The sequence below is a fragment of the Nelusetta ayraudi genome, unplaced genomic scaffold (assembly GCF_046127955.1).
Source record: "Nelusetta ayraudi isolate G7.1 ecotype Tasmania unplaced genomic scaffold, CSIRO-AGI_Nayr_v1 ptg000017l, whole genome shotgun sequence".
Taxonomy (NCBI): Eukaryota; Metazoa; Chordata; class Actinopteri; order Tetraodontiformes; family Monacanthidae; genus Nelusetta; species Nelusetta ayraudi.
The window spans coordinates 6,759,727-7,048,084 of record NW_027466067.1 but is presented as its reverse complement, the minus strand read 5'-3'; the positions used below and the strand labels follow the sequence as shown (position 1 = coordinate 7,048,084).

Genomic DNA, 288,358 nt, shown 5'->3' with positions numbered 1-288,358 from the left:
AAGATTGAAGGTCTATTTAAATTCCCAACACCTGGAGAAAATGAAATTCATGAGAGGTGTTTATTTTTCACTGGCCGATGCATCTTTCTTTAATAAGTTTTTTTCACTTATGTGTTTGGATTGTTTTTTGTTTTGTTTTACTTCTTACGTTCAGGTTGTTTTTTATGTCCTCAATCACCAAACTTATTATTTTAAAGCTGCTGTCAATACTAAAATTTGTTTGTCAGGGCTGTCCAACTGAATTTCGGTTTTAAGTCTAAGGCCGTATAAATGTGACCACTACTGAATTGTGCAAAACAATATGTCACCGTCAATTATTCAAGTTCATATCACGGATGCCTTTTCACAGGTGTGCAAGTGTGTGTGAGCACAGGGTTCTCCGTTGTTGTGACATTAATTATTTAGACGCATCAGGTCAGGAAACCGAAAAGATTCTAGTGATCAAACTTGGACTGCAGTTCAGCGGCAAAAATCAAAAAAATGATGCGTTTAAGTTAACAGGTCTCTCTGTTTTGCACACGTTTCAAGGAAACAAATGCATATTGTAGGACATTTTCTTTTCACCTCGGCAAGCTTCCCTGTTGTGTGATTTAGCATCATTGGTTGTGGTCGCGCAGGCCAAAAAAAAATAAATAAAAAATGAAGAAAGAGCAGACACGCCATGAATCTGCTGCAGCTGACCCCGACTCTAATTGGAGTTCAGCATCAGGTAAATGGTGTGAAAAGTGGCCGCTGATCCCGTCTGCACGCACAGCTGACCGCAATAAGTCACCCCGACCGCCTTTTAATGCTGTGTGGGCAAACAACAGGGGGCCTTAATGGGCTCGGAGTCGACGCCGACAGACACGCTGGGGCCGACTGTGGTGACGGGTCAATCAGTGCTGGGGTGGGAGCCAGTGGTGGTGGTGGTGGTGGTAGTGGGGGGGTTCTGGCCGGTGCCAAGTGCTTGTTGTCGCTTTGTGTCACCGCTAGAAGGGTCACGCTCGTCAGTCTCCTCCCACCCGTCTGGTCCTTCACATCTGCTAACACTTCACACCGTGACCGTGTCCGCCGCTCGCCACCTGCGACTCGTCTGCTGCAACGACAAGACTGTTGTTAAAAAAGGGCAGCGGGGGCTCGGGGTTGTTGAGGACTATTTTCCGACTATTTCGCTGTGATTCTCGGTCTTTTGTTTTTTATTTCTTGTGAGTCCCGTCGAAGCAGCTGGTGCACGACCTCCTCCCGGTGTTCGATTCAAAGCCTTGGCTGTCGCTTTCTCCGGGCCGCCGCCTCGCTCAGACGATAAAGGAGACGAGCAGCGTCGCTCAGCAGGACTAGCCGATGGACTAGATAATGACGCAAACAACAAGAGGTGAGAACCGCAGAGACAAGACGAGTTGAGCCGGCGGGGGAAAAAAGGCAGACGGAAAACCGCTGGCGGCACGACCAAACACAGAGCGGAGTTCAGCCGTCCGACCCCCAGTGGTGGGAAGCTGTCGATGCGGTGATAAAATGTCTTTGCAGAAGCTGCATTCGCGTGGCGGCACCAAGGGTTGCCGGTTAACGTCTGTTACTCTTGCTTAACTTGCTGAAATTAAAAGTCAAGATCCAGGTAACGCATCTTGAAAACCTGCCGTCGGAATCGTCCCCTCAGAGTCGGACCAATCAGGTCTCTTCAGGAGTCACGATGGGCGCGGTGGAAAAAGAAATCCGCTTGAACGTTTCAATGACATCAGTTTCCCCAGCAGCACTGACTTCTGTTCCTAAGGAGAAATTTTCGCTCTTCTTCTGTGACAAAAAAGTTTGTTGGCTCGCTGTACTGAATGCGTCCTATAAGTTTGCCCAGCCAGCTTCTAAACTTTTTTTTTTTTTTTTTGGAGAGGCCAGAAATTTGTCCGCACTCCGCCGGCCAGATGTGAACGGCGTCCTGCGCAAATTCAAAAACATCCATCTGGTCTGTCAGGGGAAACTGTGTAACGGATGACGCTGGCTCAGAAGCCAAATTAGTGACTTGGTAAAACTCGACTAAGGATGAAAGACTTGACGCTTTGCCCTCCGCCGCGTCGGTGACGGGGAAGAAAGCGCTCAAGTGGGAGTTATTTTAGGTGGCGGGGTCGTGATCTTGGCAAAGCATCATCACCGCTGAGCCGCCACCCGCTTTATTTATAATGGGTATTTTTTGGTTCCTTGGGAACTAAAAGACAAGTGCCATCCAGTCTGATAAGATTTGAAAAGAGACAGACGTGTCTGTGGTCTGCTACTTCCGAAAACTTGACAGCTCACTCAAAAACATTCCGAATGGTTGGAAGGTCTTCAAGGAAAGAGGTCTTTTTTTTCCCCTCTGCTTTAGAAGTTGAAGAGTAAGTTGGCGACAAAAGTTCAAGGATTCATCGGTGCACATCCAGATCCGATTTACTCGCTTTGCTGACATCCAGGGCTCAACTTCTGTATCCTGTCATTATTCATTCATTTATTTATTTATTTTGGTGCGGGCACTATATTCGTTTGATGCGGAGAAGATGAATTATTTGCCACTGACACCCACGAAGCCGTGCAGAGTCAAGTCTCCCTCGCTTGTTTTCTGCGTTTTGCACTTTGGTGTTGCAGTTTGCCAAGTTTCTCTCTTTCCAAAAATTTCTGGAGACCCTCCAGGTTCAAAGTTCAGCGGCTGCGTCTCAGCTCGCAGACTTGAATTATCCAAGAGGGTGATCCGAGGTCGGAGGCGCCCCGCCGCGCTGACGGCGATTGGAAGCCGACTCTCCGCGGCTGAGGAGAAAATGACAAAGCTTTCATGACTGCGGCTCTGCATGGGCAGGGCTGCACCAGTCATCAGTCACTCCGGAGCGGAGGGGGCTGAGGGTGGCCAACATCTAGCTGGGATTGAGAGCTGACTGATGGGTAATTGCAGGAAAGCTTTACCACCAAGGCTTTACCATTTATTAACGTCCGGATGTCTGGCCTTCCGACAGAGCCGCTGCTCCGCCGTCCAGACACTGCTGCTGTTATGGAACATTCGTTCCTGCAGCACAGTATTCATTTATTTATATATTTTGGTCGAAGTGCCTGCTATAGACACTGCAATGCAGCTCTCCGAGAAAATATGCAGCTTTTTGCGAGTGTCAAAAAAAGGATGACGCCTCGCTTTCAGTGGTGACGCTCCTTTGTGTGATTTGTGCGTCAATATCGTCCATCAGGTTGTTTCCCGGACACGGGAGAAGGTGGGATGGGGGGTGGGGGAGTTGGGGGGGTAAAAGACAAAAACTTCATGCTGGGGATGGAAAGCATGTGATAAAACTGCTGTGTTGTGCCTTCCCGGTAGGGTCGCACTCGCTGCTGCTTTTGCAGGAACGCCTGCAGGCAAGTGACGTGTTTCTATGTTTTTGTTTTTGTTTTTGTTTTTTAAAGCAGACTGGTCACATTGATAAAAGACCAGACTAAAGGAAATTTTTTTGATGTAAATCAACAATCCAAAAGAAAATTACCTGCATGTGCAAGTTATTAACAAGAAAAGAGAAATTTGAGACTATTTTGAGTATTGAGAGTAATTTATGTGTGTGTGTGTGTGTGTGTGAGAAAGAGAGAGAGAGAGAGAGCGAGAGAAAAAAAAGAATAAAAGGGAATAAAATGAAAAACCAAATGAAATCATTATTTGGCCCTCAAAGGCTCAGTGTGTGACATTTGAATGGAATCTACCGGTGTGAAAATTAATTAAAAAGAATAACAAGAATTCTAAAAGAGAAAAATGCTTTGTTTTCCCTCCACTAGCGAAAAGCACCTGGATTAATTGTGAGAGAGACGCCAACTTGGATCTGCTCGGCGGTTTGTTTGACGTCACCACAACGTTAACGTTTTGCTTGTAACTGCCTTTTTTGACCATAAGGTGCTCAATCTCACACACCTGGGCCTTTTAAGGGGCAATGAGCACAGCACACCGTTTCTGCTGCAAAGTGGCTCTATATAAAAACTGGGTGGCCGAGGTTTGGAAGCAGCGGCGGCGGCGAAATCCTCCGCAACGGCGCAAACGGAGGCAAGAGATTAACGCCGACGCCTTCAGTCACGCCTGGGACAAAAGCAAACTGACATGTTGGTGGCTTCTCCCATCCAGAGGGGGCGTCGCCTGTCTCAGTGAAACAGACCCTGCTGTTGTATCTGGAACTAAACAGCAGCCACGTTTTCCCCCCAAACAACAAACACAAAAATCGTGTGTCACTTTTAACAAGATCCATGACCTCAGTAAACGGTCCTCATGATTGAAATGTGAGGCCGCTGACGCAGGTGTGCAGCAGAGATAGACGTGCCTGGGGGCGAGAGTGGGAAACGCACCAGTTTGGAAAGCGGAGACCGCTGTGCAGGCGCTGCGTGTCCGCCGGCACTCGCACCGAACGCCACGTGAGGTTATTAATAATAAGAATGGCTCGGATTTATAGAGCGCTTTTCAAGGGTGCTCGTAGCGCTTCCCGCCGGAACCATTATTCACTCGCACGCTGGCGGTGCCGAGTTACACGTGTAGCCGCGACTGCCAATCTGCGCCCCTCCGACCACCGCCGAACGTTCGCTCACATCAGTCACGAGGGCAACGCGGGGGGGAAAAGGTGACTCGGCCAATGGCACGACGGCCGAGACCCGCCCCGACTTCCCGAGCTAACAGCCGGTAAAGCTCCAAGTTCCAGGACTGCGACATTCCACCCAGAATCTTCGTCCATCCAACACCCGCCGCCGCTCGTTCCTCTGCTGTGAGCTCAAAGCAACACAAACCGGAAACAGAGGCAGTGTATTCCAGGCGGAAGCTTCTCCTTCCAAAACAGAATGGGTTGGCAAGCAACAGAGAAGAAGCATTTTTTGAGTCCACTTCTGTCTGTCACTCTTCCCTCATTCATGAATCTGGACTTCATGTTCCGCTGACACCCACAGCCTCTTCCCCTTCCCCTCCCATGTTTTCGCGGTTCGACAATTTTGCTTAATCGTGGATTTCTCTTTCCCAGGGAATGTAAATAATGACTATTCGCGGGAACCCCCCTCTGTATTCACACGACATAGTGATTTACAAGCATTTTTGCAGATGAAAAGCCGTGCAAATAAGCCGTGTGTTTTCACTCGTCGCAATAAGGCGCTGCATGTACACGCGTACAATGCTGTACTACCAATGCGCTCCCATTAGCATATTTATGAACTGCGTTCATTATTGGCAGTTTTCAGCTATTCGCGGGGGGGATCACTGGTTTCCTGTATATCTGGTTCTCCCAGTGAATTAATACAACGGCATCCTTCGAGGAGGAGCCTCTGTCTTCACCCGCTGGAAGCAGCAGCTTTTCCTCTATTTCTATATGCCTGTATTCCGACAGCGAGCTGAGGCCAAGGCTTGTCACTCTTGTCTAGCGCAAAGTCAACCTGAATCTTTAGTACTTCTCTGCAAAAACAACATCAGACAATTCAAAAGAGTGGAAAGGTGGAGAAGGAGCTAATACATCCGTACGCAGTGCATTTTTCCACCATTTGCAGGGAACAGCTGACTCGCTATGATAAGGCAATTAGACGAGCGAGATGGGAGCACTTTACTAAATAAAATGAAAAATTGGAGTAAATCCAAAATCCAATTTTCAGCCATTGACTGTTTAATCACCCCTGCTCCTATTACGCCAATGGGTGTTGTCAACAACACCTGATGCAACTTATTGCAAGTTGTTGTATGTTTTTTTTTTTTTCCGAAAGTTTTTTTTTTTTTTTTAGATCCATCATCCATTCATCCATCATGTCAGTGTTTGTTGATGCAGTGTTTTATAGATTTTTTTGAATTTGTTTTTAAAATTCTGCACACTTTGGTCGTAACCTAGACAGCTCAGACTTTTTTCAACTTTGTGTTATTGACTAAACTCTCACTAATCTAGTTCGTAAGAATTTTCTCACTCCTTCTAACTAGACCCAACTTTTAAACAAGGGGAGTCTCCCAGAGTCTTGACAAAAATAAAGAGACAAAAAGTACAACAACAGACAGCATGGAGGTTGTGGGTTTGATTCCCAGGCTTGGGTCAGGTCTCGCATCTTCTCCCTGTGCCTGCGTGGGTTCTCTTCAGACCCAACACCTCCAGTTCAGTGCAGGATAAACAGACAGATGGATGGATGGATGGATGACCGCATGTCTAGTACGTAACAGAAGAGCAGCTGCGGTTGGGACAAAGTTGAAGTTCTCTCCTGCTAAACAATAACGTGAAAGATTTTTGTGTGTGTTTTTTTTTGTTGTTTTAAGTCAAACATATGCAGAATAAAACTTTTCTGACTAGCTCCCAATATTGAAACATCTGACGTGGTGGGCGGTGAAATCAGACTGAGGCGATGCCATTGTGAGCCGTCAACATTTGTTTTGCACCGTAGAAAGGAAATATATACTTACATATTTCACAGACTGATACTTTTTCTTCATTTTGCTTGGCTTCTTACTTTACAGACCCAGGCGTGCACAGAAAAGTATGAGGGGCGTTATTGTATTTTCTTATTATTGAGACATTTTTCCCAAGGGACGTACTGAAAAATGAAAAAGGCCAACTCCCGTGTTATGAGATTTATTCATTCAAGCTCAATAAACATATAAAACCCAGAACCCTCAGATATGGGTTTTTGGCGGAGGAATATTACAGTCATTTATATGCTGTTATTTACTCTCAATCACCACTTACGACCCACTGCTTACATTATCTGTCGAGAACAGATATGCAGAAGCCCCAACATAACCCCCACCCCCCCACCCCCCCTTTTTAATTTAGTTTTTGTGTTTCTTTGTGTTAGTCGGCGTGCTTGTTTAGGCAGCATATGTTCCTCCCAGCCAGTAACAGTGTTCAGGAATATGAGCAGAGGAAAAAAAAAAAAAGAGCAACTCTAGACCCATATAAGAGGACTGTTAATAGAGGAAACTGCATTATAATGTGACATCAAGTGTAATTTCAAATATGTTCCATTCTGGGGACTCGGGATAATTGTAATCTAAAGCACGTTTGCTGGGCTAGAACAGTGAAGAATTTGGAATAGGAAATTATTTTTGCTAACTCTGTGGAACTTTCTCTCCCCTTTGAGTTGAACAGGCCGATTGTTGAAGTCAAATAAAAAACTACATTCTAAAATCTTCCAAAGGTGGTTTGTTGTCACGGGTAACAGAGGATCCTAGTCAGGCCATTGTATTAATTATTTAAAGGGTCACGTCATGACCTTCAAATGGTCAGATGGAAAAGTCAAGTCTGATGTTAATGTTTAAATTCCACACTGAGCGCTGCAAAGCAAAAACTTCTGAGATAACTTTTATTTTTTTGTAAGACTCCATGCCAGAGTAGCATGCTAATCAGGTCAGCGCAGTAGTAGCAATAGAGGTATAGTAGCAGAGAGGCAGCAGTCGCAGTAATAACAGTAGCATTAGGAGCAGCAGCAGCAGTAGTTGATACACCATTTGGTCCCTGCTGTAGTTTCCTCCTGTCTGTTATTCTGGCAACCATGTATTTGACTTGTTTCAGGAAGTGAGCAAATTACATTTCAGGTGGCCAAAAACCACTTTGCATTTCATTCCAATTCCATATTCCAATCCATTCAGTCATTGCAACAAACAAAAACTCAAAAAATCGCATGCTGGAAGCCTGCGGTCAAAAGAAATGATACTTCTTTGAGCGTCACACCTGAGCCAATTGTGAGAAAAGCTGGCACCTTAAATTCTTTTCCCTTCGCACCATAGCACCACTCAGATGGAAATGGCTCTGAATAGCAGTAGTAGTAGAAGCAGTGGGAGTAGCAGCAGAATAGAATAGAATAGAACGCCTTCATTAATCCAACAGTGGGGAAATTTGCTTTTCAGATATATTCGTAGAGTGCAAAAAAGATGGAAATTTACATTAATTAAAAGAAATAAAGCAATAGAAAAAAAAACTTTGGTCGGGTATAAAAAAACAGATATTGACATCTTATGGAGAGTTGGATTTATACATCCATCTACATACTACATAGTATTAGCTGACTCAGCTTTGCAGCTCTTGGCTAATTTCTTTTTTTTCTTTTCTGTTCTGTCCATGTGTTAACATCGTAGCATTGTTCATGATGATGAAGAGCCCTGCTTGGTTGCCTGGCAGCACAAACACTAACCCATCCCTCCGTCCCCAAGAAGAAAAGGAGGAGGCCGGCGGAGGCTGCAGAGGCGGCTCCTCGTGCATGGCTGCATTTTGTGAAGGTGACAAGAGATAAAGAGACAAGACATCATCTCTTCACTGGAACAGCTGTGTGTGTGTGTGTGTGTGTGTGTGTGTGTGTGTGTGTGTGTGTGTGTGTGTGTGTGTGTGTGTGTGTGTGTGTGAGAGACAGAGAGAATTTCTTCCCTTCATATGTATAATTTACCTGCTGCTCCTCTTCGACACCAGCATTATTTGCCATATTTCCTGGTTACAGACAAGGAGCCCTAAATTGCCGAGCGTCGTCTGACGGAAGCTGGCAGGTTTTTTTTTTTTTCTTCCTGCTGCTCTGATTTCGTCCACACAGAATGGTGGTCGTGTCTAGGAGGCTTCCTCCGCCCACATCTCAGCCGTAACGACAAGATTGTAAAAGAAAAGCAGACAAAACAGCTAACCCTGAAGTCATTGTGTCTTTATAATCTATTCTGGAAATCTCATATGCATGTTTTCTTCTTCTATGCAGCGAATGACTTGATGAGTCACTTGACAGTTTTTCCATTTTTCAGTGAGAACAAAAAAAATCATCAAAGGAAGAGTTTGAAATTCTAGCGGCACCGCAGCTCTGTTGGTGTTCAGTGTCCAGGTTATCGAGTCCTATTATTTTCATCTGTCTGAATGTTTGGGCCATTTATCAATCCGGCTGAGCCGCGCAGACATCCTCCGCCTGTTGTGACAGCATAGAGTGGACTCTGCGCTGATCCGGCTGGTACTCACGCATCATAATCCTGGGAGAGGGACGTTTTGGGCGCCAAGTCAAACCAGTCCTGAGTCCAGTTGGTCTTTGTGGGACGGCACAATTAAGCCGCGTCATCGAGGACGATCAGTCAATCAAGGCCGCCGCGCTGTGCAAACGAATGAACGAAGACAACGACTCGGGATGGAGATGTTGTGAGGTTGGCGGCGAAACGCAAAGATTACACACAATGGAATGAAACGTGCGTGGCCCTCCCTGTGTGAGCTGCTGTCGCAGTGTTTAATTCTGGGCTTATGATGACTCAGACGTATTCACTGAGGCTCAAGCCCCTCCCTCCCCCATCCCACACTTTATCCCCTGCATTAGAGGCCTTAAGCTCCTCTTGAAAGTTTTATTTTACTTTGTCCTCCCGCAGTCTATTTGTGTCAGAGCCATTATCGGAACCGACCTCCAAAAGCAAAGGCCAGTGTCTCGTCTCGCCTGACGCTGTTGCTTCCTCCCTAGTCGCCGTCCTTCTTCTCTTAAATGAGTGATGGCGGCACCCGAGACGGATGTTTTTGATTGGCGGGTGACGATTTGAGCGTCTCTTCTGGTGAAAGCGTGCTCTCAAAACCGTCTCTCCCCCGAACCTGTTTTTTTTTAAAAAATCTATTTATTTCTTTAGCATAACTCCAGAGAGTCATGAATAAAACAAAAAAAAGGGGCGGCGGCAATGAGAAGAGAAGCGACGCTCGGCTCTGATTCCCTCCGTCCCCGCTGCGAGTCTGTCTGCATGCGGCACAAAGTGCCCTGGGATGAAGTTCCACTTGCTCCGGTACTCTGCCGCCCAAGTTAAACCTTCTCGCGTTTTTTTTTTTTCCCTGGATGTTTGTGACTCGTTCGCATTTAAATCCCGGGCACGGTAATCTCATAGATTTACACGTAATTGGGCCCTCGGCCCCTGGGAGGCAGGATCTTTCTTTTTTTTTGCGTGGGCGTGGCGGGATGGAGGCGGGGCTAAAAATGGAGAATTCGGAAGCCTGCTGTCAAATCATCATAGTCCCTCCCCCCACTGCAGCAGTTGGGCTGGGGGGCGGGAGAGGGGCTGAGCCAGATAAAGGCAGACAGAGATCTTGGAGGAAGACGGCTTACGCCACTCACGCTTGGATTGCCGTGCACAGATTTCATTTATTTATTTATTTATTTATTTTTCAAAGATCCAAAGGCCCGCCACTGAACGCAGCTCAATGAAGCACTCGAGTCAGCAGGGGAGCCGAGATGCTGCGTCGGTGTCAGAACATCCAAATGGATTGTGACAGCGACGGCTCTGTGAAAACAACGACCCCTGAAAAAAATAAAAAAAGAAGGCAAAAGAAAAGGCTGTTGAAGTGCGGAGATATCCGGGGACGGGGTGGTGGTGGTGGTGGTGGAGGGGGAAGGGAAGGTTGATTGAGGTCAAAACTTTTAAGTGTTTCTAATGTTGGATTAAAGAGCCCCGTGGTACGGGCGGATTCGGAAAAACCAGATGTTGTTCAAGCAGAGATCAGGAATCAATGGGAAGGAAAACAATCCTCCCACTGCCTCATAATTCCCTTCTAATTGCTCAAACCTCGGCAGGAAGGGACTTGATGTCAGCGGACAATAGAATAAATATCGTAACGGCTGAGGGGGAAGGAACAACAACAAAAAAACAACAGATTCACGCCGACAAAAGCAAGTTCCATTAGAGCAGGTGGGTGGGTTCTACTCCGGCCGCTGTCAGGTTGCCCTCCAGCAAAAGAAACGCTTTTGCTCCTGGTCGACTTGCAGAACTGTGGGTGGGACTTGAGTCGGCTGGCAAACAGTAGCGGTGGCGGGATTAGACGGAAGCCGGAGAACATTCGGTGCCTAGGAGCTTTTGTGCATCCGACTGCCTGCGCTACATGTTTAAACAGTCCCTGCCAGGCACCTGCGTTGGGGACGTTCAATCTGGAAGTTAAACAACATCTGCATGAAGCTGTCGCAGATGGAGGCAGCCGAGCTCTCCTCCCTCCCCTCCCCTTCCTGCGGGTTCGTCTCTCAGCATTCATTATTAATCAGAGAACGTTCTTTTCGGTTTCATGCTAGCTTTGATAATCAAGGTTGCTGATGGGGGACGAGTGAGCGCGCGCGAGCACGGGCAACTGGTAGTTTGAGCACGGACCACTCCAGGGACAAAAGTGCGAGTTAATTAATGAAGTGGTGGAGGTGAACAGAGGAGTAAAGTGGGGTGTGTGTTCCAGAGCGACTGGCGGATCCCGGTGGGGGATCCACCAAAGACCTCGGCGAAGCGTCAGCCGTAACACATAATCACTCGGTGTACACAACCGCAACCCGTTTCAGATCCCCGGCGACTTATCTGGAGTGTCGCCGTAAAACCGTCAGATTAGCGACTCATCGTCTCAACAAACAGGACTCGCAACGCAAACCACACAGAGCCTGGCGGTCCGCCAGCCCGAGACACTGGTTTCTGGTCGCTAATTCAGCGGATAGAGGAGGAGGAAGTCCTCTCCCTGGCATTGTTATGTACTTCCTTGTGTGGCAGTGTGGACTGTGCCTTAATTAGTGTGGCCGTCTCTGCCTATCTGTGAAGGGGGCGCTGTTGTAAAAATGGGGGTTGTGCACTGAGAGCCCTCTTTCCCCGCAACTTCCAGGAGCCCCACTTCCGCCTTGTTCCGCTTCACCGCTGGGTCTCTCTGTTTGGTTATGTTGCCGCTGCTGCATCTTCTTGCGCTTTTCCGAAGTCTTGCATCGTGAACGTTGTTTTTTCTCTCCTTTATGCGGCTCTCACACCTGGAGCTTCCCTCTCCCTCATCGGGAGCAGTTCCTGATTGTTGTCTCTCCCTCCCCGCTAACTCATCCTGCGTACTGCAGCTGGGGGAATCAGCTGTGGCTGAGATCACCTGTTCCTCCGCGACGTAATTCCGCCGAGTACTCCACTTCCTCACCTTTTGCGATGCTCAGACATCACCTGACGGTACGTTACGATAAGCTGCTGCCGGAGTCTTTTTATTTCCTTTTTTTTTTCTACTAACGTTTGGGTAGAAAGCAGTCAAGACAGAAACTCAGCAATTTTTGCAGCAAAAATGTACAGCAAGTTGATGAAAACATTAAGACAAATGGTGATGGTGATGGTGGTGGTGGTGGTGGTGGGGGGGGGCTCTAAAGACCTCCAAATGTTTTGTCTTAAAATGTTCTTTTTCTGAAAAAAATCATTTTCATTGCATTCATAAAAGCCACTGATGTCTGGCCTTCGCAAACTTTTGCTGGACGACATTCAGGGGTTCATATATATATATAAAAAAAAGAAAATAATTCACTTCTTTCATCTGAAGCAGTTAAAAAACAAAAAACAAAAAAAAACGCTCCTCTTGTGGTGTTAATGACGTGTCGAGGTTCGGAATCATAACGCACAGTTCGATGTGCTCGCCATAGGAAAAAACTGTCAGCAAAACCTAAAACCAGTGAAGAGGCGGCACTGGACCATGAACGGTGGAACGTTTAAAGGAGCCCCGGTCCTCCAGAGACGACGAACTACTCGGCTCAAGCTCCCACCGCTTGTGTGTGTTCAGCTCCTCTTTCAGCCCGCCTTCTGTTCTGACATCAAGGTGCAAATTACATTCACCCGATGGGACGTGGCTGCAGATGAAACGACTCGCTGTAGCCTCCGGAGGCGACAGTTGGAGTCGCAACCGACGGTCGACGGCACAGCGAGGACAGTGGGGGTTAACTGTTTAAAAGGGAAAAGATAGAGAGCGAGAGGTGCAAGAGTTCATCACGCATGAAGCAAAGGCGGCATCCAGAATCCCAAATGATGTATTTCCCAAATGTGGGAGCAGCCCATAAGGGAAATGGATAAAGAAAGCCGTGAGATTGCAGCGAAGGCTTGATCGATGTAAGAGAGGCCAATTTCATGGCTGCCACCGAGGCCCGGCGAAGGAGGCTGCGTGCGGCTCGAATAAAAGCCCCCCCCATCAAAAAAAAGAAGAGCTGTGAAAATGACACGGAGCGGCGGCGCGCCGATGTTCACGTCGGAAGGCAATTGGGCTAAATTGCCGCCAAGAGCGGCGTTACAGAGAGAACGAGGTCACATTTAGGTTGCATTACGACACCAGGAGGTCCCCTCGACGGTGGCCGCATCCAACCCGACCCACAACCTTTTAAAAGATTAGATTTATTTTACAGTCAAGCCGAAAGGTAAACGGTGCACAAATTTAAGGGGCGACTATCTGCCTGCTGTATCCGCCGCCTTTGTGGCTGCAGGGAGAAATACAGTCCAGGCCGTCAGAGGAGAACGTCTGCAGTGGGTGAAATACGGGATGAAAGTGAGAATAGTGTGCTTTTGTTTGTTTAGCACTGTGCTAGCTCGAGCCAGGCCTGCCCAACCGCAGTCATAATTCACTTGCCGAATGTATTTGCTTTTCGGGTCTGGTGTTAAATCTTTTTTTCTTAAGTGGTTTTCAGTGGCGAAAGCGTCCAGGCTGATCACAGCCGTGAATTTCACAAAAATTCGAGGGAAGAAGTAATACCCTTGTGAAAAAAACGAGGAAGAAGCGATGCGAGATGAGATAACCAGCAAAGTCAAGGCGTTGACATAGCACACATATTTCACATGGCACAACAGGACATGAACAACTTAAAGTGTTTGCAACTGCAGAATTATAAGTGAATAGTAATCAAAAGGTTCAAAGTATCACTTTTCTTGAAATCATTTTAGATTTCATAGATTTTTTTGTTCTGTTTTGTTTTTGCGATTGATTTGATTGGAATTGGTCTTTTTGTTCCTGATGTCAAACAAGAACCCCATGGTGGCAGATCTTTTTAAAACAAACAAATAGCAGCTGGCGCCGATGTCACTTAGCAGGAGAGACAGAAGCAAAACAGAAGTCACAAATCATGACGGCAAAGAACAAAGTCCCAGGGAAATTGTCCATCAAAGTTGTCTGTCTATGTTGGATTTTGGAATGTTAAAAAAAAAACAAGAAATTTCATGAAACGTTTTCCTCTTTTCATGTCTTGTCCCAATCCATAGTACATAGATATATATATAAAAACAAATCTACCAATTCCTATTGACATTATATTTAACAGGCTGTGATACGCCTGTTGTGATCATCTATTTCCCTTTGCTAACATATATGCATCTGCAAATGGACCAAACTGACCCTCTGTGGTTTAGAAAACCCACCATTAAATCTGACGCCGCGCTTCTTCCCGTTCATTCCTAATGAGAGCCCCTGCGGTCCAGTGGTGAGTCCTGCTGCGACTGTTGTCACAGCCAATCGCCTCCACGTTTTCCATCTAATTCTGTTTCCTTGCAGACTTCGGGACAGTAGACGACACCAGTTCAGTTTTGTCACATCACAGGAAAACAACACAACTCGCCGTCACGGAACCTTGTTGGGTCAAGTTGGGATGATTCGTTCTGCAAAAGTGTTGCGTTATGGGTAGGAGGATACTGAGGTTGGAACTGGCAGGCGGAAAGTCTAGACGATCTGGCCAATTCCACGGGCCCAGAAGTCATTTGGGCCCCAGAGGATCAAAATTGTTACTCCGGAAGGGAAGAGCCCAAAGGAACAGAGGGAGTGAAACGCCTCAATAGTGACCTTCTCCATATCTGTTGGAGGCCATTTCTTTCAACACTAAAATTAACCCAAAAAATTTATTTTGAAATGAGATGAGGCAGGACTCCAGACCTGAAAATTGCTGAATGGGTCCCCAACACAGAAATTGTTTCAAGAAACTGCTGATGGCATGATTACACAGGCGGAGTCACACTGGGTGAGATGAGGAAGATGGGGAAGATCCAACAAGGCGGCCTAACAATGGAATATGTCCCCCACAGTGCTTTGGAAGAGAAGCTTGTAAAAGCCTTGTGGGAAATAACAGCCAGTGAGTGGAGTGGCAGAATGAGGATGGGAAGGGACTGGCTGCATCAAGAGACAACAGCAGGCTGAGCTGTAGAGGGACCGACGCAGGCAGAAAAAAAACCCCAAAAATCATCCATGACAAAAGCACCCCCGTGTTACCTTTCATGCATGTATAGTTTGCAAAGGTTACTCCTGAAACGTGTTGCCGCAAGATGTAAACATACGGCACGTAGCTAAAATTCTCTTGGTTTTGGAGTTCGCTTGCCGGCTCTTGTTGCCGCCACCCGCTAACGAGCAGATGGTTGGGTGTGTCAAGGGGACGACGGCGTGGCGGTGTCTGGACACGCCGCTTGATTGAAACTGACCCTCGACGACCGAGCCTCGTTGAGCCAGAGGCCACACGAGGCTCCGGTAAGCCTTTGTTCGTGCAGGCGCGAGTGACGCTGCCGCCTTTGCCGTGACTTTCTCTGCTGATTGAGGAGGCATGGCCGAGGTAAAGGCACTTTGTTTTTTTTGGAACATGGAAAACGCAGAGCAGGAGCGAGAAATTTGCTCCGACAAAAGCGAAAGGAGGAAGTCAAAGTTTCTTCGACTCTCCTTTATGAGTGTGTGGATGGAAAAAAATGCATCAAAGATTAATGACAAGCACTTGCAACATTGCTGTTTCTTTAGTCCTACACAAACACTGAAGACATCAAGACTAAAAGAACTCATGGAATGGTTGCAATGTAGTGAACGGAAACAGCCTTAAATAAAACATAAAGGGGAATATGTTGTACCAACATTGTACAATTCCCCAAAGAAATACCAGCATTTTTCACTAAGTTTTCAACGATCCTCTGGCAGTATCACCAGGTAGTCACCTGACTTGGATTCCTCACCCTTATCACTAGAGTTTCCAAAAGTTCTGTGCACTTTTCTGCCTGCCTTTGCCCTTCACTCCATGGTCAAGTTCACCCCCAGTTGGACCGTTTCGCCCGGGTTCTGGTTGAGTGACTGCTGGCCAGGTCACCTGATGCAGCACCTCATCACTCTCCCTCTCGGTCAAACGACCAACGGTGCCACCCAGCCATTCGCAGCTCTGTTGGAACTGACAAAGACATGGAGCAAAAACCAACAACCATTCGGTGTTGACGGAATCTGATCTTTGTGGTTGAACCACTGTGAAGATACTGCAACTTCACAGGGCAACAACCAGATGGGAAATGCCACTCCAGTTGTTTCACTGTGGTGGACGAGTTGAGGTAGGTGGTTTCTACATGTCTTGTTTCCGCTGTTAAGCACGCAGGTGGTGCTCTGATAGTGGAGTTCTTCTTGGCTGGTGGCACTGTTTGTTTATGATTTATTCAAAAAATCCAGGCCAACCTGGAGCTTTTGTAATGATTCAGAGTTTTTCATTTAGTTTTGTTTTGTTTTGTTCGTCCCTTACGCGTCTTTCACTGTTAGCAAAGACTTATGGACTTTTGCAGCATTCCATCTGGCCCGTCACTTGAAAGTCTTTACATTCTCTGTTGCTCCAGGAAAATGTCCCGATTGTCAGTGTTTGTGCAAGGAAAAAAAGTTGCTGAAACATCAGAAACAGTCGGATAGGAGGCACAGTGAAATTCAATTTATTTAGACAATAGTTAGACGTCGCTGTCATCTCATCTGCCAAATGCACAATAGCTCCCTGCCGATATTCTCACACTCAGCTATATATATGGTAATGTCTACTTTATGATACAACAAATGTGTTCATATAGATTTCAGGCTTACACCACACTTCTACACCGCGCTGCGCTGATCCGCTGATAAGCCGCGGCTCTTATGATTGCCGACGGTTCCTCTTTGTTGTGCTCTTTGGGGTTAAGTCGCTGCAGAAGGTCAGAGCCAATACAAGGAGGCGCATGTATCAAGCTGCAAAGAGTCAGCCCGGAAAAATACACAATCATATGCATTTGCAGCCATTTGTAAGACTTCACTGAGCCCGTCACCAACAATGAATGTTGCCCTACTGACTCATCATCATTCGATCCCCGCTTCCCATCTTTTCCTACATCGCCCTGCACGGCTTGCAAAGAATCACATCAAACACAGATGAGCAGAGAAGGGATTTGTTCGGGTCATGTGAGTCTCCACGTGAAAATTGATCAGATCGACTGACTTAGCAGCACATGGCTGTGGACCTGAGAGCAGCGTGTTAAGACATGTTTCGGTTTCGACGTATAAAGTGTGAAAACAGTTTTCCCTGAGGATCGGGCTTCAGACTGTTATTAATCAGTCGAGGAGTGACGACATTGTACCTAAAATTGTTGTTTTCTTGAGGTGACGACAGTAAATGTAAATTGTTCCTTCTCAGAATTCGCCGAACTTGGAAAAGGCCACAGCATGGCAATTAAAGCCAAACACATTGGCAATCTAAAAGGAAAAGAAAGAACACAGGAGGCTTCCCTCGAAGACATCTGCATTTACATACAATTGCAATTACACGCGACTCAATAGCAATTGACTAGGTCTCGTGGTCATGACGAGAAATCATTGGCAGCAAAAATGCAAACGAGCAAATTCTGAGGTGGCACGCGCAGGACGAGCAGCTTCGCGGGTGGTTTGGAAAGGAAACAGGAGGCGATTTGAGGAGCGCAGTGTGAGTGAGATTAATCAATGCGGACATATGGCTGGCCTCAGGTCAGGCACTGTGAGTGACGTCAGACTGTTGCATTTCCGTGAAGAGGACCAACTCTGTAAAACAACAATAACTAATATTAATAATAGCAGTGTGTGTTTTGAACAGAAAGCAAATCTGCAGTGAATCCATTCAGAACACGTGGATTCACTGCCGAGCACAGAGAATTCATTTGAATCTGGCAAATGGATCTGGTCATTTCCCTTTGAACGGAGGTAGCAGTAAAATTACAAAAAAATCTCATAGTTGAAATACAATGGATAAATTAATTTCTGTGTTTCCAAATTACAGAGATGCAAACTAAAGGGCGGATACTGGCACTGGCAGTCTCTGCCCTTGACTGACAGTGCTAGCTGTTTATCTGTCCTCGCTGAAATTAAAACCCTCCTGGGACACAGTGGCTTAATGCAAAATGTGCGCTATGATCGCGTTTTAGGGATAAAAATGAACAAAACTTCCTTTAATGGAATGAATCTTCTTAGTTATGGCGGCACTTTGAAACTTGTAATTGGGTGGCAAAAAAAAAAAAAAGCGCCCAACTCCCCTGAGATGCTAATTCAATTGCGGAGCAGCTCAAAGTCGGAGCTGAGTGGAATTGGAGCCCATATTTGGGTAAAAGCCTTTCCTTGCAGCGGCAGACACTCGCATGAGCTCGGCTGGACTTCCTGTTGGCGGTGAAGACTGGGAGCAGCCACCTAGATGGAATACAAAACTGTGGACATGCTGCACGGCCATTGCAGATTTTGACAAGTCTTGGAGCGACTGCTAAGCAATCGACTTCCGCAAATATTTTATTCTGGCTCTCAGATGAGAGATTGCCGACAACAGCCAGCCAGACAAATGCACCAAGCTCTGGAAAAAAACTCTTTGAAGAACAAAGAAACCAAAATGGACGACAGAGGGCTCGCTGTTGCTGTTGTCTGTGCAGCTAATAGCTGTTAGAAATTTGTTAAAAACTAAAAGCTGGGATCAAGTTGTCTTTGGCAGTTGTCGATGTGCTTTTACACATCGTTATTTCCTTTTTCTATTTTACCACCGTCTTCGCCCACTACTCACTGAGGGAAAGGTTTCTGTGCCAACATGCCTTGCAGACTGTCATCGACTAATGCAGATCAGTGCAGTTGACACTGTACAACTGTACAAGAAGAAATGCCTCTTATTTGTTTTTTGAGGAAACATTTATCAAGTTCAGATAAAATGAGTGACACAGCAAGCTTGTAGTGTCTTCCTGTGATGTCACAAGAAAACCCCGGTTGGAGCTTTGAGCGTCCAAAAGCGCTTCATATGCAAGCTTTTGAAAATGGATCTGCAGGGTTTCAGCCCACTGATCTTAAAAACGGTGGGTGTAAACGTAATCCAGTCCTGCAGTGATAATAGGCCAAAGAAGCTGGATGCACTGATTTAATTTTGAAAATTTAATGTGGGGAACTATTTTTTTGTGTGCTTAAAAATATATCATGAATAAATAACATGCTGAGACTACTATAAATGCTAAAGCGAGTCTGACACCGCATGGGGTTGCTGGATAGCCCTTGTTCTTCTGTAGCCATCAGGGGGCAGCGTTCCGAAAAACAGTGACTGGGCCGAACCGAACAACCCAAAGATAATCGAGTCTCAGCTGCAGTTGTGTAAACATGGTGACAGGCGTAAATCTGTATTATATTTTCGTTTTAAAAATAATGAATAATTAAGCGCAGATCTTCCCTTTACCAAACAAGACACGGCAAACTTGTGGTCCATCCATTTCGAATTGCAAAGAACTGCAGGGAAGCTGCAGTCCTGCCTGCTAAACAACTGATAACCTCTGGAAAAAAAAAAGTGCCACTGCCATGGCAACGGGATCAAACATCCCTTTTGCAAAAAAATAAGCTTTACTGTGAATACTATTACACACTCTCACACCTTTGTGCTATTGATGAGGAGGTATCGGCACCGACGGATATGGGCTTGCGCTGTTGATTGCAACACGTAGTCGGCAGCCAGTGGATCGCGCCATCCAGAGTTCTTCATAGTAAAGGACAGGAACGGAAGAAAATTTCCTTCCTGCTGTGTTGTATAAACGCACCTATTAGCGCTGCCAGTTTGGATCACGGGTCCGTATCCTGCATCCAGCTAAGGAGCTCCAGAGGGACGAGTCTCTCTCCCTGGTGGTTTGAGTGAGGGGAAGTGTGGAGGCAGGATCAGAGGTAGCTGGATCGTTAATCAGCGTTCGTGCGTGCCGTATAAACAGGCTGCTGCCGCATGTGTGTTAAAAATGTAATAGCCTTCCTTTTGTTTTGTTTTAGGAGTCGTCTTTCATTAAGAATGGCCCCTCGAAACCATAGAAGTTTTGCGTTAACTCTTTCACGTTGACAGAAAACGCCTTGCCGGCTGAACGACTACACTCACCGGTCACTTTATTAGGCACTCGCAAGGTGCAGCTAAGAAAAGATATCATTGCCTACTTAGCAGCAGAAACAAATTGAATTCCTGGGAATGATATTGAATTAATAACCTAGGCGTGATTGACAAGCAGCTGCCCTACTCTGAAAAGCAGCTGAGGTTTCTCGTTGCACTGCAGAAATTTGCCAGCTCATTTGGGAGGTTTTAGGGGCAATTAACTGGGACAGACTGCTTTTACACAAATGAATGAGTGATCGTGAGACATAATAACATCATGCCAAAAATCTCGCTGTGCAGACGTTGAAGCTCAAGATCGGCCAGTACTCCATGTTTCTGATTGGCCACTACCCCTAATCCCTGACCCTAATACTAACCCTAACCCAGCCAGAAGTTTTGGCTGATCTCTGTTGCAGAAGCAAGAAACCCCTCAAGTCCCTGTCGGGTTTGTCTGTTGCTGAGCTCCAGTCTGCCGTCCCACCACTTTGTTTAGTCCTCAATACATTTTCTTTACTTAGGGTAAAACACTTGAAGATGCAGCGGAGAGAGCACAGAGGCGCACGCACACTCACAGAGTCCAGTCGAGCCTGTAAATTATTTGCAAATAACAGATTATTACTCAAGGTGTTTGTAGCTCAGCAGGGAGGAATCTCTTAACTCCCAATGGCGGATGCAGCTCTTCCCTCACAAATATCCAAAATCAACTGCGAGGCGGTCTGAGCTGCCCTCCCACAGCGCCCCCCCCCGACCCCCCACCCACCCCACCCCCCCCATGGACCAGCCGGTGAGAGGTTCCCTGGGTCGACCTTGTTGAGGCGAGACCGTGGATTTATTGTGGATGTGAATCATCACTTCTGCTGCCTCAGCCGTCCCTCCTGAATTCAGTTGCACTGTCGTCTGTGTTTGTTGATCTGTGTCCCTCAATTCGAAACCGGTCTTATCAATAATTCGGCTCACGTTATTGAAATATTACAGTCTTCTTGTTGGTCTCATGCACTGCCACTGCTAGAATAAGGGTGAATTCCAATTCCTCCCTTAACCCTCAATCTCAACCCTCAATCTCAAAAATGCACGCTCCCGCGAGGTGCAAATGCTGTCCCAATTCTAAGAACGTCGAGGGACGAGTTTAAGGGCTGTATCGCCCTCAATATTGAGATTCTCCGGCACCACCCTTGGCAGTAAGGGCTACCCAGAAGGCATTGTGTATTTTCGCCAAGACATCTTTGAAAAAGATGGCGATGAAAAAGCGAGCTACAAATGGAAGTATTTTCTTAGTTAATAAAGATATAAATATTACGAAACCATTTTATTGTCTTAGTTTAAGAGTTTTTTTTATGGATTATTGACATCGTTGTTGCGTAACATTTATTTTTTTTTACTTTACGATGTTTGTCAGCCGGACCAGAGGTCCCGGCTTCACGTTACTTGTATACCTCGTGTAGCGAAGGAGGACTTCTTCCTTTTTCGCCGTCTTTTTCTTTTTCTCCTTCTTCTTCGTCGTCGTCGTCTTCTTGACTGACTGGACGTAGCTTTGGCGTAAGGCCGCCCCCCACAGTCTGAAGACGTAACTGCACTAAAGGGGTGTCCCATTTCTAAGCCCTTACACTTATTTTTGAGGGCCAAAGATTGAGGGTTGAGGGGCGAGGGTTGAGATTGAGGACTTAAGGGAGGAATTGGAATTGGCCCTAAATCTTTGTAAATGAATAATAAAGCAGACACGTTTCTTCTTCATGGTTTAGAATATTTGCCATGTGACTCCAGGCAAAAGTCATTGTTTTGTTTTGTTTTGTCTTCCATAATTACCAAGGTTGCTTGTCATGATTTTTGTTTGTCCCTCAATTGCTGCAAAAGGTGCCTCCATCTGCCCGGCTCACCTGATTCTCCACTTCTAAGATGCTCAATTTTAAATTCAATGGCAAACGCGCATTTTCCTACGTGCCGCAAACACACAAGCAGCGTGTTTGCACCTCCGCGCAGGCTGTTTGAGGTTCGTCCTCTCGTTGTGTTTCCATGATTAGGATTTGAACGGCTGCATGTGTGTTTGATCGCGGTGCCAGTTCTTCTGTTTTGTTTTGTCGTTTTTTTCCCCTCATTTTTTCTTCATCTCGTCTCTAAGACTATTTGTTGTGGGCTTTGTTGTTCATTAGCTGAGACACAGGCAGAGGAAGGCTGCCAAAGATCAGTGGAAATATTCTCCCGCCACATCCATTCAGCGCCACCGGATATATTCAACAAATAAAAATGCTGATTCATGTTTTTCCCTCCTTTCTTCTGACGCTTTGTGTGTTCTAGCTTTCTGGCTGCACCTTGCAGGTTTAGAGAATTACCATTATTGCAGCCAGTTCCTGGAATTTCTGTCATTGTATACACACCTCAGGATGATATTCATTTGCATATTTTGTCCCGACGTGACAGTTTTGAAGGCCCAGTAAGTAACTTTTCCAAAAAGAAAAACAAAAAACAATAACATTTTTGTTGTATAAATTCACTTTATATGTATATATATATATATATATATATATATATATATATATGTATATATATATATATGTATATATATATATATATATATGTGTGTGTGTGTATTAAGGAAAATGTATGAATGACATTCGTTATCACTGCAATTCTACAAAAAAAAATGGCATGTCTCACAGCCGCGAGGTGTAGGCAAGCAATGAAGAAAGACTTAATTAATAAGTGTTAAACAATATAGTAATGAAACAATAACAGGGTAAAATATATTGACTAGCACAAACAGAAAAGCAGCAGCAGGATATCAGGGGCTGTGCTGCACTGTTCAGCAATTGGTATTTGACCTAAAGTAGTCGTACTCCAGACAGCTGGGCCGGGAATGACGTCTGAATAGACCTCCGCCCACCAGGGTGTCCCCGTAAACACAGCAGACGTGAACAAGACAAGCACACACACACACACACACACACTGAACACTGTTGGGCTTCCTGGCCTGAGTCAGCCAATTTGTTTTCTCTGTGTTTGTCTCCAAGGGCCAATTACAGAGCAGCATAGGATTACAGTACAAAACCAAACGTGTATCTGAGAGGAAAAATAAATAAATAATTGAATTCACAAGAATGATGCTCCGCTCCCCGGGAGCTTTAAAACCAGTGCAATGCAACTTACACGGCCTGAATAGTGTAGCAGTCAATACGGCACACATAATGTGCAGCTCTGCCCTCGGCAAATCACAGTTATTTCAATTCTGAAATCCACCACATCCATCCTACCGAACTCTTATCAGTATCGTCTTGATCCCATCTTTGGATTTCACCTTCTGGTCAGTGTCTGAGCGTAATGTTCGGCTGTTGAGGATCTGAGCAGCTTCTTCTCTAAAATCCTGCAGCAGGAGGAGCAGCAGTCAGTGCAAATCTGGGAGCTGAGGAGAAAATAACTTACTCTTCTGACGCCGCGTATGGAGACTTGTTGATTTTAATTTCTACCGACCTCATCAGCATATAAGGACAAAGAAAGTCCAGCACCGACGGCTGCAAAGGCATGTTTGTGAGTGACATTTTTCCTCGAGGCTTCAAGGAGTAAAGATGCACTTATGGCTGATTGAGTTTAGTGGTTTGAGTACTTATAGATCATTTTCATCCTAGGTGACTGTTAAACTCTGAGGACCATTCGTTAAGTGTTGTAACAACGTTAATCAGCTGAAATTGGATAATTGGTTTTGCAAGGAAAATAAACCATTCATTCATTCATCTTCTATACCCGCTTATTCCTATTCAGGGTCACGGGGGTCTGCTGGAGCCTATCCCAGCTGTCTCAGGGCGAAGGCAGGGGACACCCTGGACAAGTCGCCAGTTCATCGCAGGGCCACATAGAAACAAACAACCATTCACACTCACAAGCACACCTACTGACAATCTAGAATGTTCAATTGACCTCACATGCATGTTTTTGGAGTGTGGGAGGAAGCCGGAGAACCCGGAGAGAACCCACGCAGACAAAGGAAGAACATGCAAACTCCACACAGAAAGGTCCCAGGCCCGGGCCCCGGAATCGAACCCACGACCTTCTTGCTGTGAGGCAGCAGTGCTAACCACTGCGCCACTGTGTCGCCCGAAAATTAAAAAACAAAACAAAAAAAAAAAACAAAACACAATTATTTCTAGCCAAGAAAATTGCAGGACGGTTTGGGTTGTCACTGAAGTGCCCTTCAAGATTTTTCCAAACTTCAGATAAAGTCTCGGCATTGCAGGCTAATAAATGTTTTCAAGCTGAGTGACTATGCAGGAAAAAAAAATTGTCAGAAAAACAAATCTGCAAAAAAAGTACCATCATTTGGGACTGACACTGTATCATTTCCCCCTTTGCACAGTTCATAACAATTTCCGCTGAACAGACAACAGGAATTTGAAACAAAAGAGATTGGAAAGTTCAGGGAAATTACTCCGATTTACGTCTGATTACCTGGATCGAAACTTGATTGTGACACTTGTTAGCTTGGGGCTAAAAACAACAACAACAAACAAAACAGCCGAGTTGTCGTCTAAATCAGCCAATCAGCGTAAGGTATGGGATGAGACCGGAATCTTCCATTAACTTTCTTCCCCCGCTCGCACGATGACATCGTCCGCTACATCAGTCAGTACATTACCAGCCAGGTTGGTGACAGGTCTTATCTGCCCTTCGCTAAACACATTTTCTGCAGGTCGGGACGGATATGCTCGATTAGTCAGTGCGTCGTGTGGGGGATGAGCGGCGGGGGCAGCTGCCAGTAACCCCGCGCTAGATTGAAAATGGGAGAATTTCTCAGCGAACGCCGTCGACGGCCACGGAAGCGGTTAGCCGGCGACGCCCTGTCGCCTCAGGGTGGTAAATACACCCAGAATAATGTTAAAAAGATGTGCAATACGTGTGCGTGTGTGTTTGGTGTGTGTGTGTGTGTGTTTGAGATGCAAGGATTTCACTTCCCTCACTCAATTCATGGGATGCGGCATTGCGTAATCACGTTATTCTGCTATGGAATTTAGCTTAATGTGAGCACGTAGATCCATTCCACAGTCATTTTCACACTGTCTTATTATAGTTGCGTCCCCATGAGCGGTAAATCGGTCCGCGCTGTTAGATTCTCATTTACCTGCTTCTCCACCTGCCTGTCTGAGTAAGGAAATGCCAAAAAAAAGGGGAAAAAAATCCCTTCTTCGCATGGCGAGGGCAACCTGAAAAAGAGACGCAAACTAACCACCTGCTTATAATTCCGTGCTGGAATTCAATTTTGCTGTCGCTACTTTATCTGCCTGTCACTTTAAATGGCACTTTAATCATTTACCTCCTGTAATGTTTTATTCTCGTGGCAGTCACCGCCGCACTATCTTTCGCACAACCCCAAAGACAAAAAAAAAATAAAACATACAAAATTGGTTTAAGCGACGTCGCTGTGCGTGGAAATGTACCCCGAGTCGCCGCCCTTATCGGGAAAGAGCGTTTCCAACATCTATTCTGAAGGGAACACAAGAGACGTTTTGGAGCAAACATACAAATAATTTATCACCGCCATCTCCGAGCGGATACCACTGTCTTTCCACGATAACCACTGACACAGACGGCACATGATTATGAATAATGCACATGTGGCTGGATGCGCTTTGCTTTTTGTTTGTTTTTTTGGGAGGGGAGGAGGGGGGGGGAGAGAAGAAGTTGTGAATCAAAGTATTGTCGAAAAAACCACAGCGTCCGTGCAGATGTGGCAATGTTGATTACTCATTTGTGTGTGTGTGTGCATGCGTGCGTGCACGCGAGTGCAGCCTGTTGTCAGCGGCAACTGGCAGACTTTGACGCTGTGTCACAGCTGCTCCCGCAAATCGTCAAGGTAGAACGGCGGACACGACCACAAAGGATTTCAAAGATTCCATTCATCCCTTTTTCTATCACCGCTGCATCTCCCGCACTCAGGTTTCAGCTACACATGGCCCGAACAGGCGATCGCTGCCCAAGTTGTCAACGCATCGCGAGGGAATCCGCAGAGGCCGACAGCAACCCACGCTCGAGGTAATTCAGAGTCGCCAATCATCCTCACGTGAATGTGTCGTGTGTCTGTGGGAGGAAGCCGGAGCGCGCGCAGAGGCAGCGAGAAGACAAAGCGGTTTCGCGGAAGCTGCTCTACAAAGGCAGCCTGCTGAAATGACTTTGACCCTAACAATGTGAGGAGAAGAAGGAGAAACCAGGAGCGGCGACCTCTCCCTCGCAATACTGGGTTTTTACTTTGTAACTTGACATTGTCCAAACAACGGCGAAGGTCATGTTAGGTTTGCATCCTTGGTAGCTCGGCGCAGGGGGCTGAGGACACGGAGGGAGTCGCGGTGCGAAGCCACAACACCTGACGACTGTCAAGATGCAAACCTGTTGAGATCCGACTGTGTGAACCTCCAGATGTGGGAGAACGTCCTACAATTTGGAATGGCCCCAAACCTTGCTCACATTACTTTACACCACAGAAAACATTGGAGTGGATTTTATTTATTGATTGCTCATTTTGATCAATCAACCACAAATTTAAGGTTTTGATCACGGCAATCACGCCTGAAAACAATTGCAAGTCATTCTTGCGTGACAGTGTTGTTCATATAGCAAAGTATTTGCACGCTACTACTTCTTCTGTCACCTCCGCTGCCTAGGGCCAAGTTGGATTCTGCGCCATGGGCTTTCTCAAAACAGCACCAGTCTACTCCCTGATAAAGTGGCTTTGTCCAGATCACTTCTGGAAAATTTACCCGGATGCAGATAACAAGCCAAGGCAAGTCCACATACTGAGAAACTGCCTTTGTTGTTGAATTAAGGAGTAGTGTTGCCAGCTGAGGCTTTTAGTTCTCAATCTTCAACCAGTAGGCCTGTGTTGAGGTGTTGAGAGAACCTCCAGCTGTTGGATTTGTGTGCTTGTTGCTCTCTGTGGACACCCGTTAACGCGCCTCCACATGTGATTTATTGGTTGATTTGAACTGTCTAAGGTCATATGGAGATCCTCATGTTGTCACCATGACTTGATTAGCTGGTGCATAATTTGTTTGGGCATCACAGGGAGTTGAAAAAATGCACAACACAACTACTAACTACCAACTAACACATTAGGCACAAAACATTACATCATGCACATCTCTAGATGTACTGGCTTTTTCTTTCTCCACGTTACTGTGCTGAAATTCGTCTTTCAGATTTTGGTGGTGCTTCCTCCGTAAGGCTGGCCAATCACATTAATGTGCGTTGTTCACAACACGCCAGCCTCTTCAGGCTGACTGAGAGAAACACTTGTTTTGTGATGCCTGTAAAGCTCGCAGCTTTAGACCAAACAAACCTGGTTTATTGTTGGAAGTAGAGCACCGAAATTGCATTAATTGAATCTGGAAATGGCCATAATAGGGCCCCTCTTTCAATCTTAATTCAATCTTGGACAATGAGTTTTTTTTTTTGTTTTTTTTGTGACTGAAGTGGAGAAAAAATCGGGGGCACGACTCTCAGCTCATTTCCGTCTCCACTAACCCTAAATAAACACAGCCGAGGAAAAGATGAAGCAGGGAGCTCGTTGTCTCCGCTGAGAGCTCGAGAGCCACTTGGCATCCTCCCCTAATGCGCTCCCGGACGCACGTCAGCCTATCAGCGGGACACACAGCGCATTACTCTTATAAATATTAATCGAACACGCGGTTGAGTTTGTTTGCTACTTTATCTGCGCTCACATAGCATGTTCACCCGGCTCACGGGGGACGGCCAGACGTTTTAGTCTTGCTGTTCCCGCTCACTATCGCAGGTTTCCAGCACCGCACTCTCCACCTGCTTAATTGCGGCGCAGCACGTTTTACAGCGCTGAAATATGCATTTCTATTTAAAGATTTTATGAGCTGCGCCCACTTTTTTTTTTACGGGACGTAATGATCGCAGCTGTATTTGACTATTGGCGCACTCAGACCAAAGTGCAGGCCCATTATAAAACATGCACAGAGTGAGATTCGACAAGAAGCGATGCCAATGCTATTCCTGTCCTCCTATGTCAGTGAAAATAAAGTGATGATCGGATCTTGACTCACTCGGATCGTTCGCTCCACACTGAACATCCACTCTGGTGGATCTCAAGTCGACATTAAACCCATCCATCCAATCCATCTCCTACCGCTTTATCTGGAGTCAGGTCTCAGCAGAGATGTCCAGACTTCCCTGGTCACCTTCTCCAGCCCATGTCCCATTGGGAACACCTCTCCACGGACATTGGACAGGATTGTGACGTCGCTCAGTAAGGTGCAGCCTGGGCCTCATCCTGGAGCCACCATGACCTGGGTGAGCTGAATCAAACGGCTCAGAGTCGTTTTTAATTTTTATCTTTTCCCAGAGCTCAACACAGACAGCGGCAGTGCGATGGATGAGTTCCGAGTTGAATCAGACAAAATTATTCCTTACATAAGATATCTTAGGTACAGCTCACCTGGCAACGCGTTCAAGTTGGGAAAAACCAACTCTCTCCTCGCAACTTTTCACCACTTGAACGAAAGCAGCGCTCTGTGTGTTGGAGTGGCAGTGAGACCCGAAACGTCTCCCCAGCAGACAAATCCATCAGAAGTGATACAGAAGCATGGTTACCTTCCCCATCTGGTGCTGACTCATGTGACTCGAAGGACTCACGTGATTCGTATCTGTTTAGCGAACGATCCGGAAGATTCATATTTTCATACAAGAACCTGAAACCCTTGTTACTTAACGGGACCTTCATTAGGCCAGTCTAACCTGCTTGGGGGGGCGGGGTGGGGGGGGGTGGGGGGGTGAGAATGGAAGTTGGAAGTGGGGGGGAGGGGGGGCGACTGATCTGCAGCTTTGCGCTCTGAAACGCCCCAGAACCCCTTTTTTTTTTCCTTTCCTTTTTTTTTTGCTCTCCAGCATCCAATTAGTGGCACAAATCATCCAGAGATAATGCATTCCCATTTGTGATTAGCATGTAATGGGTGATAATGCTTTATCTGCCACGGGATGCCGTGGCTCTCACAAGACGGTGGCGGTGATTTGTACAAGTCACAAATCAGCTGGGGGACGTCGCTGCCACTGTCGCCCAGTCATTGGCAACGAGCGCGCGTGCACAGCCGGGCGAGAGCCGAGCCGGAAACTTTCGGTTTAGCGCAGGGGTGTCAAACTCAAATACACAGTGGGGCCAAAATTTGAAACTTGGACAAAGTCACGGGCCAACATTGGAATTTAATGAAAAAAAAATCTTCCTCCAAATAGAATAGTGAACCTTTTTATACGGACTCAAGTTTTGCTTCAATCTGGGCATGGAAAAAGCAAAGCTTAATACTATACAATAAAGAACTTCATATTGCACACATGCAAAATCAAATTTCAAATAAAAATCAAAATCAAAATAAGTAAAATGTAAATAAAAATGAATGGCTCTTTTTGCAGCCTTCTGACAATTAAACTGCGAGACACCGGCCAGAGTTCGGGGTTTCATGATGGGCCTCTGTCCTGTTTCTTTTATTTTCAACTATTTTTCTTCTTTACGTGTGACAGTGCAAAGTTTTGCTGTCAGCTCGCTCACCTGGGAGTCGTCACCGTTACACACCTGAAAAAGCGACGTCATTTATGGACCACTAAGCTGAAACCTCCCGACGTGGCCGAGCGAAAAGGGGCGGTGTTTACAATGAGCACAAAGGCTCAAAAAGCGCCAGCCAATAATATTTGCACCGGCTGAGAACAAAGGTCGGCGCGTTTCTTTTGGCGAGCGGCTGCGGAGGAGATGGAGTGCGGCTTTGTGACGAGAGGACGCAAACTTTGTCTCCGTTGTGATTACGCAGCGAGGCCTCGGCTCGGCCAGCTGGATGGAGGAATTAAACAGCGGCTTTGCGCCACTTCTGTCGCTGCGTCTTCACAGCTCTGCCGCCGCTTTTGTTTCGCTTCTCTTTCTATTTTCATGGCCAAACATCCAGATATGAGGCGGCGGGTGGCTGAAGGTCTATCAGCCTGCTCCAGTGAGAAGCAGTGCCAGGGAGAAAAATGTATTCATGATGTTATATCTATAGATAAAATAGATAGTAATTGGCACATTTGGCACATTCTAAATTACATTATCCAGTAAATCCACATTGATATCAGTCCAGGAAAGCTACTTACTTTACAAAGCTTATTTTGAAGGCTGAAGGCAAAACAAACACAGAAATGCCGCCGTTAATATGTAAATATCCATATGTGCGGTGCCCATGAATATTTCCCTTTTCTTTTTCTTTTTTTTTTTAGTCTTTGAAATACAAACAACAAAAACTTTAAACTACCCACAGAACTGCACGGCTTTAAAATAATAATCCGAAAGTATAGTCGTAAAAATAATAATAATAAGCTCACAATGTCGGTATTCCAACTAACTTTATTGCTTCAGCCAAAAGTTTAAACCAAAAGCGAGTGCAAGTCCAGGTCCAAGGCTGCAGCGGTGGCAGGTGTTTGGAGTGGGGAAGATCAATAGTGAGGACATTGTATTATTTAAGTTTTGCAGCGATTCATTATTTCCGCAGTCACAATGCAGGACTGTGATGTTGACGGAGAGCGCGGCTCACCTCCTCTGCCTCCCCCAAACAGTCCAATCAGACCTGGTGGGCGTGTCCCTCCTGCTTCCTCCACCGCGCGGATTCCATTTTAATATAAAGCTGCGACAAAGCGTGCAGCAGCAGCGAGGCCGTGTCCACCGCAGTAGCGACGGGGATTGGTTTTGTTGCCTCAAGTGAGTCACAAAGGAGAATTGGGTTTTTGAGACATTTGATCCATTGAATCAGTCACTCAGACTGTGCAGGAATCCATCTGTGCACACAAGCTCCGCCCATTGTTTACTGACCCGCACACTGACCCGAAACGGAATAATAATTAATTTCTGAAAAAACACTAAAGAACCAAAAATTTCACTTGCTCTCTTTTGCAAATACGACTGTAATCTAATCTTTGAAATTTGTGGGGCAGGGCTACTTTGTGCAAGAGAGGTAGTCATTCTTTCAGCTGAACTGAAATAAGAAACTGCAGCTTTTACACCTCCAAAGAAGCCATTGACAAGTTTATCCTGAATAAAGTAATTTTTTCCCCCTTATAATTTCAACTAAATTTCCACTATTATGCCATTATTCCCTCACCTCTCCTGCTTTCTCTCCATTCTGTTTATTTTTTTTCTATGGCGCCCACAGCACTTGAGCCTGTTGTTATAGCAGTGTGAAAATGGAAAGTTTAAATTTTTTTGTCCAAATGTCTCTCTAATGTAGGATAGACTGTGTTTGCAGAGCTCAACGCAGCCAGTGGCGACACAGTGGATGAGTGCCAAGTTAAACCAAACAAATTGATTTTGCACTCAAGATAATCTGAAAAACGGCTCAGCTGGATAACACATTAAAGTTGGAAAAACTCACTCGTAACTTTCCACACCTGTGTGCAATTTTTGGTGAACCAATGCTTTGTGTGTCAGAGTGGCAGCCAGACCCAAAACATCTCCCCGGTAGACAAATCGATCTGAAGCGATACAGAAGAGCAAAATAAGTGGAGGAGGGTTAGTGTTGAAATCTGTGGGAGGGTGCGCCGCACTGACTCCTGAGACATGGCAGGTGTTCCTCACATTTTCTCTCCGCAGTGCAAACTGCTGAGCCAAACCATGTATGAGGAAATGTTTGTTGATGGTCTAACGAGTGAGAAATGACCAGAAGTCTTTGAGTCTTAGGGTCTGATTTACCAAGATCCTAAAATTAGGTGCGCTAAATTGTGCACGCTTATAGATTGCGCATGTTGTTGGTTTGCAAATTTAGTGGATTCGCATTGTCACTAATTTGTGGGTGCAGTAATGTTGGCATATGTTTTTTCCATGCGCAAACCCTTGATATATCAGGCAACCTCAGACTCGATCTCTGTACGTCCTCACTCTTGAGCGCTCACTAGACATGAGAGCATTTTACTTTCGCTTTTTCTAATTGCATTCAGAGTTTTTGTGTGATTGAATGGTTAAAGGTAAGCAAGCTCCACACACTCGCAGCGAGGGCCTTTACGAACTGGGTGCATCATGAATTTACAACTACAACTACTACTCAGACCATCCGTGATACGAATAATTTGCAACATTTTTTGTGGTGAAGAATTTGTTGTTCTTCTCTTGCCAAAAAAGAAGAGGAGATTGTGTCTTCATCCCATTCTTCAAGCCAGGGACACGGCGAGAGAGAGCTTCGCCTCCTCGTACAAGAACTCAAATTATACTGTGATCTGTCCGTGGGAAATTTGAGGACCTTATGTGTATTGTTGCCCTCCATGTTGAGAAGATGAGGACACAATTCCAGGAGCCTGTTGACCCGACACAGTTTGGCCAGTTTGTAATAAGTAAATTGTGGACATTGGTATGGACAGTCATTATATGAGCTGGTAGTACATATGTCAACGTATTTTGCCCTTGACATTAGCCAGTGAATGATGGCTGATGCTTTCACACCATCACAAATGTTGTGAAAGCAATCAAAAGTCGTGCTGGGTTTGAAAGCACTAATTAAACAATTCCAAAGAAAGTGAAAACCGTCTGCATGAAAACAATCCAGAGTTGGCGCTCTGGATTTAGATCTTCAGATGGCTGATGACACCAGAGTGACTGTCTGTGTTTTCTGCCGCTCCTAGTCTACCATCCTCAGCTGCAGGGGGAGCTCTTCGACCTAACCCCACCAAATGTTAAGCGAACTTGAAAAGCTAACTTTTTAAACCCTTCGTACTGGGGGAGCCTTTTGTGTTCGGTCTCCTTCAGAGCGTGTCCGGCTTATTTTGGAGTGAACGCAGCCCGTATGAGCTCAGTCAGGACACCAGACCTGTGTAATTACTGCCCAAGGCAAGTTTATCCCGCTGCTGTCCAACCGGGCCTTTGCTTGATTGATTGGAGCTTCGGGGGGAATCACCAATGTAGCGGGTCATTACTCATAAAGGTCCAGACTGGCAATATAGAGTCGGGGAAGCAAAGCGTTGCAGGTGAAAGAGAAGTACCCACGTGTAAATGAGAGGATAGTGGCGAGCTCGTGGATCAACCCGCTTCCCTTTAACTGCAAAATGCAGACGTACATCAGCTAAACGACCTGTAAAAGACACCTGAAATGGTGACAGCGTAGAAAAAGGAGGGGAGCAGACCTAGTAAATTTCATCATTTTAGTTTCCACCAAAAAAATGCTACAACTTTGTTATTATTTGTAGGGTTGCAATGAGTGGTGGAAATTTTTTGGAAACTTTTCTGAAGCTTTGGTTAAGCTGGGAAATTGGAAATACACAAAAACCCACAGCAATTAATGGGACGATAAGGGAATTGGCACTCACCAAGAGGGAAATATGGTGTAACGCATATAAACTTCTTTTTTTCAGAAGAAGACACACAGGAAAAAAAAACTAATATTAATTTTCCAAAGTGACCTTTGACATCCTGACTACTTGTCTGGAGTGTAACCCCTTAATGGGTGAAAGTTATAAAGTCATACATATTAATTCCCATCGATTCCCATTAATTCCAGTGAAAACAAGACAATCCCTCGTGTTTGGAAATGGAAACCCAGCAGGCTAATGCTCCCAATTAAAACTGCCACAATTCTACCAAATGCAGTGGTTCACAAGGTGGCCGCAAACCAAATCAAGAGTTAATGAAATGAGGAAATCCATCTGGAAATAGAAGCTGGCGGAAACATCGCTAACATCTGGCAAATGTCTGCGAGCCAAAGACATTTGGCAAGAAATTCCAAACACTCCATGTGTGGTTCAAAAAATAAACACAGAAATTAATAAATCTGTCAGATTAGATTAGACTGAAGGTGTTATTAGCAGCAGAACGTGTTATGTTGTGTACAAAGAAAGAACTGTGTAAGAATTATGGTTGGGTTTTTTAGGTTTTAGGTTGAAGTCTTGTTATTTATTTGTCAGTATGTTCTGTTCATCGAAGGATATTGTGCCATCAGCTTTTCTCTTAATGTACTTTTTTTTGTTGCAAAAATTCCCTGATCCCTGTCTAAATATCAACATTTACCAAATTCCCAAGCCCCAGAGTGTTCAATGAAGGAAATAATACCGCATTAATATTCTCCTGTAAGACACACTTGCCATTGTAAGTGTTACATCACAAACATCCTCAAGAGCTGGAGATGAGCACTGTTTTCTCGACAGTCGCAGATGTATGAGAGGATCTGAACTTTAAGTCGGTCAAAATTTATTCTCATCAGCTGTTTGAAACTTTTAATGGAGGGTAGTGAAGTTAATTGTCCTTTGAAGGTAATAAAACCAAAAGTTGAATTCAATTTCGCTCCATCTTTGGTGTCAAAACTCTGCACTCACAGGCCAGTTCCTTTGGAACATCTCACTACCACGGGGCATCTGATAAAGTGGTCCAGATGTACATTGCTTTTGACTTAGGCAAAGAGTCAGACTGGAGAGAAAATGGAGAGATGAATGCAGCAGACTATTATAAAATCTAGCACGAGGAAGTCTAGGTGGATAAATACAGGTTCGAGTGTAACAACTTGTTCTTTGGGCTGAAGAGCCCTTTGAATAACAAAGGCTTGTAATAGAAACAGACAGACGCTGCCTGCTGTAACCGCGGCTAATTGCGTGCAGCCCTGCTGAAATATTTGCTCTGTCTTGTTCCATAAATTAACTGCATCACCTGTCACATTTTATCAAGATGTCGAGCCCATCCGGAATTTTACCCTACAACGCGGTGATGATGATGATGATGATGATGATGATGATGATGATGATGGTGCAAATGGCTCCAAGCAGGACGAGTTGAATTCAGCAGCAGGTATTATGGGGTTGGGTCCGTCATCAGATCACACAAACACATCAGCTGCGACAGCACAAAGTGCTTCCCAGTCTTCTGCTCCTGGTGCCAAGCAAACTGTGACACCAGCGGTGGACCTTTCTGTGCAACAAAGTAGTGAAAAAGATGCTGTATGACGACAATTCAGAAACAAAAAAAGATGGCTTTTAGTGCATTGTGTTGTTTGTTCTGGGTCCGACCTGGCGGCCACAGCTCTGGTTCTCTGCAACAGTAATGGGCAATTTGATTCGTTGTATTGGCTTGAGTTCATGCGAGTCACTCATCGAAGAGCTTTTCTGAGTCTCTGAGTCATTCACCCAGAGTGTGGGGCAATCAAAATGTCTACTCTCCACCAACGCCCAGATCAACTGAGTGATTTGTTCATGGCTGTTCCCGCCGATCCCCACCGCAACTCGCCCACCGTCCCTTTTTATGGTTCCAGCAGATGACCTTCAACCCTTGGCTTGAGGTTTCTGCCCTTCAACAGTCACCTATGTGTGCGCTGGTCCGAGTTAACTGTGTCCATGTGGATCCACCAATTGAAGAAGAATTCAATTGTTTTTTCTGGACTTTGTTTTTCTTATTACAGCAGCCTTGTCTTATAAAATGGTGACATCACACATATGTATTTTGCCATCCTCATCTCCACCAATTTGTGTGTGTGTGTGTGTGTTAATTGGCCGTCCTGATTGTGCATAAAGCATTTGAATGAACTGGAGTACACATTTATTTTTTTAGTCGGTCATGAAAAACAATCAGCCCCACAACACGCAGAGATGGAAACTGATGTCATTTCAGCTCTCATCCTCATGAATGATAATATTTCATCTGAAACACACTGTGCAACTGGTCTCTCTTTCTCTCTCTTTGTTTTTTTTTTGTTTTTGTTGTTTTTTTTACCCCACCAGAGTAATAAAACACTCCCTGGATGTGTCCGGGCCATTTGTCCTCAGTGTAGCTGTAGACTGGTGAATGCTACTAATGTTCAAATGTGTCATGTCTTGTTAGAATTCCCGTTGCTATCCCATCTGTGTGCAAATGGCGCTGTCCCGGTGCACACACTCTCAGAACAGGGCCTTTCTCTCTCCTCGCTGCGCTTCAGCCGGATGTCTTGTGTAAAAAACAAAAAACGAACAATAAATAAAAAAACAAATCACACTGAATACATTTTGCCCAGAATTCTGGACGGCGACAACGGCGGCACCTCGTGCTTTTAACCCACTAACAAGCACCAGCAGTGACTCTTCTGTCATTTATTATTCAGAGGAACTGCAAGATATATGTTCAACAACCTAAGACAACATCGCTGATTCAAAGAGGTGGGATTAACAACATGGCCATGACATTAGTTCAATGTGCTCAAAGAGCAAACCAAACCAGAAAACAGGTTAACAAGGTCGAAGGAGTTCTTGGGAGGAGGCTGATGACGCCCAGTTGACGTCAGTTAGGGGAGAGGAAGGCTACCTGCCAGCTGATTGGCTGTGGAGGTGGGCGGGCATGACGATGGAGATGGAAAACAGCTGTGCTGAAAAGATAAGGGCATGTCCACTCACAGCCGCTGGCAGATCACAACTACATTGCAGGGGGTCAGGTTGTGTTGACGGTGTTAGGTGTGAGCAGTCAGAATTCATTCATTCCATTTTGATTTTTGACCTGCCATTTTTTTGAACACCATTTGTGGGGTATTGTGCAAATATCAGCACTTTAGGCGAAAATGACTGAAATGTGAATTTGCACATATATCTGATCTGGTTTTAGAGAAAAAAATTGTGCCCAGTCCTGCAATAAAGAGGTGGCTTGTTAATGGGGAACCCTGACTTCGCCTGATGAAAACTGGGATAGACTCCAGCAAACCCCCACGACTCTGAACGGGGTTAAGAAAATGAATGAATGAATGAATGAACCGTGTCCCTGCAAACAACATAAAACATTGCAGACATCTCACCCGGTTCCAACGCATCACTTTCAAAATACCCAAATCACAGTTTGTTTTTCTTTTAATGACATGAAACCAAATCCTCAAAAGCATATCAGCAAAGCAGTTTCATTACTCCAAGGTTTAGAGTAGCACCAAAAATCAGCTGCCCATCACTCTGCAAGGGTTTCTCGAAACAACCCGTTATTTGTTGCTTTTTTGGTTCATTAAAAGCAATGTCTAACCAAACCTGCGTTTCCAAAGCAAGGCGTGATAATGAGTCAATGGGTGGTTTTGCAGAGATACTGAGGTTGGTCTGCTAATGCCTGAGCACCTGTCCCCATTGTCTCATAATGCCTTGTATCTCCGGGGTGTAACTGCGAAATATTTCCATCATTTCAGGTCGGAGAGTCATTGTGTTATGTTTTCAAAGCCCCACAAGTGATTTCAGCGTTTCTGCCATGCTACAAATTCAATAAAACTCTTTTTTTAAAAAACGTGTTTTTAGTGAAATTTTGGATAATTGTCCTTCTACCGGGCGACACGGTGGCTCAGTGGTTAGCGCTGCCGCCTCACAGCAAGAAGGTCGTGGGTTCAATTTCTTTCTGTGTGGAGTTTGTCACACCAATGATTATAAAAAATTGTGCCCATTGCCTCACTGCTTGGCACTCAGTATTCGGTGTTGGACTCGGGGGGGGGGGTTCAGATCACCCAATGATTCCGAGGCGCAGCACCGCTGCTGCTCACCCCTCCCTCAGGGGATGGGTCAAATGCAGAGGACAAATTCCGCATCCTTTGGGATGTGACAATCACTGGGACTTTAACTTTAACTCAAATATCCTGCGTTTCAATGTCAAACTTGAGGCGCTTGTGAAGTTTTGACTGTCCTCAGCTGTAGTTTTCTCCCGATTACGTCATCTGTCTCTGGGTTATTGCTCAAAATTAAATGAGACTGTTCTCCGCCATCATGATCACAGCAAAAGATAAGCTTTTGGTATTTTTCATTTAATTTGATCTATCAGTACATGTAATATACACCAAAGAACACTTTTGGCACATTGTGAAAACAATGCCACAGGCCGTGAGTGATTCAACTTTCAGGTTATCACACGGCGGCTGATAAATATCTGATTACTTCTGAATTTTCAATCACTGCACGTCTTTGTTTATAGACTGTATCGGTATCTTTTTAATAAGCTGAATGTCTTTCAGCACAATTCAAAGATAAATCCTAAAATGATATTTTAAAATATATATATTTCAATTAAAAACTACTGTGCAGGATATAAATAAACAAATACTCATTACTCATAAGGCTATACTTTTAATTGTGGCACCGAACAAGCATGCTTAGATGTTAGCTATGTGTTGGAAAGAAGTCCTTGTGAATAAGGTCTGACATTTAGTTAGACATTAAGTCTGACAAAATAATGAAATACACATGATTTTTGCAATGCAGTGGCTTTGTAACAGAAAAAAAGACCCTTGCTAACGGCTTAGTGCCCCCAGCTGGTCTGGTATAGTACTGTGCAACTGTGGTTGCTTGCCCGGCAACCTCTTGCAAGAAGACTTCGACAGCAATGCAACACACATCTCAACAACAACAACATCAATAGCTAGTACCCTAATCTTTGTTATCTTGCTTCTTAAGGATAATCTGAACCGTCAAATCAGTTTGGCTTCAGTGGTGTGTTTTGTTTTGATGATTTTGTGTGGTTATTCACAGTAGCCAGTTATAGTCTTTTAGGAAGTAGTCGAGTAGAACCCCTGTTTTTTCCTCATGCTTCTTGAGCGCTAAGGGGTCCTTGAATCTGCTTTTCTGTTTGCCGACCAGGAAAAGGCCAAGTTTAAAACCAAAGGTCCAGATTTCTGTGTGAAAATTCAAGATGAGACAATTTGCTGTGACATCCATTTCAAAAATTACCTTCCTGGGATAGCCTGTGGGTGCATAATAATAAACCCCTCTTATTGGCCTTCATATTTCCTCAGCAGAGACAGCGGCCTGAAATCGCAGAAGTGTCAGCTGATATGTGCCACAAACGGCTTCGAATATAGTTGCGAACACTCCAGTAGCTCATGTTAGTGGCCATTATGGGAGTCGGGGGGTGGGGGAGATGCCAAAGTGTTTGGCTGAGATCACCATCACCTACGTTCCGCCCTGCTACCTTGGTACTGTATTGCATGTTTTTTTCTTTTTGACTGCTGTTGTCTGCATTTGTGGTTTCCAAAGAACAACCTTGGAAAATAACTAGTTTAAATGTTTGTATTTCTGAGCAAACTATTCTTTTGTTTTGTTTTTGGTGTGAATTTAAAACATAAATGAGATGTCAAGTGTTTGTCTGCACATCCAATGACTGCATAATCTCTATTTCAGGAATCTTTAGTGCCATGCAGTCTTAATTTAGAGGGGTAGATAACAGAACATCTGATTTCCATTTTCCAAAAGAGCAGATCTGAGTCCAATTTGTCAGCATGAACTAATGAGCGTGTCACTCCCACTCTTTGAGACGCGGGTTGGCCCTGCTAATGATGGTTTTTGCTACCGATTTAGCCTCAGATGGATCTGTAATTAACTGGTAGATGTTCAGGTGCTCCTTGGCAGCGTCGGCACCGGTACTGCGGCTGCATTGACGTGTGAGAGTGTTCGGAGGGCGTGTCCCTGCAGTCAGAGAGAGGAATCAGAGTGTTTATTATGCACAAATTACCAGCTAGCCCTGCAGTCATTAGCCGCTCTGGGTATGCACATGTCTTGTTTATGATCCTCACTGCGATTAGCTCTAATTTCAAGGGCTTGCTAGCTGCACAGGAGCCAGTGAGTCACAGTGAGCGGCGGCGGCGGGGAAGATGATAAAGGCTGCTGCTGCTGCTGCTGCTGCTGCTGTGTGCGAGGCCGTGCCTTGAGATCTATGACGGGTTAAGGGCCTGTAATGACGTTGTGTAAAATTTACAATTCAAACACTTCTAATTATCCACGAGGATGGACTGAATTTATGAGCAAAACATTACAGCAGCTCCGACACGGCACTAATTCCAAGTCTTTGAAGCTTTTATGTTTGTCAGCAAAGCGTTATTGTAGCAACTCCCGCCGCTGTTAATGTCAGGCAACCTTTTTACACACTCTGAGGTCCATTTCAAGGCCTTGCGTCTTCTTTTGATGACACTGGGTGGCGCTGTTCAAGTTGAAAATCTTTTGCGCTCATAGCCGGGCACTGATGCCGCGTTGTCCCACTTTCACGGATGGCCTTAATCTCTGCCCTCAGATGAGGCAGATTAATCCCGACAGTGCTGACATTATCTCCCGTTCTTCACTGTGACACAGGAGGAACTCCTGACATCGTTCAACAGCAACGGCATCACCTTTATTCCTGTGCTGCCTGATTCTGATTCTGATTGGCAGCCGAAGGAAGCAACTCAAATCATTGGCCCGCAAAGCTTTTCACTCACAGACATTCCAGTGGTGCCAGGTCGCGCCGGTGCAAGCAGTAAATCCCAAGTGGCGGAATATGTTTGGGTATGTTTCTGGTATGCAAGCGGGCCGTTTGATTTAAGGCGCCATAAACTCTTCATTATGTGGATTAAGTTGGAAGGTGCTGCGGGACTTTTGTACATGACGTTGTATCCTTTTAATGTAATGACACTGCAATTACTCATAAAGCCACAAAAGTGTCTGTTGTATGCAGTAAATGAAATTTAGTGTCTGGCCTTTTCATTCTGCAAGAGCACAGAGGAATCGCTTGAACCATTTCCTCGTCGGAAGCTAACAATAGACAACATTAGTACTCTTAAATGTTGTCAAAGTACTTGATTTTGCAACAAAATAGACTCAAGTGTTTTTGATGCAGTACCACGTTCGTTGTACTGTATTATACTGTAGAGAAAGCTACTGAAAGTAGTAACACTTAAAACACACTGCAAGACTAAAATGGGAAATGTACATATTTGTTTTTTGTTTTTTGTTTTTTTACAAAAATCAATATTTTTTGGCCGTTGTAGTAAAAGGTGGATTATTTTTAATTAAGTGTCGAAGAGTAAAAGACACAACTATCCCTCCTTCGTTCCCACTTTCCGCTCACTACCTCCACCTGTGAACTGAGTATTCCAGCCGCAGAGTGCACGTCAGGCTGACTGATGTAAGAAATTGGCTGGTAAATATTTACCGCCTTTTGCGATTGGCGGCAGGCTGCAGCGGCGAGGCTGGAGACGGTGAATGTCAGGGTCCTCCTGCTGGTGCACTCCAACAAACACTCTGCCATTAATTATCTTTATAATTTATATGCCAGGAGCTGTTTGATGTACCGTGACAGATTATCATAATAATGATGGAGCGCGGTGGATGGCAACCCGGAGGAAGGCATGTTTTATCATAGGAATGAAGCCTCCTGCGTGCACGCGCTCACTTCAAAAGAGGCGTCGTGCCTTCATGTTGGATCTCGCCAAACTACAGACACAACATGATCAGCAGTGCCAACATATCTACGCTGTGACCTCAATATTAAAGTCCAAGAGTGAACACTTGAGGGCTCTTTTTTTCTGTGCTCAACTTATATACGACAAACTGCAGCAGAATTGCAAAGCAATTCTGTAGGTTCACAGAGGACCAACAATTCCACACTGGAACTGTTTATTCCGCACCAACAACCCTGAATGTAGTGACCACCTGATGTGAAAAAGAGTTAAAACACCAATAAAAACAACACTTGGATCTCATGGCAGCAAATCATCTTCACCAACATGTGATGGGATACATTGAGATGTGACGTGATCGGTTGATTAGCTAGTTGTACTTTACAGGCAACTTGTGATGCAGTCAATAACAAGATACTACCAAGACTGAAAGTTGAGACCGAGACCAAGACAAGAATCATATTGAAACGAGATCACAACCACCCAAAACAAGTGTTTGAATTGACTGGATGAACAGATATAAACCTTATTAGACCAGTAGCAAGACTTAGAGCAACTGAACATTTCACCTAATTAAGCTTTGTTGCACAGTGTGGCTCACACACTTAATAGTGAAACTAGTTCAGTGTCCTAGTGACCCTTGGAGATCAAGGCTTTGATCCCCAACCGGGTCACACCAAAGACTAGAAAAATGGTACCCATTGCTACTTGGGGTTTAAGGGTCTAACATAAGGCAGGGGGGTCAGAGTACTCAATGATCCCTGGGATGTCACGATCAGTGGGACATTAACCAGATGTATGGTGTTATATAAATTTCACAGGATCATGTGCATCGTGTTTTGTTACCTTCTGTTCATTGACTTAGAACCGTGATGCAATTATTTATGCACCGGACGCATTGGTCAAGTCTAATCCTGTTTTATTTGGCTCAGGTTTTTAGAAGCACCAACTTCTCAAAGGGAAACACGCCGAGGTTAGCTCATTTTCCTGAAGGTGGAGTCAATAGGCTTTGTAATTGCATTGTATTTATTTTTTCCGGAGGAATGACACCCTGGGGTGCACTGTGTCACCATGTCTGCATTTTAAGGGCGTTTGTTAGTGCTGCGCATCAAGCTTTGTCCAGTTCTGTGCAGCTCTTCAAGTATCAGCGGTCCCCACTGCAAGGGAAGTCCAGGGGGTCACTTTTATTACACTGTAGTCCACGAGAGAGGGTGATTTATCACAAACGCCCTCCTTTCATGTATTTTCTTTCTGTAAATATACAAAAACAAACAGCACTGTGCAGCTTGTTAGGTTTTTTGTTGTTGTTTTTTGTTGTTTTTCCTTTTTTTCATCTACCTCAGCATTCTGTGACTTCGAGGACCAGGATCTTACTGACAAGAAAAAGCCTTTTTTGATGACAAAGAGTCGTAGGAATCTACCGTAACGGCTTCCGTATCGTCCCACGCAGCACAATTTGCATTGACATGTTTTTTTTATTTTTTTATTTTAGAGAAGCACAAGCAAAGCTTCTTTTTTTTATATATATATTTTTTTTTATCTCCGCTCCGCTTTCACATCCCCAACTATGCAAAAATGGCTTTAGCATAGCTCAACATCTGAAAAGGCATTTGAGATGTCCACAAAGATTAAAGTTTCCTCGACGTGATCGACTGTGTGAAAAGAATTAATTATCACGCTTGTGTGTTCTATCATGGATACAAAGTGTTTAAGCTCATTCTAACATTTGATGATGTGCCAAATGTGCTTTTAAAGGTACTTTTAAAATAAATAAATAAATTAATAAATATACTTTGCTCAAGGCGATAAAGAAATCTTGACTGGTAGCGACTAAATCTGCATCCATCATCACCGCGTGGGTGTGGAGAAACTGGTGCCCGGATCATTTCTTTTCAATTCTAGTATGAAAAAGGATTAAAATGTAGCAGATTAACACCCCCACCTTTTTAAAATAATAATTTACATAAATGATTCAAAATAATTCCCCTTTGTTAGGACCCTGGACACTCAATCTATTATTATTATTATTATTATTATTATTATTATTATTATTATTATTATGAAGAAGCCTCCCCCTTTAAGAAAGCCTGATGAAATATATTAAGGTGAAAAATAAGCCACTGGCTCCTACTTCCTGTTGTGTTTGTCGTGAAGTCAACAGGAAGTACATTACTGTAAAAAACACTAGAATATGATGTCTTTTGCGCACAGGCTGGCAATCACATGGAGTGACGAAGACCTGCGTATGCCGCCGAACTCTCCCATCCCCTGTGGTGCTCGTCATACTCAGGCCTTGAGTACATCACCCTCAGTGTGCTGTCAACATCCCGGTAGAAGGATGGTGATTCCAGGGAAATGGATTTTTCTTTTGACCAAAGAGCTTGTTAACGTCAGTGACAGCAGGGTGTTGTCATCAGAGTTCTTTTGTATTTGTTTTCTCAGTGCATTAGAGCTGAGCCACTAATGGCTTGTTTACTGGTCACATGGCGCCAGTGACAGCTATTACCTCATCTCAATGATTCCAATGACTCCTATATCCATTGAGGTGAGGCGACGTGACAAGCAGCAATGGCAGGAAAGAAAGTTTATATTGTGCTAGTTTAGATGCTATTACCGCTCAAGACAGAAAATGGTTAGCTATGTTGGACGTTAACTGTATCCCACTGTTGACTGAATGTCCTGTAAAGCACCTGGGGAATCTGAAGCACTCAACAAACAACGGTAATTAGTCAAACTTACTGCATATTGGTTACATACTCCAAGCAAGCTAATAATCAGACATTAGCGAGACACAGTGGGGAGATGGTGAACTATCAGCTAATGTTAGATGAATAAAAAGCATAAAAAAGCTAGTTGCCTCTTTTAAAGTGGTCAACATGCACAGGCGTTAAGGACAGGAAGACACTTGCAAAGTTTTTCGATCTTCGTGTTTTTTCCCTCCTTTTTGTAAACATCAACCTTGGAGACTCGATAAAACTCTCATTGGATCATTAAAAAGCACCCATAGCCGAGGCCACATATCAGCATCTGAGTTTGCTGGAATGCTTTTGGTGTAGAAACTTCCAGTCCTCAATCTCTGAAGTGTCACACACAGCCTCTGAAATGAATGTTTGCCCCTTTCAAGTATGGGGATTTCAATTTTTGGATTATTTATAAAAAAAAAAAAAAAAACAGTACTTGGACAGGCTTGTCTGCCCCCAGCTAACATTCTGCTAACTGAGAACTCAAAATGTGGATGTTTATGGTTGTTTGTCTCTCGGTGTCCCTGCGATGAACCGGCGACTAATCCAGGGTGTAACCCGGCCTTCACCCGAGGACATCTGGGTCAGACTCCAGCCGTGACCCTGAGAGCCAGATAATGGTTGGACGAATGACAGTTAGAGTGTCTGCAACACAACGGCATCATTTATCCACTGACCGTGTTTCAAAAAAAAGGAGGAGGTTCTGGTTTGGTTGGTCACTCAAAAAGTTACACTTGGAGTCTGGACTTGTGGGATGTCAAGAAATTGGGCGGTGGAGGCGGGTGGGAGGAGACATTTCAGGGCCTTTAAATGCTTCATTCTCAAAAAATTACCACCCTTCATCAGATTAGCGCTGCAAAAAAAAATCACATTCACTCTCAGGGTCCCATAAAGTGTTTAGTTCAGGTGGGCACATGTGCTCCTTTGTGATATCCATATATGGGGCGGTATGGCCGTGGTAATGAAGATGCTAACCCTCCCCGGGGGAAACTCCCGCCTTCGCCATGGTGTCGTCTCGGGGTGAATAACCGACCAGTCCGCGTCTCCTCGCTGTCGCTGAGAGATAAGTGGCTTTACCTGGACCGTCCTTTATGTGAATGTCAAGGTGTCCAGGTGGTGGTGCTGGCGGGGGAGGAGGGAGGCTGGAGACGCCCCCCCCGCCCCCGCTGCTCCCCCACCACCAGAGCAGCACCAACGCCCCGCCAGCAGCCCTGCGGCCACTCGTACGCCTCGCCTTCCTTTCCTTCCTCCCCCCTCGACCGCCGAATCCCATGGTGCACCTGCAGAGTCTGCAGAATGCAACAAAGACATCGTTTCTTGTTGTTTTTTTTCTTTCCGTCCTTAAAGAGCATCCACCCCCCCACCCCCCGTTAATTCCTCTCAGGCTGTTCAAGCGCCTGCCTTGATCGTCTGCTCTCCGCTGCTGCTGCTGCTGCTGCTGCTGCTGCTGTCTCCTCACCTTCTCCTGCGGCTCCTCTTTATCTTCAGCTCAGCCTGTTGATGTTGACTCGGACCGCTCTCACCCAGCGCGCGCGTGCGTGCAGGCGCATGCACGTGTGCGTGTGTGTGTCTGAGACTTCATCTAAATTCCTCGGTGAAGCCAAGTCAGCCACCAGAGAGGAAGTCAGACTTCAGTGGATGAAATTAATTGCTTCACCTCTGAGGAAGAAGAAGAAGAAGAAGAAGAAGAAGAAGACGAAAAAAAATATCAGCCGCCAGTAAATTACGCAGGGAGATGAACGATCACATGCATCTCGGCAGCAGCAACAGTGGTTGCGGCGTTTTTAAGCTCGAGACTTCAGTGACAAACTTCACGGAGGGGGAAATGCAACACGGCTGCAATCGCATGCAACTCAGGTATTTGATGGGGAGCTCGCGTCCCGTCCCGGCGGAGGAAGCTCGCGCTCGCTCGGCGGCGAGAAGACAGAGCTAAATTGTTTTCCGGGTTTTTACTTTTTTAGCCGTGCGGCTGTTTATTCATGCCGCAGGTCCGTTCCAGTAGAGGGAAAGAACGAGGAGGGGGAGAAAAACCTCACATTTGCCCCCATGGACGGCTGATTGCTCAGCCTCTGGATCTGCTGCACGCAGCCTCCTTTAGAAGCTCTCCACCAAATGGCTTCGCTGCACTGTCAGAAATAATATTAAAAGTCCAATTAGCTTAATAAGTGTGGCTGTTTAGAGGGCCCTTACTGCCTCCGCAGGGCTACTGGTTGCATTGTCACTGGCTGGTTGATTTTTTTTTTTTCTCCCAGCATTTTCAAAATCATTTCCTTAACAAAGAAGAAATACATCTTGTATGAATCATTGAGTTACAGAAACCCTGTTTAGTAAGAAAGTATCGTCATTTAATCTTTTCATTTTTTACAATGTTGACTTGGTGCGCTTTTAAAACATAAATAATAATACAAATAAATGCCCCTAATACAAATACAGATACATATATTTTAACCAAATGTTGCTTGTTTTATTTTTATCTTTTTAGCACTTTCAGAAAAAACAACAACTTGCTTTAGCAGCTTATTAGCTTAGCAAACGATGAGTGGTTCCGAAAGAGAAATACAAAAACAATTTTTATCATGTCATAACATCATGACACTGAACGAATCCAGTCTCAAATGGGAACACCTCTGCTTCGGTACGTGATTGACGCCGCGACTGGCGCGATGTTAGGACGCAGCGGGCCTAACGCCCAACATCATCACATGCGGCAGGTAAAAGATGTGATGTTGATGCGGGTCTGCCTTTCCCACCGCAAGCCGACTAGAGCCGATCGGTTGCTTGCGGGGTTGTTTGACGCAGCTCGACGTGATTCGGTGAGCCTTTCCCACTGCCGCCAAATGCAGATTCTTCGCGGGCTTACCTTGGGTTTTTTAGCTTGTGGGAAAGGGGCTTCAGTGAGTCGTTCACGTCACACCCTCACAGCACGCACCTTCCCACCTGGCTAATGCAGTCGCTGACTAAATGCACTCAGAGTAGCAGTGGCACAACAGCGACATGAGGCATGAGCGAGTGAAAGAGTTTATACGCACCAGGAGAATGACTCTCCAGTTCTCAACGATTCAGCTCAACACTCACTCACAGATTAGCCCACTGAGTCCTTTGCAAGTGATAAGAAACCCCACCGCTCCGTGTTGCCGTCTCCCGTCACCGCCGAACGCCGAGTTTAGCGGTCTGAGCGGAATCTCCCGCACCCCTTTAGCGGAGCCCGAGACACACACACGCTGACAGGCGCAGAAGTGCAGCGGAAAACACAACAACTCAAGGTAAATAGCATCTTTCATTTTATGAGCCCACCTTGAATTAATCCTATTTGCAGCTTTCGCTGCAGCGTGCACGCCAGCATTCACTCCAGCTAATCCATAACACACCCACGTCCCGTTTTACAGGGTGTGTTTTTTTGTTTGTGTGTGTGTGTGTGTGTGTGTGTGTGTGTGTGTGTGTGTTTATGCGCGCTTGTGTCGTGGTGTGTGTGTGTGCGCCCACGCTCGCGGAGGGACTCGCAGCCACAGGTGCGGTTTTCTGTCAGAGCTCCTCCTGTGGGAGAAGAAATGAACAGCGGAGAGGAAAGAAAAAAAGAAGAAAGATTCCGCTTTGATTTGATTGTTTGTTTTTTTTAATCTGCAAGAGTGAAAAGTCTCCTCATTGCCCCTTATAATTGTTTGAAACAACATCTTGTCATCCCTTCATCTCATGCATGAGCACACACATCCACACACACACATCCACACACACACACACATAGACAAGCCCATAAAACTACAAACCCTCACCAGGCAGAGCTCTGCGGTCCGGTCACGCTGCTCTCGGTTTGATTTTCCTGCAGCTGGCTGGACTCAGATGTCAGACGTCCCCCGCACCCTCGTCCCCTCTCCGTCCCCGCCAGCTCTGGGATGCATCCAGGATGCACCCCCTCTATCTGGATGGATCGCAGCCAAGCAGCGGGCGCAGCCCAAATAGTTTCCACGGACGTTAGCGACGCTTCCCCCCATCGCCACGTTCATCCTGCATCATCTGCCGGAGACTTTTTTTCCCGTGCGGCGGTGATGATCACAAACGGCGATCCGCTAATGGCCCGTGTCGGCCCGCGAGCGGGAACGCCGGCTCCCCCGCGGCTTCGCCTCCGCCGCCATATCTGAGTGAGCGCGCGTCGATGTGCGGAGAGGGTTGGGGGATGAACGGCCTCCTCCGCTGCAACTTGAAAACTCCTCTGCAGAATCACGGCGAGTCATTAGGAGCTTCACTCTTCGCTCTCATGTTATTCAGACGTGGCGGCTCTTTTTTTTTTTTGGCATCGAGCCGATGTTCTGGAACGATTTTAACATTCCAGGCCACTGCTCAAGGGGTCGAAAAAAGCAAACTTCACGATCTCACCGGCCACTTTATTAGGCGCATCTTTGCCAGCAAGAAATCCCACTCTGCAGATCCGGGTTGGCACCAGTTCCCGTTGGTCCCCAAGCACTCCGCCCATTCTGACCTCTGACCTCCGATGTCATCAAGGTGTTTTCCTTCCACGGATTGTGATGCTTCAGCTGGGATTGGAGGTGTTGTTCCTACAACTGCTTCACCTGAGAAACCGTTGTCACTGGTTTGGATGAGAAAGTAAAATATTGTCCGTTACTTTTGACTTTTACATTTGATCACTTTAATGGAAAAAGTTCAAAGAGAAAATATAAACATTAGCGTAAACATTAGGCATTGAACACGTTCTCTAATTAAAAGAAGTCTTTCAAGTTAAAAAAAAAAAAAAAAAAGAAAAATACTCCTAATCAATTAAAACAGGAACATTAGAATCATTTCAATGGGACCTTGATGAAAATCCCTCTAATTAGGGCTGGTGAGTGAATCCCAAACATCTTTGCGCCGTCTCTTCGCCAATGCACATCAATCACATCATCCTGGGTCACCTTGAGCACTGCCTTGGCATCGGCTCTGCTTTTTCAAATTCCGCTTTTCACACGTCTGTGGCCAGTTTCAGCCCTTTCACCGGTGCCTGTCATCGGCCACCTGCCGCTGACGCCAAAGCGCATGGAGCCGCGTGGTGCGGCGGCCGAAACTTTCTCCAAATCTGCAGCAAATCCCCCCCCAAAAAAACACAGATGTGTTGGCTACACATGTCAAACCCGCATCCAGAAAACTCCCCCCTCAGATGTCATCGCTGACCTTTATGAAATCGCACGCGTCACTCAGCCAGCCAGCCAGTCATGTCCCCGCCGCTTCCCCTCAGTGAGTCGGCCCATCGCGCTGTCCGACACTCTTTAAGATTTTGCCGATCGTGTTTACGTCGGCGCTCTCACGGTTCGCTTCATCGCCGGGAACGTCGCCGACCCTGTGAGTCACAGCCTGGAATGTCGCCGTTTATCCGAAGCTGGATCTCGTCTGGTGGTGGTGGTGGGGCGGTGGACATCACATCACATGCTGTTGACTGATTACGCCTGTAATTTATCATACGTGACATTTCCAACATTGCATTTCTACTGAGGAGGCAGTGTCTGTGCACTCGAGGCCGAAGCTGCAGGCTGAGCAGGGAACAGCAGAAGAAGAGGGATGGACGGCGAGCCTCGCCAATGCTCAGAGGACATCAAAGCTGCAGTGGCGGTTTTATTTATCAGCCCTGGATGGCATTCTTACAATAGAAAAAAGAACATGGGACGCCTCTCTTGGTGGAAAAGGTGTTTTTGCTCTTGACTGCCGTTGCCAAGAGTTTATTTTAACGCGGCAGCGTTCCGTGCCAAATATCTCCCCCTCACGCCAACAGGAAGCCAGCAGTTGAAAACAAAAAAAGGAATCTAACTGGTCCACTGTAAATGTGATAGATGGAAGGTTCCTTCAATATCATTGCCTTTTCTATGCTCTTCTGTGGCCTCTAAGCTTTTTGAAAAGTAGATTTTTATGAAAAGAAGGTCCCAGTGGAGTGTGACTTTTTAAAAATCTTATTATATTTCTAGTGTGTCGTATTCTGTTTGTAGATGTTCTTTTGCCGCTGCGACACTTGAACTTCTCCCTTGAGGGATTTATAAAGTTCTATTCTATTCTATTCTATTTACTTCCACTGTGTCAGGTGACCAGTTCCTCTGCATACACACATACACTATCTTATTACATTAATGCAATACCTATCCGTGCAGTTCTAACACTAGTACTGCAATGTGACTGCTACTGCCCCCCCATGCGTGAGCTACAGTACTAGTGGTAAAAATGAAGACAAGAGGAACATGAATAGCAATCAGATCATTAATATTTCACATCAGTAATTCCTACAGCAGCTCTGACAGACAGTCAGACACACAGACGCTCTCCAGGATTTAATAGCATTAAAGGAAAACAGAAGCAAAACCTTCCTCCTCTTCCTCCTCCTCCTCCTCCTCTTCCTCATGAATATTCAGCGGCTGAGTGCTCGGCGCGTTTTGCGGTGGGGTGCGCAGGTGGGTAAGGCGTCGCTATACGACACACAAATGAGTGAAAAGAGCAGCGGCGGCGTCTCCGGGGGCCTTGGTGGCGTCAATGCGGCCGCAGGGCAGAACGAGCGAGAGCTGCAGATTAGAGGAGCTCAGAGACGTGTCGTAAAACACTCAAGGTTAGCCTTCATCTCACCCCTCAAACATGCGCTCTGATGTGAAGACGAGGCACTTTTGTTTACGCAACGCCGCCTCACCGCTGCCGGGAAGACAGTTAGAGTTTCCACCTTTATGTTCTGGCGGTGAACACACCTGGAACAATGCGGTGTGCTGTTGTTGTTGTTGTTGTTGTACCCCACAATTGTCAAGGAGCTTCTCTTGTGAAAAAAAAAAAAAAAAAAAAAAAAAAAAAGTCTTCACTGAACAATCGAAGTCTGGTTTGCTGGCATTTATCTGAGAGTCTCAAAGACGCCCATCGCACAGAGAGCAGTCTACAGAAATGAAAACAGTGCATCCTTTTATAGAGCTTCTGGTGTGTCCTTTTCTCAACATCTATTTCTGTTGGTCAATTGTTACTTATAAAGATATAGGTGGGTCCAGCAGAATCAGGAATGTGGGGCATGTGAGACAAACATGGAGACAACCACTCTGAGATATGAGAGACACGCACAGGTGATGCGACTGAAGAGGCAACTTGAGGGCAAAAACTGAGGATCACTGCAAACATAATGAACGTCACCATCGGATTTGTACATGATTATTATGAACATAAATAAATCACCATTCCAATTCATTTTTTAAAACTGAAATGCAGTTTCTCACACATTTAATCGTCACCAAAAAATAAAATAAGATTAAAACAAACAAACAAACAAACAAACAAAAAAAAAAAACACTGACTAATTTTGCTCTTGATTTTCAGAATTGAGGGTTCCAACGCGCACTCACTTCCGCTCTCTGGAAAATCACAGCAAGCAAAACAATCAGACAATGGACTTCAGCTGTTTCTGAGGAGTTCAGTGGCAGGGCAAAGATGTCCTGTCAGTGAGTCAGTGAATTGAGTCATTTAAGTGTTACTCTTCCAAAGTCATCAGTGAGGTAAATTTTGTGTGGCAACAAAATTCCTCTTTAAATTTATAAGGTGCAGGGCGACGCAGACCAGTTGAAAATCTGTCGTCATATTAAGTTCAAAACAAACAGACCAACAAACAAAAACAGTCCAAAGATGAGAACAACTCCGTCTATTCTATATTTTCACTGACGCTTCACACTCGTTCCAGCGCAGACGTTTTTCACCGAGAGTGATCCCAAGTCCTCCGCCACCGTCACGGCCTCTTCAGTTCCATCAGTTCATCCACCCACAATTGCATTCCTGTAATGGCACGTCGAGCGCCATTGAAGGGTAGCTAAGTGCGCTATGAGATGCCTTTATGTGTCGACACAACGGCCCCGTTGTGCCTCCCAGCAGTCCGCAGGAGTTCACCGGCGAGGGGATCCGAATGGACGAGCCGTCGCTCAGGTGGCGGAGTGGGCGGAGTGGGCGGAGTCGCCGTCGGCCGGAGCGGAGGGTCCACTCACATCGTGTTTGTTGCACCTAGAAAGCAACAAAATGAAAGGACGGCGAGAGAGAAATGGGGGGGAGGGGTAACGCCATTACACATTGGAGAATTACTTTGATTTTTTTTTTTGATTTCTCCACAGATTCTTCAGCATGATTTTTCTAGAACATGGGTGGCAAGTTTCACAGCAATACAATTACAAATTTGACAAAATTGTTGTCTGCATACAAATACAACTGATATCGGTGGTATCGGCAAATATTTTATGAGAACGTGTAGAGTACTCAACACCGGTATCGGGACCGATACCCGATAATGGTATCGGTGCATAAACTTTTGCAAACCTGCAGACACCACTAGCGTCTTCCAGGGCTCTCGGCTTCGCTAAGAATCAGAAGGAATCGGAAAGACTCGACTGCAAACAAACATTTCTGGGGGGGAAAAAAGATGGCAAACCCTCTAAATCAGCTCATTCGCTCAACAAGCAGCTTTTTTTTCTTCGTACATTTTACAACTCTGCTCTCGGTCCGAGGACGTTGACGTCAGAAGCATCTTGATCCGACTTGACCCGCTGGCTCTGGCCCCTGCATTCCGAAGAGCCTCATCAAAGGGCAATTAGTGTCGCCTTGGCCAACAGTCCGCTGGCTCCGCCACGGTGGCGAGCGCTGTAGGACGCGTGGTATTTGAACGTGCGCTCGTGGAGGAGGCGGGATAATTAGTTCCCCAGGAAGGAGAGATCGGTCCTCTTGGGCAGCTGTGGTCACTCCACTTCAAACGGAAAATACAAAGAGTGAAGTCATTTGGGGGAGAAAAAAAAAAAATCTTAGCCAATTTTTTCATTTTATTCTACATTTATTCCCGTGAGGCACCGTCATTGGTTTCCACCACTCTGTTGTTGTGATCAAAGAGTCGAGGTGTGTTGCCGCCGACCCTCCAGCTGTTTTCTGAGCCACGTTTGGACCTGGGAGTTGTCCAATCAGGGTCCTTTAATCACCAGCGGGCAAAATCTAACTCCTCCAGCACATAACAACAGCCGCTTTTTCTTTTTTTTTTTTTTTTCTCAAATGCCTTTCCGCATCACTTTCTTCTGAGTAATTGGGGTTTGTTTAGACTTTTATGTTATATTCGTAGATATGCTCATTACCAGGGAAGCTTGCCACGGTTTGGTGGTTGGTAGAGCCACACACGGAATTATTCCATCAGAAACCAGTGATGCTAACTCAGTGTTAGCACTTTGTCAGCGTGCTAACAGTAGAACGCTTGGCTGTAAAACTAATTGTTTTTTTTCTCCTACAAAATAAAGAAAGATTCCACGTAGGTGCAAGGCTTACATTTAAGACTACTCTAACACGTCAGCTGGATGTTCAAAATCATCAATCAGTCAATAATAGCTTAGCGCTAGAGCTGCTCCAGCACTGACCATGTGACCCACTCGCTAGCTCATCACTGCAAAGTGTTTCAGTGTCAGCTGCAGTAATTTTATGTCATTATTCTACTGAAATGCTGTCAGCACCATAAACTTAATGATATGAAAGTGTTGCCAGATTTTAATTATAATGATTCTGCATTGTGCATTTCGCTGTATTTTACAGAAATGTCTCCCAGAGAGAGAGACAGTTTTCCTTCTCCGCCTTGCCAAAATTTAATTTAGCAGATCTCTTCTTTTTTTTTTTTTTTTGGTATCAGTCATTAAACTTAAGCTTAATGCCAAAATCAAGTTAATTCAGTTCAGAGTCCAGAATAGGGTGACCACGTTTTGATGACCAAAAACTAGGACATTTGGCCCTGCAGTGAGATGCTGATGATCAATGAAATGACACTCAGAGTTAACATTTCAGTATATTTGAAGTCTGCCTCCTCCTCTGAAAATCAATGAAAACCAGGATATTTTCTTCACTGTCATCATCAAAAAAATAAATGAAAGGATGCCCAGGACAGAACATGGAAACAGGACGTTTGGTCGGCCTAAATCCAGAATGTCCAAGAGCAACTGATTCACACTGCTGGTGCTGAATTGAAAGGGGCAAATGATTCATTTCATAGAGGGAAAAAAAGAGCAAAAAGATCAGCCGCTCAGATGCGGGAACATCTATTTTCTATCTTTCTCAAATGAGTGAGTCATTCATTTTGGGAGTAAGGCGGAGCTACTGCGAGCGGCTGGGCGATTTGTCCGTTCACACTTCAGCCTGGTTGAAGAGACTAAACTGAGCTGAAAATGTTCCCACCGGGTCCCACAGTTAGAATGACAATCACACAACGGTGACACATTGTTTGGCCTCTTAGCTTAGTTCGCTAGCTGGTAGGGATGAGTCGACGAGCTAATTGAGACGTGGAATTGTGACTCACGAGTCAGTAAAATGACTGGATGTCAGGACTTGAGGCACAGAGGCTCTTTTTATGCAGCTAACTGTGCAAATATACACATGAGATGTAATATTCAACCCAGTTTTATACACAAATATAATTGGCCTTATCCTTTTCAATTAGTTTCAATTACCAGCTTGACACTCCATTTATTCCAAATGTGCAATTTCACTGCACTGATTGCGATAATATCGCTGCACGTTAACCGTTTAGCATCGTTATTGTTATTTATTTATAGAATTTTTTAACCTGAACAAATTAAATGTATCATCTCACAGCGGGAGAGCTCGTGTGAGTTGCATATGAAAAAACAGCCGCGGGGTGCACGTTTAACTAGAAACGGAATAAATTCATTAGTATTTCGCAATTAAAAGCTTTTCTATTCCAGCGCACTGTGAACGCTCGCTACCTGACCCGCCTCCTGTCGAAGCCCCATTGCAAACTGAAGGAGCGAGAGAATCGAGTCGGCGCGTGGAAGATCTCCCAATTCCCACCCTCGACCTCAAAACAACCAGAGTTATTGGATGAGGAGCATTTGTGTAAATCCTAATCCTCAAAAGTGCAGGGAAATGAGTTTGGTGTTTCTGAAAACAAAATAAATCAAAATAAAACCCAGCTGAAGTAGCCAGTAAAACGTTTTAAATTGCATGTACGTCAGATTTTAAAGGAGATTTCCTTTTTGTTTGAGGGCGATTTCACGCTGAGTCGTCAGGGGACTCAGTTCAAATGGGCGGAGGCTACAATGGGATGGTGGTGGTGGTGGTGGGGTGGGGTGGGGGAGGGCAGTTGAATGGGCACATGGCCACATGGCGAGCAGCTAGAGGGGCGTGGGGGCGGAGCCTAATGGCGGGGGTGGGGGGAGGATAATTACACGCTTACAGGCACAAGAAAGCCGAGCGTCGCTGAGACGGAAATAACAAATCTCACCTTATCCCCTCATCACCGAGTTGTTTGTCAGACACACACACACACACACACACACGCACACACACACACACATACACACACGATATCTCTCCTTTTAGTTGTGTAATAACCCAGATGCTAACATTTATTTATTTTTTTCCTTCGGTCATCGTCGTGGCAACGTCCACACAAGTACCTATTATTATTATTATTTAGATTTTGTTTTTAATCACACAGGTAATTAAACGTTGTCAGTCTGCGATGAACGTTCAGAGGGGAAAAAAGCCAAAACAAAACCCGCTCGCCCTAATGCATTTACCCCCGGCGACAAATTGGGTTATACGTTCGCTGTCGCCCGTCTGGGAGCGAGATTCCAAAAGTTAATCAGCGGATTTGGATGGAATTGGGCGGCAGATGGCCGCGGGCCCGACGCTCAGCTGATCAGATTTTGGAGATGTATGTGGGCCGGGGACGAGCGCCTGTGGACAATTATCATTTTTTAGTCATAGCCGGGCTGCAGAAATTGCATTTTTGTGGCTTTTTGTGGGGTTTGTTTTCAAACAAAGGTGAAGCAACCAGAGAAAGAGCCAGGACGTCACGGCGAGCTGGTGCTTCGCTGGCGACTCCTTATGAAATGACCCCCCCCCCCCCCGAACAAAGAGGGCAGATTAACCAGCGAGCGGTCGGCGGCGATTCAGCGCGGAGCAGAGAAAATGTTCAGCAAAGCGCGGCTTGCGATGATCGACGGTCTCCAGACTCGGCCGGCAGAAGGAAGCGCAGCAGTGCTCGCTAATGACACATGCACACAATGAGAGAAACATAAGAACTGGCTCTGGAAAACTTGCTTAGCGTCAAGACTTTTTTCTGGGGAGGGGAGGGCAATTACATTTTCAGCATGTTTTTGTTTTTCCAACCAAGTTTGTTGAAGAAAAACTTATCGTCTTCTACCTCCTCATCTTCTGCAGCTTCCCGGAAGGCTACAACATGTTTTAGTGCAGCGGGACGCCAACCAGAGCCGTTTGTCTGATGTCACAGCGGGCGTCAGATGGCCTCTGTGTCTGTGTGTTGCCAATTTCGATGAACCATTAAATTGCATAGAATGAAAAATAAAGTATGCACCTTATGGAAACACCCATTTAGCAAGCAGTCAGTGTATTGAAATTATTATCCATCCATCATCCATCCATCCATCAATCCATCCATCCATCCATCCATCCATCCATCCATCCATCAATCCATCCATCCATCCATCCATCCATCCATCCATCCATCAATCCATCCATCCATCCATCCATCAATCCATCCATCCATCATCCATCCATCAATCCATCCATCATCCATCCATCCATCCATCCATCCATCCATCCATCAATCCATCCATCCATCCATCCATTTTCAATACCCGCTCTTTTGCAGCACTCAGTGTGGTTGTGGGGGTTTGCTGGAGCCTCTCCCAGCTGTCATGGGGCGAAGGCAGAGTGACCCCCTGGACAAGTGGCCAGTTCATCGCAGGGCCACGTAGAGACAAACAGCCATTCACTCTCACTCACATGCATGCTTTCGGGCTGCAGGAGGAAGCCTGAGAACCCGTGAGAGTTCTCGTTGAGTAACTTTGGCTTTTTAGCCGCATCGCCTCCCTTCACACGCATCCCGGTCAGAGTCGCCAAGACGTGAGTGAGAGTCGATGTGACACATTAGGAAAATGAAAAAGGGCCCTAGTGGCGCAACCGCTAAACCCCACACCGCCTTTGTAATTAGCTAAACGTCGAGGGGAGGGGCCCCGCACGCGGAGGGCATCGCGTCTGTCATGCAGCAACACAGGGAATCTTCTTGATTTTACTCTGAACAAACACACACACGGATCCTTGAATTTTTTTGGTTGTGTGTGTGTGTGTGTGTGTGTGCGTGTCCTGGATTGGCGACCACAGGCCCTCGCCGGGCCGCGGCGGCCACTCCCTCTGCTCAGTGAGTCACGGGCAGCCTGGGGAAACACTTGACACAGATGACACAGATGACACAGATGCATTTGAACTCCGCGTCTACGTGCACTGAGAATCAATGGCGGACGTGCAGCCGGAGCGTGTTTACAACCTGCTTCACCCTACAAGCCCGCTCTGGCCCATTTTGACCTGTCACCACTCATCTGCACTGACGGTTTGGGCGATCTGCCTCGTGTGTCCCCCCCCCCCCCCCCCCCCTTGAGTTTGAGTCGTCCCCGAGCAATAACAATATCCAAGCAGTCATACTTTTTTTCCTTTCTTTCATTTCCTTCCGACGTACATGCGGCCGTCTCTTTGAAAACTAGCATCTCCAACGTGTGGACGCTTTGTGGCTGAGGCTCGGAGAAGTGTGACAGAGCTGGTGAAAGCTGAGGAGACAGTCATACAGCTGTGTAAGAAATAAATAAATAAACAAACAAACAAACAAACAAACCCAGGCCTTGGGCCCGGCCGTTATCCACTTTACGCAAAACTAGCGTTTATTTTTAGTTGCTGTATTTCAAACATTTTCCGAAGTATTCTAAAGGCGAACTAGCTCAGGTGATATGTTCTACATTTTCTATGCCCTTCCTTCCTTATTTTCAAGTTCAGGGAGCCAAAGCTATGACACAGTGAAGTCTTCAGACATGATGAGACGTTACTGTACACTGTGCAGGGAGAAGCAAGTTCGCAGGCACGATCACAGGTTGTGCACGCATCCGCCGGCACCAAGACGCTCACTGGCAGGCGAGAGCTACAGTTCCAGCTGTTAATGGCAGCTAGCGTTAGCAGCCAGAGCTTTTAGAGTCGCATTTAAACTGTCCCCGTGAGCTAACGCCCCCTACAGTGTGATCCTACTGTCTCAACCGTGGAAATATGGAGCTAATGATAGTCCGGGGGAAGGAAGGGGTTGTGAATTATACATGTACAATTATATAAATGATGCACATTGCTTTCGAGGGACGGATACTCCTCCTGTTGGAATTGACGAGGCACAAGGATGCACCTCTTCTCAGGGTTGAGGTTGCAGTGAAATCTCAGCTCTTCACCTGCGCAAACAAAAGCGAGAAGAGCTGCACAAGCTTTTAATGTGAATCTGTCAGCTGAGAACTTCTCTTGTTGGAGGGGAAACGGAACACAAAACGTCCTGCCAGAGCAGCTGCACAACCTCAGAAGTTCACCGTCATGCAGAGAGGCCATATAGGCACACGGTAAAAAGGAACTGCTAGCTAAGCCGAGCTAACGGATGTTCTCGGCTGCGTCTGGTCAAACTACTGTGACAAAAGGGACCATATACTTCACATATAATCCACCAAATGTCTTACCTTTGCCGCTCTGACTGATTAGCATGCTGCTCTGCACAGTATCGCATGTCTTGTTCGTGTGGCGTTGATTAGCCGTGCTAACAGCATTGTGCGACTTTCCGTTTGGAGGCGTGTTGCTGCATTTCTGTCACAAAGCCAGTGTGTTGCTATGAGTTGGTTTTGCTAACAATAAGGCCAACAAAAAGAGGTCCTCATCTTGCTTTTCTGGCTATTAAATGACTCCCATACTTTGACTTCCTCGGCTAATTTGGTGCACATTAACTGTTGGAGAGTTGATATTTCAGGTGATATTAGGTTTAGTTTCAAGTCACGCAGCTACGTTAAGAATGCTATCCCTCCTAAAACTCTGCTCCAGTGAGCGTTCACACGCCAGGTTTTGTCTGTTAAAACCTTCCGTGACAATGCTATCAGACAGCATTTTTTTCAGCGAGAAAAAAAAAAGGAAAGCAGAGAAGCAAACAGGCCCCGGTGCCAAAAAAGTATGACGGACAGCACACAGCGGCGTTCTGCGTGCGCCGCCACCCGCTGAGCTGCCTGTCAGCCTGTTGCTGTCCGTCAGCGCTGCAGCCGACAGGCCAGGTGCACCGTCTCAGCTATTTTCCTCCACGGGACCAAAACGCTTGACATGACAGCCACTGTGGCAAGCCCCCCCCCCAACCCCCATCGGAAGTTATCAGCCGCTGCCCGTTGTTTAGCCAACGTGTTAATCTTCTCCTTCCGACATTTCACTTAAAACTCTTTTCCACGTCTCCTGCTTCACTTTGCTTTGCAATGACGTGTCCCCGTTTTTTTTATGTTCAAGCTCAGTAGAACATAATGTGTTGCTAAGTTCACAGTTCTACCGCTGACGCAGAGGGACTTCTTCTGCATGTAATTGGGTGGGATGATCCAAAGCGCTCGCTGCCAGTTACGACGAGGTTGAGTGACGGAATGTGCGTTCTTGCTGTTGTCATGTTCACTTGTTATAATTTAACCTATGAGGTGAGTTGAAAAAAAAAAAAAAGAAGGAATAAAATAGTGAGCCGCATGTTCCCCACCTGCTGTCGCTCCTCTTCGCATATTATCATTTCTTCTTCTATTCCAGTTATATTACTTTCCTGTGATGTGCTGCGGGTTCCCTTGTGGCTCCTTCACGTATGGTCTCATTAAGAAAAAATGCAACTTTGTGTTCTGCAATGAAACCACCTGGAAGTGAACTTGCGTTCACAGATTTTCTTCTTTTCTTTTGCTCACCGTATAGCGACCGTGTATGAAATGTACATATACAACGTACATCTGTTCCTCCTGACTCTGTGGCCCCCTCCCGTTTCACCACTCCCACCCAACGATTCTCATTTGTGTTGACGGAGCGCAAGCGGGAGATGCGGAGCTAAACTCGTTTCCTCCCTCTGTGTCTTTCTCCCTCTCTACTTTAGGTTCGGCGGAGGCGGAGACGAAGAGGCGTCCCCGAAATATACGGGACAAAGTGAAGTGCGTCCCGTATCAGTTCATTACGGGACAGGTTTTTTAGTTGCCAAATATGAGACAATCGCGTATTTTACGGGAGTAGACCACAGACAGAAATCAAATGAGATTTTATTTTTTTACCGGGACAGGTGGTGAAAAAAGAGAACAATTTGGGGGAAAACGGGACGGGTGGCAACACCAAGGCTGCCGGGCTTGTTCAGAACGCCTGCGAGTGAAGCGATCGCACCGAGCGGCTGCGGTTGTTGATGATGATAAGGGCGGCGATGCTGATTGTAATCTCTCTTTTCCTCAGTACTTAACACTGCTCAGCGTGTCCCCTTTCGCTCGTGGAATTGTAAAAGCTTTTCAGATGTCCATGGATATATATATATATATATATATGTATATATATATATATATATATATATATATATATATATATATATATATATATATATATATATATGTATATATATATATATATATATATATATATATATATATATATTTTTAAAAAAGCAGCTTTTCAGGTGCAAAATGAAAGACGTGCGTGCGTTTCAATATTCACTGACTAAAATATAGGAGCCTCCGTGAAATGTGTTTATGCAGAGCAAACAATGGCACGACATCTATCAGAGACAACAATGCCATAGCGCCCCCTGTTTACCTTTACTCACGCACATTTATGTTAATGTACGTATTGTGTCTCCTCATCCTGTCTGCTTTCGGAACCATCAAACAGACACCCCTCCATGCTAATGATGGCCTAGCCTGCCAAGACGGCAGCGTAAACTGAAAAAAAACAACAACGAAATGAAACAGCTGACTTGAAGTATTATGTGCGTCATGACTCATCAACATTGTTTACAAAATGCTATTTTTTTTTAATCCTTTTTTTTTTTTTTTTTTTTTTAAATCTGTTAATCTCTTTCAGTGGAAGTTCAGTCAGCGATTTCTGCACTGGAAGCAGGCGACAACCTGCAGGGAGCTGGTTTGTTTTGGTGCACAAGCAAGCGATGCCTTGGGGGTGATGTGAGTTTGCATGAAGCACTACTAGAATATTGCACTGAATTACACACAAGAGAGTGGATCCGGTCTGCAAAACGCTCAGAAAAGTTCCGGCGATGACAGCCTTGTGAATATATCACCCTATGGGGATTGTTTTGAGCTATTTCATGCAGCAGGTCCTTTCCAATGTTGTTGGGTTTTTTTTTTATGGCAGCAAGTTTCCAGCAAAAAGTTGTGTAACGGTGCCGTGAATGAGACTTAGTTCACAGTGAAAGTACAGGGACCTCGACTTCACCCACAAGCAGGGAATTGGAGAGAATATTGAAGAAAGAAGACCGTGATGAAGATACAAAAGATTAAGGGACATGAAATCAGGTCTGACAGCGAGAATATATATTTCACGCATTCTGAGAATTACGAGCATCGTTACGTCGATGTGTTGTGGTACCAGGCGCTCACTTTAACTAACAGTAAAAACGGGTCCTGCGTAAAAAAATGGCCCCGTGTTTAAAGCAGCCGGGCTGCGGATTCCCAAGAAATTAAGAACTTGATGGTGACACTCATCTGTTTTAGATCGTCTGACGACTGCTTTACATCACAGAAACCGTTTGAAACTGAGCAGCTGACACTCCTGACAAATACAGGAGGAGAATTGCGCTGCTTTGGTGTTGATTTATAAGAGCGGAGCTTCGTGGGATCAGACAGTTATTAGCATCAACGCAATGAGAGAACGGTCTGCTGGCCGATGTAACAGCATGGTGCGGGCGGTTCGATCTCCAGTCGGCCGCGATCGATTTAAAATAATTCACCTGCGTGGATGCGTTGCGCCTTTCATAAACAAACAAATGTAAGCAGACAGAAAGAAAGGCAACTTTTTAATATTAATGCAGGTTTTTTTTCTTTTCTTTTCTATTCTTCCTCGCCTCCGCTGACATTCACATGAGAGTCATTTTCTCTGAGTCTTTATTGCGGCCACACAATAGTTCTGCCCTGGCATGAAATGAGTTGAGGAGCTTAATGAAAGTCTGACACTTTGCTGTGTACATTGTCCAAAGCCACTGAAGTGCATGTAATGTTCCTTGGCAGGTGGCACAAAGAGTTTGAACAAAGCACATTAACTGGCCGTTCTGCGCGAGGACGTCTGCATTGTTGGCGGCAGATCAGGACATCAACTCATATTAGGGGCATCGACATTAAACAGAATAAAAAATGATGTGGAGTATTTGCCTCATTTTCTACTGATCCTTCAACACTGCCATCGGTTTCTCTGTGACTGAGACAAGCAAATCTCCTCTTTTAGCCACCGCCGCCGCCACCACTGCTGCTGCAAACAGACACACACACACACACACACACACACACACACACACACACACACACACACACACTGATTTATCCTGCTTGAATGAACCATCTGAGTCGTTCGGTCTGAAATCTCCTACCTTTGACAAACACCCTTTAAAAGTCGATATTTATTTTGTTTATTCATATATATACATATATATATATATATATATATATATATATATATATATATATATGTATATATATATATATACATATGTATATACATATGTATATGTATATATATACATATATATACATCTATGTATGTATATATATATATGTATGTATATATGTATATATATATATGTATGTATACATATATATATGTATATATATACATATATATGTATATATATATATATATATATATATATATATATATATATATATATATATATATATATACATACACATATATATATATATATATATATATATATATTTACATATATATAATGTGGGTTTTATTCATTTGCTCCTTTCTCCTGGTGCTAGCTATGGTAATAAAGCTGTTTCTGGATATTTTTTTTTTTTTTTTTATTGAATCTGCCATTTTCCCAGCAACAGATGGTCGTTGTTTCAGGTCTCGAGGTTCGCTGGTCAACAGGTCTCAATCAATATCTTTGATTGATCCAAACCTTCATTGCTGTGGCTGTATCAATAGATAGGCCCCCGCCTTCTCCTGCCATCTTCCTGCCTGATGCTGCATGTCTGTCGCTGTCCATGGTGCTGATCCCGGGACTGTGAAGAATGCAGGGGCTGCTCGCAGGAATTCAACATTTATATATATATCTATATATCTATATATATATATATATATATATATATATATATATATATATATATATATATATATACATATATATATATGTATATATACATATATATATATATGTGTATATATATATATATATATATATATATATGTATATATATATATATATATATATATATATATATATATATATATATATATTGGCCAGTAAACCAGGGGTGAGCACCCCTGCACAGGAGTGCGATGCCACCCATGATATCACCTGGGTCCGTTTGGCAGTTCACAATGTCATTGCGCTTTCACGGGGTCCAGCCGTCACCGACAGATGCTCCCGCCTCATTCTGCTCAATGGCCGACAGGTGTGGCGGAAGGGAAGCACGAGGCAGAAAGTGTTTCTTTATTTTAAAAAAAAAAAATTTTTTTTTACACAACACAGAATTTAAATAGCTGTGAGGCTTTTTCGACATTTGAAGCCGTACATCCAAAACTGGCCTCTTCAAAGAACACAATGTGATTCACAAGAATTTTTTCCTCTCTCTGAATGAGCCAGAGGAGGCTGGCAATGCTTCCATGCCTGGCTGTGAAAAAAAAAATAATAATAATAATAAAAGCCAAACAAACAAAACAAAACAAAAAAAAAAAACTCAAATGGATTAATTGACAAAAGCCCATCAAAGACGGAAGAAAAGAGTGTTCCTGCTCTGGGAGTGTCCATGAAACTTAATTAAAGTGTTACTATGGCAACAAGGTACAGTATCACCTAGCAGAATTTCAGCCAGCCAAACCTGCAGTTTGGATCAAATATTTTATATATCGGGTTGGGTTGTTCACCACTTGTTGCTGTCAGAGAAAATGCCGACAGCAGCTTCCCTCCAATAAAAAACACCTCTGCTTGTCAGGCGTAAAGGGCAAACCGGACAAGTTGTATTGTGATGCTTTCATGAACACCACCACTTATCTGCCAATCGTTCCTGCTGTTTCTAATCAGATGGAAACAAATCACGTGTTCAGGTTTTGAAGCCGTCCAGCTGCCCCGCAAGGTTACTTTAACAAATAGACACAGTTAAATGTAAATTTCCTCACATTCCATTGGGCAGCGGTGTGAGAGTCATCATCATTGAATCACTCCTTTTGGAATTTGAGAAAACTGATGTTTGGTCTCATTATAACATGCATTCTCCTCATTAGTTTGGCTAAGAAACACACATTCCCCCAGTGCATGAATTCAGATCAAGTCAGTGACAAGACAAATATCAAACGCAGGTTCAAAACGTTCACTAAATTGCCTTCGTTCCGCATCTGCAAAATGTCTCTTCTTGGACATTTGTGATTACTTGTGTATGTTTGTCAACTTGGGAAAAGACAACCTGCTAACATGGACTCACTGCAGATTCCAGCTGGGATCTGTTGGCTTGATGTTGTCAGCTTAAGGTTCACAAAACCAACATGCCTGATGGGAGATGTGGTTTCACGGTCAATGCACTCTTCACACTGACCAAGACTTCAAGTTCAACACAGTCTTACAACTTTCCAGGTGTGTTCGGCTGCATGCATCGCATGGCAGCTGCTGGCCTTGGGGTTGACACACCTGTGGTTGCCTTGGTTACCTTCACAAAGCGTGGCAGAAGTGGAGGACAGCCAGTAAAACCAAGGCAGCATCATGAATAGCATCTTCCTAAGTGTGTGCTTTGATGTACGTATTAGCTGTTATCCAGTGAAAGTGTTTGCAACGCGCTTTCAGATCTGAATTCAGCGGTTCAGTGTCAGAGGCCCTCACCTTTGTTTGAACCCTATTTACATAAAAGACGCATAATTAGACAGGGTTGTGCAGAGTGGCCAAATGTACATCTCGCACACGATGTGAGAGAAGGGGGGGGGGGGGGGGGGCTCTACCCTGTAACCATAATCTGTAAGAATTATGTATATATGTGAGGGAGCGGAGCGGGAGGGAAACCCTGGCTCCACAACAAAATGGTTCAAAGGCACAAACACTTAATGATCAGTGGGAAAGACAGAAAGCACGAGAGGAGACAGAGTGTAATCCTCACCGAGACGGACTTGTCAGGCCTCCCTCTCGCTGCCGATTGCTCACGTCCTCAATAAAAAGCTTAGAAAACAACAGCAGCAGCAGCAGCAGTCGTTAAAGGCTTATTGATTTGTGCCTATGGTACCAGGAGGGGGGTGGGGGGGGGGGGGGAGGGGGGGGGGGTGCACGAAAGCAGCGTGTGGACTCTCACCAGTTCGGTGCCGGCGGGTCAGACGCCGCTCGTGCTCTCTTGGCTGAGTTGCCCCGACAAATTGCTGGTGACACTGCCCTCTATAGAGCGCTGCAGCAGCAGAGCTGAACCTCCTTCCCCGGACTGTCAGCAGGCTGTGCGGGGGAGAGTGGCACTGACAATAAATGTGACAGTTTCAGGCTGGCTTTTTTTGTTTATTTGTTTGGTTTTTTTTTTAAACTCCAGACAGTTGATAGGGGGTCCGTCAATGTGAACGTGGCGGAGAATGCCATCTTTAAAACAAATAAATAAATAAGAACAGTTAATCCTCTGGCCTCCTACACATTTGCTCTGGAGTTCAAGTTGAGAAATCTTTCCAAGAACACATACATAAGTTTATTCCAACCTTTTAGTGTCATTTGTTTATCATTTATTTGTTGACGGGCTCACAAGTTTGACAGAGTTTAAGTGTCGGTGTGAGCGTGTCAGAAATGAATAAGGAACTCTGATGAATGCGGTTGAAACAGCAGCCATCAAGAAAATGTCAGGCAACAAATACACATATAGTAGTTTTATTTTCTCAAGGAGAATTATGGATTCCTGTCTGTGAGTACAAGATAAGTCGTGATTGATTGATGACTGATAGATGGATAGATAGAAGGATGGACAGCTGGATGGATGGATTGATGCATGGATGAATGGATGGATGGATGGATGGTTGGATGGATGGATGAAAAATTTACCTAAAATTGAGTTTAGATGCTTTGCTTGCTACTCAGCTCGTCCGTCTGGCCATATTCTACCAGTGGTCATCCCTCGCTGTGGGTTGCATCCCATTTCCCATTAGGACGCCAACATCTGGAGCCAAACAAGCAGGTACTAAAACTCATGTTCACCCCTACAAGCAATTCACCAGAAATCGTCAACAATAGCCGTCAAAACCATCAGCAGCGCAACGATATGCTTTTTGACAATGTTGCAGGTCTCCTCCACCAAGCAGAGGAGCCTTTTGTTGCTCAGATTCGCAGCTCGTGTCAAGAGCCGACATTCTTAAGGCCCCAATATACCAAAGTTCACATTCTGACAAGATGGGGAAACTAATTTGTTTTATTCAAATGACTTCAGAATTTCTTTTTTTCCTCTTTGGATGGTGGGCGAAATGAAGCTGCCATCTCAGTCACTGTCTCCCAAAATAACCTATTGCCTCAATTTTTTAAAAGACAACCCCGAGGAGCGCATCACAAAGGGTTTACTTCCGCCAGCAAAAAGAGAGAAGCTACCCTCGCTAAGGTGATGCTGATTACAATGACATAGCCGGAGGCTGCTGTCAAAAGTCTGACTGGTGTCTACAACATTTTGTGGCTCGGGTCCCTCCTGAAATCTTGACGGGTTTGTTGAAGATGAACATAATGAGTGGGGAGGAGGGAAGAGGTAGAGGGGGAAATAAAACAGCCCAATTATTCAAGTGTTTGAATCAAATGTGACTGATGTCAAACTAGCCTGTCTTTGTGACAGTGGGGATATGCTAATGCTAAGCTCTGGAAAATGTCATTTTTATGCTTAAAAAAAATACTCGTGGGGAGTAACTTTTAATGAAAATGACATTTGGATTCGGGCTTCTCTCGACATGAGTGACATGACGACGAGGGGGAAGAAAAAACACTGATGCGGTTACTGCCACTCGTTGCGACGAGTGACGACGTACAGCAGCAGGCTGGCAGCGGTACATCCCAGGCGAAGCCTCGCAGTGTCGTTCACACGCAGCTGCCGACCTGATTGATTGTCGGCCACGAGACAAATGATTGCACCAATTTGAAACCAGATGAACAACGTCGAAAAGGACATTCCACCCAAAATTGAAGCTCCGCCCATTCCCCGCTCAATCCCGTGTGGACGGGGGCTCTCCGGAGAGACTGGCGGACACGCCCGGCACTCAAAGTGGGGTAAGGGTTGCCAGTCGTCCGGATGTGCGTGTCTTCGAGCTGCGTTTGAGGAAGCCCGAATTGTGGTGAAGGAACCCATGCAGCCACAGACACAGCACACAAAGAAGCAGTTTTTTGCAGTTTGTGGAGATTCGAGTTGAGCCCTTCATTGTAGCATGTGGGTGCAAAGCTTCTGTATACCACCCCCGATGGACCGGCTACATGGACTGGGTATCTTTTATTAAATAGGCAAAATAAAAGCAACATTTCTAAAATTCAATTGCAGGTGTTTCCATCGGATGGTGTGAAGTGCATAAGCCGTAATTGAGATTCTACGAGAATTACGTTTGCTTTTTGTTTGTTTACGTTTGTTTGCTGTCAAGAGTGGTTGTCACATTTTTCTCTTTGACTTTGACTTTTATTTGTAAAATACTTTGTCTCCTCCTCCCTCCAAACATAATGCGCTATTTTCACTTGAAGTGAACTGGTCATGTGACCTCCTACGTCACGTCCAGTGACCTGATGAAAAAGTGTTTCCATGACACTTTTGCGAGATACCTCTACATCAATATGTCTGAAAAACCATCTCATGAGAGCGTAAAAACCTTTTAGCGATATGTGAGAGGTTTTTAGACGTTTCCATTACCAGTTTTTTATTGTGATATTTAGGTTTTGCGCAATTCTAGGGGTGATGGAAACGCAGCTACTTAAAGAATGGGAGATCTTCTATTAACTCTGACCACTGGCTCACTCCTTTGACCGCTTGCTAGCTAACCGCCAAGAAGAGACTAGGCACGATTCCGCTATCGCGTGACTGCTGCATTTGTAGAAACGATATGAAATGAATCACTGTTTAAGTCCTGCGGGGGAAAATCACCAGCTCCTCTCCCGCCCTGCTTACGATGCCTGGCTGTCAACCAACGAATCACTCGCTTGCTCACAGTTGCCCCGTCCAGCTCGCCTGATGAGTGAATCACTTGCTTGCTGCGGGAGTGGGCGGAGCTTGTGTGGGGTTTAGTTTTTGAGTCATTTTGCCGGCCACTGCGGGCTACGCCTCCTTCGACCTGAGCTACGTGAGGTCAGTTGAGGTCGGACAGACAGATGGACACGCTTTCATTGCATCATTTGCAGGTGGACACCTGGTCCATCAGCTCGCTGTGTGGAGCCACATCCCCGGCTGTATGAAAAATTGAATGGGACCTGTTGACTTGACGGCTGTTGGTAGTGCTGGGAGGCTGCAGGAGAAGTTTGTTGCTGTAGTTGTTGGTGTTTTGAGTGAAATTAGAATGTGGGTGGACTTCTTTACCTCCATGAATTTTCCTGTGTGGGGTTAGAAAATGTCCCCTCTGCAACGTGCGGTGAACTACCTCCTTTAATCTGTCAGGTCCATTGAACACAAGAGTTTGCAAAAAGCACCATGTGTGGACTTAAATGTTGCTCCATCGCTCGTTTTCTCTCTCTTGGAGCTGAGCGCGTTGTGGACTCTCGGCCAGTTGATGGAAACTTCATTATCGCAAACACGATTTGTGCAGATCCAGCGACAGATCACCACCACCAATCTTCTGTCGTTGTAATTCAAGATACGCATTTAGTCTCGCGATGCAGCGTGAGGGTCTGCCTTTTTTTTTTTTTTTTTTGAGAGTGGAAGCAAAAAAAAAAAAAAATCCAACAGAAAATAAATCGGCTTAATGGACAGAATTAGAGTGGTCTGAATCCAGGGTGGGATTAAGGGGGGTAGGAAATTGTGTGAAATAAAAGAGCGAGTGATCAGGAATGACTGCGCGTCTGTCTGGAGGCTGGAAGGAGGCGCACACACGCGTACGCGCGCACGCACAGATGCACAGAGGAGAGAGGGAGGGGGAGGAGAGAGAGAGAGAGTGTGTGTGAGTGAGTGAGTGAGTGAGTGAGGCGGAGAAGGAGAGGAACACATTTTCATCCAAACCTCTGTGTTTTTTCCTCCCAGAGCCCGTCTCCGCTCCGCGGCTCACCGCAGCTCCCCATTGTTCAAACTGGAAGGGGGGGAGATTTTTTTTTTTTGAACAACAACAACAACAACACTTGGCTCCTTCTTCCAATCGGCGGAGGCTCGTCTTCTTTTTCCTCTCCTGCAACCCCCCTCCCGCCCCACCACCACCACCACCCCTCCACCCTCACAACCCACCCGCCTCTCTTGATTGCTCGCAGATTTTCTCCCACTTTAGTCCTGAGCTGCATCATGAATAGTTTGTGGACACCTTTCAATCGCATACCTCTGGAATGGCGGGGATTACGCAGCCGAATCCCGGGGAGCGCGTGAACGCCAATGGAGTTTGGGATTTACCGCGAAACAAGAGAAAGATGACCGTCTTGTCGCTGTGCTCGCTGCTGCTGTGCGCCGACCTGCTGGATTTAGCCGTCGGTAAGTGTGACCCTCCGCGAACCGAAGTGTCGGTCGTTCGAGTTGAAATGAAGAACGATGAAAAATATCATCATCATCATCATCATCATCATCATCATCATCATCATCACCATCATTATTATTATTTTTTTTAAATTATAAAATGCATCATGATGATCGCGAAACGGACGAACCCGGGCGGAGGCGATCCGTGCCGTGCCCAACTTTTCCCCCTCCCCGATCCGCACCAAGCTCGGCGTGTGTGCACGCACACTCCGGGGTGGTCGTGGTGGTGGTGGTTGGTGTGAACATTTGGCTTAAAAAAACAAAACACACACACACACACGCACACACACACACACACACACATGAATCAACGAAATAATAATGATAGCGGCAGTGACGGTGGCAGCGACACGACGAGGACGCGAATGTGCGTCTCATCTCAATTCCGCTGCATGCACCATCAGCGGCGCGCACCGCGAGAGCAGCGCCGACTGTGCGTGCCGCCGCCGGAGCGCGCCCCATGCGGGCTGCACTCCTCGCGCACACCTCGTCCGTCTCTCCTTTGCCCTGTCCCTCGGCTCGGTTCGGCTCGGCCCCAAACTTCAGCGCCTTGATCGACGCCTCTTTTTTTTTTTTTTTTTTTTCTTTCATCATTTATACCCATTTGGCGGTGCGTCCTGCGCGGCGCGGCACCGTCACGTTCATCGCGTGCCTTCCCCTTCTCGTTCAGCTGTTGAGGCGCGAGGAGGGCGCAGATGCCACGCGGCCGATCCCGTGATTTCTAGCCGTTCTTTCCCGCCCTGACGCCGCTGCCGCTGAGCCGAGTTCGCTGCGCCTCCTCGAGTTGACGGGCGCGAGATCAGTAGTGGAGTCACGGCGCGTGATGGGGGTGGGGGGTGGGCGCTGCACGTGCCTTGTGGTGGCAGGAAATAAGACCCCCCCCCCCGCTCCCCCTCCCGTGTTTTTATTTATTTATTTTTGCATGTTGCATGACTGCATCGGTGGAAACTCTGAGGGACTTTGAGCCTCATGTTGCAGCAGCGGCAGCGGCAGCAGCAGCAGACGCTGCCCTGCAGACTGTGTTACCTGTTCAAGCTGCAGCTGGTTGGCTGGTGTGGACTCGCACTCAAGTGCTTTTTGACCCCCCCTGACCCCCGGCGTGTCACTTGCACTCAACACCAGCAATCACGCACCTTCCGTCTGCTCCAGGTCTGTCGCATGATTGCTGGGAGAGACACACACAGACACACACACACACACACACACACACACACACACACACACACACACTCAGCTGATTGGCAACTCCATGTTGTCCATGGGCGTTAATGAGCGCGGGTGGTCGTTTGTCTCTTTCTGGCGCCACGTCCCCGGGTGCGACCCCCTGACCTCCTGACCCCTGAGCGCAGGCTGAGCCGTGATAGAAAACATTTTGTTTTGTAGTAGCAGCAGTAGCTACAACATCGGATGTAAGTCTGGCTGACGTACCCCTTCCCGGAACCAACTGAATATCCTGTTTGATTCATCATAGCGCTCGATGCCTCACAAGGATTTTTTTTCACCAGATCAAGGTTTTCTCCTCCCACACTCCCTAAACCGATGGCTACTGATCAATAAAACCCTCTCAATGCCACTTTTTTTTAATTATTTTTTTTTAACTTTCATAAAAAAACTCTATCCGTGTCATTAAATCGATAAACGACAAATAGAATGTCTAACTTTGTAATGAATAGGAGCCTCCTGCCTTCACCTGCTGCCAGATATGTTTCTCCTTTTAGAACTTCAGCACAGCTTCCCTACTTAATGCAGCAGAGCTAACCTGGCCCTCGCTAACCTGGCCCTCGCTAGCCTGGCCCTCGCGAGCCTTGTGGACATGCAGGTTTTATGGGTTGGTTGTTGAGGTTTGAGAGGCTGCTTTTGGTGTGTGCGCTAAGTGTTCCTCCAGCACTTGAAGTTTTTCGGAAGGAACATTAATAAACCTGCTGCAACACGGGAAAAAGAAAAGAAGAAGGAAACGTCAAACTCAAGCGTGAGGAATAAGCACGAGGTCTTTGCAGGGTTTTCTGCGCGTTTTCTACTGTAAACACGTGTTAATGGGTTGTAGAGGCGCACAGCTCAGAATTTATGACTGTGTGTCGCCAACGTGGAGCCGTGTCCTCAGTGCAGCTGTAATTGGCACCGACCATGTCACATTAAAAGTACAGCGCGTAAAATTCTGCCATCTGGTGGTCAGACTTTAGATTGCAGTGCTCATTCGCTCATCCTCCCTCTCCTGAACTTGCCAGCAGAACTGCCGGATGCCTATATGTGGATATATGTATATATATATATATATATATATATATATATATATATATATATATATATGTATATATGTATATATATATATATATATATATATATATATATATACACATATATATACATATATATATATGTATGTATATATATTTTCTGTTTGTCTTTGTTGGCTGGTTGTTTGTCTCTGTATGTGGTCTCGCCATGAACTGGCAACTTGTCCAGGGTGTCACCTTGCCTTTGCCCTATGACAGCTGGGACAGGCTCCAGCACACCCCCGTAGTAACCCTGAGTGCAGGAGAAAGCGGGTTTTGAATATGGTTGGATGTATGTGTTGTGAATATACACTTCTATTGATATATTTACAGGTAGTATGTTCAGCTTTTACCGATACAAAAACCATGACTCAAAGACCAAATTTTACACACTGTACCTTTAAGCAAATGCATGCTACACACTGGTGCGCACATCTCAATAGCACACAAGCCAACAACTTGTGTGCAGCGGAAGCTTAGCTTGCTAGTTAGCCAGCTGACAAACGGTTGATGTCTTGGACACGCAGCTATGTTATGCCCATTCGCCAACGCCACATTCAAGGTTTAACCTGGAAATACATTCTGTTATTATTATTAACAAAAGTGATTGAACATGCTGACAGGCGTCTGACGTGTGTGTGTCTGCTGGTTGACATGGAGCATTTGGCTGTATTTAGTACCAAGCTCTGTTTTGGTGGGTTTTCGAGGATTGAGGCAGATTCTTCTGGAAACCAGAAGACATGAAGGTAACTGCAGCATCTTATTCATCTCAATGTTGGGAAAATCCAGAATTTTTTAAAATCAGTTGTTTCCGTTAGTTGTGCTAGGATGCGTGCTAGCTTTTATTTTAAAAAAGTAAAGCAACTTAGCGCCACAGTGTTGTTATTCCCCCAGCGATTCATCTCCATTAACACATCCAGGAGACTTTCAGAAGTGTCTTGTCAATAATCACGTTTGTCATTTGTTATTTTGATAATTGCACAGACTGACCCATAGTTTGTCCGTGCCATTGTTTTTCTTTTTTTAGCCTGATTACAGTTGTTGCAATCGTCACCTTCTCCACCTCCTAATGAGTTTTCCCACCTCGTCAGATTGATACATTTTCTGCCCGCGGTTGTTATTTCAACCTTTGCAGGGAGGCATTGTCAGCGTGTGGAGCTCACACTGGAACACTGAAGCTTTGCTGATGTGTTAATAACAAGGTGAAAAGTATCCAAGGGAGATGATCTATTTGGAGTCTCTGCCGCGAGAGGGGACGCTTGGCTCTTTGACGTCCTGTGATTTATGACTTCCTGTTGATAAGAGGCGGCACTCTCGAGCTCCGAGCTTAATTGAGGAAAGGTGTTTTGTTGTTTGTTTCTTGTCTTTTTGGTTTTTTTTTTTTCCCCCTCTGCAGTCTCGTTAAGATGATGCAGAAGGTATGAAAAGGCCATGTTTTTTTTTTTTTTTATTATGTTTTGTTTTTTGTTTGTGATCTATTTGACCTGTGTTTTTTGTTAGCTCGATTAGTTTGCAGCCCTTTTCCGGGACCTTAGCCAACTTTGTACGCGCTGTGTTTTCGGAGAGGGATTCCGCGGGCAGCTCCAAGATTGGAGATTAATGATACCGGAATGTTCAGACGCTTTTGATTCGTGTCAAATTGAAGCGATTCGATGCTTCTTTTTTTCTTCCTCTTCCTCAAGCAGCAGCCGCAGCAGTTTATTTTTTTCCACTTCATTTCTTCCCCTGACTCAGACCTTTTCTCCAATGTTATTCCCACCTGCACGTATCTTCCGCCGCAATTGAACTTCCACAAAGCGTGAGACCTTCATTTGCCTTGTTTACCTGCACATGCGTGTGGCAGGATGCGTTCAGGTGTATGTATTGATACATCCTTTCTCTTATTGACATTTCCCATTGTCCACTGCAGTGTTTCAAAGCGCCTTCTCCCGCGCTGCGAACAAACGTGCATTTGAGTAAATACATGAACAGCTGCAGCGGAGGGGTCAAAGGGCGACGCGGTTCAGCCCGCGTGACGTCGTGCGGCTCAGCGAAGCGGCGGCCGTGGCAACAGGTCCAGCGCGGATGTGGACTTTAGGTCCGGGGACGCGGAGGAGAACAATTATCGACTCTCGCTCGCCGTGTCAGAGGTCAAAGAGATGCATGGCGTTGTGGGAAATGGGATGCAAACCACTGAGTGCATATGAAGATGGGGGGGGAGTTGGCGTGGCGGCGCCCGTTGGTTTGGCTGCTATAATTTAGCTGAGCCCTCTTCACTTTTTTTTTACTATTATTTTTACTCGAAATTGGACAAAATCACACAGAATGGAAATTAAAGCCCGCTAGGTGAGATAACTTTATGAGCGACTAGACAAACAAAATTGAAAAAAAAAGATGAATTTCTGTATGAACAGTCAGTTTAATCTTTTCGCAACCATCTTTTGTCCCTGCTGGCCTAATGATAGAATGCAAGTTTTTCTTTTTTCAGAACTTCCGCATTGGCCTCCTGCTCGCTCTCTGTCGTGGTTGTTTTTTTTTTTTTTTTTTTTTTTTTTTTTTTTTTTAAACCCCTTCAGCGATTTGACCGAAACAAAAAGCAGTTGTCCTGCCACTGCCATGTCGCTGCAGCTAAAAAACACCACAACACAGGACAGCACTGACGCAGAGACTCGGAACGGGGGGGGCCGGCTCAACACGTCGCCCTTTCACATCACATTCCAGGTTTTTTTTTAAATCCTCAGGTAGCACCTATGCAGCGAAGCGTCGGGGTGGATGGGGTGGGATGGGGGCGCCACCACCAGGTTGCCAGTTCTGCCGCAGATCGCAGATCACAGATCTAACAGCGGCCTCTGTGAGATCTGATGCTTTTTGATTTTTTTTTTCTGCTGCTGACGGTCCCCGACTCTCGGGAGGAAGCGCGGAGGGATGTTAGCTGAGCAACGATCTTCATCGGCCGCTGCGTTAAAAACTTTTTTTTTACCCTGACGGACCAAAGGCACCACGACGACGTTCTCTCAGATTTGACCCACCGCGGTGTTTGACGTGTTAATAATTGGTTTGTTCATGACGCGCCGCGTGTTGTGGAGCGCCAATCAATACCGTGGTATTTTCTCTCTGTACGTACAAGGATGGAAGATGGGGGTGGGGGGTGGAGGCTCGGGGGGGTTGCGTCTACGTCAAGCGTTCTGTTCCAATCTCTGATGCAACAGAGTTCAAACACAGACGGAGTGAGAGGCGCCCAGCGTGTCTCCATGTGCCAGCAAGGGAATGTTGGGAATACGATGAGAGAGAGAGAGAGAGAGAGAGAGAGAGAGAGAGAGAGAGAGAGAGAGAGAGAGAGAGAGAGAGAGAGAGAGAGAGAGTATGAACATAAAAAACAACCGCTTTGAGTCTCCAGTTGACCTCTTTCAGCCGTTGACTGACACCGGGGGCAACGATATCACTCAAAGACGGCCGGACGACATTTACCAGCTTCACTGGAGTAGAAAAAAATAACACAAACAACAACAACAACAACAACAACAAAAGACCCTTCTTGAGCCGGGACCCTGCGTGGATGGCCGGCGATCGCCTGGTGATTATAGTCAAAACAATTTGTTTTGTGGTGCTCACCTTTCAGCCGCACGCCTCTCATACTTTGTCATACTTTAAAGGTCCAGTGTGTAAGATTTGCCCTTTGATTTATTATTTTTATATTGGCAAAAGCTTGACGTACAGCCTGGAAATACATTAGTAAAAGCACAATACATTCTTATTTGTATATCAGATCATACACAGAGCTAAAGGGTCTTGCTCCAAGTCGGCTATCAAAGTCCACAGTCGAGCTTGCAGTCTGAAATTTGACCACTAGGTGGCACACTTTTACGCACTGTACCTTTAATGCGACAAAAGCGGCGGCCCGGTAAAAGAGGCGGCTTTTTGTCTCTGATCTCTGAGGAATTGCAAACACCGCGACAACCCCTCCCCTCCTGCCTGGCTCCGCCCCCTCCCCTTTGGGAATTACTCGGTGGTCCGATGAGTGGAAAGCGAAAGCGTTCGAAAACGTGTTTAGCTTCCACGTGACACGCTCCTCTCTCAGCCTGACGTACCTGTGAGATAATTGTCCGAGTGATTAGATTAGAACTTCATCTCTAACGCCGGAACACGTGACAGTTTTCGACGCACTCAGGAAATATAACGCCTCGTCGCTGCCGCCTACGCCCCGTTACCGCGCACTGTTTTCAGATTAGACTTCTTCAAGTGGAGCACAACAGGACTGCTATTTTAGAAAAGTAAGACACGCAAACACTTGGACGTCGGCCCGCTAGCTGCTGCAACTTGGAGGCTAAAGGAACTTCCACAATGGAAGTCAAACTAGAAGAAGCTAACAACACTAGATTGATGTGATGTTGTTCCTGCTCAGGAGTGTCGGCAGCACACCTTTTTGTATTTTTCTGTTTTTGACTTGGCTTGCTTAAGGTGCTGTGGCCTTAAAGCGGTCCTACTGTATACTGTATAGTGTAACAATAAACAAGGTTTGTTTGGTCAATAAACTCTTAGTTTGAGCTGTAAAAGCCTCACCAAATGTTGTCTGTTTCTCTCACTCTCATGAGGCTGTCATTGGCTCTCCTCCCCCCTCCCCTACCTGCTCCATTCGTGGCTCTGCCTCGGTACAGCCTCACTCACTCCCATGTGATTGGCCAGCCACTCACTGCCAGCTAGCGGGGAAGATGGCTCGCAGTGACGCCTCAGTCAAACAAGTCTACAGAGGCCCTACTGTGATATTCAGGTTGAAACCAAAACCGAAGGAAAAAAATGGCCCATCTCACTTCCTGTTTCCTGCCTCGGCTCCGCCCTGATTAGTTGCAACGTACACATGTCTTGCTGATGGCTCTGTGCCATCCGCCGCCGCGATTCAAAGTTTGACTTTGTTTGGAAGATTTTGTGTTGGTTGGTGGCGTCTGGTTCAGCCAGTGGCAGCAGGCCCTCCACTCTTCTGTGATCTTTCACCCCCTTTTTTTGGACCATCAAGTGCCGGACCCGGCGTAAAACGGTGCTGAAGGTGCTTTAAACGCTACAAATCGATGGGGGTAATAAGTTTGACCTGTTTAATGCCAGCGGGACAAGACTTGGGAATTTAGAGCCTCTGCCTCTGTCAACCCTGCGCTCTCCGCTGCAGTTTGCGTCTTTTTGTGTTAGCAGAAGCAACATCAAGGTCCTTTAACTTCGGTTTAAACACCCATTTATGGGTATCGCATTGAGCTGTTTTTATTTATTTATTTATTTATTTATTTGTCATTTAAATGCAACAAACTCCCTGACACTTCTTGAAACGGCTCTTAGCTGCGCATCTATTTTGCAGTGTTATTATTTTCTTCTTCCTCCCACCGAGGCACGGCTGCTGCTGCTGCTGCTGCTGTTGATCTTGAAAGAAATTCTGGCTCTTAGTTTCTTCAAAGGCATCCATCCCAACAGCGTGACACCCCTGAAATTTCTGAGACTGTGATAAGCCACGTGCGTGAGAATAAGGCGTCCCTCAGCATTAGCATACGTGCAGAGCGTCTGTTTTCCAGGTAAACGTGCACGGAGCCAAATCATCTTGGTGACATTTTGGACGGAGCTGCTCCTGTTTTTGTTTTTTTTATATTCCTAGATTTTTTCATGTTTTTTTTTTTTTGCGCCAAGCCAGTTCATTGGAAATCTATGGATATATTTAATTAATGGCTAGCAGTAGATGCGCGTCCAAGTCGGTTTGCTAGGTAGGAGCCCCGGACCCCCGAGGGTGGGTGATGGGGGTGGCGTGGAGGGGAGGGAGGGAGGGAGGGTCCACGTGTCTCCCGCGATGGCAAACGAGGCAAGGAAATGTGTAATCGTGGTGACAGATCTGTCCTTTCCCGCCGCTAACCTCCGCAGCGTTAGGCCGCGCGCGGGGGAACGGCTCGGAAGGAAAAATGTCCTGGGAAGAAAAAAAAAAAGAAGGAGGAGGAAGAGGAGGAGGCGAATTTCTTCGCCCGCGTGGAGGAGAAGAAGCTCGCGTTATCGGGCGCCGATGCTTGATCAAACGATAAAGTTTATGATTAGCGGAGACAAGCAAATGCTCGGGGGCCGGGAAGTTCAAACGAGACGCTGAGTCGCCCCTCCCTCTCCCCGACCCCCCCGCTCACCCCCCCCTCGGCCCCCCAGCCCGGATGTGGGGCCGTCTCGCTGAGCGTCTCGCGCTTGCGTGGGAGTTTGGAAGCAGCTCCCATTCGATGGCGAGGAGATGAAATTCTCCAAAGACCCCAAGGATTTCTTCATTTCTTCTGACATATTTTCTCCTCCGTTTGTTTATAATCTGTTTTTCACACGGAAATCTTTCTTTCTTCTTTTCCCCAGATTAAGCCGGGATTTCTTGACGCGCTTTATCAGCAGTTATTTTTTTGTGTGTGCCCCCCCGTCCCCTCGAGGCTGCCTCCCTGCTCGTGTGGATTATTGTGCTCATCGTGTTCCAACATGCTAACAATTGCCGCGCAGCTGCAGCGCCCCTGTCGCTAACCTTCCTCTTCTGAAGGACTCGTCGGAATGTGGAGCAGCCGCGACGCGACGGATCGTAGCGTTCGCCTCTCAGCACAGGAGAGGTTTCGCCTTAAGCCTCCTGGAGAGACCCCCGCTGTGCAAGGAGGACTTTTTTTCCCCCTGACGTGCAGAAATTTTGATTCTTAACATTAGATTTTCCTTTTTTTTTGCCAGCGAGACACAACCTCTGTTTGACAAACCCTTCCTGGCCTTGTAGGGTTTTTTTTTTTTTTTTCCAAGGTGCACACAAAAGGAACGGGAATATCAAGCGTCTGTGCTTCCCTTGGAAAATCAAAGCAAATTAAAGGCGAAACAACACGTCGATACATTTTTTTCCCCTTGCTAAAACGATTGTATCCAATTTGTTATTTTTACAATGCGACTGTGTAACGTTGGTCGCCTGCCCGTCACCCCCCCTTGCAAGGACACTGGCACTGTTGCCACTAAAGTTTGTGGATGACAGAGGCACCAGCGAGGCAAAAAAACAAACAAAAACAAAACATCTTTGAGTGTTTGTGAGAGGGTGCTGGCCCGGCTCCAGTTATATAGTCCTATGCCGGGCCAGCTGGGGGCGCTGTGTCAAATTCAGGGACGCAATTCGCATGTGTGACAGCGGAAAAGAGACGGAATGCCACCACACTGACACAATCAGAACTCCTTCTACAAGTTGTTCTGTGATGTAGCAACATCTTTTCAAGACGAACCGTAAATACTGCCAACATTGCCGTATAATCCCACTAACAACAGTGATAACAGCGTTTTTGATCCTTTTATCTGTTCTACCTGCTATTGGAATTCCAATTTAGACTCGCTTCTCGTGCTTTTCCACACAAACAAACCTAATCTCAGTTAATCCCTCTTTATTTCCCCATACCCTCAGTGTACGGCAGCCTCAGACGTTCAAAATCATCGCTTTTCCTCCTTTGCCTTCGACTCTCCGCTCAGCTCGGCGACTCAACGATCTCCTTCCGCTCTCCAAGAGCCGCGGAATAAGGCGAAGCGACGGAGGGCCCTAATCTGTGGCCGCACGCCGGCCGCTCTTCTAATGACAACAGATTATTTCCTCTCCGAGCGTGCCGTCGTACCTCCATGTGAGCCAGGCGGAGGCTTTCCTCCCTCAGTACGCATCCACACGTTTTTCCATAAGCGGGAGTCATTGTGTGTGTGTGTGTGTGTGTGTGTGTGTGGGGGGGGGGGTGGGGTGGGGGGAGAAAAGCCATGAAGACATCAATCCGCATGCACGAGAGCAGGTTGTGGTAACGTTTCACATGCGTAGGTCTGTGAAAGCAGCAGCCTGTGATGATCCATTAACATCTGCCAGTTGTGATTACACTTATTGGCAAACTCAACGTACGACACCCAGCGTAGAGGCGAATGAGGCCGATGTGCAACCGCAGTCGGTAGCTTGCGCCGCCCCCTTTCAATTTCCTTCCTTTTTCCTATAAAATCTATCTCACAGGTCGGCGTCATCATTCGAGATTATTGTGCTGAACTCCGAGCCTCTCGGCCCCGGTGCATTCTGAATTTTTCTTTTTTACATAAAGGATAGATGATCTAATTTATCCTCACCCAATAAAAGTGTCAGCTTTAATTTGACTCTGAAATGGAGTGTGGCTCCCACCTCTTAGCGCCTGCCGCCGCCCCTGCTAGCAAAAAAAAAGAAGAAAAAAAAAACCAAACTCCTCAGGACGGACTAAAACATTGCCAGTTCAGCAGCGGAGGAGGTAGCCCCCCCCCCCCCCCGCCGTTGTTTGTTGTTGTTGTTGCTCGGCTTCCACTCTAGTAATGCAGGGTCAGAGACCAGAGCCATCCGAGGCACGCAAGCATGAAGCTGCAAGCTGTCCACGGTTAAAAAAATAATTAAACTAAAATAAAATAAAAAACAGTAGAGCTGCAGCAGGTTCCCTCGCTGAAGCTCCGCTCATGGGTCGGAGCTACTGGTCTGCTAGTTAGCGGCGAGCTAGCTTCCCCTGAACAAAAATAAAAACGTTTGGATTGTTCAGGTTGGATTTCTTGTTTTTCATCCACAAACGGAAGAGCGCCACCTAAAGGACTCTATTGAAGTCCGTTATTAGCTCATCAGGTCATTCTAAACTCAATCGATTGAACTCAATTGATTTGGGAGTCACGATTTGTTTTTCTCTGTTAGCTCGTTTGACGGTGGCTGCCCCTGCAATCTCAATTGTAATTTTGAAGGATAAAAAAAAAGAATTGCTGATCTTTTCCTTTTTTTCCTTAACAAAATCATGGCTCCAGTCATCAGCCGTGGATCAGTGTGGTCTGTTTCAAATCAGCCACTTTAGTGATATGAATCCGCGGGGACTTTATGGGCGTCTGCGGATATCGGAACATTCTGTGCGACTGACTCAGTGACTCATTTGACTCATGACTCATGTAAACTCGAGTCCAAGTTCCTCATCCCTCGCGGAGACCTATGGCAGGCCGGGGACTATTAACAAAAATAAAAACAACACAAGTCTCCCTGCGCTGCTTGCAGTTTGTCATCCAGACGACTCACAGGTCCACTTTTGACTCACGGCCGCGACGCCACAAAACTACGGTTTTAAATGTCCGGTTCGCACGACGAGCGTGCGGCGCTGGAGCTGCTTTGATGTCTCCATATTCCTTTACCGTCTTCTCGCGTTGGAAAGAGCTTTGCACTGGCAACTCTTTGCCTCTCTGATGTAGCCTGTAGACAGCGAAGGCTACATCAGCGGCAACACAGGCGGCTGCCAAGTTGCTGATGAGCTCATGTGCCGCGGCTGCAGTGGATGCTCTGGTGTTTAGGTGCGAGTGGAATCAGAAGGCCTTCATCTCATCATCACATAACAGATCATACAATCATGTAGAGTTCTAGTATGAACACATGTGTGTTCCAAGACCAGGGTAAAAAAAATAAAAAATACATGTATATATATCACCTGAGCCTCCGTCCACAACCTGGCCAATAGAAAGAGGACCAAATATTCATTCTGCTGGAAGCTCCCACAAGAAAAAAATAATGCTAATACTAATATTTTTTAATGTAGTTTCCAAGTCAGTTGAAGGTCCTGCTCCAAAGTTTTTAATTATTCCGTAAATTAATTGATCAGATAGGAAATTAGGTTTTAGATTGGACTTTTCTTAAAATCTATGATAATGAAAACTCTTTAGACTAAATCCGATCTGTCTGTCTGTCTGTCTGTCTGTCTGTCTGTCTGTCTGTCCGTCCGTCCATCTATCTATCTATCTATCTATCTATCTATCCATCTATCTATCTATCACCCAAAAGCATGATGCACTAGCAATACTTGCTTTCGGTAAAAGACAGTAAAAACAAAGGCCCAAAGGAAAAAGGACAGAATAAATACAGGTGCTAGTGGGCGGGCACAGGCTTGGACCAGTGATGCGTTTCCTGTTTCCCACTCCTGTTCCAGAAGGAACCCTGTCTGTGTGTGTGTGCACGCGTGCACACACACACAGACAGGGGCGGACGCTCGTGCACGAGCACGAGCGGACGCGTTCCTTTCAAGTTCTCCTATTTGCTCTCAGCTTTGCAGATGGTGCTGTGGCTATCAAATTGTGTCCCTCCAAATGTGTTGAAATTGCACAAAAGCAGAGGTGTTAGCATCAAACCTCCCCGTGTTGCTTTGTAGACCAAAGGCAGCGCGGGACGTACGGGGAAAATATGTTGTTCCTTTGCAGGATGCAGGGCCTTCAATTTAGGTCTGTCATGCAAAGAATTGTCGACAATTACGTGGATCATGTCAGTCATGAGCGGTACAGTTGCTAGCTTCATACTTTCTGACCGTTCCCCATTTCCCACCTTGTAGTTTGTTCCAAAATAGATTATATTCCATGCATCTAGGCAGGATGTTCACCTTGTGTGTGGATTTTGGTTCTCTGCTTTGTCCTGATCAAACTAAACTACATACTGTATATGTATATATATATGTATATGTGTGTGCGTAGCCTAGATCTGTAATAAGCCACGCTTTGCTGCTACAGTAAAGCAGCTGCACCTCTCCCCCCCCCCCCCTCCTTTCCTGTCCTGAGAGAAGCAGTGTTTAAACCTGCCAGCTTCCATTTGGCATTTGGCATCCAGGCTGGATGAAGTCTGAAGTTTCAGGCAACTTGAAACCTGGCGCCCATTGGAGGGAAGATCTGAGAATCTGAGACAAGGTTAGGACTTGGAAATTCAAATCGATTTCAAACAGGCACATAGTTGGATGAACGGAGACCCGCAAGCCTTTCAGGTTCTGACCTTGAGGTTGTGTCTGCCAACAAAAGGATTATCGTATTTTTTTTTTTTATTGAAATCATTTCATTTTTCGGGAGTGTTGACGTGAAACACAGCGGTGAGTTTTGCATTATTAATTTCTTTTGAGTGCCTCCGACACTCGGAACCGTCAGCCTCATCTAGCGAGGAGATCAGGCCCCGTTTCCTTAAGAATACGCCTGCGCGTAATCGCGAGCGAATTAAATAAACACGCAGAGCGCGTGGCAGCCAGGCGTCTAAACATAGCCACATTAGATTGAAACAAATTGATTTCTGTCTGCCGAAGCGGCGGCGGCGGCTGCGGATCCTTATCTGGGGAGGAGGGAGGGAAAAAAAGGGGTGGAAAGAAAAAGAAAAAAAGACGCCGTCAAACGCTGTTGCCTCAGACTGATCCTTCTGTTTCCATAAATATTAAACAAAGCGGTATATGAATTCCTATTATGTGGGCTCTTAGCTGCGGAGCCGCCAAGACTGAGCGGAAGAGGAAGGAGGGGTGTGTGGATGGGGCGAGGCGCGTGCTGAGCGGGGGTGAATGTGAATTGGGATCAGATAAATGATTCAAGGCTCTGCTAATGGGAGACGCCGGTGCGGCCAACAACACGACCGCTTGATTAACTCTGTTGTCGGGGTCCCAGAAATAAACACCACTTTGTGTCTTTGCACAATAGTCGATGTCGCGTTTTGAGTTCTGCCGTCTCCGCCTCCTTTCTTTCTTTTCTTTTCTTTTCTTTCTTTTCTTTTTTTTTCTTTTCTCCCCAAACGCCGCGTTCGCAGCAGTTTCCGGGCCCGGGCCCGGCTGCTCCCATTCCTCTCACCGCTGCCGCGTCTCCCACGGGGAGCTGAGTGTAAGAGAAAGCTCACATTAGTCCCCCGTCACAGCTGACTGAACATTAGGCCGCGTTGTGCCGGATAGTGAGACCTCCATCACGTCACAGCAACACTCAGGGAGAGGAGAGGAAGAGAGGAGGAGAGGAGAGGATTTGAGCTGGATGAAATATTGCTCCGGTCGTCACGTCTCCACCTCTGCAGGCGGAGAGAGAGAGAAAAAAAAAAAACAACCTAAAAAAATAAAAAATAAACATGAACCGGAAACCCACAAAAGTGCGAGGAGACGTCCCACTCTGAGCTCGACGCGATGAAGCCGAGGGAAACGTCTTTGACGTCACGGGAAAACAGATGTTGCGTAATTGAAAAAAGGCGAGCGTGGACGTTTCCTTCCTATCGGGTCGACGGCTTAGCGCGTGCCTGTTTTTTTTTTGTTTTTTTTTCCCTTCTGCGTAGGGTCAGCGCCCTGCTCTCACGTGACAACGCCGTCGTTGTGGGAGCGATACAGGGTGGAAAAACAGCGCCATGAGTGCTTGTTGGAGATGCATATTTATATATGAGATGTATGTGTATGTATGTGTGTGTGTATATATATGGAAATATATGTATATATCTGTGTGTGTATATGTATATATATATATATATATATGTATGTAGAGAGATATGTATATATATATATATATATATATATATATATATATATATATGTATGTATATATACATATATAAAAATGTGTGTATACACACACACACACACACACACACATATATGTACACACATACATATATATGTATTTATATGTATATATGTATATGTCCGTATATATATACATATGCATTTTTTTCCTCTCCTCCTGCCGCTCCTCAGAATGAGAGCTTGTGGCGAAGCTGACATCTGTCACCCTCCAGAGATGCATGATATAGTCTTATCCCCCCCTGTCTATCATTCCTCTCCATCGTATTCAAGCACTCTCCTGATGGGACCGCACTCACTGCTCAGGATAATCATCTCAGCGAGAGATAGAGGGGGGGAAAAAAAACAGAGCCGTGTCAGTCCGCAGGAAGGGAGTTCACATAATTCCTGCTCTTTAACCATTCCATCTGAAGGCCACACAGGGCGCTTAATATTAATTCCACTGTTTAAGCTTCTCTTCGTGAGAGGGGGAGAAAAATAAATAAATAAATAAAAATAAAAAAAAAACATCAGCTGATGGAGGGATTATGACTACGCCGAGCCAGGAAAAGATCTGGCTGAAGCGACACGTTTGTTCTTTTGTTTATAGCTGCGCACTCCTGAGGGGTGGTGTGTGTGTGTGTGTGTGTGTGTGTGGGGGGGGGGGTTAAAATAACTCTGGATAATGACGACGCCCCCCCACCCCCCAAGGAGATTCAAGCAGCCCTTACTCAGGTTAAATCTACATGCAGGCAGGATTTTAATCACTGCTGAAAAAGCAGACAAACGAACAAAGCGACTGGGGGCCGCTGCTGTCGCCGTCAATCACGCATTAAAAAAAATATAATATATAAAAACAGACAAACAGATAAGCTACTTGCTTGAGAGTCTGAAAGGAATTCCAGGGTTGTTCAAACGCGTCGACGGCTCGGCCGCCGTCTTGGCGCGCTGGAAAGTCAGAAAGCAGAGGCCAAAAATAAATAAATAAATAATAAAACTCCCAAAACAACTTTGGCCTCCCGTCCTGCCGCTCACACCGGCGAGCAGCAGGAACAGCAGGGCGTCGCTGAGATCCTTCCATCCCGCCGGAAACGCCTCTGTGCATTTCAAAGAGCAAACCACTGGAGGGTACCTGCCACGGCAATCCATCATCCTGGCCTGTAATTACTGGATAAATGTGCTCTTGAGGAGGACCAGTGGCAGCTGAAATAAAAAGAAAAAGTTTTATTGAATCCTTCCTTCCTTCCTTCCTTCCTTCCTTCCTTCCTTCCTACTTGCATATGGGAAAATGACAGGCCATTGTAGCGGTAAATATTTTCTTGTTTTTTTTTAAAGACAATTTCAGCCTTTCGAGTCTGGAAGCACATCCTTCACTAGCATATGTTTCATTAGCTGTTGCTCTTCTTTTTTTTTTCGCTGTTGTGGTCGGTTAACACTCCCAGTTTTGATAAATGATTCATTTAACACCAGCATCTCAGCTGTGACAGACGGACGCAAGCATTCATTATTAATCCAGTTATCCAGTCCTAATTATTCCCCCCGCGGTCTGAGCAACACGTTTACCTCTCAGGTACGCGCCGCCGTTTCCTCTCGCCGTCGCTAATGAGTGTTTATTTAAGGGCGCCGCCGGGAAAAAAAAGTAAATAAATAAATAAAACAACGCGGGAGACTTGACATTTGCGGCCTTGTCGTCGTCCACGTCCCATGGTATCGCAGAGAAAGGAGCCCTGGTGGACACAATGGCCGTTGCCAAGGACTGGAACCAACGCAAGGAAGAAGAAATGCCTTGATGGCGCCGAGCGTCACAGCCTCCCACCAACAAAGGAGCTTCTCTCTTCTCACCGCCAGCGAGGTCAACAGGCTCCCCGGTCGACCCACTCCAGCTCGCCGCGGAATAACTTGATATCTCTGCTGTCTGGTCAGTCGTTTTCTCCCCCGTCTGCTCGTCCGCGGTGTTGAATTCTGGGATCGACGGGAGGCTTCTCCCATTTCTCTTTCCGGGGATTTGTAGGGATCGTGTGTTTTCGCTGAACAGAATCCGCTATTCTGTTTCCGTTCTGTTCCGCGGTCTTCACTTACACTTCATTCGCGCCGTGCCGACGTGGATTTTTCTTCCAACGATTTGAGTGAAGGGTTCAGAAAATTTCGGAGCGAATTAGACATAACGGCCTAATGTGAGTAATGTGAGTAATGTGAGCGAGGAGGACTTTGAAATCTTTTTATTGCAGAACAAAATAAAGAATGTTCTTGCTTGTAGCCAGCAAGCACCGGTGTTGGTGCCAAATGTGCCCGGGCGGGTAGTACGGACACTGGAGAGCGATTGCAGCAGTCAGTGTATTAGCCGGCTAGTGCAGCTGCTGCTGTGCGGGGAAGGAGCACATTTCCACGTGTATGATGAACAAAAACGGTACGGTATACAGTATAGGGTACACGTTCTGAACTGAGACAGTAGAGCCCACAGAGTTTTTCCAGGAGCTGTTCCATCCCTACTATCAAGGCACAGAGACATGAATCTCTCCGTATCAGTTGTTGTTGGAGGTTAGCTAGCTAGCCAGGCTAGCTAGCGCCCGATTAGCACAACTGAAACCTCGTCCCGCAACATGGCAGTGCTGAGCTTCACAGAACCAGGCTTACCACAGATGACCTCCTGTAGCCCGGGCCTCAACCCCGACGGTGCCCTGTGAGGCCAGCTGCCAAGTCCTCGAAATGATTTCAGTGACGCTGAACTTGGCAGAACTACAGAACAAAAACAGAAACAGAACTTTGCTGGCTAAATGATCCAAATATGGTCCTAGCAACAGCTCCTCGCCAACTTGGCCGTTCTGTTAACCAACCTTCAGAGTGAAAAGGAAAATGAAGGAGCTTCTCAATGACATTCAAGTTCAGTGATGATGATCTATAATTGACCACTATGTACGTACAGTACATACGTGGAACCAGTATGAGAAATTATTGAATAAGCAATGTCACGTGTTTCTAATTGTCTGAATGCAAATGTTTTTGTAATTAATGGCATTTCTTTTCTTTTCTTTTTTTTTTTTAGCCTTATTCGCATTTTGCCTGGAATTAATTCAGTTAATTAGAATCTGAGGTACTAGCTGACAGAGAGGCACGGCACATTATTGCAGCTGTCACGGCAACAGCATGGAAATACTCCGAATGCGCAGACAATGTCAAAACAGAGTCATTCGTTATCTCTGTCACACAAATCACTCTTTCCCCCAACTATAAAAGGCTTTTTCTGTCCTTGCCCTGACGTTGGTCCTTTTTAATAAAAGTAGGTATAATAATAATAAAAAAAGCAATTACTGCAAATGCAGCAGCTGCATTAATCTTAGGGAAGAAGCTGGAGGCCAATTATTTTTCCTATTTTTAATGCTTCGGGACAGAGTTCAGTAAATAAAGTGCTCCTCCCTGCAGAAGTCAGGAAAGTCATAGTTTTGTAGTCTTCACGATTTGATTCTTCTTTTTTGCGAAATCACCCTGTCCATCAACTCACAATGTCATGATTAATTATACAAACAACCATGATTTTTATTTTTTTTTTTACTTTACATTTCTGCTCTCGGTCTTCTGAAGCATATTGTAAAAAATCAACAACAACAACAAATGCAGCAGCCCTGAGACGTGGAACCGCCTGGTCAACGCAGTCACGGACTCCCACAGTTTCCACTAAACCTGCACACTGTAACTTCCGCCGCGTTCATTTTAATGCCGGTGAAGCTGCCCAGGTGGAACGCCGCCGCCGCAGCCTCATGAAGAGTTTGGAGAGCTTCAGCACTCGATTGGAAAAAAAAACAAAACAGCAGTATCGCTGAACTTTCCGTGGTTTGTTTCCATTATTCCCCCGCCTTGGCAGATTTCCACGCCGTGTTTGAGCTCTGCCAGAGTTTGCCCTAAAGACAGTCTTTTTGCTTAATTAGCCGCTGCCTTGCTAAATTAGAAGCTAACTTTAGACGCACGCGGGCCTGTGCGTGCGCGCTGTTTGGAGACTGCCGGCTGCGCGTTTGAACCGTTGTGTGTAATAATCCGGCCTCTTTTAGTTCCGAACACCGGATTTTTATTTTTTTTGTCCCCCCCGCAAATTTTCAATGGCGCCACTTTTTTTTTTCTTCTCCAATTAAAATGCGAGACATGGAAACTGTTTGAAAGATGGGATAATACATTTGCCAAGAGTCGGGCTGCCAGAATAAATTCAACACATTTTCGATCCGGGTGACATGTATAAAAAAAAATAAATCAATAAAAAAGTCTGCAGCTTTTCACAGTTTCTCAGCCATTAAATGTCATTAAGCTTAAATCAAGAGTAAAGACGTCTATTCGCCCAGGAAAAGAGGCCCGTCTTTCCCATTGTTGGCTCCCAGACTTCTTCCTTTCTTTTTATTTCCTGGATGGAGCGAACGTTTAGATTCCTCAGAGCAAAGCAGCCACCCGTCAGGAGTGAGCGCGTGGGAGGCGGAGCCCGGCTGGGGCCACGCGGACTCATGAAAAATAAACGCGCTTTAATTTGCCCTTCCTCGTCGTCCCCGGCACCTGTTTGGGAATTTTCAGCAGATTTTTCGTGTGCGGCTGCAGTCGGCATTCCGGGGCGAGCCCCGTGGTCACGGCCGGTTATCCTTATCAAGTGAGCAGAAATAATTAGCACCCCCCGAATCCGCCCCTCTTTCATCTCCGTCTCCTCTGAAGCTCCCCGCGCACTTCCCCTCCGCGTGACGCAAGACACGCAGCAAGTTCATTTACTGTAAGTCTTCGGCGCCGAGCGGCCGAGCAAATCCTGACAAATGGCCCTATTAATGAGAGCGGAGTGCGGCTGTTGATTCATCCTCCGTCGTTATTATTCTTTTTTTTTCTTCTTTTTCAACCCCCACCCCCCCCCCCACTGCTGTTATTATTAACATTATGTTTCCCCACCGCCGCCGCCGCCGCCACCGTGTGCTGAGAGTGAGAGACTGTAAAGCTGTAATCTCATATAAATTCAGCGTTCCAAGGGCTCGGGCTCAGACAACACGGTGATGTATGAAGTCGCTGGCAGCGGAAAGGGCAGGTGATGAAGCCGGGGACTGTTTGATATTCAGCAGCCACCCCAGACTGTCCTGAGTGACTAGCAAAGAGCCTCGCAGTTCAGTCGCTGAGGCCACCGTGTGCAATGAAAATAGTCCTTCTGACGAATCCTTATGTGCACTGCAGTGACTCGTCTCCTCTTTCCGTTCATAGCCAAAAAGAAAAAAGAAAAAAAAAATTGCCTCCAGTGTGGCTTAAAAAAAAAGAGAGAGTCAGAAGTGATTATGCTGCACTCCGTAATCCTGGACTTCATCAGTTGCCAGCCTTTTGGAAAGTGGTCATTCCTCCGCCCCCTCCAGCGGCTTGGACTTTGGGCCACATGTGCTCTTACTGCTACACTGGCACGGCGGAAAACACACACGGGCCCAAACTGTCACGCACACACGTTTTGATGTAATCTTTAAAACAAGCCCGGAATTTCTTTGCTCACTGACTTGCGTGAACGCAGCACTTGACCCAGATAACAGAGAGGACTTTTGGGCCACATGTGGCAAGTAATTGGCCGTACACCTTCGAGGCCACAGTGCCGTGGTGCTGTACGAGGCCCAGCTCCTGGCCCGGGTACTTTCTGTTTTCCTTGGCAGAGGTCTTGATATGTTACGATTCAGGCATAACTGCCACTGACTTGGGCCAGATTTTGGGACCTCTTTGAGCCAAATGAACAACACACGTTGCTGGCTAATTTGGCCCACATTCGAGCCAAAGAAAATTAGCTCTTTGGCTCTCAGATAATATTATCTAAATATTAAGCAAGCACGCAGACGGAATGTTTCATTCCACTTTTCATCTTACCTGCTTAAAACACCAAAGATAACGTTTTGAGAATGGAGGTTAACGCTCCATTCTCCATTCAGACGAACCTTCTGTGTATCAAATACGAAAAGCACCAATTTCATGTTTGTTTTTTTCTATAAGCGCCAGAACAGAAGGGTAGCTTTGCCTTGAGGCTCTTTGTGTTTGTGCCTTTGTTGGTGAGTCGTGAAGTCAAGTTCAGCTCAACGGATTAGCGGGAAAACAACCGTCGACGCGTGCGGAACGAGCAGGGTCGATGACTTCCGCGGCAGGAAGTCGAGTCACAGCGCCCTCTGTCTGCGCTTTTCTCCAGTTTCTTTATTTTATCTGACATTGTGTCAGTAAACAGTGAAATATTGTGAAATGGACAGAAATATAGACCGCTAACGAAAGCATAGCACGCTAAAATGGAGACCTCTTCTTGTTTTTCACAACGTGCTTGTCGGACATGCAGAGAGTCTGTTTCTTTTGACGTCTATTTGCGGAATGATGTCGCATGTGGCGTCTTTAACAAGTCCCTTGTCAGAGCCAGTTGGGAGCAAAGTGCAGTGCTATTTTCATTTTAGGTTGTCGTCGTTGATTCAGTTCATTCGTTTACGGTAGGCCGCCCACTGCGTCGTCTCATCGGGCTTGAAAGAGAAGTCAGAAGCAGATACTCTTGCTATTGTCACAAAGCGAAACAAAAATAATAATAATAATGATAAGAAATAGCTAGCTTGTCTGAACAGGTGTGGCAGCTGGACGTCAGAGTTCCCCAAAAGTTCTCACAACATTCATCAAAAGTTCAGGAACTACAGATGAAGAGTCATCCGAGAGTCCCTCCCCCCCCATACACACACATACACACACCCTCCCTTAAATGCTTCTCCATCACATCAGCAGATGTATTTCCACTTTGGACAGCGCCAAGACAAAAAAATAAATAAATAAGGTAACGACAGGAAGAGAAGCAGCCCTCCGAGGCCTCCTGCCAAGCGCCGTGCAGCAGAGAGTCAGCAATAGGTAATCAATAGAGATTTACAGGAGAACTTCTGGCTGCCGTTGGTGTGTGACATCTTCACTTTGGACCCTCGGCGTTGGACTTGTTGGAGCGCGGGGGGTGGGGGCGGTAATTACCGCCGAGCGCTCTACGCTTGGCGACACCCTAACAGGCTTCAAAAGCACCTCCGAGCGTCCGTATTAGCGTCACTAACAAGGGAAGAAGAAGAAGAAGAAGAAGAAGAAGAAGAAGAAGAAGTAGAAGAAGAAGAATCCGGGGTTGTTGCGTGTTGAGTCACCGAAGGGCCACGCTAGCTGTTATCTGTGCTGCTGGCCGTTATTTATGCTGCTTTATTAGGTCTTTTTTCTCCTCTCCTGCTGTCTTGTTTGTCACTTGACAAAAAAAAAAACAAAAACAAAAAAAAACCCTGGTACCCGGCTTCCAGAGAGCATCATTGTCCTGAGCAGACGCTGCTTTGTATTTGTGGACAATATCACCGGTGCATCACAGTGGAGCACAGCTGGATACAAATAGTGATCGGTAGTCATCCCCCAGATGCAGATTGACCTCCACTGCTGTCATTCATCTGAGCCAAATTCATTTTTATGCCATTTGCTCCTTGTCACTGTGCGGACGGAGGCGGAATTGTTTAAGGTCAAACTTCATCAAAGCCAGAGTGGTTGCAAGTGAGAAAGTACCACCATGTATGAACTGACCATTTACATTCAAGTATACATGTTGCATTGATTATATTAGTAATCAAAGATTCAGACCGAAAGGCTGGAAGCCACGCATTTAAACCCATTTTGCAACATGATTTTATTTTTATTTTTTTATCATAGAAAAAAATGTTCCTTTCAAAAATACTTCCATGGTCACAAGTGAAACATGACAAAGGAGTCATTTTTTTCCTCCTCAAAGCTTTCAGCGTCAGCCACTGACTATTCTTCTGGTTCTTTTCCCCACACACACAACATCAAGTGTCCATTCAAGTCCGTCCAGGTTCTAGAGCCTATCCAGCCAGGGAATGTCCACTCTTATTGGAAATCTTTGGACGGTCATTGTGACGTCTTGCGGGATCTCACACACACAAGGAAAGGCGACAGGCTCAGCCAAACCAACAGGGAGTCTTTAATCAGCCCAGTCAATAAGCCCTTCCGCTTCCTGCTGTTGCTCCCACTTTGCTGTGAGAGGAAGAAAAAAAAAAATTTTCTTATCGTTTTTTTCTTTAATAATCCAATTCCACTTTAACCAGGTTCCGTCCAGCCTCCGGCGAATGGTCATGCTTGTTTAGCGTTAACTCATAATTCATTAGGACTCATCATGGAAACATCTCAGTTGAGGGATCGGCTTTGTTTTGCCGTTGCAACGTCGTCTGAATTATGCGCACAGAAAGTTCTGAAGGGCAGCCGCCGCTTCCCCCGCCGCTGCTGCTGCTTGTCTTTTTTATTTCTCGGCTCATTCTTTCCTTGCATAAAAGCAGTAAGCGTGAATCCGAGTCAAACAAAGAACGAAAAACTGAGAATGTTTGCGGGGGGGGGACATCAGTGAGAATGTTCCTTTTATGTCCAGCAGGTGTGCAAGTTGGTTCCAATAACAAAATAAAATAGCATAACATACCAAACGACGGCAAATGTCACTGAATTTCAAGTTGAAATGGCAAAAAAGAAAAAATAGCGGCCTAAAAAGATGAGCAGCACAGCGTGCATACTGGCGGACATGATTAACCTCTGGCGCCGGGTTTGATTGGACTAATCTTTGTCCGTTCTCCTCCCGCGGAACGTCTTTAAAGTTTGATCTGCTGCGATCCCCTTTGTGGCTGAAGGAATAATCTTGCGCTATCTCCGGGCCAAGGATGGAGATGGATTTCTCTCCAACACAATGTTTAATGACTCATTATTGCGGTCGGCCACCGAAAATAGATGAGATAGACATTTTATCCTGATTAACGTGCCTAATGGGTTTGCCCATAAAACCAGACTGTTCCTTCACTCATGCATGTTCGCCGCCAGCCCCCCCCCCCCACCGCATTCCCAGGTCCACAGTGGTCGCGCTAATCCATCAAGATTGACAGTGATCATTAGAATAATAAGGAGCGCAGATATTTGATACCGACCCTCTCCGAGCGTGCAATAACCCGGGGCGCTCACTCACTTTTTCAGTCTCCAAAATGAAGTTGCCCCCCCCAACCCCCCCTCCCCATTTACGACCGCATTCATATTTATTCAATTTTTCTATTTTTGGAACAACAGCCAAACAGGGCGGCCATTGTTTGGGTTTTCTGCCCTTTTGTCTGAGCGGCGTCTGGCGACACAGCTGGGACTCTGTAATTCACTCCCCCGATAAATAATCTATATTTACTAAAACACCATCAAGCTGCCGCTGGTGATTTGTCGCACGCTGCGCTTGGCCGGCCGGCTTTAATGTCGCCTTTCAGGTGGGAACGTTTCAAGTCCGGCGCGGCGCTGAATCGCGAGGCGGCTCAGTCGCTCCCGGAATATGTCCGGAAAAGGGGGTTTTAAAAAATTGGGTGGTTGAATTCATAGCCACACAATGGCGGGCAGACAATCACAGATCGTCTTCCTTTGTTTGCAACTCTGATAAATTCAGCCCAACTACCAAAAGTCAGTACAGGCTGTACTTCATTGCGGGAGCTGATCCGATACCAGACCCGTAGAGCAGCGGTACTCAAGTATCGATTCGATCCTCACAGCGGTAACTTGAAGCACTTCTTTCTCAAAAGTAACAATTTGTCCAGTTTCTGTTGCCAGCACCTGCACAGTTTTGTTGCAGTTTTTGGGGTAGGAAAAAAAAGGAAGGAAAAGAAAAAGTGGGAGTGTTGCTCCGGTCACAAGCTGTGATTGTGTAATCAATCACGGGCTCTTCAAGGACAGGGACAAAAGTATAGGCGAAACGAAAGGAAGGCGAAAATCCGAACAGGGAAAAAGAAAAGAAAAAAGAAAGTCGTCGTCCTGTCGAAACTAAAGTCACTGTGACAGAGCAGATTTTGAGTTTGCCATGTGGCTCTGCGCTGCTTGACGCTGGCGTGTCACTCGCTGAATTACTCCCAGGGTGAGTTGGTCAATGTCGGGACCGTCGCCAGGCAGAAGCGGCACTTTAAAAAAAAAAAAAAAAATCCCATATCATTAACGTCTGTGCTGCTAGGGGGTCCTTTTTGGTCAGCTGCCCAAAATATCCAGATAATGAAATCACGGCGCCATCCTGTAAAACTGTGGCATCTAATATCTGCCGCTAAAATGACCTTTACTGCCTTTTGCATTTCACTGGATCTTCCCTCCAGCTGCTAAATGAAGCACAGGCGTACGCACGCACGCACGCACGCACGCACGCACGCACGCACACACACACGCACATGCACGCACACACACAAACGCACACGCTGCTGCTGCTGCTGTTGCTGCTGCTGTTGCTGCTGCTGTTGCTGCTGCTGCGGTAGCGGCAAAGGCTAAAGAGATAAATGCTAATAGTTTTTTAGTATTTTTAACTTTAACAGAGGATGACTAATTATTTGCTCTTTTCAAAGTGTTCCATGTCTGTTAATAATTGGATTGATTAATGGCTTTAAGAGGTTTGATCAGCGAGTCTTGCCCTAAATGATGATCAGCATCCAGAGACAGGCAGTCTTTATTTTATGTTTGGTTTTCCAAGGACGGATGAGGTTTTTCTCTGCACGGGTCCGTGGAAGTGACTGAGTTTGTAAAGTGGCTGATTCCTGTGTTCCCACTGAACACAAGGAACGCAGTCAGAAAATTCAGAGGGCTTGCATCATGCACAGTATAATGATGACGGTGATGTTTCATCGCGCCGCGCACAAGCCGAGGGATCCGATTCCTCCGCTCACTGCAGCTCCGCAGAGAGCAACCAGCTGCAACTGCGTGATGGGATGTTTCTCAAACTGCGTCCGCTCCGAAACAACAACGCTGTCGAGGCCTCGGCAACTGGTAGCCGAGCCGTGGCCGTGCCGTCTGAGCGGAGCGTCATGATTGGAGCGCTGAGCGCCGCCGCTCGATGTGTAAAAAGCCGAGGCGGAGGGACGGATTGAAGAAGTTGCTGCAGGCGGCGGCTGTGGAACGTTTCCGTGTTGGGAAGGATCCAAACCTCGTTTATGTCACGAACTCCCAGGGCAAATCGGCTGTGAATCGCAGCTGAACTATGAGACTATGAATTATAAACGACACTCAGCCCGTATATGGCTTTCGAAGAATAATTTTTCTTAATGATTGTTATCAATTTCACTTTCCACTCTGGAGCACAACCAGTCCTGTTTTTTTTTTTTTCAAGCACCAGTGCTGTAGTGGTTCATTTGGGATCCATTCAGCATTTCCTATTTTATTTTGAAGGCTCCCCTTGTGTCTTGTCTTACTTCTTACTCGCCGTCTTTGTTCTTTCCCCCACCCCTTTTTTTTGGTTCCCCTCATTAGGTGCACCTGTGTCTTGTGTTTGCCTCTCTCCGCCAGCTACTGTGCGCCATCCTGCTGTTTCATTCCTCTCCTGGGTTTCCAGCTGGAGCCAATGAGTTGGCTCTGTTTTTTTCTTAATCCCCTCCAGACTTTGTTTGCTCGTGTACTTTTCGGACCTGTTTACGTGTGTCAGAGGAATGTCCTACCTCAGACCATCAGCTGCTTCTTATGAATGAATAAACAGACTTTGAGTGTGATGCCGCCTCCCCACTTGGGCCTGGTTGACAGAAACAAAAATGGGAAGTACCACATTTTTCATTCATTCACTCTTGCATTCATTTGGTTTCTTCTTGAACTCCATATAAACCCTTGAGCATCTATCTATCTATCTATTCATCCATCCATCCATCCATCCATCCATCCATCCATCCATCCATCTTGCTGCTCCTGAGAATCCCACCACTGTTGTACTCTGTACCAGCATTCCATTCAAAGCCTTTGGGCCAATCAGAATGCTGGTTGGGCCCAAGGTACCGCGCAATCATATTCATGGAGGATTGCAGGATTTAGTGTCAAGCTGAAGTGTATGTGAGGGTCACCAGCTCGGATAATCGGCTTAATTACCTTATCTGAATCACTGAAAGAATCATTATTTCCGAATGTTAGGTACTTACTGGATGCCGTTGAATGAAAGCGTGCACCATGCAACCCACGTGTGGCCCTTGTAAAATAGATAATTATTGGGAGGCTTTTCATGATGTCTCACTATATTAAGAGTAGACATTGAATGCTATCTCAACCCAGATTGTGTATTGTGGAGTAATCCTTGCAGGGAAATACGAAAAGCAATTAGGTCATCAAGTCACGTTGCAAAGCCCTCATCTCCCTGCCCTTGTGTTTCACCCAAACTGCTGGCTTGTTTGATCATTTTTTATTTGATAGGCACACTGCTTAATGCGTGGCGCACACGTTTTTGAATGGAAAGTGTCCTAGTAGGCGGCGGCAGAGCAGAAGAAGCAGCCCAGGGACCGGGTCTCCCTCCACTACCTCCACTCGGCTTCGCATTGATCACTCTGTCGTAAATCTGCAGCGCGCCAGCGATCAATCTCGCCGTACTGAAACGACAAACTTGCTCGAAAGCGTTATCTTTAGAGCAAACGCTTATTTTTCAAACCGAGCTCACACGCCCACTCAGAATCATCCGAGTGATTGATGACACGAGCTGATCCAGGAGGAAGAAGAAAAAAAGCTAAAAAATGTGAAGCGCTCCTAAGAAGGACAGTGAGGGGGGGAGGAAAGGCCACATGTGCCTCCTTTTCCTCAGCGAGACGTCTCATTAGAGCTCCGAGGCTTCTGCGCTCGACTCAGGTATCAGGTTGAAGGAGGGCTGGACGTCCTCCCCACTTTGGCGGCCCGTCCTTGCTGCCGCTGCCACTGGCACCGTGAGTTTGGGTGACAAGCGATTGGCACGATGACCTTTGCTTCGTCGCCGTTCAGTTTCTCCAATGCAGAATGGAGGACATGAGGAGGACTCCCAGGACGCACCAGCGTAGCAGTTCAGTGCAGCAAACAAATGAGATAAAAACAGTTAACAATGGCCACAGAAAAGATGCAGCCGTTTTCTAGCACCAGCTCTATGCTGCTGCACCCCGGACAAGTCACCAGAGGAATAGTTAAAGCTAAAGTTCCACTGATTGTCACATCCCAAAGGATGCAGAATTTGTCCTCCCCATTCGGCCCATCAACCCCTGAGGGAGCGGTTAGCCGCACTCTGGAATCATTTAGTGATCTACCTCCCCTCATGTCCAAACATGAATACTGAGTACCAAACAGGGAGGCAATGGGTACCTTTTTAATAGTCTTTGGTATGACCCAGTGGCGGATCGGACCCACAACTTCCCGGCCTCAAAGCAGACACTCCACCACTAGACCTGGAACTGGAAGTAAAGTATAGAGCATTTAGCTGCCAGTGAACTTAACATGCATGACTTTGGACTGGAGAAGGAAGCTGGAGAACCTGGAGAATCAAGTTGAGCTCTAGCTGCCATTTTTTATTTCACTTTTTAATGAAAAGTGCCAAACAATCTCCCACAGGTTGCCACTCAGTCCTGCTGACTACTACTACTACTACTACTACTAATCTACTCCGCTGGTTGGCAAGAACAACCTCTTTTAAGGGTTGCAGTTCTGGTGATCTGAACTACCTTATTTGATGCACTGATGTACCCTAGGACATCGTTGGTCTTGCAGCTCCAGCAATCTTTCACTAATGCCGCACTCCTCAGCCAAGTGGAGGAAGGTGCCAGACAGAGGCGTAAATGTGGACAGGCCCCAGAGGAACAATCCCATCCTCACCTTATCACCTTCGCCTTCCTGGACGTCACCATAGTCTGTGCACCTTAAACCCGGCACGCGGTTGACTGTCGGAGGATCCACGCCATCGATTGACGTCTCTGGCTTCTCACCATTAACCGCCGAAGACTTTCAGCCAATTAACTTTGGATAAATGCCATTTGCTTCGGCAACGCCATGACAAAGAATCGAAAATCCAACTTTTTTTTGCCACCTCAGATGAATCCCGCCATCAATCCCTGTGGCCGATTGACATCTTTTACAGTGTGCCGCTTCGCCATGGCTCTCCCGCTGTTTCTCATTACATTTACTTTTACACCTTGAAATTCATCTCCAGTTCCAATTACAGGCAGAGGTAATTCTCTGCACGCACCGCGGCCCCCGCGTCAGATTGTCCCAGCAGTGGTCGGCAGGAATCGGACTCCTTACACATTCCGTGCCTCCGCTGACAGTTCATAATGATACACATGCTGAAAGGTGCACGTTAGGAGAGAAAAAAAAGAAGAAGCTATTTTTCTATGAATTTCAAAGCGGCTCCGTAATGTACTGCATCATTGTTTCCGGCCGGCTGCTCTGCAAACACGCGATCCGCGGATGGCGGCTGAAATATTCCCCAGCCAATGATCTGTTATCCCCTCATTACAGCCATTTGTCCATTTCAATGTTAACTTTGCGCGAGGGGCGGGCCTTGATGGCATTTCAAATGTACCGAAAAGCGGAACTGCGGCCGTTTGAGCAGCAAACCGCGGCACATGAGATAAAGCAGAAAGGATTCCTCCGTGCACACCATGGACCTTTTGGACGGGAAGGAAGGAAGGAAGAAAGGAAAGAAATGAGGGAAGGAAGAGGCTCGCTTCAAAACCACCCGGCCTCGGCACATTAATAATTTAGAAAAAAATAATCTATCCTGCCTTTAATATTTGCTCAGGTTTTCGCCTATGTTTTATCTATAGAGGGCGATGCGTCTTACTGTTGAATTATGATAAGCTGCTCAGCCAAAGGCATCTGCTCCAGTTTCCCCTCCTTTCGGATTTTCAGTGTTTGCGTCCTCTCACGCACACGGTTCCACCACCGGACTGGACTGGCCGTCAGCCGACGGTTATCAGGGGAGTGACCTTTAAAAAGTCCACCATTTCCCCGTTCCTTTTTTCAGTGGCAGCTGTGGCTCAGTTGGTTAGGGAGGGCTACGAATTGATGATCGAAGGGTTGGCTGTTCAAATCCAGGCTCTAACTGTTTACTCGTCTGAAGTGTCCTTGGGCAAGACACTGAACCCCGAATTGCTCCCAATGGGGCTAGTAGCGACTGGCATGGCAGCAGCCACCCATTGGTGTGTGAATGAGAGGCTATATAAGTGCAGTCCATTTATTATTTCAGTGCAACAGTGATCCCTGTGTGACTTCTTTATTTTGGTCTTCTTTCGGGTTTGTCCTAGAGGCCACAATACTGCAAGCACAGCAAACCCAACTCCACTTTATGCAGCTGTTTCTGGTATGTTCATTATTTGCACACTCCTGCTGGTATCCAATATCCAGCATAATATCCAATTATTGAGACCAAGTATTGAGAACACCAGAGAGTTTTGACTAAAACTGACAGGAAAACTGTTTTTTTGTCTCGTTTAAATGCAGCCATACAATAAAATTAATGTTGGACGTAGAAGCTTTGACACAGAGCTACATTGAGATTTTGAAAAGGAATAAAAACAGAGGGAGACAGCCTCGGCATATTAGTCATTGAAGACAAAATAATGTGTCTTCTCTTCAATATTTGCTAATCTTTCTGTCTTTCTTATCTGAGTAGGTGATAAGGCTTACCAATGAATTATGTGGAGTTGCTAAACCATCTGGCGTCTGCCTTCAGATTGGTATAATACTCATATACTGTATATGTATATATTTTTGACCCACGAGCGCCGTTGGTTCTGTTACACCAACAACACCAGACCCAACAGTGCCGGACCCTGTTGGGTCTCAAGCTGTCTTGTCTTGCATATTATCATTCCAAGATTAAATCATCTGTAGTCTTTGTATATTGTGGATTGCCATTGGATTAGGTCGAGGTGTTCAGCCATCTGGCGTCTGCTCCACTTCCTCCTCCGCCTCCTCCTCCTTTGGAATATCACAGTTTGTATATGTGTAAATATATATTTACGTATATTTTTGCGCCTCAAGCTAGAACCGGAGTGTTTCTTCGTAGGGAAATTCTGCAGCATTAGCCATTTTTCAGCATGCAATTTTAATACACCCTGGACTCTTGGCCTTAACAATGATTGGTTTGTGTGAGTCATGAGTGACATCGACAGCTTAATCCATCAGTGAACTCCAGCCGCGGCTCCCCTGGATCCACACCACCTTCAGCCGCAGCCGTCGCTGTTTGCGTTACACTTGCTCTATCCCCCCCCCCCCGAGCATTTCCTCTGAAGGAGGGATGCTTACACAACAAAGCATTGCACATCACGTCAGCCGTCATTGTTTCTAGCGGAAACTGCTGCTGCTGCTGCTGCTGCTGCTCGCTGATTCGCCCCTCATGCAAAGCAATTATTATTTATTTTTTTTTAGTTTACCATCTCCCATCTTTCCCCCTTCCGTGCCTGAATCCCATCCAATCCGGCCGCTATGCAGTCCGTAAACTTGTATGGTAATCCAGTTATATAATGATCGCTGTCATACACTGTCATGGTCAAACGCGGCGCAGATAAGATGGATTTGTTATCTTTGTTTCTGCCAGGTTTGTGTTCTGTTTTTGTTGCTGATTTATTTATTTTTTTTCTTTCTTACTTGGACTCAAGGAATTCTGAATTTTCAGGCAGAGTTAACAATGCAGGCACCGACCCTGAAAGGCAAATTTTTTTTTGCAAAGTGATAAACACAAATGTTTTTTGCCAGAGAAACATGGTGAGCCAAGCCGCTATAATTTCTATGTGCTGCGAGTTTGCATGTTTTATCATATTTTACCCAGCAAGACAGCAGGTGTCATGCAGTAAAACAAAAAAGACCAGTAAACAGAGCAGCTGCATAGGAAGTGTGGCAGGCTTGGTCTGGATGCACCCCATGACTTCACTTTTTTTTTTTTTTTTTTTATTATTTTGACTTTTGTGCTTTGTGTCGGCATTCTGCGGCAAATTGATAATTGTTTCCTCGGATGGCTTCGTAATCCTTCGCCCGGTGCTTCTCGCTCATCCTCTGCGGCATCTCGGCGCACGATAAGCGGGATGTTGGGAGGGCGGGCTGGAGGTGCGGCGGAGGGATGGGGGGGGGCTTGTTTCCAGCCTGACGGGTGGAACACGTGCGGCGGGTTTGCACTGCTGATCCCTCTTTTTTTTTTTTTCCCAGCGAGACACTTTGCTGACAGGCTTCTTCTCCACGACTGTTCTAAGTATGACAGAGCAGCCCGGGGGCCACGTTAATGTTTAATAGGAGACTGAGCCAATGAAGAGCGCACGCTGTTTTACGCCGAGGCGACTCGCCGAGACGTCTCGGGGAACAAAAAAACTCGGCACGGCGCAACGGCGTGAGATGGCCTCGTCCGTCTAATAGCAGCACTGACCTGCTCGCACCAGAGAGCTGCAGCACTGTCGGCAGAGTCCAGTGCACGTGTCAAACTCAATATAATATACAATATAGTGTATAATATACCTCCACCAAGTGTTTATAAGGCGTCATAATGTCATTAAATTGAAGTTGACACTGCTTCAAAGTGAATGCTGATCATAAACTACGTCTCCCACAGGAATCCATTCAGTGGCCCATGAGGTGCCAACCGTTAGACTTCCTGTGGAACTGGGCAGCACGATTCTGCACAAAACAAGAATGAATTCTTATCTTTTTTTATTTTTCAAAATAGATATTTATTACTCTTATTATCTGACACACACTGTTTCGTGTTGTCGCGTCATTTTTACTTTCATTGTCGTCTTTGAATTCCACAGCACGGAGTGTGAACCTTCTTTTCGTTAACAGTCAGCCAGATTTCCTCCCGCATCCCTTTTCTGGTTTTCACTTTCACTGCTTTTCTCTCCCGCCGTCGGTAAGTCGGTGATGCGTCTGTTTTTACCACATTATGCAGAGAACCGCTTTGCTGAGTTTTCATTTTTTCAAGGTGTGAGTTAGGTTTTAGGGGTTAGCTGAAGCTTGGGGTCTGGTTTAGTTTAAAGCAGCGGCTGCAAAAATTTGACAAAACAGCAGAAATCGACCGACAACACCGGTGCCTCTCACACGACGTGGCTGTTAACCGCCTGCCTCATTGGCTGCGTCATGTGGTCTACCGTTGCTTTGCTGAGGGACATAGTGGGAGCGCCTAATTTAATGCAGGTGATGTGAAAATGCAGCAGAATCATCCGAATTTAGAAATGAGATGTAATTAAATTCAACTTGATGGTTTATTTTGAACAAAGTTAACCTTGTGGGTTTCTTTATCGGATCATTTTATTTACATTTTTTTTAAATGTGCATTAATGGACGTTGTGCCTCTACGAAAAAAATAAAATAAAAAATGTCACAATAATACCGAACCTATGAACCAACATATACTTTCACAACTATTCAAATGCATGTCTACCGTTCTTAACCCCAATAGCTAACAGTGAAACACAGAGAGGGTCACTGTGTTAAGGAGTGATTACATCGACTCACTCTTCCACTTCCGAGCGTGTGCTGAGTTTTCTCACCCGTGGTCGAGTGTTTTGCTTTGGTTTTTCTTTTTGCTTAGTTGCTCTGCACTGTGCTCGCCGTGAAACTTGCAGATAATGATGTCACAGGGTTGGAGTGAGGAGCCTCTCCAAGCACTTTGTCTGTGAAGTGCCGACCCGAAGCCCCCGCAAGCGCCCCCCCCCCCTTCGCTGTCTGCTCACGTTTTGTCCGGCCGACCCGCAACACCGAGGCTTTCTGCCGCTCGTTGGATCTGCACTTACGCACTAATGAGGAGGACCGCGGTCGGGGGGGGGGGGGGAGATGCCGCAGCGGTCGGTTTATTTTCGCTTGAAGGTGACCACGGCGTTTAATGGCGGGCTACGAGCGGCGACGCGTCTCCTCTGAGTTGTTAAACTCTTCATCACTTTGTCTCTCTTAACGTATCGTCTCCTTGTCCTCCTCCTCCTCCTCCTCCCCCTCCCCCTCCTCCCGCCTCTGCGTGCCACACGCTCGCCCGCCGGCTGCCCCCGACTCTCCTTCAAGCCGGCGCCGGGGCTTTCCGCACGCAGGAGCTCTTCCTGTCGTGAATAATGCGCATCTCGCAGAGGTCAAACGGAATGGTTTTTGCGAGATAATGGCTGGAGTGATGGTACCCGGGCGCCACCAGATTGTCAAGCGTCTGGGCCCCGTCGTAAAACGACAGGGGAGGAGGAAGAGGAAGGAGGCGGAGGCCCGGCCGCTAACGGCGTCCTTTTTAAGCGTCATGAATGTCAGGGAGGTGACGTCAGCAGAGCAGCGAGCGCTGCGTTGTGGCCCCGCCCACATTCCTGCCGCCCTTCCGTCTTCGCCCGACGACGTCTCGTCTCCATCCGGGTTCAACGGGAAAGAAGAAGGAAAAAAAAAAAATCGACAACGGGAAAAAAAACAAAACAACGAAACGGCTCGGTTCATCCGCAGGTCGCACGTCCGCGCCTGTCGCTCGGCGCCAATATTTACCGCGCCTGTCCGCTTGTCATTGGGCGACTTTGATGCCTCTCTCCTGCGTCGCAAAGTCAAGCTGCTCCTCTGTGTCTCCCCGAGATTTACGGCTCCGTCGACTCGTCTTTGAGTTGAGGGAGTTGGCTGGCGGTTGGGGGCGCTTTTGCCGCCCCAAACACCCGAGTTTTCGGCTCAAGGCGCGTTCCATTAAAAGTCAACGAGCCGACGTCACATTATCAGAGGCCTTGGACTTGACAGCTCACAAAATCATCTATTAAACCACCCCCCCTTCCCCTCTCCTCCTCCCCCTTCTCCCAAGAGTCCCTGAGAAGTGTTTGTAGCGAGCGCGCAACATCAGATCTGATATTTGGGACGCAGGATATCACCTGTCACTGCCAGAGCGGGGGGACGTCCATGAATAATAATTCAGACGCAGAATCAAATAAATAATGGAGACGGAGGGGAGACGGAGAGGCGGCGTGGTGGGGCCTGTTAGGATTTTTCAAGACGCTTCAGTCGGCAGGGATTCCGATTCAGAGCCGCCTCTCGGATCTTTCAAAGTTCGTCACTTTAAAGGTCAAAAACCGCGAAATACGCCTTTAGTCTGAACGCGTGAGCCTTTTTTTTTTTTTTTTTCTGGCGTGTGGATTCTGCAAAGAAGGAAAAGTCTTTGTGTTTTTCAAAGTGTTGCTGTATGAGGCGTTTAAAGGTGTTTAAAGGGATGTTTCAGCAATAAAAAAATTCACCCCTTGACTTTTTGGGTTGAAAAAACAAGACGAAGTGGTTCTGTGTGTGAATAAAGGTCACCAGCCGCAGCAGGCGTGAGTGGTTGCTGTCTTATTTTGGACTTTCATCATTTTAACCACCACGCCACGAAATGTGAACCCTTTTCTTCTTCACTCGAACCACCATGTTGGTTGTTTTTGTTTTCGCCGCCCTCAGCCGGGTTTTCTCCTGCATCACAGCTTTTCTCTCACAGTGTCATTTAAGCCGGTGGCGCGTCCATTTTTTCCAGCTGTCGGTGGTTCTGCGTCCCCACAGAGCCACGTTTTCACTTTTCTGAAGTTCGCCGTTAGAGTTTGAGAAGTACGGAACAGAACAGTTCTGTGGGTGAATAAAGGTCACCAGCCGCCGCAGACGTGCGTGGCAAATGGGTGAAACTTTCACTTTGAGTGCACGGTCATTTCACGGCGGAAGAGCTCAGAGCGGCTGCACTTTAGCCGGTCCGAATATTGCTGCAGATTGGCCCGCGTCCCTAACAAGACCGTGGGAAAATCAAAAATACAAATAAAAATCCAGCGTGGCTTTGAAGGCATCCGGCCTGGGGGAAACACTTTAGGTTTGGAAGCCAATACGTTTGCGCTCAGCGCTGCACTCTGAGCACGTCCACCTGGAGAGAAACCTTCCCACCTTCAGTACGATTTAAAAAGAAAAGAATAAAGCTCCGCCGTGCAGATCGGCCAACTCTGCTTCCCTTCAGGAGACTTTGACAAATCTCCGGCGATACACTGGACTCCTGATGTCCCGGCGAGAGAAGCTTCCCTCGGCTCTCCTGCCTTCGTGGGCGTCCGCGTCGTCCTGGCAGAAGTTTCCCACTTTATGCAAAAATCATTCACTCGGCCGCGCCGACCCGCTTTAATAATTTATGACTTGGGAATCGGCGCCTTGACGTGATAAATTGCGGTGGCTCTCGGCGCGGGAAGGTCGAGGCGCTCGGCGTTTTTGAATATGTTGCGACGCCGGGCGGCTCCCCCTTCACCCAGTGCCTGAGTGGAATCAAGCCTCATTCTGAGGCTCCCAAGTTGGAGAACCCCCACACACCCCACACCCCCCAACCCCTACCCTCTGATGCAGATGTTAAGTCCTGATTGCTCCGCTTTTCCCGCGTCGGTCGACCTTGCGACAGGTTCAGGGTTTTTCCAAGGGTGCCCGGAGAATTCCTTATTTAGATTGCGCTGTTGCTAAAAGCGGGAAGCCGAGATAGATGAGCGTCCCGGAGCAGCCGGCTGCTGGGACCCCCGGCTGACAGCGGGGATTTCCATCATCCGTCCGCCCTGCACCAGGCCCCCCTCCCACCTCCTCCGCCGGCCTGGCGATTAGACAGTCACACTCGCTGTTCACACCAGATAGGCACTGACGAAGCTTCTGCATGCATGGACGCGACGCGGGGCAGCGGTCAAGCACAGTGAGTCAAGCGCGAATAAATAGCATCTAAAAAAAAAAGAATATTGGGTTTACTCCATCTATCACTATCAATATCTAACATTTTCTGAAATAGGCCTGGAGGAATACAGCAATGTGTGTGAAAAACTTTCTAAAAGTAAAAAAAAAAAATATTAAAGTTTTTTTTCGGATTTACCTTAAAAAAAATAAATCCTCAAATGTGCTGCTGCTGATGGTGAGAAATGATGAATAGACTTGGTGCACTTACGAGGCGAAATCAGGAAGAAAACTGCCATTGCATAAATATTTTACCGTAATACATTTTTAATCTATGGATATTTCCGGGTGCTTGGCTCAGGATTTCATGCGCGGGATATTATCATATATAGCCGATGCAAAACTTTTTTTCATTATCTATCTCAGACTTGGAGAAGTTTGGCTCCGCGCAGAACTAACGGCGTCATGTCATGCGACGTAAAGGGTGACTTCACAGCGCCCCGTGTGTGTGTGTGTGTGTCTGTGTCATGCCACCGCTTCCTCGTTACCGGTTAGGGCCGGCTGTGCAGTAATGTTAGCGAACGTGATTCCCACCCGCTTTTGGAACCACAATTACCCTCCGCCGCTGTGTCGATTAACGGCGGCTCGTATTGGTGAGCAGACAGCACTCTGTGTCAGCGACAACAAAGTCGGCTAGCAACAGAGCAGCCTAAACCGTAATTTGCTGCAAAGCGAAACGGTGGAGTGACAGCGCTGATAGCCAGATGCTGGTTCTGCCCTCTGAGACCCCCTTGTTTTTCTCCCCCTGCAAACATGTGGAAGGTCCAAAAACACAGCTTTGTTGTAAAAGGCTAACAGAGTGCTAATTATGCTAAATATGCTATTTTCCGTTGGGCTGCTGTCGTTTTTTGTTGTTAGTGATGTTGTTTTCTTGGACAATTAGTCACGTGAAGCTACTCCACTATATATAATACTATAGATGAATGGTGTCCCAACTATCCCGAGTTTGCGCTTCTCACTATTTTCTTGTCTTTTCATATAAAGTTCGACATCCAACTGATTTGCTTTAGTTCGTTTTTTTTTTCTGTGAAGGAGCTCAACAGCTGTCAGTGCTTGCAGACTTAGAGTACAAAGGACCTCTTTAAACAAGAAGAAAAAAAAAAAAATGGACTCGCTTTTGCTCCCGCACGGCGCCGCATATCTGCTCTGTATAAAGTTCGAAACAAATTTCATTATTTCTGACACGCCGGACAAAGAAAAAGCGAGACAATAGAAAATTGCCTGCGCAAACACACGTCGAATAAAATAGTGGGAGAGTAACCTGAGAGAGTATCCAAGCGTTTAGCAGCCTCTATCTGTGTGACACATGTACCTGTCGACTGTGGCTGAAATCCCCTCATCGCGCTCGCTACACACAATTATTGCCTTCTCGGAGGCGTGAAAGGAGCTGTCAGGTATAATATTGTCTTTTGAAGGCGCTGCGCAGAAAGCTTTTAAGCTGTTTTCTATTGACCAGTTTACACCTTTACCCACCCAAGTATGGGACAGTTGCCGCTGGAACTGTCAGATTGTGGTTATTTTCATTTTTATCACGCCATCACGCAATTATTGCGCCCAGATTGCTTCGGTGCGTCTCTGCTCTCGCCGTGCGGCCTGTTTTTTTTTTTTGTTTGTTTGTTTGGCTTTGCAACAAAGTGTGCGCACAGCCGTTTTAAATTGCTGAAGCAGAATTCCCAACTTACCGTCTGCAACGAGGACAAGCTTTTAAAGGCGCATTAGGGATGCGACGCGTGCGACCCCCAGATCAGCGAGATCTGAACAGAGCGTCTCGAGAAAATAGCACAGACGTTCCTATTGACATTTTGAAGCTCTTTTCTTTTCTTTTTTTTTGCATTTATGACTTTTTCTACTTGCAGGAAAAAGAAAGAATCCTTCAATTTACTTAGATTTTGAATATGGCTTTCAGCAGTTGTTTAGTTTCACTCTGCTGCCAAAACCCGACTTTTTTGGTTTTGTTCCCTGAGTTACTGGTCTGAAACGACCCTTTCGGCTTTTGCTCGACTTTCCTGCATCACAAGTCGAGCCTGCTATAGTAGCGCCTTTTGCAGCCATTATGTTAAATGTAGGCATACCTGCATGAGAGCTAGTAGATATTTTCCCAACTGGCTAACATTAGCAGTGAGCAGCTGGCCAATCACAAGGGAGTGAACCATTTCAAGGCAGGGCAGGCAGAGGAGGGGGGAAGCCAGAACAGCCTCTTTAGGGTGAGTGTTTTGTGAGGCCCTTACAGGTCAAACCGGGAGTATTTTGACCAAACAGACATTTGTTTACTGAAAGAAGACCGCACAAATCAATTAATTAAATCGAAAAATGCCCGTCCAATGCCGGCCCCTGTTCTCTGATGCATCGCATCATCCGCCGAGGCCAGAACGAAGTGCACTTCATGCGCCACACTCTGTGCCTTTACAAGCCGTCTGAGTGGCCGTCGTGTCTGCGTGTTTCCCAGAGGACGCGTGGTACCTAGCGGAGCGTTACCGTACCAGACATATGGCGCTTTAAGCCTCAGCCTTCTTCTTCTACCCGTTATTTAATCGTTCCACGAGTGCAGGTGCTCCTCGGAGAGCATCCAGAGTGGCACTTGTATTAACGGGAGAGGCCGCGAAAACAAATTTATAGAATCAAAAATAATCCTTGACTGCAGCTTTTTCTTTCGGAGAAGAAGGGCCGTGAGGGCTTTGCGGAAGGCAAAAATTCAATTTGGTCCAATATTTTTTCGAGCGTGGCTTGTTTTTGCGTGCTCGTTTTGAAGGAAAGGAGGCTGAGGACGAGACGGATGGCGAGGCAGCGACTTTGTGTCGGATGGTTTTGTGGCCGCGGGGGAGAAATGAAGTCGTCCTAGCGCGGCGGTGAAAGGAGGACAAATTTGTTAAATCTTTGTTGGAGAGCATGAAAGGGGAGATCGGATACGGATCTTATTGTTGGCGGACGCCGTGCGCTTGGTTTCTCTCGGGGAAGGTGAGACTCATTCCCTGCCCTGCTAACTTTAGCGGCACTTGTCCAGCCCCTTGGCCGGTGTGGGGGTGCCGTGTGACCTCTGCGCTTCCTTCATGATATTTAAGTTTGCCTGTGAATGCGGTCAGTTCCGTTTGAACCGTGTGCAGCACTCAGGGCCGATCAACGAGGTCCCGTTGCGGATTTCTCCTCTGATTGACAGGAGAGGTGAACCAGGCTGGAGCTGCTCGAGTTTGGCTACTACTTTATTTTGCGAGAGAGAGAATCCATCAACTTGACAGGAGTGCTGTGGGCGGATGGATGGGTGGTCACTGCTGTGTCGGACTGGTCACGCGGTCGTTTTTTTTACTATGTATTGTGTTTTAAAAAGGCTCCTCAGCAAGATTCAGCGCGACCGGAAATCAGTTCTAACGATTGGAGTGGCCTATTGTTTCAAGTAGCGAAGTTCCTATTATACCCCTTTAGCACCTCTCATGAATAAAACTCTGGAGACCTCCGGTATGAGACATGTTTTGTCCTGTGTTTGCAGCCTCTTTGTAGCAGCAAAGCTGTGGCTTAGCTTTTTTGTTGGATTGCACACATTCACTGTAAGAGGAGCAGGACAGATAGCTAGCTGGAGATGTATTGGCCATCTCAGGGTGGCGCAGCGCCCTTTGTGACATCCAGGTGGGCTGTAACGTCACAAGAGCTACACTTTTACTGCAAGAACTGCAGTAAAAGTGCAGACATGTTCATACCTAGGCGTCTACTACTGCTGAAAACCACTGAGAACAAAGAGAACTTTGCATAATAAGGGGTCGTTGAGTGTCTTGAAATACCTGTTGGCTCTTTTGGCTTTTTTTCCCCCGCACACTTGAAATAAACGTCTGTGTTAAGTCATTCAGTTCATTTGCAGTTTGTGGCAGGCCTATACAGCCTCTTAAATGGCCGCTCTCTGTTGTCCAGAGCAGTTGAGATAAAACCTGCTCGGACTGTTGAAACGCTGCGGACCCGAGTCCATTCATCCGCTGTCCATTCCACTTGAGCCGTGACGCTCTCCGGTTTTTAAAGGACCAGCGCGCTAGGTTCTGTTCCTGCCACTGGGAAGAAAGCGCGCTATGAGCAATACGTGCAATACTTGCCCCGTGTCTTCCGAAGTCTCGCTGGAGCTCAGCTGCGACGTCGGCGAGTCCGTGCGCTTATTGACAGCGCACGGAGACGCAGCGCTCCTTTGGGATTACCCCACATGGGAGTTTGTCAACTGCCTGCTGTGCCATACAAGCTAACCTTTGTGATCCGTGGGTTTTTCACGATGCTAACCGCTGTCAGAAAAGCTTGACTCTTAAAACACAGACTGCTTAACACAGTGCTTTCAACGTAGTCACATTTCAACCTAGCAGAATTCCAACTTGGCGAAAGCGACGCCGCCCCGACTTCCCTCGCCGGACGCACTTGAAAGCATCTTCCTTTGATGTCGTGAACCTGACAGATGCGATTCATCCACGCCCATTTACAGCCGCGCATTAATTTTCCTCTCTCCTCTGCGTCCCTAACGCAGTTTAGCCCAATTAACACAGTAGCTCTTTTACTAACAGTGCGAGAAGGGAGATGTTAATGTGTCGGAGCGGCGCTTGGCTGCGGCCAAGTGGCGAGCGGTATCCAAAACGTGCCGGCCGCCCTGAATACCAATGCTTCCAACCACCCCTCCTCACCCCCACTACTTCTCCACGCCTCCTACCTCCCGACTGGAGACGTGCGACTGGTCGCCTCCCCCTCCCCTCGCCTCCCTCGCTCTCTGCTCCTGGCACTTTCCTGTCCTCGGGCTGCTGTGTTCCTTTCGTTTCACTGAAAGAAATACATCAGCCCCTTAAAAAAAACCCAGGCAGGCAGCACCGAGGAGGAGGGGGAGGAGGAGGAGGAGGGAGAGAAGGTGGAGAAGGAGGAGGAGGAAGCTCCAATGAAATTAGGGGAATAATTGGACTGAGGGAGTGAAGTGGGGATGATTGGTGCGTGTTTCTGAGGCAGCAGGGCTGCGATGCTTAGCCGTTAACGCCGCTTTGAGGAAGTCGGAGGAGAGTGGATGTTCCCAGGGGACGAATGGGTCATTCCAGTCCGTGGCGTCGTTCCCAGCGGAGAGAGAGCGACCCTTGAGAACTTCGGGAAATACTCGGCACCGGCGGCGGCGGCTGCTAACAATCAGGACGACGTTAGGTTGCCTCCGCTGGCTGTTGTGATGGACGGATGGAATCACGCCGGCCCCCCTTTTTTTTTTTAATTATCACATCCAAGGGGCTTATAAATCCAACCCCCCACCCCCACCCCGCCACGATCACCGCGGTGGTCTTTCAGCTGGATCGGGAAATATGAGTGAAGGGGGAAAAAAAAGCAGTGTGGCGGCACAATGTGACTTTTCTGACAGTCTCACCTGCCAGCAGCTTGCGGGGAAGAGGAGGGGGGAGGGGGGGAGCGGGTGAAAATGACAGTAGAATTATACCTGCGTCGCCGCCGCTAATGAAGACTGATTAAAGGCGAGGTGCGACTGTAGCCACTGGGGAACAAATCTGAAAGGAGTGTGATCAAAGAGGTGTATGTTTAATTAGAGAGAGTGCCCTTGGTTGGCCGCGCTGACGTTTGCTTGTATATCCTGAAAGAAGGGAGCGAGATTCAAATGGAGGTAAAGGCGGACCGGAGCTCCCATTTCATCATTTTTCCGTGATGCAGCGTCGGGGGTTCAGAGAGTGGCGAGCTTTTGTTGTGTCTGCTCATTAACCTGAGATGAAAGTTTTTGTACTTTGGGCACGACAGTGAGCGCGGACGCTTAAACGCGGAAGGAAATGCAACCGGCAGCATCGTTAATGATCCGACGTTTGGAAGGAGCGTCATTCATCATGGTGCTCTGTTGTTGCCACTGTCTAACCTGCAAAGTGGAGCCTGATTAGAATGGATTTTGGTCAGAAGCGGGGAACGTTCTGCTCAGTTACCGCTACATATAGGCAAAATACTGCAATTAACTCTACACTTAAATTTGAACATCTCGACAAAACGTTAGCGCATGGAAGTCGCAGGATTTACTTCAATATCCAGTAAAGTCGGATATCACACCGTGCGTTACGTGATTTTAGCCTTTTATCTAATCAACGCTAACTCGCAAAAGTGTGTTACCGAAACGAGTTTGCAGAACTAACTCTGCTCTGAAGGGGGCACTATTTCCACCGTTACGCCTGTTAGCCTCGTTGTTCCCCGGGTACCTTATTGGAACCTTGAGCATCTTGAGAAAGTTGAAGCTAACAATCAATCTTATGATTTGTGTGTAAAAAAAAAAAAGATGACGGACCTGTGTCCAGAGATGCCATCTTGCTCAAACATCCAATTTTGGACCAAGCAGTGCGAGGGGCGGGAGAGGGTTGTGGTGCGTGACTGTGTTGACTCTGGGAGAAAGAAATTGCAGCTGGAGACCTGAGAGTTAGTGTCGATGCAGGAGCCACCAAATGCACCGTTTATTCATTGAAACTGTTCCACACATGTATCCGTGCGAGAGGCAGCAGATTGCTGACGGGGCACTAGGACGAAGCTCCGGTGCGCTGAAGGGAGGGAAAGAGAAACTGCACTGAGGACACAAGCCCTCAGGCCTCTGTCTGAAAATCAAACAACGCATTAATTAATCAGAGAACTTACCGAAGAAAGTAGCACGAGTAAAGATTTATCTTATTTAAAAAATAAATATAAGATTCTCACATAGATGTTCCTGGCTGTGTCTAAGTGGCTCCTACTGAGATGTGCAGAGCTCGCGGCCGTGTTCAGGTCAAAGTAAACAATCAGGACGAGGTTGCTCATCTGCAGCAGTGATCTGAACTACCCTGACATGTCCTGCAAACAGTATCAGTGCATAGCTGCGTTTAAGGGGGAAAAAACAAAACAAAACAGAAATTCAAATGACAGATGTTTTTCAATGCGATAAATCCAGATATTTTTGGAGATGTGCATGCAGATGCTCCTGAAATGCTTCTCGATGGTGAAATAAAGCAGCGTTTGATTGGTCCAGTTGCCAGTTTGCTATTTTATTCAGGAGCAACAGCAACATGACGGGACTGTTCAGTCGGGAATTGCCAAGTTCTCGCAGTGTTGTTGGTGACATTTTGTAATCCATGTAACCCTTCCGGAGTTTTACAGAGGGAAGAATTCAACCCACACACAGCGTCTTGGGATCCTGTCGCGTGTGCCATCCGCTTGTGTCAACAGTGTCAGTGTCACTTTTTTATTCGGAACAACCGCTGAGACCCCATGAAAGTGACAAGTTAACTGACACGGTGCCAGTAACGGCCCGTTACTCCAATTAAAATGTATTTTGTGGCTTCTCACTGGTCCCTGAAGAGCCACAGCCACAGAGTGTGAAAGTCTCTTGTGAAGTTCCGCCACAGAATCCTGCGGTAGGCGACTCGTCAGCGGGCCACTCGTCTTAATGTCCGAAACTCCAAATTCCTCTCACCTAATCCTCACTCGTGCCTCATCTCCAATGAGTCACAAATAACGGGATTTTGCCCCAAAAGTACTCAGCTTTAATAAAAAAAAAAAAAAAAAAGAAAGAGAGACAGCAAAAATTCCCCTTGCTGCTGCTGATTGCTCGGCGCACCTAAAGCGGGACGGGGAGTGAAGGTCACCGGCGAGCCCAGCAGGACCCTCCAGTCCCCAGAAAAGAGAGGAGCTGCGGTGCCTCTAATCCTCTTTAATTTGTTTTCACATGGGGCTTTGGAATAGCAGCCTGCTCAGTAAGCGGAGATCACATAAGAATGTGGGTCGGGACAGCTGTCTCCGCTTCTGCTGCTTTAGTTTATTTCTTCATTTCTTTATTTATTTTTAATACAGGTCTACACACCATCCTGTCCGGACTCTGTGGTGGATAATTCTGCCGCTGAGCTGAGTGCTTCGTTTTTTGTTGTTTTTTCACAGAAGAAAAAAAAAAAAGTGGATGCAACTCCTGGTAGAAAGTCCGAGGCAGCAGGCTGGTGTTGTGTGGGTGTGTATATACAGAGATGTATGTATAGAACATTATCTAGATAGATAGATATATAAATATGTCTATATATGTGTATATATGTTGGTTTCTCCTGTCTCGGGAGTCATGTGACCTCTCTTCTCCTCTGCACAGCAACACAAAGCCCGTAATTGAGTTTTAGGCGTGTCTTCTTTCTCCTTTCCCTGATGCCAAAGGTCGAAGTGGAAATGGAAACAAACAAAGCAAAAGAAAAAGAAGAAAAGACAGAGGCTTTGCTGCTGCGTTTAAAATGAAAAAAAAAACGGATCCCCCCCCGCTGGATCCGCCGCCGCTGGCTGGCCGGATGAAGGCGTAATTCTGCTGAAGTGATGAAGTGCATCTTGAAAGACAGAGAGAGGCTTTAACAGGCAGCGAGACAAAGCACGCAGGCATTATAGGTCGGACAACGCAGGCGGCGGCGGCGGTGGTGGTGGTGGTGGTGGTGGTTGTGGGGGTGGGGGTTGGTTTCTGGCAGCCCTTTAATCCGCAGCGCGGCGCTGATAAATCGGCACGCGAGTTTCATTTTTTATCCCCCCGGTTTGCACGGCTCTTGAGCGATGAACAAATCCTCGTTTGCCTCTCGGGCCCTTTTTTGATGTAACGTCCAGGCGTCGGATTACAACCCCTGCACCTCGCAGGTGGACGGATGAGAGCAGTCGGATCACCTAGTCAGAGGACGGGAGCGTCTGGTCCCGGGGAGGCGGTGCTGTTCGCGGCGTCGCCCGATGAGGGCGCTCTGGGTGCGACAGATGCGTGCATGTGTCTGAGATCGGAATAGCTTCAACATGCTGATGGATGGGCCTCTGTGTGGCTTCTGTGTCACTCTGTGACTCACAATAAAGGCTTTTAAATGCAATACATGATTTGCATCCCCAGGAAAACAAAAAAATATCGCACAAGTAGGTCACAGGAAATCAGACGTAATGTCGAAGGTCTTTGAATTAGCTTTAAAAGAAAAGTCCTTGTGTGGGCGGATTTCTCCGGAATGATTAACATTTCTGATCATTCTTCTCCCTGCTTCTTCTCCTTTCGCCAGCAACGGTTTTCACACTGACTTGAACTTTGTCACACTGAGTCACACAAAAAAATGATAAATAAAATAACAAAAAAAAAAAAAAAAAAGAAGAAGATGAGCGTGTGTTTTCTGGTCGGGCCAGTTCTTCGCTTTCATTTACATTTCCAAACTGATCTTCTTGCCTCTAAGCTGTATGATGATTGTGTTGGTGTAGATTGAAGATTACGCACTCCAGATTTCCAGCTCATCTCTGTCCTTGACAGTAGTTTGCTGCTTGACGGGCTCTCCCTCTTTTCTTTTTTTTTTTTGTTGTCTGATCCTTCAGAGGTCTAAACGCTCTCTGCTGAAAGTGATAGCCGAAGAGCCCATCGCCACCGGACCTAAAACAAATATAGTGCATTTGAGACATTGTCGGGGCCAGAACACCAAAATTGCTGGTTGTGTTTGTCTATACAGTCTATACAAACACCTGAACGCGTCTTTGGCGAAGGTCACTTTGTCAATATGTTCTTTCTGGAACTTCAAGGTAAACACATTTCCTCTGGTTGGCTTTGACTCAGAAAAAAAAAAATGTGCGAGAAGAGCAAAAAAAAAAGAAGACATCAGTGTGAGCTTCTGAAGTGTTTCAGTGAAGCTTTAAAGTCAGGAGAACAAAAACAAACCGGTGCAGGGACGCTGAGGATGAATTCACTCCTCTGTTCCCCCAAACTGGCACCAGATTCAGGCTGTTTCCGCACGCCGACCGTGACCAAGCTGACGCTTGCTGCGCTTCCGGAAAAACCCTTTCAGCGCACACTAAGAAGAAGTTTATGGGAACGGAATCGTTTGAAGCCACTTCCTTCAATTTGCAGTAAAGTTTGATAGCGCACCTCGCTCAAGGTGGTTTTAGTCTCTCTCCAATCAAAGCTAAATGTACGAGAATGTTTTGACCTAAGTGGGTTTTGCAGAGTGGACTCGGACGGGGCGAGCGCCGCTCTGAAGGAGGCACCGTTTCCCGCGGTTCCTCTCTTCAGCTGCCTTTGTTTGCCTCTGCTTCTTCATGTGTGCTGAATTTACATCCAACCACTTAATGGAAATTTATTTGAATTTCCCTTTTTTGTTTGTTTACTGAAAATTTGCTTGACATTTCGTGGAGAGTCACCCGGTGACTGATAATCCAGTGAGTCGGTCCCTTGCCAGCGGGAAGCGTTGCCCTGCGCTAATGGCGGAACGACTTCTTTAAAGGCTTTTTTGTATTTATTTATTTATCTTTTTTTTTAACGGGGCACGAGGTCTTGTTTACCTTATTAAAAACCGATTGGAATATGTACATTTCCAGGACTCGCTGACATTTCATCCCTCTGAGATGTTGCCGTGTTTGCTGTATTTATTAGAAGCAGGTAATGGGAACGAAAACAAACAAACGGCGGGGCAGATTTTACATAAACCTTCTGATCAGACCGGAGATTGTTTTGCGCCACCGCAGACGACTCTTTATGATTTTGAATTAACACAAAGATAACTGTTTTGTTTCATATCTAGCGGTATTAAATCTCAAAAAGGAAAAGAAAGAAAAAAAAAAAAGGCAGCAGACACAGAAAAAAGGGGAGAGCTGCAGACGTTCAGCCTTTTTTTTTTTTTTTTTTATCTATTTAGACCAGAATATAATATCTAGTATTAAGCACATACTGTAATTAACTTCTTCTGATCTATTATCGTGTGTCTTTTCTGCGTGTGCTTCATCAACCAGTCTGTGCGCCTTTGTCTGCCTCTCGGGTACAAACGTGGGAAAGAACACGTGAAACTCACCCGTTACACCAGAGGGCTTTTATGCAAATCGCCCCGACGAAGACAAATCGTAATAATGAGCCATTTGAAAATTACCTTTCGCTGTCCTGGAGGACAAGACTCGACCACAGCGGCCGGCAAGCGTCCAAGCGGAACAGCCCTGCTCCGCGTGGAGGTGTCATGTAACGCCAGTAAAGCTGACATGCAGTTGTGTATTGCGAAAAAAAACACAAAAAACCTCCAAACTTCTCAAATGTCAAAAAAAAACACAGGGAGAAGAAGAAAACAAGTCAAAACTCCAATAAAGTGCTCAGACCTGACTGGCGGGGGTTCAGCCTGAACTGAACCTGAACCACTGAACCTTTGTCTGCTTGTATTGGTTGGATTCAGTCTGAACTGAACAAACAGAAGCACCTTCAAGGCAACAGATGTCAATATATATATATATTTTTTCCTTCAACAGCCACTTGCTGCATAATATTCCTGTCTGCACGTCTGGACGTCACTCTTTGATGTTGTTTCTTCCGCTCTAATCTTCTCAGCGCGTGGGGGAACCATCGTGTGTAATAACGGAGAGCAGCCTCGCTAACCTTGAACTGAACGAAAGGAAACACTTTACATCTGACGCACGCGCCTGCGCGCATATGCTGCTGAAAGTCGAAACGGAACGGCTTCCCTGTGTCACAGTGCTGTTGGGCTGCGCTAACCGAGAAGCCGTTTCAGATGCTCATGCTAGTAGCGGCTGGCTCCGCGTGGACGTCACCAGCTGACCTCATGGAATAGTCACAACTTGGTCAGTTGGCAGGAAACCCTGAAATCCCCTCCATCGTCCTGCTGCTGTGGTTCCCTCTGTATGTTCTGCTGACACCCTTCTGCCCCCCCCGCCCCCACCTCCTCCCTCTAGCTGGAGGGCCCTGCGGCTTTGCAGCCAGCTGGAGGTTGCAGACGTGCACGGCTTCTTTGAATGACTTTTTTTGTTGTTGTTGTTGTTGCTGCTGCTGCTGTTGTTTTTTTGTTTTTTTTGTCTGTTTGCTTGTTTGTTTGAACCGGCCTCTGTGCGAGAGGGGGCTGCAGAGGTGCGACGACTCCTGTGTCCGGTCGGCTCCTTCAGAGGCCAGAGAAGGAGGCCAGAACAATCAGGCCTCTGAAATGCATCGTTTGCATTTCCGAAAGTGGGGAAAAAGGAAAGAAAGTTCTGAGACTAAAAATAAAGAACGGGGGCAGCGAAAGGTTGGGACTTGTAAATGTGTTTGCTGCTGTTGGCTCACCTGTATTTTTTTCATAATAATAATAATAATAATAATAATAATAATAATAATAATAATGATTATTATTAATATTGTAATTATTATTATTTCAATTTTTTGCTAGCAGAGTTTGCTCTGTTTTTAGCTGTACTTCTTTTGGTTATACTGTGTAACACACACACACACACACACACACGGACACACTCACACACACACTCACCGTTGCCAGCAACTCTTTTCTCCTTCTTCAATATTTCACAGTCCTGACTGGCACTGAAGTAAAAATAATACCTGCCACCCTGTGAGCCTTTTAGGAGGCCTTCGCCGCTGTCTCACGCACGCCGATTGAATTTCTTTTCTTTTTCTGTTGCACCTTGTCATGGCTGGGAATGGCCCCTCATTGTGTGGTAGGATGCAGCACTCTGGAGACTCGGAGCGGCGTCCTCTCTGGTCGAGTGCCGCGGTGCCTCTCCTCCAACCAGAGACCAGCTTTTTTTGAAAAAAATAAAAAAAAATAGATAAAAAAAAATAAATAAAAATGTATACTTTGTAACGCACTTTTTGAAAGGGCTGCAAATTCCCTTTTGGATGCTTTGCAACGTGTGTGTGTGTGTGTGTGAGAGAGAGTGCGTGTGTATGTGTATGTGTGTGTGTGCGCCCCCCTACGGGGACAAAGTGATGTCCATCCTCCGTCTTCATCTGGTAAGGGTGGACAAGTGGCTAAAAAGGCTCTTTTATCTCGTTTCCCGTTTCTGTCTCAAAACGAGGTGTGTGTGTGTGTGTGTGTGTGTGTGTGTGTGTGTGTGTGTGTGTGCCTACCATTTGAATTTTGAAGGTAGCGGAGGGCTGGATGAACAGCAGTGGGATCTACCAGACGTGCATTCTGTGTGGATTTTGGCGCACGCACGCACACATGCACACGTGCACACACACACACACACACACACACACACACACACACACACACACACAAACACCGCCTGTGACTAACTCCGTGTGGGAAGCCTGTCTGCGTTTTCTGCCCGCCGCCAACTCTTGGCAACAATGAGATGATAATGCCGCAGCCCCGCGGCCTCCTCGGAAACGAGAGCCCACTGATAGAGTTCCTCCCCCTCCTCTTCCTCCTCTTCTTCCTCCTCTTCCTCCTCCTCCTCCTTGCCGCCACCAGAGCGCCGCCCTGGGGGCCCCCTCGGAGGAGGCCGGCCGGATTATGACGGACGGGGTCGGGCCGACGGCGCTGAGGCTGAAGCATGTCATTAAACAGTAAATCAGTCTGATTGAAAAACGCTGGGCTCCCCGGCTCTCCGTTGACAAAGGAAGACCTTCTCGCCGGGCGCAGATTGTGTCCCTGGCGGGAATAAATCAACCAGCAGTCGCCAGCGTTCCCCTCCTCCTCCTCTTCCGCGACGCTTCCTGAACCCCCCCACGCGCGCATTCGCAAATCAAATACCTGAGATTTGTTTGCGTGCGTGCGCGTACGTTTCCCCCGGCCGCAGCTCTCAATCATCCGCGGCCACTCGCCAGCAGGGATTCCTCGATGGCGACGCTCGCTGGCGTTTCAACCAGAGACGAAGGGGGGGGGGAGAGAATTCTGCCGCAGTTATTCACAAAATCAAACTGTGTCGCAATCCTCTAGTGTTTGTTGTCATTCCTTCAGCGGTTTTAGCCTTCAAAGTAAGCGCAGCCTACAGAAGCAGCAGCTTCTGGGCGCGTGGAAACACACAGATCTCGTGGCCGTGGTTGAGTGATTTTAGCTCGACAGGCTGCTAGCATGACTGTTGGCTGACGCCGCACCGGCACTGTGGAGACACGTTTATCTCCTCGTATTTTCCCCCTTAATCTTAACGCTCCATTCATTTTGCTCCCGTAGCGGTTCATCCGTCCTGTTTTACAAATTCACCCAAATTCTCGTACAGATAAATGGACAATTTTTATGACGTTAGCCGGAAATGAGCTTCCTGTCTTTTGAAAGAGCGGCGGCCCCCATTGATTCAAACACTCATGAAGGTCAAATCTGACCATATAGCTGGTCAGCGACTCTCTACAGCCCAGCCACTATATAAAAATAAGGATGTTTTTTTTTTCCATTCCTCCTCGACGGCAGTAATCCAAGCTACGACGGAAATGTCAAGTTCTTTATTGTCTCCTTTTGTTATCGGAGTGATGTTTCCATTTACGCCACTGCAACAAAATGCCAGATCCAAGGATGCCGCAATACGCATGTGTATGTATCTTTCCATCTATGGATATATACAGCCGACTGGAGAGCAATAACTGTGCGCTACCTGTCTGACAAATCTGCGGTGCATGTTGGCGGCACTAGACGGGCAAAGTGAAGGCAGACAGGCTGCATTTCACCAATGAAGGTGAAGACGAACTGAAGCAAAAAGGAGCCGGCCGGGAACGGCGGGAGAGCAAGATCAAGGTTGGGAAAACAAAGAAAACAAAACAAAACAAAACAAAACAAAACAAAACAAAACAAAATATGTATATATATATATATATATATATATATATATATATATATATACATATATGTATATATATATTTATATAAAACAAAGGAATATGTGATTCATCCAGGGCTTGGATATGCAAGAGCGCTGCGGCTGTGAAAGGAAAAAAACAATGAAAAAGCAAAAGAAGATGGAGGCCGGCGAAGGTTGTTGGGTTTGACTCCCACTTTTCTCAATCTTCGCCTTTGATTTATTTATATTTTACCACACAAGGGGATTAAAAAGTCACTCAATTGTGCTTTGCTTTAGTTCTGCAACACAAACAGTCAAGGCCCCGGCTGAGACTCCGCTGCTTTCCATCGGCTGCAATTTACCCAAGAGCCTTTTTCCCTCCGAAACACACTTTTGTGAGCAGCTACTTTTTACACGCCGGCGTAATCGCCGTTTAATTTTATTTCGTACTTCCGAGACTTTAAAAAAAGAGCCCGACAGCGAAGGTGTATTACTGTCATATTTTTCCGACAAAAGCTTTTTTTTTTCTTTTTTTTTATAGCCACCAAGTTCTTTTCGCCCGCCTGCTACCTTTCTCCTCGCCGCTGACGGTATATATTTAACATGCTCCATTAACATAATCTGTGGCAACCGTCCTTTCATTTCCTTCTCCCCCTCTGCTTGGGGGCTCCAGACATTCCTGAGATGGATCAGCCCAGCGTTGACTCAAAAAGGCTGCAAAAAAAAATATATATAATAAATAAAAAAACACGTAGAGGGTCCGTACGTACCGTCCTTGGATTTACCGGACCCTCTCCTCCCCCCTCCCCCTTCCCCATTACGATCGCATCGCTCGCCCACCTGCTTTAAGCCCCTTCAGATTAATCACCTGGCTCCGCCGCAGATATTAGCTGAATTTATCGATCAGCGCGCGCACACGCCTAGCGCCCCGGCTAGAAGACATAAGAGGCTTACGCTGGGCTTATTGACTCGGCCGCGCCGGGTTTTCCTTTGACGAAGGAGGAGAAAAAATAATTTAAAGTAGCGATGCCGTGCTCCACCAAGGACTCGCTGCTGCCGCCGCCGCCACCGCGCAGGCGTCCTATTGGCCGACTGTCCCGTTTCCCTCATTCGGCCGCTGGTCCAACGATCGAGACTCTTTTCGCCGGCTGTCCTCCGTCGGCTCTGCTTTGTTCCGCCGGCGCTTCTCGGCAAATTGCTGTTATTAATGGGACAAAAGTTGCGGTTTGCTCCAGCGGCGCGTCTGATGAATTGAGACAAGCCGGAGGCGTCGCCTGCCACATAAAGAAAAGAGAGAGAGGGAAAAAAAGCAAGCTCATATAAGCCAATTAAAAGCTGTGTTCTCATTTGTTTCATTTGGGCACAGGCTGGATTTGTTTTATTTTTTTTCCACATTTCTGGTCGATTCATTGGCCGCTGTGTCTGCGTGCTCCCTCTCACTGGCCGTCTCCCGGGACCATGTTGAAAGCTTCACTTCCAGAAGAAGCGTTTTTAAATCTTTTTCCACAATTTTTTAAAACATCTTAGACCCTGGCCCAGCAGGTTCCCACCAAAGGGCTGCACAGTTTATTGAAGGGAAAAAAAGAATCTTGGTTCTCCCTCCAGACTCTCCAGTTTCCTCCTGCAGTCCAGAGACAATCACTGGCGGCTGAGCGGCAGCTGTGTTGTTTCGCAGGTGTGAATGTGGATGGTTGTTTGACTCTCGCGACTTGTCCAGGGTGGAACCAAACCCCACGGCCCATTCCACAGTGGGCGTGCCGTGACCCACTCAGTTTGCCACATTTGTAGGGATTCAAAGAAAAACATCAAACATTTGCAGGGAAACTTCAAGCAGTTTTGCATTGGTCCTGCGTCTCTGCGACACTCCACCAGCTCTTTGTGCGACGTTACCCTCGTCGTGCTGCGCCGCCCCTGGTTGACGCTCACGCTCGGCCGTGTCGGATCACAAAGGTGTGCCTCAGCTCATTGGCGGGAGGCCGTGCACACTGTACAAATAAAGCGGTCGATGCTCAATGTAAGGCTGGTGCCTCCGGAGGGGATCGATGGCGTGAAGCCTCAACCTGAAGACGGCGTAATTCTGTTCAAAATTCAAAAGTCAGGCCAGACGTGAGCCCCCCGCCAGACCTCGCTGGATGTATGCGGCTTGTTGCAACCCTCCCTGCAGCCCTGGAATGTTGTCTGTTGTAAAACAAATAAAGAACGAGGCGCACAGTGTAAATTGAGCGCACCGTTGGATAACGCTGCCCTGTGATTTATGGATTTGTCTCTTCCCAATGTCAAAGGAGATGAAGATTAACGGCGTCTTGGCTTTGCTTTTTTGGTTTCTAGCAGAGTGTGCGGCGCAATTACTAATAATCACCGTTTTTGTTTTGTTTGTTTTTTTTTTGTTTTTTACTGCGATACAAATGAAAGAAATCCTAGAATTGGAGCAACAGCCGCGGAAGGGCTGACGGAGATTTGTCTCCTTGATCATCCTGGGGAGGCAAACGGCGCCGACTTATCGGGTAGCTCGCGCAGTCGATCAAATGTTGATCTTTGTCTTTACCGGCGAGTTGACAAAGGCTGACGGGGGACTCGTGCCCTCTCAGAGTTGATGCCCGCGTCTTAACGAGCATCAAGAGCCGAATTATCGCTGATGGGTGGCGGCTTGCGTAAAACACTTGTGCGCCGTGTTGATTTTTATTTGAGCTCGGAATTGAATTAACGCCGCTGCGAACAGCTGCGTGCTCGCCGTCTTTGTTAGTTCACGGCGTTTTCTTTTTTCTTTTTTTAAATCTTTTTTCATAAGTGCATCAAGCCTAATAGGAGATGCTGCCTCGCTGGAAGCCTTTCAACGGAAAATTAGCAAATAAAATGTGTCTAATTTATGGAGGTGTGTTCTCCTGGTAGTGGATTTGCGTGGGAATTGTGCCCTGCCGCCTCGGTACGCGCAGCGTCCAATGTACCAACCGGTTTTCTTGCGAGGAGTTTTTGAAGTGTGAACTTCTCTGACGTGCACGCATCAACCATGTAATTTGCTCTTGAAAATATATATATATATATTTATGCGTCCTCACCCCCCACTCCCGACCAAGCTTAAGAGCCTTTCTTTACGTCACAGGCCGTGCAGTGTTTCCCACATGGACCACTTCCTCTTTCGCTTTGATTGGGTTGCTGGATTATTGACCGCAGAAGTTTGCAGTGTTTGATTTGTTCCCTCTGAAATTTGCAGAAATTCTTTTCGAGCGTTAGGAAAATAAATTTGGTACATTGCACTGTCTGCTGATATCGAGCCCTTGCTATCCTCTTGTTTACGGAGTTGCACAGGTCGTACCTTCAGAACAGTTGGCCTACCGCCGCTAATAAATAGAGGGAAGCAGGCAATACTAGCGTTAGCTGGTCGTAGCTCTAAATCCAGATGGTCGCCATCTGTTACCAGAACTCTGTCACCATATGATGTTTTCAAGGGGACAACCATCAGTGGCGGACCGGCATCAAGGCCTTGTCGCCCAATGGTTTGTTTTATTTTTACCGTGTTAGCATGTCCAGCTCGTTCAGCAGTTGTTTTTTTTTTCACTCTTGAAAAGTGTGAGACGATGCTTCTCTCTCACCTTTGCACTAAGGTCTGAGTGTCAGTTCATAAACCGACAATCCAACGCTTTTATTAAGACTTTCAATGTTAAACTTTCAACGATGAAAAGATGGCATCGCTGCCAATGCTTGAAGACAAAAAGTATCGATACTTGAGTTGCGATCTGTACAACCCCAGCTCTCGACGTGTTCCTATTTAACAGTTCATTGATTCACATCAGTCAATATTTACAGAGGCGCGAGTTGTCTCTTCATTTTCCCCGGTGCGGTTTTCTGACCAACCACCAGCTGCACATTGATGGACAGTTGTACTCGACCAAAGTACAATGGTGCTTTATGGAAACATGCTGTGTTTTGTCATGAAATCCTCGTGCATCACCAGCGTCATAGCACAGGTAACATTGTCCCAACGCTGTGACAATTGGCTGCTTAGAGACACACATGGGCACTTTTCTTTTGTTCAGAATTTCCAGTGGAGTTCAATAAATCATCGGAAGACAATCAGTGTTCTGATTTATTTTCCCAGCTCCTGCTTCTGCTGCTGTCGCAGCTTCATATACATATATATATATATATATATATATATACATATGTATATATATATATATATATACATATATATATATATATATATATTTTTTTTTTTTTTTCCCTCTGTTTTCATTTTACATTCATAGGACCATTGTGCATAACTTCCAGTGAGTCATGATGCAGCGTGGTGGTGGGGGTCAGGCAGCTCCACTTGTGGGTTCTGGGTAAGTGGAAAGGATTTTCTCTAAGAGCAGTGGCTCTGTGTTAATGACATTCGGTCTGGGGAAAGGTTTATCCATTCAATTTGACTCTAAAGAGAAGATCTCTTCAGCCTGCCGATTGAATTACGATTCTCTAAGAAGCATATCGAGGTGCAGTGACACAGGGGACGGGCTGATCTGCGTCGACACACCGCCGACACTCAACTCTTTCCACTGAAATTCTGCAGCTGGAGTCGTGCGACCGTTGCTTTGCCGCCGTGCAGCGACAGACCCACAAAGGTGTTGCTGAGACGTTTTCAGTAGTCGGCTGTGTGTGTGTGTGTGTGTGTGTGTGTGTGTGTGTGTGTGTGTGCGCTCCCTTTCATTTTGCTCGGTATCATACCCATAAATTATTCAGTCAAATCTCGAGCGTGTCTGAAGCTAGTCTTATTTTAGAAACCTTTGGTGCCGAGTTTTGTAAAGGAACAACAAACACGACCAATAAATACAGTAAAATGTTCCTGCATTTCCTTTAAATCTCTTCCTTTTTCATTGAACATAAATAAGACAAAAAGTAGCCGAGACGTGCGTCAGCTGCCAGCCTCGTCTGGGTTCACTCTGCACGTACAACATCAGTAATTGAAGAAACATTAGGCCTTGCCCACACGAAGACGGTATGCTTTCCAGTAAACACAGCATCATATGGAATAACATGTTGGAGTACAGGTTGGCCAGCATGTGGCGCTGTAGGACAGAAATACCCCCCAAAATGTAGAAGAAACTGGAACGTGCATAAAACTCTTTAAGGGGCCCTATTATGAAGAACTGACCTTTTCAGCTCTCTAACATGTTTTTACTGGTATTTTAACGCACTAAGTACCACAAATGACAACTTGCACATTTCTAGATGGGCATTTCTTTTTTTTTTCTTTCTTTCTTTTTTTTGGTTTTACCGCACTGAATCGAGCTGTCACAAGTCAAGCTGATTGCCACAGTAACACCTCTGCAGACTTTTTTTTTGTTTTTGTTTTTGTTTTTTAAATATGGGGGAAGCAGTACTGCCTGAGAGCGAGCAGCCATTGTTCCCGCTAGCTAGCGCTAGCAGTGAGCTGAAATTTTCTGGCCTGTACAGCTCATGCTAGGAGGATTTTGACCAAACAAACCTTGTTCACTGAAGGACGTGAAGGGCACAACTGTGCCAGCGAAACACGGAGAAGCTCGAGCGCATCAGTGGCGTCAACCCTTTGTCACCGCTGTTGCCGGGGTGACGCGTGCTGGTCAGGGCAGAGGCGAGGTGAAGGCGTCTTCGTTACAGAGAGGTGATGTTTGGGTTGTAAACACAGAAATGTGAGGTTTGTGCTCAGAGGTTTGATCATTCCGGGAGCTGGTTTCATCAGATTTGACAAACTATTGTAGGTACCCCTGAACTTGGTCGGCCTCCTGGTTTAATCCTGCTCAATGGCCCCTCAACAACAGTGATTTGACGTGAAGTCCCATTTAATTCTTCCAGCGTTGCATCACCAATCCAGCAGGCTGATTTCCGTTCCAACTTTTTTTTTCTTGTGCGTCTTTCACGCGACACCGACTCAGGCGGAACCTCGGGTTCACTCGGGTTCACGTCGGGAGACCTTCATTTTTCCTCACAGCTCTTTTTGTTTGAGAGGTGAAAACTCGGCGTCATTATCACCTCGTAATGCTGTTGCGCTGTAATGGAAAGCCAAACCTGCAGGTCTGTGTGAGTCATTGCGCTCACGTCTGAGCGCTAACGATCGGGAAAAATCATTAGGCGCGGGCTAAACATCGCATGCGTGCGCTCGTGCTCGTCTCTTCCGGCAGAAGTCACAGTCTAAATGGCTGGAACGGAATAGTTCACCATTTGTCTTTTTTCTCCAGAGTTTTTTTTTCCTGTTTCTTTATTGCTTTTATTGCTGTTTTTTTCTCATTAGTTTTGACATTGCATTGCACTGCCTGGCACCAGCTGAGTGACTGATCGCAGTGAGAAAAAAGTGTCGCAGTCACCACGGTTGACAGGCTGCTGTCCTGTTATATGAAATTGAATGCTTTCCCAAAGGGCATTTGTTGGCTTTTTTTATTTATTTATTTAAATTTCAAATTCACTTTTGTGACATTTTTCTAATAACTGTGGTGCCACAGTGTTCCGGAGTTTCGCAGAAGGAAGCAGAAATTCCTCGGCCAGCACAAACCAAATATTTGCACTGCTCAAAGTTTCTCTCATTATTTTTCTTTATATTTACCGACTTCCGCGGCTAGAGAGTCTTGCCCTTCAACATGAATTCCCGCTGTTTTGCGCCTTATTGACTCTGCAAGCTTAATTCGGGACCAAACAACTTCAGATAAATAACTGCTGAAAAAGCTTGAAAAAAAAAAAAAGAAAAAGGAAGACCCGCGTAGAGAGGCGGCGCGGGCGAGCGTGGCGATAATTCAATGTGAGAGGCAATTATGTCTTCGGAGCGCTCATAAAGCTTTCACCCACTTTCTTTTTCTTTTTTTTTTTTTTCTTCTCCTCCTCCCTCCGAGGATGGTGAAATATGAACTGTGGAAAGCGGCAGAAGAGATAATAGCGTCCTGTAAATACCGGGGCTGGGATGCGAAGGCCATCCGGTGGCTCTTGTTCTGCGGAGACATAACCAAGCACCTGTTGGGAGTGAACGCCGCCCCACCACCGTGGCGTGGGAGTGCGTTGGATAATTCTGCCGAGAAGAATCACGATTTGCTCAAGAATGTCAAGCACATGATTCAACCAGCCCCTCACCCCACTCCACCCCATTCTCCCACTTACTGCATGTCACCGTGATGACATTTCCTTTGCGACAAGGAAAAATACACACTCGATATATTTCCATTCATACATCTCTAAATGGTGACAGCTTGTCGATTAACTGCCCCCTGCACTGAGAAAAGGATCACGTTCTGTGGTCTGAAAGTTTGTGACTGAAGTAAAAAAGAACGTTCCATGCAAAGAGTGTTTTGCCTTGATCGCAGCGCCACAAAAAAATAAAAACACTGCAAATTTATAGAACCAACTCAAAGAGCCCATTTAGCTTTAAAAAGCTATGAAGACTCACTGAAGCCCGAAAAAACTTCACTGATTTGTGTTCCAGGCAAAGAATCTTTAATCAGTTGGCTGCAGAAAAAAAGGACATTGTTTAATTCCAGTCTGTTGAACGTTTAGAAAGCACGTCTACCTCTCTAGTCATCTCGTCCAAATAGACTGATGTTTATTGGTCGGTTTGCATCAATCTCGCTTGAAGCACCATTTTACTTTTGGTTCTGTTCTTTTGTTATGGACAATCAGTGTCAGAAATATTTGTATCGACGTCTTTCCCTCTTGTCTGTCTTGAAGGATATCTGACTGTTACCATCGAGCCCCTGCCGCCCGTCGTCATCGGGGAGACTGTTACCCTCAAGTGTAACTTCAAGACGGACGGACGCCTCAGAGAGATCGTCTGGTACCGGGTGAGTCCATGCACTTCTCCTTCCTCTTGTGGGGAATGCGGGAGGGGTCGTGTCAGGCCGCCTCTGGGGAACGATCGAGCGCCGTCAAACTGCAACCGTTGTAACTCGGGCGTCGGTTTTTATTGCTGCCCGTTGCTGCCGTGGCTCTTGCTGTTGCCGTTGCTCAGGAATTTTGATTTCAATTCCAGCCGTCGTTGCCGGCTCTTAATCGTTCACAGCTGGTTGCCCAAACAGTTATTAAGATCCTGGTCGGTGTGCCGAGCGGCGCCAATGAATCCGGAGCTGCTCGAGGGGCAAAATGAAAACATAGAAGTAGAAAAACAAACCCAGTAGTCTGAAATCTCCATGGCGTGTTTAGAAAAAAAAAATTCAAAATGAATTGATTCAAAAAGGAATTATGTGGGAATGGCGGTTCACTGCGGTCGCCTTTTGTCTCACGAAGAGCAAAGCACAAGAATCAAACCTGCATCTTAACAACAGCTTCTTTGGAGCACATCTAAAAAAATGAAAAAAATAAAAAAACAAATAAAAACAAATCAGCAAATGAATAAAACAAAGAAGTTGCGCTGACCGGCTTTGCATAAGCGGCCTCTCCTTCGCCAGATGCTAATTTGTCCGGGGCTAACGCGGCACAGAGAAGATTGTGGAGCTTTTCAGACATCCTTCCAAATGCTTTTCTCGCTTTGCGCCGCGCTTTGTGCCTGCCATACAAACTAAGAAACTGATTTGACTTTCAAAACAAACTCGAGAGCGGTGGCGGCGGGCGGACGGATGCGTTGCAGCGTTGCCGCTGACGGGACGCGTACGAGAGCAGCGCATTGTGCTCCGTGTACAATAGCTCGGAGCAGACATTTCAGACGGCTGGTAAAGCTGTCGTGCGTGTGCTGGCACTATTTTTTTCTTTTTTTTTCTTTCGAAGGGCCTTGGAGGAAGCTATGAAAATTCTGAGAAATAATCCTGATTATACAGCATGACTGAAATTTTGAGTCACGCTGTGAGGAATGTACTATGTTGTCGTCGTTGTTGTTGCTGTTGTTGTGATGGAGCTTAGCCTATGCCGAACCACAAGTTGTCTTGCAGCCTGTGCTGCACATGAACAAATGTTTGACATTTGACACAGAAATGTTCCGGAAGCAGAGCCAAAATAGTTATTTTTGCCCCCTGGTGGCTACATTATAAGGCGATTACCACAAAAAAGTACCAGGAACTTTTAGCACTGGGTAGTTTTGCTTTGTATTTTGCTTTTTTATTTTTTTTTTCTTGCCCCCAAAGACTGAAATGCTGCTGCTTTCACCACAGTCAGAGTCCATGGTAGAGAGTGGTGCAGTTAAGCTGTCAGCAGCGTGAGAGGTTGAGAGTCCAGATGTGCCTATAAGTCCATTAACGTTCATATTAAACTCTGTGATTTTATGCCGTTGTATTTTTATACGACAGTAAGTCAGATTTCATGGCTAAATTTTGGTCCATATCATTACATTAAAATCTTCCTCTTTTCCCTCCGGACTTCTCCCAAGTCGTGAAATAAAACTGAGGGTAACTGAAGTAAACACAATTGGCAGACTCGTCTCACTGTTAACGCGTGTGCGCCGACATTCCAGCGACAATAATAAGCCTGTTAAAAACAAATATGTCACCATTTGTTAAAAAAAAAAAAAAAATCCCTTTATACATTTGACCATGATGCATAGCGAACTGTGGGAAAACTGCACCGTTGCACCCCTGGTGTGTATCCAGCAAATAAGCCAGTATTCTGTTCCAAATGTCAGTCAGGTATGCTAGCCTCAGCATGCTAACGCCACCGCCGCGTTTTTACGTCTCGCCTGACAACCGCAGGACGGTATTTGATCGTTAAAGAAAAAAGAGAAAAGTGCCCCTCTGATGACGTTCACCTTGGTTTCACTCGCAGCGACGCGCTCAGACTGTTAATTCATTAATAAGCGAGCAGCATTTTTAGTGCGTAAGCGCGAGTCGCGTCTCAAGAGCGGCTTCTGCTTTCCCCATTTTTATTATTGTGGAATACGACAGCGTCGCAGAGAGTGCTCGTCTTGGCGCGCGTGCTGACCTTTCGAGGTAGGACAAAAATGAGATTTATGGCGCTTTGCACGTTCACCTTAGTGTCATAGATCACCCCGCGCTGCTCCGCCGCTTCCATCTAATAAGGCCACGATCGCGAGGCGTTGTTTTGCCTACAGTCTGTCACATTTCACGGGTGTCCATTGACGGATTTGGTTAAATTAAAAAAAAAGAAAAAGAAAAGAAAGAAAAATAGCTCTGCTAACGGGGCTGGGCATATCGAGCGTTATTTTGAGGAAAGCAAAAAAGATTGTAGCAGAAAGTAGCAGCTTCATCACTCAGTTGCCCGCCGCCAAGCACAACCCTTGATAAATAATAAATCAATTTCCCCACTTGGTTGCCAAATGTTCTCTAATCGCTGCTTTTTTATTTTACTAAACACTTTGGACTTTTTCGTTTCACCTCCTAAAGAGTCGGCCAACATTAACGCTGGGGAATCCTCCGGTAAACCAAGCCCGGCCGGAGAGACGGGGGCGGGGCCGAATGGATTGAATATTTCAGCGAGCGCTCTTTCGCGGCGCCGTGTCCTGACATATTCTGTTTGAGGATTTTTTTTCTTCTTTTTTTCATGACTCCTCCTGACTGCATTCAGAGTTAAGGCGCCTTGAAGACGTGTTTAGGAAAAGCCCGATTATTTCAGAGGGATTTTTAACCTGGGTTAGTGTACCCAAGCATCATGTGACAGAGCAAAGTGTCGGATGCAAAGGAGGCATCCAGTGCTTTCCGGCTGTTAAGGTGAAAGGAGGCTTCTTGAGCAGGAAATGAAAATTAACTTTCCACTGTTCTTCTCATTTGCATGCTGCTGCAGACAATTTTGTGTCATTATGACATCAAGCAGTCGGTTCAGCTGAATTTCTCCCTCTTTCTCCTGCTCCTCGGCAAATCTTCAGACCGCTCGCTCCCTTTGTGTTGTCGCAATTCCACTCCAATTTTTTTCACAACAATGTCCTTCTAGCTCTTATTTCTCGTGGATATGCCTGAAATACGTGCTGCTGCCAGAGCCACCACAGAACACAAGAGAGATTTCAAACGCGGACGCACAGCAGGGAGCAGTGGTTGAGGGGGTGGCGGTCCTGAAAGAGTTCAGTAACAGAGAGCGGAGATAAAAACCTTCGAGTGTCCTGCTCATCTTAAAAAAAGAAGAAGAAGAAATAAATAATAAATTGCACTGTGACGAAGAGAAATATCTGACTCCAGGGGGAGACAGTGAGCGCTCTGCTGCTGCTACAGCAGCAGTGTCCGGGCTGGGGAGCTGCGGTATTGCTATTCAGTGTCGAGCTAACAAGTTCATCGTTAGAAGGTTTATTTCCCTTTGTATTTAACTTCTGACCATAAACGCACAGCTGCTGTGTCGCAACAGTGCTTTAAGAACTCACTTTAACAAACGGGTTGTTTACACGTTCAAGAAGGCTCCGAGCTATTTTCGAAATATAGCCATTAGCTCAAATGCTAATTTGCAAACTACAACTGAAATGTGCTGTTTACATGGCCAATATCAAGTCAGGAAGACCTATTTCAAATAAGATTTAAAATACATTTTCTGGTCAGGGGAAGAAAATGTCTGCGTCCGACTCAAGCGATTAATTATGTGACTGGGTGCAACATTTGAACACGGCTCTCTTTGCTCCCCCCGCCTCCCTTTAGTGTTGGATAATGACTGCACCCCCCCCATATTAGGCCTCTCATGTGAGTTCCCTTGGGATGAAAAATTAGCTGGAACACAGAGACAGAGACGGGCAATGACTTTAAGAGAGTGAGAGCAAGTCCTTGATAATGGATGCCACATTAGCCCCGCAGCCAATGCCTCCTCCCCCACCCCCCCAAGTGAATAAATGAAAGTCGCTCAAGTGTGCGGGATGCCGCGCGGATGTTTTCGTTGTGAGGCGGACGGCTGAGGAGCACGAAATTAGGATGTGCATGGATATGCGATACCATCAGGGCCGTCTACTCCGCTTTAACAGCGGGGTGAGGAGCGGCCGTGATGGATCATTGAACGGGGGCGGTGCTAAAACGTGCTGCCTGTTCGAGGGAGAACATGCCAGTGGGGCGCCACTCGGGTGATGGGGGACGAGCGCACGCTCTCACGCAGTGCTCGTTTTAATTTGTGTCACTCTGATGAATGTGTAAGTGTATAAGTGCGGGACCCCCCCACTCCACACACACACACACACACACACACTCTGCCGTCCCTGAGGAAGCCCAGGTACGTGCCGCCAACGGAGCTAGCGTCGCCTGCTAGCTAGCCTCGTTGAGTCGTAGCGCTGCACTGTGGGTGATTTTAATCAGCCTCCCTCCACCCTGTTCCCCTCCAACTCCTCCTCCTCCTCTTCTTCCGGGAGCCCGGTGTCCTCAGTCGAGACCCTTCCCGAATTTCCTGCCGCCACGTCTGCTAGCTTTGAGACGCTCACTTGCCTGTGGTCACCTCTGCTCATTTCATTAAAGCTTTTCAGACTCACCTGTATGTGTAATCCTGCTCTCAGCAGAATTAAACTCCCGTCCTCTCCTCTCACTCTGGGTGCAACGGCGGACGGCTTTTACAAATAAAAAAAAAAAATGCCTCGCGGCAACTGCGGCTAAAGGGGGAAATATATAAATACTCACACTGCGGCAGACAAAAGTGCTCGGACACCTCGTGCATATGTGATCAGTTGCGCTAGGAATCACTCTGAAGTCTCCAAAGTGCAATTTCTTCCAGCACATTCACCCACAATAATCAGGCTCCCTGCATGTGTGCAGTTCCGTCCTGGTCCAAAATGTATGATTCAGCAAGATGATGCAAGTACAAGCTTTGTTATTTTTGCCTTTATCAATAATGGGCTTTGGATTTGCATTGGTTTGTGCCATTCTGATAAAAGCAATTCACCCCGATTCATGCTAATCGAAGCCTACAACGACTGTAGTCTCTTGAAAAAAGACGTGGCTGTCCAGTGTGAGTCAAGGCCACCCTAGAAAGAAGGAAGTTCTTGTTTGTGGCCAAGATCAAGCACCACTGCCGTTGCCTCCATGCTCCTGGAGGTTGCCGTGCATGGGTGACCTTTCGAGAAAGAGCAACATAATTTACCCGTGTAAAGTTATCTTGAACGCGAAAGAAGGAGAAGTTTTTGGCGGGCTGCTGAGTGGAGGAGGAGGAGGAGGCTGAGTAGGAGGCTGAGTAGGAGGAGGAGGAGGCTGAGGAGGAGGCTGAGTAGGAGGAGGGGGAGGAGGAGGCCTAGTAGGAGGAGGAGGAGGCTGAGTAGGAGGAGGAGGAGGAGGAAGGATGTCTCAGCGGCACAGGACATGTGGGAGGAAACTACTGCAGATAAATTGGTCTCGGGAAACTTGCTGTTCAGGTTTAACATTTCCACCGGTGTTATTTGTTTTCTTCTTTTTTACAATTTGGTTCCAATCGAGTTCGATTCTCTCCGTCTGCGAAACCCCAGAGCAGTTTGGAGGATCACAGAATGTCATGCAAGGACTGCGGTAATAAAAGGTTACTTTATTGTAGCACCTGGACTGCGAGTGCAGGCCAATCCTGCTGCCCTGCGTCTACCACATTCAATCTGTGGTTGCAGCTGTAATGTCAGACACACAGGCAGTCCAGCCTTTGTAGCGACATTCGCTGCTGCTGCTACTGCTGCTGCTGAGGCTGTGTGCTTTCTTTTGTGGATTCTCAGACACTTTTTTTTTTTTTTTTCAAACCAGTCTGAGAGGCGTCGGCGTGAAGAAAAGGAACTTTTTGCCACGGTGAAACTTTTTCCTTGACCAACTGGGAATCACTTACAGATTTTACCACAAGGATCAGGTTCAAAGTGGACAATCAATTATGTTAGATGCGTTTGTGATTGTGTGACATTTATCTGCATATGTAATAGTTGCAACAGGTGCAGCATCACCTGAGAGTATGGCCACCTCCTTACAAGTGGACCCGCCCATTATGTTAATACAATTTTTAATTAATAGCAAATGAAAACACAACATTCCAATTTTTATCTCGTCTAACTAAAAGATTTTTTTCTGAAAATCCCCTTTTTGTATTGGATTCCCTGAATGTCTGGGCCCATTCAGTCTTTAATGGGCTGGAAATATACAGTCATACATTGCGGCCGACTGAAATGTGAGGGTGGAGATTGTGTGAGATCAAAAGACTAACTCGGGCTCCCGTCGGGGTTTTGAAGAGCTCACTAACCATATCCTTGGGAGAAAAAAAAAATAAAAAATCAAAGTTGATATCTATGTCGATTCATTTATATTCCATTCCTCTGCCGTCGTCAGAAAAAGAAATGGATAGTTTACGGCCGCAGTTACGTCACATTTTTCACTTCAAAGGATCAGCCGCGTTTAGCATGTTTGTGCGGCGGCAATAACAAGTCATTAGTTTATAATACCTGCAGAGGACGGCATCCAAAGACGGCCATAAATCTCCATCGTCGGCCAAATAGCGTTGAAAGCTTGTCAAGTTTTATTGAAGCCATCTGCCACCATAGACTCCAGTCGGGGCATCGTCGGCCCAGCGGTTTGCTTTACAACTTGTGCTCCGGCGTTTTTATGATGTCGGGTAATTGCCTGATTCAGAATTCACAATTGATACCCGGTGTGCTTCCAAGGCAAATTCCCACCCGTGCTGTTTACAGCTCACGTGGGTCTGCAGAGGTGGCTTTGCACAACTGTCCCGGTCGGAAAATCGCGTTTTTATTCCAATGGTTGAAAGACAAATATTAATAATTAACTTGCACCAAGCTGGAAGGAAATGGAAGAAATGCAATGTGACTGATGGACTTTTTAAACTGTGGTGATTTTGTTTTAAAAAAATCGCGTTAAATTGCCATTCACATTTTATAACCCACAATGCATTGCGTCCTGCTACTTCCAACTTTGGGCTGGACTTGACTTTTGGGTAAATATTTGTTGCCATGTGAGTGTCTGTAAACCAACAGTGTCACTGCTAAAGGTTCGTTGTTAACTGATAATATTTTGGATGTTTTAAAGCAGCTCTAGGTAACTTTTCGACCATATAATTATGATTCCAAACCCAGTAAAGCGGTAGATAACCGATTAATAGGATCAATGGTGCCGCCTCGGCAGTGAGAGGGCGGTTGTGCCGGCTGTAACTGCACAGCGTAACTTTCAAGCGCGACCCGACACGCCGGACGAAGAGAGCAGGGGTCCCCAAACTACGGCCCGAGGGCCACATCCGGCCCACTGCGTGTCTCTGTCTGGCCCAAGTGAAGGCAGTCAAATCTTCTTGATTGCCCCCTGGTGGCTGGCTGCAGCGAAGGCCACCCCCCTCAGAGATTTGGGAAGGGACATAGATCAAAAAATAGTTCAATAAATAAAAAACCCTGAAACCGCTGGGCAGCTGAGAGTCAACTCCGAAACTGCAGGGGTTTGCTGGACTTTCTTCAAAAGAAGTTCTATTTTTTTTTTTTTTGTCAAAGACATGATGAGAGAGAACTGACTGCAGCAACGTGGGAGTCAGTGGACTGAAGTAGACCAGGTGTGTGTGTGTGTGTGTGTGTGTGTGTGTGTGTGTGTGTGTGTGTGTAGTAGTAGTAGATCTGAACTTGAAATAACATTTGAGAGCTCTTAGTGACCTGGAGTGTATCGCAGTGTTGCGCCAACAATCTAGCATCTTATCCCGGTGCTGCCGAGGCGACCCTCAGGCGTGTAAAGTCCACAACCGCTGCAAATTGCAGCCTGTCTCTCAAACACACACACACACACACACACACACACACACACACACACACACACACACACACACACACACGCACGTAAGGGAGCGCCACTGAAGAAAACAAAGACGAAAGACACAAGACAACACGATAGCGACGGTGCACAGGACGTGAGCGTGTGCAGCCAACAAGTGATCTTTGGCTTCAGAGTGTCTCACCGGTTTGGGAGCAGACGCCTAGCATCAATTTTCTGTCCAGTAGCTCGGGCCAGACACGTGTGGGCGATGAGCTGTCGTGGGTACAGACAAACAGGAGAGTTATTGAAGTAACTGACACCCAATCAGACTTTACGGTTGTATTAAAAATGTGCAATGACAACAATCAAATTTGCGTGACAAAAAAGCTGCTTCATCTTCGACAGACGGGCCATACGTTTTTGTTTCAAAAACAAATTGCCTCTTTATTTAATCTAAAATACTTTTTTTTCAATTAAATGTGCGCGTCAGTATTTGCAAAAACGAACCGCGGCTAATGGAACGAAACCCCTGAGTCGGCTAAAAGGGTAGCGGGAGATGAGAAAACAGCATTATTCTGCTGGGCCACGCCCACTGCATTGCTCACCAGTGGCCCCGGTGGCTGACATTTAAAGAAGACCTGCTGGCATGGAACGGAATTCGCTTCGAGCTGGAGCTACAGTCATAAAAAAATAAAATAACTGTTTTCATATGCAAATAAGGAGCCTTTCTCGATTCTGCGTGAGGTCCAGGAAGATGATCTGGGAATCGGGGATCACGAGAAGAAAGATGTGAGTGGGAGTGACAAGAGACTGGCATTATTACTGTTTGAAATGTGCTTTAAAAGTTAAAGTCCCAGTGATTGTCACATCCCGAAGGATGCCAAATTAGTCCTCCTCATTTGACCCATCATCCCCTGAGGGAGAGCGGTCGGCAGCAGCGGTGGGCAGCAGCAGTGCCGCGCCCGGGAATCATTGGGCGAATACTGAGTGCCAAGCAGGGAGGCAATGGGTACCATTTTTACAGTCTTTGGTCTGACTCGGCCGGGGATCGAACCCACAACCCACCAGTCTGAGGGCAGACACTCTACCACTAGACCACTTCACTACTGGCGCTACGCCACTAACGTCGAGACCAGGGGGTTCCCAAAAACTTTTCCACGCCACAGCTCCAAAACAGCGTTAGCGTCTGGCCGGGGAGACCTTTTGAAAAACCACCAGACGATGTTGCAAAATATGCACACTTGATGACACAAACATGTTTGACTGGCAGGCAATCATGTGAAATACTATGATAGATCAAATTTGATGATAATGATTAAACATTAATAAGATTTTATCTAATAATAATAATAATAATAATAATAATAATTAAAATATCATTTGAGTTTATTATTCATTCATTTATTATAATTTTTTCCTATCATCTCTCCAATTTTCTGTGCCCCCCTTGCGCCACCTGGTGGGCCCCACTTTGAAAACCACTGGTCTAGATTACTAATCTCACACACCATCCCTTCAATATTAGGCATGCAAGAGTTCAGCCATTAATATACAATCTACAACGACGCAGGAAAGCGTTGTGATACACGAGCACAACCAGAGTTTCGACAACCTCAGTGGTGACAAGTAAGTTCCTGTCTGGCAAACCGGAACCCAATCTCGTTCATACAGCGGTTGCCTCGGGGCTGTTTGGTGGCCTAAAAGGAAAACAAAAAACAAAAAACAAAAAAAACCTAGCTTCTGGTTCCAGTTATTGCTGCCGATGTATTTTTGGCTTTGCTCGTCATGTTTCCAACTCTGCCCTGCTCATTGGACTCGAGTGCAGCCGGAGCCGAGCCACTGACTGCAGCCAAGCTGCCGGCCGCTGAACAGGAACCGTCACCTCGTTCACGCGCCGGCGGATTCATGTAATAGTTCTCGTTTAGGGGTGCGGATCGGCTCTGGGGTTCTGAGCGCGAGCGTCTCGTGACATCTCCGGCTGGTCAGAGAGAGAGTGTGTGTGTGTGTGTGTGTGTGTGTGTGTGTGTGTGTGTGTGTGTGTGCGTGCGTCAGGACGTCGCTCACAACCGCAGCCGTTAAACTCCTCGTCACGTAGCGATGCACCGCAAGCCCCTCGCGGACCTCGCTGGGAGTTCTCACATCCCGAATGCCGCGTGCGTCTCCCTCCCTCCCTCCCTCCCTCTCTCCCCACCTGCTGCCATTATCTTAACAGCGCCGAGGTACGCTGCTCGTGTAACTTAAGTGTTTGCCAGCTGCGTCTGGACGCAGGCCAGCTGCCTTCGACGCCTCGGGCGTAACGTGAAGATTATATTTGGAAAACAGATTGGACCGTACCCCGCCCCCCTCCTACAATCAGGGGCAGAGCTTTGTGGGGGCCAGTGGTGGTCGTGCGTCAAGAGTTGAGCCATAGATGGATGTAAGGGAGAGAATCTGGTAATTTTTCAAAATAAAATTCGTCAGACTCAGATAATAAATAAAACGGAATTCATTTAACGGAAGTTAATTATTCTTTCTGTGCGGCCCGGTACCAAATGACCCACGGACCGGTACCGGTCTGCAGCCTGCTCTATTTCATATGAATGTTGACAAACTGACTGTTATAAGGCCACCCTGAAAACAGTTAACAAATACAAACAACTACAGAAACAGTAACATTAATAAAAACAGTTGTGTAGTCATTTCAGGTTATCTCCTTATTGCCAGTCCTCCGTCAGTCATGATCTCACCCACCACACCCCTATCCCCCACCCCAGCCCACCCCACCCCTACACCCCGGACCGTTCCAACCGCCCGCAGCCGCGTTTTCCAGCGTCTCCTTGCGGCCCACATTTTGACAAATCCTATTAAAGCCGCTGACGGCGTCACACTCTAACGGCAATGCAAATGATTTTTGTCGCTCGCTGCCAAGAAATATGGGAGGGAGCATCACCTGAGGGGGCCAGTGTGACACTGCATCATCTTTCTCTTGATTTGCCCCGACGGCCGCTAGTAGTGTCGCAGCGTTGCACCGGACGCTCATCAGCTGGAAAAGTGGAGCGTCCTCCTGCCGGTAATCCTGTTTCTTGACTGCAGAGAGACATAGGAGGTGTTATACGTTAAATCCAAGTTTAAAATCTTCAAGACGTGGTTGCCTGGGCAACGGGGATCTGCAGTGTGCAGAAGAGAGCTCAGCGAGCGTGTACACACAGCAGCACACTCTCCTCTGGGCTTTTTTTTTTTCTTTTTTTTTTTTTTTTACTTTTCCTTCTTCTTCTTTTTTCTTTTTTTTTGGGGGGGGCGGTGGGGGTGCGGTAGAGTGTCTTACTTCCTGCTGTTTAATCCCCAAGTGTGATCCTGTGAGTTCAAAAAACTTCCTGCCTCACTTACGTTCCAGCGTGCCGTGTGATCGTCGAGCGCATGCACGGAGCGTTTCGCGCTGCCAGGTACCGCATTCAACATTTAAGAAGAAGTGAAAATTATAATAATATTTTTAGAAATGTGACTGTCTCTTTTTTTTTTTTTCTGCGTCTTTTTTTTTCTCCCCATCACCCGGTGAAATAAATCCACGGTTGTTGCAGATCACAGGGTTAGCTACCGCGCGCCGCAAGGCTGTCAGCCAAATAGCGACCATCCAAACCACCAGCCTGCGTGTGAAATATCTGCTGTCTGTTTGATGATATTTGTCAATGTAAATATGGGTCTTGGATGGCGAGTCGCCCAGTAATTAGATAAAATCCCTACTAATGAGGTCATTAGTAATCTCTCCGCAACTCTGACTCATAAACATTTTTTTTTCTTTTTATTTTTGCAGCTTTGTGCATGAATAAGTGAATTGGGTTAATGTTGCTTTTATGTGCACAGAGCGCTCTCTCTCAGAACGCTCTCCTGCACCCTCGGTCTGACGTGTTGCTTCTCTCGTTTCCAATATCAGAGCAGGATCCGCCTTTTTTCATCAAGTCCGCCACCTTCAACCGCAAACACAGCCGCCTTGTAAAGCATGAAAACTCGCCATTATGGATTTATTGCGCGGTGGCTCATGTTGTAAGCATGTCATTGATTGGGAGCAAGAGTCCTTTGTTTGACTGTAGCGTCATTCAAAGGAGTGGTGTTGTCTTGAATCTGCGCTAGTGATGGCAAACTTGATTCTTTTTGCTGTGTTTATGAATCACTTTTTTAGTCATTTGAGTCACCAGTCATTCACCAAACCCATATTCACACACAATCTTCGCCCACTTCAGAGCCGCTGATTTTCTTTTCACTCACAGCTCAGCCTCATAGAAGGGAAAAGAAGGGGAGGGCTGATTTGGAACAGAAAACCAGAGATGTTGCTTTTCCCACAGGGCTAATACAGCAATTAGCTTGATGTTTTTATACAAATGCAGTGAGAAAAGCAGTTGCATAATAGTGACGTGTTGGCTGCTATAGCGGTAGCAGGGACCAGTCAGTGAGTGACTTAATGGAAACTTACAAGTCAGTAAATTTAGTCTCAAGTCTATAATTTTCTAATGACTCGTTTGGGACTCACGTCGCTTTTCTACAAACAGGCAAAAAATGCTCACAGTGCTAAAAATTATCTCGCAAATCGAGGAAATAAGTGACAAAAAGATTGTGGGAAAAAAAGTGGCTGGTCTTGTAAAAAAAAAAAAAATGATGCAGGCAAGAAGGAAAGGTTTAGCGCAACCCCTCGTGTAGCGGACCTTTAGCCGCTCGGCTAAATAGGTTAAGGAAAGAAATTCACAGAGGCAAGCGTAAAGTAAGACAGGCAGAAAAAAAAAACATTGAAATTCAAGGAGAACATCGTGACTTCGCGACCCATGTTTGTTTTGGTCAAGTCCACCTCTTCAAGCAGTGGCGCGAGAAAAAACAAAACCCTCTGTCATCTTTATCGGCGTGCCGCTCGGCGCCGAGTGTGGGTGACCCACGGGAAACGGCAGATAAGGTGATATGGATCGCTGCACTGCAACCCCCTCCCCCCGGGAGAGAGGTGCAAACTACGCAGTCTGTTATACAGGCTATGATAATTAGCGACTCTGTGTCAGGAAAATGCAAGATAAGCCCCGCCCTCCCCCGCGCTTTTCTTTCTTTTTTTTTGGTTTGTATCCACGCACTAGCGCTAATAGCAGCGGAAAGGGACTGATCACCGGAGAGCCGGCGAGCCTGGTGACAATGGGACGTTTTGTTCTCACGCTCCCTCTAGTGTGTAATGCCGCCTCGTTGTGAGCGACTACCAAGAGATCCCCAGGTATCTGTCAAAAGCACAATCTGTATCTAATTATCAGGCCAATTAAACAAACAACGGATGGGAAAGGTGGGGTAATCTTTAGGTGTTTCCCCCGCGGACTCGTTGTCAGTCCATGAAAGAAGAGTCGTCTGATCCATGACACGACAATCTTACCTTTGTTACAAAGTGTTCGCATTGGATTAAAAGCGTCCCGTCCCTCGTATAGACTGTCATTTGTTCTGCTAAGGCTGACACGTGTAGCGACGCTTCAACAAACAAAATCACCAACATCATGAAGTCATGGTCATAGCAGAGTCTCCTCTGCTGAGCACACTTTACCTTCCACTTAGAATGTCATCGCTGACACTTCACCCTCATTGTGGCTCCAATTCTTGATCCTAATCTCGTGCCCTGTCTTAAAACTTTATGCTCTCTCTGCCAGAATTGCACCAGATTTTCAAAATCCGTTCTTATTCTAAGGGGGGCGACCAAACAAGACGTGATTACTTAGCGCCGAGGAGTGGATCAGAGCCTCTTTGTGACATTTGCATTAGAGGAGGAAGTCATTTCCCTGCCAAAAGAGTCTCAGCGGTCGGTCGGCCCCTGCTCTGTTTCCTCTCAACACACACTCACACACACACGGTGAGCTGGCACCAAAGAGGTAACTCAATTATTTCCTGCTCTTCTATTTTTTTTTTTTCTAGTTACTGGGCTATACCATCGTATAAATTTATTGCGCATTTGACTGCAAAGTATTTCTAAACAAACAATCCAAAAAGTCAAATGACACAGTTTTCTCCTCCAAAACCAAATCTACTGAATAGACATCGTCATCATCAGCATAAGCGTCAATCTTCTCAGCCCAAAGTCATTCAATACATATTTGACAGAGCTCTGTTTGTGTCCCCGATCCCAGTCAGCGCTTCTCTCCAAACTGTTGCACCGCCACACACACGCGCGCGTGTCACTGACAGGAACAAGTCCTCCTCTTGTCTGCCTCCGATCCGATGACGCAAGCGCATATGTGACTCGCTTTCGGCGGAACCGCCCGCGCTCGTGGCAGCTTTTTCTTCGAGAAAACGATAGAAAAGACGGTTTTCAGCAGGAAGTGACAGGAGCTGCAGCGGCTTCAGGGAGGGTTTCAAAGTCATTCAAGCCACATTGGTATTTCCGAGCGTTTTGATTGGACGAGAGGCTTCTTCCGAGCGCTGGTTTAAGTCTGAGAAGACCGGCTGGCTATCGACTTCATGCATCGCCGTCTGTGTCGCAGGTGTTACAATCACTTCTAGCAGCAGGGTAGGTCAGTGAGTGCAGCAGAACTGTGAATGTTTACTTGCTGGAACATGTATTTGAGCCACTAGCCCCTCCCAAAAAATAAAAAAAAAGGGCCAGTCAGCACCAGCAAGTAGCTCCGCTCTTAATCAAAGGCACAACAATTAAAAAAATCCACCATGTGCATCAGACGAGGGCAGCATGAGCTGAATGTTTCCACGGCAGTCACGGGGTCGACATCTGTCTCCAGGAAACATTTAACACTTCAGCCTTAATTGGAAACCCCCACAAGTTATGGTACAAAAACTGTTTCTGTTTGACTCACATTTAAAATGATTTTTGAAAGCAAACTGTTTTATTGATCCACTGCCACTGGCGACTCCGTTCACGCTCTGCACAGTCCGTGGCAAATGTTAAACATCGGCGGCACATTTTCAGCCCTTCCGATCTTGCGCTTCCCCGCGCCAACCTCCCCCCCAAACCAGTTGTGAAAAACTCTGACGGCTCCAACTCGTGAAGCTCGGCTTTCTCCAGCTAATTACCATCATTCCTGCCGCCGCAGCCGCCTGCTGCTTCTTGCATGCTTCTCTCCGTGCATACATTACGCCTCTGAGTGTAACATAATGGCATGTGACAGCCATTTCAGATTCCACACATGTGAAGCCAGATATATGTAGCCTAATACGAGTTGGCCTGCTCCCGCGGTGCCGCCGCGTTCGTACGAACATTAATAGTCTGTGATGTAACATCCGTGTGGGACGAGGAGGAGGAAGGAAGGGGAAAAGGAGTCGGGGGAGGGGCCACCGAGACGCATTCCTAATGATGTGAAAATAGGCCAACACGGCAGCCCTCCGACTTTGTCGCCGACTGCCGTATTGACGGAGAAGGCATCGAAATGGACAGACAGGCGGGGAGGGGAGGTGGGTTGGGTTTGGGTGGGGCGGGCAGAGGGGTCGGGGGTAGAGGGGATGGGGTTAAGGGTGGCTGGTGGTGGGGGGGTTCCATCTGAAATTGCGAGGGAAACGTCACCCAGCGACCACCTACTGACCCGTCTGTCCAACCACCAAGTACAGTAGCTTCTTATTCTCCCCTTTAGCTTTCGTCATTCGTCTCACACACACGCACGCACACGCGTGCACGCACGCACGCACGTTCCAGACGTGTCTCCTCTTTATCGCAGCGGTAATAGGGGCCCTAGTTATCAGCACCTTATGAGGCAGGACTTAATAAAGCGGGACTAGGTGCTGATTAGGGCTCATTCTTCAGAGTTACTCACTTCACTGTGATTCGGCTGATACGTCGTCATTTGTAATAAAAGGAAAAAGGAAAAAAAAGAAATGACAAAAGAAAGGAAAAAGTCAGCGTGAATGGCTTCCGCAAATGGATGGCCGCCGCCGTAATGAAGGTCCCGCGGTGGGTGCACCTGCCGACACCGTGACCTTAGGACCGCTCAGGAACAGTGAGGCAGAATAAACACAGAGAGAAGCCGAGTGCTCACCAATGACCTGTCAAACACTTTCCCCCGAAACCTCGCTCTTAAATGTAGCTCTTAAATGTATAAATGAATATTTATTTATTTATTTTTTTAGCACTTTTTTCCACGCATGTTAAAACTAAAACACTCCAAAATGAGTTGCATGTTTTTATTCCGAAAAGACGTCTTACCTGCCGTTTTTCGATAAGAGCTATTCAAAATTCTAGTTCCATTTAAAAAAAAGCACATGAAATGCCGGGCTATTTAGAAACAACGGAATAAATAGCAAGGAAATCACTCTTGCTTAATGAGTCAGTGCCAAATGGCTCTCTGTAAAAATTACTCTTAAAAAAAAAAAAATACTGTTTTGCTTTAATCCGATAACTTGAATTGGGGAAGGAGAAAATAACACACTTTTAACCAAAATGTGTTATATATTCTTGAATAATTCTTAATGTGGAGCTGTGTCGGAACAAAACAAAATAATTGTTTTTGTTTGTTTGTTTGTTTTTCATTTTGTAGTTATCAGACCAAGATAAGAAATAAAATAAACAATGTGCTGATTATGATGGAGGATATGCATTTCCCCCAATGATCTGCTCAGAAACAAGGTGAAACCATAATAATTAATATTTATTACAAATGTAATTGTAAATGTTTCCAAAAGAAAAATCCATCCATTTTCCATACCCACTTAGTCCCGAGGTCAGGGTCACGGGGGTCTGCTGGAGCCTATCCCAGCTGTCTTAGGGCGAAGGCAGGGACACCCTGGACAAGTCGCCAGTTCATCGCAGAGACAAACAACCATTCACACTCACATGCACACCTACGGACAATTTAGAGTGTTCAACTGACCTCACATGCATGTTTTTGGACTGTGGGAGGAAGCCGGAGAACCCACGCAGACACAGGGAGAACATGCAAACTCCACACAGAAAGGTCTCAGGTCCGGGCCCCGGAATCGAACCCACGACCTTCTTGCTGTGAGGCGGTAGCGCTAACCACTGCGCCACCGTGTCCCCCAAAAGAAAAATTTGTTCCTTAAAACAACCCATTGATTTTGGTTATGGTAACCGAAAAACAATAACAGCCAGAATCATTCACTTACATAAAACAGACATTATTGCAAACATACCCAATTTTCTAGCCTTTGAAAATAAAACCATAAACAATAGACAGAAATATCTGAATTCTGCTGGCTCAAATTCTGACTCACTCAGCAGAGTTTGAATGAATTGTTTCCTGACTTCTGTTAAAGTCCCTCGACTGCTGCCATTCCACTTTGAAGGTTGATTGAAACTAAAGGGCTGAGACGGAGTTCGAAGTTGATCAGAATTGTAACGCGACGTCATCCGTCATCGTCGGCAAACCCTCGTCAGCCGCTGGAGTCAAAACGTCACCCTTGGCACAAAGTGACAACTGAAACAGTTTCCACGGTGAACTCCAGTAGAACTGGTTCTCCTGAGATGTAGAGGCACTTCTTCCAAGTAATTCATTCTGGTGAGGATTTTTTTTTTTTTTTTATCATTCATTATTTTAGAAGCATGCAGCGGAAAACCTATTTATATTCAATATTGATCACCTCTGACTATTCTTTTTAGGAGGAGGTGACCTTTATGGCTTCTCTGCGAGGTTCCACTGCGATGGAAAACCCATGGCGAATTTTCCCATCTCTGCGGGTCACCTCTCTGCCCCTCGACATACTTGAGATGAATTTGATACAGCGAACTGGGGGCGATGCACTTTTCGCGCAAGACGCCACCGTTGTTTGGAAAGAGGGTTTGTGCGTTGATGGGCGAGCTGCCCTTAACTGTGGTCTCAGGATAAATCAGAATACAGCTGGAATTCCCCTGGTGGCGGCCTTGGAAGATGATTTTATCTCCTATTTGATGGCTGGTGAATCTAAAGGAGTTTATAATAATAATAATAATAATAATAAAAAATAATAATAAGTTTATTCAATACTTAATCATAAAATAGCAGCTTTTCCCACTGCTTTTCCCACTTATAATAATCATAATGAAGCAGCTCGAACCATGTTTTTTTTTCTTGCCTGGTCTCTTTTCACCATTGATATGATATCTTGACCCTCATGGCCACAGGCCTCGCCTGATGTCCTCTTTTGTGCGACAGCAACGCAGGGACATTCTGAAAGGATGAAATAAATACAATACTCGCACAGCGGACGAACTGGCTGCCGGCCTCAACGCGACGGGGGCCGTGAAAAAGAAGAAGAAAAACTCCTGGTGGCGCAAGTGCGCTCCCGTTGTTTGAGCGCAGGTGGAGCCCCCTGCTGGAGCCTGACTCCTGCAGGAGTGTGGCTCGGATTCTTCGAGTCGGTCCGAGTGCCGTCAGTCGTCTCGACTCTCCGCTGGAGTGAATTACCAGTGCAGCCCCATAAACGCCCTGCCTGCCAGGTAAAATACAGAGGCGCAGCACCACCACCCCCTAACCCCACCTCACACCCGCCAGACCGCGGACTGAGTGGCGGGACCCCGATGTGCTGCACTCCTCAAGTCAGACGCGCTGAAGCTGAGGCTCAGATCTTCTTCTCAGCATCCATCCTGAACTTGGCAGGGCACCCAGCGTCGGCGCCCCCAAGCATATGTTGCGGTGCACAGCGTTGAGGTGGCGTCAGGCTGCAGCTACTCCTGGGTGCATCAGTGCTTGGAATGGAATGGGAGATATGCACTCTACTCGACGGCAAACCAGATGCTGGATCTTTTTTTTTTTTTTTTTTACTGAAGGGGGCAGGAGTGAGAAAGCGGGCGGTGCCATGTGTTGGCCACGCCTTCCAAAAACCAAGCAATTCTTGAATTTCAGTAAAACACTGTGACGTCAAAACAAATAATAAATTTGTAAATTTTTGGTTAATGCACTTTTGGTTTTTTTTGGCGTGTAGATAAAGGATGATTGATTTGGATAATCATGGCTAAACACAGAGTGGCAGAGATGAACGACGAACGCACCTGTGTCACGACAAGGCTACGTTTTGCGATCTTTGCTTTTCGCCACCGTACTGCAGATGTGATGGCTTAAAGCTCGACCTCCTAGCCTTTGAGAAATGACCTCAAAAGCTCACCAAAAAAACCTCTTTGCATCATGGAGGAACAGTGGGTAGGAAGGACTGAGGTCTGTTGGGCGTGGTAGGATGTCCAGCGGTGCAGTTTGTTCAGAATGTTGCTGCTGCCTGGACAAAACCAGACGGGACGACGAGAGAGGCCATTCTGCACATGCATAACTGATGGGCCTGAATGACCCGCTCTCCAATCAGAGCCATTATGCGGACCGGGTTCACTCATAAGCAGCCCATCTCGGCAGCCAAGGGAAAACAATTAGAGAAAAGCCTGTCCTCCCCGGTGGCTTTAGCGCCCGTCGAGAGAGATTGGTTTTGTAATAGATTTTTGTCGGTGTAAAATGAGATGGTGACCTCCGGGTCCGAGACACTCAAAGACATCAGAGCAGCGGGACAACGTACTCCCAGCAGGCCAAGGGGACATTCATCCAGGACATCATTCTCGTGCTTAGCGTGACTCATACCGAGGGCCGTGACAGCGGCTCCTTATGCTAGTTATCGCTCGGCGGCCTCTCGGGATGTTGTGGGTGGAGATTGCATCTATGCAATCAAGTCCTTCTTCTTCTCCTTTTTTAAAAAAAAAAAAAACGGAATGGAACAGCAGCAGCTGACGCTGTCTTTCTCAGCCCCCGCGTTGCTGTTGAGTCGCTGCTGTAAATCCCTTGGACTCATTAATTAAGGGTTTGCTTAGATTGTGTTGGATTGTTAATTTTTTTTTTTTTCCACAACTTCTTCATTGTGTGTTTTGTTTTTCCAACTGGAGAATCTAGAGTTCACTTTTCTTTATTCATTCCACTCTCTGCTAATGCCTCCTACTGTGTTGAATTACTTTTATGAAAAAAATTAAATTAAATAATAACTGTTGCACTGATAGACAGCATTAGTTACTAGCAAACAAACTATATATCAAGAAGTACAAATCAACAATGTTCCAGTCCAGTTGCCATACATTCACTCAGTGGCCACTAAAATTAAATCGCTTGTCAACAATCAGCCAATCACGTGGCGGCAACTCAGTGAAACTTGTCAAACTGCTTCCTGTCTACTAGGATTTTCACATTACAACCACCTCTTGTGTCTATAGAGAACGGTCCACAAAAAAGAAAATACCCAGTTGTGTGGAGGAAGATACCGCGATGATGTCAGGGGTCAGAGGTCAGAATGGGCAGACTGGTTGGAGACTATAGGAAGGCAGCAGTCAATCAAATAACAACTGGTTACAAGCAAAGTCTGCACAACAACAGCAGTGTGAATGTACTCTGCAGTGTATACTGTATATATTTTTTCTTCCAATCCTTGGTGGAATTCTTGTGCTGAGCAGCATTAGTCCCATCAGACACCTCACACACACACATGCGCGGGCACACACACACACACACACACACACACACACTGCAAGATGCACTCTTGCTTTTTTGCTGCTGAAAAATATCTCCATGTTGAGTCAACCAACCTACGGCTGCAACCTGCAGGTGACTCTGGCAGACTGTCTCAAGCCGTGTTCACCCTCCAGCGCAGACTATAGAATAAGATGTAAGTCTGCCAAGTGGACCGGCGCCGTCTGTTCTGAGCCCAACGAGTAAATTACTACAATATTGGAGTCGTTGTCTCAGATCTCTAATAATGAATACTTCGTTCTTCCCTCCCCTCTCAATGTAATCACTAATATTTCAAAAGCACACTTTTTAGTTTTAAAGTTCAATATCGTTTCTATCTGAATATATAATGAATTTTTACATCTCTGTCCTTATCGCGGTTCACTTTGAGAAGGCCTTTGACGCGTCATATCTAATGAAATCAATGTAATGTCCCCACTAGTGTGAGAACTCTGTCATTTCAGCTTCTTTCATTTTCTCACCATAATGAGGTCTAGCTCCTCTGTGCATTGAAAAAGTTGTCGGCAGACAGGGTTTGACGCAAATGGTACGTGACCATCAGCAGAAACGTGCACGTAAAACATAAATAAATAAATAATTAAATATAATGATGAAAAAATGATAGTGGTAAGCAGACTTGCAGACACATTCACAAGTTGGAAGTCACATGAAGGAGTTAGCGAGTCATTTAGTAATACAGCCTGCGTCAACATTACTGCTTCACAACATTTCTCTGCAAATACCAAGAGTAAGAGTGAAATAATCTGCATTGTTGAGCAATGCATTGTTTGAATTTCACTAACTGCTGACTTTAAATGGTCAAACATCTGAATCCATGTACTGAAAATAGACCTGGAACCATCCCTGCTTTGATCGAAGCAGGAACATATGTATGAGTAAATGCAAAAAACTGTTTCAGTGCCTTCAATCAAAACACAGAAGGTGTCCTGGAGGGGCCATTAAGGCATCGAATTTTAATGCTAATGTAAATGGAAAAAACACAATCAATTGATTTATGACAACAATTATCACCTTCTATCAAATTAGCCTTAATGTATTTACTCCAGCATCCTTTTTTTTTTTTTTTGACTTCGCTTCATAAATTCTCATTGCAAACTCAACACACCGTCCCCTAAAAGAAGAAGTTTTACACTTTACGACCAATGACAGGGTCCTCTTGTAAACCTCCCGAGCGTCGTCAGCTGCGCCTCTGTGCTCGGAGAAAGGACTTACAGCTTATTGTTGGAGCCGTTTAGCTGCAAATATACTGTTTGGTTCCACGTCGAGGCTCTGAAATACACTCCTGGCCTGGCAGCTCTTCAGGTTGAAATACTTGTTCACTCATCACGGTGGATCCAAAGCTGTTAAGCAAAAAAAACAAAAAAAACAAAACATTATTATTATACTGCATGTCTTGGTTCTTAAGATGTCCTGCATGGCGACTCCAAATCAACAACATTTGTAGTACAGTGCCTACATGAGCGTCGTGCCCTGTGTTGCTGGTTTGTTTGCGCTCAGCTAACTGTGACCCGTCAATATGGGACTGAACTGTTGTATGAAAACACCAACACCGGCACTTCCAAACATCGACACGGTCGGGTAAAAAAAACACAAAGAAAAAACAGAAAACAGACCCATGCAGTAGTTCACAGTCGATGCTCCACTGGCTCGCTCCTGCTGCCTACCGATCAATGTCATTAATTAAAGCTTCTTTTTTTTTTTTCTGTACTGACTTTCGTTCAATGGTCCAGGTTTTTGTGATGTACACCCTGGAGGGTTGTTAACTCTGGGAAAACACGGTCAAGTCTGTGGAGCCAGCAATCGTGGAGGGGTGCCCCCCAGAGGACACCGTTATTAATACGCTTCGAACGGGACTGGGATTTTTGGTCATGAGCTCTTTCAACATCATTTGGTCTCATGTTGGCAGAGTGCCGCTGTGTGCGGCTCTATCTCACCCCTGCGCGTAGTAACAGCGCACACCTACAATGGCCGACACTTGGCTCTGCCTCAGACAAGTTGCATTGTGGTTCCTTTCGCCCCTTTCGAGCCGTTCAGTCAGCCTCCTCTTTCCCTCTGCTGTCTTCCAGCCAGGTGTGTGGATGTCGTTGCGTGTGGCTATTGTGCATCATCCTCACAGCATTTCAGCTTTTCAGAGCCACCATGCGCTCAAGTATGTTCCCGGGATTGACATCTGGCACAGCCAGCCCGCCTCCCCCGGCTAATCATCTGTTTACTGTGTCCTGCTGCGCTAACTCACCCAATGATTGATGCCCACCTAAATGGAAGCTTCCCTGATCAAATGGGGGTTCTGCGGCTAATGGTGGAGGTTCTGCGGGGCAGCCGCACATCACTAAGAATCCTTTAATTTGACACATCTTTCGCACGGCAATTTAGCCGTGAGAGTCGTTTAAGAAAAAGAGCGTGTATTTTAAAGATGAAGGATATAGATGGAGGGCGCATTCAGACTTCCCTTTGAAGAGCGAGTGCTGTGCATGTGATGATGGACTCAATCGGGTCCTTGTAATGTATAATACATTGTGCCAGCATGTGTGCGTAATTTTAGCCTTTCACCAGCGGAGGCAGAGGTCGACGACCTGAAATTGGCCGGACACGACCCAGCTTGTACTTTGGCGCCATTTGATTGGCCCCTTCCGATTTCCCCGGACATAATCCAACAAACTGTCGTTAAAAGCGAACAAAAGCCATTCGTGCAAGTCAAGGTTCTCATTCACTCCTATACCCGTTTACTGCTGATGCAAGTAGCTCACGTTAGGGGCCAAGCAGAGCTCTTGGCCACACAGGCAAAGCGCCATGTCAGTGGTCCCATTAAACAAACTGAAGTATCGACAAAAGCGCCCATATTCCTGCGGGGCAGGCCGCGCTGTTATGGATTGTAACGTTGACGGTGAAGGGCCGGTCGCTCAGTGTCGCACATTTCACTGCAATCTGGGGAGTGCATCGCGTCTGCACGCGCTTTCAGCAGTGGGGCTGCTTAAAGGTATTGAAGAGACGTGTGATGACAATCCCTGCTGCAAAGGATAAGCGATTTAGTCGGAGTCCAGGAGGTGTGTTTGACCTCTTATTTTGGTCGAAAAAAAACAACTTTCGATGCCAAATTAAGTATCTTTATGTAAGATGTAAATAAAAAAAAAAGCAACAAATTGATGATTTTGTTTTGCAGCTGCCTCGGTTAAAGGATATCACACCTATATGTACAGTCGTAAACAAAGAAATGTGCGGTAAATTACAGCAAGTTGAAATTTTAAGTAGTCTTAGCAGCAGACGTAGTGAAATAAATAATGTTAATATAAGTATATGGTAGTGCTGAGTCAAATCACACACTGGGGTGTTTGGAGCCAGCTGGAAAGACAGAGTTAAGTACGTCTTTAAAGCAGCAGTAGCAGCACGTACTTAAAGGGATAGTTCCACATTTTGACAAATTTGTCTCTTGCCATAATCCCCAGTCATGTGAATAGGTCCATCCATTCCTCTTTACTATCAGTGCCTGCTTTTTAAGATTTGGCGATACAGAGGCACTAGCGGCCAGTCTCCTTCCCTCAAAACTCATAAAATACACAACACAACATCTCCAAAACGCTCTTGTGGACTCATATGACACATATAAGGTACAGGGAAATAAATACAGATTATGGCAGTAGTCCAATGTGCTAAAATGTGGAACTATCCCTTTAAACTATGTTTTCCACTCTTAGTGTATTACCTCTAATGGCCACATAATTAAAAGTTCATAAACAGACTAGACTCTTAGCTTGGGGACATTCTGACTCGTTTCTGTGGGCGGGGGGGAGTCTTTCTTGGTTTCCAGGCTGCTGGGAAACAACAGAGATGACTCTCCTCAGTTCTGAGGAGCTGCAGCCTGTGTTGGTCAATGCGCTGCCTCAGGCCTTCTGTAAGCTTCATTAGTGCCACACTTTGTTGGAAAACCACTAACATCTTCCTCTGCCCCGCACTCGTTGGCCCGGTCACTCCTCTGCAGCCTCTGTCTATTTCCAGCTCTGGCTGTGTGGGTATTTATTTATTTATTTATTTTTTTTAAAGGATACGAGATCTCAAGGAAATATGCAGAGTGCGAGAATAAGAGCAGCACGAAAGAATAGAAGACAATTGCAAATAGCATAACCTGATATCGCAGATCATCATCAGCATATCGCAGATGAAAATTTGTCTGTCGTCATCAGACAGGTGTGTGTGAGGGGTCACCTGGTAATATTTTTCAGCCCATCTAATTGTGTTAGAGTTTCACTTCTTTTTTTTTTTTTTTCTTTTAGCCCACATATAAATACCAGATTTATGTTCTGTTTTTATTTGAGAACGTAGAGAGCTGAGCTGACCGGAATAACATTCCTTGTTGCTTGATATCAACCCTGTTCATTGTTGTTTTGCGGTTGTAAAATCTCAGAACAAGAGAAGATTTGCCAAATTCATCGCGGACGCAACCCACATACTCGGCTCTGCTGCACATCCCACAAGTACACGTTCCTATCCAAATTTGGCTTCATTTTAAAAGGCATATAAATAGGCTTTCCAAGTGGGAAAAAAAGGGGGAAAAAAGATGTATTGCCAAGAAGCATTGTTATAGCAACAAAAAAAAAACAATCCATATTTTTGAGGTAAAATTTATGTAACTGTTACTGAGCAGCTGCCCAGTATTACCACAGTGTGTTGGGCCACCTGAAACATCTTGAGCATCTGAAAAGGGACATAAGTAGTCCAGGTTATATACTGTTCCACAGTAGCACAATCATATAAAGAATGTTTCTTCAAGGCTGGTTTGTGAGACTGGGCAGATTATCCCACCACCTAACGGAAATCGTCTTTACTTGTTCAAGTAAACTTATAGGATAGACCATAGATAGGACCATTCAACTCTATCAAAGATAGAGGATGGTTCAGTCAGTTCATAACGGAAAATATTCAGCACTTAATTTTCCTACTAATTCCCCCCTGGTTATTGTCAATAATATCTGGTAGAATTTTTCTCCAACCTTTGAGCCAAGACTTGATAAAGTATTCATAAAATAACGAATAGAAATTGCGTGCTTCATAAAACTCAGATGTGATCAAAGCTGGAATGAACCAGTCGCTTCTGAGAATCTATAAGTCTTACTTCTTTTTTCAGTCTCGGTATATCAGGTAATAATAATAGATAGATGAAATCTTGTCATTCTTGTCAGATATAAGTTATGTCTAAACTTTGCAAGTTATTTATTTACGTATTCAGTAATTTTTTATGTCTATTTTTTCTTCAAGTTGTCATTCCTGAAAGCACCAGGCAGCATCGTTTGCTTGCCAAGTTTGAAACTGTTTTGGGCGCTGAAAATTCATTTTGTTGTGTGCTTAGCGGCACAGCATTTTGGTGTTTTTTTTTGGACATCGAGGTTGATGGTCTTACCTCCTCGAGCATTGCATTCCCTCTTTGTCTTTCTCTGGAAGGTGTGTTTTGTTCGATTTTCTACCAAAGATCTACATTCTGAGTCAATTTAGTCAGAAAATGCAAATGTGAGAACATGATTTTGATGTGGCCGAGTAGCAGGAGCTTGCAGGCTGTTGAGATTCAGATCCCACAAATTGTCCCTCCACGAAGCACTAAATTGCTGGTCCTCTTTTTAAGTGAGAGTGATTCTTCTTGTTCTCTGACCTGTCTGGAGTTTAAGTCCAGTCTTGAATTTTTGCCTCCTGATCATACAGTAGACACGTTTCTTGAAGTCATTCAATACATCTTTAAATTCTCTGTAGTTCCACAAAGAAAAACTTAATCACCGGTTCTGATCAACCACACTGCACAGGCACATCATCCTATCTACCGAAAAAGAGGTTGGCCCTGCCGTAGTGCCTGGAACCAGGTTTGACGGTTCTGAAGGCTGTGAGCAGGATGAGTCTGAGCTGTTGGCCTCTGGTCCACCAAGCAGCAAGCCAACTGTGGCGCTGCTCGTTCCCTCGTCGATATATGTCACATGGTAACGCGCCCCCATCACTCCTTTCCACTTTCTGATTCCAGTATATTGATGAAGTCTTCCGCTTCGCCCCATTCGTTTAAAAACGGGTCAAAGGGAAGGATCACGTCGTACCTGATTCCCACCGAGGAAAGCGGAGTCCAACTCTCTGTTTCTTGCATACTCAAGATTTTACAGCTGCATTCATAAAGAGTCCATCCCATTTCCATGGTTGCTCTTATTGCTGATGCTCTATCCCTGTGGTTGAGGCGCAGTGCTGTTTGATGCTTTCTTCCAACCCACACCGTAGGCTCTCTGCAGCGAGAAAACACCTCTTCAGGTTTCGAGCTTCGGGTAGCCAGTTCTCAAGAGAGAGGCATACTTCCCCCAACTGCTCCTGCGGGCAAGTCAACACCACTCAGATCCAACCAGCCACATCCAGCCCTCCTGTCTATAGCTCTTTTTTAATTTGTTTTCAAGGATCTGCGCTTTAGCTCGTGAGCAGCTGAGACCATCTTCTCTACGCAATCAGCGTCTTCACATTGACCGTTGCCAGCAAAGTGCCATCCAGTTGCTTTTTTTCTATTTTCTGTTGTGTCCTTGTCAATGCTAAAGGTGGCGTAAGACCTGTTGTCCTCCAGCCGCTCGTTCAATGCGGCGGCTAAAGACAAAGCTATGGAAACGTTGGAGGAACAGGGCTGCAAGGTTGAGGTCTCTGACCTGTACATATATATACACACATATATATATATATATATATATGAAAAAGACTTGTTATCCTCAAAGCTAGTGTTAGGGCAGCACAAGCACAAGCTACTGTCAACTTGGATTGATCTGCAGCTTCTCTTGACAAGTTTTGTCATTTCTTTCCCACTTTTCCCACTTAAATTTCTCCATAATCAGTAGTAATAAGTCGCGTTTTGCATGTGTCAAAAAAAGTAGCAGGAACCACAAACGGAACCCACTTCAAGCTAGCCAAAAGTGCAGTGCTTCAGTCTTCTTGGCAACCAATGTAAGCGCCCCGTTTAGTGTGCAAAAAAAACAGCACTCGCTTGCTCGTGAAATTGTTTTTCTTCCAGCAGCAAAGATGCTTCAAGAAATAAAATGAAGTAACAAGCACTTTGGTTAAATGTATTCGAGATAATGAGCTCCGGACCAGATCTGGCTCTCGTCTTTGTTGTCTTTCTTCCGGCCAGGGAGACGTTGTCGCAGTTTACCCAATAGAGCCCAAACTGCAGGCTTTCATATCTTAATTTCTTTTCAGTTTTTGCAGGTATCGGCTTTGATGCCAGCTAAAAGTCCAGGAGATCCCTTTCATCAATGGTCTCTCCCATAATTACGGAGAAGGCTGCGATGCCCGGGCTGCACTCGGAGGCCTGCGTCTCACCCGGGATTTTGTATAGTCTGGGTAAACCTTTCTCCTCACCGAGCTAATCACAGAGGCATTCAGAGCCAGGCACCATCATGCATAATGATGCGTTTTGAGCTTTTATCCTCAAGCCCACCCACCCATAACCGTACCCCCTGAAAAAAAAAAAAATATTTACATATATATGTATGAAAAAAAAAATGCACTCCGCCAAATATGTTCCGTCGATTAGCATTTCGCTTTGGCATGGTCATAATTTATTAACAAAAATGGGCTTAGTGAAGCTCATTCTTGTTGACCGGGGTCACCGGGGAGTGAGCGGCGCCAGAATTTCAGCAGAATCACAGCCAAAAATGTCTGTCACTCATATTGATTTATGGATGTTGTGCTCCTGGTTCTATCCAGTTGCACTTTGTCGGGAAACTTTTGAGTCTCAAGCGCTCTTAATGGAAAACAACATCTCCAGATGAGCCTGTCATGTCCCATCAGCTGCCTGCCTTTCGGTGCATCGGAAAAACAACAAAACAAACAAAACAAAAAATAAATAAATAAAAAAAACATCCAGTGGAGTCGGCGAAGGAGTGTTCGTCAACTTCGGAAAAGGAGCTTTCCCAGCACCTGCGAGAATGCCATCGTAGGGGCTTTCGCCCAATTAAAAGCAACATGCTCTAATCATGTTTGACGCAGGCCTGACACAGCTGTCCTGACACGTACGCTCCAGCACTGAATCAGTCGGGGATAGGCTGCTGCAGACACCCGACTCTGCAGACCGAGCTCCAGATTGCCTCCAAGCGCTCCGAGGCGGCACGCACGCGGCATTCATCAGGACTGTACGATTGCTTTACTGCAGCCATAACACAGCAGAAAATATACTGTTACCTCGCCGCGCAGCATAAAGGGAGGGAAAAGTGCAAGTTTGGATTTTTTTTTTTTTTTCCTTTTTTTTCGCAGCCAGTTAATCAACAGCCGCCTGGTGGTGGAAAAAAAAAAGAAAAAAAAAGAAAAGGAGGCGCTTGAACATTATTCCAGCAGCACATAAAGGGGGATATCACACCTCCAGTCGTCCCAACACAATAAATGCGGCGGCGTTGATTTGAAATGTCCCGTTGACAGCTGCATGCCGGCGTAATGGAGCACCTCGCCCGTGCCAGGCCAGGTATTTAAAACGCCGACTTGTTTACTGGTTCAATTACGGCATTCAAATGGCCACATAAAAGACGGGGATACATAAAAACCAGTTTGGATTTACGGGGCCGTATAAATCTGCCTGTACCTTTCCTCAACGCGTCTTTAGAACGCCGTTAAGATATCTCCCAGGCAAAGCTTTTCCTCCTGCTCCCCCCCTTCCCCCTCCCCCCGCCAGTATCGGAAACACGTGGCGTCCGCGCGGCTCAAACCAACCGGGCTGATATTGAATTGAGTGGAGAACAAGAGGACGGCGAGACGGAGCGATAAAGCAAATTGTACGGGCGCGACGGAGCCGTCCGCCGGCATCGGCCCCTCACAGACACGTCCGCCGGGATGCTTTTTCGCTTTTTCTCCCCCCACGCCCTCTCCTCCCCCGCCTTTTTTTTTCGTTAAAGATAAAAATCACCTGATTGAATGCTTCAGCACGGACGCAGCGCCGCCAGGCCCACCTCCCTGCCTCCTCTCGCCCCTCATGAGGGCCGAGAGCACTCAGCAGCCCCGCTGCTGGACTGCAGCGAGACCTCGCGCCCTGCAAATATGTCGACATGTCAGTTCCGTCCCCTGCAGACCATAGCAGGCAGCGCCGCAGCCGAGTGAGGCGAGACACCCCCCCTCCCCCCACCACCACCACCACCTACCCAAACATACACACACACACACACACACACACACACCCCACCCTTTGCAGAGTGAGTGAAACTAGGTGACTGCGTGGGCACTTTCATGTGCCGGCACCCTGCGGCTCTCTCTTTGTTTCAGATTTTGCTCATCAAACATAGTAAATGCTTGTGTGGCTGCGGGAAGAAAAACGGGGCTTCTGACACACATGCGCACGGTGGAAGGGTGGGGGATATTTATTTCCTCTCGCCTTCACTCCAGAAAACATTTGTCACTGCTACGGCAGGAGCCCGCGCAATCTTTGATCCAGGAGAAAAAAAGATTTGTTTTTTTTTTCAAACTTGCCAAGGCCGGAGTTGCGAACTGAAACACGAAACGGATGTCCAGTCAGTGAATTCAAAATAATCACCAGAGGTTTTGTAAGCTGCCGTTACACAAAGGAAATCAGATTTGAAAAAAAAAATGCAGCGTTGATGTCAGGGGTCAGAGGTCAGAATGGGCGGACTGGTTGGAGGCCATAGAAAGGCAACAGTTACTCAAATAGTAACCAGCACCCGAAAACCTTTCAGCTTTGCTGGGCTGTGCAAAATGAGGCCGTGAGTCAGTGTTGGCCTGGGGTTTGACGCTTGACTCAACCTTCCTGGCTGCCTCTTCTCTTAAACACTTTTCTGTCATTTGAAGCAAACCTTTACGGGCCAGAGGTGGCGCCGAGATCCAAGGTGCCATGAATAATTCAGAAAGTTACTGTCGGGACGTGCATTAAGTTCTCAGAGGTAGCAAACGCGACCTTTTAAAAACATTTAATAACATGTTGTTGTTTTGTTTTTTGTTTTTTTTGTTTTTTTTCTCGAGACTAAAAGTCTCTAAAAGTGCTTTTAGCTGCAGGCGTTCCGAGTGACTCTAACCTCCACCACCACTGTCGTGCAATTAACAGTGACCTCTGCAACAGACACGTGGCTGCATTTCAACTCTCCATATCTGCATGCAAAACCATTAATTTGTCCGTTGTCCTCCCCATGGAGGCCCCCGTGGACGCAGATACTTTTCGCGTGGCTTCGCTTTAGACCTTGGTGGTCACTGATGTTTTTAATGAAGAAGAAGAAGAAGAAGAAGAAGAAGAAGAAGAAGAAGAAGAAGAAGAAGAAGAAGAAGCTTGACTGGGACTCAAACAGTCCTAAGCAATCTCGAAAAACTCCAGCAACAAAGTTCTGATGACTGAGTGAGGTAAAAAGGTAAAGGCCACATCCGTCAAAGGTCACTTCAAATAAAGAGTGTAAATAAATGATGAGCTTGGCGACCACTCAGCTTAAGTGTTGCCTTCACTTCCACCATCCGCTTCAAGGGGGAGTTACAATAGCAGCAGCAGCAGCAGCAGAAGACAAAGGCGACGTGCGGTGACAGAATTAGAACAGGGAACACATGCTAATGCCAGAAAACGGAATTATGTTTCACGACTCTCTGATAGTCAGTGTGCTGCTTCATTCCGCAGCGTTTTGATGGCTGCGGAATCCAAAAACAAAGTGCAACTGACGGGTTACCTCGACGAGGTGACGCACTGTTTTTGCCCAGCAGGGGGCAAAGCAAACAAGGCTTCCATTCTGTTTGGCTAATTTCTTTTGCCAAAAAAAGAACACAATTCAGTTGATGTCTGCAGCAGGATTTTAACAAAAAACCTGTGAATGAAGTTTTTTTTTCTATTTTTTTTTTTCCGTCACCCCCCCACTTCCCCACCTTCAAACGAGGCGCTCGGCGAGGAAGCGAGCGACTCTTCCCGCGCCGGCGAATTTGACAGCTCTCGCTTGCGGCGGCCTTGAAGCAGTGTACACAACGCAAGGGAACAAACTAATGAGCAAAGATCTGGGAGAGGTTGGTTGGAGGGTGGATGGCAGTCTGACGGGGCACACGCTCTTCTCCGCACCTTCTTCTTGTGTGTGTGTGTGTGTGTGTGTGTGTGTGTGTGTGTGTGTGTGTGTGTGTGTGTGATCATTGTCTGACGCTTCATTAGCCAGTCTCGCCTCATCACACAGCCTTGGACTCTTTCAGCCCCTCAGCGGCTGACCAAATCCTCCTTAAAGGACGCTTCCGCACATGATAACAAGGTCCTATTGGCATCTGATCTGTTTGGTCCCTTTTCCTTGGCAACAGCCGAGGATGCTGCTTCTTCTCCTTCTTCTCCTACTTCTCCTTCTTCCTCTTCTTCTTTTTCGCAAGCAATCGCTAATGATCTGACACCCTCTTGTGTTTATCTTTTGTTGTTGTTGTTGTTTTGTCCCGAGCTCCTTTTTGGTTAATTGCGAACCATTATCTCTGTTGACTCCGAGGGTGGCGGTGTCAGAGGGAATACGGCAAACGCTGACGCATCTCCTCGGGCCGCAGATTTTACCGCGCTCGCGAGTGGGCGGCGGGTACAAAGGCTGCTTAAGGAAGGAGGGTAGGGGGATAGAAAGAGAGAGAAGAAGAAGAGGACGGAGCGCTCGAGAGTAATTCTTTGTTCCCGGAGACTGTCGCGAAGCCTGATGGTGGAGAATGTGGCCTGTTTGGAGGGGTCTCTCAGGTCAAGTCTGATTTGTCAGCCGCCCCCCGGACCGCCCCTCCACACCCGCACGAGGGCGGGGATGATGACATATGATTGTAACGTCTCCTCTCGCGAAGGGACCCCATTTTTAAAAAGAAATTGTGGCTAATCATCGCAGGAGGACTTTCTGGCCACCCGGTCAGATCAGAAGGCGGCAGGAACAAAAAAATAAAAGGGCAGGGGGGTCGGGGGGGAGGGGGGGTAATTTCACTCAGAGAGGTTTCTTAGATGTCGGTGGGATATCGAAGCTGAAAAGGTTCAGGCCGACTTTCGCCTCGTTGCAAGAAAACTTTATCAAAAAAAAAAAAGGTGACATTTATCCACGCGCCAGCGGTTGATACTGTTTCCAGCCAGGAAGATGGTCGAGGATTAATGCCGTGGATCGTCAGATAACTGGGAAACTTTTACATTTAACAGATTTTTTTTTTTTCCTGGCCAGAACTTCACATAACTGAGCTCAAGGGCGGCGCGGGTTGTGTACGAAGGTTATCTATTATCAGGAGCCCGCTGAGCTACCCAGCGAATTGGCAGCATTAATGCTCAGCATCTCAGTAGTTGTGAATTTAATTCTCAGAATTAGCCGCGCAACTCTGCAACAATCCTGGAGGTAGAAGAAGAAACAAAAAACACATCTGAAATCCCTGTGGTTTCCAAAACCAAAAGTTTGCTTGTAGCCCCAGGTACTTTTTTTTTTTTTTTGCCACTGCTGGATTTTTTTTTCTTCGGATTCTTCCGAGACGTTCGGGCTATCATCCCTCACGCCCTCCACCGCTAAAGAAAAAGAACTGCTTACCAAACTGTGTTAACAAAACGCATACAAACAGTGTTTTAAATGCAGGAAGCGAGTGTACATGCATTGCATGCATGCTTTTACATCATCCAGGTGTTTATTTACTGCTGTGGTTGGACCTTGCAGCGACACTGATGAATCTGAAGAAGGTTTTACTTGGTTTGAACGTGTTGAGAGCCGGTGCAGGTGTTAGCCTTCCTAGCTGGATTCATGTTTGGGCTCCTCGGAGGTGCAGCGCTCAGCACTTGTCGCCAGGCGGTGCGTTTGATTGGCAGTTTCTGTGGTGGAGCTCGTGCAGCTTCCTGCTCCCTGCGTCTGCTTGGCTTCCCTCCTCCTCCGCGGCTCCAGAGTCGTTCACCTCAGGCCGACTGGAAACCGCGCGGCAACTCGCCCGTGAAGGCGTGAACGCAAATGCGGATGCTTGTTTGTCTCGCCGCGTGGCCCCGTGGCGTTAACCCCAACTTCACCTCAGAACAGCCGGTATGGACCCTGGCACCACCCCCCCACTCTACACACACACACACACACACACAAACACCCGGCCCCTGGTGTAGTAGCATCACGGTTGGAAAACAAATAGCCTCCCCCCTCCTCAGCGAACTCTGCAGCCACTGTATGCAGCTGCTAACGCGGCAGCGCTTCCTCTGCGGGGCGCTACTTCTGTATCATCAACCATTGAATAACACATCAACCTCTCCATATCTTAAATATTACACGGTTACATCATCCACGACTCCTCTAAGTGTCTCCTGGGAGATTCACGCCGGGATTGTGTGTGTGTTTGTGTGTGTGTGTGTGTGTGTGTGTGTGCGTGCATGCCTGCATTGTGGGCTCAAAATGTTGATGTGGCGCCGGCTCATTTTGTTTCGCCCTCCCGGCAGATAATTGGCCTCCGTTGTGACTGCACGAGGTCCCGGCTAATAGTCGCATTACATTACAATTTCCTGCCACGCTCTCCTGTTTGACCTTTTATTTGTAATGAGCTAATAGCAAGATTGGACCTGGCTCCCCGCATATCAGCATGTTGTCGTGTAGCATCGCTGGGGAAATGTTCACCGTTTACTCAACGCTAAAAGTAGCAGCATGAGCATACGAAAGACATGCATGCCCGAGATCGCGTTTCGCTACATCGCGACTGCCCGCTAGCCCGGTAGCCTGTGAGCGGACGAACATTTCGGAACATCGCCAAAAGTCTGACTGACCGGCTTCCCTCCATTGTTTAGCAGCATTTTCATTATTTGGGTTTGGATCACTGGAAAGTCGCCCTCCCGGGGATTTCATCAGCGCTCTAACTACCTTCAGCGTGCTGCCGGGGATTTGCTAATTAGCATGTGATTTGAAAATCAGCAGGTCAGCATTCGTGCACGCGGAAGCCTCTTATATACAAGAAAGCCCCTTTGGGGAAAATAAAATGTGTTTTGGCTCTGTTCTCCTCTGCCTGAGTGGACATAAAGTGGATGGATTAAAGGTTGTAAACACATCACACAGTCAGTTTTAAAACAAAAATATCTCACTTCAATTCAAAGACGAGCTGCTTGAAATGCCTTGAATCGATTTGACCTGCTGAAGGCGCCGCCTCACACGCGTGGCTGCTTCCTTCTTTTTTTGTTCTAATGCTGTGTAATAGCGAATTAGTGGCGATTTGGCGCCTTATTAGCCTTGTAGCAGAATAGCCGCAAACGTTCTCTTTAAGTCAGGATGGAAATTTGGAGTGCGAGCACAATAAAGGTATCACGCTACCGTCAAATCCTGTCTGTAGTTAAGACTCATCCAAACAAAGCGATAAAGCGCTGGAACACGAGATTAGTTGTGTAGCGCAAATGAGGGGAAAAAAATAGAGAAGGGGGGATTTAATATTAAATTAGAATTTTTGTTCCTTCCTCAGCGCTTAGCTCAGTTGAATGAAGAGACAAAGTCACCCTGGAAACAAGTAAATAATATGCGCCGCTGTCTGCCTTCTCAGTTGACTCCACCATGTCTCATGTCTCATTAAAAAAAAAAAAATTGGGGGGGTGGGGGGAAAGGGGGACCGCGCCACATTAGGGATTAGAAATTTGTGTTTAAGCGTGAAATGAGCCCTGTGCTGCGCACCGCGCCGCCTGATAAATGTTTCAAACCCAGCCTACATATATTGTACAGGCTTTACCTTCAAAAGCAGAGTAGATTAATCCCTCATAACTTGCCACACAGCTTAATCACCTTGATAAATACACCTCAGCGTGTGAGAAAACAGTCAACAGATTTCCTGCACCAGCTAAAGAACACTGACATTTATTGCGTACAAGCTTGCAGCTTCTCTGTGGGCAAATTCTCCCAATGGGGGGGATTGTCTTTTCTTTCTTCTTCTTCTTATCCCTCTACCTCTCTCCTTTTAACCTTTCAAATTTGTCCCGCCTTGTCGCCCCCCCCGCGTGCTTTCCTGCTTTCGTACCAATTCCTGTCAGACCAACGCTCAAGTGATAAATTTTCTCGCCGTATGAAGACACGCGACGCTTCATCTTAATAAAAGCCCCACTCAAATTTACAAAGAAAAACAAAAAGCTTTTGTCTGTTTAAGCTCGTTGTCCAATCCAGCATCCCTTTGTGCGCCGGCGACCCGCTCTGTGATTTATGCCTTGAGCAACACTCCCCATATATCCGTCAACCAGCAGATGCAGATGGTGGCTCCAGTAATCTGCAGGGGAAGGAATAAAAAAAAAAAGGAGGGAATGGAGTGAGAGAGAGAGAGAGAGAGCAAGAGAGAGAAAAAGCAGGGAAGCTGCACACATATGCGGACTTGTTATGTCCACAGTGGCCCTGATGTCTTTTAAGACCATCTGCTTTCCAACTTGTGTGCCCTTGTGAGCCAAAGCCCATCTGTGATGTAAAGTAAATGGCAAAGATGTTGTCTGACGGGTTCACTGAGCAAAAATGCATTGTTGGTTCGATGGCATGGGGACGAGCTAAACGTACCTCTCCGCTTTCCTCGGACGCTAACAAGCATCGGGGCCCATCCGAGTCTAAACTGTTTGTTTTGATTTTTGCTTTGGCCACCGGGTGTACTGTGCAACCTCAAAAGTAGGTCTCTGCTGCGGCATTTCCAGGGCCAGCGTCTCGTTCAGAGGTTTGCCAGGAAAAGTGGGACCAGAGCGGCGCCAGGGGTTAGCATGGCACGTCACTACTTTTTAATTTCCATTTAAAAATATTGAATGTGTAAAGAGCTGTGAGCTTCAAAACCACCGGCTTAATGAAAATGCGTGGACATATGGATGCTTACTGCATTATTTTTTTTGGAGAGTGCGCAGCTATCGTAACTATCTCATTAATTCACAAAGATGGACTACGTTTCAGAAGAACGTTCTCATCAATTCAGATTTTTTAAAAAAATTAAACACATGCTCATCGTGCGCACGGCAACAGATTCTTAGCCATATATTTATTTATTTTTTCATTGCCTTTTAAAGGCCAGAATGATGCTGCCATCGAGGAAGCTGATGGGGTGTCGTTCCGAACAGATGGACGCTACAAAAACCTGTAAACTGTGCTGATCAAATGAGAGTGGAAATTTCAGCTAAATTTATGCAAATTAAGCTCACTGGTGTAATACCCCATTTGTTGCCCCCGTGTCAAAAATTGTTATTAAGTCATCGCAATCTAAGCTACACTTTTCAACTTGTACATCCTTTATTTATTCCTACAGTGTATATTAAATGTTTCAGACGTCCCAAACGTTGTTTCATGGACAATGCAGCACCAACAATCCGGCATTTGCAGCCTTGTATGAATTGTAGACGTGCGTAATGTGTCACGCTAAAAATTGTGCAAGCGTTTCAGGCAAAGCAGAGGCTCATGCAGACGTACAGAGTAACAGAATGACTTAGGGGCTCTTGGCAGTTCTTGGCTTGACTTGCAAATTGAATCAACTGTGCGCTGGACCCAGCACCAGTGTAGCTCAAGGAAAAGGAGTGTATGAAGCTGTTTCAACAGTGCATCATGTTGGTGGACAATGTCAACAGTTGGGCGGCCAATTCTTGGCCAACAAAGCAAACAGCTGTGTGAGAGAAACATTTTAACATCCGGAGGCCTAAGGACACATTGCTTGCACAAGCTTAGCCTGCACTCAGGTTCAGCACTTGCAGCTCTTTGGTCGGCGGTCCTTCCCTTCTCAGTGAGGTTCGCCCGTCTTGCTCCATTTATGGAGGCACCCATCTGGCGTCGGATAGAGTGTATGGGTGGCTCACAAACATGTTTCCTCTGGGGTCGACTTCTTTCTTTTTTTTCTTTACAAACTCACTTCAGACGGAATGAGAAGGAAATGCCAGGTGAACTCGAAGGGGACTGGCTACCAAATTACACCGCCAACTGTTGTTCCTTTCAACAAAGAATCACTCGTCTAACAAATCTGGACCACCTATTCTGTAGAAGCCCATGGTAGCTCATGGTATTGCAATGTTAATATTGTTTTCAGTCAAAATATCCAATTATAGCCGCTTACGTAAAGCAAATCCAGCTATTTTCAAGTCACAATTGACATACATGCATGTCAGACATCAACATCACTCACATCACAGTCTTTGTCAGCATGGGATGTTGCACCTCAGAGCCTTTGGGCTGCAAAATTGCTCTTACTAACCATTCACGTTATGCATTAGTAACAAACAAGTTACTTAAACCAATTGTGGTAATTTTAAGTGGATAACAATGTGTGCATTCATTCACAGAGATAACTAAACAGCTGCATTTTTACAACCACCTGGTTAAATCATCACCACATTTTTAGACATGCGAGTCATGAGAATTTCAACAAAAAAAAAATAATGCTGTTGTGTTTGCATCCAGCAGCATCTCCATAGTTTACGTGCAATTGGCTTGACTTTGCATGGTGTCGCGCTGCTTTTCTGTCAGGTCTGCAACTCATTTAGGCCTTGACACAACCTGATACATTATCAGACTTGGGATCAAGCACTCATTCTCATTTGTTTTGATTTTTTCCTCTTTGCGCATCGGCCAGCATGAACTCACAGCATGGGGAAAAACGAGGATGAGGCTGAATTGAGGCCGCGGTAGCCTGGAGATCATGCAAATCAGTGATTCAGACGACAAAAAAACTGTAGCTCAAATAGAGAAGGACAAAGTTTGAAATGATGAATAATAAACCAGAGGATATGTAAAATAGAACCAGACATTATTATGCACTTGTCTGATTAGAGGTGCAATACCAAGAAATCCGACATGGATTCAATTCCTAATCAGCACATTTGAAATTCTCAACAGTGAGTTTAATATAAACATAACATATGCATTGGTATTCTTTTCTCATCTATGCAAATTTTGGGTCTTCAACTTCTCCTTCCGTGTCCTCTAGTTCTCGTTCAGCCCGCCAGCTGTCTAAGCGAGACATAATCAAAGCCAGGCATGAACCAAGAGTCACTTAGCGCACATTGATCAAACAGATTAAGGGCAAGAGCCCACAACGATGTTGTTTCCTAAGTGCTCTGTCTCATTACCTGCGTGTCCTTGATGGAGTTCTCTGATACACAGTTCAATTCGCTGTATTACATAATTGCTGCTAATTGCCAAAGTTACACAATCCCCCATTGTGCTTCTGTCCTAAGTGCCTGCAGTCAAGGCATTGTTGCAGTCACTTCAGTTGCTCTCAGCTCAGTCTGGTAGTCTGGAGGTTGATGCTGTGAGAATGTAATAGAGGTTTCTTTTGAGATCTGTTTTACATGGCTACATGTACAACACTTTTTAATGTCATTGCACGCTATCCTTGAAAATGTGCATATTCTTCTAAATTCTCTCATGAGTAAAGTTCCTGTCCATATGAGGCTACATTTTTTTTTGTTGTTGTTCATTTTTATTTTTATTTATTATGGAGAGTGGGGCACCTTGCTGTTTCTTCAAGATGAATTGACACGCAACCGCTGTATTATGTTGTGCTATTTAGCTCGTAGCAGCTATAAGGATCAACCTGGGTGAGTTACGAAACTCCAGACTGGTCACAGCAGTCAGAAAATATCACCAGGGCTTCTATTATTGAGTTGCAAATACTTGAATTGTCACTTTTGGGTGAGCTATTTATTTCAGTGGACATAATGGAGAGCTTAGAAGGAGAAGTGATGGTGGTTCACTTTTCATGGAAGCGCTTATAATGTGATTGAAAGCTCTCCATGCACCATGAATGCAGCTCCTGTTTTAGAGGCTACAGTCTATTTCCTGGCTGAAAATACGACATTAATGTAGATTTTGGAAGACAGAATGGAGTTTGAGGGGTATCAAGGAATTGCATGTTCGGGACAGTGGGCCACGTAACCCAGAGGGCAAGATAAGTGGGGATAGAGGATGGATGGATGGATGGATGGATGGATGGATGGATGGCACAGTTAATTCTAGCCATGAAACTCCAGAGGTCACATGGATTTGGAAATGCCACCTAGTGGTGTGTAGAAAATGGATAGAATGTCATTTTTTGTGAGCTATCCATTTTAATGGCCTCATGGAAATGATACAAGAAGAAAGGTGGTTTTGTTTTTCATGGGATGTTCTGCGAGACACTGATTTCTCTTGATTTTAATGTCATTGGAAGCTATCTTTGAAGACATGCATATACCTCTCACATTGGCGGCGCGCATAGTAGCCCTAGAAATGCCCACAACCCATTTTTGATGTGAGGTAATCATCTTTTCCGAGAAATTGGTTTAGACATGCAGTTTAGTGGAAGCGGTTGAGGAGGACGAGTGTTTCCTCTCACTGACTGCAAAGAAAGAAACCCATACCATCTATTTCTATGGCTCCAACCATCCATCCATCCATCCATTTATCCTTGGCTTGTAATAGAGGGTCGACTGATTGAATGAGATTAAAGTGAAGTCAAAGGTCAAAGTCATGTGACCTATTAAACCAATGTAGTCTCCTCAGTCAGAACGCAAGAATGTATATGCCAATCATGACAAAAATGGCAAACTGCATCATAAAGATGTATTAATTTTCACTTGAGTGATATTGGGCAGAACCCACTGGATCCCACTGTAGTCTTGGTGCTACGGAGCTAAATTCGCAGGTAAAGATCCTCTTGGCAGTTGAGTGAAATGTTTGAATTTGAAAACGGCAGTGAGCTGCAACACTTTTGCAACAGCTTTTTGATCCACCGAAGGATGAACGACTATGCTGCACCACGTGATGGGGTTTAATCAATGTAGACGAATGTTATGTAAGTCTGGACAGATGCCGGTGGATATTACAAGTTGATTGCTGAGACAGTACCGCAATATTCCATTTTCAATGCTGTAGCAAAGTTCCATTTTTTCACTTAAAAGTAGATAAATCAAAGCTCTGGGCTTTCTTCTTGATGTAGCGTGTGGAAAAACAACCAGAAGATCAGCACATCCAACAAATCTGACCCGCTCTGATCCCGTCACCTCCTGACTGCCAGTCCTCAGACAGCCCATCTATGTCAGAGCGGCAACCATAATACCCATCTCTGGATGGCCTTGCGTCCGACGGCTTTAGATAACACACTTGCATAACGCGCAACCGCCTGAATTTATACCCGACCCGTCCGCTGCTGCCTTCAGGGTCCAGCTGTATGCAGCTGGTCCTGTTCCTGTTGGCGCCGCACTTTTCATGATGCCCGGCTCTAATCCCTGTATGTAATCCGGCGGCTCCGGCAGCGGCAGCCAATCACAACCTGTTTGTCCTCTGTAATATTGGAATGAAAATGCCCGACAGCGGAGCTGGAGCATGTGACCGCAGTAATGTGCCAGATAAAATGTCCACTGCTGCTCTGTCCTGGCTGCATTACTCTGCAGCAGCGGTGGACTGGCCATAGCGAGGTTCCACACATGGTCACGCAAAGTCTCCTCATTGGCGTAAGCTGCAGATGACCCTTAAAATGATCATCCTTACCCAAAACATTTGTCCAACTTATGTCCTGCAAGGCAAATCTCGCTATGTCATGCGAACAGTGAGCGCTTCAAAGGTACAGGACTCTCTTAATGTTAAAGTCTGTGGCGCTTTAAAGTGTATAATGAGCATAACCTATACGCACATGCTGAATTAGCCACCCATAAAGAGACGACCACAAGACTCCAGAGTTCCCTCCTATGTGTGGAGTTTCCCAACAGGTGGAACTGAGTAATACCCAACAATACAGTCAAAAAATGTCAGAGATGAGAGAAAGTTTTATACAAATTTTGGTGCTGTGTCTTTGTCTCAGTTCATGGTGCCTCAACTACTTTAGGTCAAGTGTGCAATATTTGGAGATTTTGAAGAAGTAACAGCAATATGAAGTGGTTGCATTTTAGATTGCAGTGTCTTTTCCCGCCCTACGGCCACCCCGTCCAGAGCTTGCCAGTGAGCTACGGTGGCATGCGCACCCAAACCTGGATACCTCGTCCACCTTCTTCCTTGTTGGTGAGCAGTCACCGTGGATTGTCCATTCCGGCTTCCTTAAAAATATGGCGGTGCAAAATGGCAGCTAACTGAGAGCAAGACCCTTGCTGTATGTATATATTCTTAGAAATATGTGCTGCTATTATGCACTTTTATTGATCTGTTTATGGAAACCCATCAGTCCATTCTGTCTGGCCAAAAACTGAACGTAGAACACGGGCGGATCATAGTCCAAAAGAGTTGGTTGATTTTGCAGCCTGTGTATGATGTAATCATTACATCATAAGATAGCGTCCCTAAAAATGTCCCCCCTCCCAAATCCTCAGGAATGGTTGGATTTTGAAGCCAGTTAAACTCCCTCTGTGTTTTCTGAAGCAGTTTTGTTTTTTCTTTCATCTGAAAGGTTCAGCCGAATCCCCCTTTTTCTGCAAATTCAGCACGTGCGGTAGAAATGACAGGGGCATCGCCGGATGGATCCTTTTTGAGCGTCAGAAGATTGGAGATCTTTTAATGGATGCAAGGCCCATCTCTCGATGTTCGCGTCCTCATGCGGTGCCCTGGTGTGGCTGCCGCGCACGTAAACACGCGCGCAAGCGGAACCACCCACTGTGAGCATTGACAGACAGGGACCGGGGGAGGCATGGGGGGTGGGGGGGAGGAGCCTCGTCATTTGAAGCATGAAATCCCTTTAACCAAGTCCTCTGTCACTCAGCAGCCAGCAGGGGGTCACAGCAGGCGCGGCCTCAGACGACGTGCAGGTTAAGAGGGGGGGGGGGCCTGTGGGGGGCAACGGATGCGCTTAGCGAGCGAAGATCAACAACTTGCAACAGCACTTCCACAGACTCTCACTTCGACACCCCCACCACCACCACCACCACCACCCCAGTCAGCAGGAACGCCGTATTAACGCCCCCACAGTTTGGCGGCCGATGTTGTAGCACTCTCATCCTCCGCCATCGCATTTTATGTTTTTATACATTTTTTCTGTATTCATGTATTATTATTTTTCTTCCTTCTTTCCTCCTCCTTTTTTTTTTTTTTTTTTGCATCAGCAGCAGCAGCACTTCCCTCCCTACCGTCCTTTGTACATTACGTGCATTGTGCTCCGTGAAAGGCGGCGGCGGCGGCGAATTCCATCTCTTACCTCGCCGGGTCACGGTGTGTTATTGCTGCACCTCAGCACTCCCTCACCTCGCATAATGCATATTTCCCAGGGTGCAGCGCAGCGTTCCGCCTCTTTAGGCAGAGACTCGGAGGTAGGCGTGTTGTTCCTTACTGAAATGAAAAAGGCTCGGCGCCTCCCCTGCTTAATGGAGAGCCCTCGCGTGTGTCCGCGTGTGTTCGGAATATTATGGGGTTTAATTTTCCTTTTTGTTTCACTTTGCCACTCGTGTGAACTTCTGTCAAGTTAATGAACAAACCCTGTGGTTTACAGAAGAGAGGAAGAGGAAAAAAAAGTCGTTTTGCAGCATTTCATGGGCTTTTAACAAGATTCTGGGGACAGCTTATGAATTATTAGTAATGCTCCCTAATATTTCATCATAACACGATATAAGGGAGTTTTAAGATTTGAGGCCCGTACTTTTGCTGCTATTTTGCGCCAGCCGCGGTTCCGACACTTTTCAGGGAGCGGGATGATGCAAAGTTTTGAAAAGTTTGTGACACAAAATGAGACATTTCCACAAAGGCAATCGACAAGGCATAGCAATGTCCTCAGGAAAAAACAGAGGTGAACAAAACTGGCAGAAAAATCGAGCGGGGATTTCGGGAATGACTGCTAATGGCTGAGTTGAAATGATTATTCACAAACAACAGAAGACGCGAAATGGCACAGGTCACGTAATGGACCGTTCACTACGTCATAATCAAGTCGGAAAAACTGTTCCCTTCAAACCGGTAAAAATAAAAGACCAAAAAGCTCAAGTGTGTGCAAACCCAAATTAGAGGAGGTTGTGTGGGATGATGTCATTTTCTAAATATTTTCTCAGTGCGACATTCTTCTAAGACTTGCAGAAACGTGCCGGGGGTCCCTCAGCGCTCGTGTTCTCCTCTGAAAGGGGCTCTTTGTGAGATAATATTATTAACCAAATTAGCACGGATATGAAGAAAAGTGCCCGACCACTTGCTGACAATACGCTGATCATCTCCTTTGTGCCGCAGCCTTTTCTCCGTCTTCCAATGACAGACTGAATGGACATAATCTCATTAGACATGTAGCGGGAGCCGCCGCCGCCGCCGCCGCCGCCGCCGCCGCCGCCGCCGCCGCCGCCTTCCATCTCACTGATCGGCACCGCCGCCGCAACGCTTCCGAAGTGGGAGCGAATATGTATTTAAGGCCATTATCGTCAATTCGGCGGACGGCATGTGGAGACCGCGGCGGTAACACCTCAGTCGATCTTAACATAACGTTCAACTCTGCGGGCTCCGCCGCCTCCTCGCTCGCGCTGATTAGAACGTCGCGCCGGCGTCTCTCGTCTTAACCGGCTTGAGAATCACCCAAATAAAAGACCCGCCTCCCCACTTCCCAATCACCCACCCTCCCGCTGCGCTCACTCTGCCCGCTGCTGGAGATGATAAAGCGGGATTCAGGTTGAATCGCGGCTGGGCCCGCAGTGTGCGAGCAGAATTTCCAGCGGCTGCTGCTGATGCAGCTGCAAACTATAAATAGACCCTCAGCCGGCGCCGTGCGGCCGAGGGCAGGACGGCTCTGGTTGGTTAACCCCTGAGACCCGGTCCTAATCTGACCCCAATAATAGGAGGCATCATTAGAGTCGGCGCGGCCGGCTGCCTTGCAAAGGAAAAAGCAGCTCCGCCTCCGTCTGGCTTATCAGGGACTGTGCAGGAAGCGGCGCCGTCAAACTCCTCTTTGTCGACTACCTGTCGTCTCCTCGTCCTCCCGCCGCCCGCCGGCCATTTCCTTCTGCTGCGCTCTGCAGTCTGCCGCAAAATGCAGGCAGAGCAGTGCGTGCGCGCTCTGTCGGGGCCTCGTCTGGGCTCTACGCACCCCTCTACCACCACCAAAACCTCCATTGACCGTGTGAGGAGTGAGATGGTTGGAGTGAAGTTTAGGGAAGATCAAAATCCAAAACTGCATTATTTACACTAACAGGATCAGAGGAAGCATTGACCTGGAGATCCTCTGATGATGGTTTGGTGGAGTTTTACACTTCTACCATGAGGAAGATTTGTGCTCCGGGAGGATGCTGCAGACACAGAAGTCCTGCGTATTGTGCGCCTGGACAAGCTCAACGACAGGGACGGAAAGGGTTTTAGCCTCGATGTCGCCACGTCATGCGCATCAGGTGGAGTTCCCGACGGCCTTTCAGATCCGCAGATGGCCGTCGGAGTCGGAGGAGTTGGAGGCGTCACATGTGCCGCGTGGCCTGGATTCAACAAAGCAGCCGTACGTCGGTGCTTTAAGTCCCCAGCTGTGCTGTGGCTGCAATCAAAGAGCATTCATCCCCCTGGTGAGCAGCCGTTTTGCCTCCATTTGCCTCCCCCTCACCTCGCCCCCTCCCCCCCATCCCCGCCGCCGCTGACACTCACTCACTCACCCACTCACTCACTCACTGTCTCACTCACGCCGCCGAGGAGGCAGGAAGAGGGAGACATCTACCGATGTGCTGATTCGCTCGGATTTATTACACCAGGGGTTTATGGGTCAGTCTCAATTAAGAGGTGGAGCCATTAAGGAGGGATAGATAAAGAGAGAGTGACCTCTCCGAGGCACGAGAATCCTCTGCGGTGCCGGGCGCTTCAAGACGAGCAGGAATCTGACACCTGTCTCGGGGCTTGTCTGCGTCGGGAGTGGGAGGGGGAGGGGGAGTGGGAGGCAATTTGTAACGCATGTTGGATCGAGTGGACCGTGAGGGAGGAGACGGCAAAGGAAAAAGAAACGTCTCTGAAGCCGCGGCTCAAAATAGGGCCGGCTAGCTCGGCTGTGCAAAATCGCTCCTTGGTTTTGATGTAAAATGAATGACTTCATTACACATTTTTAGAGTTGTCTGATAACCCTGCGAGGAAGCTGATGAAACGGCTTCGGAAGAATACAGAATGTTTCCTCTCCTGTCTCTCGGATGGTGGAATTGTGAGATTGTTTTCATTGTGTGATAGTTTTTTGCTGGCCAATTCCGCGCACACTGGTTAGCTCCATTTCCAAGCAAGGATAATTAAGTTAATACATTTTTTTCATTGGGGGGGGGGGGGGGGGTGTTAGGTGACCCACAAGAGGATTATGCAGGTCTTTAAAACGTGGCACTATTTTTATTTTTATTTTCAGAAGGAATTTGCTGCAGTAATGAGAAAGTTGCCAAAGCCGCTGCTCATTGATTCGGTCAAGCTTTCGCTCGCAGACACTATCGGCCCCTCGGTGTGTGTCAATTTAAATCTTATCAGCACTTAAACTGGTGAATAGCTGCAAGACTTTATTTGATTGAGGCAGTGCTGTGTCCACAAAAGAGTATGTGTGTGTGTGTGTGTGTGTGTGTGTGTGTGTGTGTGTGTGTGTACTTTTTAATATTTAAACATCTGCGTATACATATATTCACACACACACACACACACACACACACATATGTATTGTACATATATGTTTTTTCTTAATACATAAAGATGTTGAATATTATACAGAAATATACATACCGATTATACATCAAGATTGTCAATTCAACCAGATAGTCAGAGGACTCCTACAGGACAATGTGAACACCGCTGATTCTTTATTTCTATTTTTCTGGCTGGCTTTCTATGAACGAGAAACAGAGACGGCCTAAACTGTTGTGTCTGACAGCCTAAAGTGTTGCGCGAGAAACATCTGAGAGAGTAGCCAATTAGTATTTTATTCCAACAATAGACGGGCTTCGCATAGCTAGCTTATTGGCGATATGCACATCCTGCTCTCGTTAAGTATATAAAGTAACAAAAACAAACACAAGTTTTGACAGTTGGTTAGGTTAGCCAAGAGCGTTTTAGACGCTTTTTTTTTTTGTCTTTGAGGGGCGTTTGCTCTTAATGGCAGAAGCAGGATAAAGACACCCGTGGTGGGGGACCGGACACTGGTGGCGGCTGGCGTTCTTTGCTAATGACTCTGCCAAGGCTAATGATTCAGAGAGGACCGGGAGGTAATGACGAGAGGACGCGACGGTGGCGCGAACAAAGCAGAGACGGACAAAGACAAAAGTGAAAAGATCTAAAAAGGTCAAAGCAGCGAACGATTGGCTAATGACGGAGGAGCCGGGCCCAGCCTAAAGGCGCAAAGTGAAGCGGCCCCGTGTGAAGCAAGCGACAAGGTGCGATGAGAGATGACCTCAAGGCCTCGCTCCTGCACAAGTATGTGCTGTCTAAAAAAAAAAAAAAAAAAAAAAAAAAAAACAAAACGGCGGCCACGTGCCACCGCTGCTGCTTCATTAGCTAAAGAGTGTGATAGCAGGTGGAAAGTGAGTAATTATTTAGCGCCAATTATTGCCATTAGCTGCTAATGAGCTGATGTTTTGTCAATTAAAAATTGATGGAGCATGTGCAAAGTCAAAAAATCAGGTCACTGTTGCCCGGGGGCCGAACGCACCCAAGATTGCCGCTCACTTGTGACGCACCCACACACACACACATACGCGAGCATGTTGCAGATGTGCAGTGCATGCAGCTACACTGCGGCGGCGGCGATGTTCCCACCTCCCCCTTTGCGCAAGTTCTGTGCGTTTATGTGCAGTCCTTCGCAGTGACAGCTTGCCCATAACGTGGTATGCAAATGCCAAATGTGAGAGTGTGCAGCTTTTCACAGCTGCTTACATCTTAATGATGCATAAAGCCTAAATTTGATTTGAGCGGCTGCTCTAGTGAAAGGCTCTCGCTCTGAATAACTAGGGTGGGGGGGGGCGGGGAGGGAGCAAAAAAAAAAAAAAAAATTCGAGCATCAATGAAAAATAGATTCATATAGCGGCCTTGTTGCGCAACTTTATTTCTTTTCAGATCCACTGCGCCTGGTAGATACATCTGTATGCAAGCTGAGAAAGAAATCCTCGCGCTAAATGGAAAAACGCCTCCTCGCTATGTTCAAATGATTACATAATAGTAATATTAATTATGTTACTACAGGCACGTTTGCACAGTCTCGCTGTTGATTTTTGCCCTCAAAGTGCCCTCACCTGTTGTGAGTTCCACCTCTACCTGTGCCACCTGTTGTCTCTGTGACACCTTCATTTCACACCAGGCGAACATTTTCCTCTTAGCTTCCCGCGCCGTCATGTTTGTTCAAATTAAATGTTCTCCACACGGCTCGATGCTATTGAGCTGTCGTCCATGTTTTGACAGCTCCTTTCTCTCTTGGCTTTTTCCATTTTTTACCTAAAGCAGCGCACGGTCGGCATGTCACACGCGCTCACACACAGTTGCAGCAACCGTACATGCCATGAATCTGTCAGCGACTTTCCATGTCGGTCCGCGTTTTCTGCTCTAAATTCAGCCCTGTGTGCAGACGTTTGCAAGCCCTCCCTGTTGCGCTTCTAAGGCAGTTGGATTCTTATCATTCTTAAGAATCAAAAGAGCCGTGGTCAGGCCTCAGCTGCAATACAAGCAGAGGAGGTTGCGAGGGAGCTGAACCCTTGCAAATTCGGGCTACCCAGCCACAGATGGTGCAGCAGCAGATTTTCATCATTAAAAAAAAAGGTACTTACAGATTTTAGCTGAATACCCCACTGGCTTGGGAGTGTGAAGTGAACCTGAGACCTTCTATGATGAAACAGAGCACTTAGATCATGATGGAATGAACTGTCAGATCTGGGACGGCAATGATGCTGCATGCTCCGCCCCCTTTTATGAACAGCCAATCGCTTGTCGTGTTTTAGCCGAACCAGGAAGATTACCAGCCAACCATGTTGTTTCAACCAGGGCATGTGCACAGTAGCTTCGTTTAATGACAGATACTATATAAAATGTCTGAGAATTATGTTTGTTGGAATCAGTTTGTATCTAACTTCACTAGCGATCAAGATATATGTTTTTATATAAGACTGTCACATCAGAGTGTGAGTGATCTTGACCTCATTCATTTCAAAGGAATCTGGCCTTTTGTTGTTGTCTTACCACTCAGATAACCGAAGAATCGTAAGACTTGGTTGAGTGTCACGACTTGCCTTCAAGCCTTTAGATAAACGCTGTTATACATCTCCCGGCTCGCCGCAGAGCCAGTGAGCACATCTGCCGTTGCCTCTCGCGCCAGTAGGGAGCCAATGCACTGTTGCCGACAGGAAAGAAACCTCACTGTCGAGTGATTGAGACCGACAGTTTATTTAACCGCCGTCCAAGTTTTCTTTCTTTTCTTTCTTTCTTTTCCGAAAGGCCCCTTTTGAGCAATTTTTGTTTTCCTCTCCAAAAAAAATCCAACTCAATAACGTGTCATCCAGTGTGTAAGGTTGCATTCTCTTGGGTTACAAGTGACAAACCTCCTCCTTGTTTACTCTTCTTTTTGTTGTGTCTGCACCGCAAATTTCCCCTCGCAGCGCCACTTAGCAAACTGAGCCTGAGGCGGTGTACGCAAGAGGTCACACGAGCTAGCCCGCAGTCACTGCTGCTTTCCCGCAAGACATCTTTTTTTTTAATGAGTCTCTGTGTACATTATGCATCATGTGGGGTGCTAATCATGAATCTGCTTTGACGTTGTTTACCTGTGGCGGCGGCGGTGTTGGGAGATGGGGACAGTTGAATTGGATCGGGATGATAGAATCTCCACCAAGGATCCCCGGTCAGCCAACAATCCCCTTCTTCAAAGCGGCATTAGTGGCTCCATTAAAATCCTGCCATCCTTTTTCCTTTATGGCCGTCTGTGGCTTCCGCGGAAATCACAGTCATTCAAATGCTAAGAGACTTAGACCCTCCCGTGGATGTCACAAAGGAAAGAACTATTCCGTCATCTGCCACACAGTGGAGGGGAAAAAAATAAAACCCCAAAATATTAACCAGCGTTTTGAATATTCCCTCTCCGTCCGCCTCTGCAGTATCTCATCACGGTCCATTGCCTCTGCAGGTAGAAGACTGCCTGACACACACAGAACCCTGTAGCATGTCCATCTTCATTAGGACTTAACCACGAGCGCGACTACATCCTTTGCAGCTCCCCGAGAGGGTTGACGGCGGCATCGGTGTCGGCAGGCTCTCAACCCGTTGCTTTAGACGTGATGGTGAACAGGGCAACAACGTGCGGCGAATGAATTAAAGATCTGATTGCCGGCGGGAGTCCCCTCTCTGCGCGACCCGGCCAGCGGGACAACAATTCGTGCATGGGAGGCCCTCATGTGGCCCAATCCCCGTCCATCATCTGAAAGGGTCATCTCTCTAAATCTCTCCCTTCTTGCTTCACAGGTCACAGATGGAGGAACCATTAAGCAGAAGATTTTCACCTATGATGCAATGTTTAACACCAATTACTCCCACATGGAGGACTACCGCAGGCGCGAAGACCTGGTCTACCAATCAACAGTCCGGTAAGACTCGAAATCGATTCGGTTCATCATAGATTCCTCCCACGGTTCGTCCGTCCATCCATCTTCTTACCTTCTATCAGCTCCCCCTGCACGCCGGGTCTCGGGGTGCTGGAGTTCTATCTGGGCCGTCTCGGGGTGAAGGTGGAGTTACACCTCGGACAAGGCAGCGGTTCGTCACAGGGCTAACGCAGCGAGACAAACGACCATCCGCACTCACACTTAACGCCTGCAAATACTTCACCCCTAAATTGCTGCAGACGAGCGTGCGTGTTATGTCTCCATGCTCGTGCAACACTGAAACTAATAGGATTTACTTTGAATCGATTTGTGTACTAGCTAACCCCACTTTCGCGTTGGTTCCGCCTCCACAACACTCCGCACCGACACACCAATTTCAGAGGAGATCACAAGCTGCTGACGAGTTATATTTGTTACTATTAAAAAGTTGAATTGGAATCAGTGTAGTTACCCGCGTTAGAAGTGCAACCATCACCCAAACAGACACGATCAGCAGATCGGTATCGACTAGTTCGGAACAGTAAGACTTTTCATGGGTCGCAGTCTGTCTTTGATGATCTGACGTAGTGTTATATCGTGCTTTAATGAATCCTTTGACGCTCAAGATCCAGCAGCTGCTCAAGCACTGCTGGAATGTGTCACGTTCCCCAGGCAATTGAAGTACAGTGCAGGGTCCAGGGTTGGAGTTTCCAGTTAGCCTACCGAGTCTGTATTTGGACTGTGGGAGGAAGGCTAGTAACCGAGGGGCAAGGACCAGGTCGAAATCAAACATCCTTCCTGCTGCTAGGCGCAATTGCAACACTGAGCTGCCGGGACATTCTAACTTACTTTATTTCTCCTCTACTGCATCTATTTTGAACCTTGTGATTTTACTTTTCAATGAGGCAGCCTCACGGCGTGACCAGAGCAAACCTGCCGCGGCTCATACACAACTTCATTCCCATCCACCCGCTGGCGGTCAACCCGGGTCAGGCTGAACTGACCAGAGGAAGGAGGTCATTACATGCCGACGGGAGACGTAGGCCGACTCCAATCATCCACTGTGCGGAGGATAAAGAGTCCGGTGTCTGAGATTTAGCTAACATCTGGCCCTGATGTTTTCCGTCTCAGGCAGGAGTGCCTCCTGCTGGCGCTCAACACGCAGGAGCTTGGCACTGCCGTCTACTCTTGGAAATGTGCTGATGGTGGATGAACTGAGGTGGAAAAGAAGAAGGGGAGGAGAGACTCTGTGGCTAAATTTTCCAGCGAGCATCCTTTACGGACAAATAAATATCCAGGAGTTCATTGTAGTTGTGGCAAATAACCAATGTAAGCGGCTGAGGGTCAAAGGATCAAAGAGTCAGAGGTTTGAGTCCCGGCTCCGACTGTCCACATGTCAAGGTGTGAGTAAGGCCCTGCATGGCAGTAGCCGCCCACCACTATGTAGGTGTGAGTGTGAGTAGGTGAATAAGGGGCTTTGAGCTTCGTCAAGATGAAAAGCACCACAGAAGTGCAATTCTTTCTTTGCTAGCCTGGAGTTTAGCTAACTCGCTGCCGCTGTGGTGGTACGACCAGCAACAGGAAAATGTGAACCAGCGTCAGTATTTCATGTGTCCCATATCTGTTCTCTTTTTTGTGCTCTGCCTTTTCAATCTTTTATCCTGGATGAACATGTGATATTCATCCCTCGCGATGGTCCTATTTATTTATTTATTTTAACATTCCATCTTCCCTGTTTGGTTATTCTTTCACTCCAGGCTTAAGAAGCCCCCCCCTCCCTCCGTGGCCTCCTAAGCTCTTCGTTGTTATATAGAATTAATGGCAGAGGGCTGAACATCCTCGCAACACGACGCAGGCACCGCTCGTATTTACGGCATCATTTCCTTTCACCTCTGCCCGTCTCTGTGCGCTATTCTTTTGCGCTCACGCTCTTGGACAGCACTACCTCCGTCTTGTTCCTTTCCATCCCGTATTACATTGTTTTTTTTTCATTCCTCCCTTCTCATGTGCGGAGTGTGTGGCTGCCCAGCAAGCAGACGATGATTAATCTGGACAATCCCAGCAGCCCTTTGGGACAGTCGGCATCATCGCAGGCGAGCAGTGCACACACTCCCATGCACAAGAGGCATGCGGACGTGAATGTCCACACAGGCTGATAACATGATGCCCCCCCTATGCTCAGACACACGCAGGCACACACTAGCGGAGGCGAGGCGGAGGAGCGAGTGACCCCCGCGCACCTCCGTGGGGGGGGGGGCATCTAGGGAGGAAATTTGAGCGAAGCAGCCGGATTATACTCCGCATTGAGCTGTGTGAAAATTGGTTTGTGTAAAAAGAAAAATCTTAGCCTGCGTTAGCCAGCCAGAGGGAAAATGTGCACTCCCGGCACGACTGAGTCTATTTTCCATTTTTGTGTTTTCATTTTTTGGGATAAAAGGTGGAGGTGCTGTTTCCCCGCACAATCCCTTATTCCACCTTGAGAAGGGTGAATCCTGCCCACAGCTGAGCTGAGCGCACTGATAGAACCGCGTGTTCAACCAAATGACGCGCATCCCAGCAGCCTTTTTGTAAAATAACCTTCTGTAGGGACCCACGGTTTTGTTTGATTACGTTGCCGCCGCAGACTTACGACTTGGAAACAATTACGGAGTAGCACGTTCGCTTTTCACCGGCGAGGCGGTTCCTCGAGTGAGAAGCGATCGCCGACTTGATCTGCATCCGTGGCCCTGTCTCGCCTCGCCGCGGCAGCCGAGTGATTGAGAATGGGAGCAGCTGGAGGACCTTTTTTGTATTTGAGTGCTGACATCAGTCCTCTGTAGACAAACAGCCGGTATTTCACGTTGCGGCTGATGATGCTTCAAGATTAAAGACGGCACGGCCGACATTCAGCCTCCAAAATAACGTAAAAATATTAAAGAATGAATGGGGGCTTAAATGAAAGAGCAGCGGTATGTTTCAAACATGCAGCCGTGTTGCTTTAGATGCTCACTGGCAGAGATTTTTCTCAATTTGAGATTGAGACTTTATTTTTCTTCCTCCGTGGAAGTCGGGGTCTGTAATAGGGCAACTAAAACCCCACTGGGAAAAGCTCCCGGAGGATCGTCCGGTCTGATGTTTTTTTTTTATTCCGGATACTTCAGTTCGCATCCTGTCTTTCATCCTCCTCTCTGGTGCCCTCAGCTCTCTTCTTTACCGAGTGTGAGGTGGCGAGATAGGAGGAGAAGGAGTCTCTGCATTGTCTTTTGAAAAAAAGGCACATGTGGATTTTTTTCAAAGCAATAAAAAAGAAAAAAATGAATAGGAGCAGGGATGTGTTAATTATGCCATTAAACTAATCGGAGACCTTCCTGCCATTCCTCTGGAGGCTGCTGACTCGCAAATTCTGCGTAATCGCGAAGCTTTCATTCATAAATCTCTGATGTGCTGAAGCTGCTAATGTTCTCACTCTCTATATAATGCCGGATGATTGTTTAATGAGGTATCGATCCCTTTTAGAGGAACTGTGGCAAAAAAACAGCACATGGAATAATCAGATCATAGTCACAAGACGCGAAACGTGTAGACGAGGTACAACACTGTTGTCTGGGACGAGTTAGTGACTCAATTGGATGTCACCAGTCAGGTTGGTGGATCCACCCTTTCTGTAAATGTAAATGTCCAGTTATTTAGTTTCATTTTGCAGCTAAATGCTCAGAACTGTAACAGCTGTTCTGGTAAATTGCTGTGAACTGGGATCAGCAATGGGTGACAACAAATTGCTGCTTCTAGCAGTGGTGTTGCTGCTGTGGAGGGCTTGCCAATGCGAGTGACTTCAGCAGCAAACACAAACATCCATCCATCCATTTTCTCCACCCGCTTCCTCCTGCACTCAGTGTTGCTGAGGTCTGCTAGAGCCTCTCCCAGCTGCCACGGGGCGAAGGCAGGGTGACACCCTGGACAAGTTGCCACTTCATCACAGAGTTCCTAATCGGCCTCACATGCACGTTGGACTGTGGGAGGAAGCTGGAGAGTGCAAATGTGCAAGCTCCACACAGAAAAGGCCCCCCGGGATTTAACCCACAACCTTTTTGGCTATGAGGCAACAGCGTTAACTGCCACCGTGTCACCCAACAAATGCAAACAGTAAATGTTAAATCTGCAAGTTGTTTACACCAGAAGAAAAACAAATACAATATAATGATGAGATAAGAACCATAAAAGAGGCACGTAATGAAACATGAAGCAGCCAACATAATGCACACAAAGGGGTTTTGAAGCAAGTGTAATCAGCAGAAGATCCTCCGTGTGAGGGCTGTCTGTGCGATGTTTGTTTCCCCTGGCGTTGGCGTCCTGCTTTCAACCCTTTTTTCCACCAAACTGCGGACATGAAGCCACGGATGTTTTTTTTCCCCAATAGCAGAAATGGATCCATAGCTTTCCACCCCAAAAAAAAGAAGGCTAGCAGCTACTTTGCAGCATATCCTGCTGGCTCGAGACCAATCCCACCTCACTTAGCACTCCGAGGAATGATTTGTGTTTCCTAGTAATTCCTTAAGAGAAAATAAGCGCGATGGCAGACCCGTCTTTGCACCCAGTGGTCGGGGAGATTCACCCTTTGTCGAGGGTTTTCTGTTCTCCAGTTGCCAGTCCTGACTCCTTACACTAATGTTTCAGGCCTGAGAGGAAATTTGACATTTTCCTGCGTACAAGGGCTGGATGAGCTATCAGACGGCACTCAGTCAAGATTTGTTTATTTCACCCTCCATCTTGAATCTTGCATCTCGGCAGGAGGATCTCAGTGGGGGCACCTGCGTAACAGGAAATAGCTTTCTGCTGCAATTCCTCAGGGAGAGAGCGCCGTCATGGGGGGTTAGCCATCGATTTTTCACATGTGTATGAAATTTGTCAGTTTGTTTGTTGAAGTTTCCTTTGCTTTCTCTCTGGGCGCCTGTCGAAAATGATAAGTCCTGTGATGGCTTTTGTTTTTGTTGAGTTTTTTTTGTTTCTTCTTCTTCCTTTTTTACGTTCAATATTCAGCCTAAAATACCAGGGTTAGTCAGATGTTTACACATTTCTTATTTCTCAACAATATGCTAAGTATACATGGCATTTGAAGAAAACTGAAGCAGTAGGGCAGTTTGGCAGCTGCATCAAATCAAATCATAGTTACAAGATGTGAAACGTGACGAGGTACAACACTGTTGTCTGGAACAAGTTACTGACTTGATGGGATATCACCAGTCAGATTAGTGGATGCACCCTTTCTGTAAATGTGAATGTCCGCATATCATATATATTGAAAGAAAAAAAAATAATAATTATATATATATATATGTATATATATATATATATATATATATATATATATATATATATATATATATATATATATATATATATGTATATATATATATATATATATATATATATATATATATATATATATATATATATATGTATATATATATATATATATATATTTTTTTTTTTAGTTTGGCAGTTTAGCAGATGCAACAAATCAAATCACAGTAACAAGATGTGAAACCTGTTGATGAGGTACAACACTGTTTTACAAGTTAATGACTTGTTGCATGATGTGATTTTGGTTTTGGACAGGCTGTGTTTTAGCATCCGTAGGAGAACTGATTTCCTCCAGTCATTTTTTTTTTTTTTTACTGTTTTCTTGCAGTCAGTCAGGTTGGTGATGTTGTTGCCAACACTTAGATTGTCGTCAGAAATTGTTTGTTTTTTTTGTTTGTTTTTTTTTGGGGGGGGGGGGGGTTGTGACTACTGATACAGAAGAACAACAGAAGGACAAAAAGTATTCAGCACCGCTGTCCGTGGTCCTGATAGAAGTGTGGGATTTGCTCGTCTCACTGTTGCTGTGCGCCAATATATGGAATACTGAAAATATGCCATTCATATGTATATGCATATGTGTAACAGGATCAGTCTTAGTCAGTTATTATTATGTTCTTGACATCCTGATCTTGGCTGTAAATCTTTGGTAAAAACCACAAGACAGTGGGCAGTGAATCTCTTATTTCTATTATCATTTTTAACCGTACATGCCTTTTTTTGTTGTTTATTTGCCTGGCTGGTGCCTTTCCTCCGGCGCCCAGTATGGGAAAACGAACAAGCAGCAAGCGCATGATGAATAATGTACTGCACACAGGACAGGACAGACGGTTAAAGGAAGAGATCATTTTTTAATATGTTTGTTTTCCTCCGCTTCATGCCTTCGCTTCACACCGAGCGCATTAAAAGACAGTTTCTGCTGAACCCAAATGCATTTCCCCGCTCTTTTTCTTTTTCTTTTCTTGCGAACAAGAGCGACGACACCCAAACCCCCCACCACCGCCAAATTACCGACTGGCTCCAGCCGTTAATCTGCACGACTTTAAATGATGCGCCCGACGAGTTCAGACGGACGTGTTTATGAACTCCACTGAGGGATCCACCTGCGAGGCGTTAGAGTTCCATCAAAGGCACGAGCGCAAGTAGGACACGCCGAGGGGAACTGGTTGGCAAAAAGAGAAAAAACAAACAAACAATACTTTGAAAATGAGAAATGATCCAAACACCGTGAACGTCGTTAACCAAAGTCGGGCTTTACCACCCTGCCTACAGTTACTGCCACCTTTAAGCCTGCCAGGAAAGCTTCATTAGTGATTAGTAGCCTCCCTTCCAATTGTTTTATTCCCATCTAGTACAGAGTGAATCAATGGTGGTATTTTATAACAGCAATATTTATTTATTTAATACAGAAGGTTTGTTTGTTTTAAAATGAATTAAGAAATAAATCAATTTCAAATGATTGCTACAAAATGACACAAACTGGTCGTTCTCAGTGGCAACACACACACAAACACAAACACACACACAGAAAGAAAATACAAATTGTCAATGAAAGATGCACATTGACAACACAAGGCAAAAATATCTCCTCAAGAACAGGTGGAGGATACTAACTAGCTAGGACTCCTTTGCTCCTGTCACTTCTTAAACAGGCAAAATCATTCAGGAGTTTGATGTTGTGATGTTGCCACTGCAAGTTCCTGCCATCGAGCGGACAGTAGGCCCTGTAAATCTGTCCCTTGCAATTCTTGCAAACTTGCAAGAATTAGACAAATCAATTGGGTACTGCCGTTTGAGTGCGAACGCTCACACCATTACAAATAGAAGGGTTCGGCACACGTGAGGCACTTCCTCATCAGATGGCGTGATGTCACTAATAACAACAACGCAGTGCTTCCAGTCCCAACTCATCGCTGTATTAATCGCGGGGGGGAGTTCCCGCGTCAAATCTAATTGAAATTTCAAACGTTAATCGACCTATTAATAGTAAAGTGAGGGCTGCTCAGCAGAAGGAGAGCGCGCGAGTAATACCGGCGTCACATGTTCCATTTTTAAATGGGGATTCTCGGCGGACAAGCACCTCTGAAACGCATGACATCAAAGATTAGAAACGGTGCTGAAAAATTCATCCGACTGGCCTTAATATTTAACACAAGTCTCCGCGACAAGATTACAACCTTTTCCTTTTAATTCTGATGGACTTCTCTTGCTGCGGGACCGGTGGTAGTGGTGGTGGTGGGAAACAGTGTTGTTGGAATTACCCCATAAAAGTAATCCAACTACTGATTACTGATCTAATTACTTCTTTAACGACTTTATTTCATAAGTAATCAATTTCTGATTACTTTAGTTAAAAAAAGATAAAGTAATGGTTGAGAACATCTCATTTCCTGCACCTCACGTACAACACACCACAATATTCTTTCATTTAGACGAGATGAACTCAAAATAATGTTTGCATTTCCAGCTATCAAATGCAATTGCTGTTTTTTTTTTTGTTTTTTTTTCTTTTGCCGCTGCCATGCTTGTTTTGGTGCATTGTCGCATATTGATGTTGCATGAACGGCTTCATCATCAATCTGTGACCTCGTTGTTTTCGGTCTAAATTTCATTTTGTGGACATTTTTAGCGAGCAAAATATTTCAGAAAAGTAATGGAATCGTGACTTAATAAAGTAATTATGATCTATTTACCAGTTTTGCCAGAGTAATCCCGTTACATGACTCTATTTCTAAAAGTAGTTTAAGTACAGTAGTGGATTACTTCATAATAGATTAGTCGCCAACACTGGTAGGAGAGATGCAGCGTTGGCATTTGGGATATTTGTGTTTTACTTCTCTTTGCTGGCCTCCTCAGCCTCCTTCCTGCAAATTTCCCATACCCGCCATCTCTGTCTTGCTTCTGAATCCGTGAATACGGCAGGAAGGGATTGTGGAAAACAGAGTGGCGCCTTTGTTTGTTAAAAAAAAAACAAAGCAACAGACCACATCAGCATTTACTATAATGTAGACTGCCAAGACAAAGCCAATTACCTCCCCCACCAGCGAGAGATTCACTGTGCTATTCTTATCGTTTTGCACTGTGCTGAAAAGGAGGCCTGTTTTATTCTCATCCCTCCAGGAAGTGCTGGCACAGACAGATGTAGATTTTATCTTGAGCCGCTTGATCTTTTTATAGATATTCTGCCGCCTTTTAAAGGGTATTATTTTCCATCACCGGTTCATTTGGGGCAAAACAATATTCTTCTTTCATATTTGGTCATTAGGATTAATAAGAGAATGAAACAGCAAACACCGTCGCCGCGCTCCATGCTGCCTCGCGATGCGTCTCGATAGCTTTGCGATTTCAGCTTGAGCGACTGATCGTTGAATTATCCGTGATTAAAAATACATCAGATGCAGGCGGATGACTAACATGGAAAATATATATATTGCGATTCTCATCGGAAATGGGGCGGTGGCAGTGTGATTGTTGCAGGATTGATTTAACTGAAAAGGAAAAAAAGAAAGATGCTCTCTCTCTCTCTCTCTCTCTCTCTCTCTCTCTCTCTCTCTCTCACACACACACACACACAGATGTTGGTCTCTCTACCTTTGTGAGGACTTTCACTGGCCTCCATTTAAGCTTAAATGCATACCCCGCCTCTAAATACAAGCCTTTATTGTGGCCTTTAATGATTAAGTGACAGTCCTCATCTCTTCATAGAATGCAGGTTTTTCTGTCTGTAGTGCGCATGTGTGTGTGTGTGTGTGCGTGTGCGTGCGTCCCCAGTGGTAACTGTGTGCAACACTCATTTTTTCCAGTCGTTTTAGTTGTGTTTTTCTGCTCGCTTTCGCCGTGAGCATCCTAACTTATGCAGCGGTTGTGTTTTCGTAGCATGGCGCCCCCTTTGCTATTAACACCACCACAGTGTGGCGAGAAAGTAATATTGAGAATATATGCGTATGGAGTCACGACATACACACTCTGTGTCTATTGTCACTTAATCAGTCACAGACACATTGACCATGTTTCATCTTTCAACTCACACCTCCCTGCCAATATGTATGCTTACTATGACACACACACACTCAAACCATCTTAACCCAGCAAATCCCTGCTGCTGTGAGCGACATACGAAACACCAGAGCTTCTTTTTGTCCAGTTGACGTCTGCGAGCGCCGATGTTGCTCACCAACGATCTGAGGCGAACAATTTATTTCTTAAGCAATGAATCTTTCATAGGCGTTTTGTGCAACGATTTGAAGGCCTGGTCCGAGGGATTTAGCGGCATTTCATGCCAAGGCAGCATCTAGCAGGCGAATATCTGTTGGGTTATTATCATCCACGTTGTCGCTCAAGCTTCAACTATCAAATATATATATATATATACATATATATGTTTATGGTGACTTTGGCATTGTTCTGCTTTCTTTCGTCAACAAATTCCATGTGACAACCGCCACCCCAGTGGTGATCCGTGGTTTTGTGACATTCCACTTGATCTCACATCCTGCTTATTCCAGCTGTGGGCAGTCAGTGTAAAATTAGAAAACTCGGAGTTATATCCACGTTTCCGGGCTACTGTAGATGCACAGTAGCACTGGTGGATGGGCCATTTCCATTCCGCAGCTGTGAAAATGCATAACAAAGAAATGCAGATGAAAAAGAAAACTAACGACAAAATGCCGTCTTGCTGACTATTTTGACAAAACAAATTGTACAACTAAACACTAGCACTAAACATTCCAACGTTCCAGACCATCAGTGACCACATTTACATTCATTAATACTTTGGTGCATTTACATGTATCAAAGAGTTTTTGTTTTTTTATAATTAAATAACATGTATGCGTTTTTATGTGAGTTTTCCTTGAAAATGCCTTGTACTGCACTATACAGTGTAGCAGTTACATGAATACAAACACTGTTTAATCTGTTGTGAGATTGTTGATCCGTGCAACGTCGGGAGTGAGAGGAGAATTCTGGTCCTCTGAAAATCAGGTCTTAGGTCTGCAATTTTCCAGTGATCCTTGTAGCACAGTGGGGTTAAAGCACTTGACTATCAGAATTACACACATAATTTAACATTGTCATGCTGCGAAGAGCCACTCTACTCCACTGAGAGCTCCGAGTTAAGTATCTTGTGTCTTGTGGCTGACCTGGATTCAGTTCTGTTCTCAATGCTTTGCAGCTGCTTTTCAAAAAGAAATAAAAAAAATAAAATCCTGCTTAGATTTTCTACATGGTACACATCATCTTTAACATTCATTGATCTATTTGTAGGACTGTAAAACTTTGGTTGTCTGCCTTTGCAAGTGAACTGCGGCTATTTACTGTAACTAGCCTAGCTAGCCTCTTCTTCTGCCTTTCCCACCTTCTAATTCACCATTTTCTCTCTGAATACATACAGAAATGTAAAACACATGGAGTTAATGTTAATTCTTTATTTTCTCTGTCATTTTTTTTATAGGCTCCCAGAGGTTCGGATCTCAGACAACGGGCCTTATGAATGCCACGTGGGCATCTACGACCGGGCAACTAGAGAGAAGGTTGTCTTGGCTTCAGGGAATGTTTTTCTCACTGTTATGTGTGAGTATCATCATTTCTTTCTTTTGCCTTTGATGTATTTCAGTGCGACAAAGACACCATTTTGGTTATTTAACTTTTAGCTATTCGATGTATTATTTATTTTTGCTCATTGCGGTTCATAATGACGAAAAAAAAAACAACAACAAATTACTGAGAAAAAAGATTAAACTGGTGGTGATGGGCTGCAAGGACTTAGTCTGTAAAACAAACCAAAAAAATCTGATTGTTATTATCATTTTTCTTTTTTTAAAGATAATACCCACAGCTTAGATTTGGATGAAAAACTAGTGGAGTTGCTTTCTGCCTCCACAAGCTTTAGAATCCCCGAGCATTAGCGTCGCTCTTTAGCCCCACAAACTCTCCACGTATAATCAGTCTGTGCACCAAATGCAATTGTGCAATTACGCAACAGTGTACCACTGACAGGTGAACAACTGTATTAAAATGCATGTTGTGATAAAGAAACACTTGCTTTGCCATTTTTACAGCTGCCAAAGCCCCTCGCTGCTCATTGATGTCGCTGTTCTGCGTGTTTGCTCCACATATGCTGGCCGACCTTGTTGTTCTGGACATGCAAATGCTTGTCAGGCTGGGGAGACATTAAAGACCAGCAGTACCGACGCTAGATCGGGCTCATGGAATGGGTTAAATGTTATTCACATAATTTTCCGTCTTTTTTTTTTTGCCAACACACAAATGACCAATCACAACAGCCACAAACAGTTGCTGCAGGCTTTAGCTAGCCAGCTATTCAGAGATTCACAGGGAAATATTTTGATTATGCACAATGTCTGTTATCCTTTTCTCAAAAACCGAGGGAAAAGAAGAAGAAAAAAACCTTTGAGGTGCAGCTTGTCAGTCTAAGTGGGCAGCTTTCCTGTTTTATCTCCAGGGTCTTCAACCGTGTCCTTAAAGCAGAGGGAAACAAACACTTAAGAGCGCATGCCGGCGATTTAGCATTGTCAGACTCTCAGTTGTAATTTATTGCCTGGAGAGCTGGTTTCAAGTGTGCGCCACCAACAGCGGAAGCCCGGCTCTATACCTTTTCAGACATTTAACAAAGGCTTATTTTATTTATTTTTATCTATTTGTTTAATGTCTTCACTTTGAAGGCTGCACTGAATGCTATTCTGAAATTCTGCTTTGAGATCATTGGAACCAAGAACAGAGAATCCTTCAGACAAAACAGGCTGGTTCTCAAACATACCTGTCACTCTGCTTATGTTCTGCTCGGAAAACATTCCACAATGCCAGTGCAAAAAGGAATTTCTCTTTGCTCCCTGATTCCGTGAACAGTGAGTTTCAGCTGTGTGGGTCTGTGCAGGGTGTTTAATGCGCCTCTTCTGCGGGGTCACATGTGAGGTTGTTTTCCGATCTCAGAGTGACATGGTCACTTTATCTTTGTTTTGCATTGCGCCCTTTTCTCATTGGGAAGTTCTGAACGGATTAAAAAAAAAAAAGAATTCGGGATAAAACCTAATGTTCAATTAATTTTGCTCCAGCCTTGCATGAATATCTGAATACCTGCCAGTGTATTCTGCTGTTTGCAGAGATTATCCAGGAGAAATGCTCTTCGCGTTGACTTTGGCTCAGAGGTGATGAAATTGATGACACAACTAGGCAGCGAGTGGGTGAATTGCCCTGAATACCATATGCATAGATAATAGAAATACAGTATAATTTAAAGACTATACTGTATTTGGTTGTTGTTGTTGTTGTTGTTGTTGTTTTTTTCTGACTTTCTTTGGCTTATCCACAGTGGCCACATTTTTTTATGTTGCTGCACTGGCTTTCTGTAATGCGGCAAGAATTAATGGAGGCATTTCCTGGTGCCAGACCGATGGACCTCGGGTTAAGCAACAATTGATTACACTTCAGCAGTGATCTAGAATGGCGAGCAACAAAATGCTTTTCCCTCCCTTGAACGCTGAACTTAATAGCGAGAGATTTCATTTGGAATCCAGAGAGTTTGTTGCAAGTTTTCAATGTGCGCAGCGCCAAATTCAACTTGATTGGAGGCCTATATTTAAAAAAAAAAAAAAAAAAAAAAAAAAACGGTGTTGATATATGCTTTTCATTATTGGTTGGGGATATTCATTGTCCCTGCATCTTCCACATTTGCATTTTAAATAGCATGGTGCTGTTTAGTTTTCTCAAAGTCACACTTAACCTCGTCCATCTGACCATTTCAAAGGTTAGCCCAGGATTTAACACACACACACACACACACACACACACACACACACACACACACACACATTAGCAAGTAATGCAAAGCAAATGCAAAGTGAACACCTTCTCTTTTTGAGTGATTCATTTGGAACACATGACATACAATGGTAGGTATATTATTACTTCCCTCTGCTGCAAATTGCAATGTATTAGGTTAATCAGTATGAAGTCCCATTAGTCAGTGTCATTATTCAGAGTGAGCAGCTCTTATTGGGTGGTAGACGGATCCTGCCACCTATAGCCATCTAACAATAACTGGCTAATGTTAGTTTCTATTCACTCCAGTCTTTGTCTGCTCTCCACGCTATTCTAGCGAACTCCTCACTGTGTGAGGGCCGCGCGCGAAGAATTGCCTTTCTGTGTATGCACGTATGAAATATGCAGCTCTTTGAGTATCTCCTTGATACTCAATGTAGCATCCGTATTTCCTGGACAGCTAAGTGCCGGCTGACAGCAAAGTGTTTGGCGGCTGACAAGAGGTCAATCCTAGCTTGCGTCAGCTGCCATTAACACCCGAACGCCTCAGCTTCAGCTGATGCCACCACTGCACCCAGCTGGCTGATGCCCTCACCCCTGCAGTCTGTGGTTTTGAAAAGATGTCAAGCATAGAAAAAATATAGCCCAGAAGTTAGTCCAGTGTCCACAAACTCACATCATGAATAAATTATCTAGTTTCCACGATTTGAGCGACCGGGGTCTCTGACCTGCATCGTGTCCTTTAAAAGAAATCTCATTGACTTGAGGTCTGCTGTGAACCTTATCGCTGGCGCCAGACTTGCTCTTTCGCCATGACCGCGATACGTCACGGTCTTCAGTGGAGGTTGTTTGGACAGCGGATCTGTGTAATTATTGTATATTTAACGACGGCTGCTCTGCTCACCTCTGATGTTTTAATTTCATAAATGCAGGCATCCTATTCTCCATGTGGTCCAATTGATAATGACTATTATTCATTCATTCATTTATTTATTTATTATAAGAACAACCACCAGAGAGTGACACTCACTATGTTTACATGACACTCGAGAAAACCAAATGATTGCCTTTGCCTGAAGTGCATGTAAACGCGTTAGTCTGGCTAAAATCGGAGTCCAAGAACTCCGATTGGAGTTGAAGAACTCTGATTAAAACACCCAGATAATGCGATTGGAATTGGAATTTCTCCCTCCATGTATTCGCCTTAGTCGGAGTTTAACCGGACAATGCATCCAAATCCAAGAACTTCCTCAGCTGTTCCTTTTGATTGACATTCTTTGATCCGCCTTGTTTTCTCTTATTCTGTTTGAGGCACTTCCAACACATGACGTCAATTTAAGACTTCCCTGGTAGCGAGGCCATTTACTCAGTTAACCGTTTCGTGTTCGAGTCCCGGGCGAGAAAACGCAGTCGAGGGATAGAGCGGAGTCTCCAAAACCAGCTGGGTCTCAGACACCTCTCCACACGAGAGGAGGGAGAAAAAAATGGCCTCTGGCATTGTGGCTAATTGCCATCTAAACTGAAACAGAATTATTCATAACCTATTAGTGTGTCAAGTTCAGTGGGAAGTGAAGAAAAGGCAGAGACAAGAAAGAAGGAAAATGAGAGAGAAAAAAGTTAATTAATAGGACGCAGTAACATGGAGAGTATTTTAATTTTTTAAAGGGCTTCATAAATAAGAATTATCATTTTAATGAATCCCCCGCCAAGAAAATTCAATCATCCATTTCTAAGAGGCTAGACCCTGAACTCACTACCTCAGCTCCTGTCCTTCACTTTCAGGAAAGTTTGAAAAGTCTGAGCTTTTTTTTTTTTTTTTGCCCTACAGGAGCATCTGGCATTTTCTAAAGCCCAAAGAGATTTTTTTTTTCTCAAAGTGTCTGTCACAGTCAGACCATGGCAGGAAATGTTCAGCTCAAGCTTTGACAAATGTGAATATCTTCAAACCTGTCATCAAACACAATAGTACTAAATCATTTACAAATTACAGTTACTGTTCTAATTACAAATGTTATTTTTCTTGATCCTCACTTAACTTCCTTACCAAACCAGGAAAAACGCACCAGCGGTTGATCTGTGACCGCAAAGCAAACGCCCCCAGCGACCCCTCAAGTTTTCTCCAATGCAAGATGAACACGCCCCCATTGGCTGCCTATGCGAATATGTAGCCATTGACCTGAACAAGTTATTGCAGCGTCCCAGTCTGCTTGCGTAACTGTCGACATGCAAATATGTTATCATTTACGACGAGTCACCTGTTATCAAACGGCAGAGCCCAAAGGTTACGAACGACAAACTCGGCGCAAGAAAACGCGGAAATGGTCTGACGGACAGGATCCTTATCGGGTTATTGGCTTGACTGTCAAATTACTTCCCGTCTGCAGCGGCTCCATTAAACAGGATGTATGTGCCTCTGGTGAAGAGGCGACAGCGCTGACCTGCCCTTCCTCTCTTGTAATAAGGAAAAGGCTCGGCTTGGGAACACGCGGAATTCCTTTCATTCCGAGACGGAAGTGCAACACAACTCTTTTTTTTTTTTTTTTTGCAGCTGGCCTGGGCGAACGTGAAACCCTGCCACTGTGGCCTTTCACATTGATTCAATTTGAAAACGGGTGAGCGACTGTCCACCGTCGGTGGCCGCCTCCTCCCCTCATCTGCATGATTTAAAAAAGGAATTTGTCTGCTCGGAGCCACAATCATGTCTGGCAGAGGACTGCAAAGGTTATCTGCCGCAAACGTGTTGCGCACGCTCCCTCAGCACTGTAATTATATTTTGCCAGCCTATGATTAAAATGAAAACACGTCCCATATTTCAAATACTTTTTATTGAAACGCCCAATCAAGTTTCTGCTCTCAGGAAACGCGTGGCGTAGGGTATTAGTGGTGTACACTAAGGTTGTGACTCCTGTCCGTGAATGGCAGGAGTCAGAAGCTTATGCCCTGCTTACAGCTGTCCATCTACAGGTCTTCCAGGCCTCCAACCCAAAGTCTGAATGTGGGTCTGTGGAGAAAGGACCCATGTGAGACATACTGACTCACCTCAGAGGTTTGAGTCCTCCAGAGGGAATCTGTGTGGTTGGTTCAGGAGTGGCTGGGAACTGGAGGTAGACCTTACTGGGAACTAAGGTCTCCAGGAGCTGAAGATGCAGATAGTGCTGTTGCCATCACGGACACAGTGACTTTGGTACGATACTCAGCCAAAAATTCCCAAGGCAAATACCTCAGCAAAAAGTCTGACAGACCGGAAAAGGTAATGAAGCCTCAGAGAAGATGCTCCTCACATACTCTCGAGCGCTGAAGTAACATTTGGCAAAAATTTTGGCCAAATTTGACACGTTCGTCCCTTGGTATACTTGGGCTTGAAATATTTATACAAGCATGCCTTGTGGCGTACTCGTCCATCCCGTTACCCTGGCTGTTGGTGGCTCGAGCAAAAATACTGTCATCTTTCCCTCAGGCAGGGCTTGCATCTGGAGGCGCCTTAGCTTCCACGAGACTCCCGTTCTGCTCTTCGCCATGAAAGAAAGAAACTGATCGGCACGTTTACAGCGATTCCTAAGGGGTAGCGGTGGCACGCCTACACTCACCTATTCCCTGCTGGGAGTGACAGCTGAAGGCCAAACAAACAAGACAAATACACGTACGTGTGCAGCATGTCTTGTCTTGTCTCGTTATCAAAGGGAGTTGCGCAGCTTCGTCCCGAACTGCTGCATGTCTCCAGTGCGTTGCGCTCGCCGGCACGGGCGGGTCAAAGTCACCCTTGTTCAGAGGGTGGAGAGGCGGGCAGGTCAGTGCCTGCACTACCCAGCCACGAGGCGGCTTTGGAAGCTTGTTGGCTGCGAGGTAGGCTTGAGGCTAGCCAGCTGGGAAGCAGCGGTAGCCGGAAACGGGGATGTGAACAAATTGTTAAATTCATCCAGGCATTTTTTTTTTTTTTTTTAAACCAAAGCAAATACCTCCCTGGGGGCCGGCCGTGGAGCTGCTTTGATGCCTTATTTAAAACAGTTTTTGCTCAAATCACACAGTGCTGCTTAACAGATTTAAAAGACATATCAGCCGGGGCCAGATCTTGGTCAGTTTGCGCCGTGAATGTCTGTCGGACTTGATTTGCAGGGCTGACAGTAAGGGCTTTATTTCACCAGCCTTTTAAACCATCCGCTCTATGAAACCATGCAGTCACTCTTGTCTTTAATTGTCTCCGTCACACCAGTACACATTCACACGCAGGCAAAGTCGCCACAAAGTTGTCGCAGTAGCAGTCAAGACTGACCTCAAAAGTACCTCAGGTAGTTTAAATTCCTGTGAATTTGTCTACGGGATGTTGATTTGAAGCCACTGGGCTGATACTAAGCTGTGAGAGGATAAATATTTGTGATGAACGATCAGTGTGGCAGCTCATGGCTGCTAAAAACATCCCTTTTTAGGCTCAAATGAACACCTTATGCTTTAAGTGTCACCCACTGCTTGGTTAATTTTTAGCCAGTTACAGGGTATAGAAAGAGACTCTGGATGGTTGAATGGCTCGGTATAATGGTGGTCACTCATCCACACAAAGTACCATCTGAATAATGTCCTCATAAATTACCTGCGGCTCCTGATTTTACTGCTTGTTTCCCGCAGTCCTTTACACGGCTGCAGACTTATGGCCTGCCTGCAATTACCGAACAATTAAGTATTATCGCAAGTCAGTGTAATAATGCCCGAGAACGCGACTCACAAAACTGGAATGATTTTGAAAAATGAAAAAAATAATTCTATTGCATTTTTTTTTTTTTTAGATATCTCATTTGACCTTTCGTAAAATTGTTTTTATTGACCTATAATTGTGCGAAGTAGTTGATGAGTTCTTTGATCAATTTTTAGCTTGTTGGCATTTCCAAGCACAACATACAGTATTGTACGGTCATTACAGACCACATGATTCTCTACTTTGCAAAGACTTGGACGATAAACTGCCGTAGCCATTCACCAAAAATAGATATTTCATTCCAGAAACGATGACACATCCATCCCTGGGAAGCTAAGGTCATATTTTCAGGCTTTGGTATGCTGAGAAAATCAATAGTCCCCTTTCCAACGGAAGCGGCGGGGTCATTATTTGTTATTACCCAAAGTGATTCCAACGCGACATTCCAAAGATTAGGAGGAGGAGAGGTTATTTGTCTCCTCGCCACGGAGTCTGACCTTGGGGAGCCTCCGCGCGGCGGCGTCTGCGGAGTCGACACTTGTTGTTGTCCGCCGGGACGGGCGAACATGCTAATAGCTCCTGTGTTCAAACATTGCGTCGCCGAACTTCACAAAGCCTCTCTTTCCCCACCCCGTTATCCCAAACCGATTGAAGCAAATGAAAGGATACCCTTCAGGAAGCGGCGGGCCTGGTATTTATAACCTGAAGAAACAGAGCAGAGCGCAAAGGTGTTGAGGGACTAATTACCTCCACATCCCATAAAACTAGGATGTGCCTCATAATGGAAGCCCAACTTTAATCAAGGGCTGTGTATATTTAGTCGCTCTTATATAAATGCCTGGATTAATGGCGTGCGTATAGCAGTTGGGTGCGTTCGGAGGGGGGGGGCGGATTTTCTTTCCGAGCAGCCGTGTTTGATGGACCTCCGTCCTCTGAAGCTCCTGGAGAGTGGCGAGCCCGTAAACAGTCGGCACGTTTCCTGGCCCTCAGAAACAGAAGCCAATTACATCAGACTCATCAGTTGTGTTCTGAAGTGTTTGCCATGTCGTCTCTTGGCACGTCGGGAGATTGTTGGAGAGTCCTCGATATGATTCTCTATTAGCCTCCCATTTATCTCGTGTCGCCTCCACCGCTCGTCGGCCTTCGTGTCCGACGAGCGAAGAAAAAAAAGGGGAAAAAGACGGCAGCTTGTTCGGTTGAGTTTTCCTCGCGGGACGGAGCACATCTCGCTCGGTACGCTTGGTACGTATCGCGTCTTCACGTTTGGAAGCGCGGGGTGTCCTCTGAGGATGCCCCCTCTGAATATTAACACCTCTCTCCTTTAAATAAACATCGTCAACCCCTCTATTCGTTTTTTGACAGCGAGCAGCCTGAGGCGCCAATGAAGCACGTTTGGTATCTGGGCCCATTGAAGACAAAAAAAAAGAAGGATGGAATTAATTCCAAAAGCATATAAATTATTAAATGTCTTTTCTTTCAGCTGAACCACCAGGGTGTTTGTCGAGGCAAAAAAATAATAATAAACGATCCGTTGGCTTCCGCAAGGATTCATTCACCCATTGTTTATATATTTGTATTTTTGGAGATTTATTTTTTTCCTTCATGCCATGTTGATAGAGTTTCTTCAGGGGAAAATGTTGTCTTCCGCCTTCCTTTTTTTTTTCCACCACTGGTGTCCATTAACCGGCAAGCGGGGTTATAAAACTGCATTAGACAAACAGCGGAATGTACTGCTGCTGTGTTGCTAGAGCTCGTCTTCGCCGAGTTACGGCATAAAGTTAAAATCCTGTTTGTGCCTCATAAAAAAGAAAAAAGAAAAAAAGCTCGTTCAGCGGCTCCCGACTCTCACCAGGCGCTCGTTGCCAGGCCGGCTGATGCAGGTTGCGGCCTCACGAGAAAACCTGGTTTTGTAAGTGGCATTTTCTCACGGTGAAAAAAACAAATGCTTGATGGTAGCCTCGTGCACCCTCCTCAATATTCTGCCCGCAGAAATATTCCTTGGGCAGAGATGCTGTTTTCCAGCTGTCGACGGAGGAAGTGGACATGATGGTTTTCCTACCCACACGGGAAACGTAGGAAATATGTTGTGATGAATTGGAGGCAGACTTGTTCATTCGTCTTCCGTATTTCACAGTCAGAATAGTATATTTAGTAATGTGCCTCATTTCAATTTAAACATACATAGAAATACATTACATTTCCAGTCAAAAGTTTGGACACGCCTTCTCATGCATTTTTTTTTTTTTTATCTTTACAATGCTCTGCACTGCAGATAGTTACTGAAGACATCAAATATATGAGCAAAATATATGTCATTATGCAGCAAAGAAAAACATGTTAATAAACTCTCAATATGCTTTTTTATGAAAGGTGGCTAAACGTGTTTGAGTTATTTTACACTTTTATTGTTTCCTCCATAATTCCATGTGTGTTCATACATAGTTTTGATGCCTTCAGTGAGAAACTGCAATGTCAATAGTCACGAGAATGAAAGAAAAGACAATAAATTAATAGGGTGTGTCCAAACTGTTGACTGGTAGTGTATATGTACATAAATGCATTTTACATATATGTATGTGTGTGTGTATTTTCTTTTTAAATATATGTAAGCAACTTTAATTTAAACTAATCTTATTTCTAATCTGTATTCTAAACTAAAGAAGTGACTGACTTGTATTCTTCAGCACTGATTAAATGTTGTTTTTTTTCTTAATATGGCTTCCGAGCAAAGCTCGAAAAAAAGAAATCGACATTTATGTTCCACGTGACAGTAAAGATGAGCGACTGTAAGGTGCGGCTGAGAAGAATATCCATAGATTCCACCGGGCGTGGGCTCAACTTCAGCTGTGACACAGTCTTATAGGGGGTCATTTGATCAGGTAAATGCGAACATGGCAGGATGCATTCCCGCTCAGGGTGGGTGTGACCGCTGTTTGGCGAGCTGCCGGAGCCGTGGAGTCACAGCCAGCGGAGCGCAAGTCTGATGTTACACCTGAGCAAAGTGCAGCTCGCGTAAAGCGCTGCTGAAATGGCCGCATTGTGTGACAGCCACACAACTTAATCCCAGTCCGCGGCAGTTCAATATATGGAAAATCCAGGCGGCATGTGCACAGCTAATGTGCATTCGCTGCCGCCACCCCCTGTCCCCCTCCGATTGGCTCCAGCGTCACATGTTCCCATTGATAAGGAGCTTGTGCGACACGCGGACCCTCCCCTGCAATGCATTTCACTGGAGTTTAGCACCGCGTGACACTGACAGACGGTTATTACACTCCAGGAACGCAGCATCCTCTGGCCCTCGCGCATCAATCAGCAGCGGCGGCCCTCAGATATATTCAGACACAGCGGTGAAGATAGAAAAAAATGACATCAACACCGTGCTCGGACAGAGAATTAAATATCTGATCACATCAAAAAATAAATAGAATTACATCCCAGCCAAGGTTGTCGTATCTCTAAACACAAAGTGAATCGTCAATGACACGGGAACGTTGTTTTTGCCAAGAAGAAACGCAGAGGAGCCTTTAAAGCGCCGCATTTATACCCAGAAGTATAAACCTTCAGATAGTTTCCTGGCCTCTTTAAAGCATCACTTCTCAATAACCTTGTGATGTCTTTCACAATCGCGCTCCTCGTTCTTCTTTTTCCACCACTGCGCCTTCCTTTCCTTTCCTCCCTCCCTCCTTCGCCCTGAGACTTCATCACGGCGTCTTCTTGGGTTTCTCCGGACACTGTGGAGTGGGGCCGCCCAACCCGACCCACTGCAAGCCCCTCGCTGAGGTTGTCTTCATCACTTTGCTGCTCCACTCCCCTCCAAGGTGCCTCGTCCTGGAGCGCGGCCGACTGAGGAGGAGGAGGAGGAGGAGGAGGAGGAGGAGCGACTTCACCTCCCCGGAGATGCGCGGCTGATAGCAGTGGAGGATGTGAAAAGCTCCTTGTCTATCCACCCTCTACCTCAACATCACCTTGTGTGATAAGTCCCCCCCTCCCCGTCAAGTCAAGCGAAGTGACCTTATCGCTACTCTTTGTGTCAATGAATTCACTGGAGCAGGTTGTGTGCGTGCGTGTGTGTCTTCGACTACGATGGACCGCTTAAAGAAGCAAGCGCGTGTGTGTGTGTGTGTGTGTACTTTTCTCTTTGTCGTTTTTTCTAGCATCCAAATCAGCTTTTTTTAGCCAAATTAAATTTGACTCCAGCAAATCTTTGCTCTTTGTACTTTAGTTAAAGAAACAACTCTCCTGCCCTGGCGTCAGCGGCTTTTGAAGGAGATCTCGTGTTTCACGAGGAATCTTTTGGACCGTCACACAAACGTGTTGACAAAAGGAACATGATAACAGTGACATTTTCCTTTTTCGCGCAGTCAAAATATGGTCGTGTTCGGGAGGTAAATCAGTCACCTGACATTGGCTGTCAGCCCTGGAAAGGCAACTTGTGTCTCATTTTTGAAAATTATGGCCAGACGTTTTGTTCAAAATCGCACGTCTGTAACTTTAAGACCGACGTCCGAATTCTCCCGGTCCATTTCAGTGATTCAATTAAGCAGCAGATTTGAAGAAAATCCTTCATTTTCATGAGTTATGAGCTTTTTGTCAGTTTTTGATCAGTCCAACGTCAAAACTGGAAGGATGACAGCAGTTTCTTTTTTGGTTTTGTTTTTTTTCCCCAAAGTGGCGGAGTGGCTTCCAGTGTGGCTGCAGTTCTTTGAGATTTGACACTCCTCCTTTCAGCCATGCGAAACACAACGAGACAGGCGATAAATTTAAGGGGAAAGAGGAGACGCAGGTTTAGGAACACATGAAAGCAGCCGACAGGCGTGGAGCGAATGGATTTTCGCTCCACGCGTCCATTTTCTTCTCCTTGAATGGGAGTCGGAGGAAGGAAAACTGAGGAGAGAAATTTGAAGAAAAAAAAAAAAGCAGAATTCTATATTTTGTTGCCCCCTTTTTTCTGCCGTGCGTGTCATGACTTTTTTTTTTTTTTTCCACATGCCGGGTTGTTACGGCAGAACCCTGACCTGCTAATGAATGCATTGCAATTGATATCTTGCGCAGACGTAACAATCTCCTGAGAGAATGCTTTTGTCGGCCTAATTGCTAATTTACAAAAGGGCTCTAAAAATAATTTCATTGAGGCTACACAGCCTACATATGCGGCGCTTTCAAAGCAAGCGGAAAACAGAAGTCGGATGGCTGATAAATATAGAAGAAGAAGAAGAGGAAGAAAGCGGAAGGAAGCCCGCGCAGCCTGACAGGTTTGCTGGAGTCATAGAGCAGCTTGACGACGCTACTTTTAGGATTAGCCGCTAATTGACACATTTAGTTTACTCCACTTTTTTCCCCCCTTCTTCTTCTTCTTCTTCTTCTTCTTCTTCTTCTTCTTCTTCTTCTGTTCCTGCTTCTTGTTTTTTCAACTGCAGTAATTATACCGCTGGGAATTTTGTTTCCCTTAATTTGCTTTTTTTTTTGTTGCAGTTTTCACACTGAAAAGTCGAATGGCGAACTGTTTTAATCTGAGACTAATTTATCCTCAGGTGTGGCATATTTGTCTGTGTTTGATTGAAACTCCACCTGCCAAACCCCACGATGGAAACAAAGCAATATGTTGGCATACTGTGTTTGTTTCAGCATTTTGTGTTCGTTTTTTACCTTGAGTTCAAATCTATTATATGTTCGATATTTGCTAAGTGACGCCGTGGCGATGTGATCACGACCGTCTCCTTCCCTCTCAACACCTTCCTAACGGTAAAGAAAGCGAGGGCCGGAGTGTTTACAGGTCTGCTCCGCCTCTTTTCTCCCCCGTCCGCTGTGCTCGTGTGTCTGCTTGTCTCCTCTCTGTGCCGTTGATAGCTAAATTTAATTGACCGCCATTTCAACCTCGCCGGTGCCTGCAGTCACTGTCGCAGCAGCGCAACGCGAACAAATCAATACTCGCTAAAGAAAATAAAATGCGTCTTTCTGTAGTTTTCTTGTAGTTTTTTTTTTTTTTTTTTAAAGGGACGCAAGAGCAAGCAGAGCAGTCATATCTTGCAACACCGGAGACTCTCACCCGACCCTCCCAACCTCCACCCTCACCCCTCCCACTTAAAAAAAAAAAAACAAAAAAAAAAAGCATTGCAGCCAACGCAGCCAGTAGGACTGACTCAACTCCTGCCAATTTTTCCACCCGTGTTCGGCAGTGTGGAGACGCTCATTTTCCAGTCCTGGTGGCGTGACATGTGGCACCGGCATATGTTGTGCTGGCGAGGTGTCTCCTTCGTGGACCAATAGGGAAAGTTGACCGGAATATCTTGACATTTTCACATCCAGACGGGGGGGGGTGGAGGGTGGGGGAGGGGACAAGTGAAGAAGCGCATGTGTCCTTAAGTCCGGAGGGACGCTGGTCCAGATGGGGAGGACAGTCAGACTTTATCTGCAGGCTTTAACACCCTATCTCGGCAGCATATCAGTGTACGCTGGTGGTGGTGTGGGGTGGGGGGGTGGCGAGTCCATGCATGGATAATTAGACAGAACCTAACAGGATCTTAGAAATCTATTCCGAGACTAATTGGAGATTCAGGGGGGACGTCTGTCCTTCTCTTGGAGGAGGCGGAACCTCTGGCGACGGCATCCTGCAGGATTTGTAGTGTTAAAGTAAAAACTTGCCACTCCGAAAAAGTCGAGCGCTCGCGAAGTTGAAAGTGGCAACGCCAGCACGGATCTCTTGGCTGTTCAGAGTGCAACTGCAATCAGCTTGAATGCCTCGTCCAAATCGAGCGATTTGGCCGTGCGGGAGAGAAAATAATTGTCGACTGCACTCCCAGACTTCCCAGACTTCATCAGATGAAAAACAAAATACAGATTCCAACCGTAATTGAGATGTTTGCAAATGATAGAAAACTGGCCTCTAAGTAGGACAATGAAGATTGATACTTGTTTTCGATGGTTGAGAAATTCCTCCTCTTGTGTTTTCTGGAATTCTGATACATTGAACGTGTTTAATGCTCATAAAAGACGACTTTAAAGGAGTGGCACTGCGTGTGGAGCCGGTGTCAGCCGGCACGAGTGAGCAGAGCTGCCGAAAGCAACAAAATTATTCAGGGCTGGAAACTTCCACAGCATCCAGTGATCGGTGTCTAGGAGTAGATATTTAAGATCCGGCAGATCTGAGATAATGCGGCGCCTTGCTGGGTAAAGTCCTGAATACGGCCTTGTGGGTGGCGACAAAGCTGTCGTTCAAACAGACAGGCAATCAGATTTCTCCTCCAGAGTTTTTCCACTGACAGACGCCGTAAAAAAAAAAACATGCAATTTATTTGAGAATGCATCCTCCCATAATCTCATAGAGCAAGCAGTGTGAGTCAAACGCTCAAAAACAAAAGGCGTTACACCTTAAAGAGGTGATACGCGGTTTTCATCATTATCAGATTGAAGGTGATAAAACATTCATGTGCGGCGCTCTGGTGATGTTGCGTCACACTCGCTGTATGTCTGTTGATTTGGAGCCTTTTCTGTCAAACCGGTCACACGTCCATGTTAGTGGTCCAAAAATGTCCCTACTAACGGTATAAGGAGTGAGAAGCAGCCGCCTATACAGCATGGAAAACGCACCACAACTTCAGAAAACACCTGCTGATAAGATAAAAGGAGCTCAAAATGAATGTTGAGTGAATGAGCTGGACATGCTAACAGTTGCCAAATTTACGCTGTATGTAAGCCTGAATTTTGGAAGGTCGCCTTTTCTGAGCAGAACTTGTTGCCATGTCGTCTTTCTATCAGCGATCGACCTGCATCTCACACAGAACAAAAAATGGTTCCGTTTTATTTCAACTTGCTTTGAATAAATAAAACCTAATCAGGAAGTCTTAAGTGGCAGCAGAATTCTGTCAGATGCAGGTCTGTCACTGTTAGCACTGACGTGCTTGCAGAGTTGTGGCAACAGGCGACAACAGGCGACCGCCCAGATTTAGTGTTAGCATGATTTTAGCTAATGCTAGTATGTCCAGCTCATTCACTCGACATTCACATTGTGGTATTGTATATTTTAACGGTCACTCCGCTGCTAGCACCGTGGGTGTTTGTTGCCTGGCATACGAGTAGGAGTCTGTGTGTTTGTGTGCGTGCGTGCGTGTGCTCTCTAGTGGTGAAAAAAATTGTTTGTAGCCACTTCAAGCATCAACAAAAATGTGGGCAAATTTTGCCGTATCTACAATAATTTCACCGTTGAGTTCGGAGCTGGCCAAGCTCTTGGTGTGCACACACGCTGTTCCGTGAGGGGCCAGCACTCGGCACAAGAGCCGAGGCTCCACCTAAACATAATTATGCCATAATGGAAAGTAGGGAGAGAGAGAGAGAGAGAGAGAGAGAGAGGGAGCGAGAGAGCCCGCCACCTCATACGTGCCAAAGTCAATATGTTTGTCAGATTGGCCGGCCGGACAGAGTAAAGGCGCTCCATAAATGACTCTGTGTTTTATATAATACAGCCTGTTTCAGCTGGCTCCCGCTGCTGGCTCCCACTTTGCCCCCCTGGAGCACATTCTCAGTTGTTCCCCTCTATTGTGACAGAATGGCTGCGGCGCACCAACGGGCTTCCAACCCGACTTGCAATTATTGCCGGCCTGTTTCTTTCAGGAGGCACGAGGTTGCCTCTGCCCCGCGTTTCTGCTCCGCCGGCACAAAAGCAAGTGCAGCCGGAGCGCTAAGTCACTTAAAATGGGGGCGTCGATCCCACAAATTTGTGCTGTGATGGTCCCTAAAAATAGATATGCACACTCTCCTGGCCACTGTGCCAGTTAAGAGTCCCACCTTTGTGTTTGTTTGTTTTTTTTTTTTCTATCAGTGCGTCTTCCTGGCTCATCCCAACTCAAAATGCTGGAGATCAGGCGGGAGACGTATCAGCGTCTCCATATGTAGCGCCGTCTAGTCGGCCAAGAGAGATTAACGGGGGCGCGCGCGGCATTTTCAAAAGGTACGACGCGTCGTCGGAAAAAAACACACACACACACACACACACACACACACACACACACACACACACAAGGACGCGCGCCTGTTGGTTTGTGACTCACAGCCGTCGGAAGTCTGCTCCCTATATGTTTGCTTTTCTCAGCTCCTCGCCACTAATCTCACTGCGGCCCGTGTGCGGCAGAGATTGCCGCAGGCACCCACCCGGCCTCAATAGCTCGATGAGTCACAAGCCATGGCGGCGCCAAAAGTGCGTCCGAGTCGCTGCGGAAGCGCAGGGCGCGCTTGTGCAGTTGCGGTTCTTTTGTGTCGCTGCGTCTTTTCGTCGGCGCGTTTTCCTGGAATGTTGATCTTCTCCGCGTGTCAGAGGGGGGGATAAAACAAATACGGTGACTGATTTCTCTCTTTGTTTCTGTGTTTTTTTTTTTTCATTGTGTGCACATGCTTCGACCTTTGTCCGCCGTGTAACCATGATGTGACATGACCAAACATAAACGCTCCTCTTATCTCCAAAAAAAACAAAGCCTCAACACATCGAAATTCTTTTGTGTACCCTGGGAAATTGGAAGTCTGGTTAAATATAGTTCCGACCAAGCTTAAATGTTGACAGCTTTTAATTTTTTCTTAAGGAGACAGAGTTTTTTTTTTTTTTACTATACCTCCTTTATTATTTGCAAATGAGGTCAAGCACAGACAAGGCGAAAGTATTAAAAAATACTGCACGCCTTTTACTTTTTACACGCCAGCAGTAAAAGACAGCGGCTTGATTGGCGCATCAGTCAGCCGAGACTTCATTTGACAGTCACCGTGTCGTCATTCTGTTTCCTTCACGAATCTAAAAGCCGCGTTGCGTTCAATAAATCACCCTAATAATTCAAAGACAGATCAGAGGGAGGGGAAGGTGCTGAGAAATATGGCTGAATCTCAGTATGTAAGGGGGGGGAACACACGGCAGCTGATGGCCTTTGTCCCTGCAAGATGTCACCGGTCCAAGCGGGAAGCAAAGCAAGGAACGAAAAATAAATAGTGAGGTCACAGCTAGCAAGGTTTGGCTCATGTTTGCCCTAAATTATTGCAAAGTTCTGCCTGAATAACTTGATGGATCGTTTTAAACTATCAGTGTTTTTAAATCCACAACTCACAGTATTTTTTATGTGGTCGAGTTGTGGTGTTGCCTCCAGGTGCTGCAGCACTGCTTTGCTTGAGTGATTTTTCTACAAACGTCACCGTCTGAAAATAAACTGCCATTACATTGATGTCTTCAGTTATTGAGGGTCGCTTCAGTCGAATCAACAGAGAAACTAAAACTAAAAGTTTTTTTTTTGGTTTGTTTGTTTTTAACTGCCTAAGGTTGTTCAGAAACGGGGTGATGAAAATAATGATGTAGACTAAAAAACCTCTGTTGGCATTCGGAAGAAATGGAACTCATTAATTTCAATGCGTGTCATGACCTCTGGGTCAAAGGTCAAACAGAACTACTTTTATTGTGTGTTTTTTATGCAACTAGGCTTTCACTCAACTGTTTTGTTTGTTTGTTTTTGTTTTTAGGTTTTTTGGATTTAAATAATAGGAGTTTTGACAAAAACCTGATGAGGATCATTTGTGCACCTCTTCCTAAGGGGGGGTAAAAAAAAATCAAAGTCAAGCCACATCAAAAAAAAAGAAAAGAAAAGAAAAAAGAGAAATCTCTCTTGTGTGCTGACTCCTGGCCTCGGCTGGCAGGAGCAGATAAAAGTAACAGCTAACGTTAAAGAACAATCACAAACAATAAAGTGTGGCAGCCACTGGACAGATATTTCAGCCACAAATCAGCGCCAGAGTCTGGCTTCAGTCACAGCCGCGGCATGCTGATCAAGTTATCGCCTCCCTGATCCGGCGAGAATGTAAAAATGAGCCAATCAGAGCAGCTCCACGGGCTCCTCCAGGCTGCAGGTGTGGATGTCGGGCGGCTGCACTGCCCTCCCACAGTCCACGTCCGGCATATCTTCCTCCTTGTAATAGCGTCTAGGCCGCTGTGATATGGACTTCCCTCCGTTTCTGCCGTCGCTGCTCTTTACCTCCTGCCGTCCGTCTGAAGGCTGCATGTCATTAGAATGGCTGCAGAGATATGTACATATATATATATATATATATATATATATATATATATATATATATATATATATATATATATATACATATATATATATGTATATATATATATATATATATATATATATATACACACACATACATACATATATATGTATATATATGTATGTATGTATGTATGTACATATATATATATATATATATATATATATATACATATACATACATATATATGTATATATATGTATGTATGTATGTATGTACATATATATATATATATATATACATATATATACATATATATATATATATATGTATATATGTATATATATATATATATATATATATATATATATATATATATATATATATATATATACATATATATTCAAGTATTCTGAAACGCTGAGCTGCAACCCAAAAGAGTGAATTGACCTTGACAGAAATCTATTAAATTTAAAATATCAAAAAGAACCAGAACTGGTAATTTGCCTGTTTGCTACATCCACGTAACCATCCAGGAGTTTCACAGAAGGAAAGAATCCCAACTTCCAGCTAATCCTGTAAATTTGAGTTTTAGTTGAATCCAAAACAGTGATGCCTGCATCTTGTGTGTAGCCAGAACTTGCACCTTCCAAAGCGGACCACATTTATGTACGCCCACACAAAAGGGACTGTTTTCCTCATTCAAGTTGCTGCTGTTGCATAAAGTTAATTTAAACATCATGAATAGCACACTGTTGGTGGATTTCCATATAGAGGGGAAGAACTGCGTTCTCACATACATATACATTTGGAAGAATCTTGCATCTTGTTTGGAGGACGTGCAGGGACACATATTGTGAAGTAAAACTGGACTGCAGCTGAAACGGAACGATTTCCTCTTCCTGACTGTGGTTTCTTGCACCCAAGGCTTGCGAGGCCCTGGAGGAATGTTGTAATCAAAACCTCAGGCAGCAGCACGCCGTGATGAAGTGGCACTCTGAGCGTGATATTAATATGGAGGCATGTGATTGCAAATTCATGATCCTCCAATTGAGAGCGTGAGGTCAGTGCCAGTCCATCGATGTGAGTGCCTTGTTATCGTGCCAATTTCTGACCTTGTTGCAGCATCTTTTTTTTTCCCCGGAATTTTGATGAACTGTATGCAGTTTCTTTTTTCTTTTCTTTTTTCGAGTGACCTTTATTTTGAAATGCCACACTCGGAGGTGTCCCAAACTTATTTCCTCCTGGGGTCTTATGGCACCAAGCCAAAGTAGAATCATCAAGTTATAATTAGAAATTTTTCCAAAATATGAGTCAGACGTTTCCTGAAACTGAGTGAGGAGTCTCCAGGGGTCCTGTACTACCACCTAGAGTGGATTCAAATAGTGATAACAAAGAATTTCCCTGAAATCATGTACGTTACCAGACTCTGTCCACATGCGCTGGTGACATATGGCATACGTTGACCCACATAAATTTAATGGGAAAGGATCGGCTCACACATCAGCTGCATGCTCTGATACCCAGCATCTATTCTGCTGATGTCAGATCCGATATCCGATCCAGATATCGGATTGGCGAATCTCTAGTTGGTAGTAACAAGTGGTTATTTTGACTATGTAGTGTCTTTCTGCCAAATTTGGCCATTCCTCTCCGTAGTGAAATAAGACTCCAACCAACAACCATGTTCACCACCTTCACAATGTTACTTCGATCTCCCACTTCCTCATAATTAAAGCTTTGTTTGAACTTTAGTAGGTCTTCTCGACTGGGTTCGCCTGCCAAGATGCGTTGAACTCCTGCACTGTGATTGGCTGACTAGGTACTTGTCTTTAAGTGCAATCGGAAAGGTGTAAGAAACAAAATATGCCCCAGATTTTTCCTCAGAGTTGAATGACTTCCAATCTGTTGCCCTCGTGTGGATGAGGAGGCACGGCACACTAATTCCTCCAACACAGTTTCCATCTTGGCATGTTTATTGATGTAACAGCCTCACATTTCATCTTTCATTGTTCATTGCTCTGGCCAATTTAAAGTCAGCACCCCGTCTTGACTTCCTGACAAGTTTAGCAATTAACAGTGTCCTTGAAACAGAACCCGCCATGTCTTGTAGCAAAAGCTCCTCATTTAATTGGGAATGTTTGCCAATCTGTGGAGTCTGAAGTGTTGTTCAAGTAGAAAATGGGATTTTGGCCGCAGTTATGTGAATGAATTAGCTTCCACGGGATTCTAGGACATATTCTCCCAACTGCTATGTTCAAAGATTCAATTGCACAGGGAAAGAAAAAAAAAAGGAAAACGCCGGCCAAAGACAATTCATGGGTTCGCAGGATAATAATGAGAAAATACACAATTCTTTGGTGTAAAGACATCCGTTCCTGGCAACTTTATTCACAAGCTTTATCTTCAAAGAAATTAGAAATAATGTGTGAGTGGTTAATAACTGGGGAACTTTTTCAGCTGACTGCTGCCCCAGAAGCATCATTTATTTTATTTATATTTATTTATTTAGGATATGAAAGATGTTTGCAGCCTGAATGCATTTTTTTTTTTTTTTCTAATATTACTTTTAGGGCCAAAATCTTTAGTGTTCAATACCTGACTTTTCAGGAGTTTCAACTTTAACACATTACCTTGATAAAACCAAAAGTCATTTCCATGTTAATGGCGAATTTGCATCCATGTCAAATGTTGGAGAATGTGAAAATTTGAAAGAGGTTGTGGGATAATTTATTTTTCGTATTTGAATTATTCATTGGATGTTGTACGGGATTAACTTGTTTTTTTGGACTGTAAGAATAAATATGTATATATATATACATATATATATACATATATATATATATATATATATATATATATATACATATATATATTGCAAAAGCGGTTAAAGAAAGCAGTTGTGTGCATTGACTATTTACATCACCGTGTACTATGTAAATAGTCAATAGACCGTATTTACCTGCCATTTATGATTAGAATCTCTGTCGTAATTCATGGTGTCACCTGATTGGTTGACAAACAGACAAATAGAAAAGATAAACAAAACTTTGGGATCAACAGGCTCAGTGCTCAGAGTAATGAAATCAACTTTTGTTTGTGTGTGCGTGTTTTGTTTTGTTTTGGTTTGGTTTTCCTGCGGAAGAATGAAATGCTATTTGGCAAAACATTTGCCGAGCTAAACATTGATGGATTAAGCGCCGTAATTATGTTTAGAAAATGCAGGTGCACAAATGATATTTCCAACAGATAAAATTAAACATCGGGAGCTGAGCTCCCATGTCAGCTTTGCGTTGCTGCGATCATTTTCCAGCTAACACACAGTTAACATGCCACACTCCGAGACCTCCGATCCCGCACAGAAATCAGCTAGAAAGAGAAGTCATTTGTTTGTTTGTTTGTTTTGTGTTTTTTTTTTCAACATTAAAAAAAATTAAATGTTAAATGTTAAATATTTGAGGAAAAAAAACAAAAACATCTGTTTGTTAAAGAGGAATTTATCATCAACATTGTTGACTCTGAGGGGGCGGGTCCAATTAATTCACTTACCACTTATCTGCCAACATCAACTCGAGTCAGAGGCCGCATTGAAAAAAAAAAAATCAAATAAACAAAACCATGTTCTCTGAGCTTTTCCTCTGGATTTCCTTGGCAGTGTTTCTGTAGCCGTTTGATCAGCCAGCGTTTGGCTCTTCCCTGATTGGGAAATTAGTTCAGCTGTGAGGCGTCTCAGTCCCAGGTGCACACTGCTCGTGAGGGGCGGGGGTTGGGGGAGGTGGGGTGTATTCAGACGAGAGAGACGAGGAGGAGTCTGCGTTACTGCGATGGAAATTTGATGGTACAAAATGGTCACATCACGGCACTTAAAGTGAATTTCATCGCAGCTCAGGCTGAGCGCGTGCCCTCGCAGAACTCGCAGAACGGCAAGAACATTGACTCCCGTTTTGAGAGAACGTCAGAGTTGAAGTCTGAGTGTCTCGGCGGACCGCTCGGTAATTTGCATTTTGGCATGAATGTAAAAGATGGTGTTGGCCAAATGCAGCCCCTTGATTTTTGACAAAGTCATGGGGTTTACACACATGCAGCTAACACGAGACTGACACTAATGAACCTGATGCAAATCAGCCCTTACAAACCAAAAGCACCTATTAAAAGTGAGATGGATATGATGGGTCATAATAGGATTTATTAATCCCACATTGGGGGAATTTGCATAATGAGACGAATGACTCCAGATCTCGAAAAAACAAAGGCAAAGAAAACGGAGGGGAAAAAAGTGAGATCAATGTATGACCGCTTCGGGCTTCTATAGTGCAAGAGGTAAATATGAGAATTTCAGATTGTGTTCTCCTACTGGTGACCATAAGCACGTCTTAGACATCAGGCAGGGCTCAACAATGATAACAAGTGACAACAACGAAACAAAAAAAGATTTGAGAACACCCGGAACACACTGTTGGTTTTGTGTGTTGTTGTATTTTTTTGTTGTTGCTGTTTGTTTGCTTTTAATCAGGCTCAGTGTTGATTGGTAAACCCACCCAGGAGCTGCTGTTTGACAAGTTTGGTTCTCGGTGTTTGCGTTCCTGCCGGATTGGCGGAAGACGTGATTGGCCGCCGCCGCGCAACACGAACTGATCGCCGCACTAAATTAGTGTTTTGTTTTGTTTTGGTTGACCTGCTGTTGTGAAATCCACCAACAGCAAAAACAGAACGGAGCTCGATGGAACATGTTGCGTATCCACTGCGGCGCCTCAGTGTGGTGGGAACGTGACCTGGCTGTTCTGGGGGGCGAGAGGGGAGGTCAACTTTCCACAGCTTTAGCAAGTTCTCCATCGCCGTTGACCTTTTCCAGCGCAATATTGACAAATCCGCACAAAATAGGTTCTGATGTGTTCGCTCGTTTTTTGTTTGTTTTTGCGTTTTTTTTTAAGAAACTTTCCGATGCAGATTTTTATCGACGCTCGCTGTCACTGTGCCAGTTAGCCGCGAGCGGACAGCAGCACTTTGGCAGCGATGCTTCGACTGTGCAACTCCTGCTCCCGACGCCACTCTTTCTGCGGATTCTGAGGGACGAGTCCGGGGATGTGACGCGCAAACAGAGCGTTTTATTTATCGCTACGCCCTGGGATTTTACACCCAGCCCCAGTTTAGCGCTCTCTCTCTTTCTCTCGCTCCCTCTCTCTTTTTTTTGTGCCCGTGCTCATACACGAACTGAGGCGGAGGACACCCACGCGGTCTGTCATGCAATACGTAACGGCTGCACACTTGTCATCGTTTGCCTCGGCGGAAAAAGCAGGGCCTCTTCGCTCAATAGCCTCCAGGACATAAATATGCAGCTGCAATGTTTTCAATTAGGTGCTCATTGTGAAACACAAAGCGCGGCGCGCTCGAATGCTCAACTGTAACAAATTAATATAATAGCATCTAATAAAGTCTAATTCTGCAATAAGGTGCCATTTGGACTGTCAATCTTAAAAATCCATGGTTCCACATATATATTTTCTTTCTCTTTTTTGTTTTTTTGTTTTTTTTTTCCCACAGCTCGTGTTTTTTTGCATGCAGCGCCGTTCCGGCAGTCGCGCCAGACAGTCACTCGCAGCCGGCGCGCGAGCAAACTGCGCAACGCCGCGTGCCGTTATCCTCCGTTCTCCCACAGTTTAACAACAGTCATTTGAGCAGTGAGTCTTGGCTTCACCGAGGGCCTTGATGTGCCACCGACCATAATGGTCACTGTTGAGTTCCCAGTCCGGCTTCGACTCCGCAGCAGCAGGAACGCATCAGTCAGCCGTGGCACAGAGGACACGCCTGAAGCTCATGAACTTCTTTGTTTTTTTCTGTCCTTTTAATGTGTGAACTTACTCTCTTTAGGAGCTACAGCATTGGGTGCAGACCTTCATTCTCTTCTTTTGGTTGCACCATCAGCGTGTGATGGTCCAGGGTTTGAAGGTCCACTGTATAGCATTTCAATTGAATCTACTGGCATGAAATAAAATTTAGAAAAAAAAAAAAAATGCATGTTCTTAGTTGGATAAAGTCCTTAAAAATGACTCAATTTGCAATGTCTTTGCTGGCTGTTATGAAACTTCCAGAACCTTGAAGATTAAATGTTTTATGCATGAGATTCCAAAGCCTCTGCAGGTGTTTGAATCTAAATTTTTGGTTTGTGCTTCCGGTTGGTGTGTTGTCAACTGTTCTCTTCATACTAAGCACAGTTTGTCAGATACGTGGACCGGTGTGTCAGCTTTAGCAGCGTTTAATGCTGTGCTGGTTTTAATGTTATTACCTTTTTTTTCTGATGTCACGTTTGATCTCGAATCTTTCTCGCACCTGCTGTGATGTCACAAATCCCCCAACACCTCTGGACTACTGACACGAAATCTCTCGCGGATTAGCAGCGCACCCGATCGACACGAGGGCAGAAATGCTTTTTATTCGTGAGCGGAAATAGCATGTATGCTGCATGGTGAGCAGCACCACTCGGAGACAGCGTGCCAATTGAACTGTTCCATCGTCCGCGACGCTAAATTTTAAAATCTTGGAAACCAGCCACTATTTTGTCATTTAGTCAAAAAAGGATAAAAATGCAGCACACATCTTAAGGTTTTTTTTCTTCTGGGTTTTATTGTGTTTGCTTGTTTTTGCTCTTTGCGAAAAAGTCGAGAAATCATATTCTAAAGTTTATTTTGCGGTGAAAGTCAAGCCACTGCAATCCACCAACAAATACTTTTGACATAGAATTATTGTCTCTGCACAAAATAGCAAAACTCACCAGCAGGCCTTTTAGTGTTTGAGTCCACCAATTATGGATGGTAAATGCAACTTGATTGGCACCCTGAAGCATTGAACCAGCAGATTGTGATGTTGTTTACTTTAGTCTATGATTAAAAAAAACAACAAAAAAACACATACAAAAGCGTTGAAGATACTTCATGCTGTTTGGTGTTTTTGTAGCGAGGACGCTGGAAAGCAAGTGTGGGAGTCTAGCATTCAACACAATGTTGCAGAAATGAAAAATAAAATTAAATGATGGAAATTGATGCTTGACACTGTCTGCCCCTTAGAGTGGGTGTGCTTGTCTTTCTTACTGCAACAGTTTAAAACCTCACACCAGACGGTCAACCTACATGGAATGCTAGCTTCACAGTTTAGATGACTCTGATGAATTTTTCCACACCGACTCTATTTGGCGCATCGCAAAGGCAACACAAACATTTTGCCGCAACTATGAAACGGTCGAACATTTTAGTTTTGAAAAGAAGAAAAAAACCTGATTCATTCAGTAAACGAGTTTTGCATTGTGCTCAACACAACGGTGCTCTATTCAGTGGCATAGTTTCTAATGTTCAAACTAGAAACAAAACCCCCTGATGCTCCTCACGAAAGCTACGTGACACAACCTGCACATGCAACGCAGACCAATATTTGAGTTCTCTTCCTTGTCGCTGAATTCTGTGTGGACTTTATGGACATTTTTGGAGCTGGGAGCCATCTGGCTGTGGGTGTTTGGTGTAGATTTTCTCAAAGACTTTTGGGGATTGCTCATACAGTCTGGGCCCGGAGCTGAAAAATTGAACGATGGGTTCTTCGCAACCTCTCAAGTGAGTCCCGTCATATCGCTTCATATAGCTTTTCACAGCCTCATCCCCCCCGACATACACACCACCCCACCACTCCCACCCCTCCACCCCCCTTCAGGTCTGAAATTAGGTGTGATAGAAATAAAAGACAAGGAAATGGAGAAAAAAAAATAAAGTAAAACATCCAGACCCTGCAGCAGAGGAAGTTGTTTGTAGCCCCGTTAGGCATCAGGGACCTTAAACATGCACCCAGAGATCAGTGCCTGGCGGTTCCCATCGCTCCCCAAAGGAGGGCTGAGGGACGCAATTCGAGAGCCAGATTGTAACAGATTGCCACACTTTACCTCCTGCCCTGCAGCTAAAAGTGGACGTGTGGGATTTGGGTGCCAGTCACGCTGTAATTGATGCTGGGCACGGTGCAGGGGGTGGTCTTCCATCTGCCACAGTCTGTTTGACTTGGGTGACAAAAGCATAAAGTAATGTTAGAAAAAAAAAAAAAAAAGCTTTTCCCCTTTGTTGTGTCTAAAGCAAGACTGCAAACTGTGCTGGAAACAGCAGCCTTCTCCTCTGTCCCACTTGCCCTCATTACGACCATGAAGTAGTGAGTCCAGGCCTGGTTTGTCCTCAGAGACCAGCAGCAGGAGCCTGGGGAGGCAATAGACAGAAGACATAAAACAGCCACCCTCCGCCAACGGCCCTCCATCAATTGGTGCCACGTTTAAAGTTGCCGCTTGTGAATAATAGCGACGTCCACTCCACGCGCGTGCGTGGGTGGCGCTTCTCAGTTGTGGGACGCAATATAATGGCCACTTGTGAGGAGGCCACTTGGTGGAGGAAAGTAGGCAGTATTCAGAGAGGGGTTGGGCGGTACAGGACAGTGGTGGGGATGGCACAATGATTCCTTACTTCTACAACGCCGAGGCAGAACCGCGTGCAGAGGCAGCATTCCCCACACATGATGGATCACCCCGGGAACAAGGGAACTTGTTCCACGAGTCTCTGCATTTCATCTCCCTTTTTCCCCCGTCCTGCCAGCCACCAGAGTGCCCCCCTCCTCCGCCCCACAACTCCCTCCCGCAACCAGCCACCGCCGGCTGCTCGGCGGGGGCGCCACGATTGCGGTATGAGCCGACAAGCGCACTAATAACCCATGGAAATTAAAAGAGGTGGGGCCTCCTCAAATCCAGAGCCTGAAAGCACTCCAAAAAAGCGGATGGAAAGCGGGTTACAAAGCACTTGCTTTTGCACCAGGACCAATCAGGGGTGCTGTTACGAGACGGGAGGGGGGTGGCATTAGAGGTCGTCTCTGGCCTCTTCATTCGGAACCCAACAGCTGAGCCAAGATCGACCTGAGGAGAAGATTCCTGCTGGGTTCCCTGCGGCGAATGGCCCCGCCAGCAGTAGAGCAAAACCGCTTCATTATGTTCCGCCTGCCACCAAGAGACCTCTGGTCAGAAGGGAACATGTCGAGTTTGCACGTTCAACCCGTGTTCTCGGGTCCCTCCAGGTTTCTCTGGCACTCCGAAGACACACGTCAGGCTCCTTGACAACTCTGAGTTGGTTGTAGGTGTGAGTGCAGATGGTTGCTGTTGTTGTTGTGAATGTGGCCCTGTGATTGACTGGCAATCCGTCCAGTGTGCAACCCACCTTCACCCCAAGACATCTGGGACAGGCTCCATGAGCCCTGAGTGCAGGATAAAGAGTGATGGATGGATGGATGGATGGATGGATGGATGGATGGTGTCAAACATAATGCTCTCATCCAATCATTCAATCGTGATTTTTTTTTGAAAGGTTTTTGCTCCCCATCTTGTGCCTTCATAAACATCTCAGCCAACGTCCACCATCGACCCAAATATTAATGAGGCGTTTCACTTCCTCGCATCACCAAGTCCGCCAGCGGCTCATCTGCTTGCCGGTGCCCTTACCCATTGAATTTGTTCCGCAGCGCCGCAGCGACCAGCTCACGAGGTAGCGATGTGAGGTCATGGATAAAGGCAAGGTTGCATGCTCTCGCCCACTTCAACCAACGCGAAAAAAAAATAAATCTAAATCGATCGGGAATCAAAAGAACTTTCCTCAGTACCTAACAAAAGGTACTGAGGAAAGCGGCCTCAGCGTCTTTTTATCTAATGCAGCTGCTCATGTGGGGGAAACCAAAGGCCTTTGAAAAAACATAGGCTTTAGTGGCATGCCGGTTGACAGAAATGCCTTCTTTCAAATCCTCCGTAAGGGTTTCAACATCATTTCCTGGATTCCCTTTGCTACCATAATTCTACGCTCTCGATTTAAAAGAAAAAAACAAAATGTTTTTTTCAGCGTTTATGATGCTGAAATGTCAGACTGTATGGAAGAGAAGTTGTTGCTGTGTCTGCATGCAGACTTTGCCTCTCTCTTTGTGAAGCGCTGTCCCTGGAGAAGTGATGGGTTTGTGTTTACTGTGTTACCAGAAGCTGGCAGCAGGTTTTTGTATGGATTTCTATCCATCATATTCTCAAGCGTCTGTGTTAAACGGAGATTATGAGACTGACTAGGAAACCGTCTTCTTATAATACACTGGGACTGGTATCAGGTGAATTTCAATTCCAAAGAAAAAAAGGCTTTTGAACATTCAGACAGACCAAACTGCCTCGATGTGGCATCTGGGTTCTGGCTCTCCTGTTTAAATTGTGACCTTTGCTGTTTAATTACAAAGCTCATTAAAGACACCTTCCGCCTCAAAGTGGGTAATTGAACCACGTTCCGACCTATCGCCTTGCCAGTGAAAAGTGTGGCAAAGTCTTTTTATCCCTGAATAGCAGAACTCCAGAGTGGCTCCAGGGCGAGCTCGAGCCGTGCACAGTAGCTTTTAATGCCTTGCTGTCTTTGCTGGAGCATCTCGGAGTGATGTGGCCCTCAGAGTATTTACTCTTTACATCCAGGCCCAAGTCTCTCTCTCTCTCTTGGAAGAAAAAAAAAAAAAAAAATCTTTATAGCACCATTGCGTGTGTTACTTGAACTGTCAGATGTCATTGATTTCTGTCGGTGGAAGTTTCGAAAGGTTCACTCACATATGTGGTCAACAGTATATAGGGGGGAAATGCACCTCATGCCATTAAACTTTACGTTTGCTACATTTATTCTTTATTGTTTTTCTGCACTTCAGAAACACTTTTTTTTCCTCCATAACTGACAGGAGTGGACGAGACTTAAGATGGTCTTCAGAGTCCAACTGTGCCTTTTTATATCCACGTAATGGTCCCAATTAAATCACCCAAGGCACCGTTTCACGACTGAGATATTAGGCTGTTTTACGTATTGATGCCATTTTCCTGCAATCACTGCCGAGAGACGCTCCTGGGGAAAAGTTAAAAATAATACATGTTGGCTGAATGGCTTAATTTGTATGTTTCTTGGTATAATTGACCCTTTGGTAAACTCTGCCTTCTTTAGTTACGGTTGCTAACCGTGGCAGGCTACAGCCTTATGGTACCGTCTGATATTTAAGTATACGTCTAACCTTCCCGGTGACTGATATTCTGCTGGAAATCATCTCAATTTTTTGGCAATGTTCAGAATTAACATCATAACTACCAGAGCTGAGTAGTCCACAAGAGCAGAAGGTGTGTTGTCCCTAAAAGCGGTTGCACCATTGTCTCCAAATTCAACAAAGACTGCAATACTTTATCTTTCCAAATACAATGTGTTGGTATGATGCCTCTCTTAGCTGTCACAAAAACCAACAAGAAAGAAACAACTGGTAAGAGGGCTGCGTTTTTAGCAACTCAACGTCCAAAACTCAACGCTATCACATTGGGATCCTTCTGAGCTGCCTTCCACGGAGACATTGTGGGAGGCCGGGAAGCTCGAGGGAGGATGATGGGATGCTGGGAGCGTTACCTGAGAGCCCAGCTGGTAGCCGGGCTCCATATCTCCCAATGCAGAGTCCGCACAGAGCATTTTTAAAGTATTTCTTGTTATTGCTTTATCCACAGTCCACTTTTTGGGCATCCTTTCATTAAAAAAAAAAAAAAAAATCTTCACCTTTAGAAACTGGTAGTTGTAAATGTAGCGCTGTTATTCTAATGGAGCCTTGTGCAAATGGACTCAGAACAACTCCGCAAATAACGAAGAGCTCGCACAGGGTAGTCAGGTGTGATGAGAATGTTTTGTTCTCTCACACCAAGCGGAGATCCATTTTGGAACGGAGTATGCGATGGCCCGGTCGAGCTCTTCCACCCCCTAATACAGCTACTCTCCTAAGTTTTCAACAGCACGTGGGATTTGGTTCGAGCTGCTGTACCTGTGCGGAGATGAACTTGAATAACCACCTGTCAGCCTGTAGCCACGGTGGAAGTCTGCCGGGACGTCGCCTTCCCGCTATTAACATTTTTAATTATTTCTGCCGCTGAGACACTTGTTTGGGATCTTGCAAAGTTCACGCCTGCACAAGCAGGCAGAGTTTAGCCTCGTGGAGCAGAACTGTGCCAAATGAGCTGTGTGAGTAATTAATTCCAGATAAATATTTGAATAGATGGTAAATGTCTTTTAACCCTCTGACTCCATTACTTCGTAGCGATTGTGCTACGACACTCGTGTATGGAAAGAGGGAGCCAATCTTTTTAATGTTTTAATGAATTTTATTCTTCGTCTTCCATATGAGGCCATGTGACTCTGAACAGGTGGCAATGTATTAGCCCGTTAAACAAACATGGCACTCTTTGCTTTGTGAATTTGATGCAACTTTCTTTAATGAATTTTTTATTGATTGTCTTTTCAAGTTACCTAGTGGGTCCAAATCAATTCTCATTTGTACTACCAGGTCGGAAAAAGTGATTTGCAAGTTTTGTTTTTACAGCTGTCTATTTTAAAAAGTTTTCATGCCCACCACTTTCACTTGCATTCTTTCACTCATTCGGCACAGGAGTAGCAAACAGCTTGACAGCTAATCCTTCACTAAGCCCCTCCCAAAAATGTCTGCCCTTCAATCCTACATTAGCAACCATGTTTATGCAAAAGGGGTCCCGTTGAGCTTTAGAAGCTAATATGTCAAAGCCGCGTGTTCATTGAACCAGCAAATCTGATCGATACCCAGGAAGTGCAGAGTAACATAGGAACAGCTGAATCCATATTGATGAGAACACCTTTGTTTTTTTTCACTCAGAATCTAATGAATAACTTAATCGGATCCTGCATAGATTTGTAGCCAATGTTCATTGTGCCTTGTATATGTTTGTATTATTTTAACTCCTTTCAGGGACGATAAAGATTTCCTTGAATCCTTGAGATGCCCCCTAGCTAACATTAGCTAGCCGTGTCCAGCTGTTGTTGTAGGTTGCTGTATGTGCTGTGAAATGCAAAAGTGTGATAATCTTGCTTGCCTAGCTAGCAATGAGCTCACAATACAAACAAAGAGCAACTAACTTAACATTAGACTAAAGAAAGTCTCCTCCTCTTTTTAAAATTAACATCCTACTATAGTCTACTTATACTGTATCTAATCAATGTAAACACAGCAGAAATATGGTGTTAGGATGGTAAATATATTGTGCTGCTTGGTGAAACACAGGTGCATTATCAAGGGGGGAAATAACAAAGCTGAATTCATAATGGAATTCGCAAATGGAATGGAATACATTTTTTCATAATGCTTTGAAAAGGCAAATATGGGCTTGCCTGGATTTAGAATTTTATAATCCTCCAAAGATAGCGATGTGTGTGTGTTTCTTCCGAAGGTTTCTTTGCTCGTGTTATTTTTTTTTCCCCTTCAGATATTTCTGTGCTTTGTTCAGAAGATACTGTATATCCTATTTTTGCAGGAATACCAGACTTTAACCTTGATTATAGGTGCATGTACTTGCTGCAACACTATGTTGTCAATTTGGTATTCTGGTCTCATTAGGTGTTTGCGCCACGAGGCCAGCAACACCCATTAAAATCATCCAACAGGCAGCTTTAGACAAACAGTGGCAGCGAAACAAACAAAGGAAAATTAGCTTCAGCCTAATGAGCGTGCAAGGGGAGAGCAGAAATTAGTAAGAATGCTAAGATTTCGAGTCTGTCACGGCTGTCAGCGGTGTCACTGCGGCGCTGCTGTGTTAGGATACAGCAGTTTTGGACACAAATTACGGCAAATATTTCAAAATTTTTCATTCCCGACTTTGGTTTCTCCGCTAATGGCCAAACGGCCACAAGCCGTATCAGGAAACTGTGATCAATAATCAGCTGTCATCATCTCAACTTGGACAGGATGCTCGCACTTTCCCTCAAAACGGAGCAAAAATATCCCGTCTCAGCTGGTTCGGAGAAGTGAGCTCTTGCCAGGAGATTGTTACCACGTATCAGTCGAGTGGAAACTTGCAATTTTGACAGTAATTATTTTCAATCTAATAGAATTTTCATGAGATTAACTCTGTCCAAATGAAGTGCGTGCGGTTTTGTGCGTGTTACGACCCCACCGCAGAGCTGCTGAATCCCGCAGGCCTGCTTTTGTATCTGGAGCTTCCAACGCAGAGAAAATGAATTAGACTTTTTTTTTTTTTTTCTTCTTCTTCCTCCTCGCCGCTCGAATCACTCTGCAGATAAAAATAAATTGACATTGGTGTCAAGAATGTTTTTATGGAATCTGGCGGAAGCGTTAACGCACTCCTCCAAGGCGCCGCTTTGCAGTAGAGAGCAGTCGCCGTTATTGGTCGTTACTTCGCTTTAATTGCCCTGTTATACACTCGTACATATATTTTTCGGAGGGCTGCGGCGCACCGGGAGGAAGTCGTCCCTGACCGTGTGTCAAGCACTTGAGCGTGACTGTTCGGAGACAGGCACCTCTGACAGCGTATCACACGCCAGGTTGAGACAGCCTTGTCAGTGAGCTAATGGAGTGTTGTGAGGTTAATTTACTACCATATGAATTCCATCAATAAGCAATTAAGAGGTGCAGAAACACAGAGACCAGCAGCCAGAAGCCCACCCCACCCCACCCGGCTGTAAATCAATTAGTTCTCGCGGCAGCTCCGTTTAAAACCTCCATGATAGATTCCAACTCAAGTGACTCGTGAAACAGCAGCACGTCCCTGTGCGACCCTCCCATTTGCCTTATCTGTCATGGAGCGCAGATCCTCAAACCTCAACTCGCAACCTCTGAAGAGATTCTTCAAAGTCCTTGACATTGATTCCACCAATGACTCTCGCTTTGATTAGAATTAAAAAAAAAAAAAAAATTAAGAAGGAGGGGGAGGGGGGGGGAACTCTCTGCTACTAATTCTACTGGGGGTGAAAGTGGAACTGCCTTCGACCAAGTGCCTCGACACTTCTTAGAATATTAAGTGGTTTTATTGCTGCTCGCCATCATAATTTTTTAAACACCTTCCACACATCCTCAAAATATTTCTATTACACTCAAAAAATTGCCTTAACATTAAATATAACTAAAACAGTGTTATGTTTGTATATGCCTATATATTACATATCTATATACATATTATAATCTATACATTTCTAAGTTGTCAGCAGTAAATGTTCCAAGAAAACAGATTTAGTTCTTTCGATAAGAACAAGGGAGCAAAGTGCACAAACAGACCCTGACTCTTCCTGGAATGAGTCAAGGCTGTAGGAGTCCCGCCCCCTGTGCTCTATGCAGCCAATCACAGCCCTGTCTTTATGTATCCTCCCTTTCACCTTTGAGCAGTTCTACTGCTGAGGAAGTGGAACTCGGTCAGTCACTCTCAGAAGTGAAATGGCTCAGTCAGGAGCTCAGCTGGACCCAGAAACCTTCTCTTGCTCCCTCTGCCTGGATCTTCTGAAGGATCCGGTGACTACTTCCTGTGGACACAACTACTGCCGCGAGTGTCTCCAACTCCACTGGGATGCAGAGGAGGAGAGGAGAGTCTGCAGCTGCCCTCAGTGTAGGGCGACCTTCAAACAGAGGCCCGTCCTGGAGAAGAACTTCCTGTTAGCAGCTCTAGTGCAGACATTTGGGAAGACTGGACTTCAAAAAGCTGCTCCGGCTGATTGCCACTACGCTGGAGCTGAAGATGTGGCCTGTGACATCTGCACCGCACGGAAACTGAAGGCCCTTAAGTCCTGCCTGGCCTGTCAGGTCTCCTACTGTGACTCTCACCTCCAGCCTCATCGTGACGTTGCTCCTCTACAGAAACACAAGCTGGTGGAACCCACCCATGGGCTCCAGGTGAACATCTGCCCTCAACATGATGAGGTAATGAAGATATTTTGCCGCACTGACCAGCAGAGCATCTGTTATCTCTGCTCTATGGATGAGCATCAAGGTCACAACACAGTGTCAGCAGCAGCGGAGAGGAAGGTGAGACATAGTGAGCTGGAGGAGACCCGGCACAAGATCCAGCGGAGCATCCAGCACAGAGAGGAAGACGTGAAGGTGCTCCAGAAGGAGGTGAAGTGCATCAACGGCTCCGCTGATAAGGCAGTTAAGGACAGTGACGACATCTTCACCCAGGTGATCAATCTGCTGGAGAAAAGACGCTCTGAGGTGCAGCAACAGGTCAGGTCCACGCAGGAAACAGAAGTGGGTCAAGTCAAAGAGCTTCAGAAGAAGCTGGAGCAGGAGATCGCTGGGCTGAAGAAGAGAGACGCTGAGCTGGAGAAGATCTCACACACACTGGACCACAGCCTGTTCCTCCATAACTTCTCCTCACTGCCAGCACTCAGTCAGTCTCCAGACTCCTCCGGCCTGGAGATCCGTCCTCTGGGATACTTTGAGGACGTGGCAGCAGCTGTGTCCAAGCTCAGAGATGAAATACAGGAAGTTCTGGCAGAGGCACTGACAATCATCTCATCGGCCGTGAAAAACGTTGAGGTTTTACTGAATGAACCAGAGCCCAGTTGCAGAGACGACCTCCTCAGATATTCGCGTCAAATCACACTGGATCCAAACACAGCGCACAAACGTCTGCTGCTGTTTGAGAGGAACAGAAAAGTGATGGCAATGGAAGAAGATCTGTCTCTCTGTGATCATCCAGACAGATTCACTGTCTGTCATCAGGTCCTGAGTACAGAGAGTCTGACTGGACGATGCTACTGGGAGGTGGAGTGGGGAGGGGGAGAGTGGGGAGGGGTGGAGGTGGCTGTGGCCTACAGGAGCATCAGCAGATCCGGAGAGTCAGAGGAAAGTGAATTTGGGTTGAACGACACGTCCTGGAGTTTAGTTTGCTACCCTGGTGGATATCTGTTCACTCACAACAACGTCAGCACTGATGTCTCAGATCCCGAGTGCTCCAGAGTGGGAGTGTACCTGAACCACAAAGCAGGTCTTCTGTCCTTCTACAGCATCTCTGGAACCATTAAACTCCTCCACAGAGTCCAGACCACCTTCACCCAGCCGCTACACGCTGGTCTTGGGATCGGCTCCGATTGTTCCGCTGAGTTGATGAAATTGTGAATTCTCGTCTTTGATTCTTCTTCACGTTTGTTGCCAAGCATCTTGTCGGCTGTGAGTCAATCATGGTGGGCGGTGGCCTCAAAGCAACTTCTTGTTTTTGCTCCCGATCAATGCTGTAGACCAGATGTTTGTCTCCACTGCTTCTGGTTGTTTGTGTGATGTTGTATTAATACAGCCATCACACAGATTAATAATCTCTGATTAGTTCATATTTCAACTTTATTATTGCAGAAAGCACAGCTGCGGTCAGTTTTCAATGATGAACCTTCTGACTGTTGATCTGTTTGTAAAAAATCTGATTGATAGACGTAAGACCTAGATTTTTTTTTTTTTTTCTTTTAGTCCTCGAAACAAGTCCTTGTGTGTTTGGCTAAATGTGACAGTAGTAAATAACTACATATATCTTTAAAGAAAAGAATGATATGCTATTTTCTTTCCACAGCAATGTCACGTTAATTAATATCTTTTGAATTGAGACAATAAAGCAACAAGACAGTAAAGATAAAAGTGGAAGTGCTGTGTTTCGTTGCAGTGAACTGGTTCCAGTATATGAGGCAGCATAAACATAAAAAGGGGAGAGTCACAGAGTCAGCAGGTTTTCAGATCCTCTATTTCAGACTTCTTCGTACTTGTCACTCTGCTGCTCATTGGTTGGCTCGCTAGACAGGCTCCGCCCTCTGAAACTGCCCGTTTAGCCTTGGCTGTGAATGATATCTGCACTTTGTTCAGTCGGGTTTGGCCTTTTTTTCCCCCCGGCTTCTTTCTTTTGTAAAGTCAACAGATTTGTATTTGCATTTTCACTTGCAGTTCCCTGATCATCGTTGTTCAAGAGCAGAGTTTTAAATGTTCCAGCTCAGATGTTTCTCCCTCCTTCCTCTGTATGAGAATTTTTGTTGTGTTTTTGGGGAGAAAAGGAGATAATGTTTGTGTTTTTAAACCTTTTTTGAGGCAATGCTACATTTTTTACATAAAAAAAAAAAAAAATCCAATGGCACACCACCAAACAAAAATATTATAAAATTGCACATTTTAGCCAAATAAGGACGACATAGTCTCTTAATTTATTTATACTCAGCGTGAAACCTGGTCCTGTTTATATGCAGACAAAGCTGATATCCAGGGAGGAATTGAGGGCAGAAAATAGGCTCACATTCCTTTCACAGCACAGTCACTCCACAATGGAGTGTTATTATTTTTCAGACCAATTAAGTGAAATTGGATAATTTTTCTCGACACACCTGACATTATCTCACAGTACACAGTGTGCCATGGCGCAGTGGTTAAAAAACACTGCTGTAGTGTATGGAGGTCCACACTTTTGCAGGTAGCTGTTGCTCAAGTCAAAGTAATTTTGTGACTGAAGGCCAGTGAATGGATGATTCTATACATTTTTTTTAATGTATTTCCCAGATAGGCAGGTCCTCATAGGTCCTCATTTGAAAAGTGAAAGTTGATCGTGCACCGTTGGTAAAATATGTGCGTCTGTGCGTCAGGGTCAAGGTCTGATCGCTGAAACATGCTAAGCTAATACTAGCTGTCCTGTCTGCAGGTTCTTCCAATCATTTTTTTTTTCTTGAAAGGTTGCAAAATCATTAATTTATTGTGCAGGAGTTGCAAAACATAAAAGACGGTCGATTGGCTGACCCCTTTGCACACTGCAGACCCGGTAATACTTCTGGCTTTTCGGCAGATGTTGACCTGGGCAGGAAGTCATCCATGATGGTTTTCAACAACAGGAACATCCCATAATCCTCTTTGGTTTTATTTTTTTTTATTTTATTTTTTTTGGTTTTATATCCTTTTTTTTATGAGAGCCAGACAGGACTCACACCCTCTGCCTTTAACTGCACTACAGCGCTTCATTTGAAAAGCTAATTTTCTGTGGTGGATGTGGGAGATTACCATTCATTACCTCAATCTTCACTCTCTGCCACTCCATAATGCTGGGAAGTCGACGATACATTCCACCCCTGTGCACTTCCGCGACACTGTAGTTGCGATCCCGGGAGAAGCTCAGGCAGGGGGTTACGAATCTGATATCTATGAGATGTCTTTCTCTTGCTTTTTTCTTTTTTTTTTCTTTACCATATCAGCCTCATCATACTCACATGAGCCCTGGGGGTTAGGATTGTGAACGTATTGTCCCAGCCACACCGTTACCATTTAAAGTAGGGATTCTGTCGCCGGCTTCCTGCTTTTGTTTGAAAATCAACTGATGCAGTTTGGAGATAGGGCAGGCCTCGGGATTTGTTTTAGCCGCTTTTATTTTTAACGGAGCAGGTCGCAGCGGGGTTGCTTTTTCACTTTGAAGCGATGATTGCCGCCGATGTCTTCACCCGCATGTTTTACCCGAAGACGACATCAAAACAGCTGCGAGAATACACTGCGGAAAAGTCAGAGCAGCCTGTTTTTTAAAAGGTCCAGCGTGTGACATTTGAAGACACAAAAAATACAATATGCATGGTTCTAGTAAATATATGTAGCTGTTGTGGTTTACATTCAATAATAAGAAGTATTCATATCAGGCACAGTACCAGATCAGGTCCGTTAAAATTTGTAAACCCTAAAATAAATAAAATCTGAAACATGCTAAACTCATATTCGTCATGCTGCTTGAAGGGTATTGGCACAGCGCCATCCGCTGGCCAGGTATTGGACTACTGGTAGTATCGGAAGAGGTAGAGGAAGGTTGACTGTCATGCACCTTCATGCACCACAGACCTCCAAAGACTGACAATGAGTCTTGTTCGGGATTTACATGAATTTAACGTTTAACAGTGTTTGTAGTTTCATTTTCTTACCAGCAGGTGGACTTCATCTAAAATGCTGGGCCTTTAAGGAATGATTCTTTGTATTTTTCCATCTGACGGTTCCAACATTTCCCTGACCATTTGTGTTTCTGTCTCAACAGCGCCCCCTAACAACATATCAGTGGTGGCAGAGAACACTCCGGCCCTATTCAGTCGATACCAGGCCCAGAATTTCACTCTGGTCTGCACTGCGAAAGGAGGGAAACCGGCTCCGTCGGTGAGTTTTGCTGTTAGATACGCCACACTGCTCGAACACGAGGGACCTTCCTTTATAGAATACAGATCCCACTTGTTTACAAAGGGGTGGGGGGGGAACATTTTGCTTCTGGGCTTTTTTTCCTTTTCTCTTACAAAGAAAATACTAAACCAAATCGCACTTCCAGGGGTGGGGGAAAAAAAAGCTTCTTGGTACAGAAGTTAAAAAGTTGCACGAGAAAAGCAAAACCATGGATCTGGAGGGCGAGAAAGTGCTGGTGTGCTGCAAGCTCTGTACGAAAAACACCTGCATGGTGTTTTTTGTTTTGTATTGTCATTGTCCTTTGGCTGAAAGTAACTGCTGTCACAGTTCTGTTCACTGTGGGCCGACGTGTGATTGATCAGCAACAACAATTCCCATCTGTCCATTTTCTGTTGCCACTTCATCTGCACTCAGGGTGGCAGGGGGCGCTGTAGTCTCTCCCAGGCGCCTCAGGGTACAGGTGAGGCGAGTCACCAGTTTACTGTAGGTCCAACACAAAGAGACAAACAGCCGTAAACAGCTGCGCTAATTCAAGTTGCCAGTCAGCCTGATGAGCATGTGTTTGGACTGTGGGGGGCGATGAGGAGGTATTTTGTAAGCAAATTATTCACTCTTTTAACCGCTGTTAACGTACAACATTCATATGTTACCATTGGTGCTGCTGACCTAAATCACACTTTTTTTTTTTTTCCAGCTGCACCATTTGTAATTGGTCATCAAATTTAACACGGATGGTCGTACTCGGATCAGTTACTGAGTAACGACAGCGACGATCACCCTGCATACAGGCCTCAACAAAGAGCCTGCACACTTCTTTTTTGGGGGAAAAATGAAAAAAACAAAAGTTGCCTCGCAACTTCCTTCCCCTGACATCTTTTTCAAGTGCACAACAAAGTGCGGATATGTGGAGCGCGTGCCGCCGTGTCTGGCGCTGGTGTATTGGCTTACGGAAGCAGTTTGGGAGCAGCGGCTCGCTGTTTCTTCCTGCCGGGTCATTAATCACTGTCCGCGGGTGTGCAGTAATGGACTGGAGACCCCGAGAACACCGATTTCCTGCAATTATGAGCCCAGCGAGAGGTGAACGCAAGGTGACTGCGATTTCCGTTTCTTAGGGTGCATCCCTGGCTGATGGGGCCGAGGTTCCAGTTCTAAAAACCCCGTTAAGATTTCACGGGCAGCCTTAAGCCATTAGTGCTCGACGCCGCAGGATCCCTTTATTTCTCAGGAATTAATCCAAAAAATAAAGGAGGGGTGGGGGGGTGGGGGGGGGAGTTGGAGGTGGAAGAGATCTAAAGGCTCTCAGGTGGTCAGCCAGCCCAGGAGCTCTGTCTGTGCGTCAGTGGCCAAGTCAAATAGCTGATAATTAGCTCCGCCGGCGCCTCGGCAAACAAACGATCCGGGCCATTGACTCGAGATGAAAATAAAAAATTTAAAGAGCGTTTCGCTGCTCTGCTCACCCCATTGTTTGCGACAACGCAGGGAGCTGGTTGTGTGTTGCGTGCGAATGAGAGACATGAAAAGGTTTTGATTTTGTGCGGCAAAGGCAGGTCAGGGTCGTTTCCGCAGCGACGCGTTTTTAACTCGTGAAGTGTGGCCGTGGTTTCATTCAAAAGGATACAACTCTAATAACTTTGCAGCCCAAGCGTCATCAAAATGGCTGGAAGGAAGCCTTAGCTATTGGCTGCCGTTGAAGGGGCAATGAAGGAAGCTAGGCTAACGCTGGGCTAATGCCAACACAGACTTGTGAAGAGCTTCAACAGCACCTGTCTGTGTCATTTGTTTGTTTAGATTAATTATACACCACACGCGTACCTCCCGCCAGAAAAAAAAAAAAAATGAAATGTTACAGGGCAATTTCATAGCAGCTACACTCTACAAAAACTAATTCCCAGGTCACTTTTCGCCTTGGAGGCAAGAAGATGGTGAGGAGCCGCAGTCCCCTGGGAAGCAAAGAGCGCTTTTATGTTTGTTTCCACTTTGATCACACGTCAGAGTTCCTTTTCAAGTGTTGTTTCGCAACCAGTTAGCCTCGTAGCGCGCAGTTAAGCGCAGCCTGATAAACACTGCGAGATCACGTCGTGACATCTCAGAGTAGTTATCACATTTCGTATTTGTTTGATGTTCTTTCTATTTATTTATTTACGACAAAGCCTATGCCAATGTCTGAACGTGATCGTCGTGTCTCTGGCACTCGTGACTCTCTGCATACAAATGGCCCCCGTGACGAGCTAAACCATTAGCGCTGTTGTCCACCGCCGTGCCGCCACGACAAAAGCTCATTACGAGTTTTCGCTCGTGATTGAATGTTTGCCTCTGCGGCCTCTCCGCGCGTCTGCGACTTCAAACGGACCCGTTGGCTTTCTGATGAAACTCGTTTAGTGCGCCGCCGTCGCGGTGGCCGCGGGGCTCGTCGCCGAGTGAGCTGCTGTCAGCGCTACTCTCAATGTCGCGTCGTTACGAGGCCGCTTTCAACGGCGGTCGGCAGCTTACAAAGAAACTTGCCCTCATTATTGATTGGACAATTAATGGCGCCATTCGGTGAGTTTGTGTTTCTCCTCACACTTGATGGACTGGGGGGGAGGAAAGTCGACGGAAATATTCACATCAATATTAAAAAAGGCACACGGGACGCCGGATAGAGAGAGGAGAGTTGCGCAACCTGAGTAATGGAATTAAATAATCATGAAAAGGGGAACACAAAGGTGGCATAAAACACCGAAAGAAAATGTGGAGTGAAAATTTACACCTTTAATCTTTAATTCTGTTTCTTTCCTCTCTCTCTGTCAACATTCGGTGTGTACAGCCTTTGTTAAAAATGCATGCTCAGCCCCTAATAGCTCCACACAAGCTGACATAGCAATATATATATATATATATATACATATATATATATATATAACCAACACAGAAAAAAACATAACTCTCTGGGTCAACATTTAAAGCTGTTTGGAAGAAAAACACAGAGGCACTAAGTGCTGCATACGACACCGAATACAGACTTCAAATTAAATGCATTGTTTCCTCAAAATCGACATTTCACCCATACGCTCTACATTTATTTTTACGCCAAGCTAGCTTACATACTATGCAAACGCATATTTGAGCACATTTGTAATCCACATGAGCGGTGTGTGCATCTTCTACACGCAGAAGAGGACAACACACAAGCAGTCAAGGAGTATTGTGCCAATTCCGTTCCCTCTGGGTAACTCCAGAATGCTCCTCCGGGTTAAAAGACGTGTCCGTCTGCCTCCATCGACAGGGGGGAGGAGTGGGTGAAATTTCACTTCGGAGAACCGTCCTTTTAATGAGGCAAACGACCTGTGAATCTATTACTGTATATTGACTTTTTTGTTTCTTTAAAAAAAAAAGAAAATCAATTTTGCCATATCGACATTTTCCATCCCTGCCTCCGACGGGCGCCGTAATGTTCTCTATCAGCTGCGTCGTAATGAGCAACATGGGAATTTGTGCTGTGTGTGTGTGTGTGTGTGTGTGTGTGTGTGTGTTTGAGCGTGCACGTGTCAAAGACCGCATGAAAAAGGGTGAAAATGATCACACGTCGGCGCTGCACTCAATTAGCTCCACACGAGCTCCAAGGACGGTCACTCTGCACTGCGGCTGCTTGGAAAAAGCAAACATCCGTCCACACGTCTAGTCGCCGGCCTGGTGTTCAACCTTCGGCAGGGAAGAGGGAAAGTATCTAAACATCTCTTAACGACGCCTTGCCTTTCATCCTCGCCGCAGACAAAAGCCCCTTCCGCGATGTTCCCCTGTTGCCACGCAACATCGTTTTAAATGTTCTTTCGCCACCTGATCCGGCCTTTATCTCCGTGGTTGGAGCGCAGTTCACCCGGCGCCACCGTTATTGAAAGCTGCCTCACGCGGCTCTCTGACCTTTACCTCGTTGCATTGTTTTGATTGGCTGGGGTTACAGATGTTGGAATTTTTTTTTTAAAAGAAAAAAGTTTTAGATTTTCCGATACCATGACTTGTGATGTCGTGAAAGTTGCTAAGACTCAGCTTGAGGATGATAGAGAGGAATTACTGTCATACATGCACACATTAATGTTACATTTGACAGGGTCGTTTCAATATATATTTAGGCTTTGCAATACTGCAAAATCTTTATTGATCTGAAACCAAGTAAGTAATGTAGTGAGGTAATTAAAGTAAAAGTAGAAAAATTAAGTAAGTAAAGAAATATAATACATAAATATATATGTACATATATATGTGTATATATAGTAAATAAATATATATATATATACCAAACCTCTCTGAGCCCACAGATATTTTGAAATTTGAATATATTTTCAGTATGAAGAAGTGCATTTCTCTTGACAATTAAAATGGTTTGAAATGTGAAAATATTAAGTGTCAGTTTACAGCAATGCGACAGGTGCACATCAGTACACCTGCACGTGAGCACATACTGTACATTATGTCCCATTGTTTAATTGAAAATAAAGCTGTTTTTTTTTCCCGTTTGACCTTCCATCACTATTATTTATGCCAACGGATAAAGTTGTGCCAGTCATAATTTCTCATATCACGCTTGAAACAAGAAACTGTGAACTTTGAAGAAGTCGCTCCATACTTGTGAATGTTGATGAAACGGCAACATGAATAGGTCGTAATCTCAGTCGCGAGCTATAATATCTTGTCGAGATAATTAAAGAACCAAAAGCCTTGGAACAATTGAAACACGCCAACACACAAACTGCTCAGTGAGCAGAACTGCTTCATCAGACAGAAAACACGCAAGTGCCGCTTTATCAAAGCTATTCCATCTGCGATTTCAGTTTTGTTTTTTTTGGGGGGGTGTCGCGTCGTAGCACTCGTACCCTAAGCTCCCTGCGCTTTAGAAAGCCAAACACGGCAGAGCTCCACCCTGCCTCTGCCCCCGCTGCAGTGGCGGCGCAGGGAGCTGAACATAATGGGGCTGCCTGTGCTAAAAATTGTCCGATATTACATTTCGAGATCCATCGACGCAGCGAGAAAAGCCGCTGATGTGTCAATAATAGCTCCCCGGTGCCACTCATTAGAGCATCCTTTGGAGCACAAGCAAGCGCTGATTGAAAAGAAGGACGATAATGACAGTTAATAATAAGAAGGAAAGCTGATTAAGTCATGGCTGGGATCCTCCCGCTGCCTCTCTCACCCCCGCCACCCGCTACCCACCACCGCCGCCGCCGCCGCCATCTCTCTCCGGCGGCTGCGCTTTCATTAAATCACTCTGTCGCCGCCTGAATTACCGCCCTGTCCCTTTGACACCTGCGTGATTAATTGCAGTAACATGAAGGTGTATATGGGCCGATGCATGATGGGTACATTTTTGGATTTGACATGCTGGTGATGGTGTGTGTGTGTGTGTGTGTGTGGGTGTGTGTGTGTGTGTGTGTGTGTGTCAGTACAGCCACTTTCATCTCTGTCTATTCAAAAAATAAATGTATAAAAAAATAAATGTTTCACACACGCCTCACGTACATATATATATATATATATATATATATATATATATATATATATATATATATACATGTATATATATTTCAAGACTCAATTTTACTACTGCTATTGTGTGACTGTGTGTGAGAGCCACTCCTTCAAATTATCTCACTCTTTATTCCATTCTGTTTCGGAGCTGAATGAATCGAGTGGGGTTTCTTTTTATTTGTCTGCCTCCATTGTGTGAGCATATTGGACTATAAAGCACTTGGGTGCAGGGATTAATAACAGTGTGTGACTGATAATCATTTTGTTCCGTGCGGCCATTCGACAATAAAAAAAAAAAAAGTCGTGCAACGCCACAAACACAGAAGAGTCGTCTTCACCTCCCCCTCCCTCCCCCCCTCCCCCCCGCATGCAACCCAACTTCGGAAAAATATCGCGAACATTTTGAACGAGGCCAATTCGCAAAGGAGGTGCTCGCATGAGCAGTTTGTACACTTTGTTGTGCGATTGAAGGTAAAGATGTTTTAAGAGCCGTTTTGTTTCGCTAAACACCTAAAGGACTAATTGGCTTTTTTTTCTCTGAGAAAAAAAAGGTTTCTGCGTGAGACATAGCTTTTTTTTTTTTTGACACCTCCCATCAAAGTGACAGACATTCTGGCAGTTTTATAATCACCGGCAGAGCGCGAGTCGCTGTTTGCGCCGCCGTTTGACGGGAAACACGGCAGGAGTGACGCGTTTTCCTTTTATCTCCACGTGTCAGATGAGGAAGTGGGGGGGGGAATTAGAATTTAGCAAATGAGCGGATAGCCGCGGCGGCGCACAAAGAGCCACGGCTCGGCTGATGTCTCCTTAATTGCGCTTAGATTTTTAAGATGACTTTCAGCGATGTGTCACTTTGGAAATCATTTCCGCCGGTTTCATCGTGGGGTTTTTGTTTTTCTTGCCATCAAATGGGGACCTTTGTCACACGGCTGTTCGGGCCCGTTCTTATCGCCGCACCTCATTAGGCGCTGACGCTTGGTCGCGGCACCTCGTAGGAGGAAGTCTGCCCGTGTGACCTCCGGATTAGTCGGACTGGTGACGTACAACAACAAATGTTTTACAAGACAAAGGACGTGAAGTTTGGACACACACTTGCAGACGCCCGCAACGCTTGTGAATTTCACCTCAGCTACTCGGCTCTCACTGCTGCCCCCCATGGGGCGGAGAAGCCAGCACACTTTGCAGACGGAAATGTAACGTTAATTTCAATCACTGGCGCTCGTCAATATATAGGGGAGACTAGTAGTGGGCTCTGTTTTCTCCCACTTAGTTTTCATTTCAATTTTTTGGGGCTAAGAACTACTTGGTTTGATTATCTTGTTTGACCTTATTTCTCTCATTATCCTGACAATGTTTTTTTTTTAGAACCATGCCTTTGGGAAAGCAATAAATTGTCTTTTAACTTTGAGGTTTATGTTGGTCAATTCCTCAGTTCTCAATCCAGTCACCCAAAGCTCTATGAGACGTTCAACAAAGAGAATCAGGTTTATGAGTCCTTTGAGTCAGTCGTCATCCAGAGTGGCAGCATTGAACTTTTTAACCGAATGGCGTCTCACAAGGCAACAGTTTAAAAACTGTCAACAAGGTCAAACTCTTTTGCCCTCCCTTTCTCACTGGCACGGCACTTAAAGGGGATGCTCAGCCCCTCAAAAAATACTGTAGTTTGAACCCATGTATTACTTTATGAATTCTGATGATTCTGGTGGCATTTTGTAACCCACGTAACCATCCAGGAGTTTCACAGACGATCAAATTTCTTGAAGTTTGCTTTGCTACTGTTGTGTCTTACAGTATTAAAGCGGCCATGAATGAATATCAAAAGCATAAAGCGAACAATATAAAGAGCATCGTTGGCTTCCACCCATTGACAGAACAAATGTGTTGATCAGACAATGATACATGTATCCACGCAGCTCATGTGGCGTCGTCCACGTGTGGGAGCCGCAGGAGTCCACTGTCAGTGGAAATCTCGTGTTTGTGCACGTGCACGGTGTTTTGCTGAGCACTTCTCCTCCTCTGTGCTGAACAGTTTCTCATTTATTGTGTGCTGCCGTCTTTGAAAAACTTGAACGTTCGCCCACAGCAGCACAGCGAGTTGTCATGGGTGAGAGTGAGCGGCGGCAAATAAGCGAAATGTAACTTTGTAGCGGCTATTGGACGGACTCTGGGATGTTTGTGCGTTAAGCAGAGCATCAGAGGAAAAGGAATTTAAAAAGACAAAAACAGACTTTGCCGCGCTTTTAATGTGGAAACACTCTGACAGAGGGAATTAAGACGCAGCTCCTAATTAATGTTGGCTCAAAGACGGCCGGCGGCATAATGACTGACAAAAATGCAAACTTTATTATTTTTTTTAAAGTTGTCAGTGCGCCTTCACTTATTTATTTTTTTTTACCGCTAGCTGTCTTATTTATTTATTTATTTATTTATTTTTTTACAGTTTGTGTTAACATAGGGAAGAAAAGGGTAGCAAAGCTGCAAAACAGTGGGACAGAAATAAGACTGTTCTCATTCCATATCTCCATTAAGCCATTAATTTGTGCCTACTGTCGGTGGAAACATCAGAAATGGGTTTTGTTCTTCTGCTCTTTGCTGACAACAAGCTTTCTTGTGCCTTGATAACCCAACAACTGTTTGACATTTGGCTGCGGGTTGCTTCACGGCAACCGGATAATTTCTGACGAGGCTCTTTTGTGCTATTTCGAGACATTGCGGATATTTAATTAGTCAGAGGTTGTTTTGTGCTCGTAAAATGAACTTCTGCTGTTGCTCACAAAGACAAAGTGGCTGTGTGGGCTTGTAGAATCCATTCCCCCTTCTGACTACAGATCCTCTGCCAATGCAGGTGTCACTGCGTTTCCATGAAAACAAAACATGAATTTGCCAGCCAAAGCCACCAAACAGGTGCACGGATCCTCCTGCTGTGATAACTAATGAGGCGTTGAAGCTCCTTTTCTTTGCAAGTTGCCGAGGAGCCGCAGGAGTCGGCGGCAAAACAAAAGAGGTCACCCTGGATCTGAGGGTGACGCCTCCTATCCTCCCTTGCTGCACCGGATTCTAGGCTCCGATCACCGACTTAACGATGATAAAGCAGGTAGTCAGAGTGTTATTATGATTTTTATCTCGGGAAGCTGTGTTCATCTTTGAAGCTCTTTATAATTACTACTTACCCACATACAGAACAACTGTTATACCATCAAAGGTCCCCAAACTGCATTTATACATAAAATGATTAAAAAAAAAAAACATGTTTGAAGTAAAGTAAGTTTAATGATGTGATTCAATTTCAAGTGCAGATTAACGCAGTAAAAGTGTGATCACCTCTCTATCTGTATTTTACTTTTAAACTCCGCTTGAGCTTGTAAATGTTTTTTGTTTCTCATTTAAACATCAGAATAATGTATAAATTCATTCAATTTGACTCACAAAAAAGTTAGAAGTTAGAGTTCAAGTGAAAACTATTTTCAGGTGCATTATAACATCTTTGCGAGGACTGACACTTCATCAAAACAAACTGAACACACAAAACTCTCCTCCAAGCCGACTGTACTTAGTACTTTGTACTAAACTGCACGGCAGGCAGATGGGGCCACAGATCAGTCCAAGACTCACGTGGAGCAACAGGTCGCGTCACTCCTGTAAACTGGCAATGATCTGCTCTTCACAGTTCACACAGACCTCGCAAGCCAACAGCCCCCAGTAGAGTTTCCCAGTTGACCTGCAAAAGACCTGTGGGGTCAAATCAAAGAGAAGCATGTGTCTCTTGGAAATACAGTCCTCTTACAGCTGGACTGTATTTTACTGCACAGTCTTAAAAAAAAAAAAAAAAAATTCAAATGGCCTGCAGCAAACACGCATTACCTCGGTCAAAGTAACCTGACCTCGGCTGAAAAATTTCCGAGCAACACGGTGCAGGCGTTTTGTTTCATCTTGATTCTACGTGAGCTTGTTTTTATGTTTAGTTTGATGGAGGGTTGAGTTAAGGGGTCAACAAGTTTACGGACACAAAAGCAAGAAACTTTTAAATGCTTGAATTATCACAGGAAAACAAAACAAAAATAACACTGAGACACGTTGTCACTGTCCTCGACAGCAGACCGCGCGGAGCAGCATGCTAATGTGTGGGCTCAGCGGCAGTGCCAGTTGGCAGTCACTCATTTGTTAGCTTGATCAGTTTTCGGACCTATTAGTCAGCGTGATGACTCACAGCAAGTAGATTTTATGAGTGATCAGTTCATCTAGTCTCGTTTCTTTGTTGTTTTTACCTTCTTTCACTTGTTGTTCTTGAAGGTGAAGTGTTGTGTTGCTCGCTGCACAAGCACAGCAACAGTGTGGTGAGACGTCCATTTCAAACAGAAGAGATGATCTTCTTTTTGTATGCGTGCGCGCGGTTTACAGCCCTTTTCGCCTTAAATACTGCTGTTAGCTTCCGCCTTTCCCTGGTCGAGACTGCAGGCACAAATGTGGCTGCATTAACTGAAAGTGGCAGCTCAGTTTGAAGGGACCGTATTAATATGGCCATTTCCAGATCGAATAAATTCATTTTGGTGGTCTGACTCCAACAACAGACAAGGTTTGTTTGGTCAGAAAACATTTGTGTTTCTCTCATTCAACCCTGATAAGTTTGTTCTCTCTGTATTCCTCTCTATTTGGTTGTTTTGCCACTCAGTGGTCCTAAACTAACTGGAACCGCAAACTGGGGGACGTCTACTCTCCCTTGAGAGTAGAAAAAGATGCAGCCTTTCCTTCCTATTAAATACAACAAATAAATCAGCTGAGGATCTATAAAACGCTATTATGTCCCGGCAGGATGACTGACGCAGCAAATCATCCTGCAGATGGCCAATATTTAACCGATAAAAACCACAAGAAGCCCTCGACATGCTAATGCCAAAACAGCAGGGACAAAAAAAAAAAAAAAAGGAAGAAAGGAGGGTCATCAAAATGGGCGCGAGCGTCATAAAATACCTCTTCACGTGTTCCATTTCTCATGTGATTTATGTGATTAAATGTGCTGGCGGGTCATCCTGCGTTGGCAAGATATCATTAAAGCAGAGGAGAAGTGAACACAAGAGCACGGCGAGGAGGAATAATAAAGATTACTGATAGCTGTGCTTGTTAGCTCACCTCGCTCATTATTCGGGTTCCGAAGAAGTGCAATTTGAATCTATCAGAGTCGAGCTACTTCTGACTATTACTTTTTTTTTTATTAGCATTTCAAGTCCAATTGGAAAGGAATCACAGTTTATGACACGTTATAAGGGAGTTCAGTTTTATGAGGCCCACATTAAAATAAAATAAAAAAAAAGGTTTACATAAATTCACCGCTTTGGCCGATCCAGATTCTACGCACTGGGGTTGACTTCCTTCTCATGTTTAAATGAGATAATAAGTAAACAAATCGGTTGGCAGTAACCGAGAGGAACGCTGATCAAGAAGAATGGATGGAAATCCCCTTTGCCAGCTGCAACCGACTTGTTCAGGCTGTCGCCCAGCTTCACCCGGACAGCTGGGACTGACTGCGGCTGCTCCCCGAGACCCCGGAGTGCTGGAGAAGCAGCGATAGAAGATTGATGGATGTCAACATCAATATATGTACATATAGATATCATTGGTGTATATTGGTGTATGAGTGTGTGAGTGAATGGGTGAAGGAGAGGCCAATGCAAAGCGCTACCGTGAAGGTGCTGGAAAGCACTATATCAGCGCAGTTCATTTACCATATAAACACATGTGTAAAATGTAGGATTCTGTTGACATTGTCTGTTGTGGATTTATTGGTTTAGATGATTCTCAATTTGAAAAAGAAGATTTACTCTGCTTGGATGAGTTCCTATGCATGTGCAAGAAATCCTGACACACTCACATGAGAAGCAAGACAATGAATGCAGTCTGAAGCAGCTCATGGCGCTCAGGGCTGTATCACATGTTTGCATTATTGCTCCGCGGAGGCGGCGCTGCAACCTTGCAAGTAAAAGAACAAAGGCCAGAAAAATCTCGCTGTCTGTCGTTCCTTCACCGCCGAGAGCTGCAGGTCGGGAGCAGCTCTTATAATTTCCCCGACAGTAAACGGATGAACTGGTCGCGTTGATTGGTTGCCGTCGGTGCCGGCAAAAAAGTTAACCGCTAACATCAAACTTTACTGCAACTGGCTTCTTTTGCTGCGTTGCAAATGCGGCCTCCCGTCCTCGTTCCTGGTGTCTGACCCTCTGCTTCTCCCGTCCCGTCCAAGGTGTACTTCAAGCGTGACGGGGAGCTGATCGAGGTCATCCCCTACACTCTGGCCTCCACCACCAGCGAGCTGGGCGGCAGCGCTGCCGCCGCCGCGGTGGCGGGAGTGCGAGGAGCCAGGCCGCTCATCAGCAGGGACCTGGACGACACCAAGCTGCAGCGCTCCCTCTCCCTCCTGGACCCCGAGGGCCGCGCGGCGCGGCTCTACACCGAGGCCCCGCGGCGGCTCCACACCCAGGTCCAGCAGGCCCAGGAGCCCAGCCCGGCCACGGAGGTCATCCCGGAGACGGTGGTGAGCCGCGAGTTCCCTCGCTGGGTGCACAGCACGGACCCGCTCTACTACTTCAGCCACACCAACCTGCCCCAGAGCGACGGCTCCGTGGTGGTGCAGGCCCGGCTCACCTGGACCCTCAACCCGCAGCTGGACAACGACGCCCTGTTCAGCTGCGAGGTCAAGCACCCGGCGCTGTCCATGCCCATGCAGACCGAGGTCACTTTGGGTGAGCCACTTTAAAAAAAACAACACACACAAAAAAAAAACATTATCCCCTTCTGTCCTCTATTTCTCCTCCCACGCATTCTGAACTGCACACACACACACACACACACACACACACACACACACACAAACACATGCAGCCTTTTCCCGTCTCTTCTCCCTTTTAATCTACTGTCTCCTTGTATCCCCTTGCGGCGCTCGGACACTTACTGGGTCCCCCCCCCCCGCATCCCCCGTGTCTCCTTTGCAAATGTACTCAGAACAACACTGATTTTCATTTGATGCCACTTAATTGTGTTACGGCTCGGCAGATTGCGAGTTAAGTCGCGAATGCAAAGCCTCCCAAAGTGACTGACAGGGCAATTCATCGGGCTGTCTGCCGCTAGATTGAGTTAACTGGCGCCCGTTATTGAAAAAGTCGACCTGAATTAAAGGTGTCAGATGAGAATTTAGACGGGCTGACCGCCGGCTCATCGCCGCGGAGGCAGATTCAGAAACGCAGCGCTGCTTCCAAACTCCCACTCCGATTCTTAAGTTGCGTCTCAGCTTTTTCCAAAATCTGTGAGAAAAAAAGAAACGAGAGCGGAAAGACGATGCCGGCGCGGACACAAAGCCCTGAAACCAGCAGTCATAGTTCTAGGAGGAATTTAGCATTCACTTCTCGTGGGGTAGTGATCCGAGTGCGAGAAACACACATGTGCACGCACACATGCACACATTGACACACACACACACACACATTCTCTATCTGTCAAAGATGGCTCCCAGCACATCTAATTAACATTTCAAAGGCGATACGTTTGGCACGGCTCTCCTGGAAACAGGCCACGCTGCGCTGACATGATAAACACAGACATTATCTTCCATAAGACGCCGGCCGCGGCTAAAGGCAGAGCGACACGTTGAATGGAGAGGGTTTCGGCTGCTCCGCTGCATTGTGTCTTGCCCTCCTCATCATTTTATCTGACATCGCCACCTTTCATCTAATTAAAAAAAACACGTCTCCTCGTATTCTCCTTCGCCACTCCGCTCCCATCTGTCCTCATTTACGGAAGCTAACTGTCATGAGCATCTAACAGTCGCTTATATCTTCCACGATGTTCTCCCTTTCTCCGCCCACCTGCTCTTTGGTGTTGGAGGAGACGGGAGGTTAGCTGGATGAGCTAGCAGTTAGCCGGAAAGTTAGCCTTGACAAAAAAGCCTTTTGCACCTAATTAGAGGTGAAAGCAGCCAATCAGACGAGGGAAAGCTGAATAAAAACTGAATCAGAGAATTCACTCTTCCAGCGCATTACAGGTGTGTCTGGGAGCGCCGGCCTAGCTAGCACCTACAGCTACAGAGTTGTGCATTATCACATGAGATCATTGCATCGCAGAATGTAAGAGTGGGTTGTTTTTACTACCGCTCTTGTTTATTTCAGCATATTAATAAGACTCAGGCATGAGATAACATTTTATCCCCATCCTTTTTAATGATTCAGTTTAATGGCAAAGCTGCTCAGTTTATGGCAACAGAATCAACTCACTGCTCACTGCTTGCAAGAAAATTGTCTTGTAAGATCTTTCTTTCCTTTGTTTAATTAAAAATAACCTTTTGGGATTTTAGCCTCTCAAAAAATTTTCACATTTACAATACACTGTCTAATCACACAAAAAAATATACAGAGTGATACTAATAGTACACATTTTTTATTGCATTGCACACAATTTTTACACTGGTTGTGATTTTGATTATTATCTTGTGTGGAGAAACGGTGTGGCCGACGCTATCAATGTATTCGTAAATTAGACAAAAAAAAAAAAAAAAAAAAGCTACCTAGCGCACGCCACCAAGCCTCCTCATTGTTTTGCATACATTTATAAAAGTGGTTGTTACATCCACACCAATTAGCCCCAACATTAAAACAGGCTGCCTAATGACTTGTGGGTTTTTTTTTTTACTCTACTGAAAATAAGCAAGGGACCGTTTGGCGGATCCTGTGCTACATGGAAGCGGCCACTGGCTGCGTTTCCTCTGGGCCTGGTGCACTTCCCTCTGTCCATGTCTCCATCACATCCCATGAAACATTGATTGGATTGGGATCTGGGGAGTTCAGAGGCCAACTCAGAGCTGTGGGCTCTTCAACGTATTCCTCAGGCCATTCCTGCATAGTTTTATTCAGTAAGGTCTAGAGGAACGTTTTTAATAGAAATGTGCATAAAAAGCATTGGTATTATGAGCGCTTGTTTTTGCCTGCATGCTACATTATACTGTAAGAAAAAAATGCCTGTGATAATATTGAGGGTAATGGCTGTACAAGAGGTCTTTGAAGAATAGCGTGTTTTCCAACGGCTTGTGGCAAGACGAGCGCTTCAGTTGTTAGGAAATATATGTAGTTACGATGTAATCAAAGCGGGCGCTCTACCTTTCAAGCAAACATTCGGCGTCTGTCATCGTGAGGTTTGTCATCTCCCACGACAAAAAAACAGCAACAACAGAAGCGACTCTTGGCACCGAGAGCGGCCTGAAACAGCGAGTCTACGCTAGATTAATTAGCGAAATGAATTACGGCATTGTGTTGGAGTCAGGTGTAACAGAGCCTCTCCAATGAGCCGACATGTGAAAGAGGGAGCGTCCTCTTTGAATGACGGCGCTGATTAGTCTAATTACTCTGGAAAATGTCTCTGAGCACAAGTAGCGTGGGATGACGGGAGCTGTTCTCCTCGTGTAAATCCCATTGTTAACCCACCGCCACGGGCTTCGCCACAATTGCAGACCGTGTACCAGTGAAGGCAATACATAAAGAAGTAAAGTATATGTTCCGTGCGTTCTAATTCAACAACAGAGCAGCACGAAATGACCCTCAATCCAACTTCACAGGTCTCGGACCACCGCTGTGGTGTATACAGTGTTTCTACGTCTGTGAGCGAATTACAGCGGCACGCAGCGTTACTCTGCCTGAATAAGACCAAATGATGTTGACAACAAAACTAAGAGCGTAAAGTATATGCCACTGCAAGTCCACACCACATTCCTGGCGATGTGTTGTGCACGATGTGTCGATCGCGACAGCCGTCGCTATAGCATATTGGCACAGTACTGCTAGCTAAGCGCGCAGCAACGCGGAGCGAGACGCTAGCGTAGAAGACTGCATGGACCAGCGTTGCAACCAGTGTGAGTTACATCCTATCGTGGCCGAAGCTGACATCATGATTGGCTGCCCAGTTCGACCTATCAGATGCCCGGCTTGCAGGAAATAACAGAATCTAAATTGTGCCTCCAGACTTTGCTACTACTCTCTGTTGACGTTGGACCGTCCCTTTGCCTCCTCTTAGAGAAAGACATAGTCGTTGCAATTACAGCTTGCTTCAACTGTGCATCCGCAGCATCAGTATATTACTCAATGAAAGCATAGTCTTTTAAAGCAACAGCCGTCATGAGGCCCCCCTGTGGACAGCAGTGTACCATACGACGAGCTGCCTCCCCCACAGCGGCTGCCGCACTACAGGTCCTCGCAGCTCCATGTCTCGCGCGCACGGTGACGATGATTTTGTTGTTGATGATGATGATGGGGATGATGATAAGCAGATGAGAAAGCCCCCTGGGGGCCGGAATGAGCGCCGGAATGAGCGCCGGCGAGTCTCTTGATGAATGTCGAAGGCTCTAATATTTCGACAACTGTTTTCTCGCCGCTCTGTTTGAAGCCGTTGCTCGATTGCAACCTTTGTTCTTTCAAAGAAATGGAGAGAGCGTCGCCAGTTACCCCCCCCCCCCACCCGCACCCCTCTCACCCCCACCGTCAAACGAAGAGAGAGAGAGAGAGAGAGGAGAAAGTGCGCATTTGTTGACTCTAATTGGAGCGAGCGCACTTGAAATTCAAAGCGTTCAGCGGGGCTGCGAGAGGCTCCATCCGTCTTGAGATGACAGGGTGAAACAAAACTATCAGGCTTGTGATTCAGGATCACTCTAATCACTGGCAGCCCAACACACACACACACACACACACACACACGTGGGCTGGATTTTTTTTAATGTATTTTTCTTCATTATTTCATTTTATTTATTTATTTTTCCTTGTTCATGCTTTTAATTTCAAAATGCATGAGATGCTGCAAAACAGGTTAACTCGGGATCCCGCCATTAACCCCGTAACATGTTCATTTGCATGATGGAGCCACAACTTTATAATTGCGCTGAGAGAGCGGCGGCACTGTACACACACGCGCGCGCGCAGGCACACACGGGCACAGGCGCTCTGTTCACTCAGGTGTGGTTGGTCAGGAAATGAAAAGGAGGTCTTTGCAGTACCCACAAGTAATAAATCTTTCATAGATTTAATATTGCCACGAGAGATGGAGCGACAGGCTGACAACCGAGCAGTGTTGCATTACACTTTATGAATATTCATGAGGCGACGCCGTGCTCCGCATGCAAAAACAACGCGCCCGAGGCCGGTGGCCAGCTGCGCGGAGTCCAAGTCCGACAGCACGGCGGGGGGCGACACCTCGACCAGGGAAGGAGATCCACGTCGCCGCCGCCACCGCCGCGTCCACACCGGCGACGCATTGTGGTCGTTGTTGTCGTTGTCATTGTCGTTGTTACTATTAATTAAAGGGAGTTTCAGTCAACCCGGGCGTCTTGTGGTTCAGCACCGCGGGAACGAGCTTTGAATCTAAATCTGGAGGGAGCGACGCCAGGCGAGAGAGGCGATGCAGGACTTCCTCGTATAAATTACCCGACCGTGATAATCAAAGAGCAGGTGGTCACTTTCAGGAGGACTTCCAGAGAGTGTGCGCTTGTCCATGTGTGTTTGCGTGCACGCAGGAGTGCATGTTCAGTTCATTTCGGGGGCTTGTATGCGTTGCCTGTGTTATTTGTATGCAAATGTATGTGCTTGTGTGTGTGTGTGTGTGTGTGTGTGTGTGTGTGTGTTTCCTTTGCAGTGCGAGTCCTCTCTGTCAGTCCTGCGCCGTAACGCTGCTAATCTCCGCGTTCATCTGCATCACATTCATCCTCCGTGTCTTATCTCTGTGTTTTACGGGTCACCCCGTCCCTACGCAAAAGACATCACACGTGGGCCAATTTCGCTCCACGCTGTACTGCAACCCGGGGAAGGGTTTTTTTTTTTCACATTTTGGTCTTACGTTTCGGAGGGATGCATCAACACCGATACCAGACTCGGGTATCGGTACCGATACCAGCATTGTCCTTGAGTGCTCTACTCGTACTCTGTAAAATACACGCCGATACCACGACACCTACGCGACTTTACGGCAGGGCGGAGTTTATGCTAACTGGCTGCAGCGCCGGCAGCGAGGAGCCATGTCTGTAGTGTGTAAGTATTTTCAGGTGGATGAGAGCGAGCTCGACAAAAACAAAGCAGAATGCAAACTATGTTCAGCGAAACCGTCGAGAGAAGCGACCAAATCTCCCCCTTATAGCACAAGCAGCTTGTGGAAACGTTTGAAATCCCGGCACAAGAGGCATGAGATTCCCAGTCGCCACCATATCACAGATACTGTGCTGTGAAAAGGTGTGAAAAACACTTCCTCAAGCTTGTGTTCATCAAAACACACCTTCCCCCTCGCTGGAGCTAAAGAGGTTTTGGGTTAGTTTTGAAGTTGAATATGTGGCGAAGCTGTTAAAACACATGCACGCACGCACACACAGACAGTGAAATTTCTGCCAGTACTGCAGTGAGGCTTGTGACAGTCGCCCATGCTGAGGAATGTTGTTCGAATGACAGATCATCTGTGGGAAAATGAAAAAAAAAAAAAAAAAGTAATTCTATAATGTGTAATGGTGTTGTTAAGTACTGGGTGTAGTGCTTGCGCTCTACTCGTTCTGGTATCTGTGCGTCCCTGAACTTTTGGTATTCTCCTGTGCGCCTCTTCCGATCCCCCTCGCTGCAACCCTTTGTGCATCTGGCCCCGGACCTGTTGGCTCGCCATGAAAGTGCAACTGATGCGCACGGAGCACAGTTGCTTCCTCCCCGAGGGCTCGTTTATTCGCTGACCGCCGCCGAAGTCGTGACGCTCCCTTCTCGGAAAATGGAACGGAAATACGCTCTCCGGCGACGGTCTCCCGGGAACGGCGCCTTATACCCAACCCCGCCCTTCGCCTTCTTCAGAGGGAAGCGGCGCCGCACCGAGTGCTGTCCTAATCAAAGGTTGTGACGCCGGACGCCAACTGTCACTGTTGGAGCCAATCCCAGAAATCAGCCATCATCTTCCCCGGGCCATATGCCTCGCGGGCTCTGTGTGACGCCACTGTTTAAAAATACCTCTCGGTTAGCGTGTGGTAAGCCTGGCGGCCGTTCGGTACGTTCCGGTCGGGTCGCCAAATGGGGCTTCTCAGCTCAAAAACACGAGAGAAACCGTCTGATTCGGAGATTCCTCTGCACTGATTTTCCCGGCAAATCCGTCTGTTTATGCGGAATAACAGGCTGGAGCTGAATACTTAACGACTTAGCGCTCTCTAGTCTTCCTGTGTTACTTCACGACCCAAACACTTTTGTTTCTTCGGGTTTTTTTGGCCTTTACAAAAGCGAACGAGAGAATATCGCGATACTCTACGTCCAATCCCATCCAATTTACATATACGACAGTTTAAATCTGAATCCATTACTCTGCTGCGGGCCGCCAGAGGAATGGCTCCGCCCCATTAGCCACACTGGATAGTTCGGTGGCGGATTAATAGCTAAACACCGCCATCATTTTTTGTCTGTTTATTTATTCATCCTTTTAGTTGATAGTTCGTCAATGATACCCCAAGCACGACGTGCGTGAGTCATCGCCAGAGTCGAAGCCAAACTTGAGGAGTGGATCCCGGAGTGGGTCTACGCCGGCTGATGTTGGTCGTCGGCCCTTCGCCCAGAGTCCCACCGCCGCGTTGCTCTCGCTCCATTTGCTTGGCTCGGCGCGCGCAGCAGTTATCTTAAAGGGAGAATTGTTAATCGTCTCAAATCGTGCGGAACCCTCTCATACGGGGCCTAATGTATTGTACTGTGCACTTTAGCCGTAATGGAATGTCTCACCTTTTTACAGCATTATGCAAATGGATCCCGTTTTATCTCGGCGCTACATACGCGGGACAATCAGCGCCTCCCCTCCCCCCTCTCTTGCAATCTAAGAGCATTAGAATCTGCTTACCCCCCTCCACTGTCTACCCCTGTGCCCCCTGCCCCTCCTCCTGCTTGTGGACCTATTGTTTTAGCGGCCCCAAATGAAAGTCACGTGGGGACTGCTGTCCACACCAAGACAAGAGAATTAGCTCTCAGAGTGTCCCTTATCTCGCTGCCTTCACACTCCACCCGGTGCACTCCAATTCTCCTCCCGTAATGAGTATCTACCCAATTTAGTTCCTTTTCTTTCCAAGGGGGAATAAATCCTGCGCAGTCCATGGGATGAAAGAACCCGCAGGTCTCCCGCCTCTCGCCCCATGACCTTAATTGACAGGAAATTGTATTTGTCTCTCTCCCCCTGTGACAAAACAGGTATCCGACAGGATTTGCTCTTCACGCTCACGACAATGACCTTCTGTCCTCTTCTTCTCTGCTTCCCCCTTTCTTTCTTTTTTTTCCCCCCTAAACCTTTCCAGCTGCTCCAAAGGGTCCTAAACTCTTCATGTCCCCAACTCGTGCCAAAGTTGGGGACACAGTGCGCATCTCTGTGCAAGGATTCCAGGTAGGATCGCCCGGGGTAAGTGCATGGGGCGCCAGGACAGTTGTTGTTGTTGTTCTTGTTACATTTGAATGTGTGTGCATGATATTTGTGTTTCATGTTTTTAGCATTTACAATCAAGGACACGTGCTGTTGACTGCTGCCATGTATATTTTTTATTGATGTTTCAGCCGTGAGTGCTCTAAGAGTTTGTGGAATCAAACTCTACTCTGCATGTAATGGGTATGAAAGAGTGAATGATGACATTTAACACATCACATGATGTCTTTTTCTTTTAGTTTAAAAAAGCATGTTAAAGTCCCACTAAATTGTCACATCCTGAAGGATGCAAAATGTATAGCAGCAGTGTTGCCACACACAGCAGTCAATAGGTGATCTAACCCAAGTTAAATAGTGAGTGCCAAGCAAGGAGGCAAAAGTCTTTGGATGAAACCCTCGATCCCCCAAAAGTCGTGGTAGACACTTTACCTGTCTCAACTGAATTCAATTTCTTAGTCCAAATGTGAACATTTACTTCATGAGATGCAACATTCCCCACATTTTGATGTTTGACGAAAAACCCAAAGAAAGTTGGGTTTCACAGGTGTTGACCCAGCTGGACTCTGTCCTTTCAACATGGAAATGTGGCTACAGTGCCAAAAAAAAAATCTAATCAAAAAAAAAAAAAAAAAACTTGTTCGTAAATGATTTGTCCAGGTCATGTCATCACTCCACATTAAGCACTGAAGCCAGTTTGTGCTGCTCTCAGAGTCGTTGGCCTGTCTTCCTTTAGTGCCTTACTAAAGGTGACATTGGGTGTATTTGTGTCTTCTCCCCAACCCTGCCAAAAAAAGAGATGACACGTCTCTGATGCAATGTGCCGTGGACAGCCCTGATCTCTCTGACAGGATGTTGAATCTGGCCAGCTGCTGCCAGTCAGGTGAAGAGGAGACGACTGACGCTGCCCTCTGGATGTGTTAACGGCCTTTCAGGACAAAAAAAACAGCCATTGTTCCATCTTGGAAACTCTTTCAGGAATCTCTAAAACGTCTCTAAAGCCAGGATGTTTCCATCCAATGTGTATAAGTCAATGAAACGATTCAGTGCAGCGAGCCATTGGCTGAGCTGATATCTCCATGTTGTCTGCATGAGTTAAGGGAATCTTCAAACTTTATTGCAAAAGTGTTGAAAAAACAACCAAAAAAAAAACAACCAAAAAAACGGTTATCATTAGCAGGCCTGGCTCTGGTTTACAGGCCCGTCGGCATCCTGGACATCAATGCATGCAGGCTGATCAGCCAGCAGTTCTTTGCTTATCCTTCACTAGACCCTGCTTCAGGCTTTCACAGGCAGATAAGACTCCCTGTCAAGACCGATAAATTTTGCTTGCTGCTTTCTGATAAGGCAAGTTGCTTCCTCCCCGCCTCCCCCTCAGGTTTATTGTTTAAGGAATTCATTATGGATGAAATTCCTACAGTATCTTCTTTGTACTCATTTTTCATTGTCTTATGTATGAGATTAAACAGGAAGCTGGCACGGCAGGACGCTTTCCATTGTTATGTCGCAAGGTTTTTATATATTTATTTTAATGTGACCTTTTCCCAAGAGCTACCTTTATCGACTAACCTATTTAACCCCAGTAATGACTTGCGCACAAACCTCGGGGAGCTCTTTTGTTAGCGTTGCCTTGCGAAAGGTCGCCTGGCCAGCCCCTGCCTCTTTACTCACAAGAGCGGAAACAAAGGAACTTCAGACGACGCAGCCCGAACTTGACAGGTGTAGGACTGTCCTAAAGTAAAAGTTTATGCTGCTTTTGCGGAACCCGTTGGCCATAAAGTACCAACAATGCATATTCATTGTCTCACGCAAACAACTTGATTCCGGTGTTTCCACTTCGGTGGAGTTGAGAAATTGCGGCAAATATTTCTGGAATCTCAAGTTAGGAAAGTTGACGCAGATGTAATGAAATATTTGAACAAAGATGACGTCGTAATTTGTGTTTCATGCTATTTGTCTTTGTGACTGAGGTGAAAAGCTTGATTGTTTGAAATCTTAATTCTTCCCGAGGGGAATTTGATTTGCAGCAGCGGTTGGCGCAATCAAACACATCATCAATAAGAGCACATAAGAAATGCAATTAACCTATGTCGATGTAATTGTGAAATTTGACAGCATACAATATTTACAAAAGATTTTGATCTTTGAACAGTAGATCAATTTGAGTTTCCATAACTGAAAATGTTCACAACTATGATTATTATTTATTTTTTTATATAAAAAAGAAGAAGAAACGGAAGAACATCATTCCGCGACAGTATTACAGAACTATGTGTTTTTATACATATTAACATCAGTGCCAGTGCATCTACAATATTTGTAACTCAGCCCCAACATCCCAGACTCAGGTTGCTTCTCGCCTCAGACCAACCTGGCAGAGGCTCGAGGCGCCTCGGCCAAGCTTTTGCCCGCTGCGGCGCCGCAGAGGTCAGAGTGTGACCTCCATTACATGTTTAAAGAGGCCCGCCAGCTGCGGGCGAAGGCCTGTGATTGGCCGGTGACTGATTAGAATGACTGCAGCTGGGCCTTATAACTCCCCTGTCCTGCCCATGAACTCACCTGATGGTTCATTCTTTGCATTAACGGCTCCGGGACGGTGGCACTGTGGGCTCGCGAGCGTGATGAGACTGGAACCATTGTAAAATGAAGTGACCATCATTAATGCATGTTGTTAACATGGTATTGCATGAGCAGTGGGGGGAAAAAAAAAGAAAAGAAAATGGAACCCTCAATTATTCATGTCACCTCCGTTGGCTGAAACTCGCCCTCCCTCCCTTTCTCTTTCTCCTGCCTTTATTGTCTCGGCTGCCGGCAGAACGAGGTGTTTCCGGAGCCCCTCTTCACCTGGACGCGGGTCGGGGGCCGCCTGCTGGACGGCAGCTCCGAGCGGGAGGGCAGGGAGCTCATCCTTGAGAGAGTGCCGGCCGAGCTCAACGGCTCCATGTACCGCTGCACGGCCCAGAATCCTCTGGGCTCCACAGATACGCACACCCGCCTCATAGTGTTTGGTACGTACACACAACACTTGGCCTTTGTTCTGCTGCCGCTACTGCCGCACTGTAAGAAGTGGAACCCCCATTTATAGCCGATTAATTATTGAGGCGGCCATGAATATGAATGTGTCGAATGAGTATGTTGTTGCCGCTGTTGTTATTGTTGTTGTTGTTGTTGTTGTTGTTGTTGCGCAACTTTGATCCGGCAGAGTTATCTGGAGCGCGAAAAACAATTAGAGAAAATGTCACAGGCGATCGGCTAATTTTACCAAATTCACTTCGTGTGTCTGCGATATTTTTAGCAAGTGCTCTAGAGATTTATGTGGCCGCTTTCAGGGATAAATCATTAATACAGCTAAAAGTTAATGATTAATAAGAGATTGTAAACACGTTTCTTATGTGGCTGCACTTGGTAAAGACGGCTAATTTCTCGGCGGGCTTTCAACAATAGAATCATTTATGTTAAAGCCGAAGGAAAAAAAAAGCTAAACGTACTTCGGACAAACAAATAATTTGGGTTATGGCCACAAATTGATTGGCACCAATTTTGACAAACTTCAAGATCTAGGATTCGAACATTATTCAAATTCACTATCCAGCTAAACAAATCCTGCTTTTATTTTTGTTCAACAGCAATAACAACACAGTACGAAATGACCCACATTCGGTGGTCTAAGGCAACGCAAAGCATCCGTCAGTTGCATGAAGGTCTTGTGCTGCTTCTTCTTCAGACATGTCTGCCGGTGTCGACTTCCTAGGTTCATTGCAGGGCCGATCATGTGCCACTTATGACAGTAGCATTAGCCGTCCTTTTAGCATCCCGTCCTGCCTGTGAGCCAAACAGAAAGTCCCAGTCACGTCCGACCGCCTCTGTAAAGTTTTCGCTGTCGTCAAATCTGTAGTCAAAAGTTTTTGAAGAGGTTTGGATTTTATAAGGCCAAATCGTTTGTAGGCTCTGTAGAGCAGCGATAAAGTTCCGTAACAGCGCTGCAAATCAAAGCGCTCACCTGGTGAGATGGCGCAGTCAAGCCCAGCGTTTTATTGTGATATTATATCACAATAAAATCTCGCTCACTAAGGCGACGCACATTATTGTGTCCAATAGTATTTTTTTCATCTTTTTTTTTTTTTTTTACTTTCTTCTCGCAAAAGCTAAAACATCCCCAGCAACTGAGGCGCCAGGACATGGCTGTAACAAAGAGTGTTTGCTCACACATTAAGGTTTAAGACAAGCGTACCCTTGTTGAGAGTAGAGCAACACCCGACGACACGGCTGCACCGAGGTCAGCTAAGACCTGTGCGGTAGCAGCTCAACCAGGGTAAGCTTCGGCGTTAGCGAGGAGTGGGGGTCGATTCCTCAAGACGAGGCCATGAGGAGTGCGCGCGTCAGTGTAGTGACATTCGCTGTATCTGTGTTTGAAAGTCTTCAAAAACCAAATGAGCTGTAGATAGATAAACTCAGCAGTATCGCAATTTAAAGGCTCTGACTCTCGGGGCTTTTCAAGGAAGAAGAAGCGAAGGAAGGGGGAAAAAATTCTATGGCACACACACACACACACTGGTGTGCACATGAGCCCCGAAGTGCCCTATTAATGTAAATCAGGTCAACACCATTTTCTCTCTTCACTGACTTGGGGACGAAAGTGATTGTATCTATCATTTTTTAGCCCGGGAAACGAAAGTCCTCTTCGAAGAGGATGTAAAGCAAGGCGCAAATGTGCGAATTAACGGGGGGTGGGGGGAGGAGGGGCTAATAAGAATCCACATTAGGGGGAAGAGCCACTTCAGGGAGGTGTTACCTTGGGAGGCGTTTTGCTAGGAAGAGCGCTAATGTCTATTTAACACCCTGATGCACCCTCAGGTGTCATCGGCTACGTGCCTAGTATGGCCCATCTGTCTGCCGGCTCCTTGATTGCCTCCACTCACGCGCCGGGGAAGTAAATGGTGATTAAGTGACCTTGGCACCTTCCCCCCCGCGGCCTTGAGATGAGATACTTCTCTCCCTGCCAGGGGTGAGGAGACGGAGAGGCATTCCGGGAGGGGGGGCTCCACCAAAAGTGTTCAATATACATCATCAGGAATAATAGAGTATAATGACGGCTCGCTATAGACATTCTCCTCCGAGGGCGGAGCGGCGCTCGCTTCTTCCTGATGTATACGTTCGGGCGCCGACGGCGATCGAACCCCCCTCGCGAGATTGCACCGCTGTCAGGCTTTTTTTTTTTTCTTTTTTTTTTTCAGATTTGCAGAGGAAGCAGGCAATCACGAGCACGAATATGCACAGTGCAAACACTAATTTCCTGGCAAATCTCCAAGGAGCTGCTCCGTGTTCTTGCTGGACGGTGGAGAAGGCTCGCACTGCACTGCGCTGCACTTCATTGGACTGTGCTGCATTTCACTGCACTGCATTGGACTGCACTGCACTGGCCTGCATTGGACTGTGCTGTCTTGCATTACACTGCACTGCATTGGACTATGCTGTATTGCATTCCACTGCGCTGCACTGCATTGCCCTGCATTGGACTGCGCTGCCTTGCGCTGCACTGCACTGCATTGGACTGCCCGTCATTGCATGTGCACCTCGCACCTGCCCATATGCTGAGTCAAAAAAAAACGTAGGGAAAAAAAAAAAGCCTGCAAGCCCCTCGGGCCACTTCCTTAGCAATTATCTGATCCCTCTGAGGGTTGAAGGAGTTTGAAAAAACAAAAACACTGTCGATATTGCCTCTACTTATTAAAGGAGGGGTCGGTTTCTGGAAGGAGCCCTCGTCGGCTGTCTAGACACCGGCTGAGATTCTTCTCCGATGCTGCCGCTGCTGCGGCTGCTGCTAAAATAGTCGCGGCTGTGCTGGTTTGCAGTGCCCCTGCCTTTCCCTGGCTCCATTAACGGGGCTCGCCGTTCCCCCCTGCCCCCTCACACCCTGCGGGGAGACTTTGCCATTTAGCATGTGCTTCAGGATTCTTGCCGTTCAGCCTCATTGGGGAGGCCCGACCTCTGTCAGAGATGACTATATTTCGCTCTTTTATCCTCTTAGCCCGCTCGCTGAGTCACTCTGAGTCAGCCCTTCAGCGACGGCTGCTCGTTTTGTTTGATCGTCTCACGGTTTGTCTCCTCCTCTGTGTCCCCAACAGAAAATCCGAGCATGATGAAAAACACACAGGATCAGAACAGTAAGTATTCCGGCCATATATATACATGTTTCTTTTTTTCTGGAAAAAAAAAATGACCGTCCTTGAGTTTTTTTCATTCTGTTTGCAGCCAAATGTGACGCCGCTGTGGGATAAATCATGGTGATAAAGTGTTTGCAGGGTTCTGGCGCCGTCTTCGGGAAGAACAGTGACTCAAATTATAGACGGGCGGCGCTTTTTCTCTGAGACATTTCGTCCCGCGTCGGCAACTTGTAAGCGATCCAGTCCGCTTTAATCTGCCGCCCTCATCCGGTGACTCACATTCCGGTTTGAGCGCGAGATTATCGCTAATTCACACGTGCGTCGTCGTCTCACTTGCGGCTTCGGAGATTATCTCATGTAAAAAAGCTTCGTCCTCCCTTCACGCTGCCGCAGACTCTTTTTCTTTTCGCTTTGGGCCTCCTCCCTTCTCCCCGCTGACCTTCCAGATGCACTTTATCTCTTCCTTCCGATGTGTCGCTCCCTGTTTGACTTCTGAGGCCCTGTTTCCCTGCTCACTCAGGCACTGCCAGTTTTAATGCAGATGGGAAGCTTCCTCGGCCCCTTCGGTCAGTGCCGGTTGGGTAGAAAGTTAAAAAAAAAAAAAAAAGAAAAATCCAATTATGGATAAACAATCAGACTGTGAATTATGAAGAGGTCCATCCCACAGCGGCACCACATCCTGATCAGGTGATCGGTCATGTGCGTTTTGATTGGCCCGGAGCTGATCACCTGATCTCTCTTCGCTGTGCTTCACTGCTCTGCAGTCTCCGTTGCAGCGTGTGCCATTATTTTATATATTTTTTGAACTGTGTTTGTGTGATATCTTTTTGGCAGATCGTTTATTTGTTGAAAATATATTCATGCTTACAGGGAATGAATAAATTGAAACAAAGCCTCGGTGCCAAACTTCCTCTTTTCAGACGTCTGTGCAAAAATACTAGATTTATGCTTAGGAAATATATTCGGTTCAATCCAGGAGGCATCTGACTGAACTTAAATCCTAGTGCGGATATTTAAAAAAATATATATATATATATTCTGGCTCTGTAGGATAGAATTATCTGACTGGAGGAGGGACCAACTGCTCGTTAAGATTAGCTCGCTGAGCCAAAAACATACAGCTATCACGGCTTCATTTCCTCGTGGCTCAGCTGTAAAAGTGCAGTCTGCCGTCTCGTCGTGTCTCAGTGTGCAGTAATTAGGGACGAGGATCTCCGGCGCTCATCCGTTAATCAGTAATGTGCGATTAATTGCGCAATGCATTAGTTCAGGCAGGACGCCGCAATAATGCCACCAGACCAGATGATCGAGGAAGCAGCCAGAGACTGTTTGCGTACCCCCTGACTGTCGTACTGTAGATCAGTGTGGGACTCAATCTGGGAGGAGCAAATTGTTTAACCCCGCCCACGTTGAGCCAAGCCCCGACTTGCGCACTACACCCAGGCGGCTTCTCATATTGCCGCACCCTGATGGCTGGAACAGCGTGACGTCAAATGTGACGCTACTTTTACGAGCGTTCAACTGACTTCAGTTATTTAGCTGTTTTTTTTTTATGTAGTTGGTTATTGGCCTTGGCTAACAAATGGTCCTGCAGCCAGGAAAAACTGACCATTTTGGTAAACAACCTAATGCGGCGCTGCAGGGAAAATACGTTTCCAATTGATTTTCACTCAGGCCCTCTGAGCTCCAGCTGCGACATCAATCGCTGCAGATGTTTGATTTAGTTTTTTAGTGGACCTCCTGTTAGATTGTCCAGTCCGGTGCCGTGATATACTTTGAGGCGGTCCTCAACTGAAAGCGGCTGCCCAGCAAGCCTCCCACTGACTGGGCGTTGCCGCGAGAAAGCCACCCACGACATCTCCAGCTAGCCCCGTTAGCATCTGGCTCTGAAAGAGCTCGTCTACTGTTTCGCCTTTTCGCTTTTTTTTTCCCCCTTCATTGGGCTTCTGTCGGCAAATTGGAAAAATACATTTAAATGTTGTTCTCTAACAGTGTGTAAACCCCTGTGTGTGTGTGGCTCCTGTGTTTATCCCAGTGTACAGTGAGAACAGACTCTCTAGCAGATGGCAAGCGGAGCCGCGTTTAAGCTAAACCGCCCTGCAGTCGGGTGAGATGTGAGCAATCGCACAGTCAGCCCGAGCCTTTGTTCCTTGTAAATGAAAAATAAAAAAAAATAAAAAAGCTTAGCCTATGTCCTTTCCCACTCAGTTGCCCTCATTCATCAAACCAACATAATGCAGAGAAGTGGGCGTGCGCTCCTCTCCGAGCGCACATTGGTATTTATCAATTTGGACACCAGCGTAGGCGACGTCCAGACCTCGTGGCGGCTCGGATCTGGTGCACGCAGGTTTGGAGATCGGCATGTCGAAGAGACGTAAAGAGATATCTATGGAGAGGAGCACTCGCAGCAGTGCATTACCTGCTCAGCGAGAGAGACGGAAGGTTCGGGGGTTCATAGTTTCCTCGTACTGTGTGTTTTGACCTGGCAGCTGGAAGGAGTTTCACTGTACAACTCACCTCGACTTTGTCCGACTTTTGACTTCCAAAGTTTCTTTTTCCGCCACATAGCGTTTACCAGCCCGCCAGTCGTAAAGGCAGGCGAAACCATAAAGAAATATGTCGCTGTGTGTTTTCGTAAATGATGAGAGTTTTCAGCACACCAATGGCTCATTTGTATGCTGGACCTGCCCGCCTACGCTCGGGTTTAATGAATATCACGCGGACTGTGGTGTAGAAAGATTGTCACGCTGGTTTCTACCCCGCTTTGGTAAATGAAGGCTGTTGTCTCCATTTTTCATGTGCGTACCACCCCCACCACAGCCACCGCCTAACCCCTCCCAACAATCGCTCTCCGTTTCTTGGGTCTGTTTGTGGACTCGGCACCCTGGGAAGGCAAATCTAAGCGTGCAAATGCTGAGGTTTTGCAGGAGGAGCAGGTGCCTCACAGCGAGGACAGAAACGAGTCAGCACGGCTGTTGTGCAACACGGCCCGGAGAGGTCAGGTCAGCGCACACGTGCCCGATTAGCAAATTGGCCGGATCTCCAGCTCTACGCCAGGTGCGAGTGAAAAGAAGCAGCAAGGACGCTCATCCAGGGCCGAGGCTGGCACTGGAACATCGTAGCGACATGTTAATTCACGTCTATCTTGGATTTGGGTCTCCAAGACAAACAAAGATGAAAAAATGTGATCTGTTCTCAGTGCCTGTTCCTACACAACTGTTCCTGTGAGTCTTAAAGGGGTATTTCACTTTCAACAATTTTTTTATTTAAAAATTAAGCACTCCCCGCCACCGCCCAATACACAACCGTTCAACTTCAACCTTTACGTTAGGTTCAGCTTTTTTTTCCACTCTGTCAATCTATTACGATATATGGTTGCGCTTTGGGAAGTACTCTCAGCCAAGTACGTGTGACTCATATCACTGCTCACTAACTGAAACCAAACATGTCAGCCAACTTAAAGATTTTAGCTTTGACGTTTGCATTGCCGAAACCAGAAACCACATTACGACGTTGAGTTGCTCTATATGAGAAGTGCTTCTTTATTTGTAATATCAGAAGGACTTCATAAATCGAGCGTTTGAAGGACGTGTTTAAAAAGTGAGTCTAACGTCAAGTTTGAAGTTGAATGGGTACGGGTGGGATGAGGGGAAACGCTTGGTTTTTAAATCGTTAATGTCAAAATCATTTGAAGACTCGGCGGTGATGACAAAAAAATAGTTTAGAAACATTCTTTTAAAGCAGCCCCAGCAGTTTGACGCTAGTTTCTCACCTCATCATAGATACGGTTCTTCCACCATGAAGGGACTGTTATGTTCAAATACGACATGGAGCAAAAGGCTGTGATTCAGAGCGATTTGCTGATTGCAATCCCACTTAGTGAATCACAGTGCGGCGCTAAACCCACATATTTGCATGTGTTCCCTCCGGTGTTTTGCTCACTCCGCTAGAAGCGGAAGATGTTGTCTACTCATTAAGGAAAACATGTGAAATGGACGAGTTTTACACACAACATAGACACAATCCCCAGTGCAGCCAGTTTGCAGAATACGGCTGCATGTTTTTGGGCATCCTATCAAGTTAACACCCACTTATATGCATGCAAAACTTTAATAAAGCCTCAACTGTTAGTATTCTTCTTGCTACCTAACGATCTAGTTTTCACAAAAACACTGACATGGTTGTGCGTTTTGGGGGGGCGAGGGAAAACTTTCCGCTAATTTCTTCTCTAGCCCCGACACAATGTGGGCATTCATTAAAAGTTGATCAAAAAGACAGAGTTTCGAGAAAGAGAACAAAGCCTCAGAATTGCGTTAAAATTCAGGCTGGCAGAAAGGCGCAGCGGTCGAAGCCAGGAAAGCAGAGACAAACAGATGGCTGGGTGGCTCGCATCAATGATTAAAGACGGGAAGGGGACCTCTGATGATGATCTTACGGTTGGGTGAATCCATTACAGTGGAAGACGTATTACTTACTTATTGATACAATTCGGTGGCATTATCTTTTGTTTTGCGTGACCTGTACAAACACGGTGCAAGAGATTTTATTTTATTTTTTTCAAATGTCAACACGTTTGCTTTTGCGGAGATTAATTCCGCCCTGGCGAAGGACAAAGAAGCCATCTAACATCTGGCCGTTGTCCTAATGGGGAGCGTGCGCTACAAGTGCGCGTTTCTCGTGCGTGTCAGATAATGCCGCGGCAGTCACGGGAGTTTATCTGCTCACCAGTGGTGGAAACATGACAACTGGGTAGGCACATGCGCATGCAAAAGCGCACACACGCACACGCACACACATCCAGATGTTGGCGGCTGAATAGTTTCCCATCTGTCTCCAGCCAAGCAGGAAGTTCAGTCTGTGTTGAGTTTGGAAAGTGAACCGAAATGTACCAACAAGTATCTGTGGCGCAGGCCTCCCGGCAGCTCTCCACTCTCCCAGTGTTTCATGACATCAAGAGAGACCCAGAGATGGCAAAACAAAAGCGTTGATCACCTGCCTGCAACATATTTGCCAAATCAAACATGCGTAAAATACTTCTTTCGGAGTAGACACAGCCTTCGAAAACAGTTTTCACTGATTTGATATAATTGTTTGAGCACACGGCGATGAGATTGGGTTTCGTTGTAATCCCGAACACTATTTAATCATCTCGACTGAGCGATCAGATGCTCATTTAAAGGGGTGGCGAGATGTTTGTCTACCTATACACACATCCAGATGGGCCGGGTTGTGTTTGATTATACATCCACAGCTGTTGTAAATCTGAACAAACTGTTGGAAATTTCCATTAAATCGGAAAACATAATGCGACATAATATCCTTCATTGCTCCCTGTGAGACATTTTGTATACAGCACTGTGCTCTGTGATAAAGCAGGCATGGGAGGAACAGGATGTTCTGACACTGACAAGGACAAAACCATATCTGGCGGTATCCACCTCAATATAAACGCTTGAATAAAGGCAGGAACCATTTGCCGATGACGTGATGTTGTTTCACGATAATGTTCTTATCTAAGAGAAGCGCAGTGTAAAGGTAAAGGTCGAGGAACTTAATGGTTTTTTAACTAAGAAATACATCCTCCATTCATCCTAATACCAAGAATCAGCACTCATTTCCTGTCCAATGGCGACTGCCTTCTTTTAATTATTCCATCAATTGGAAACCATCTTTTGTACCCATTTTCAACCGAGCAGACCTTGCGCTGTCAAGATGATACTTGGCCCTTGAGCCGCTCTGACACATTCCATTGTCAGCTTAGCATTCAGCTGTTGACATCAAAGGGTTTGCTGCGCCTTGCTAGAACTTCCAGCTGCTGCTGAAAAGAATACAAAAAAAAAACATTATCGCATGAAGCCCTGAGGAGGGCTGTCAAAAGCCACATGGTCAAACGTGGATATGTAATACAGGGAACAAAAAAAACATGTCACGCTATAAAGTTAAGCAAAGTTGGCTATTATGTAATACAAATATAAAGGGTTGTTTCCAAGTATGTCCCTTCGCATGGCTCAGGTGGTACTGGATAGCGCTCCAGATAAGCAGATGTCACCTCACAATGCAGTCAGCTCCACCTGCGTAGGAACATGTCGGCTGGCTTGTACCGTGAAATACATTGGACTCTTCTTTTTTGAAAGGGGTTCTCAGCTTAGCTGTCTTTCCGGGAAACCAGGTTTTGTTTTTCAGTTAGTCGGACAGTTGTACTTGGTGTGAGGGCTTATTCACACCCTGCCAAACAACCCCACCAAACTGTGGTTCGTGTGAAAGCAGGGATCTGCTGCTGCTTGTTTGAAATTTGAAAGCAAAGTCGGCCACGTCATGAGGGACAGAGGGGGGAAGGTTTGCAATGCGTGCTAATATTCTATGGCATTCCTCTTCTTCTGTCTCTTCTTCATTGGTGTGCACTGGCCGTTCACCTTCTGCACAGACAGGTTGGATGTTGTGACCATTGTTAGACACTCTGGGAATAATTGCAATTTAAAAGTAAACCAAACAGAGTTACGGCTAAAAGCTAACTGTGTAATTTTTGGATATACTGTATTAAAAAGAAAAAGTGACATCAAGTGGTTACATTTTAGTTTGCAGCACTCACCCTCTCACCCTCCCTCGCCCGAGCTTGGCAACGATTACTATGGTCATCGTACACAAACCTGAATACCTCGTCCACCTTCTTCTTCTTTGGTTTATTTGAGGACACGAGTGTTCAGCCTAAATACGAACCGCACTGTCAGGCAGCTGGATTCTCCACACCGGCATCCTCAGAAATATGGCGGTGCAAGATTGGAACTTGGAGCAAGAAATTTGCTCCATGTATATTTTTATTTACATATAAGAACCGTTCTAAGGGTAGGAGAACTAAATTATTGTACTGCAAGTATACACTTTTATTAATGAATTTATGGGCAGTATATTAAGCTTTTACCAATATAAAAATTGTAAATCAGCCCAAATATTACACACTGGACTTTTAAAATGTGTCACCCGGCATGTTCACAATCCATGGCTATTCCAAATCTGACAGTGTTCCTCAGTGGACACGGGTCAGGTCAGCAGCATATTCAGTTTGGAATTTCCAAAGATGCAGTTTTGCAAAATCAGCATTTTTTCTATAATAGTTGTGTTTTTAAGTCAACGAGTGTTTTTGACACACAGACAGAAAAGCTGGAAATTTCGCGACTCCAGTGACTCTAAATTCTGCGTCATCCAAAATCTCCATGCGCTCCGCGCAGGCATAACCAGCGGGGCACATCCCGCAGGGGCAAGAAAAAAAAAAAGAATGGCTTGACGGGCGTTGCTATGCAAAAGATGCAAAAGTTTACGCGATGAGGGTGAGGAAGTGGCCTGCGGAACTGCCGGGCCCAGAGGAGCGAGAGCAATAGAGGCAACAAGCCTGTCAGGAGCGGCTGGTTTTTCTGTTGCACTCATCTCAATATGCACACAGCTGCCGAAACAATATTTGCCACCAGTCAGCCATGAAACGGCGGAATGTGAAGGTCCATTTTTGGAACAAGGGCTAAAAATAGAACATTAGCTTGGTAGCAAACGGGACTGAACGAGTGGTGTTGCAACTGTCCTCCGGAAATATGAATTTGCTGATCCCGCTCCTCTGTCTCTTTGTCTGATCAGCTCTTTTTTTTGCAGATGGAGCCTCCCGCATGGATGCACTCGGACTATCGTGGCTCGCGCTCGTCCTAACAGTGACAGCGGAACTGACGTGAAAGCTCCCCCCGTCCGTCCGAGATACATACGCAACGCAACTACTTGCCCCTCTTACGCAACACACACACACACACACACACACACACACACACACACACAAACACACAACGCTTTCCACAAATCCTGTGAGCCCTCTCCAGTCATCAGGAGGCCCTCCCTCTATGTGTCAGTCGATGGGGAATCGGTACCACGGCGGGATGGCTAACGTTTTTGTAACAAATAATAGAAAAAAAAAACGACATTTAAAAGAAGAACGTGATGAGTGTGACAATGACCATCTCCTTTCGAACCCTGCCCGGTTACACTTTTTTTTGGGGAGTTTTTTTTGTTTGTTTCTTTCTTGTCCCACTTCTGCTTGTTGATCAATAAAAAAAAAACTTGATTTCAAATGGAAAAGAAAAAAAGCATTTGGATTATTATTTTTTTTGTTTGTTTCTACTCTTCAAAATGTTGTTGCTGTCGACTGAATTGTGAGAAAGAGGAAAAAAAAAACGTGAAAAAAATGTGGAAGCCGCCGAGGTCACGTCCACCACACCTGCCGGTTGCATCACCTTCTGGTAGGCACCTGATGAGCAAACAAACACAGGTTCTTCTAGAGAACACTTTGTTTTGTTTGTTTTTGTTTTTGTTATTGGTATCAATTTACACATATTATCCCTTTTTTGCGTTGGCTTAGAATGTACAGGAGGACTTAACTGCATCAGGAAACCAGGTGGGGGTGGGGGTGGGCTGAGGATCTCATTTTTCGAGTGTATTTTGTGTACATCAATGTAAATATTGAAAATAATTAAAGAGGTTATATTGGTTATGGTGAGGGATGGTTGCTGAGCTGGCTGGAGTTCACACTTTCCACCTTTGTTTGTACTTCATCCGACACTGTTTTCAGAAAGACTTCTCAGCTGAAAGGTCACGCGCACACAGACACACACGCGAGCAGCTTTTCTGTTTCACATTTGGCCCCTTTTTTTATCGCTAACACGGCAGGTCTCCAAGGACAGTTTGTCGGTCGGCGGGGGAGGGGGGCGCGAAAAAAAAAAGGAAACTATCCAACATATGTCTGCTGTTTCCGGGTTGTGGTGCATGTGACTTTTTGAAGATTTGTTCTCCTTTTTCGGTGTGTCGCGGTTGACAACAGCAATGCAACTCATTGTCACTGGCCTGTAATCGACTTATTTACTTGTGACACACTATCTTAAGTGACCTACATTGTGTACGATGCGTAACTCTTACCCAGACATTTACAGTTACTAGTAGGATCATCCTAGCCGCCATCCCGGGGGAGGTGCTCACCTGAGGCAGTGTGTGTAAACAGGGTTGTTGCATATGTCTCATTTCACCTGTATTAAAATGGAGAGATTCTAAAAACTTGACATGACTTGACTTTACTTGTTGACATTTACGGGGACAGTATCTGTGGCTCCCTGTCGCTCGATCGGCAGGCGTTGCTCCCTCACGCTGAAAGCGTCGGTGGTTCAACCTAATTCCGGGATAATCTCACCAAAGAACAGGAGGATATCTTAAATAGAGACTACACAGTTATTGTGTTTTTTGTTTTTTTTGCCCTCTCAATGACGTGCAAGCTTTTGAAAATCTCTTTGCTGTCAGATCGTTCCGATTGTACTGTTCTGAATATGACACGGAGAGCCCGATGCCGCCGCTAACCGTCTGCAGTTTGCACCGCGAGAGTGAAGAGTGGATTAACGAGGAGCACGCCTGCATTTGTATTTTTTTTTTTTTTTTTTTCATTTATTTTCTGAATGCAGCTGGAATTGCAATTTAAACTATTTGGAGGGCACGGCACGTATTAAAGGTAATAGGATTTAAAGTAGGTTGGAAGTAAGGAGGGACAAATAGAGCGACTGTGTCTGTCCATCTGGAGGAGCCGCTCACCTTGTCAAACTAGCAGGAGATGAGAGCTGCATTTAAAAAAAACTAAACTGTTAAAGTGACACAGTTTTTTTCTCCTCCCCTGAAGTGATTGTTTCAGAATCGTTTTTACGATTCATTGACTTGTAACGGACAGAACAGCAACCCTTCCACTGAACCAGCACACCCAGCTGGCCCGGTACAGGCCTGCGCAGCTACAGTGTCTGTCCACGGTACACATGCATGTTGCCTCAAGAGTTATGTAATCCAATAGCAGCCTGGTCGCTGAGCCTGGCTTTGCCATTATAAGTCAATGAGTGAGTGAATTGTAAGGGGAAAAAAAGTCATTTCGAAAACGATTGTTCTAAAGTAGAAAAGCGACATATCCCTGCTTTACCAGACAGACGATTTTTTTTTTTTTACCCCCTCAGAGAGTGATGATTCCTTATCCATCTATTACTCTAAACTTGATTCAAGAGCCACTTCTGTCGAATTCTGCTTTACTCTCTTAATGTGAGTGTTTGATTACTGCTGGTTGCGATCAAAGCCGAACAAGAAATATACAGTGGAAACAATTTATGGATGACGGTTCAGCGCATCTTTTGCCACCAGAAATCTGTGTTTCCCATTTTATTTCTCCATCGATTCAATCATCCAAATATTATGCTGTGAGTCGCTGTGAACACGCTTTTGCTGGCTATCCCGGGTATTCCTCCACACAGCCCCTACCGACTGAACCTGCTGAATTCCAAGGTGGCCAAATACGATGAGAACAACTTCTGGGACCACCAGGCTACTGCCGTGCAATACTCAAGCTGTTGGACTACACCACCCGGACTAGTTGATGGCTCCACTATTGAGTCAGGTAAAATCCTTTAAGGTGCCTTTCCAAATTCCTTCAACAACCCCTGCTACGGCTATGTGTTTACCCTTGTCAACAGCACACCTCCCTCTGTCCAGAGGGAGGTGTGGAGTTGCTACTTCTACCAGCTCAGTGGCCTTCTTGTCGAGTGTCAACCCTGAGACTGGGACATTGTGGGTTTGATCCCCAAACGAGTCATCCCAAAGACTATAAAATGGTACCCACTGTGTCCCTGCTTGACATTCAGTACATATGATTGGACTTTTGGGATGTGAGACCACCCAATGGTTCCCAAGCATGGTTCATAGGTCAAAATGACTATAAACTTTCAGATGAAGGTAGTCTTGCTTCTGGTAAGCATGCACTGGCACTTACCACTGAATGTCTGGCTGAAATATTTTATGAACTAGTTGTGGACTCACAGTGGCCCGAGGATGTCTGGTTGTGCAGTCAGGTCTGACAAACCCACGGTTTGCAACTTTTCTGCTCCCTAAATAGTAATATATTCTGTCATCGCCCCAGTAATAGCCATGTGTGACTGAGTAGGAAAGCTGCAGAGATTGTAATTTTCTGGCTTTCAGAACCGAACACAGCCTGATGTGAGGTTGAAGTTCTGACATGGTCAGAAACTCTGGAGGACTTTCTGTCTCACAGTTTGATAGCTGCCATGCCCCAGTTTCACTAATAAACCAATTGAAATGAAGCATGGCCAGACTTCTCCAGACTGCAATTGACCGGCTGTATAATTGCATTCCACTTTCTGATTTTGTTATTCCTAAGTGTATTACATTCAAGCGCCACAGTTTGACAATCATTAAACACAAAGGTTTGCTAAAACGGCAATGTGCACAGCAGGCTGGAAGCCTGGATGACTGCATTTTGCTAGTATACTCTTTTTTTTTTTCTTTTTTCTTTTTTTGTCCGAAAATAAGGTGAGGCGCTGAAGGTCATAGTAACCTTTTTCAATTGGGGTCTTGGAGTTCTTCGGGCAACAATTTGCCTTTGGTGGCCCTGGCTAGAACTATTTCACCAAACAATAAGGCTCCCGGGATTGCAAGTAAAACAAAATAACATCTCTGCAACATTAAACTACTTCATTAGGGTACTCCCTATTTTTTTTCTTTACTGGTAATTGTCTTTTAATCCAGGAATAATCAAGATAATGTGTTTGGGTAACTTTTAGTGCGCAGTTCTTGTAAAATGCTTCAATTGCCTCTGACAAAGAAATGACCTTGGTCATTTTTGTCAAGAATTAAAGGGGTGTTTTTTTTTTTTGTCTATTCACCGCATCCTTCCTCTGTTAACCAAGCGCTACAAATCTTCAAAGCGTTCATGGGAGAAAGGCAGGAAAAACCTTTTGTGGGATGCTCTCTGTTCTTTTTCAGTCACATGCCAAACTGAAGAGGGATGTGCCTCCATACAACAAAGCTGAGTATAATGTTTGGGTGTTTATTTTACTTTATTTATTCTTTTTATTTCATGTTCAGCGTTTGTCCCAGTAGTTCACCCGGGTTTTAAGCCGAGGTGAAAAAGAGAAGCCACTTCTGTGGCCATCTGTGAATTATTCAGCATGCAGCCATGCTTGCAGAATCCGGTTTCTTTAATGCCGCCCTCAGGCATGGTTATCAAATGGACAAACAGTGTCTGTGTCGTCGAAGACACCTGACACACCCTCTGGCACTTCATGTGACTCACATTTTAAAAAAGGTTTCGTAGCGTTACTCAAATAAACATTGTTCTCATTGTCAACCGCAGTCTTGCTCAAGTGTATTATCAGAAAATACAAAAAAAAAAAAACAACAACACTGTGGTTAAATGCAAACATGAATCTCTGTCTCATGACAGGCAGACAGTGACTGAGTGACACAATCCCCACCAGACAGAGATGCATGTTGGCATCCCACCACAGTGTATGGAAAGAACTGACGATGACATGTTTTACCTCTAGTCAATCTTCCTCTTTTCCATTTCCCAGAGGAAATACATATATATACACATATATATATACATATATGCATATGTATTATTTACAGTTCTATGTATTTATAACAACAAGTGAGCACCTGCCTTTTCTGTGTTCAGCCGCAGCCGTCAGCTTCTCTGTAGAGAGAGTAATATGAGCATCTGTGTTGGCACAGAATGGGACCTTTGATCTGTGGCATGGCTGTGCAAACAGATGTATCCTGGTTATTAAGTATTTGATAAATGTCACCTATCATCCCTCCCCACCCCTTATTCAAACCACGTTTCTCCTCCTGTGGCTGTAGTGTTTGAGCAACTAAGGGCTGTAATATATCACTATTTTTTTTTTCATGAATTGGGAAAAAAATAAAAATAAATAGAGGACAACCTGAACTCTCCTCGTGTGGATAAACTCAAAACATTAGGATTCAGCTGCAGCGATGGATGGCTCAAAGTTAGGATTAGAGCATGCTTGAAAAGTTGTCAATCCTCACTGAGGCACCATTAGGAGCGCAGGAAGCTTGGGTGAGTCAATTGCACAAGCAAGCAAATATTTGTCCAGGGTTATTTAAATATTTTTTGCATGGTTATTTTGTTTGCATGTCACATGCCACAGGTGCTGCCCCACCTCCGCACAGTCACGGATGCAAATATTCGCTCAGCAGGTGTCATTTTCCACTTGATCCTTTGTGCAGGAGTCACTGTCATCAGATCACGCAGCTCTCTCACAACAAACTAGGCATCATGCTGCTGTCAGCTGAGAGGCATTGATAGCAGCGTTCAAAAGGATCGGTCAACCAGTTATCGCTACCAAGGCTGCTACTGTTACAGCGATGCCCATTGCGGAGCTGCTGGCTGTGCAGTTCGACATGCAGCTGCTGTTGAAGCTGTCTTTTTCTGTTGCTGCTACACTGCTGGTTTCCTGGGTCTATAGGTACTACAGCTCCAGGGACGCAAAGAAAATTCAGGTCAATGGAAAAGACAACAAAGAAGGACGACATGCAACCTGCCGGAGCTGCAAGACAACACTGCAGTCTCAAGACTCTGCGCAGGGCCCCGCAGAGGACGGAGGCGAGCGGGCCAAATGCTCTGATGCGGAGGCCAGTGACGACCCGATGTCTGACAACTCCAAGGAAACAACGGCAGAGGAGCAGCATCACCAGGCTGACAAAAGTGAGGATGCGTTTAGTGTACCGTGCCGTGACCGAGATATCAGATCAAAAAGAGAAATGCTCTCTCATCGGAAGCAAGAGAACGTTACCAACAGTAATATTTCATTTGGATCTGCTTTGAACCTTCCCCATCCAACAGAGAGCAGGATTACAAGTGCAACAGGGCGCCGTTCCCCTTGCTTTTTGCAAAAGCTGGAGGGCAGCGTGGGTGTGGGCAGGGAGCTGAGGCAGGACTTGGAGCGCCAGGGGGCCTACTCCAGCTTCCTCTCCAAGGCAGAGATCAAAGTGGAGGATGCAAACGTTGTACTGGAAGGAACGGGAGACCAGATTGCGCGCGGAAAGATATACAGTTATTATGTGCAGTCTTCCTCCCACCCTGTAACTGACTCAAACGCTGTGCCGGGTCAATTTGAGAGGATCTCTGAGTCACAGCCAGTGGAGCTGGGTAGTCGTGGCAGCAGCCTCTCGGAATCTCCTGCTCCCCTGAGCCCCGCCATTATCCGAGATTTGGTTTTACCACAAAGCCTCGCCGAGGATCCATCCTCGGTGGAAGTCCAGGAGCTCAAGCACACTGAAAAACCTGTGCTCCTGCGCAAAGAGAGTTATCTGTCTGCGACTGAGCAGTCTGAGCTCGCCGTCCCTTCGCTGACATCAAGCGCGTCGCCTAAAATGCCTCAGTCAATGGCTGCGTCCACTGATGAGTCCAACCCTGCTCACCCCAAAAAGCTTGGCTCTACAGCGAACGAAGACCCAGAAGATGATGTCGAGACTGCTGCAGGGGCTCGATTTTTACACTTTCCAGCATGTACCTTTGACTCCACCAATGCAGAAAATGTTGTGCGCAGACTTGATCTGGGTAACTGCCTAGAGACGCTGTACCTGGCCAAGGAACACGGCCAGAACTCTGTGCAACAGGCGGCGCTGAGAGTCATGTCGGACAACTACCTTCAGGTGCTTAGAGATCCCAGAATTTACGGGCGTCTGATGGATAGCGAGCGTCAACAGATTCAGAGGCAGCGAATGCGAGGGAAGAAGTACGTCATGGTGGCAGACATTGACCTTCAGGACTTGATGAAAATCAGCCGGGAGCCAGGGGCAGACAAAGAGCAGGGCAAGACGTCCAGTGCGGTTTACTACTACGATGACTGTAAAGATACCTGGCAGAAGCTCTGTCGTATCCCACCGGAAGTCGTCTCCGGGACCTGCGCCATGTGCACGATGGATAACTACTTGTTTGTGGCCTTGGGATGCACGGGCACAGACAGAGAGATGACGCCCTCCAAACAGGTGTTCTGCTTCAATCCCCTGACGTCCATTTGGAAAGAGATCAGTCCCATGAACACGGCCAGGCCCCGCTGCAAATTGGCAGCTCTGGAGGGATACGTCTACGCCATCGGCGGCGAGTGCCTCTCCTCGGTGGAGCGCTACGACCCGCGGGAGGACCGGTGGACGTTCGTGGCCCCGCTGCCCAACGACACGTTTGCCGTGGCACATCACGTCACCGTTTGCAACGGGGAGCTTTTCGTCTCTGGGGGAACCCTTCGGTACTTGCTGCTGCGCTACAACCCCAAATCCAACACCTGGAGATCGAGTCTGCTCACGGGCAGCAAGGACAGGACGGCCGACTTGGCAGCCAGGGGGAGGTTTTTGTACCGCTTCGACATCAACCCCATGCTGGGCCTCAGTGTTTACCGATACCACACGGTGGCCCGGCTGTGGTACGAGTGCAGCTCCAAGCGTCTGCAGCACTGCCCGTCCTTCCAGTGTGCCACGGCGGACAACAACATATATTGCATCAGCCGCCAGTTCACCATGCGGTTCCAGGCGGAGGAGGTCTCTCCCGCCTTTGCCAATGAGGATTTGAGTGTCCTCTTGGCGGCGAAGGGCGTGCTTTTCCCATTCGTCCTTTCACTGCCTGATAAGAAGCCTCAGCAGACCAGCGTGTAACAAAGATTGGGCTCACCACGATCGTCAGATTAGGTGGTGATGGAGTGACCCCCACTCACCCACGTGCTCTCCAGCCAGTTTCTGTTTTTTTTATTTTTTTTATTAGTCCTGCATTGCTCAAGCTGAAAATGCAAAAATGTAATCTTTCCATTGTGATATTTTGTAACCAGAGATAGCAGATCCTTTCTGCTATCTGAGATAGCAGAAATGATCTATTTCACATTTAGTTTTTGTTTTCCTCTGAACAGCAAAGATGATTTAATAACATGTTTCAGAGTTAATGAGTTGATTTAACCTAACGTTGTACAAAGAATAGCTGTGAACTCATTATGTGCTGCTTCGCTGTGTAGGGCAGGGATATAACTTACACAGTGGCCTACATGTCGTGCAATTATATACTGTTGCTCTTTAAAAATGACAGGATGAAAATGAGTTTGTAGTATAATATAAATAGGTAAGTGTCCAGGAGCATTTGTCACCGGTGGGTGTAAGGTTTTTTTTTTTTTTTCCCAGTTTTTGTGCCATTTATTCTCATCCTAAAAGGTCTTTTGTCTTTAATTGCATTACTTTTTCTGTCAGCAACATGAAAAGAGAGGTGCGCACTTTGTCACTCATGTAATGTTAATCCACAATTAACGCTATTCAATGGCTGTCCCACCATTTGTGACTGATTACCAATGATAGAATAACATGGGGACAAGCTCAACGTGATTGTATTTATTTCAAGGGCTGAGTAATTAGATTAACAAATGGAACATGTATAAGAATCATACAAATATTAAACCCGTCATTGTGTCCTCATTTATAATTAAGCTTTTCATTATACACCCTTTACTGCTCAGGATTTAAAAAAAAAAAAAAAAAAAAAAAGGAGGAGGAGAAGAAGAAGCACACAGACAACTCGTACAGCCGACGTGCTGCTATAGCACCACCATGTGGCTCTGGAGACAACACTGCAGCGCTGGAGTCAAGGCACATCCCACGCGGGCATCATGTGACACACAGACATCAGCCGAGCTGTGCGGTAGAGTGAATATCCAGCGAAATGGGGACTTCAGCTGCACTGGAGAGGCAGCTGATGGCTGAGCATCAAACATGAGCATCTTTTAAGTCTTGAATTAAACACACTGTCACTAAACGGGGACAAACACGGTTCAGGGGATGGACGAGTCCCTTTGGATGTTCCCTTGAATGACTGAAAAAATGATATCAGAATCTTAATTCTGGCCTTGACACTGAATGTTTGGTTGATTGATTGTTTTGTTTTTTAATCATTATTACAATTTTTGGAGTATCTGGGACAATGTTAAAAGAGTGTTTCAGATATTACCTATCCATAGAGAGGAAATAAATTTGCAAAAAAACATCTTCCTTCTATTTTGCTCTACTCACATACAGACAACTCACCTCATAAGCATGTGCTGCAGTTGTATTAGATATTTTAATCTCAATTCACATTAGACAATATAATGATAATAAAAATTAAAAAAAAAAAAAAAATCAGGTCCCACAGAGCTGCATCCAGCATGATTGGAGTCTTTGAATGAGGCAGATTGTCGAGGCGACACCGTGAATTGTCGCTTCTAAGCCTGTTGCGATGGCGGACTGATGGAAGCATCTGGGATCTGTAGCAGCGTCCGCCCTCTCAGGCGCAGGTCCTTGTTGCCGTTGTTGGCCGCGTGGAGGTGGCTGGAGAGCTCGCGCGACGCCCTGGCGTAGCGGCCCTGGCACAAGGCGCTGGGCGCATGCCACGTGTATGCCGACCTGTACGCACTCAGCGGCGGCAGGCACGACGGCCGCTCCTCCGAAAGGCGGCGGCACTTTTTTGTTGGCGGTGGCGGGCCGGCTGGAAGCGCTGTGTGCGGGGAAACACAGAGGAATGGTGAGCTAGCTGCCGCGTTAGCGCAGCCATTAATTACGCTGGTGACTGATTTGGGTTAAGATATTTAATTGTTCATGAGCATGACTGCTGCTCCGCTCCATCCAGTCAAATTTTAATGCGCTGCAGTATGTTTGCTCAACAATGGCAGCCGTCACGCTTTAATGTCTCGTGCGGAATCACTACCTGCAGGCGCGGCTGCGGCGGCAGAAATTGGCCCGTGAGAGTTTTGAGGCTGCCATGTCAAGTTGTCCCGATGCCAGTGCCGCAGTGTGGGCAGAGCGCTGGAGTGCTTGGACCCACAGCACTCTTTATAATGCATGATCAAGCCATCTGAGGGAGGACAGTAGACAGTCGTCTGCGTCCTCTTTGTATGGACTTCCTGGGGATAAAGATATAGAGGGCGTGACCTGTTCTCTCATCATAATCTTCAAAAGGCTGCGGAAAATTACTCTAACTAGTCTTCCAGTGCCCAGTAGGAATTGAATTCTACCATTTGTATTTTATTTTTTTTCATGGCGGCTGAGTTCGAGTAAAAGCTCGCCTACGTAAAGAGTTTTATCTGCGGCCTTTATCTCGGCTGTCGGTATTATGCGCGAGTGGCCACATTTTTAGCAGAGAAAGCCCTGACTTGCAGTGCCGTGACAGGCATTCAATCGCCGTTAATGCCATGAAAGAGCAGTTAAAGGCTGACCTCAGCTCTCGGCGGGGCACATCTTCTCTCAAAGACGCCTGGCTCGAGGTCCCGGTGGGCCTGGCGGTCCATATGATTGCCGCCGCTGGCTGTCTCCAGCTCCCGAGTGAACTGTGTCGGACAGAATAAACAGACGTCGCAAAACGGGGCAGCGGGTGTGTATGTGTTTTCGAAAGAGGGAGATGGAGAGGGAGAGGGAGAGGGGACCCTGGGAACGGAGATCAGCAGAGCTCACACTTTGGCCATCGATCTGCCGCTGCTCTACAGTATTTCTGAAGTCATTTCTCCTCTCAGATCCTGAACCAGCAGCCCGTGGCCGAACCTCCACGTCAATGCAATTAGTCTGCGACGCCTGGGCCTCTCCCACCAGGAGGCCGTGCTGATGTGGCTGAACCGAGAATGCTTAATCACTTTGCTATAGATTTGACTGCCAGCTGAGGAGCCCCTTTGGCAGGCCGCCTCGTGTGGCATTATGTTTTACTTCAGCGGCGACGGTGGCGGCGCGGGAAAGGCACACATAGGCCGCGCTCTGAGTTTCTAAAGACCCCGTGGGGGACGTTGGGTGGCATCGATTGGCAGGAGGGCATTTTGCAAACAAGTTGGCGTCAGTATTTTTCAAAATCACATCCAGCCGTGTTCCCATGTTATCTTGGTTAAGGGTGGGGGTGGCGGTGGTGAGCTGAACTGCCGGCTCTGCAGTAGCAGCAGGTGGCTTCTGTGTCGCTCTGCAAATATTTTTCTCTGATCAGCGAATTTAAAGTGGGAAAGTCCCACCCCGCTGCTTTCTGATGCCCCCGCTCATTCTAACATCTTAAATTAAAAAAAAAGGAACTAAACTAAAATAAAACTGCAATAGTTACTAATTATTTAAATTACTTTATAAAACTGTAAACATACTTTTTTAATTTGTATTTTCTTAATTTCCATGCAAATTGTTGCTGTTTAAGACATTCTATTGCTTTTTGCTGCTAATTCTCCCTCTGCCTGTGTTCCATTTTCCCACACAAAACCAGAAACATGTATCAGCTTAATATCCAGTCGGTGCCCTCGACCCAAAGGTGCTTCTAAGATCTGGATCTGGTCCCCTGGGTGCTGTATACTGGCGGCCCCTCAGAAGAATATGACTCGAAGGCAGAGAAGAGAATACATTTCACTGTGGCCTCTTTAAGGCGTGTGCAACCTAGAAAGTGGTCCCCTTCATCTCCTCCTATTGTGCCATTCTGAATTGCTTCTTAAAGCTGCTTACCTGAAGCCTTTCTTCAGCCCAGTTGCCAATCAGCACTTTGTTTGCATACCTCTGCTCGATTCTCCAGCCGGGTTGGCTCCATTTGTCTTTCCCTGTCCCTGTTTGGTTTGCGCTTTTACCCAGCATCATATGCACCTGAGCGGGGAAATACAAATCCCTGTTGGAGCACTGGGAGCTACTTCAACTGTAAAACATATGTAGGTGGTATCACCTGGCTCCATAACGGCAAAAGCAGCTGAGCCCGGGAGGGAGGGAGGGAAGGGAATAGTAGAGTTCTGTTGCCATGGATACAGCAAACACTGAGGGGAGAGGTGTGCTGGAAGCAAAGTGGAGATGTCTTGCATCTGCGTTAAAAAAAGGAAATCCATTCCTCGGGTCATTTGTAACCCAGCTTTTGTGAACGCTGTCTTTGTTGTTTAACTGCCGTCAGAAATGTGTCTTGAGGCCGTGTCCTCACGTCCCTTATATTTCATTTCACAACAGTGTTTTGTCCCTATCAATGTAAAGCAATTCCTTACTGGATTGTCTCAATTGGGCACCGAATGAACACAAAGAGATTATATCCTTTTTTTTCAATCTTTTGTCCTATTATTTCTTTCGAAACAGTGCGAAACAGTGCATCGAGACCCACAAAGCCGTCATACTGGCTAGTATGACGGTCGTTGGCTGTACCTGGATGTTTAGTGTGTAGGTGGTTTGCTCAAACCGTCACAACGGTGTGAATTGCACTAAATAGACACAGCTAATGACAGCAGGTGTCGGAACATAGTGCTTGGACCTGACTTTGGGTTAATGGAGGGGACAAAAGGCTTGCAATTAAAATGCAATTTAAAAAAAATGAGTGTGTCATGCCTCTTATTTAATCTCGATTAAATACGAGGCAAAATGAAATTTTAATCCATTTTAATCGTGTGTGTGTGTGTGTGTGTGTGTGTGTTTTCAAATGCCAACGCCTATGCCGTGGAACCCCCGTCTAATAGCCGCTTCCTGTAGGCCATCTAAGCATGGCCATTTCTTTTTTTAATTTTCCATTCCATTTCAACAGCAGGGGACAGACGACTGTTGTTTTTGTCCAAGTGCAAGGAAAAAGCAGTTGACCCTTATCACAGAAAGGAAAGGTGACGTGACCCCCATCCTCTCCCCTGCTCAAGGGGACCCTGTCATCCATCAAGGAACGTCGTACTCGAAGGTGAGGAAGAGAGTGGGCGGTGCACGCCTCAGGAAGTGATCGTCCGCCAGCAAGGGTGAGACCTCTGATTCCAAACCGACCTTGGTGGTCGTGACGGAGGCAGTTTGGAAGGGGAGAGCCGTCCCTTCATACTGTCGCATGGGCTCCGCCGGCACATGGACTCCATCCAGCACGTCCTGGCACAGCGACGAGCCCCCATTGAGGTCCTGCAGGAGGCAGTGCACCGTGGAACAATACGGGCAACGGCTTGATTCTGCTGCTACGAGGCGCAGGTTGAAAACTGCCATCTGCAGGGCCGGACAGATTAGGAGCTGAGCTGAGCTGGGCGCAGTGGGGACGGCAGATGTCCGGGTCCTTCTCCCGGCCAGCCGCTGGCACAGCGCCGCCGCCCGGTTAGCCCCGGCACTGCCACCTCCGACGGCGGCCACTCGGCCGCGGACAGGAAGTGACACTGTGGCCAAGGGCTAATCGGTACCTGGAAGGCCAAGAGAGGGAGGGAGGGAGCAAGGAAGGAAGGGAGCAACAGTTGGCTTGTGGCTCAGTGGTGGGAGAAGTAAGTTGTGAATATGAATATTCTGCGAGACTGCGAGAGAGAGAGAGAGAGAGAGAGAGAGTTCCCCGACGGAGACCACGGTCGTGTCCGACTGCATGGCGACGTGCCGGCAGACTTCATCAGCACAGTCTGTCTGGGGTTGGCAGCACACACTGCACATGTCAACAGTGGTCTCCAGGATGGTCTGCTGATGTTTGGCTGACCGTCCTGGAGACCACTACTGTGCTACTGAATTACATTAAAAGGTGTAAAGGAATCTGCTGAAGCACAACTTTGTTATATTTCAATTCTCTCTCTCTCTCTCTCTCTCTCTCTCTCTCTCTCTCTCTCTCTCTCTCTCTCTATTCTACAACCTGTTGAGATGGATGTAAAAATGAAAAGCTTGTCGACTGCCATTGTTTTAACCCATGTCCTGTCATGTCACGAGTCGAGCGAGCAGAATGGATGACAATGAGCAAGTTGTTTTGCTTCAGCCGAGTTGTTTTTGTTTGAAGCTCCAGTTTGCTTTAATAAAGACTGTGTGGACTCTGTGAATGATGTCGGCCTGAAGGAGTTTCCCCCAGCCATGTTCCGGCGCTGACATGTTCCGCCCGCACGAAGGGGAAACTCTGGAATATTTCCAACACATGTCGACAGATCATTCCACAACATTTCCAGTCTTTTATCTCCCTCAAGCGATTTTCTTTCCCGTGGAAACATGTTGTTGGCATGAAAACATTGCTGTTCATCACAACTTAATAATGGCATTTGGATTTAGAATTTTTTTCCCCCTTTGAAACAGCTTGTAGATTTATAAAAACAGGGCTGTGTTTGAATTAGTAGGACTTTGGTAACATGTGGGCAGGATTAAAGAGAGTTAATAAAAATGAATGAAATAAGCTACATATGTCTGTGGCTGAGGCTCCAGGCTGAAAAATCCTCTCTTCTGTGTTTTTTTTTCTTTTTTCTTTTTTTTGTATTTCATTTCATTCTGAGCTTGCTTAATACATCACTGTCGTGTCCGTCAGTCAAATCTAAAATAAATTCCACAGCTGTTCACCACCAACATGCAAACCAGGTCAAGTCAATTCAACCTTTTATAATGTGAACATCACTCAAATGTGTCTGCATTTCACATGTACTTCCCAGGACACAGCCTCCTGTGGTGGGCTTGTAGATTCGATCCGACACCTCGGAGAACTCTGCGTTTTTTTTCACAAGGGCAACAAGAAGTGGATTTAAGTGGGTCAAGAAATTCTATGGGAGGTGAAACGCACTTACAGTAGGTGAGCCGACGTATGAAAACATGCTTGTGCACCCATATACACACACGACCTTGATTTCCCCCCTGTCCCCGTTTGATTTCTTATCTCAAATATCTCACATCTGAACTTCAGTCGCTGGAGGACAAAAAAAGGACATCTTTGAAACCTGGGCGTGAATAACATATAGATGATTTCCTTTTTTTTTTTTCACTCCGCTCTCATCTTGTAAAAGCAGCAGCAGCAGCTTGACGCGGGGGAATAGCATGAATCTTTGTTTAGTGGCGCCCGTAAAATGACGTAAAGAAAACATAAACAATCACGTAAACAATTCCACAGCGGACACAGGCCACCCCACCACCACGGCTACGCCCTGCAGCGAAAGCGCGCGCCGCGTGCACTTTGCCCACCGCCGGCGACGCCACCAGGAATGTCTGGATTCATCAGCTCAGAGAACGCCAGTCCAATTACCAGGAGGGTGGCTGCAACAAGAGCGGCGAGAGCCCATTATTAAAACTGCAAAGCCAGTGTCCATTCTGCTGCTGCTGCTGCTGCTGCCCTGCGCTGCTAAAGGTGTGTCATTAGGACTAAATGTTTTATCTGCCTCTCAGCACCTCAGCAGCGCTCCCACTTGCGTGTGAAATTCATTCTGACCTTGGCTTCACTTAATGACATGTTTGGCTGCCGGTTGCCCAGAGAGAGAGAGAGAGAAAATAGGTTACACTTAGCATGTTTTATTGCTGTGTAGTCAAAGTAATTACATTTTCCTTCAAGAAACCAAGTGGCCTTACAATAATAGAGCACCGTTTTTCTATCAATATTTACATTTTGACAGTGAATCTAGTCCTTGGCTAGTCCTTGGTTTTTGTTCCCCGGGCAATGGGAAAACTCTGGCGCACGCAGCTGTGCTCAGCACTGTCTGGCATTTTCTTTTCTGTTTTTTTTGCCATCCAAGTGAGGAAAATGCGAAGCGTCTCTCCCCAGCAAGGGCCCAGTGAGAGCAGCCGTGTCTGAACTTACACCGCTGATCTGTAGATGGCAGTGATAGCATGGAGTATTTTCGGTCAGAGCTCCGCGCAATATACACAATTTACATTTTTGTGTATTTTCTTCACGTAGCTTCAGTGTCTCAGTGTTTAAGTCATTGTAAAGGAGGTTTTTTTTTTGTTTGTTTTTTTACACTGTTTTGCACGTTGAGAGTCAGTAAACCTAAACTGCGTGTGAACCGGGGATATATTGCTGCAGGTTCCTGACGCAACTTGATGCCGGCTGCTCTCTTTTGTCTTTGTGCATCTCTGCATCATTTGAAATGGAAGACAACGGCATTAGGAGTCGCGTTGTCTCAGAGATTTTCGGCAGCCCCCGAGAGCCTCACCGCCTTCCCCTAAGTAGCTGGGCCCGAGCACAAAGACACCATTGTGAGGCTGCTCTTTAAAACCATCCCAGTCGCTGTATAGAGGAAAGAAGAAGAAGAGGAAGAAGAAGAAGAAGAAGAAGAAAAGCTCTGTTTTCAGCGGCACTAAAAATCACTGTGGCACGGCCAAAAATCACAGACTGGAATCTTGTCTGGGACCCATGAGTCCACAGGATTTGTTAAGGAGGCATTCATGCAGTTTTCTGTTTGTCGCCCCTTACAGAGCTCCAGAGGCCGGGCTGACCTATTTCCAAAATTGCACTGTCCCCACGGTGACACCGGCTGGTTTGGAAATACTGCGAGATAATGGGACTCAGGTAACGGAGGGATTCTGTTTAACACAGCGCGGGATTATCAGAGATGAGCAGCGGGATAAGCAGCAGCGATCGGCAGGACGCTCGCAAAACAATGTTGTTGTCTGACAACAAATATCCATCCATCTCCGTCTCCCGCATCTCACTGGGAAATTTTCCCTTCTGCTAACCCCCCCCACCACCACTCCCCCCACAGTGATAATCTACTCACGGTGTGTGAAGAATGACAATGGTGCTGCTCTTACCGACACAGCACCTTTTCATTAAGACTCTACATTGAAAAGACGGTGTATGCACCTTCTCAACTTTGGAAGGTCAAATTTAGAGTTAAACTGAATAAATCAAAGGACTGGATCCACGTCATCAGAAGGAGAGCTGGTAACGTCTCGCGAACCCGACCATCACTCCAGACCAGGAGGGAGGAGGCTGCAGTGAAGCTGGTCAGGGACATGCACGATGAGCAACACCCCCTCCATGACCTGTTACCTCCGACTTGAGGCAACTGCACTTCCAGGACTATGAGGAACCAGCACAAGCAGGCAGAACCTCCAGCCAAGACCAGCAGGCTGAAAAATTCAACCCCACATACTGTAGTTAGGCCATATTATGACAGTATTTTAGACCATACAAATATTAGAGAATGGCAGACAGCAATCGTGGTAGCCAAGATTGCTACCTGCCCTTGTTTTTTTACTGCACTGAAATATTTTTTAAACCTTGAAACTGTTTTTGTATTATTGCTGTGTAAAGTTCTTGCAGTTTTTCAGTGGAGCCTGAGCTCTACTGCAAGCTTTAATTCAATAAAATCAATCAATCAATCAATCAATCAATCAATCATATGTCACTCAGTCAGTTTGCGCTGACAGGTGCTGTTTTACAAGTTGAGTAGTGAGGTGTATGGAAAAAAATATGATTTTAATTAACAATCTGTTGGGCACTTGCTGTACAACCTTATATAGAGATGCTTCTTTTTTTTTTTTTTCTTACTCAAGCTTTAGCTAAATAACGTGAATGAGCAGCGTCGGTTGGGGGTTATCAGCTTTCTCAATTGCGCTGTTTACACTCCCTGCTGACACGCCGCACCGTTACATAACCAAACTTATGGCTTTCCTGCTACTTGTGACACCGTCGGCCGCATTACGCAACGAACGTTGATTAAAAATGATGTGGAAAGCCAACCACACCCACCCCATCCTCTATCCTGCTGCCCACCTGGGGCGACGCAGTGTGGGGGGGTGGAGTGGAGGGGGCGGACCACAGATTGAGAACCCCTGTCGAAGGCACACAGAAAACCGAGGGGGGGTGGAGTGAAGAGGGGAGTAGGCAAGCAAAGAGAGAGAGAGAGAGAGAGAGAGAGAGAGAGAGAGAGAGAGAGAGAGAGAGATCACCCCCACTTAACATGTCAATCAGGATTTAATGCCCTTTGAGAGCCGAGCTCGGGGTTCCTGTTGGAGGCACCGGAGCCCAAGCAGCACGGTTGCTGATTTAAAAGGCGGCGCGGGCCGAACTGGGGGGTAAGGGTAGGAGGGGAGGGTGGCGCGCGCGCGCGCACACACACACACACACAAACACACACGTGCACACGCGCACGCACGCACACTGGAGCACAGGCGGCGCTGTTCGCGGCGGCGGCGCCTCTCACTCGCGTCTCACGTCTCGGCGGCGCGTCCTCGCCACAAGCCTGACAGGCGCGATGACGGATCGGCGCCGGGGCCACTTTTCAACAGCAGCAGCAGCAGCAGCAACAGGAACAGCAGCAGCAGCAGCGTGACGTCCGTCGACTGAACATGTCGCAGCTCCTCGGCCTGCTTTCGCCCGCGGATTAACTCCGCTGCCGGTGACATTCGTTTCGCCAAACTTGCGAATTTCCTCATTTATTCCCGCCACCTCCGCCCCCTAATATTATTAAATTAAAGCGCGCTTCAGCCAGAGAATGGAGCTGTGGAGCGCGTGTCGCATGGTGCTCTTCCCGGTTCAAATGCTCTACCACATCGTCCGGGCGAGCGTGGCTGCGCTCCTGCCGAGCCGGAGGAAGGACCTGAGCCGGGAGGTGGTTCTGGTCACCGGCGGGGGACGAGGCATCGGCCGCCACCTGGCAAAGGAGTTCGCGAGGCAGGGCGCCAGGAAGGTGAGTCGACCGCCGGGACTACTTGTTGCACGCGGCGGGGGATCGACCCGCTTCCTGCAAACGGACCGAGTGTAGAAAAGTGTCAGCGGCTCCCGTGTGTTGTTCACGTTTTGTTGGCGTTGTACACGTTGCCACATGCACACCTGCGAGGCAGAGTGTTGCAGGTAGGTTTTTTTTTTTTTTTTTTTGAAATGTTGGGTCACAGCAGTGGCGGAGCCAGAAAGGTTTCCTTGGGTGAGCTAGTAGATACCTGAAATTACTGTTCTTATTATTCGAATTGTTCCTGTGGTTGTTTGTTTGTTTGTTTGTTGTTGTTGCTTGGATAATAATAATAAAAAAAAACCTATATCAGCTTATTCTTACTGTCCTAGTGCCAGGGTTAGGGGGACATTGAAGCTCCTCTTTGGGTTTCTTCTTGTTTGGACGAGAACAAAATCCAAGCCAGCCAGAAATACGTACAATTCAACTGGAAATCAATGAACAGAGATTTGACTTGAGATGTTGTCGCGTGGAAAGTCTAAGACGTTTTGTCAAGTTATCCCCCAGCTGCTGGCCACCACATAGCTACGCCCCTGGGTCTCTCTCTCTCTCTCTCTCTCTCTCTCTCTCTCTCTCTCTCTCTCTCTCTCTCGCTCTCTTTCACACACACACACACACCTGTCCCTGCTGAGGTAGTCCAGCCAGCTCTGACTTCTGCCCCCAGGTGGATTGTTGTCTCGCTTCTGGCGTGAACGCTCGGGATCGATAACCTCCGAGTGTCTCCGGACCGGACCGGACCGGAGACCGTTGCCCTCAATTTTGTTTTAGTTCAAGTATTGCGCAACAGCTGGGGGGGTCAGCCAGAGGGCAGCCCCGGTCAGCCTTTATGGCTGATTGCTGCGATTAAAGGCAGCGACGGGTCGTGGCTGACACCCCCTCTGCCGGGGTCGGCTGCTGATTGTGGTATCACTGACATCCACCAGGTTGGCCATATGAGGAGATGTGGTGAGTTCTGGAGGCGGCTCGTGGTGTGTGTGTGTGTGTGTGTGTGTGTGTGTGTGTGTGTGTGTGTGTGGGGAGGGTGCTAAAAGTGCCTTCAAAGCTTTTCATGCAACACCCCCCCCCCTCCCCCCATTAACTTGTGCGCGTTTCTTTTTGTAGCCGCCTGCCAGCGTATCGCAACAGAACAACAAAGGGGTTCCATAACACTTTTAATAAAAGCCAGATTAGGTTTTGTTTACAAGTGCGGCAAGAAGACATGCAATGCCTTTTTTATGTAGCGTGGGCAAAAAAAAAAGCTAACCCAGCAAGAAAAAAAATCGGATAGGGTGGAGCAGATTACGCTGTTTTGTTATTTTCGAGCAAGGGATGCAATTTTAATCCCTTGCAATAAGAGAATGTGGCAAGACCCCCCCCCACCCCCCTCTGAGATCACTTTATTTTTTTCCTGCGTTTCATTTTGCACAATACAATTATCCTCTGCAGGATAATTAACCGTTCCACTCTCTGTGTCTTAAGCAACCCCATTGAGTCGACCCGTCCCGATAGACGTCCTGGCCGAAGGCCCCCCCCCCTCCCAGCAACTCGCAAATCAATGTCCTCACTGGAAATACATTTCAGAAATATCTGTCAGGATCCTGCCAATTTCTGAGAATCACCCCCAGCTAGCTGTAGCTTGGCCCCTCCCCTCCCCTCCCCACCCTCACCATTCCTCACCCGCTAACAAGGAGCCGCCGCTGAGGGAGTGTGTGCGTGTGTGTGTGTCGGGGGGGGTTCGGGCTCCGATCTCCGTCGATCCCGCGGGGTGAAGTCGAACATTACACGGCTGAGTGGCTGATGAGCCGCCGGTGTCCCTTTAGCGCTAATGCGGCAATGCAGAGCAGCGCTATTATTTTTTGATCACATCATACGGGAGTTGCCGTTTTGGAGGGGGGGGCCTGGGGGGGGGAGAAAATGCTGGTAACCCCCCCTGAGGGTTGCAAATCATGGCAAATCACGCCCCCCGTGCCCCGTGCTCTCCCGAAGACCACGCAATTTTACTAGCGTGAAAACGTCGCTAAAGAGCTCAGCCAAGCGCAAGCCGCCTCCCCCATAGCCTTTCAAAAGCCGCGTCCTCGGGGAAGGAAGAGGGCGAGAGGAGAAACCGGGCGGCCTTTTAAGAAGCTGCCGCCTCGCGAGTCGCACAACAAAGGTTGACACGGTGCCTTTCAGCGTCTCATTGTCGGCCGCTATCAAGGTGTGAAGGCTTTGAAAACAACACCTGTGGTAATGTTTTGCGACGGCTACTCCCCGGCCTACAGAGACGCTAAAAGGAAAGAATACAGGGCGGCGTTTGTGAATGGGAGGCTAACCTCCGTGAACTTGCGCTCACCCCAGTTTGAGGCCCTTTTGTGATTGACAACCCGGAACTTCCTCTTCTGCCTGTTCTGTTTTGTTTTTTTTTTTGTATGAAAGGATCCAGCGAGATTGAGAGCCGTGCACCCGGTTGGGGAGTCGGATCTTGTGTGCGTGCTGTTCAGAAAAAGGAGGGCGGGGGGGTCATTGCACAAGAAAGCTCTCGAGCGATAGAAAGAAGAAGTAGAAGTAGAAGAAGGAGAAAAAAAACAGCTTTTAAGTTGGGAGCACTGTCAGGGGTCTCGCAAACGGGTCCCCCCCCCCCACCGCAAAGACTTGACAATGCAAACGGAATTTTAGTTTTGTTTGTTGCCCCCCTGCATCTTTCTAATGGATTTGTTTATTTATTTCTTGCATTGGCACTTGGTGGAAAAACACTCGAGTAGATGGAGTCTGCAGGAAAATGTGATTTGTGTGCCTGTTTACCTTACATAAAGAGATCACCGCAAGGACAGGCTCCCAGTGCACTGATAACAGGTTGTGTGTGTGTGTGTGTGTGTGTGTGTGTGTGTGTGTGTGTGTGTGTGTGTGTGTGTGTGTGTGTGTGTGTGTGTGTGTGTGTGTGTGTGTGTGTGTGTGTGTGTGTGTGTTGCCGGAGGCGGGAAGCCCAGCGCTCCCAGCTGGGTATTGCCCTGCGACTGACCTTGCGGTCTCGGCAGTAATTAGACAGCGGCAGGCGACTGCCTCCTGAACTCCTGCTGCCCCCACAGTGTGCCGCCCCTGTGCCGGCCTATACAATGGGTGTGAAGAGCAGGGACCGTATACCCACCCACCCACCCACTCAGACCCGGGAGATAGACCGTCGCCGGAATCCGGCCGCAACTCGCGGGGACGCCGGCCTCGGCCGACAGTCGGGGGTGTCTGCGCTCTTTCCCGACGTCCTTGCGAGGTCCGATTGTTCGGGCGCGACTCGTCAGAGCCCCGTCGAAGGCGGTAAAGACGCAGCGTTCCCCGGAGGAAAGTCAACTGCAAAGTATCTCTTTTTGTTTTGCATTTGCTGCCAGGGCTCGCGGAGTCGCGGCCGGCCGCGGGGAAAAAAAAAAACAAAAAAACCTTAATGAGTGAAATGAGAGTTTCAATCAGAAGAGCACAGTTTGAGTGCCGGCTGTTAACGGGGACTGTCAGCTTTGTTTGTAAGGCTGGAATCCCATTAAAAGCTTTTGGTTATTTATCAAGACCTGTCTGCCCCCCGGCTGATTACTCCGAGGGGCTTTTGCAAATGAGGCAAACGAGAAAAAAAAGCCAATCAAAAGCAATTCCAGCGACGGGAGGTTCGCAGGGAGCCAAAAGCCCTCGATGCTCGAGCTCTGATAGGAGGAAAAAAAACAACAAATTCCAGACAGTCAATCTCTAATCTTCTCATCCCAGGAGTGTTTTTTTTTTTTTTTTTTTGGGGTGGGGGGGTTCTCACCTCTGATGTTTACGGAAACGGGAACAACACTGAACCTGACATAGGCCCGGTGGGTGAGATTTGGCAGCATCCAATGGTTGGAAATCAAACTGCGCTGATGACGAACGCTTGAAGTGGCGTCTCTTTTACCAGCCTGTGGCACTGAGCAGATCACTGAGTCTCTTCACAAGCAAATTAGCAAATGACAAACACAACTTATATTGCTTTATTTGACAAAAAAATAAAAAAATAAATAGATAAACGTTCAAATGAACAGGACCTGCACCTATATAAGTTGTCATTCAGGTCGGCTCTGGACAAGGAAGGAGTCAGTGGCAGGTTGAGCACAAGCAGGAAGAAAACAATCGGAACCAAAAAAAAAAACGCAATTAACAAAAACACACCACAACTGCTGTTTGATCACTTGCAGGACTGGACGGCCCTGCGAGTGGCGAGGGACACGCTTTGTGTACATTCGCACACGCGCGCGCGCGCACGCATGCAGCCGCTCTGTCTCGACCGTACACAGGATCACTTTCCAGCGGACTTTTCGCTCAAATATTAACCTTGGTCACGGGCGGCCGGCCAAATCCCACACTGGCGTCCTCAGTGCTCTCCGAGCGCGGGCACGTGCACGCGCGCGCAGGCACGCACAGTTTTTCAGACTCCCTGACCAGAAATGACAGGGCTCATCTGCCCAACAGGCCGTGTAATCTCTTTGAGAATTTGTGTTTGAGGGATGAGGAGGGCTCAGCCCCTGATTTCATTACCTTTCCCTGACCCCAGAGACTGACAGATCTAATTGCCCAATCGTTGGGCCCCTTACCTCCATCCAGCCCCCCCCCACTCCCACTCCCCCTCCCCCTCCCCGCTCAAATGACCAGGCCTTCATTTAGGCTGTGTGTGCGGATGGATGAAGGGACAGTCTATTCACACAGCAACCCCCCACCCCCTCCCCGCCTTTAATCTTCCTCAAACTATTTGTTGCTGTGAAAAAGCCTTCTCTCCTCTTGACCCCCCCACACCCCCCCCCACCCCCCCCCAAAATAAAAATGACCTGTTCTGCTCAAAAGAATCCTCACAGTTATTCCAAATTACATTGCCAGAGAAATTGCGCAAAAATCCTACCGTAACGTTTGCCCGACGGCTGACTGTTCGCCTCTTTTTGTTCTCCGGGAGGCCGACGGTTCACTGGCACGCCTTCTGATCTTGGCACATTCCCAACGCTCGGCAATTCTGGCAATTCCCCCGCTGGTTTTTAACCGTCGAAATGTATATACGTGGAAAAAAAAAAAACAACTCTCTTTTCTTTTTCTTCTCCATTAGGTGATCCTGTGGGGCCGAACGGAGAAGTGCCTGAAAGAAACGGCTGAAGAGATCAACCTCTCAGGAACAGAGTGCCATTACTTCCTGTGTGACGTCGCCAACCGGGAGGAGGTTTACAAGCAGGCCAAGGTGGTCAGGGAAAAGGTAAACCTGGAGGCGTCCATTCACATCTTTAGTTTTAAGGTTTTTTTTTTTTCTTACTTGCACGCAGAGAACAGCCCCCCCCCTCCCCACCTCTACTTCATGTCCGTGCGCGTACTTGGCTCTGATCTTCTGTCCCATCTGGTGCATAGATAACACTTCATCTGAGCGAGAAACGCTGCTGACAGCTCTGCCGCGCTGCTAGCGTATCGCGTTATGGAGGCAAAAAAAAAGAAAGGAAAGTCCCCCCCCCTTGTTTTTTTTTGACGCTCGCTCGCTCTCTAATCCCAGGTCGGAGATGTTACGATATTGGTGAACAACGCAGCTGTCGTCCATGGGAAAAGTCTGATGGACAGCGACGACGACGCCCTGCTGAAATCCCAGCACATCAACACCATGGGACAGTTCTGGGTAAGAAGAGGCAGTTCTGTGTGTGTGTGTGTGTGTGTGTGTGTGTGTGTGTGTGTGTGTGTGTGTGTGTGTGTGTGTGTGTGTGTGTGTGTGTGTGTGTGTGTGTGTGTGTGTGTGTGTGGAGGGGACTTCCCTCTGGATCATAATGTGACATTATGTCCGGGGTTCGACTTCTGCTTGTCTCTTGTTGCTGCTCGCACAGCATGTTAAACTCTTCCCCGTCTGCCTAACGGCAAAAAAAAAATCACAACAACCAAACACTGTGGACTCCCCTCTGTCCCACACAAATGACTTTGCACTATTATGCCACTCGCATAAGGTTCAAGGTGCACTACTGCAATATATGTGACGTATACATATTTGATTCGTGGCATTGGAATTCCGTGACTGAGCGACCCACGGTGTGAGGGCAACATGCAGTCTACAAAAAAGTTCAAAATAGTACAAAAAAAGTTTAAAAGTACGCCAGGAAATAAAAAAGTGTCAGACATGGCTTTTTATGGATTTTATCTTTATTGCATGATAGTGAGAAACATAATTTCCAATTCCTTTGTATGTCTGGTAAATGTGAATACATTTAAGTAAAAGTGAACTGAACTAAAGAGACTATACAAAGTTTTCACTTCAGCTCCTTTGGAGCAGTTTTGAAACTTTTGACCATGTAATTTCTTCTTTTTTTTTTGCAAAATGTCAGTTTGAGATCAAAAGTCTGAAATGAATAGAAAATGCCACTGTCGGATAAATGGCAGCAGAAATTGAATTTGTTTTCCCCCGCCCTCCTCTGTCGTTGGCCCAGACTACGAAGGCCTTTCTCCCGCGCATGCTGGAGCTGCAGCACGGCCACGTGGTCTGCATCAACTCCATCCTGTCGCAGTCGCCCATCCCCGGCGCCATCGACTACTGCACCTCCAAGGCCTCGTCGCTGGCCTTCATGGAGAGCTTGACGCTGGGCCTGCTGGACTGTCCTGGCGTTGGCTGCACCACCGTGCTCCCATTCCACACCAACACAGAGATGTTCCAGGGCATGAGAGTCAGGTAAACGTGCCCGCTGTAATTAAAGTGATTTAGCTGGAGAAACGTTGGCACAACTCAGGCCAGTCGGTCGGCTGTGTCGCTCCAGACTCGGACAGCTCGCTCCCTTTACCATGTAATGACCCTTTTTTTTTTAATGCTTCACATACTTTTTTTTTCTTGTTGGACACTTAAAATGTCATTGGTCAAAGTTCTTGGCCTTTTTTTTTTTTTTTTTTTAATCTTGCTTTCAAAACAGCATTGATTGACATGCTTGTCAGGAAACTTGGATTCCCAAACTTTGTTTCTAAACACCCTATATTTAAACCATGTATTGTTTATATCATTGTATTTGATACAAATAGTTTTAAGGATGGAAACATACATTCAGTATCTCTTAAAAGTATTGAGAAAAGAAAATGCTGATGCACTTACTTAGGCCCAACATGGTCAAAGAATAAACAAAGAATACATTGTAATGAAGTGTATGTACATATAGCCTGAATTTAATATGCAGCACTTCTCTCATAGGTTCCCCCAGCTCTTCCCACCCCTCAAACCCGAGGTGGTCGCCCAGAAGACTGTGGAAGCAGTCAGAGGTGACAAGGCCTTCCTTTACCTGCCATGGACGATGCACGCCCTCGTCATCTTAAAAAGGTAAACGTCACCGGGAAGAGATTTTCACTTCAGTGCCATTCCATCGCCATGACTTTGGTTGGTTTTTGTGGCTAACCCTTTGGAATGTTGTGCGTCCCCCACAGCTTCATGCCGCAAGTTGCACTGGAAGAAATCCACAAGTTTTCCGGGAGTTACACCTGCATGAACACATTCAAAGGGAGGACATGAGCCCAGGAAGCGGGCACGGGCGAGAGCGCCACCTCAGCGGCCATAAGGGAATATGGACCTTTTTGAAAGGAGGAGGAGGAGGAGGAGGAGGAGGAGGAGGCGGCCCAGCGGCAGCGTGAACAGAAACACTTAAGGGACGTGACGGGTGGCACTCTGCAGTAAAAACTAACTGACACACTGCAGGAAACGCCCTGGTTCCACTGTATGTATGTGCGTGTGCGTGTGTGTGTGTGTATGTGTGTGTGTGTGTGTGTGATGCCATTCTCACTATGAAAAGAAGCCATGAGTAGGTCTTTACCAGTAGTTATTCTGGGAGTTTATGTGACATCTGTTCTATTTTTTATTTTTAGCCTGTTTCTACACTCCTTGTTATTCTCATTTTAATGTCTTTAAATACAAACAAGTAAATAAAGTGGTTGTTTTAGAGACACTTTGTGTGTTCCTTTTGCCGGTGATGAAAGTGGAGAGGCGACAAACTTGGGAAGCCGCCGGTGATTTGTGAGTCTCTGCGGCAGCGCGATAACACCTTTGATTTACTCTGAGCATGAGATCAGTGACTGTGACAGACGATGTTGTCAAAACACAGGCTTGGGGGGTGGGGGGCGTTGGTTCTCTTCTCTGTCAGGGGAGGGGAAAAAAAAAACAGCTGGAATTTATAATTCTTCGTAAATGAATTCAGGACCTCCTTGTCACACAGATGCAAACTGGAGTGAAGGTTAAAAAATTAGCTGCTTGTTAAGTCCAGAAAAGTTGCCAAGACAACGGAAAACATTTCTATTTCTCCCCCTTACATAATCTACAATCATTCAATATTTGTTCTTTTGGTGCATTTGTATTAGCAGATCACAAAAAAAAAAGTGATTTGCATAAGAGGAATCCCCCCCCCCCCCCCCCCCCGCACCCTCTCCCCGCGGCAGTTCCGGAAAAGGAGTTTAATGCACAAGCGTCTGAGTGCCTTCCAACCATTTTTGGGCTCAGTGGATAAAGGAAGCGGAGGGAATTCACTGTGGATTTATCAAAGCCAGATTCTTACAATCACATTGCGATAGAGGGACGTTATTCAGGAAGGACAAAAGGAATGTCTGGAAGCTGAAGATGACTAAACTACCAAAAGCTGGTTCAAAACACTTGAAATTTGAGATTGCAAGAGTTTTACCACAAGCGGCAGCAGCTGATAGGAACCTCTGGCAAAGGGAAGAAAGAAAGAAAAAAAACTTCAACACTTTGAATTGAATGGAAATCCGCATTAACAATCTGTGTGCATGGAGCTACGGCCAGCAGCTCTCTAGTTTCAGAGTCCATTAAACATGACATGCTTTGGATGTCATTTTCTATTTGGTCACATTGAGGCGCACTAATTAAAAATACATCAAACAACTGAGCGATTTAACGCGCATGTTTAATTGAAGGGCCTCTGTACAGCTGTTTCCTAACAGACCTGCGGCCGACTATGTTTATGTTCGACACGTCCATTTCTTTGTTTTCGCTTTGATTGGACTTTGTTCGGCCAACTAGTAAGCGATGGTCATGGTCCAAGTTTTGCCCATCAGGCGCTTTTTTTAACAGCTGCTTATCGGTGCGAAACAAGGCCAGTCAGTCGTCACGAGGTCTTGAAGTTCACATGCAGGAAATGTTTCCCCATTTTTCTGGTGCAACCTGACTATTTGTCTTCAGACCCGGGGAAATAAAAGGAGGCAAAGGAAGTGCCAAACCCGAGCAACCCGGCAGCAAAATGCAAAGTTCATTTTTATACTGTAATCACAAAACCTTGGACCACAACCATCAAGCAATAATAACACTGGCAGCAGATTTTTATTGTTTCTCTAACATGACGTTGAATCCAACGTTTAATGAGAAAAATCTGTCACTGCTGAGATCCGCTACAGTGACAGCGAGGGCTGAAACGGTTAAGCCCTGCTTCCCGTGTTTGCTCGCCACATGTGGGGCTCATGGGAAGAATCAAACACAGAAACAAATCAATGAGAGTTCAATCACCGTGAAATACACCGAGGTTGAACAGAGTACAAGAGGTCAGGGAGGGCGGCGGAGGGATGGAGGGCTAGCGTAACTCTGTTTATGGCTCATGATATTGCGCGTTAGCAAAACAATTCCCTGGCATTCATGGAACGCAAAGATGGAAGCCCTTGAATCCCAAATAACATCTCACTTAGATTCCCGAAAACACCCCTCGAAAGATCGTAAACCCCGGAGCAAAAAGCAACGTTCAAGCGTGTGAAACAGCTGAAGTCGCCCTTGTCTTCTCCAGCGCTCCGAGGTTAATCATGAAACCAGCTCAGCAACACGCCAGAGGAAGCGGTGACCGTAAACAGAGGTGGCTGCCGTTGAGGGAACACTCGCAAGACCCTCCCAAACTGCGCTTTCCGCCTCGAGAATCGATGCTCCGTTTTTATCAGGGTTACAGAGATGCCCGGCCTGGAAATTCCACGAGCGAGCGGAACCCGGCCGAGTGGCTGTAAAAGCCGGGAGAGCGGCTGCCCTTCGGCTGCCAGACGAGCCCCATAAAACACGCATTTCAATCCCGGTGAACCATAAATGCCCTCCCGCGCGCTCGCGATAGGGCCGCACATTGTGATCAGTAGGTGACCCGCGCTTTTGGGAGGAGGTGGGGGGGAGGGGTCGAGCGGCTCTGAGGCGGAGAGCGAACCCGAGCCCCGCCGCCGGGGCCTGTTTCTCATTCTGCGAGAGAGGAGGGGGGGCGGAGGGGGGTGCTTGCGAAAGTGCAGCG

At 46.1% G+C, this 288,358-nt stretch overlaps 6 protein-coding genes across 9 annotated transcripts; 4 read left to right on the top strand and 2 right to left on the bottom strand.

Annotated features, from left to right (window-relative positions):
- Positions 1-68,766: 68,766 nt before the first annotated feature.
- On the top strand, positions 68,767-261,015 carry igsf21a (immunoglobin superfamily, member 21a). 3 transcript variants are annotated; one of them, XM_076025080.1, is made up of 10 exons: positions 68,767-69,270; positions 127,415-127,527; positions 176,888-177,009; positions 187,796-187,914; positions 225,705-225,820; positions 237,573-238,071; positions 245,649-245,749; positions 248,583-248,775; positions 251,893-251,931; positions 259,555-261,015. In XM_076025080.1, the coding sequence occupies exons 1-10, from the start codon at positions 69,129-69,131 to the stop codon at positions 259,644-259,646; spliced, it is 1,536 nt and encodes a 511-aa protein (XP_075881195.1). In that variant the 5' UTR covers positions 68,767-69,128; the 3' UTR covers positions 259,647-261,015. The 3 variants fall into 3 exon arrangements, with proteins under 3 accessions (XP_075881195.1, XP_075881197.1, XP_075881196.1); XM_076025082.1 differs by having other exon boundaries at positions 68,769-69,270; positions 245,649-245,734; XM_076025081.1 differs by having other exon boundaries at positions 68,772-69,270; positions 259,570-261,015.
- LOC142887427 (tripartite motif-containing protein 16-like) lies at positions 221,088-223,150 on the top strand. Its single transcript, XM_076025079.1, has 2 exons — positions 221,088-222,799; positions 222,832-223,150. Exon 1 carries the CDS (start codon positions 221,114-221,116, stop codon positions 222,791-222,793), a length of 1,680 nt encoding a protein of 559 aa, XP_075881194.1. The 5' UTR covers positions 221,088-221,113; the 3' UTR covers positions 222,794-222,799; positions 222,832-223,150.
- A 4,019-nt stretch (positions 261,016-265,034) lies between the features above and the next one.
- Positions 265,035-268,315, top strand: klhdc7a (kelch domain containing 7A). The gene has a single exon (XM_076025076.1). The coding sequence runs from the start codon at positions 265,171-265,173 to the stop codon at positions 267,454-267,456; it is 2,286 nt and encodes a 761-aa protein (XP_075881191.1). The 5' UTR covers positions 265,035-265,170; the 3' UTR covers positions 267,457-268,315.
- A 563-nt stretch (positions 268,316-268,878) lies between these two features.
- On the bottom strand, positions 268,879-271,719 carry cfap107 (cilia and flagella associated protein 107). Of its 2 annotated transcripts, none has more exons than XM_076025077.1 (5): positions 271,487-271,719; positions 271,276-271,410; positions 270,030-270,140; positions 269,522-269,717; positions 268,879-269,302 (listed from the first exon to the last, which is right to left on the bottom strand). In XM_076025077.1, exons 2-5 carry the CDS (start codon positions 271,402-271,404, stop codon positions 269,040-269,042), a joined length of 699 nt encoding a protein of 232 aa, XP_075881192.1. In that variant the 5' UTR covers positions 271,405-271,410; positions 271,487-271,719; the 3' UTR covers positions 268,879-269,039. The 2 variants fall into 2 exon arrangements, with proteins under 2 accessions (XP_075881192.1, XP_075881193.1); XM_076025078.1 differs by having other exon boundaries at positions 271,325-271,410.
- Positions 271,720-272,228: 509 nt separating this feature from the next.
- Positions 272,229-273,114, bottom strand: aadacl4 (arylacetamide deacetylase-like 4). Its single transcript, XM_076024389.1, is given in 4 exon segments — positions 272,229-272,273; positions 272,432-272,446; positions 272,449-272,928; positions 273,088-273,114. Coding segments are annotated over 4 exon segments (567 nt in total).
- Positions 273,115-277,533: 4,419 nt separating this feature from the next.
- On the top strand, positions 277,534-286,040 carry dhrs3b (dehydrogenase/reductase (SDR family) member 3b). Its single transcript, XM_076025075.1, has 6 exons — positions 277,534-278,114; positions 283,204-283,347; positions 283,636-283,755; positions 284,552-284,790; positions 285,298-285,423; positions 285,528-286,040. Exons 1-6 carry the CDS (start codon positions 277,920-277,922, stop codon positions 285,610-285,612), a joined length of 909 nt encoding a protein of 302 aa, XP_075881190.1. The 5' UTR covers positions 277,534-277,919; the 3' UTR covers positions 285,613-286,040.
- The last annotated feature ends 2,318 nt before the right edge of the window (positions 286,041-288,358 follow it).

Bases quoted from the DNA above. Each gene is read 5' to 3' on its own strand.
- LOC142887427 (XM_076025079.1), top strand. From the start codon at position 221,114: ATGGCTCAGTCAGGAGCTCAGCTGGACCCAGAAACCTTCTCTTGCTCC.
- cfap107 (XM_076025077.1), bottom strand. From the start codon at position 271,404: ATGATGCTGGGTAAAAGCGCAAACCAAACAGGGACAGGGAAAGACAAA. The intron at 269,718-270,029 runs GTCAGCCTTTAA...CTTTATCCCCAG, and splicing joins GTGCCCCGCCGAGAGCTGAG to GAAGTCCATACAAAGAGGAC. The intron at 269,303-269,521 runs GTAGTGATTCCG...CAGCGCTTCCAG, and splicing joins CGCCGCAGCCGCGCCTGCAG to CCGGCCCGCCACCGCCAACA.
- igsf21a (XM_076025080.1), top strand. From the start codon at position 69,129: ATGGCGGGGATTACGCAGCCGAATCCCGGGGAGCGCGTGAACGCCAAT. The intron at 238,072-245,648 runs GTGAGCCACTTT...AAACCTTTCCAG, and splicing joins GCAGACCGAGGTCACTTTGG to CTGCTCCAAAGGGTCCTAAA. The intron at 245,750-248,582 runs GTAAGTGCATGG...GGCTGCCGGCAG, and splicing joins TCCAGGTAGGATCGCCCGGG to AACGAGGTGTTTCCGGAGCC.
- klhdc7a (XM_076025076.1), top strand. From the start codon at position 265,171: ATGCCCATTGCGGAGCTGCTGGCTGTGCAGTTCGACATGCAGCTGCTG.
- dhrs3b (XM_076025075.1), top strand. From the start codon at position 277,920: ATGGAGCTGTGGAGCGCGTGTCGCATGGTGCTCTTCCCGGTTCAAATG. The intron at 283,756-284,551 runs GTAAGAAGAGGC...TCGTTGGCCCAG, and splicing joins ACACCATGGGACAGTTCTGG to ACTACGAAGGCCTTTCTCCC. The intron at 284,791-285,297 runs GTAAACGTGCCC...CTTCTCTCATAG, and splicing joins TTCCAGGGCATGAGAGTCAG to GTTCCCCCAGCTCTTCCCAC.